Genomic DNA, 288,358 nt, shown 5'->3' with positions numbered 1-288,358 from the left:
CAGGAGGCTAGTTTATTACATTTAAACATTTCCGATTCAGACAGGCCTGTTCTTAATAATTTTACAAGAGTTGCTCAATATTGTCACATTGTTTTAGGTGGTTGTCTCGTGCCACTTGCGATAAGCTAGGTTTTTTTTTTTTTTTTTTTTTAACGGTCCGAAAACTACAGTCTGGTGATAGGGGGAATTTTGAACAGAGTGAGGAATAAAAGTCCTCATTCCAACATGAATAACTTCAGTAACAAGATCACAACACATATCTGTATCGGGAAAAAGAAGTGGTAGTTTGAATGGAAAGAAAGAGTAATACTATCTGATCCTCACTTGAGATGAAACTTCCACTAGAGATAAAAATTGGATGACATTGTGATCTGAATTAGTAAGATATACAACTACTTTACATCAGTGCTTACAGAAAATACCTCAACTTCTCTTCCACCAGGTTGACCTGGTCAGTGGAATTGTAAAAAAAGGGAGTTAAGTGGAGGTGTGGACTTTAAAGTCTTCAAGAATGGTTGTTGAAGTGCAGTTAGCCAAGCTTCAAGAATAAGAAGTGAAAGAGGTTTCCAAAACTGAGGAAGTCAGAATAATTTTTCAAAATTGGAGAAACGGCAAAGACAGCAGATGCGGGGTATATGTAATGAGGTAGTCCAATCTTAAGCCACAATAGGTCAAAAAGAAGAGAACCAAGATTTGGCATCTTCTGGCAAGGAATATCGGATCTCACAAAACCAACTATACCACCATTGTGGAGGAAAGAATAAGAAAGAGTGTGGTTTGAGATTAAGATGGTTTTTCAAACCACACTCTTTCTTATTCTTTGAAATGTGTTAGGATGTCTTAGGTGATAGCATATATTATTTAAATTGCTGTTCATAACACAAGTGTGGATGAAGTAAATGTAATGTTATGTAACGTTTTTATTTATTTATTTATTTTGAGTGTGATTTGTTTTTATTTTAACAACAGTGACACTATCCATTTCAGTTTTTATTTGCCTTGATGGTGTTAAGAGGCGACTAGAAAAAGAAAAGGGAAAACGTACTGTGGGAGAAGATAGACTCTTAGACATGTCGCTCATACAGAGAGCTACATACAGTCTTGATGACGTAACACAACCTTGACAGTGTCCACGTATATCACTTCACGGCCATCCTCCAGGCATGATCTGGCAGTATAATGTACCAGCAAGATTTTGTACTAGCTGATCAGAAAGCCACTTAATTGCATTACCATCAGGTTGGGTCCCCGTACGTTATTTGGCGGCCGCCTGCGAAACTGCTTTACTGCTGTAGCTTCGAAGATTGAGAGGTTGTTCTGGATCTCCACAGTATGTTTTGACGTGCCCTTGAAGGGTATCATTCGTATTGCATGTTAATAGCTTTGGAAGGGGGAAACAGAAACCCCATGTTTTGTGGAACAAATCCGGCAACAGCCACTTCAGGTACCCATAAGCAGGTCACGTGATGATATTTCACTAGGCGATGATGTCCATTTACCACATACGTCTTTTTGGTATTTCCTCCAACGAGGAAGATAATGTTTAACAAATGTATCACTTTTGAAATATATACAAACTATTATTAAAATAACTCCTCTTCACGCTTTAAGCCAGTGATGTTCCCTTATTTTTACGCAAGATCTTCTCTACTAAATATCCAACCACGGTTGATCGAATAATTCTTAAAATAAACACTTTTTTTCTTTTCTTTTTTTCCCCCACAGTACTGGGGCGTACTTACGAATAGACAAAGGGAAACAAGTTATTTCGTGTTCGCCTTACTGGTGTGACCAACAAGTAATTGGCACATGTGCACCTTGTCTTCTTCATCAAGTTGAAGAGTGGGAATGGATTAGGGTTACATATAAGGGTTATATGGGTGCGTGAGTTGTGAATCCATCAAGTGGAGTCGTAAATCCAAAATTATTTCTAAGAATGGATGTACTTTTAGTAATATTAGAATGATATTACTAAAAGTACATCCATCTATCTATCTAACTCACTGAGATAGAAAAATCATCCGTTTCATGTCATATGCAATGGATGGATTATGAGAAGACTTTTATATTCTAAATTCAGCTTTAGCGTTTATCGTAGAAGTTTAAATTCAGATTAAAACACATTAGAACAAAGATTAAAATTTAACTTGCCAACATTCTCAGTTCAATAGTCGCGATTTGTGAAACTGTTCTCCAATTAGGCAAGAAGAGTCCAAATTCTTTAAAAGATTCCACTTCTACATTTACCCATGGTAACTTTTCAAAGAAATTTGAACTTCATAAAAAAAAGAAAAGAGAGAAAAAAAAAAAAAAAGAAACAACTGGCTAATAGAGGTTTAGCTGTTTGATCAACTCTTGGCCTTAATTTCGAAGGTTAAGGGTTTAAATCCTCATTTCCTGCCACGAATTTTTCCGCCCTGTTGACAGTGTGCTACAAAACTATATTAGCCAATTTACAGTACAATGCCAAAACATTTACACCACAAACAAACAGACGGAAAAACAACAATTTGAAGAACCAATGCATGACCAAAACTGAGATTTAAAACTCTTGACCTTGGAGTTCACTCTCCCTCGCCGTATCCCCCCCCCCTTACGCAAGAAAACGAAGTAGACGGAAATGCAGACTACAAACGAGTCATAAAGCTGTTCGTTGTAGAATAACAAATAACCGTAACGCCACCTTGTTGAAACCTAATTCAAATTCAATACACATCTCAAGACAAAATGAATAGGTGATGGAAAGAGAACAAAGAGGCTGATTTCAGACTTAAATACATTACTGGGGTTTAAGGAAATAAATATTAACGTCTCTAATTTTCTTTGGACGGTTATTTCTATAATTGATTATTGAAATAGCTACACAGAAACAACAAAAAACCAATCTTATTAACCCTACCTGGCTCCTAGTTACTTGTGGGGCGTTTCTTCAAGAGACCTGAACCACGCATATCTAAAATAGGATGGACAATGTTGGATTTGTATTTTAGCATCTTAATTTAATTTTAAGTATTTTCCCCCCCTTCTGAACAACCGTCTCACAAGGAGCGCTAAACCTCATAAAGTTAATAAAGAGTACTATATGTACTCCCTCATAATGTAAAACAGTAATACATCTCCTAGGAGCTGCGTTTTACATTATGAGAAAATATTAAGGATAGTGATCGAAACTTGCCCCACCTTTGCTCCGAGTTGCCCTAGTGTTGTACTACCAGGTGTTGACTTACGCTTGGACTCGCCGAAAGTACTTCGGCATGAAACTCTTAGATTTCGATCTTCGAGTTTCTTATTCGGCTTTGAAATAATGAAGGATTTATTATTCTCTTAACTTAGTGCTAAATGTATTTTTAAATTGTTTCAATATACGGCTAATTTTCTGTACATTTATTATATTAAGCACAAGTATTTCGTACAATCGTAGTGAACACTGGTGCCTGTGCTGATAATAGGCTTTTAGTAGCTAATGTACTCTCTTAATAATATTTTCTCTATATATCAGTCAGCTGATTATTAAGTGATATGTTGTTTTTTATATTAATAGTTCTGCGATTTTATTAATTGTATTAATTTTGTTTCCTTTTTTTGTTTTTATTTGCAGCAAATTCACAATAATTTTTATTCCGAGTATAATATATAATGTTAGCATTAATGGCCACTAGATGGCAGTAGTTGTCTGACGTATATTTTTCCGCGGATGGCTATGAAATCATTGATATAGTCGAGCCAGCTATCAGGTTACGGCTAAGGTGGTGATTGGCTGTCATTGATCTTCAAAATGTTAGTCAGGATTAAACGATCTTAATCTACTATCTTTGGAGAATAAAAGGCATTAGAGGATTTATGTTTGTTTGTTTTTATTTATTCCAAATCTTATTATTTAATTTGGTAATATTTGGAGAGGTGTACAGACCAGTTATAAGATGACAGTTCCACTTTTAAAGAACTCACTTTCCTGAATAATGTGAATTCTTTTACAGTGTGGAACTGTGATGCCAGTGATTGCAAATGAGGCATCTGACGTGAGCGCTAGATTAAAATGGCATCGATAAAAAAAAAAAAAACTTGATTAAAAAAAAAAAAAACACTGGTTGACAAAAATTAAATTGCCAAGTTACCCATGCAGAAAAATAAGTTATGGTTCACGAAGAGATCCATAACCATATTTTTTGTAATGCAACCAAAAATTACGGCTGGCAGCTTACTGGCGACTTTCTTTCTCTATTAGAGTGTTCATAAGCGATCGTCTCATACCTACTTACACTTTCGCAGTTTGCGAATGAACTTTTAAGCTGTGAGTCTCAGCACACGTAATATGTTTATCATACCAAAGCGATGCGTTCAGTTTCCATAAACTGAAGAACAAGACGAAACCAACCTAAAAATTGCCCTGTTGGTAAGAAATACGATGCCACAGAATGCAGGAAGGAAAAAAAAAAAAAGAATTGTTTTTGATAAATTGCTTAGCAGCAGGAAAGCTTTTCTTGGGCAGAAACTAAAAAAATTCGAAATTGAAGAAACTCTGATGTGAGTAAACACAGAGCTGCTAAACATGAATGGTAAGATTTTTTGCAAGAAACTATCGGGAGGAACACTAGTATCTCCGACCTTTGCAAGCGAAGAAAACGTTTTAGTGGTATGTATCCTGTAATACCCCCCCCCTGTCCATTCGCAGACCGGTAATTCTTGTCAAATGCCAAAGTACTTCAAAGTAATCCATGGCAAGAAAACCATAACCGTATTTCAAACCATTGTAGGCAGTGAAAAAGTGCGTGACAATATCATAATCAATCGTTGTGTATCGTGTCTAGATGATGCATTGTTTAGCTACTGACATGCGTGTCATCTCGCATCGCATTTTTTTTTTATTTAACATGAATGAGACTGCTGTCGGATTACATATATATTACACCTTTACTATAATTCAGAAAATGTAATTTGAGAGTTGAAAATAAATTCTAAAATGGATATAAATATACTGTACGCCCACAGATGCGAGACCCTTCGACACTTCTGCACATGCCAGAAGAAGAAGAATCCATTCCCATATTAGAGTAATCATTGCGTTTCGTGAAATGAGTGCTTATTATTATTATACGTCGGAAAATTAGCTTTTCTTTTATGAAATTTCTATTTCTTAAAGTGGTTACTATTTTGCTTGTACAACAGTTGAAAAATTTACGTATAAAGCACGTGATTTCGCGTGTTGGTGACCAATTCTTACATCCTTTATTTCTTTCTCCCCTTCAGCATGAATTGACTGGCTTGACCCATTGCCAAACCCGGTTCTATGAACTGTGGGCGTACAGATACATAAAAAAGAAGTTAAATAGTTCATCGAAGGTTTAGTAACATAAAATGCATTATTTTATTAATATAGTTTAAATTATCACACAGTGTGGGACCTTGTTCTAGAGAGCCATCCCACATCCACTGAGCTACTCAGTGGATGTAGGATGTGGCGTTTGCACACCACTGCGCTTGACCGCAAGAAGGAAGACTTCTTGGTTTCGAGTCTAGTAGGCGACTAGAAGAAATATTTCTAAGCCTTTTTTCCAGCCGGTTCCCGAGTTAGTCGATCTCTGGCACATGCAAGCGGGTTTTTTCTCCCGGAAACTCGGGTTTTTCGTCCCGTAAACTCAAGAAAATCGACCGTAGAACCCACATTATTTCAGACATTAAATACAAGTGTTAGGGTTAGGGACCACGAGATGGCGGCACTTGTTGAACCGTCTCTCTACACTGCGTGCCGCTTAATTAGTGATAGCCTTGGGCCAGCTATCTCTGATTGGGTATCAGTGGAGATTGAACTGTCCACTCAGTCTCCAAAAGTTAGATAGGGCTAAATGGCCTCGCCTACTCCCTATATACGGGAATAAAAAGGCGTTAACTGATTTTTTTTTTTAATTTTTTTATATAAACATTTCTTATTTTGTTTTTATTTCTCAGACAGGTGAGTCGCTCGCTTGTAATCTCCCAAAAGACTAGAAAAGAATCTAGCAAAGTACATTAAATATATCTTGGTAAATCCTTATAAGAAGTTGTCATTAAACATCTTAGGAATGTCTAGTGCTTGTGTTTAACGAGCGGTTTTTTTACTTTTTGTGGGGGATGACCTAGTTTTCGAAATGTAAAGAAAAATTCTTCCATGTCCATCTTAAAACTGGCTAACTTGGTTTCACTTGTATTCCTTCCCAGGTCATTGATTGAAATCGAAAGCTATCTGTCATTATTTCGACTGCTCAGTATTAGAAAGCGGTTGCTTTAGAATACGGTAACGAGAGGAATATTCTAGTGCTTTTTAAATAGATCAAAAGATAAAAATTTCTCCCTCCGCTTCAAGGCAGATAAATATGTTTCAAGAATACTTGCAACTGAGACTCAATAGTATACTTTGGGGGGGGGGGGTCTATCTCATTAGTACTCCGAGGAATGACATCCCAAATTCCCATGATGAGTCCGACTCAGTCACGCGAAAACAATAACAACAACCACGTGGTCTGTTGTCTGTGCACGAGACTACAAACAACACAAGCGACCACATTCACGCGCCTTTGTTTACATGTAGCCTCAAAATAAAAAGAGAAGTCGTTCAACTGGATTATGTTGGGGAATTTTTGGCAGGAAGAAAGAAGTAGAATGGATCTGTGCCAAAGAATTTAAATGATCAGGGCATAATTCGATGTTACAGTAATTAACATTCCTATTCACCCATTTACAACTTTGTCTAGAGATTTACTGTTTTCTTTTTTTACTTTTTTCGAAACATTAATTACTGCTCGAACAGGTTAAAAAAAAGGATTGATTTCTCAGCTGGAGTAATGAACGTCCTCTCCACACAAAATCCTTGCCTGTTATTCAAAACTTGGCTCTAAAACAAATCTACCAAGGCACTAGCAAAGAGTTGGAATTTTGAAACCAAAATTTTATCTTCGCTCTCAAGCTATACAAACCTTTGTAACATCTGGAAAACTCAACTCTGGTTTTGAAAGTAGAAGAAACACTTAATTGATCTGTAGTATTCTACATCTCTCACGTCTGGATCGGTTAAATGGTGTTTAATAGAAATACTTATATAAAAGACATTTAACGATTGTCCACGGCATCGTTTTCACATCACTAACTACAAAACTGAGCTAGCATGATTTTCAGTTCTTGCGAGGATGATCTTGGCAAATTGCCTTTTGCAATAATAAAAACAACACTGTATACTTCTTATGACCTTTCACAAGAAAGACACCAAGAACTGACAACGGTGAATATCAAAAGGTATACTCCAGAATCAACATCCATCCTGTGTCGTCCACACACACACACACACACACACACACACACACACACACACACACACACACACACACTGCAGATCTTACTAGGATAAAGTTACAACATGCTTTAAAAAAGAGAAGATAAAAGTTGTTGTTGTTGTCTTTCCACCTACTGCATTCACTTCACCTCCCTAAAATAATGGATAAAGCCATGAATAGCTAACATCTTTACTACGTTGAAGTTAATCAATCAATCCCTAATCATCAATAGCAATAATTCCATCCATTCGTAAGACTTTCCTTGACTAAGTCGTTCATCTCAAGAAATGTGTCATAAAATATTCCGATAAATTCATGCTCGTTCGTGACAAATGTGATTTGCCTTTTTTGGGGGGTATGTCGGATGGCCAGATTTCTCTTAAGGGGTGTCATGGTGGATATCCTTTTTTCAGGAATACTGCCTAGTGAGGGAACAAGTGAAAAAAAAAAGAGTGTTTCTCGGGCACTTGGGACTCACCACTCTATTCTTTTATCTATCCAATTTCTTCTACATATCAGTTACCATCGCCCATTGATTACGAACCCTGTGCGCAGTATTGTTCAGGAGAATACATTCCTCATTCCTCATCATGTGCCCAACCAGTAAAACATTAAAAAAAAAAAAAATCTTAACCTCCTCAGCTGTTCTTATGTTTACAATACCTGGAAGTAAATTTCATTTACTTCCAGACTTTCCTGGAAGTAAATGCCATTACATTACAAACATTGCATTTGTATTGTTCTGAGCAATAAATAAATCAAAAATCTCTGTAATCTTCTGATTTAGACATTAGAATCTCTCTCTCTCTTTCTCTCGTACAGCTGCTATCTTTTTTCTGTCTTAGTATAGCGTTCGCATATTGGATTGGTGCAACAAAATCCTCCCTAAAAATCCTTGATGCTGTCGAGAGTGTGGAGAAATTCTAAGTAACATCGAGAAATAACTGATGATTTCCTTCTTTATCTTAAAGATCCATTTCATTTTCTGGCATACACACAATCTGTTTTTACTGTCTTTTTATAGGTAATTCCACGAGCGCTGGAACAGACATCTATCATTCATCCTCCATTTCTTTTATTAAGCCTAAAAATGATAGCCTTCTCATATCTCCATTCCTTTAAACATATACAATGCGAAAGGCAACGTAGTTGACACTCGTACAAACGTTCTTAATTCAGTGTTTCCCAGGGATTAATACACTTTCCAACTTTGACAAGCAAAATTTGGTGCTAATGTACCCTGCATGTAGTCAAAGGCTAGTTTGTCACAGAACATCGTACTAGACCATACTATATATACACTCTCTATTCAAAAAGAAACCGAACTTTTCGAAAATAGAAGAAACTAGTGGCGCCACCTGTATTATCTTTTTGTTGTCGAAAGCGGCAGCCTTCATTAGTGTTATGCCAACTGTTTATGACATTTGTTTCATTAGAAGCCGAGTTATAGTGTCAAGAGTGACAGTGTGTGTTGATGAACGGTCGGTCGTCTCGATATTCATGTCGTACGCGACGAATTCTCGCTATCAATCGCTTCGAAACCTCGAGATAAAACTCACCATTGACCGTTTGGCCAGGCGGAACGAATTCTTTGTGGATAATGCCCTTTGAATCGTAGAAACAAATCAGCACTGTCTTTACTTTTCACTTCTCCAAGCGACTTTTTTTCAGATGCCCCTCTTCTGGTGGTCTCCACTCAGCACTCTATTTCGGGCTCATACTCAAAACACCACGTCACCAGTAACGATCGTTTCAATGAAGTTTGAGTCCTTACGAGCGATTTTAATGAGCTCCTTGCAATGTTCAATTCGATACATTTTTTTGGTCGTCGGTCAACTTGTGGGGAACAAATCGCGAATTCAACTTACGAAGGCCCCAAACTCTCGGTCAAAATGTTGTGCACAGTTGATTTTGGAATCCTCAATTCATCTTCAATCAATCTCACGGACGATTAATATATATATATATATATATATATATATATATATATATATATATATATATATATATATATATATATATATATATATATATATATATATATATATATATATATATATATATATATATATATATTAATATATATATTAATATATATATTAATATATATATTAATATATATTAATATATATATATTAATATATATATTAATATATATATTTATATATATATCGGTAGAACAGTATATAAAAAAGGAAATTAAATGAGTTTATACCGAGAATGACAAATTTATTGTTAAGATACAACTAGTTTCATTGAAATACAACTTCTTCAGGTATCATTGGCAAAGAATAAAATAAAAAATAACAGACACATGAAAAAATACATTTACAGATCTAGTATAAAACAAGTACATTTAAAAGGAATGCGTGCTAGAGTTCCAACTGAAGTTGACTACGTGCGTGAGCTGGTATTAGTGAGCCAGTATTGGACAGTGGCAATGTGTGCATCAGAAATATTATAGCTAAGGCTGTTATTAATATGAGACGAATCAAGTGATATTTCTTTAGATTCAATTATTCTTCTTTCCAGTTCATCATAGCAAAATAGGACCAACAATTTACTGAAAACCACCTCAGAGTTAGTAAGAAACATCCGTCTTTCCCTTAGGTCGTTTCATCATCTAATTCCTAGGTTATATGGACTTCCTAAGATCCATAAATTAAACTCTCCTCTTAGACCTATCGTTGAAGGCATAAACTCCCCTACTTACAACCTCTCAAAATACCTCGCATCCTTTTTAAAAAACCTTTGTGGTACTTTCTTTTCTCATGTTAAAAATTCAGCTGATTTTGTCTCAAAAATTAAAGACATCAAACTCAACACATCAGATTTAATGGCTAGTTTCGATATTGTTTCCCTCTTCACGAATGTCCCTACTCAAGAGGTTCTATACCTTCTCCAGAGGAAACTATCCAAGAAATTTTTCTTCTTACTTTCTCACTGTGTAATCTCAGGATACTTCAAATATGATAACAAGATTTATAAACAAAACTCAGGTTTAGCTATGGGCAGCCCGCTCTCTCCTGTTCTTGCTGATATATTTCTTAAAGATTTTGAAGAAAAAGCTATTTATTCCTCACCTCTTAAACCTAAAGTTTGGTATCGTTACATTGACGATGTATTTCTCATCCGGGAACACGGTATCAACAACCTCAACCTTTTTCTGGACCACCTCAACAAGTTTCATCAGAAAATCAACTTTACTTGTGAACTAGAATCCGACGAATGTCTTCCCTTTCTGGACTTAAAACTTATGAGATGCGCTGAGAACATCAAAATCTCCATTTATAGAAAACCCACTCACACGGACAGATACCTTCATGCTTCTTCCCATCACTACCCTCCACAAAAGTTTGGTATTATTTCAACCCTAGCATATCGTGCCAGATCTTTATTAACAGATGAAGCTGAAATTGAATATGAACTCAATTTTCTTAAAAAGTCTTTCATTAACAATGGATTCACTCTTGAAATGATTAATAAATTTTTCTCTCTGCCCACCACTCAACTGCTCTTGAAGATTCTTCTCCACCAAGAGGTTTTATTTCGTTACCATACATCAGCTCTCTCTCCCCGAAACTGGCAAAAATGCTTCAGAAATTCAACATTTGAACTTGCTTCACTACGTTCCCTAAACTTCGCTCCATACTAAGCAGACCTAAAATGAAACATCTTCCTACTCAATATCCAGGAGTCTATAAAATTTTGTGTGATTGTGGCAAGCCATATTACGGCCAAACTGCTAAATCCATCCTTTTACGCCTGGAGGAACATCAAAGAGACATTTCTTACAACAGAACGAGAGCCAGCGTATTCAGCTGGCCACGTTCTCTTCTCCATCAACGCAGATGATGGCCGCCAACATGTCGTTGATTGGCAAAAAACCTCTAATATCCATGTGTGCTATGATGAACTGGAAAGAAGAATAATTGAATCTAAAGAAATATCACTTGATTCGTCTCATATTAATAACAGCCTTAGCTATAATATTTCTGAATGCGCATATTGCCACTGTCCAATACTGGCGCACTAATACCAGCTCACTCACGTAGTCAACTTCAGTTGGAACTCTAGCACGCATTCCTTTTAAATGTAATTGTTTTATACTAGATCTGTCAATGTATTTTTTCATGTGTCTGTTATTTTTTATTTTATTCTTTGCCTATGATACCTGAAGAAGTTGTATTTCAACGAAACTAGTTGTATCTTAACAATAAATTTGTCATTCTCGGTATAAAGTCATTTAATTTCCTTTTTTATATATATTTATATATATATATATATATATATATATATTTATAAACAACTGCTGGCCCCTCCAGTTGTTTTATTCAAAAAGTTCAAAAAGAACCGAACTTTTCGAAAATAGAAAAAACTGGTGGCGCCTCCTGTTGTATCTTTTTTTTTGTCAAAAGTAGCAACCTTCATTTTATATATATATATATATATATAGTTTTATAACTTGTACACGTAGGTCTCCCGCTGTCGATGGTCGCGCATTGTATTAATTTGAATGCCAATCCGAGGGCATTCCAAATGTAGCAAATACGTTTTATGCCAGAAGTTACTGTGGCGAATGTTAAAAAAAAAAAAAAAAAGGTTGGACACCACTGATCTAAACCTTATATCCATCCATGGTACAAACTGATTCATCTTTAGGTTTATAACTTGTCCTGGAGGATGCGAAACCATGCCTATTTATGAAGCGCAAAAAAATATTTTCTAAAGGATCTCTCTCTCTCTCTCTCTCTTTCTTTCTTTCACTAACTCACTTACTTGGCTTCATTGCATCTTCAGAGACTCGTGATTAAACATACAAAGATGTAATATCCTTCAAAGTTTTTAAGGGGGAAAAAAACTAAAAAACTGGTGGTGCCTCGTGCTGTATCTTTTTGTTGTGTTTTATTTTTTTTAACTAGTCTCTTATTTTTATTTCAAAAAACTTCGATGAATGTTACTGACAGCTAACGAATCTGAATACAGAAATAAACAATACAGTTTATTCAACAGATTTATTTTATCGGAATTAATCCATTGAATTAAATAAAGCCAATGAATTTATCCTTTCAAGAAATTTATTTATTCAAATAAATAAATAAATGGATTTGGAAGAGAAAAAAATAATTCATTTAAAACTATCTTTAAAATTACCAAACACGATCTCTCCTCTTGAGGCTCAATATTGCGGGGGGGGGAGAAAGAAAATAAAAACTTCATTCCTCAAACTGCGTCTTCACTCAATTCTTTAACATCGAGAACCATTTTATACTCAGTTTATTTTTAAAACAACAGTTACCAAGGTAACTTAATAACAATAACCATTAAAGTTGATTCCTCTAACTACCGTTGCAAGTTATTAAATAACGCTAACTCAGACATAACGGTATTTTCCTATATAGTTTCACTGTGCCCTGTCTGGTAGTAGTCCATAGAAGAGCACGTGAGCGGAAGTAATAGCTTGCGCAGTAGGGCCTCTCCGTGGGTTAGGTAAGTGTACTTCACACGTGGCGGTTGTGGTCGCGTTTTTTTAATGCGTACGAAATAGTACGTTGTGTCAAGTAACGGAGCTAATTTCAGTGTTTCTTGTTATTTCTGTTTCGCGTTAGCGTCCTTGGGTAGACAGTCTTCAAAAATTCGGGAGCTAATTTCATCTTTACATGTTTCTCTCATTTTTCTGGATGGATCGTCTGCTTATGTAAAATAGAAATTCATGTAGTAAAGATAAATATCTACGTTACATAAGCAGACGATGACGTCTAGAAAATGCTGTTGTAAATGAATGCTCATTGCAGCCGATTAAATATCGGAAGAAAATAAATGTAAAAACTGCTTCGGAATCAAAAAGCAAATATAATAATTTAAGTGTGTTTCGTATTAACTACAATAATTTAATCAGATTAAACAGTGAGTTTATTTTAATGACCATTTGCAATCGACTAACTTTCTTTATGTAAACATTGGGACAAAAATGGCGTCGAAATAGAGAACAAAAGTAAAAAAAATAATGATCCTCGTATATCAAACACAACTCACTTCTAATCCCGTTCATGTATTTCGCAACTTTTATTGTTATTTTATAGTAAGCAATAAAAATGATGTCACAAAACATGTATAGAAAAACAATTAACTGCAGACAGCTGCTACCGAACATTACGTCTTTAGTACACGAGGGACATAAATGCAAAGTATAAAACCGAATGACTATTCAAAAATGCATGTACTCTATTTGTTAAATGTGATTGGTCATAAGCGCCAATCAAGGCAGTACCGGATTGATGTAGTACGCGTTATTTCACATTAACTTTAATTGCCCGTCGATAATCCATGTTGCAATTCTCGACACTAATGGCGTCTGATGTCTCGTTTGGCAGACGTATTATTTACGCAACTGCGGCAAAAGACCAGAACTAATCGTTATAATGAAATGGTGCTCTCATTTTACGATTGAAAACTATTCCTATATTTAAAACCGTACTGCATTAACCTTGCATTTACAAATAATCATAGCGAGTATGAAAATTATTCCATAAAGGAATAATTGACACTCTTTGACAATTGAAATTTTAATCAGCTATGTTGACTCGAAGTAGTTCTCAAAATTAGAGGCACTTTAAAAATATATTTTTTTTTATTTTTTACTTTTATATTCTTTCGCTGTATTGTCACAGATAAGCGCAAGCCTATTCTAGAATTATTTTTTAAATAACTAAAAATCTAAAGGAAGTTTTAATCCAAATGTGTCTCTTGGCACATGTATCGACTGACCTCATTAGGAGCTCGTCTGAATGACGTCACATTGCCTTCGAACTGCGTGCATTAAAAGTTTAAATTCAAATAGTTAGACCCATTCCTTCGGAACCCTTCGCTAAATTTCGTCATCGTTCGTATCTGAAATTGTAACAGTTCGTAGCGATTGTTTCAACCCGTGCATGTTTATACGTGTTTGTGTCACAAGTGGCGACGGGTATGCAGGTTATACGCGAGTTGATTTTTTTTTTTTTTTTAACAGTTGCAGTGGCGTTGCTAGAGCTTTTGCCGCCCGGGGCGATCCTTGAGTTTTCGCCCCTCTCAATAAGGTTCAAAGTGTCGCCGGAGGCGGACCTCCTTCCCCCCCCCCCCCCCAGCTACGCTACTGAACAGTTGTATTACGCGTTATTAACAAATCTTGAAGTGCAGTCTAATAATAATAATAATTAATATCTTTGTTTTGTTTTGTTTATAAACGAAGATTGTGAGAAGATCTTAGGTAAGCAGGTAAAAGAAAATTACAAAGAATTCTTTCTCTTCATGGAAAGTAAAAGAAAGAATGACTTTGGAAGGATAACCTTAGTGGGCGCTGATGGTATCGAAGTGACTGAGTCAGATGTGATAGTAGAGTTAGCAGGGGCGGCTCGTGCATAGGCACTGGGGAACTGCAACATCCCCAATTTTTCTCGCTATATAAATATATTTATTAATTTATTTATATTTGCTTGTAATATTTAATTTTATCACCAACAATCCTATACAATTCTCTTATTTTGTATAAAACATAATAAAAACCTTCTTGTAGCACTTAGGAGGGCGAAGGACGCTAGCAGCGCTGTGTTTACCACAGTACCATATTGCTACGCGCGCAAGCATATGCACGTTATAGTGAGATGCGAGCTATTAGCGTAATGCGGCACTGTCCGTCGCGCAGTTCCACTGTTGTTTATATGCAATTTGCACCAGTAGTAGAGTGTTCATAGTGCTTATCGTGTTGACTCCGTCTCTTTAAATATTTGGACATTACAATTAAAGGATTTAATTGTACTGTCCAAAAATTGTAAATCCATTCCTTTAATTACAATTAAAGGAATGGATTTTATTTTTAAGTAATTTCGAATTATACTAAACTGTATAATTTTATCAATAATAAACAATATTGTTTCATGTTTATTTTTTTTTAAATTTTCACTATAATTTTGATATATTATCCAAACACGTATACACTGTACTTACAGTGTGTATGTATATTTCGAAAGTTGCAGCACCCCCACGATTTCAAGCCACGAGCTGCCACTGAGAGTTAGTGAGTGACCTCTTTTCAAAAGTCTATCACCTGAGTGAAGATATTTCTGTGTCTTCTGTAGCAATAACTGATATGCGAATTGAAGTTAATGAATCAGAGGTATTGGGGATATTGCAGAATTTAAATGCAAATACTGCTGTAGGTTTGGATCGGATATCAGCTCGGATATTACGAGAAGGTGCAAAGAAATTGTGAATGCTTCTTACCTGGCTATTTCACTTATGTTTGAGCTCTGGTAAGCCCTAGGGAGTGGGAGGAAGGTAAAATAGTTCCTTTGCATAAAGGACTCTAAGAGGCTGCAGTAGAAAATTACAGACCAATCACCATCTCTGGAGTGGTGGTAAAAGTATTGGAAGACTTGGTTAAAGACACAATTCAGGAATGAGTGGATAAGAATATGATACTCTATCGGGGGGGAGGGGGGACATGGTTTTGTTAAAGATCGGTCTTGCCTTAGTAATTTATTCAATTTTTATAATAGAGTGACAGCTGAGTTGGGTCCGCGCGGTTAGCCTAGTGACTTTGCGCTTCGCAACCATATGCCTGGGAAAGGAGTGTCCTAGGTTCGATTCTTGGCGAAGACGTGAGGAATTTGAGGATCGTCCTCAGGCATAGGCAAGTTAGCCGGTCTTGGGCGCGGGCAGTAAGGTATTTACCGCCAGTTTATCTGACGTTTTTCATATCCCCCAAGTAGGCAAACCGGCCCCGTGAACATACGCTTCTACAGCCAAAAATATACCCCCCCCCCCAGCGGCAGACTAGGCGACAGGTCGGTTGGGAGTGGTACTAACAAGAAGTCGCATCTAAAGTAACACGCGGACCCTGCATAGGAAGCGGGAATAACGCGTAGTGAAAGAAGTACAGCTGAGTGAGAAAAGAGGAAATGGCATAGTGATACTGCTAGATTTTGCTAAGACTTTTGACAGGATACCCCATAGAATACTGTTACGCAAATTAGAACAAATGTGGATAGATATTAAACTGGTGATGTGGATAAGAGGATGGCTCATGGACAGAAACCTAAAAGTAGTGTATGGAGGAGCAGAGTCCAGGATGAAGCAGGTGACCAGTGGTGCATCGCAATGCTCTGTGCTTGGACTATTATTGTTTAGTTTGTATATAAATGATAAGGAAATTACTTGAAGGGAGATATTCAGTTGTTTGCTGATTACGCAAAGTTGGGCAGCGCAATAATTAATCAAGCCGATGTAGAGAGCTTGTAGGATGATTTAAATAAGCTGGCAATATGGACAAAAGATAATGGATGTCAGTTCAATGTGGAAAAGTGTAAAGTTATGCATTTTTGGGATTAAAATATTACAAGCTGTGTACCACATTGAGGGAACAGTACTTGAAGAGATTGGTGAGGCTAGGGACTTGGGAGTGTTAGTGGATAGAGAATTGAAGTTCAGAGGGCATATTGCTCATAGGATTACTTGATTATTGAAGAACACACTATATTATTCCTCTTTATAAGGCTTTGATACGTCCACTCAAGTCTGGTCGCCTGAATTCCTTGGAGATGAGGAAGTGGTGGAGAGTCACCAAGTTGGTGAGTGGTTATAAGGAATGTTCCCTACATTGAAGATTGAGAGTTTGTGGATTACTGAGGTTCGGTTGATTACAGAGGTTGGCAGAGAAGAGGAGATATGATAGAAACATTCAAGTTACTAAAAGCTTTTTATAAGATTGATGCAAGGAAAATATTTCAGCAGTGTGATAGTGATGGAAGAACAAGAGGTCATCCCTGGAAATGAAGTAAGAGTGTGGTTAACAAGAGCGTGAGAACTAGATTTTTCGCTTGGAGAGTGGTGAATAAATGGAATGTGTTGTGTGACTCAGTTGTAAGTGCTTCGTCTGTAAATGAGTTCAAAATGAGGTATAATAGATATTGTGTGGATAGTTTGGGTCTCCCGCGATGAGTCTTCTAACCCCATGGAGATGATAGGAAAGAAAGTGCATAGGATGGCGGGATATTTTTATAAACTCGTCTGCGAGTTTGTAAATATTGAGGTTGTACTTTGTAGCTCTCACATCAACGCCTCCTTAATCTCATCTGTTTCACGTAAAAGGCAATCGTTACTTAGTGCACTCTGCACTAAGTAACGATTTAGGTTTGCCTTGTTTTTCAAGATGAAAAATCAAAGTTTTCTGGCTGAATATATCCTGCCACTTCCGTATGAGGCCTTTAACTCACTTTCAGTTCAGAAAGTTCTTATATTGAAAAGTTTTCTTCGCGACCTAGACGGCATTCGAATCTACTTCTTTCTAACCAATGGCCATCGCTGATATCGATCATGTCGGATCCGAAATTGGAACTTGTCTCATCAAAGCGATGCTTGACGCGCATTACTAAACTTACTCGTGAAGCTACAATTCGGTGTACACTCTTCGGATCAGAGATTGGGCGCTCTGTTGTGCGAAGTAATAGTTATCAGAAAAATTTGTTTTCGTTTTTATGCGATAGGAAAGAAAGTACATAAGAGGGTAGAATGTTTTTATAAACTCGTCCTCAGAATATAGTTTTTTTGTTTTTCCAAGAATAATGTGCAATCCAAGATGATAGGAAGCTAAAATTGCATGTCTGTGACTAAGTTGGCAAATTTGATTTAAAAAAACTGGGTTTGAATTTTTTTTTCTAGGTTTTTAGTTTTAAAAGAGTTGAGTTCAGTTGTTAGGTATCGTTTCTTCTTTTTACTGAAGATTTCTGTTTCGATATGTCAACTTTTTGAGAGAGATGAGTGATGAAGAAGTCGATATTCCTTAGGCACTTCGCAGATGGAAATTAATCCGATGTGAACTACTGACGCAATTAAGCAGAAATGAATGACTATGCATCTGCATCAAAGCATTTTCCAAGTTCGACATATCATATGCAATCGTGTATGGAGTATTATTCGAGATGAGTTGAGTAGCATCATTTTTTTTTCAACAGATAAAAAGCATTGTTTACTTTTTTTTACTATTAAATTTGTGTCGCATATAAGTGCAGGTCAGTTGTATAATGAATTTTCAATAACTAAAAAATCTAAAGGATTTTTTTTTTTTTTATATAACGACTGACCTCCGTTTCATCAGACTCGGTAAGGTTCGATGCATCTACAGTATTTTTTAAATCAATTAAGAACATTTAAAATTCTAAAAATATAAACATATTTGTGCTGTTAGAATAACAGACGGGCGGTGTAGATAACCGCCTCTGCTTCCTTGGATTGCCTACGCAAGTAGCACTGCATTTGAAACCGCCTCAATACTCATACTAAAGTTATTATTTATTTATTTATTTTGCTTTTTCGTCATCTGTTTTTCTTCCGTTTTATGGCTTTTACGATTTTTATTCATATAATTGATCTAACGACATTTTTGATTCGGACGTGGCAACAGTGCAGCATTTTACCCCCTGAAACAAGCAAAATTGTAATCAAAATAAACGAGAAAATAGAGTAATACAATATGAAAAGTATAATAGAGAAACTGACAATGCATAGTTTTGTATCTTATAGAGCTGACCTTCAATAATTATGCATAAGCCGATGCACACTTTTCTGTTTAGATCACTGATTTCAGATTTCACGTTTCTTTTCACTTATAACAGGAAAAAAAATAGATGTTTGCTAATAATTTTTTAACTAGAAGTACAAATATAAAATATAAGCAAAAAATACCTGAGACTAGTTTTTTAAAGGAACTAGTCTCAGGTATTTTTTGGAAAAAAAGTCACAGAAACCTCTATGGAAAATTTCTAATACAATTTTCAAATAACAACATTAGCGTTGTTTAATTTTAAAATTATCATTTACCAAGCAGACACAAAACAAAACATTGCGATTACAGCACTTTTAAAATCATCTCTCATCATCTCTCTCTCTCTCTCTCTCTCTCGTTCCCTTCATTTTTTTTTTTTTTTTATGGTAGCCCTAACACCATATGTGACCTTTCCTTTCACACAGCACTTCCGTGATCAGAGGGGAGAGAAAAAAAAAAAAAAAGAAAGAAAGCTGCTAACATTAGAAATACATTAGGATATGTATAGATATAAATGAAAAACGCTATGAAAAACCTTATCAATCAAAATGACAAGCATTAAGGATCACGTGTTAGATATATCCTACAAATCAAAAATAAGAAAATCTGTATTAACGCAGTTGGTGGGACTTTAATTCCTTAAGGAATCAGGCGAGTCTAATTTTGAATGCAAGTAAAATTATTATTTTTTTTTTTTTAGAAAAATCATGCAAATTCGTAATCCCTTTATAAGTTATCAGGAAGTTTTTGGCACACAGATGCATGTCAGAGTAGTAAAAATATTTGACTTGTCCATCATATATGAGCTTATTGCTGCAGTTCTCTGCCTTATTTTTAGGACTCGTAAGTTAATGCCAGTGGTGTAAGAAGTCCTCCCATATACTCAATTCATATTAAGCGAAATATTTAAGTATTTCTAGTGCCAGCGAAATACTCCGCTTCTCTGAGGTGAAGTTTACGTCTAATTTTTTTTTTTTTTTTTTTTTTTTTTTTGAGTCAGATGACACCTTCCATGTTTTGGCACATATATAACAAGTTGCTTCGACTTCAATTTTTGACATCTGATTCATTTCTCACATAATGGTGATATATAAAACCTCTAACTCCTCTTTTTTCCTAGTAGGAGCAAGCAAGGCAATTTACCCCTAACCTTTGAAGACTTTGGACAGCTACTCTACGCCCACAGAATAGCTAGCCTAAGAATATTCGTGATTTTAATTGGCTCTGGAAGAAAGTAGTATGACAGACAACTACCGCCATCTTATTCCCCATAACTCTAACAGTATATATTATTGCCTGAAATAATGCGAGTTCTGTGGTCGATTTTCTTTAGTTTACGGGGTGAAAAACTTAGTTGCCGGTGTGTGTGGGGGGGTGGAATTGGAACCACTTGCCTGTACCAGAGATCGACTAACTCGGGTCGAAGAAAGGCTTGGATAAAGTTTCTATGGTCAAAGATCTAGAATCGAACTTGAACCGAGTTCGATTTCCGAAGTCTTTCTTCAGCTAAACTAGCGCTATGATGTAAATGCTATTTCCACAGGGTTACACAGAACTCATATTGGTGATATCAGATTTTAATTCCTACAGGAACGTTTCTACATATATTTTTCTTCATTTACCCCTTTTACACCTTCATTTCACACACACACACACACACACACACACACACACACACACACACACACACACACACACACACACACACACACACACACACACACACACACACACACACGTTCGTGTATGTGTGTGTATATATATATACACACACACGCACATATCATCATATATATATATAAACAATTAAATTTATTAAATACGCAACATGTTTCATCGGAGTGGCCGATAATAAATTTAATAAATTTAATTGTTTGTTCTAATTCTCGGATCTCAGTCAGTATATATATATATATATATATAAATCAGCTAACGCCTTTTTATTCCCGTATACGGGGAGTAGGCGAGGCCATTTTAGCCCTATGTAACTTTTTGGAGACTGAGTGGGCAGTTCAATCTCCACTGGTACCAATCAGAGATAGATGGCCCAAGGCTATCACTAATTAAGCGGTACACAGTGAAGAGAGACGGCTCAAATGTGCCGCCATCTCGTGATCCCTAACCCTAACAGAATATATTTAATGTCTGAAAATATGTGGGTTCTACTGTCGATTTTCTTGAATTTACAGGACAAAACCCGAGTTTCCGGGAGGAAAAACCCGCTTGCCCGTGCCAGAGATCAACTAATTCAAAGAAGGCTTAGAAAAATTTCCTCTAGTCGCCGACTAGACTCGAAACCAAGTCTTCCTTCGTGCGGCCAAGCGCCGTGGTGTGCAAACGTCACATCCACTGAGCTACACAGGTTCTAACTACTCCATTTGCCAAGTAAGCAAACAGACAAATAAGTCAAATTTGCGCCTGCATGTATTGCAAGTCTAGGTGACCCATAAAGTAGTACAAGTCTAGGCAACTCGTGGTAAAGGTGAAATAAGCTCTGATCAATATTCTTAATATTTACCCTTAATGCAAAGCCCATCTCCTTGAGGGGATGTATAACGCTATGTATTAAAGGCAAGAGGCCACTACCCAGACCGGTTTTGACCTTTATTGAGGTCTCATTAGTGGGAGCCAGGCTTAGGAATACCAAGGTTAAGTAATACAGAGCTTATGTATTTTACCAAAACAAGTTACCATAAGGTGCTTTGACCTTATTAAATAAAAATCTCAGGACCTTATTAAATAAAAATCCTGAGATTTTTATTTAAAAAGGTCAAAGCACCTTATGGTAACTTGTTCTGGTAAAATACTTATAAGCTCTGTATTACTAAAATCTTGGTATTTCTAGCCTGGCTCCCACCAATGAGACCTCAATAAAGGTCGAAACCGGTCTGGGTAGTGGCCCCTTGCCTTTAATACATAGCGTCATACATCTCCTCAAGGAAATGGGCTTTGCATTAAGAGTAAATATTAAGAATAGTGATCAGAGCTTATTTCACCTTTACCACGAGTTGCCTAGACTTGTACTACTTTAGGTTACCTAGACTTGCAATACATGCAGGCGCAAATTTGACTTATTTGTGTGTTTGCTTAATTGGGAAATGGAGTAAAACCAGGCTTAAATAGCTTGACATCTTTAACATATATTATACCCAAGGTAAAAAAAAAAAAAAAATATATATATATATATATATGTGTGTGTGTGTGTGTGTGTGTGTGTGTGTGTGATTATTCGATAAACAGCAAAAACGTATACTGAAAAACATCAGTTCCAAGCTATGTAAATTCGGGAAACTCAGTTATACAGTATATAGAAACTGGTAAACACAGGGAGTTGACGAAAATACCATTACGTAATTTATGGACAAGCCCTAACATAAAAGCAAGGAGTTCATAGCATCATGCCCACGTCTGCAGTGGGGGCGATGTGTGGATGGCTACAGAACGACTAATATATAAACACTTCCTTTTTTGTTCAGGTTGGAGAATTAAAAAATAAATAAAAATGTGTTTTAAAGTTCTATCATTTTAACTTCTGCTTGCGAAGAATAAGCAAACCTTCACAAGCAGAATTTGTTTATGTACTCAACTCTGAAAAGACTGGTAATTGTGGCAAAAAATGCTCGTTTTATTGTCAGTGCATTGTGACAGAAAATATTATATTCTAAATATGTATTTGTAAAATAAATTATTTGATAAGAAGTCGCTTCTATCAAATTGTTCCTCTGAGCGGGCGGATGAGAGAACACCTATGAGGGGGGAGTTGCTTCGAATAAAGAATAATTAGCCTTATATCAAAGGGACCAATGGATATTTTACTCATACTGTGGAAAGAGTCTTTGTGGTCCTGTTACTTTTGTAACAATGAATTTACTCTTAAAACCCCAAATGATTGTGTTTCATACCGAATATTATGCTCTGTTATAAAGAACAAGTGAGATAGAGAAGGGCATCAGAAGGCAAGACGATAAACCAGTTATTTAGTTTTGTGTATGTGTGTGTGTGCGCGCGCGTGCGGTGGGGGGGGGGGGAATAATACTTGGCACCGCTGGGTACTGAAGAAAGGTCACATAGGATCAAATCTTCAATATAAATAAGCTCATAAATGACAGGATACTTTGCCTTCGACTTAAGGCACATCTTAGCAGCCTGTCAATTCTTATGATTCATGCATCTCGCGCAGATAGACTTTATAAAAAAAAAGTGAGGAACTATACGAAAACTTACAGGCTATTTTGGACAGCCCTCCAGGAAAAAACTTATGAAAGAAAAAAAAAAAAAGAAGGAAAAAGAGTAATGGTTATGTCGGACTGAAACTGGTTTGGTTGAGTGGAACCATCGGTGGTGATATCCTAGAATTTTTTCCCAGGCTGACAGATAAATTATCGTCAATACATAGGTCAAGCAGTACCCATGAGGTGCCTGGACTTAGACATCAAGCATCAATGGTCATCTCTCTCTCTGTATGCTACTAGAGAAAGAGTGTGATTTGTTACATTAATATAAATTAAATAAACCATAAATTAATTGGAAATTAATACAAAAGCACCGATCGCTCAGCAACTGAATATACATTAATCGCCATTTGAATTATATCTAAGTATATGGCTATGCTGTAAAAATTATGTTCTTCCTGTGTGATTGTAAATGTTATACTATATGGAAACAAACAAACAATCAACTTAATTTTGATGGAAATACGTGTAAGTAGTATTCCCATCGTTTGAGGGCAAAGTCGTCTCACAGCTCAAAGTTGAGCTGTTTGAAATTAGTGCAAACTTTAAACTACTGCTTTGTGCAGAATACAGGATATTGTGCACACCTCTAGACATTTCGATAGCCGACATTTAGTTGGTTGATGACCAAATGATAATTACAAATTCTGAAGATAACTTACAGAAAGCTATTTTAAATCTAAATGAGATAACCAAAGATTATGGTGTAAACGTGTGCTATTACTTGCTATTTATAAGCCACCGTTATTTTTATATATTCCTTTCTTATTCTCACTTACTATTGGGTATTTAGTTTATCTACTTTTTGCACTACGAGTCTTATGCCTATGGATACTAGAAAATTTATTTGATAAGACTGCGCCACCAGTATCTTTTAAATGGCATAAAACTCAGTAATACGGCCGGTTGATTTCTCTCTCTCTCTCTTTCCCTAACACAAATTCCTTCAGTAAAACTTTACACAAACAGTCGTGGTCTATTTGCACTTAACTATACGCTTTCGACTATCTTACTTGGTTTCCGCTCTTAAGCTGCATTTTTTTAAAACAGTGCATTGTAAAGCACTCTATTGACATATAATTAAAACACATTTATTTACAGTAGAAACAAAGTACATTAAATAAGCGATAGGGAGGTTACTCTCTCTCTCTCTCTCTCTCTACCTACCTACCTATCCTTATACTTTTGGTATAAAGAAATAAACTTTCCCTTTTCAATATTAAATTACTATACAAAATAATTACTCTGTTACTTCTCTGCTAAAGAAAATCAAATTGCCGAGGCTAATTTACTCATAAAGAGATTAGCTTGCTATGGCAAGTTATCTTACAATTTATATTCCAGTTAACAATAAATCAGAGGACTCACTTATAGATATTTCTTATTACTATTTCTTATCAGTCCATCTATGACATATCTCCTAGATTACAAAAAGAATGTACATAAAATGATGAACACACACTTACAGAGGCTCTTTGTCACGACACTTTCTAAAGGTCCTGCATCAAAATCTCTGTGGTTTTTCTTTCATCTTAGGTCTTATGTTTCCGTCTGGAGAGTCTTGCTTCAGGGGGCTTTTCGTCGGAATATCAACGGGTCTTGGACTGCAATCTTCCCGGTACTCAAAAGCTCAGGCAAGAAGTTTCAGCATACAGGCTTGAAGATCACTCTGCATCTTTTGGATTCGGTTGACTTCCTGTAGCACTAGGGCATCCGACTGGCACTTGGCATTGGCTGTTCTCCCAAGTTTTCCCCTGGCGTGGATTTGCCGTAAAGTCTGTTCCTCTGGGTCTGACTGCTTCTGGTTCTCCGCGGACTGCCTCTGGCTCTCTTCGGTAACAGCTCTTCGCCTCCCCTGCTTCGGTAACTGGACCTCGCCTCTGCTCTCTCGGAAACTGGATCTCGCCTCTCTTCTGTCAACAACTGGACCTCGCCTCTCCTCTCTCGGCAACTGGACCTGGACCTCTCTCTGTTCGGCTCAGTCCCCTTTTATTTTCGCTTCTCGGGACCTTGCACCATGGGTTGTAAACCCCGAAGAAATCGGCAGTTCTCCATGATCTTTTTGCTAAGGCCGACCCATTCTTTTTTTTCCTCCGTGCACTTCTCTGAAACTAGAGGATCTCTTTGATACTAACTTTGAAAGTGTTCATGCGCAGAGCTCGCAAACAACTTTTCTCACACACTTAATCGTAAACAACTTTCTTGTACTCTTATACATAGCTATTATACAAAGTTCCGATGGCAAAAGCCTTTATTTTTGACATTCTAGAATGTCAAAAACAAAAAAACTAGAAACTTTAAGTAAAACAGTAAATACAATCAATTCCAGTAGGGTTATTTACATTAATATTTAACATAAAACATATAGACAAACAAGGTTATTTTTGTAACAGTTCTCATGAGACTTGACCTCTGTAAAAATCGATGTAAAGCGCTTTGGTATTTCTAAGCTACATCGAGTTTTACAATGGTACGATAATATCAATAGAAAAATCCAAAACTATGGCCTTTAAAGGACAAGACTGAGTAAGAACTAAAATAGTAATAGATAACAAGAATTTAGAACAGGTGAATTCATTTAACTACCTAGGATATATGATCACATATGAAAATGAAAAAGATATAAACGTAAACATTGCAAAATACTTAAAATACGTACTTACAATACATTAGCCCTACCAATCTTAATATATGGAAGCGAAATCTGGACAATAAAACAAAAAGACAAACAAAGATTAATAACAGCAAAAATGAAGTTTATGAGAAAAAATGCAAGGTATATTCTATTTGATCACAAAAGAAATGAAGAAATTATGAAATAATTAAACCAGGAATCAGTAATAGAAAAAATATAAACATAAATGGATTCAAAGAATGAAAACTGAAAGATTACCAAAACAAGCCTTAAAGTACAAGCTATTAGGGATAAGAAAACCAGGACGTCCTCTTAATGACTTCTAAGGCCGAAACAGGCCACTCTAGGCCTAAATCCTTGATAGGAATGATGATGATGATAATGACATTTAGTTGGCTTTGGTGTCAGATGACGAAAGCGATCATGAAATAGGTTTAGAAAACAAAGTCGAGATGATGTAACGTGGCCGTTTCCGTTATTGTCCATATGGAGGTTTTTTTTTTTTTTTTTTTGCATGGAGGGGGGGGGTGGATTAACGTTCCCACTACTTGTTTTAATATCTGTTCTAATAAACTGAAGCGGTGAGGTTGTTTAACTTCAGTTAAGAATGAAATTTTAAGGATGTATACATCATGCGAATTATTAAATGTCAAAAATTTAGAAAAGTTATATTCTGAATAACCATTTCCTTAAATCAAACATTTTTGTTTATTTTTGTCTAATTTATTTGAAAACTTGTAGTATATTTATAACCAAATTTTGCTTTCGTAATATTATCTTCGTAATCAATGCAGATCAATATCTGCTATAATCTTCATCACATCAAATAATAATTGAAAAAAAAAACGATGAAAACGAATTCCTTGAGAGATGGCATGCAGCACAAATATTATAGCTTAACGGTCTGAAAGAAATAATAATAATAAAGATCGTAGTTTCATTCTTAGTATAGTTCCCAATAACGTTTTCAACACTGCCGGATTCTACTCATTTTTGCCATTTTTTTTTTTTTTTAATAATGTACAATTATTGTGAAAGAATCGAATGCGAATAATTTGAGCAGATTCTAAAGGTTTGAAATACAGGATCCCTTGCTTAACGCGGGATTTGATTAACGCGCCTTTAACCCTGCGGAGCTCGCAGCTGATCTGACAGATACATGCAAGGTGTTTAATATAAATATTCTTACACAATTCAGTGTATAGCTTGGCGGTCATGAGTAGCTGTGCATTCATATGTTACGAGTGATATTCCGCACTGTTTTTTGCTGTCAGTTTGGTTTAACACATGTTATGTAAAGGTTTAGGATATTTGAAGTAAATTGTATCTGAGAGATACCGCGACCTCCGATATCAGTATAGTATGCTTTAGTTGTTTTTATTCTTTGTTCAATAATTTCTAGATTGTAACTGAAAATAAATAAACCATCATGTATTTCTGAAATAGAAAGTCAAAGGCTTATTTATCATGCATGTCCTCTAGGAGATGTGCTTTACATTTATGGAAAATACAAGGAAAGTGATCTGGAGCTTCATCCACCTTTACTACGAGTCTCCCATAAGGTTGCTTATGCTTGCATCCGCCGAAACATTTAGTTTTTATATATTTGGCACGAAACTCTTGCAGTTTCTATATTTGGCTATGAAATAATGTTGGATTCAATATTTATCATACATGTCCTCTAAGAGATGTGCTTTACATTATGGAAAATACTAAGGAAAGTGATCCGGAGCTTACTCCACCTTTACTACTACGAGTCGCCCATAAGGTTGCTTATGCTTGCATCCGCCGAAGTTTTAGTTTCTATATATTCTGCACGAAACTCTTGTAGTTTCTATATTCGGCTATGAAATAATGTTGGATTCAATATCTACTTAATTTGTACCATCATGTACAGTATTATATTTGCAGAGTTTTTTCTTTATGCTTTATTGCTTGTTTGTCGAGGTCTGGAGAGTCATTTTGCTTGTTATCGCAGAATTTATGCCGATAAGAAAAAAACTAAAACTGTTCAAACGACTCTTGATAACTTCTTTTGATAAAAAAAATTGCAGTAAATAATGTAAGTACAAGTATTTATTAAACATTTTCTTTGCATTCGTTTTTTATCTTTCCTAAAAGAGTACCATATAAAACGAATTATTAATGCAGTAATCGATCATGGATGAATTGTAATTTTTACTATTGATTATTCGATTTGATTAACGCGATTTTGATATACGCGGTAACATCAAGGGATTAATTAACCGCGTTAATCGAGGGATACCTATACTCTAGTTCAATGCATTTATTGTTTATTTATTAAATGAACCATAAAATTAAAATTTCTTTTATTCTATTTACTTTCCTTGGATATTGACTAAAGTTGTGTTAATATTAAAGCACGATGAGTATATAAGTGACTACAAAGCTATCGTCTTCTTGCCCAATAGTTTTCTATCCATATTTGCTAGTCTTTCTTTCTTTTTCTCTTCACCGACACAAATGTTGATCAGGCAAATTTCATCTACTCTAAGACAGTGCATTATATCACAGCAAGTTTCATAACCAGCGCCTTGCCAAATTGGGCTTTGAAACAAGAAAATATTTTAGCATTTGGCTATACAGATTACAGCTTCAACATTACACCCTTCTTAATTGTTTAAATTTAAAGCAGTACGATCTCTCTCTCTCTCTCTCTCTCTCTCTCTCTAGTATTCTTCATACTGATCTTTTACAAAATCTTACATGTTTCATGGATGCAGTTAATGCCCGTCTCTAAGTCTTGATATGGATGCTCAGAAAAAGGATTTTCGGCCATGTTCAGGTATTTTTGTACCCAGTAGGCTTGCTTGAACTTTTTTTTTTTAAATGTATTTTGCATATGTTCTTCTTTTTTTGTATTATGATCAAAACAACTCAAGCTATGACTGGCTAGTTTTTTCTTCAGTTGAAAACCCATTTAAAGGTTCTTTGCCTGCGACGGAATTCGAATTCAGGACGTTTCCATCAAAGGACATCATTGATATCGACTTAGTTACAGAGGCTTGTCATTTTGAAGATGCAGCTGGTCTTGAAAGCGGTTTTTCCTCCTTGGAACTTGTCATCCGCAAAACAGGCAAACATGCCAGAAAGAATATAAGCAATTAACAGTATAAAACATCTCTGGCCTCATGGACTTAGTTGATTCGCCCATAATTCAAACATAACCCGCCGAGCACATATTTTTATTATTGTGCACAAGAGAATGAGATAAACAGAGGAAAGATATGTTATATACTAATATTAAACGATATGTAAAGTATTATTCTAATCAAAAGTATTCCTATAGGCATTAAGCAAATATTAACAAATATTTGTACCGAAAGATATATAAGCCAATTTCAATATAGAATTTATATTTGAAAATTTGTAAATTCAACCAGAACTTAAATAAATATTTTTTTAAAAAACTTTTAATTTTGTTTATTATTGGCGAATTGAGGGGTAAGCGTTGAGAATCTCTTGCAAAGTATTGGTCTTTTATGACCAATATATTTAACGGATCAGTATAGTTTATATATTTGCGATGGCCAATAGAAAATTTTACCAATTCTTAATTATACGTTTTAAGTAATTTTATTTTTTAATTTTTATTATTATTATTTTTACTCATGGGTGAAATTACAAAATGCCCCACCCTTCCATAGCCATAACACTCTGTCTCGTGCGGGTCATGGTCGAGAACACAGTCATGAGTTTTCCTCTAAAACTACGGGTGTGTCTTACTAGTTGACCTTAATTATCAACCTACAAAGCAGGTGAAAAACTGAAAGAATAATTTAGCCATGGGTATGTAGTCGTTTTTTTTTTGTTTTTTTTTTCTCGCTCGATATTCGTGTGGAATTACGGGAAAAACCTGACGTAAGAGGGAAACCATTTTCAAAGTCGCGTTTTGTGAACTAAAATTTGTTGCTAAGCAATGTCATTTCTATTAATAAATTTTCAGTTGTCTATTTCCTGTTGAAATATTTCAACAGGAAATAGACAATAACAACAGGAAATCCTCACAATAAACTTTTCTAGGTCGTTCATTTGAATTCTGTAGGTTTCTTAAGAAATTTTAAATATTAAACAACCATCTTTCTTTATGATAATCAGTAAAGTTCACTACATTAAAAAATAAATAAATAAAACGAAACTAAATAGTTTCTTAATTTAGTTCCTGGTAGAAAAGACATGAAATGAAAATAAAAAAAATAAAAAATAAAATAACACTATTTATTTTTAGATACAATTTTTAAAGTGCAATCACCATTTCTTGTAAATACTCCTAGAACGAGAGAAAGCAATGTCTGTTTCCAAAAATACAAGGAAATTCCCTAGCGTTTGCGAACGGCAAAATGCTGTAGTTGATGTACGGGAACACGAGAGACGCTTATGTAGTTCACTCACATGTTTCCCTAAGGCAGAGGCGGCTGTTGTCTATTAATATCATTTCCTGTAGTCCTGCATATTTTCAGCTTTAACGTCAACAAATCTCATCAACAAATTTGCGATAACTATCCCCATAAAGAACTATTTATTATACCAGCTGCTTCTGGAGGTCATCCTATAAATATCAGCGTAGGATAGGTTGGAGAAAGCGTTTGCCACCCCCCCCCCCCAAAAAAATATATATAAACTGAGACAATCATCCTGAGGAAATGGCATACGGCTAATAACATTTCATTGTCAAGTCTACAACATCAATTGATCAAATTCTAATAAACATTATTATTATTATTATTATTAGTCTTAGTAGTAGAACTGCTACTACTAGTAGTAATATGCCTGTAGTACAACTCTATTATAGTGCATCAGTTCAATGACATTGCTGTAGACTCTTCACTGCCTGTGCAGTGCGTCTTTATGAATCCCAAACACAAAAGGTTAATGAACCAGTAATTGTGGACGAGTTTGACGAATGAAATATGAGGAATTTGATTAACTTTCGGTAGTCATTCTCGAAGATAATATGAAGAAAATTTTCAAAGATTGTCAGCAGAAGAGATGAAGAAGAAGCCATTCTAAATTTGTAGTCGTTTAGGTATTTTATCGTCGTCGACTGTGTTTGAAAAGTTTTGGGAAAGAGGGAAAGTTATCACTGATTTTCAAATGAACAATCAGGGGCGGCTCATGCATGAGCACTGCGGAAACTGCAGCGCCCTCCAATTTTTTTCCATATATATAAATATATTTATTCATTTATTTATATTTGCTTGTAATATTTAATTTTATCATCAACAATCCTATACAATTCATTTATTTTGTATAAAAAATAATAAAAATCCATCTTGTAGCACTCAGGAGAGCGAAGGACGCTAGCAGCACTGTGTTTATCACAGTGTCACATTGCTACGCTCGCAAGAATATGCACGTCATAGTGAGATGCGAGCTATTAGCGTAATGCGGCACTGTCCGTCGCGCAGTTCCACTGTTGTTTATACGCAGTTTGCGCCAGTAGTAGAGTGTTCGTAGTTTTTACTCCGTCTCTTTAAATATTTGGACATTATAATTAAAGAGATAACATTTGTTATAGTTTTTATTTTAGAAAATTATTGTGGTTATGATAATGGATTTTATTTTTAAGTAATTTTGAATTATACTAATCTGTATAATTTTATCGATAATAAACAATATTTTTTCATGTTTAATTTTTTTTTTAATTTTTACCATAATTTTGATATTTTATCCAAACACGCATACATTGTTCTTACAGTGTGTATGTATATTTCCAAAGTTGCAGCATCCCCACGATTTCAAGCCACGAGCAGCCACTGTGAACAATGATAATGAAAATATCTGTAGAAAAATAACAGCACAAGTCGAACGTGCATGGAGATTTTTCGCTTGTATCAATATAATTTACACCGTATAGTTTCCATTTTAGGGTTTATAGAGAACCAATCGACAGCAAATAGGTTTGAAGCAGCAAACACAGGTTCCATACTAAGACAGTTTTTTATTTGTTTGTTTTTGTAATCCCACAACTTGTTAACATTATCAAGTCACTTTAGAAAATAGAAATATATAAGAGAGAGACTGTTCCGAATGACAGACGTAGTATAAGAATATAGTAAGTTTGGAGTTCGACTTAGAAGGAATGTTGAAGGAATAGCAATTGCATGCGTTTAGAAGATGAGTGGAGGAATAGACGATGGGAAAAAAAAAAGTACAAAAGAGAGTCAGCAAATGACTCGCTTTTGTACTGAGTAAAGTATTTTTAGGAACATCTTCAAATATGAAAAGAATATTCAATGGTTGGACTGAATGGTAATTTTTATAGACTTATTGTTCCGAGAAAGTAACACTTTGGGCAAAACAGAAGGCCTAATTTTTTTATATGCTATGGAGACGATATTGGTAATATGTTTAAGTCAAGAAAGAGAGAGAGAGAGAGAGGCTGAAGGATAACGTCTTGTTTAGAGATTTTGGCATTGTCAAAAGTAAGAGTGCGAAAAAAGAGATTTTTTTTTTTTTTTCAGAAAGAAAATTGATTGATTTTAAACAGCATTGAAATTAACAGTTGGAGATCAGAATTTAGGAATAAGAAGTTGATATTCTGAAAGTTTTGGTGATTTCAGTATAGTACTCTAAGGTTTGTCGAATGAGGAAGAGGATGCGGTGACCACTCATCAGTAAAACTGTGCATTGGATTTGCAGTGAACTGGAGAAGATCGAGAAGAAAAGATTTGTCTCCCTTCTTACGAAAGTATTAAAGAGTAATTTATTTTCAGGCTGTAGGTTAATGCCACTAAAATAGGAGAAAATAAAAAAAAAAATGCGCCATGAAACGGGTTTCAGCTAACGTGCACAAACTTTCAGAACGATCTGAGAAATGCTGTTAGAATAAGTTTTTTTTTTTATTGTAATATCCAGTTTTGACATGATTGTTCTGATATTTTGAGAGAAATATAAATGGAGAAATTCGATTTATTTGTACGTAACGATAGCAGTATATTTACGACGATATTCAATGAAGGAACTAGAGAAAAAGCAAGCCGAAAGATTGGTTTTTGCCTGGTTAATGATGCAAAGGAACCATTCTAGTGAGAAAAGGGGAAAAAAGTGGAAGTAGGATTGGGGCTAAAAATCAGTTGCAGCTTGTAGCTTTAACGAAAGACTACAAAGGCCTTATTGTCATTTGGACATGATCCAGATTTCCTGCTTTTAATCCTTTCAAAATCATTTCTGGATGTATTGATAGATGATGATTGGTTGAAAAACATGATATAACTCAGTTTTTCCTTTTGTATGGAGCTAGCACACTTCTTGAAAACCACGACTTTAAATTCTCGTCCCTTATTAAATTGAAATCCTTCCGTACCAATAAGAAATGTTTGTAATATGTTTAGTGCAAATGTTTGGATCAGACTGAAAACAATAACTTAGAAAGAAAGGCACGTAGAAGTTATCAAGATAATCCCATGTGGAATTCGTATACTTTGAGAGTGGCTTTGTGAATGTCGTTCCTGGGAGAAGAAACACTAGAATTTTAGACGAAACAGGACAAACGGCATCCGCAATATAATTAGAAGAATGAGTAGTGAGAAAGAGATCGAGATTATTTTTGGAGAGTGATTCGATTTATCTAGTATTCTCGTACGCCTGTGAATATGTCTGTCAAATCATTAATGATGGCAAATATTTCAGCATCTCCACTTGCTTGAACAAGCAGGTAGTAATGATGAGATAATGAAAAAGAAGATACATATATCTTATAAAACCTTTTTTTTTTTTTTCATTTCGCAAAGATAGCAGATATTCAGCCCTAACTTTTTTTAGGAAATTAGTTGGCAGCAGGTCTCTCCTTTTCATCCTTACCAGGGTTGAAAACATTTCAATGTCCTACTATTTCGAACTTGTATTTATTCGGATGCTGTGTGTGTGTGTGTGTGTGTGTGTGTGTGTGTGTGTGTGTGTGTGTGTGTGTGTGTGTGTGTGTGTGTGTGTGTGTGTGTGTGTGTGTGTGTGTGTGTGTGTGTGTGTGTGTGTGTGTGTGTGTGTGTGTGTGTGTGTGTGTGTGTGATGTTCTGAGTTTAAGAAATGAAAACCCAATTTGTTCAGAAATAAAAATCCAACTTGCCTTCACCAAAAATCAATCAACTTTTAAATCGACTTGAAACAAGCGTGGAAAGAGTTTGTCTAGCCTGTGAGTGAAATCGAATCTGTAATAGCCTTTCTTCTATAGACCTACGTTCGTGAGATTATTAAGGTTGTGTAGTCTCTCTCTCTCTCTCGTTTGCAATATTATAACCTGTAGCACATATAAGTAAAATAACTGTTACACATTCCGACTAAAAGCAATTTTTCTAGTCCCTTTTCAAGCCGATTCCTGGATCAGTCATTTCGAAAAGATAATGACTTTTTTTCTAGAAAACTCAAACATAGAACACACTGTTTCACATAGTAATACCAGTTTTGTATTGCACCTGAGAGATAGTAGTAGATACTTTCTCCCTATTAAGGCAATTAATGTGAAGCCAACAGCCTATATAAGTAGACTAGTGTACAAGATAACGTAAACTCTGTTTGGGAAAGAAATAAACTTAGGAAAGAAAAAAAAACAAGAATATTATTTCATATTATACGAGAATAATATTTCATATTATTATCAAGTATAATCATCTTTCGCTTCATCTTGCACTTTCATCTGTGCATACTGTCCGCGCAGTTAGCCTAGTGGCTGTGCTCTTCGCAACCATATGACTGGGTAAGGAGTGTTCCAGGTTTGATTCCCGTCAAAGACGTGAGGAATTCGAGGATTTTCATCAGCCATAGCCAAGTTAGCCGGTCTTGGGCGCGGGCAGTAGGGTTTTTTTCCGCCAGTTTATCTGGCGTTTTTCATCCCCCAAGCAGGCAAACCGGCCCCGTGAACATACACGGATCTACAACCATAAATACTTAACCCCCATGAGGGGGCTCAAGTCGCCCTAATAGGGACGGGGAGAAAAAGGGAGGAAACTCCATACGAATAAATAAATAAATAAATTTGTGCATACTGTAGATTGCACTAATGTCGATGCGAATTGCAAAGATGGAGACCAACTGCATCCAATTTTCAAATGTTATATCGAAGTACACACAACCTCCTTACTCCTTTATGATAGAAAAATATTTAGTTTTTATTTTATTGCTATTAATTAATTAATTATCATATGATGATACAGCGGCCGTGAGTTCCCTTTTACGGGAATGTACGGCACCATCTCAGTTCCCCCCCCCCCCCCCAATTTTATCCATGCTCGGGAACCGGCATAGCTAACGAATTAGACCTATGGCTGAGTCAGTATTCCTGACTGTAATCCGTGTGTGTCCACGGGCCTGTTTGCCTGCTTGCGGGATGAAAAACCCCACATAAACTGGCGGAAAAAATCCTGCAGTCCACTCCCAAGACCGGCTAACTTGGCTATGGCTGAGGAAAATCCTTAAGCTCCTCACGTCGTCGAGGGGAATCGAACCTGGGACACTCCTTCCCCAGGCATATGGTTGCGAAGCGCAAAACCACTAGGCGAATCGCGCGGACTTTATTATTATGATTGATATTAATTACAAATGTAAATAAATTATATTAATAAAATAAGAAATATTCAAATTATTTATCGGTCTTCTTCCTAACATCCCAGTTGCTCCTCTTTACTAAAATTTTCATCAGATACTATCTGATGATTACTTTGATGCAAGATTGCAGGGGATTGTGATGATATTACGATATTACTCGAATTTATAGGAAAATTTACATTCTCAACAATTCTTCTTCTTTCACTATGCCTTATCCCATGTTAAACGGGGTCGGCGCACCGATCTTTAACCTTCTTCTTCCAAGTTCTCCGGTCCAGGGCGTCCTTCAGACTCCATCCTTTCTCCCTAAGATCCTCTGTCACCTTATCCCTCCACCTGAGCTTGGGTCTGCCTCTTTTCCTCCTTCCCTCCAACTCCATATACTCCACTCGTTTACCAACACACTCCTCACCCTTCCTCTCTACATGTCCAAACCACTTCAGCCTACTTTCTTGTATCTTCTTGCCAATTGGTCCCACCTTAACCGTCCCTCTGATGTAGTCATTCCTTATCCTGTCCTTCTGTGTCACACCACTCATCCATCTCAACATCCGCATCTCCGCTATCTCCATCTTCCTCTCCTGTGCCTTGGTTATAGGCCACGTCTTCGCACCATGGAGCATCGTCAGCCTCATCACCATCTTATACAGCTTTCCTTTCCTCTTACAACTCACTCTTTTGTCGCACAGGACCCCGCTCATCTTCCTCCAATCATCCAACCGCATGTTATTCGGTGCTGTATTTCCTCATCCAAGTCACCATTCCTCTCGACAACCGACCCAAGGTACTTGAATTTCTTCCCTGAAATTAGCCTTTCACACTGGAGTCGCATGACCATATCCTCGTCACTCCCCATTGACATATATTCAGTCTTCACCCGGTTAATTTTCATGCCTCTCTCCTCCAATGTCTTTCCCCCACTCTTCCAGGGTATTTTCAAGCTTCTCTCGGGATGATTCGCATAGAACAATGTCGTCGGCAAACAGCATGCTCCATGGTGCCTCCTTCTTGACATCCTCCACTAGTACATCCATGACCAGGTCAAAGAGGTAGGAGGCTCAGAGCTGACCCTTGGTGTAGCCCTACGACAATGGGGAACCCTTCTGTCATGCCGACACTAGACCTGACCTGAGTTTCTGTTCCCTCATACATCTCCTTCACCAACCTCACGTACATCTCCGACACCCCCTTCTTCCTCATACACCTCCATACCTCCTGCCTGGCCACTCTGTCGTATGCCTTTTCCAGGTCTATAAACACCATGTACAGATCCACTTGCATCTCTCTATATTTCTCTATCAATCGCCTTAGTGCAAATATCGCATCCGTTGTCCCTCTTCCTGGTATAAATCCAACCTGCTCCTCACCAATTTTTGTTTCCTGCCGTATCCTTCCTTCAATTACTCTTTCCCATATCTTCAATGTGTGTGACAGCAGCTTGATCCCTCTATAGTTGCCACAATCTTGAACATCTCCTCTTCCTTTGTAGATTGGGACGAGAATACTTTTCCTCCATTCCTCTGGTATCTTTTCCTGATGGGCTATTTTCCTCATCATATCCACGCCCTCACTGCCCAAACTTTTCCACACTTCCCCAGGTATCTGGTCTGCCCCCCCCCGCAGCCTTTCCATTCTTCATGTTTCTTAGTACCCAATCCACTTCCTCGCTACTTATGTCTTGCACGGGTCTCTCGTTTGCCTCTCCATCCTCACACCTCTCTCTCTCTCGGATTCTCCTCATTTAGTAGTTTACGGAAATATTCTTTCCATCTTCCTCTGATTTTGTCCTCCTATTGTACATTCTCAACAATTAAAGCAACAAATGTTAGCCGAAAAGCAACTTTTAAATTGCAAGCAACCAACTTCATTTTCACTATTTCAGTAGATGATTATTTATCAGATATCACTTAATTTTAGATGGAGTAGGTGAATTTGAGGAACAACTGATCAAAAATCCGTCTCACTTTACGATTTGTAAAAGAGTCTGCAACATTTTACAGATATTCGACTTGCCAAGGAATCTGAAATGAACTGAAATTCTTACGAAGCTTAAGCAGTTTAAGAAACAGCCATATTCTAAATTCAGCTCGAATCAATCGAACAGTATAATCAGATCCTTTCAAAGGAAATGGTTCCTCTTAGCACTCACTCTTTTCTTTTCTTTTTTTTCTTTTTAATTTATTTTTTTTTTATAAGTCGAGATGTTTGAGAAATATAAGGAAAAGCTCTATTCTGGATTTTGTCGAAACCTATTGACCAACAGTGCGACTTTAAAGATATATCTGTGGAGAAAGATAAGGAAAAAAAGAAAAGAAAGAAAAATATACTAACCTGAAATTAGAGTTATAGAAGGTCGAATTTGGATCGTCATGAACGTAAAATAGTCAGTGCTCTACCGTACTTAACTTAAAAAAGTTACCATCGAGTTTACAGAAACGGAGAAAAGAATGCTTTCGGGCAGAATGTAATATGACTTCAAAATCATGAGTTCCAGTAAAATCAATCAATCAATATATTATTAATCCATCCTTGTACATAATAGACCGCCGCATGGTTAATCTCCTCTTAAACGGTTGAAGGTGCAGTGGCTTTTAATTTTAAATCCTTCTTGATAAAGGTGTCATTAAGCCATTAAGGAGAAATATATATTTTATGCGTTTCGTTTCGTTTTGTTTTTACACAATGTCCATGGACCAAATAGAGTAAGCCTAATTGATGAGAATCCTTATAATTCTACATTTTTGAAGTAGATGATGGCGAGATAGATCAAGAATAACTCGTAATATCCTTTATGCGTCTTCTTTTAGAAAACTGGAAATTGAATACTCCCATTGTTAATGAAGAATAAAGTTATCCAAAAAAGGAGATACAATAGTTATTTCCAGTTTCAAGTGTAAACACTGTCCTAAGGTGAATGCTATTAATTTTGTTGAATACTTTTAGTTCTCTCAAATAAATTGTAAGAATTTGATTCTTTCTATATAGAAAAATGTAATCCAGAAATCTTTATCACACTGAAGACTTAACGTATGGTATGGAAAAAATATACAAAATATTTCATGAAATTAGCTAATGTCGGAGCAAGAGGACTTTTTAGTGCTGTCTTTTTGGATCTTTGTTCAGTTTGACAATTGAAGAATTAGGAATTAATTATACAATAAAAACTCAATAATACCTACTATGAAATCTTGTAAAAAATCATATCCTCTCCTAGAGATATTCTGGTGAAGAATGAAACAATATCAATCAAAATTAGAATATATCCGGATCTAAGAAGTTAAGTTTCTTTAAAATCCCGGGAAATTTTGGTGTACGAAGGAGATTTACCTATAATTGCTTAGTGACATTATTAGAGATAGTTAATATAGGCTAATATTAGTCTTAATGGAACTCCTTGTCTGTGAACTTTAAGAAGGGAGACGTAAGCCATGCAGATGTTCATAGTAAAGTCTCAGTTTCTTTTTGTATTCTGCATCCACATGACTTCATCTCAGTGGTGTAGCTAGAGCTTTTGTCGCCCGGGATGGTCCCTGAGTTTGCCGCCCCTCTCAATAAACACCAAAAGTCAAAACGAAGTATAGGGAAATAAATTAATACACTATGTTTATTTTTGAAGTAAAACTTTACTTCCAACATTCTATAATGTTATTTTTTTTTTTGCTTTTCTGTTAGCAAAATCGTCGATGACATTAGCGAAGTCTATTTCATAGTAATGTAGGTAATTCTTAATTTAGAAAAACTCCTCTCACACCTAGCAACACTTACAGCAATTGTGAGGAAAATTCGCAGTAGTATTACAATATTTGGAAATGAGTTCTCGAGACTGTATTTTAGAATTAACTGCAAAAGTTCAAAAGGTTCCAAGTGCCGCCTAGGGCGAACCCCCCCTCCTCCCCTCCCTAGCTACGCCTCTGCTTCATCTATGAGTCTGGCAATCTTAAGCTGACTGTTAGATAGGATTGTCGATAAGATGTCAGATGAAATGTTCTGTTAGCAATCAAGATGAACTCCCTGTAGTATTCCTTTCCATTCAAAACTACTAAACCATCATGATTTACTACAAGTCATGAGACTATATCTACATTGATAATCTTGCTGTTAAATATTAGAGATCTTTCTACTGTGCTCATTCAAGTTATACGGAAGATGATCATGATACGATTAAAACGAATTACTTTTATTCCTAATTATGGAAATCAGCTTCTACCCTTACTTTGCACCGACAATTAGTAGCTCATGGGTAAAGAGAGTATGGTAGAGAGCTTCCACCATCTAACGTACCTAACCACAACTTGTATTACTATCTAAGATAGTAGTCCTGATATCAGAGTTTGCGGAGAGAGAAAGAAGAAACCTACTTGCCTCTGTTTAAGATGGACCGATGATGGCTTTTTTTCTGGTAGTCTTAACAGTCAGCAGAAAGATCGTCATACAATGTCGGAATATTATACAAGGCTACACATGTAACACGGAATTCTAGGAATAAAGAAAATATAATATTTTTGCAAATATAATCAGTATCTTGGGAATCATAAGGAGAATAAAATGATCACGAAGCGAGATCTTCTGTAGCTCAGTCAGTTTCAACGATGTTCTTAGATTAGAAATACCTGGGTTCGAATCTCAGCTGCTTCAAGTGCTTTTATCAGAGTTTTTCAGTTCAAAGTGAATTGACCGGTCTCACATGGTATAGCGTGGCTTTCTTTCAGGAACCTCTCGTTTTTCATCCCGAAACTAGGCAAACCGGCCAGGAGAACACAAAAATATTACACAAAAAATATATATTCAGGCATAGAACTAACTGTATTTTTCTAAATTATGGATGGATGTAACTCCCATAGTTTATACGGCTGATTTAAATTAAAAAAAGAAAAGAAGGAAATTAATTGCAATGTCACAAACGAAAGTGAAAGGAGAAACAAAAGCAAAAAGGAACTAATCAACCTGGAATTGGCTTTCTTTTGTATGGCGAATGCTGTAATTCATGGGTGATAGAAATTAAGGTTTTTTCGACTATTGGATTAGGGAAGAGGAAACATGATTGAAAAAGAGAGGTATAAAAGGACAAAGGTATAAAACAAAAAACGACAAAGGTGTGAAGTTTGGACATATTATATATTTAAAAATGGATTTGGAACATCATGGGAATAAAAGCAAAGACAATGCTTCCCACTCATAAGAGAGTGATCCCTGTTTCAACAGTTTTTATCATATTCACAACAGAAAAGGGAATACAATTCACCACAAATCTCTTTTTGCTATGTCTTGTAATGTTATTTGGCACGATTTTAACGATATTTTAAAGATTATTATGAATTTTAAGATTTATATGTTTTGAAGATTATTGGAGCATGAAGTGGTTTGAAAAGATTTCATGTTAGGATGTTTGTAAAAACATCCTATAGAACAGAGTTTATCCAGAGAACTAGAACTGGAATGTCCACCATGCTACTAATACAAAATGTATATAATAAGATAGAAGCTGTTTATGGGTAGGACATACATTAAAAAAATTCTCCTCGTCAGAAACTAGAAAAGCTCATTTTGTGAGTACTGCTGAACAGTCAATTCACGATGAAACAGCCTGATAAGGCTGTTTTAGATTTTAGTCAAATGTACATAGTTTAAATAAATATAAATAAACCCGCTAATGTCTTTTATTCCTCCAAGGGAGTAGGGGTAGGCGAGGCCATTTAATCCTAACTTTTTAAGACTAGTGGGCAGCTAGTCTTCACCCATAGTCAATCACAATATTACTGACCCAAGACTATAAGTGATTTTAATTAGTATCGGGGTAGGAGAGGTAAAACAGACAACTGCCACCATCTCTTGGTCCTTAATCTAACGCTAATTATTTAGTGCCAAAGTTCGAGTAACTCGGGAACCGGTTGAAGAAAGGCTTAGAAAAGTTCCTCTAGTTGGCGACTAGAAATGAACGAATAACGGCCCTTCTTCTGGCGATCATTCCCGACAGATCGGGCTAGATCGCCAGAAGAAAGCTCATTTTCTTCCATTTTCAAATTTTGACTGTAATGTCCCGTAATGTTCAATTTCCCTTTGTGATATGGTATGGCCAAAATAGGAAATTGAACAATGAAAGTTATTTATTTCTATGGTACAACGGATAGTTTCTGAAGGAAGAAATACAAGAAGTTGACAACGAAAAAGGCTTCGTGTAGCATAATGAAAACTATGGGATTTCTATCGATATAAGGAAGCATGTAAACCCTTAAATTTTTAATAAATGAAACAACTAAAAATATTTCACTTCACATCTTCTAAAAGTCTGTAGAACAATAGAAATTTGAATAAAACAGATTGTAAAAAAAGTACAGCAACAACAGCAATCCCTTTTATATACAGCTGTGAGTACATTAATTTTAAACTATAACATGGTTGGGAAATAAATTAAAAACCAAGCAATACTTTATATTTCCAATTCTAAATTTCGGGAATAGATAACTATCATTGTGATTGAGGACTGGGTTAGGTAAGAGAGTTTTTCTTTGGAATAAACTGTCATATTTATAAATGCTTTAGTAAATGTGTTCTAATGAATCTCGTGACTAGTGTTAATTCCACGTTGAAGAATCGAGATTTATGCGATTTAATCAAAAGAATATCACTTTGATGTTCAAAAATACTTTTTTTCAATTAATCTGCCTGTTTTACCGAAATAAGGAGTTGCGTGAAGAAACATGGAGTTTTATATACACCTAGTAAGACCAAACAAAAGAACTTGCTTTAGGGGGATATAAGGATGGATTTGAAGATCGCAATAAGCTGAAATTTCTTTTAAATGCTAGTAACACATTCAAAAGTTCCTTTTAAACAAGTAATAGGAATTTTATAACTTCATCTTATTTGATGGATGTCAAAGGAACTTGATAATGTTTTTCAGTTATTTTTGGATTAGAGCCATGTAGGAGAGCCTCTATTTCTTTTTGAAGAGTTCCTTGCAAAAGGAAATTTTATGGGCTATTGACTAGAGATTTAATTAGTCTATATTTTTGGGATGAAGTGCCTTACAACCCTGTGAGAATAGTGTTTGCTCGCATTGTTCTATGCCACCTGAAAAACCAGTACAGTATTGACTATAATATCTTCTGAGCATTTCTTTTGTTGGTCTTCAAGTTGGTACATCTTTCTCATAGCATATATAGTACTCTTTTCAGAATTAGGTTCTTAATCCAACACATTAAAAAATATATAGAAATTGTTTTTGTTCAGGACCACGAGATGGTAGAACTTTGTAAGTTCAAGCTATTAATAAATCTCTCCCTTGATTCATTAATAGCTTAGACTTATCATCAGTGAGACAGCTGCCCATCTATCTTCAAAAAGTTAGGGCTAAAACAGCTCTTTCTAATCCCTTTTTGAAATAAAAGCATCAGAGGTTATTTTCATTTTTGGGACTCGAGACCAATTTTTCCAAGTAAGGTATCATTACATAGCAATGGAAGAAAGTCCATGATAGCAGAAGGATTAAGTTTTACTTTTGATTTTAGAGGGATACTCTCTGACAATTTTTTGATAAATGAACTTAATGACTTTTGAGGGGATAGAGAAACTAGGAAAAGAATTTGAATATTTTGTAACTCAAATTGCTGGTGAAATCATTTGGTAGAATCATTCTATAATACTAAAACTTAATCTAATGAAGTTTTATTATCTAAACATATGTCAAATTTATTTAAGTGGCTAATTGCGGCATCTTTGCTGATTACCTAAGTCTTCAATCACGTAAAAGTAGATTATTTCCCGATACTAAGGTCTCGAATCCAAAACTACAGTGAGGTTGCCTTTGTTATTTCGAATGATGATTATATGTATGTGTAGCCTTGTGGAAGTGACGTTTGAATCTAGGGGGCTAGGCCACCTGATAAAAACTTTTCTCAGTTCGAATCTAGTCAACCACTTTTTGTAATCCTTTCTTCGACCGATTCCCTGGTTGGTCTATCTTGGGCATATGGTGTTTTATTTTTCCTGGAAACTCACGTTTTCCTCCAGTAAACTCTAGAAAATAGATCGTGAAATCCACATTATTTCAGCAAATAATCTGAGATGGCGGAACTTGTCTGCCTTTCTTGATCGGATGCCGGATGAAGTTCATCTTTCTACCGGCTCCTTACTCAGTACGCCCAAACAAAAATATAACAATTTAAAATATCCCGGCGTTTATCGTATTTGGTGCAACCGCATAATGCCTGAAAAATCCATCGAATTATTTCGAGAAGAACATAAAAGAGACATCACATATAACAGAGCTATAGAGCGCCCTGTCTAACCACGTCCTCAATTCTGCTGACGCTAACGACGAAAACTCTTTCACTCACCCAGTCATGTGGAACAAAACGGAAACATCTTTCGATGCTTCCGTTTTGTTCCATCTGGCGAACTGGAAAGAAAAATTGTAGGATCTAAAGAAAAAAGAAATCGTCCTCAATCCAGTTGTACATTTCAACACTAACCTCAGTTATAATTTCTCGGACTGTTATTGTGCTGCTATCCAACGTTGGTTCACGAGATCTTGAACGCGAGCACACGCCCAACAATGAAGAGCGTTTTAATGTTCAGATATTCTCTCGCAATGTTTGTTTATATTTTTCTCATGTTATGCGCTCAAAGAAGTCTTCTAAGAAGACGAAATTAGTTGTGCATTTTATTTAAAATAAAACACTGTTTCTATTTATATATATATATATAATATAAAATGATAAGCCTTTTTTTGTAACGTTTTTGTGTCACGTTTTTTGCCAAGTTATTTGAAACGTTTTGAAACTCAGGGCTACCCTGACTGTCGAGTCTTCAAAATTCGAGTCATCAGAATTCAAGGAGAACAGGCCTACCAGTCCGGAACTCGGGGGGTTGAGCGCCGCAGGCTCCGAGGGGAACCCCCTTTCGGATCTTCAAAATTCGAGTCATCAGAATTCAAAGAGAACCGGCCTACCAGTCCGGAACTCGGGGGGGGGGGAGAGTATACGCCAGGGGGGGAGGAACCTCCCCTTTCAAGTCTTCAAAATTCGAGTCATCAGAATTCAAGGAGAACCAGCCTACCAGTCCGGAACTCTGGAGGTTGGGCGCCGTATGCGCCAGGGAGGGCGGATCCCCCCCCTTTCGAGTCTTCAAAATTCGAGTCATCAGAATTCAACGAGAACTGGCCTACCAGTTTGGAACTCGGTGGGTTGGGCGCCTGGGGGTTCCTCGCCGAGGGGGAGAGGAACCCCCCTTTCCAGTCTTTAAAATTAGAGTCAGAATTCAAGGAGAACCGGCCTACCAGTCCGAAACTCGGGGGGTTTTGGCGCCGGGGGACCCCCTTTCGCGTCTTCAAAATTCGAGTCATCAGAATTCAAGGAGAACTGGCCTACCAGTCCGGAACTCGGGGGCGGAGGGAGTATACTCCAGGGGGGGTGGAGGACCCTCCCCTTTCGAGTCTTCAAAATTCGAGTCATCAGAATTCAAGGAGAACCGGCATACCAGTCCTGAACTCGGGGGGTTTGGCGCCGGGGGAGGGACCCCCTTTCGAGTCTTCAAAATTCGAGTCATCAGAATTCAAGGAGAACCGGCCTACCAGTCCGGAACTCGGGGGAGTTGGGTGTCGTAGGCGTCAGGGGGGGGATCCCCCCTAGTATATATATATATATATATTGAAAAATATATTGCAGAAATTGCAAACGTAGAAAAACTAGCCTTCATATGGCTTGAATAGATTATAAAAAAGTGTTTTATTCAGTGCCTCATAGTTGGATTTTAAAATGCATAGAACTATTCGGTATTATCGAAAACGTACAAAAATTCTTGCAAACAGTATGAAAAATCGGAAAATCATGTTGGTTCTGAATAGAAAAGAAACTTGGGAGGTAAACATAAAAAGGGATATTTTTCAAGGAGACTCATTATCTCCTTTATTGTTTATCTTGTCACTGATTCCCTTAACTAGAATTTTGAATAAAACTGCTTGTGCTTACTAAACTGCGCAAAAAGTGCAAAGATATCGCACATTTCATACATGGACGATTTGAATCTGTACGCAAAATCAGAGACTGAACTTGGATCATTGCGTAATACGGCGCATATATTCAGTCAAAAATATATATCAATGGATTTTGGCTTAGACAAATGCGCAGTTGTTGGAAAAACAAGTTTGAACACCTGAACGAAATCGAACTGCTCAATGGCTAAAAAATCAAAGCAACAAAATTTGAAGATAGCTACAAATATTTGAGAATTTTAGAAGCATCAGAAATTCTGCACAATAAGATCAAAGAAAAAACTATAGTAGAATACATAAGGCGGTTAAGAAAACTCCTTAAGTCAATGCTTAATGCTGGAAATTTGATAAAAGCAATTAACGCCTGAGCATACTGTTTTGAGATATTCAGCAGGCATTGTTGAATGGACCCAGCTAAAGTTGGAGGATTCATACCCACAAATTCGAAAATGAATGACAATGCACCATTATCTCATTACCCGCAGTGATATTGATAGGCTCTACCTATCACAAATAAAGGAGGCAGAGGATTACTACAAGCAAATCAAGTTTGCTGAAGAAGAAAAACGAATAACGGAAAATTTTCTAATTGAGGTAAGGAAAGAGGGTTCATTTAAACCCATGGAGACAAAATTGGAGTACAAGAGCAATCAAGTAAAAGTGAGAACTGAAAGATGGAAAAATAAGGCATTGTATGGAAAGTATGCCTTCACAGCATAGAGGACAACGCTGACAGCAGCTTGACCTCGCAATGGCTGAGAAATGAAGCACTAAAGAAAGAAAGAAACAGAGTCGGTAATTTTTGCAGCACAAGAACAGGCCATTTAAAACCAACATTCTTTTCTTCTTTGGTACATCAATCCGAAAATTGGTAAATATAGCAGCACATCACAACATCCTGTCTTGTGACTTCCTTTTTATCTCTTCATAACTTTTAGTGCCAGTGAGAATCATTATGTTATTTATATATGAAATTCTTGGTCTGCCTCATGGCCTCTTTCCTTCTACAGTTCCCTCCATTATTTCCATAATCAGTTCCCAATTCCTCAAATGGTGTCCAATTAGGCTTTTTCTTCTCTTATTGATGTGTTTCATGACTGCTCTTCATGAACTATATTCAGAAATTCTTCATTACTTTTATTTTCTGTCCAACTAATTTTCATCATCTTTCTCCAGCACCAAAGTTCAAATGCCTCCAACTTTTTCATGTCTTGTTTTGTTAGAGTCCAGGCCTCACAACCATATAATGCAAAGCTCCATATGTATGTTTTCACTAGACTTTTTCTGAGCTGGATGCTAAGTCCTTTACTGGTAAAAATGTTTCTTCTGTTATAGAATGCTTTTTTGTCTAGGATTATATAGGATAATAAGGATTATTCGTGCTTTAATATCTGATTGGTTTCTTCGATCTTCTGTGAAAAGACTTCCAAGATATTTAAAAGAGGATACCTGTTGGAGTAGGTTATTATTTATTTCCAGGTTTATTTTCATTGGATTTGATTTACTTGTAATTAATAATTTTGTTTTCTTATAATTAATTTTTAGGCTATACTGTGTGAAGTTTTCTTCCATCTTTGTTAGGGTGGCTTTCAGTTTGTTTTTGTTATCAGCTAAAACTGCTATATCATCCGCAAACCGCAGCCAGTTAATATCAATTCCATTTATCTTAATTCCGGTTTTTTCTATTAGTTCTTTCAGTTTATTTATTGCATCTTCAATGTAAAGATTAAACAATATGAGTGAAAGCGAGCACCCCTGTCTTACACCTCTACGTATTTTTGCTATTGCGGTTTTTGTTGTATTGCTGGCTGCTTCTATTAGGACTTCTTGATGCTTGTAAATATTAAATATGAGCCTTCTATCTCTTCAAACTACCTTTATTGTTTTTAGGAGGTGATACATTTGATTCCAGTCAATACTATCGAAGGCTTTCTCCAAGTCAAGAAAGACTATCAAATTATTTTGATTCTTCTCCAATCTTCTTTCAATAACTGTTCTTAGAGGTAGGATTGCTTCTCTTGTCCCCTGCTTTCCTGAATCCAAACTGGTCATTGCCAATATATTTTTCAATCTTCTTTGTTAGTCTTTTTTGTATAATTTTGAGTAGTATTTTCGAAGCATGTGATATTAAGCTTATTGTTCGATGATTTTCACACTTGTTTGCATTATTTACTTTAGGAATGGGTATGATAGAGCATTGTGTAAAATCTTTGGGGATGATCCCGGTTTCATAAATATCCTTTATGATCTTGAAAAAGGTATGACTTAGTTATGTTTCCTGAGTATTTTATTAATTCTGAAGGGATGTTATCAGTGCTTGGTGCCTTGTTGGCTGACAATTCATTCAGTGCCCATTCAAATTAATTTTTAATATAGTTGGATCAATTTCTTCTATATCAAGTCTTGTTTCATCTTCTATAGCCTTGGCATCTAGATCTTTTCCACTATATAGATCTTCTAAGTACTCCTTCCCTCTTTCCGAAATTTCTTCCCTATCTATAAGTATGTTCCCCTGTTTATTTTTGATAATTGTACTTCTCGTCTTGTTTTACTAGCTTATTCCATTTATAACGTTATAATCTTTATCGATTCTTCCAGTCTTTGTTAGATCTTCTATTTCTTTACATTTCTCTGTATACCATTGTTCTTTTGCTTCTTTGCACTTTCTATTTATCATATTTTTTATATGTTTATATTTGTCTTTGCTTTCTTCCTTTAGGGAGGTTTGTATTTTCTTCTTTCATCTATTAGATCTAGTATGTCCTGGGTGATCCATGGTTTTTTATTTGCTTCGTCCTTAATCCTATGCAGTTATTGGCGGCCTTGATGATTGTATCCTTCAAATGAGTCCATTTTTCCTCTATGTTTTTCTTTTCCCTCTCTCCAGTTTTAATGCTTTCATCAATTTGCTGTTTATAGTTTCTATGGTTTTCAGGTTACTTATGTTCCATTTGGGCCTTTCCCTTGGTTGTGACAACTTTTTAAATTTCAGATTACATTTCAATAAACCAAATTGTGGTCACTATCAACATCAGCTCCCGGGTAACTTTGCATGATTTTACATGATTTTTAAATCTATTTCTTGTCATAATATAATCTATTTGGTACCTTCCTATATCCCCTGGCATTTTCCAAGTATACCTTCTTCTGTTTGGTACCTCATACCAGGTATTAGTAATGATCAGATTGAATTGGTGGCAGAACTCCAAAAGTCTATCTCCTCTTTCATTTCGGCATCCAAGTCCATCCTTTCCCACCTCTCTACCATCTTTGCCTTCACCAATGACTGCATTCCAATCCCCCATGACAATAAGATTATCTTCCTTCTTGGTCAGTTTGATTAGATTCTCGATATCTACATATACTCTCTCGACTTCATCATCACTGTGGTCGATAGTAGGCTTGTATTATTATATTTGTTGGTTTTGCTTCTAGTTTTACCATTATCAATCTGCTACATTTTGCTGAGTTGATTACTCTTCTTCCACATTCCTTATTGAGAACCATCGCGACTCCATTTTTTGCTGTCTCATCACCTGAATGAATGATTCTGTAATCACCACTCCAAAAGTCTCCAGTTCCAGTCCATATTATGAAGGCAAAAATACAAAAAAAACTTAAGAAGACAGTAAATGGAGATTGTACAAAAAGAAGGAAGAAACGGTAGACCACTTTATAAGTGGGTGCAGCAAAATCGTACAAATTATGTACCGTAAAAATCACGATTATGTAGCTAATATAATTCACTGGCATTTATGTAAAAAAGCTTGGAATATAAACACCCGATATCACAGTGCTTGAAAAAAGTGAAAACAAGGATGTTCAGTTTATCGAGATATCAGTACCAGGAGATAGCTGAATTGACGAAAAAGAAACTGAAAAAATTACAAAGTATTGTGAGTTGTAAGTCGAAGTTGGACGAATAAGGCAAAAGAAAACTAAAGTTGTTCCCATAATAATAGATGCTTTAGGCGCCATACCCAAAACAGTGAGAAAATAAACAATTATAAGCACTCGAGCTAGATGGATTAAAAAACAGGCAGTTGCAAAAGGATACTTTGTAAGCACAGCATTCATATTCAGAAGGTATTTCCACAATTCATAAGCCCTTGGGAAGGGCTCGAATTTGTGGAATATAACCAGCCTTTTACTTAATTCTGAGGAAGCAAATCAAGCTTGGATAAGTATTATATATACATAAACACATAGCGATAACACCACACAACAGTACTACGGAATTCTCCGACTTCAGGCGATAATAATGAATGTATTCCTTAGTAATTCGATGGGCTTGGTACAAATTCACCTATTAAATGGTACATGAGTCATGCTGGAATTGGGTAAAAAATAATTTCATCTTTTTTGAGTCATAATGTATAGAAAATATGGTGAAAGTGAAAAATCAAAGATGAAAAACAACGACAACAACATTTTCCTTGATATAAAAATGCTAGTGTTAACTCGGTTAGAAGCATATAAACGTCAAGGATATAGGCGTGTCTTTAAATTTGGCGACGTGTACTATAAATACAATTATTTGCAAAAACGTCGGCATGTAAACCTTTGCTGAGCCATAGATTTAGTCAATTTTTGGTGTTTAGTCTTGTTTTGGTAAATGTAGCTAAACAGGAAATCCATGGGAAGCCTATGTCAAGAATACCATGAAAGGCTATTTAAAAACTAATTAAATGAAGCTAAAAAATGAATGAGCAATGATAAAGACAACATATAAACTAAAAACACAATATTCTAGATCTCCGATGTAATTACTAAGAATGATAAAATCCGCAGCAGTCCCCTGTTCTGCCCACATTAGCTTTTGTAACTATAATTTTATGATAACATAGTTAGTCTTATAAGTTGAATCTATTCTCCTGGACTATTTTATTTCTTCCGGAATGAAAAACCCTAGTTAAGGAAGAGAAATCTTGCAACCCTTCTCACGAAACTGGCAAACTCCTCTTCAATTTAAAGTGCTGATAAAGTTTTTTACATCCTACAATGGATGCAAACTCGGGTCTTTTTATTCAAATGACTCGTTGAAACCGGATGATCTACAGACGCAGTGAATTCTTTTTTAATGTTAAGAAATTTAATAGGAAATATTCGAGAACACACGGTCAGGAGTACATGTGGGAATCGGTCAACGAAACTATTTACGATTAAAATACAGTACTGTTATTGAAGAATAGAGCCTAAAAATGTTTCGTTTGACCGAAGTAAATTAATAGAAATAGGAAATATTATAAATACATTCTTATTTCATAGAATGTATAAAAACTTTGAAAGTTTCGAAAGATAGCTTATGAGAATACAACTTTCGTCAGTGGCGCACCCATGGAGGAGGGTCAAGTGGCCCAGGCTCCCCTCCAAAAGAAAAAGGAAAAAAATGCTAGAAAATTTTCCAAAAATCTTTTCCTAATTAAAATTCATTTTTTTATTTATGTTCTGTGGTGTCTTCTATTTCTATACTACTTATGAATTAGCGATCATTGCAGATGCTCAGTCATAGGTCGTATTCGATGCGTAGTGTGTATTCTCAAATTCTCAAATCGTCTACTCAACTCCCCAACCCCCAAGATTAAATCCTGAGTGCGCCACTGACTTTCGTCATCAGAGTTGCTTGGACTTGCACTACTAAAAAGACAGAAACTCTGCCTTGAGCCCTTTTATTAGTGCTTTTAGGTTTTTGAAACCACCAAAGACGAATTCAGATAGCAGAAACAATTCTATTTAATACCATTTGAACTTGAACTTGAACTTAATTGGTTGATGGACTGAGTCCTTGACTCTTTATCCCTTCATCTGGATTTTAGATTGTGGGTGATGAGATTATTGTGGGTAATTTACCCGCTCATTGTGAGCATTGAGGCTGTATCAGCTTTCTCTTGCGATGGAGGATTTCGGTTTTTTATGTTTGAAACGATCTGAGGGCTTGTAGTCCGCTGCCTGTCGAACTAACTGATTTGGGTGATTATCCGTGATTGTGAAGAATTTCTCTGCAATGCTTGTCATGTAGGTCTTAATATCTGGAAGATTGGCTTCTTGATGTAATTGGGTGTTTCTGATGAACCATGGGGCATTAAATGCCATTCTTAGGCATTTATTCTGTATTATCTGAAGTCTGTTGATGTTGCTTTTAGTCGTGTGACCCCAGGTTGGAGAGGCATAAGTTAGTTGCGGTCTGATTACCGATTTGAAAAGTAAGATTTTGTTGCTTATGCTTAGGAAGCTGTTCCTGTTCAAAAGTGGATATAGCTGTGCTATAGTCTGACTTGCCTTAGTGGTAACACTATCCATATGTGACTTGAAGTTTAGACGTCTATCAAGATGAATTCCCAGATATTTGGTAGAATTGCGCCAAGGGATGATTTTACCAAACATTTGTATGCTTGTATTCGGTTCTGCCTTACGTCTGGTGAAAAGTACTGCAGAGCTTTTGTTTGGATTAATTGCGATACGCCACTTGGTGTACCAATCCTCCAATTCATTGACTGCTCTCTGCAGCTTGATTGTGGCCAGGTGTGGACGGAGGGATCTGGCTATAATGATTGTATCGTCGGCATACAGAGCGGTGATAGCTGGAGACAGTTTGGGGAGATCTGCCATGTATATGGAGAAGAGCAGGGGAGATAGTAGAGAGCCTTGAGGTACTCCGGCCGTGATTCTCCTCTCCGTGGATCTGATACCGTTGAGTTTTATTTTAAATTTTCTGTTGTGTAGATATGATTTGATAAGTAGCACTAGTGGCAATGGAATACCAACTTCGTGTAGTTTAAAAATTAGTCCATGATGCCATACTCTATCAAATGCCTGGGTGATGTCTAGAAAAACTGCGCCAGTGTGTTGGTGCCATTCATACCCTTGGGTTATATGTTCGATAACTCTGTAAATTTGTAGCGTTGTGGAGTGATATTTCCTAAAGCCGAATTGTTCATCTTGAATTATATGGTTCATATCTGTTGCCTCTTGAAGCCGTGTGAGAATAGCACGTTCGGCTATCTTACCTATGCATGAAAGAAGGCTGATTGGTCTGTAATTTACAGGAAACTGTGTATTTTTCCCAGGTTTGGGAATTAGGAAAACGTCGGCAATTTTCCATCGTTGTGGGAAATAATTTAGCCGGAAGATGGCATTAATGATGGCTACTAGATGCATAACCCCTTTGCGAGGAAGTAACTTGAGTACCTTATTTGTTATTCCATCTGGACCTGGAGCCTTTTTGTTATTTAGTTTTCTTAAAATCTCATATACTTCTGTTGGTGATACGGATTTGTTATTGGATTGGAATGAGGCATTTTGAGTTATTTTACGCACTTGGGTGTGAATTTTACTTATGAAATTTATATCTGTATTGATATAATTGGGGCTGCATTGTTTTTCTAAACTGTCAGCAAATGCTTCAGCTTTTTCCTCGTCGTTGTAGACAACATTAGATTCACCTTGGATTGGAGGAAATGTAAAACGCTTTGAACGGAGTGATTTCATCATTTTCCATATTGATTGATCCTCTGTGTTTAATTGGAGAATTTTGTTATTCCAGAGTTGGTTACGGTGGTCCTTTAGGGCATATCGAACTTGGTTTGTTGCTCTATTGACTGCTTGTTTATCCGCTGGGTCCATTGTTCTCTGATATTGTCTTCTTAATCTGTTTTTCTCTTGGATAAGACGTTTTATATCCTGTGGAAGTTTATTTGATGGTGTACATTTGGTTATATTTGTTACCTGCGTTATAGCTGTCAGCAGTTGTTTTTCAAGAGTCTTCACTGCTTTTTCTACATCTTCAGCAGATGTTATATGCGGTATTGGACCAAGGTTTTCCTGGAAGGCTGAGGGAAGTTGTTTCCAATTTATAAATGCGGTGGTGTTTTCTGTTATATCTTGTATGGTGCCTAGTTGTAATATGATGGGGTTATGATCAGAACTTAAGTCGTTGATTGCTTGTATCTGATAGCTGTGCGCTATGTTTTTTAATATAGCTATATCTAGTACATCAGGACGACCGGTAGCTCCATAATGTGTGGGTTCAGTGGGTCCTATTACTGTTATATTTCTTGAAGTGGTGTAAGAGTTGAGTATTCTTCCATTAATATTTGAGTTTCTGCTATTCCAGACTGAGTGTTTGGCATTAAGATCTCCGGCTATCCTGTGTCAGAGTTATATTTTTGAGACGTGAACTCTCTGTAAGTGTGTAATGGTAATTGTTGAAAAAGAAAGCCTAATTTAATTTACTTCGGAAAAACGAATTCTGCTATGCTCCATTTTTTTTTTCAATAATTACATTTACTTACTGATCGAAAGGTCCCTTATGAAAAATATGACTCTCTAAAATGGGATTGCTATGCTATTAGATTGATGATTTTTGTCTTCTTAATGTTTCTGCCTGTCATTGAATAGAACCAACGGTTCGAAACAGCTGTAGGACCAGTGAAATAAATCTAAAAGCATTACTAAAAGGAAAATAAATGGACTCATGGGCAGAGCGTGTGTCTTTTAAATAGTGCAAATCCAAGGCAACTCCGACACCGAGGATTGTCTTCTCATAAGCCGCCTGGTCTAGCTTTCGAAACTTTCTAAATTTCTGTACATTCGGCTATGAAAATAGCCTTGTAATGTCTCCTATTTTTATTAATATCTATTAATATATAGAAGTGTCTTATTGATGTTGATAGCCTTATTTCAAAGAGGGCGCTTCTGTATTCATTATAATTAGTGGAAATAACATGGCCGCTGTCGTGCAAGATCATGGTAAAGGAGATGAGGAAAAGGATGTAATTTATGAAGATGGAAATGAAATTGGTGACTTCGAAGACGATGTGTCACAGAAGGATGGATCCAAGAAAAAAAAGAAAAAGAAGAAGAAGAAGAAAGGTAGTTACTTCAGCAATGTTTTTTCTATAATGTTTAATACAACATCCAGAATCGAATTTAATATTCAAATTTTCGAAAGAAAATAAAATTGTGTGATAAAAGCGGTTGTGTTGCCTTGTAATTATCTTTAAATTATCAAATTTCGGGTGCATTATATAAAACTTTCTGAGTGATTAATAACTTTTGTATTGCCGATATATAGTCTCAGTTCAAAAACACGTGCGTAGCTTTGCTCCACTCTTCGCAAAATTAGTAGTTCGATGTTCTCTGCCTTATTGGCACGTGGCCAGATATTTTTTAAGTACGAGGACTGAATATTATTATTTGGCTTTAAAAAAGGTTAATATATATTAGGGTTTAATTGCTTGTACATAAGAACAGACATAATGCCGACCAACTTATTTTAGGCATTATTGTAAGAAATAATTCTAAGCTCTAGCACACAGAATGCCGTCAGAGATGTAAAGGGCAGTTTAAGATTGTTTTTGTTTTTTTTTCCTCATCAGAAGATGAGTTAGTTTCTCATGTACAAACTTGGTAAGGTTTTTCATACTGGAAACTCGAATTTTTCGTCCCGCATAACAGACCATCCGGGGAGAACACGCAATTTCCAGACATATACACTGCACTCAGAAGTAGTCGCTTTGTCTGTAATTGCAACAGCCAACTAGTGTACACATTGGCAATAATAGAAAATTATATTGTTTCCATTTGTTAACCAGTTGCTCAGCTTTCCCTTAAAATATTTGCCATTCTTGTTTTGTGGTAAATCATGCAATTAAACTACTGCCCTCCCCACTAACTTTCATGGCTATCATGAGTTATAACAGATAAACGTGATTAGGCAACACAGGGCTACCTAGGACACTAGGCTGAAAGTATGTTGTTAGGTATCATCCGATCTTATATTTTGATCTTCTATGACACTTCTTAATGTATCGATTCAATTATATCTTTGTCTTCACCTGGGTCTCTTTCTTGTCATCCTGGCAAAAAATCTAAATGTGACTGTACCGCTTCAGATTAGTTCTGCTCACATGCTCCTTTCAAGTCCCTTCATGATATCCTCATTTTTAATATGATTTCATCTGTTCACTTCACTAATCTTTCTCAGAACCCTTATTATATCTGTGGTTTCCAGTTTTTGATCAATTGTTTTATTTCTAACCTAACTCACAAATCCATAAGTCAAAATTGGTTTGAACACTCGGTTACTTTCGTTTTTGACTAATTTCTCTTATTTCATGTAAATTTATTCAGATGGCTACCCACTATATCAGCTTTTCTAATTCTGTTGTATCTGTCCATATTTAATTTGCCATCTTCTAAATGTGCAATGTTTTATGAAAACATCAGCTACATTCTGAAATTTTCTCCATTTATGAGAAAATGTTGATGGCTTCAGTGTTTCTGGCTCTTTTTGTAGTCTTTGTCTTTTTAATGCTGATTTTCATAGCAAATTATTGCAGTTATGCAATTTAGTTATGGAATCCTGCAGGATATCATCATCATGAATTTCCTGGTATGTACCCTCAAGAGGTGTACAGGTTACTATGACAACACATATATGGTATACACAATATATGTACTGGATATATTTAACGGTGTAAACATTATTTGCATAAAGTAAAGAGCAGAGTTGAATATCATCAAGCCAAATGCTGCTACCTTCATAATGTGATCCATATAGGTAATGAATAACTTTAAAGTGCACCCTTGTCTTGCACCTGAGTTTACATCAAACCATCTTGCTCAATATACAGGAATACCTTGTATAGCGCGGTTTTGAACAATGCGGGATTTGGTCTAACGCAGTTTTTATTATTACACTAACATTGTCAACACTGACCAGCTACTCCCAGGTGCTGCAAGTGACATTCAAGAGAACCGTTTATGCAGTAGTTATTCACAGGACTGGCCTTCTCTATAAAGGGGCCCGGGTGCAAGAAACCTTTTGGGGCCCTAAAATATTTTTCAAAGATAAAAATTAAAGGATTCGAAATAAACGTATTGTAAAACTTCTTACCTGCAAATGATTTTGGCACAGGAAAACAAAAAAAAAAAACCACATTCGAAATATAATACGTTTCCGCAAATGTGTACTGACTGTGCCCACTCGATCGTGGGGCCCGGGTGAATTGCACCCCCCGAGATGGCCAGCCCTGGTTATTCGAATGGCTCTCACGTAGACACGTTCTTTTCCTGCGGCATTTTATTATTTATGTTAATATTAGTATTTAATATTTTTTTATTATTTAAGTACGAGTGAAAAGAGACAAAACAAAGAAGACACTTGGAGTAACAAAAAAACGCAAGTGGTTGACATTAGAGAAGAAACTAGAAATTATAAAATGTAACAAGAATGGCGCTTAGTTTGCTAAAATAGCACGTGAGAATTCAATAAATGAGTCATCTGTATGAAGAATTATTCAGAGCTAAGAAAATATTAAACAACATGGAATGAGCACCACTTCTTATATGTCAAAAGTGATCACGAGAAATCGATCTTCTACAATGGAAAATATGGAACGCCTTCTAATGATCTGGATTGAAGATTGTAATCAGAAAAAGATTCCTTTGAGTCAAATGATATCCAGGCAAAAGCAACAAGTCTATATGACAAAATAAAAGCAAATGAAAGCGAAACTGAAGGAGGTACAACCAGTGAAACTTTTACAAAGTCGCAGGTGGTTCTACAATTTTAAAAAGTGTATGGGACTCCATAATGTAAGAATCAAAGGTGAAAGCACAAGTGCTGACACTAAAACTGCAAAATTATTTCCCAATGAATTGATGGAGCTTATTGAGAAGGAAGGCTACACAGATGATCAAATTTTTAACGCTGATGAGACTGGCTTGTTCTGGAAAAGAATGCCATCGTGCACATTTCTAGCAAAGAAGGAAAAAAACACAAGCTGGGTATAAAGTATCAAAAGACCGATTGACACTTTTACTAGGAGGTAATGCATCAGGTGATTTAAAATTGAAGCCACCGTTAGTGTACAGAGTGGAAAACCCAGGAACTCTTAAGGGCTTTACAAAGAACAATTTACCTGTTCATTGGCATTCAAATAAAAAAGCGTGGGTGATTCGTTCAATTTTCGAAGACTGGTTTAAAACTCGTTTTTGCCCTGAAGTTAAAAGCTATTGTAAAAAGAACGATATTCCTTTCAAAATTTTGCTTTTATTAGACAATGTGCCAGGCCATCCAACTGTATTGACTGACTTTTAGATGAAAATGTCAAGATTAATTTTTTCCCTCCAAACACAACATCAGTTCTGCAGCCGATGGATCAAGGCGTTATCCCCACTTTCAAGGCATACTATTTAAGACGAACTTTTGCTCAAGCTATTAAAGCTGCAGCAGAAGAAGATTCTTGGACTTTGAGTGACTTTTGGAAGAAATTTAACATAAAAGATGCCAAGTTTAAGGGTATGAAACACTGATCGAAATCCATCAAAATCCTAGAGTTTCATGCCAAAAAAAACTATCAGCGAGCCCAAGTGTAAGTAATCACTTGGGTAGTACAACACCAGGGCAAAGGTGGAGCAAGCTCCGTCACTGTCCTTAATATTCTCTCATAATGTAAAACACAGCTCCTAGGAGATGTATTACTGTTTTACATTATGAGAAGAGGTCACTACCCAGACCGGTTTCTACCCTTTTTGAGGTCTCATCAGTGAGTAGGTAGAACCTGGAATATCAAGGTTTTAAGTGAACCGAACTTACATATACCTCTACTAACGAATTGCTAAACTGGTATACTTATATATTGTTATTACTACATAACAAGCCAAAAGGCTATTTTACCGGCGACATATGTTAAGTTTAAGGGAGATGGTAAATCCCGTATTATTCTACAGCCGGGTACAAAACTCTTTATGAAAATATTTATGAATCTTGGCAAGAGGTGACTCAAAGCAACATGAGAGCCGTATGACATAATATCTTGCCACATTGTTCAAAGGACTTTGTTGCCTTTGCAACACAGAAAGAGGAAATCTCAACAGAAATTGTGCAGATGGGCAAAGATTTTGGTTTTACAAGTTTAGATTGTAACAATGTGAACGAATGTATTGATTCTCATTCAAATGATCTGGATGATGAAACCCTTTTGGAGTTGGAACAACAACGAGCCTATGAAGCAGAAGACTCCACTGATGTCATGGTTGAAGAATTTTCCTTTGCTGACCTTTCAACTTTTGTGAGAAAAATCGACGATGCTTCCGACTTTCTCATAAATGCATACACGAATATGGAAAGAAGCATCAAAGCGAGACAAAGTCTCAATAATGCCATCAAATGATCAAATGCTACAGAGATCTAGTACTGGACTTGAAGAGAGACAAAGAAGACAAGGATGGTTCAACGAACACTAAATGGCTACTTTAGTAAAAAGAAAATTACTGTATGCTAAAATTGAAGCAATATTTGTTTTGTTTTCTACAACTTTTATATCAGTTTAAAAGGATTTTGTTTGTTACTTAATTAATAAAAATAACAATTTTTTTTTCATTTTAAAACATTTTTATTATCCTAAATTTTTGTAATAAACAAATTAAATTGAAAACCTTTATAAATAGACCTCGAACAACGTGGTTTTGCATAGCACGGACGCTTCTTGGAACCAGTTAACCATGCTATACAAGGTATTCCTGTAATGCATGATTTAACACCATATAATTATAGTGTTTTGAACAGCATTTCTCTTGATACATTGTCATATGCATTGCCTTCCTGTTCCTCCAATTTTGACTACTGGTTTACACCTCAAATATAGGCTATGTATTGCTCAATGTAATGTATGATTTAACACCATATAATTATAGTGTTTTGAACAGCATAGCATTTCTCTTGATACATTGTCATATATGCCTTTTCCAAATTACAAAACTCATCCTTGTTATAATCCCAGGTTTTTCATCTATTTATTTAATGTGAAAATCGTATCCTAACAACCTCTGTTTTGCCTGAACCAAGCTTATTCTTCTTCAGGATTCCATTTGACTATTTTTCTTAACCCCTTAAGTATGCTCCATAAATCTCACATGGAATGCTTATTAGTAAGGAAATTCCTCTATAATTCTCAGATTCAGTTTTATTTTTATTTTTTATTTTTTTTTAGATGAGAACTACAAAAGTTCAACTCCAATCATTTGAAATTTGACCCTGTGATTAGGTCATCTGAATTATTTGGTGTAGCCACTGTAAAAACTCCATACTTGAGCATTTGTGATTGGATATAATCTATTTCAACTGTCTTTCTTTCAACATTTCAATTTTTGATGTTTTTTTGTGTCTCAAATATTGATATGTATTCCTGATTGCATTCTTCTTGACTGTTTTTTTTTTTTATCATCACTTTGTATATTCATTTACAAATATTTCAGAATAATCACTACAAACATCTAAAATATCTTTATTTTTCGTGCCACCTTTATCATCTCTCATTCTTTTTACAGTACTGTCTAACAGTTAAGCTTAGGTGTTGAAAGTTATAACTTATTTTTAATGGTATTAACAACACCAACTGAACTATTTTTTAAAAAATGTTTATTAACTTGCTTATATTTTGATGAATTTCAAATTGGCATCTTCAGAGCACAACACGGTATGTATACACGACAGTGAGTAAGTGAAACAACAATTACCATTATTATTTGACACCTCCGGGGAGTCCAAAGACTCATCGAGGGAGAGTGTGGCAACAGCATCAAACGATTGGACCCCTTCCAAATACTAACCATGCTCCAACTTGCTTAACTTTTTGTGAGCCATTAGTAGCAGAGGCTCTACCAATCAACCAACGTCTGGAAAAACAAAAAAATGCATTTGCTACTATTATGATAGCAAGTCAGGACTATCAGACCATGCTTTGGACACCCCTTTGCACAGGATTAGAAGGAAGAAAATTAATATACTATTTAGTAGTTGTTGCAGATTGGAAAAATTATTTTTTGAGTCAGCCATGGCTATGAAGAATTCTCTAACCTGAACAAATATGATTGCATTAATTTACCAAAAATTTGGAAGTGTTATCTTAAGAGCGACTTCCATATAGCTGTAATACTTTTTTTTTTTTTTAGAACATTAAAAGCTGCCAAATTAAGAATTTAGATCTTTTCTGCATTAAAATGTACATTGTTTCACTTGCTCACTGTCGCGTATATGCTGTGTTGTGCTCTGAAGATGCTGATTTGGAATTCAGTGAAATATAAGTAAGTTAATAAGCATCTTTACCATTAAAATTAAGTTATGAAGTGCTGTTACCTCCATTTTAACTTTTTTCAACATTCTCTAGAATATTTTAGCACCTTCCTTATATTTTTCTGCCTTCTTACCAAAGTATTTCCATAACTTGTTTAGTTTCATTTTGTTCCATATTTTCTCAGAGAATATGCATATTTACTTTGCCAGGAACTTTTGATAAGCTTCCTTCTTTTTCATGACTTCTTTAACTTACTGGGTCCAATATTGATTTCTGAATTTTCCATCTTTGCAGACAACTTTGCACATGGTTTTGTTGTTGAATCAATCAGTATTTTTTTAAAGTTTGCTAATGAGTACAAGCTTTTATCATCAAGCTTTCAAATTTTCTCGAATAATATTGGTATATTTGATTCTACTGTTTGCCTCTGAAAACAACTCAACTTTGATTCGCTTAAAAACTCGAACACTTTTTCAACATGATATACAAAACTAAATGGTGAACACTTCCTATTTCAATTCCTTTGTACTGTTGTGTCCTGAACCAGTAAAGTATCATTATCGACAGTTACATAGTGACTTCTTGTTTCTCTCCATGTGAATTTGACCACACTTTTAAGTTGGAATGTAGTATTAGTAATGACTGATATATGCCCATATTTTCCCAAAATATTTCTGTGTGATATTCATTTCCTTTTGCTGCTAAGATCTCCAAAAACAAGGACCAACTTTTACTTTATGTTAGCTGCATTCTCTAATGACTCAAATCCCTCCACTTTTTCCTTAGTAGAATTTTCTGTAGAACCATAAGCACAAATAAGTCACATTTTCTATTTCTTCATTTGGATGTTTGCCCACACCACTGCTTAAAAGAAACAGTATTAATAGTGAATATTTAATGCTTGCCCCGTGGTCCTACTATATAGTTTGGGAGATTGCATTGCCATGCTTCTAATTTAAGTGAGTGTAGTTCTGCACGGGGGGGGGGAGATTCCTGTGGTGTTGCTATTAATACAGTTGATACATTTCCAATGCTGTAATTTTCTTGCATAAAAAGAAAGATAGAAATTTTGATGAATGACAGTTGTGATATACCTAATTCTTCTCTTATGCACCCTTGACACACTTCTGGAAGAAAGTTAAGAATGTAAGCCAGATAAGGGAGGAGAATTTAAAGTGGAATGGGAAATAAATTATTTCATTTCAGTGAGAATTACTTCAGTGATATGTTCGGTACAGAAGACTGAAAAAACAGTGATAATCCTGTTTGATATTCTTATAATGACAGCACATGGATGGGAGTGTCCGTGAATGTTGCTCACTTGTGTTTTGAATTGACTACAGAACAAACATCTGCAGTATACATATTATCAGAGTCAATAATGAGGAAGAGAGCTAGAGCATTCAGTGAGTGGTTATGTAGTAAGCACATGAACAATTTATGTAAGATCGCCAGTTATTGTGATCATTGTTTTATGTTGAAAGTGAGAAGCATATGGAATATCAGAGTCAATAATGAGGAAGAGAGCTAGAGCATTCAGTGAGTAGTTATGTAGTAAGCACATGAACAATTTATGTAAGATTGCCGGTTATTGTGATCATTGTTTTATGTTGAAAGTGAGAAGCATATGGAATATACAGTAATCGATTCTTTACTGAACCTTTCACACCTGGAGAATTTAACACAACTTATGTAAATTTGGAGTTCGGTAGTGCTCCCTGCATAATAGACTCCCTCCATGCATTAGCTGTGCTCAATACATTCAAAAGTGGTTTTAAAAGACTAAAAGTTAGAACTCATATTATGCACAAATAGCAGTCATGCTTTCTAGTTTTTTCACTGGGTAACAATGCAGTAGAATCATCAAAGTATAAGTAAGTGGAAGCATAGCCATACAAAAGTTATGACCAATAGCTTTGGCAAGAGACCAGAAAACATGGCTGTCATTTGGACATAATGCAAGTTTTCTGGTTTTAGCTCTTTCAAAATCATTTTAAAATGTATTGATAATTTGCTTGCAGCTGTTTCAGACTTTATAAACAGAAAAAGAAGATAGAGGTTTCAGCGAACACAGTTGTGATATGCTCAGTTATTTTCTTGTACAACCTTTGTACATTTCTGTGAGAGAGAGCATTACAGTCTAGATCAGTAAGGGATTGAGAATTTAAAGTGGAATGGAGAATAAATGTTTTTGTACCAGTGCAAATGTTTGGATCAGAAGTCTGAAAATGATAATCTAACCAATGAAATGAGTCATGAAAATCATGAAGATCATCCTAATCTGCATTCTTATAATGCCAGATAACATGTGTATCATATTGATGATACCGGACTGCAAGAACTTGATGAGACTATGGATTTTGAGATGATGGTGGACAGAGATTTGAAGTTCAAAGGACATATTTAAGGCCTTTAAAGGAATGCAGAGAACTGACCAGGACTTCTGACTTAATGTCCAATCTTCACTTTCTCGTGGTGCACCCTGTTAGGTATCTACCTGGATACTGAACGAATGAAGATGGGCTGGCGATTTGGGATTTAGTTGACCAAATTGTATTTTTATTGGCTTAAACCAGAATGTAAAATGATGGTACAACATGACAGAGTTTCATGCTGGCTGGAGCGTTGCCCCATTAAACAAGGCCCAATTGTTTTTGTTAGAAAACCCAGGCTAACAGCAAAAAGTCAGCTACTTGAACAAATTCTGAAATACATCCCAACTCAACATTGCCAAAATTCAAGATCCGTACTATCAACATAAGAAGCTTGAATAGCAAAGAAATGGAACTAGCAGAAGAATTGGATAAGTATCAGATCAATGTAATAGGGGTGACTGAAACAAATAAGACAAAAACTGGTGAAATTTTTCTAAGCAATAAATACAAAATGTTATATTCAGGCAATAACAATCAAGGAAAAGAAGGAGTAGCTATAGTATTCAACACTAAATACGAGGCTAATGTTCTTGAATAGCAGACAATATCAAGTAGAGTGATGTGGACAAATATCAGAATGGAGAACTGGACACTGAGGCTTATTTTGTGCCTATGATCCCACAGAAGGGTCTACTAAGGTAGAAGTTCTACTGCCCTCCGATTACTCCTTCTTAACCAGAATTCTTTTTCTGATGTACCATAACAATATACCATTAGCTGGCCTCTTAGCAACTCAGACTATGACTGGGTTTTTGCTTTTCTGTAGAGTGTGTCTCTCCCATGACTTTGGCACTATGCTGGTACAGTACTAGTTCTTGGTTTTAATCATGATTGAGACCAGATTTCCAGCTTTACACTTAGCCTGCAGAAATACCATCATCAAAAGCAATTCTGACTTTGAAATGGGCATATGCAGAAAGCCTGCATCCTAGTCAAATGGTAATAACCTTGTCCCCTGCCAAGGCTATTCGGTACAACTTGTAGCATTCCATTTCTCTCACATCCAGATACTGTAACATCACCAGAAGATAAGGCTGACGTATTGGCATTATTTTCCCCATCCTGGCATTCTTGCAAAATGACCAAGAAACAATTATCACTCCTTTAGCAAGAAGAGCTCACTGCATGCTTCCATTGGTCTGTTGTCAGAAAGACAGCAAGAGAATTCCAAATATCTTGGAGATTTAAGTCTTCTGATTCTATTGGTACCTTTTCATCTTTCGTCTTCCAGTTGTACTTACTCCAAAATGAACATTATCTTGTATCTTTACACTCGTGTGCCATTTACTCTATAGCACTGAAGCAAGGTGCTTCAGTCCATACCAAAAAAAGGTCATTGATTTTGGTGTGTTTCTAGCTTGAAGAAGTAGACCACTTTTTGCTTTTCTTATTGATGATGCCCCATCAAGATTCCAATCTATGTGTTTCATTTAGCATTGTATTGTGTGGTGTGTGTTAAAAAAAAGTTATTTTTTTTTTAACATTTTTTAACATTAAAAAAAGCCCTCTGTATATACAAACATGCCAGTCTTGCGCTATTGCAAGAACAGATCTCTGCAACGTGCATCAGCCTCGCTGCTTCCTGTGCTGGTGCCATCAGCTCATTATAGTTGTTCTCAGCAATCCTCAACCCTGAGTTTTGGTACATTTTCTTGGACATTTTAGAAGAGCATCACCCAAAATATTCTTCAAATTAAGAAATAAGCATATCAAAAAGTATAACAGTCTGTGTAATTCTAAATCCCAGCTGCAAATTGAATCTCTCCATATAGTAGCTTCAAAAAGCCCCAACGAAGATGCTGCCAGTTCCCTTAGTCTCGGCTACAATTTTGTTGTATGAATGCATCTGTAACTTAGCCCCCGAAATAACCAATAACATCAGACTTTCACCAATATTTTTTCCCATTTTTGCCTCTGAAACGTAATCTAGCTTATGGCCAACTTGTTGCTCTCAGAAAGCTACAGAAGGATAAAAGTATTATCACCAGATCAGATAAGGATAATGCTACAGTTGTCCTTAATGCTGCTGAATGCAATCATAAAATAGATATTCTCCGAGACTGCTTTACCTACGTCCCAATAGATTGTGATCCTACCAAAATGCAAGTTAAAAAATTAAAAAGTCTATGTAAAAAAAGTATGTTTCTAGCCTTCTCACAAAAAGAACTCAAACCCTTTTGGTTCTTGTTATTTGTTACAGATGCTTGTTATCTTTGACATCACCTTACTGTTTACTAATATTCCTTTGAATGACACCTTATTAAATGGTTTTCTTTCTGATGGCATTTCCATGGTCCTGAAACTCATCGCAGGAGACCCAAATCGACCATTATACACAGAAATTCTATCATACCTCTCCTTGAATCCATTCACCATCAGGGAACTCGCAATCCGTTCCACTCACCACACAAAAAATATGGTCTGCACACGCCTACTAACCACACTCTTACACAGCGTCCACAGATAGCCCCTACTTCTCTATTTCTCATATATTAAAAAATTCTGCTTGCATCAAATTTATAAAACCCCTTTAATATCTTAAAAGTTTCCATCATGCCCCCCCCCCCTTTTCTGCCTATCGACTGAACTTTGTAACCCACAAGCCTTCAACTTTTCTTCGTAGGGAGTATTCCACAGACCTGTCACCATTTTGGTCACTCTTTTATGAATCTTTTCGACCCTCCTGGTCCCCGAGAAACCCAGGTGACCAAATCCATGTGCAGTAACTGAATTATAGCCTAATAAAGAGGGATAATAATTTCCTTATTTTTACTTGTTAGTGTGTTTTTTTTACCAACTTTTGCAATATGCCCACTGAACTTAACTCTTTGTCCACCATTACCCCAAGTCCCTAGCCTCATCAATTTCCTGCAAACCAATACCATCAATGTGATACACCATATGCAACCTTTTCAACCCAAAGTGCATAACCTTACATTTTGCAACATTAAATTGACAATCATTATTCTTTGCCCACAATGCCAATTTATTTAAATCATCCTGAAGGATATCTACATCACCTTTATCAACTATTGCTCTCCCCAGCTTATGCAGAGTTTTGTATCATCAGCAAACAACTGAATATCCCCTCATAAATCTTTCCTTATATCATTGATATACAAATTAAAGAGTAGTGGCTCTACTATCAAACCCTGAGGTACTCTCTACTAGTCACCATCATTCTCCTAGACTCCATCCCACCATATAATACTCTCTGGTGTCTTGTCCATCAGCCATCCCCTTATCCATGCTACTAACCTCATATCCATTCCCATCCTCTCCAGTTTTTGAAATAGTTTTCCATGTGGTATTCTGTGGTTAGATCCTGAATGAAGGAATCTTGCAAAGAAATCATTCATTCAGAATCTAACATACTAAACTTACTAACAAAGAGAAATACCTGCGCATCAGCTGAAATCAAAAGTGAAACTTCTTCACTTTATGTATAAATTTGCAATTTTTATCTTATGTTCCATGTACTTTAATCTTTTGATCACTACTAGAATTAAATTAGAGAATGTTGTAAAGGAAGAATTTTGTTAATATTAATTTTAAGCCTCACTTAAGCTGCACAGATTAACTGTGAGTCACCAGATAGTTACTAAGTAATAATTCTTAGAAAGTATACGAGTACACGTGTCCAGCGTAATGCCAGTGGCAGTAGCTTACACGGAATGTATGTTGACATGTATTCCGTGAATCCAAGAGCATAACAGCATCGGGAAAGCAAGGGATGAACCCAATGGGTGAAAAGATATGGGTTGTGTGCAAAAGGGACTCCAAAAAAGGGGGGGGGGGCTCTAACGAAGAATATAAGGGGACGAGCGCCGTATCGGAGGTCTCTTTTGTCGTATCAAGATTAGAATAGTGAATTTATAGTAACTGAGTAACATAAGAATGTTTGTTTATATTATCTTATGAATAACATTGCAGAAAGGAAATTTTGCTTAACTTCATATCATTTGGAATCTATCCCAATTTTCAATTACTATGTTTTATGATGTTTCTTAACCTTTGATTTAATTTATAGTATGTTAATTTCTTAACTCGAGTTTTTTTATTTAGTATTGAGTCAAATTGAGCGTATGAATTTTTGTGTATTCTGTTTAGATATTCCAGTAAACATGTCATATTTACCTACACCTGAGTCATGCTTGATTATGATTCCAAACTGCCACTTATAAAAATAGAACCTATTTTGGCGGGAAGGAATTATAGATTTAGGTCACGACTGCAATAATCTGAATCTATACGGCAGTGTTAAAGTAAGATATTGTGTAAGAAAGCCTCAGAATCTAGTATTGTCTCCCTGAGCAAGGATCCTTTTCTGCTATAGGATACTAGCTGGCGCAGCAATATATAAATTTGCCAGTATCCGAAGAGGAAACAATCCTAGATATAAGTATTCATATTTATGAATTTAGGGAGACAAAACACACGTGTTGAAAATATTATTTTACTGATTAATAATAAAATAATAACTTTATTTCTTCCAAGGACCTCCTGCCACACCTAACTCACCCAGGGGTTTACAAAATAGATTGCACATTTAACATACCATGCATAGGGGAAACAGGGCGAACCATCCCAACCAGAAAGGATGAACACAAACATCACATAAAATACCTTCATTTTGGAAAAACCGGCCTTTCTGACCATGCATTCCAAACATACCACAAAATTGATTGGAAAGATACCAAGTCCCTACACTGTACCAAAACTTGGTTCGAGCGGAAATTCAAGGAAGCATGTGAAATGCTCAAACATGATCTGAATAAAAATGATGGTCTAACCATTCCAAGAATGTGGAGGACCCATCTATAATCTTGATAGCAACCACGAGGAAGGAAAGAAAAAAGGTGTAGTGTTTTTTTTTTTTCCCTGAACATTCAATAGCAACTTTTACTGTACAAATCCAAAAGATAATCGTAATATAACAATATAAACTGTATAATTCCAGAAGAATCCTAGCACGTGGACTTTAGCAGAGTTTATTGTAGTTTTTTTTTTTTTTTTTTTTTTAATCAATCGCTAGAGGGCAGGCTAAGAAAAAAGATTAGTTAACAACGTAGATGTACCTTACCTGTATAGAGTGCAACAGCATGTAGCTTGTTTCTTATACACATGTATCCTCCTGAAGATGACCTCAATACAGGGGTCGAAACATAAAGTTATTATTTTATTAATAATCAGTAAAATAATCTTTTCAACACATGTGTTTTGTGTCCCTAAATTCATAAATATGAATGCTGATCACCGTGTAACCTTAAAAGTAAGAGACTAGATATAAGTATATTAGGCCCAACATCTGAGGAAGTAAAATAGCGATAGAAAGATAGAATAGGAAGATATAAAGCAGTAAAATATAGAGAAAGCAGCGACATAACAATAGAGCAGCGGTAGAATTTTAATTGAATAAGGTTTTAAATAAGATAGGATTTAATCAAGTAACAAACTAATTAAGTATAAAATTAAGAAAAACAACTATTTAACACTGTCAAATGCCTTTGTAAAGTCGAGCAGTATCATGGTGTATCCATTACCTTTATCCAATTCTGCTGTCACTTTGTTATAAAATGTAAATAAGTTACTAAGACAGAGTCTACCCTTTACAAAGCTGTGCTGCCCACTATAGCATATTGCATCCCTATCCATCCACTGTTGTATTTTACCTTCCACCAATTTTTGGAGCCATCTTTATCTTACCCTCTTTCCACTCCCTTGGAACTCTGCCAGAGATGAGACTTAGATGGAACAACTTTGCAAGAGGAAATACCAATTCTCTTGTACATTCATGTAGTACATAGTCTGATATGCCATCTAGTCCTGCAGCTGCGTTCACATTCATATTTTTTAATATGCTGAACACTTCCTGTTCATCTACTTCAATGTTCATCTATTTAACACTGTCAAATGCCTTTGTAAAGTCGAGCAGTATCATGGTGTATCCATTACCTTTATCCAATTCTGCTGTCACTTTGTTATAAAATGTAAATAAGTTACTAAGACAGAGTCTACCCTTTACAAAGCTGTGCTGCCCACTATAGCATATTGCATCCCTATCCATCCACTGTTGTATTTTACCTTCCACCAATTTTTGGAGCCATCTTTATCTTACCCTCTTTCCACTCCCTTGGAACTCTGCCAGAGATGAGACTTAGATGGAACAACTTTGCAAGAGGAAATACCAATTCTCTTGTACATTCATGTAGTACATAGTCTGATATGCCATCTAGTCCTGCAGCTGCGTTCACATTCATATTTTTTAATATGCTGAACACTTCCTGTTCATCTACTTCAATGTTGATATGTGTCTCTAACATCAGCAACTGTCAAAATCTCCACCTGGATGATACATACACCTTTGCAAAATGATCACTCAGCAACTCAACTATTTCTTTTGACTCGGCCACCTTCCCGCCTTGAACGATGTTTAAAGTCATTCTACCATAATTGTTTTTCCTCTTATCTATTCTATTCCTTTCTGCCATACAGCTAGTGGGGATAGATATGCTACCATACTAGGGAGATGATTATGAGCAAGGTGGTTTCCTGTTGCCTTCTTGCCATATTATATCCTACGGCTGTATCCTGTGTGTTCACGGGGCCGGTTTGCCTGCTTGCGGGATGAAAACCCCGCAAGCAGGCAAATAAACTGGCAGAAAAATCCCTGCTGCCCACGCCTAAGACCGACTAACTTGACTATGGCTGAGGAAGATCCTTAAGCTCCTCATGTCATCAACAGGAATAGAGCCTAGGACACTCCTTCCCCAGGCATTTGGTTGTGAAGCACGTAGCCACTAGGCTAACCACGCGGACTTTTCCTCTTACTTACTACATAATGAAAAAACTCTTGGATTTACTTTGGCCTATTTGGCTAGTTCTCTCTCTCATAGTCTGATTTGACCTTCCTTACCATAGTCATCATCCTTCTTACTTGCTCATGAGTATGCTGATCATTATTTTCTTTATATTTTCCCCACGTTTTCTTTTTTTTTCAGCTCTTGCTTTATATCTCTACTCATCCACGTAATTCTAATTCTTAGAAAGTATACGAGTACACGTGTCCAGCGTAATGCCAGCGGCAGTAGCTTACACGGAATGATTTATACTCCTGACCTTTGGTATGCAGTCTGATACTACTACCCCTCAAGCAATCTGATCACTTGCCATGCACTACTGACATTCTTTCCTTGTAGCTTCTCAAGTCACAGCACTGTTCCAAGATGACTCCTGAGTCTCTCATGATCACCAGCCTTATGTTGAACATAAACCCCTTCTTGACCAAGAACTGAACAGAAGATTTTTCCATAACCAAGTGTGTCTACGTTGGTTATGGAAACATCTTCTGGTGCTATTATCAGATCCAACATTCAAACTCCTAGTCCCCCCCCCCCTTCTATAACATGTTGTTTCATGTAATTATCCCTTAGCAAATCTATAAATCCTACTTCCATTGTGCTATGCCTCCATTTCCTTCGTCCAATTGATGTCTCCCATAATAATTGTTTCGGCCCACACGCATGCTAATTTGACGATACATGGCATCTACATCTTCCTGTGGATCTGATCTATAGCAGCATCCAGCAATGTATTTTGTCCTATTTTGCTTCTGTTGCTTCTATCCCCCGCTAGACAGCCTCAAATGAACCATTTCTCTCAGATCTAATATCCTCTTTGACGTCTAATTTTGTTGCTTGTAATTCTGCAGTTGTCAGAATTACCTTATGGAGGATAGAATGTTCCTTCTATTCTCCCTGAAAATACAATACCCTTTACATTTCATCCCTGTAACTGTATCATTTTCAGTCAACCAGGTTTCAGTGATGCTTATAATTTTTGGCCAAGCTTACCAATGTCAAAATCTCCTCACCCTTATTCCTGATACTTCTTGTATTCTTGTACATGCATTTCTATGTCCCTTTGTACCCATAGTCACCTTTGTGTGATGTCATTACCAACTCATTTAAATTGGAGACCTGTGAAATCCCATTCAAAATTGCATAATCATTACTATACCATGCTCTATCACAGGGATATGACCAAACTCATGCATGATTTCTTCCTCACTAATATCTCTAGTTTCCCTTGTTTTGCACTACCACTTTCTCACTAAACAACACTTTCTCCAAACATCTCTAGTTTCCCTTGTTTTGCGACCACTTTCTCCAAACATATAATTCTAAAACCATTCGAATGCAGTACATCAGGCATACAAGTCCTTTTGTCCATCAAACTCACTCCATACATCAATAACCTGCACACTATTCTTCCTGCACAATCTTCTCATTGATTCATTGGTAGTCATGATCCTTCTTCTCAGTTCTGGATCTTCCCATATCTTAGATATCTTTTTCTTTGCCATCAATTCTGGATATTTTTCTTGGAAGAACAAAATTTACAGATATAGAGAACTGTTATGGGTTCCCCTCCCTCTCATCCTCACTTGCCATTTTTTACTTGGAAAATTTTGAAAAACAAGCCATAGACTTAGCCCCCTCCTCTCAAGCTTTCTATCTGGCTAAGATATGTAGAAGATGTGTTCTCTGTTTGACTTGGGGATACATTGGAAAAAATAACCAAGTCCTTAAAAAAATTACAACTTCTGAACAGCTTTTAAGTTAGCCTTATCTGTCCGACTAAAGATCAGCTCTTCCCTCTCTCAGTGCCTGAAGTATATAAAGTGTACTGTTCCCGCAAGTTGGCATACTTTGGACAGATAGGTAGATTGCCACCATCTGCATAGATGGACACAAAATAAACATCTGTAATCATGACTATGGTTAATCTGGCCTTGTGAACCAATGTTGGATACCACTCACAGGAACTTCTAAAAAAAAAAATAAATAAATAAAAACACTATGCTTCATTGCAGTAAATTTAAAAAAGAAAGACTGTTTTTGAAACCTGCTGCTGCACTCAGAAATCAACTGAATTTAAATAAATACAGATGCAAGAAACTTCCCAAAGTTTGCGAATCATTAATCCTCAGAGAACCCAACTTAATCTTTCAGGGATTACAAACGTCCGTAGAGGGCACCTCACCCAGATAGGACTTTAGGGTCAGATCCACGTGTTTCATTTAGTATTACGTTGCCTCTGTGTTTGTTACAGGTGTTAGTTTGTACTCCCTGAAGATATGTGACTGAGACAAAATATTGAAAAAATTGAAATAGTTTTTAATCCTTTTACAGTGCTGTTGTTAGCATTCTATTAAATCTCCTTGTAATCTATATTCCATAATTTGTAATATCATTTTTGTAACTTTTCTTCCTGGCCTTTTCACTGCTTCTTTATCTCCTTAGAACACAGGAGATTAGCTTTGCACACAATAGTTCAGATGTGGTTGTATCAAGGCTTTGTAAAGAGGCAAAGTGTGACTTCTTTATCCTCACATAAGGAAGTCGTTTTGTCATTGTTCATTTCATCATATTATCCTGTGAGTTGTATTTACAATTTTTGCTGTGACCTTTGAACTTCAAATTCCTATCTGCTATGGAATCTCTAGCTTCATCAGTTTCTCTGAACATAATCTCACCAATATAATATGTTGTTGGATGTCTCATCATGCCAAAGTGCATAACTTTACTGAAATGGCTGAATTGACAGCCATTATCATTGCACACATTTCCAGCCTATTCCAATCACTTACTGTATATAAGTCTCTGATTGCACTGCTTATCTTTGCATCATCAGCAAACAGTTGAACATCTCTTGTCAGGTCTGTCCTAATATCATGAAGGACTGAGCTTTGACAGCATTGAAGTCTACAAGGGTGCCCATCCTTTTCCTATTGAAATATAGTTTAGGCCATGAAAACAGAAGTAGGGAAATGGATGGTTCGAGAGCCATTTGTGGATATGCATTTTTTTTTTTTTTTTAACTGCTTTGGCACACTTTTTTGAGAGCCAATGCTTGGATGAAGCCCTTCATTCCTATGAGGATGATTTCTTTCTGAGCAGATGTTGGACCATGGGGAGGAAGTCCAGGAAGTCATCCAATTTGGCACCTTGTACTGCCAAATGCCATGAGACCGAGAACTGGTGGATGAAGGTTGTTCCATGGCAAAGGAGTCCACAGTATATTTGGAGGGGGCTGTTAGGAAGAGATCAGATGTGTTGGCAAATTGTAGAGAGTTGTCAGGTATTGTAATGGGGAGATTGACAGTCTGTATTAGGTCATTTGCTAATGGCAAATACCTTGGCATCCCTACCTGCTTGATCAGTGAAACTGGAAAAGGGAAGCCAGTTTGAGGTATGAATATTGAACTCTCCAAGAAGGACGATTTCACTGTTTTGGTATTTCACCTGTAGAAAATTGAACTTTAGAGAGAGAGAGAGAGAGAGAGAGAGAAAAGTTGATGAGGTCAGAGTTTGGAGAACAATAGAGACAGCAAATGAAAGTGGCAGGTTGGTTTGGTAGAGAAATTTTGAGCCAAAGCAGATCAGTGGGGGAGGGGGGGATTCGAGGTTTTTGCGATCTCTGACATGGAATGTCAGTTCTGATGAATGGTGCCTAAGTGTTGCCCTTGTGGCAGTAGGAACTAAATAATGTGTAATATTGGGCAATTAAGGTGGACAATGGTTGTTGATGTTGCTGGGGGGGGGGAATCTGTTAGGAATAGTAATTCTGGTTTAGATGATTGTAAGTGCTGGTGCATGTCATTTATACTGCTGTTTAGTGGATGCAGACATTTTTTGTTGTTGTTGTTGTTGGATTTTTTTTTTTTTTTAACTATTTTTAACCTTAAACTATTTTTTGTTGAAGACACTTTGTGATCTCCATTAAAGTCATATTTCTTTGGGTGTGATCCATTAAATGTGAAGAACAAGAGATAAAGAGGAAAAGGACATGCAATGCAAGGTAACACTTTTGCAACACACTGTCAAGTCTCCTTTTCATATGTGGCCTCAACATTTCCCCTCTGAAACCATTGTACTTGGTCTTCCTCAGGTAACAAACTAGTAAAGTAAGTAGTGGCAACAGGATTTGACACTAGCTGATCAGTAAGCCTCCAGATTATTTGCTAACTGGTTCAGTCTCATGCACTACTCAGCAGCTGTTTTTATTTCCATACCCCAAATGGAGGATAGATTAGAGTCCCTTACAGTGTGATAATTAGCATTAAGTAATGGGGACACAGTGTCATATAAATTTTACCATATCTATAGAATAACTATAAATCATGCATTTTTCATTCAGAAATTTATGAATATTAAATTTATTAAATCAGGACCTTTGTAATAAGTGTAGGCAAAATTCCATCATTTTATTCTTACATCCATTCTAATGCTTCCCAGTTTACAATGTTAAAATTTCATTCTCCTTATACCAAAGTTTTACTGTGCATGTGTTTTTTGTCCTCCATTATCCTTTGTTTTGTCATCCATCACCTGCCATGGAGTGATACCCAGAATACTAAAATAATTAGGTTTTTTTTTTTTTTTTTTTTTTTTTTTTTTTTTTTTTTTTAAGTAAATTAAGGATTTGTTTTCCAGACAGCTTGTGAGCATGCATCCAACATGTGTAAGACTTGCCCATCTTATCCACTTAAAGGCAAATTACACTCCTTGAATGTCTAGAAGTTTATAACTATGAAGCTGGTGGATGATAACCAGTTTCTTTCTTGACTATCATATCAAGAGCATGAATGCATATGAGTATTTTGTGTTTGCATACCAAGAATACTCTAGTGAAAGTATCTTGTTAATCATACTAGTTTTTCTTGGAAGTTTTTCCACTTGGTTATGCTATAAATTAAAGATACCAAGATATATACTTGGTTTAATCCTTGAACCAAGTATAAGCAAACAAAGTTTGTGCCTTTTATTAGTTAGTATCCCATAATGCAAAGCACATATCCTTACAGGTATGTATAATGCTATGCATTATGGGAAGGGTCACTACCCAGACTGGTTTTGACCTTTACTGAGGTTTCATCAGTGGGAGCCAGACCCAGAGATGATACTAAAGTTGGTAAGTAATGCAGAAGTCATATTTTCATATATGAGTTGCCAATACGTGTATATTTCATGCACAAACTTTGTTTGCCTACACTTGGTTAAAGAATTAAACCAGTTACATAATTTCTTGGTATCTTTAATTTATAGTACAACCAAGTGGAAAAACTTCCAACTATCTCTGATCCATAGTATTTTAATAATAAGGTGTGATGTGACACCTTTTGGCAACTCGTATATGAAAATATGACTTCTGCATTGCTTTAACCTTAGTATCACCTCTGGGTAGTGACCCTTCCCATAATGCATAGTATTATACATACCCATAAGGATATGTGCTTTGCATTATGGGATACTAAGGCAAGTGATGTGAAATCATTAGCTGCTATATACGAGTTGCCCTAGTCCTGATTATATTTCAGACGCAAACTTTGTTTGCTTACGCTTGGTTAAAGGATTAAACCAAGTATATAATTTCTTGGTATCTTTAATTTATAGTTTTTCTTGCAGTTTTCTCATTAGAATTTGAGGGAATTAAACTTATCTTCATATGCTAAAAGTAAAATAGCTTTGCACCACTGAAACCAACTATTCCAATAATCATTTCAATAGTTTTTGCCACTCCTAATAAATCATCCAATCCAGTCATCTTTATACTGCAAATTATTTAATTGTATTTGTCTCAAAGAATGTTATCCAGCCAAACTGTATTATTACATGGCACCTCAGACTCATTACTATGCTCTTACCCATAAACTCTTTTAGGTTATTAATAATCTTGACTGTTTTCATGGACCATTTCAGGAACTCAAGATGGTGATTCAGAAGTAACTCAAAATGTAGCTGATGGAAGAGAAACAGATCCTGATCACCAACCAGTAGAGAGTCATAAAGAAAACAGAAATGAAATCTGTAAGTACTTATAATGCTCAATGATATTTAAATAACTTTTTGAAGTTTCATAAATATGTCACGCTTCCGAATTAATTTATTTCACAGATTAGAAATAAATTAAAGAAAGGAAAATAAATTTCTCTGTTGACAATGTGAATGAAATAATATATGGCAAATAAATATGGTCTTGTTCATGTTGAAAAGAGTATTTTTTAAATTTTATTTTATTATTATTTTGAAGTGAGCCTGTGTAGCTCAGTGGATGTGGCGTTTGCCAACCACGGCGCTTGGCCGCACGAAGGAAGACTTGGTTTCGAGTCTAGTCGGCGACTAGAGGAAATTTTTCTAACCCTTTTTTCGACCGGTTCCCAAGTTAGTCGATCTCTGGCACAGGCAAGCAGGTTTTTCCTCCCGGAAACTAGGGTTTTTCATCCTGTAAACCCAAGAAAATCGACTGTAGAACCCACATTATTTCAGACATTAAATATATTGTGTTAGGGTTAGGGACCACGAGATGACGGCACATTTGAGCCATCTCTCTTCACTGAGTACCGCTTAATTGGTGATAGCCTTGGGCCATCTATCTCTGATTGGTACCAGAGATTGGAGATTGAACTGCCCACTCAGTCTCCAAAAGTTAGATAGGGCTAAATGGCCTCGCCTACTCCCCGTATACGGGAATAAAAAGGTGTTAGCTGATTTTTTTATTTATTTATTTTTATTTTTTTTTATTTTGAAGTTTACGTTGCTAATTTAAGTTGGATTGACAAATGAATTTTTATAACTTGTATTTTATTTAGAATCAGAACTCTTAGTATATGTATATTTCATTGGTGAATAAACCATAATATATCATCAAATATAGAGACTAGAAGGAAAGGATTGCTACAGAGAAACTGGTGTAAGTTATGCATACATAATGATTCTAACTGAATCATTGATTATGTATCATTTATTTATTTAATCAAACGGAAATACATTTTTTCATGGTACAAATTCTAGTAGGTACAAACAATTCTTTTTTCCAAAGTTTTATTGGGTTTGAAGTTCATGGCTATATTGTGAGTGGTCGGTGCATTTAGCACTTATGTAAAATTGATGATTTTCATCTGGTTTTTTTTTTGTGTTTTTTCTTTAAAAATTCTTTTATAGATACTATGGTGCTCTGTCTCACAGAGCAACATGACTGCAAAGCAGTCTAAACTAAGCGAACCATGGTGATGCTGCATTGCGTTCGTTATTTTTTAATAGTATACTACTGTGAATGTTTGTGTTTTTAATGTTTTCATAGCACGTTTTTACTTTGCAATATTAAATATAGCTGTAAGATGGTGCCAAAAACTCTCAAGAAATGAAACACTAACAAGAAAGTTTGCCCTTGAAAGAGGACATTGAAAGTGATTTAACCTCCAAAATCAGAAAGCAGATTATTATACAGACAACATGGGAATTACAGAAAGTCGAGTGGCATTTAAAAGAACACGAGAAGGATAAGAAAATTAAGCAGCAAAATGAGAAACTGCAAAACACATAATCAAGTAAGTTAGTGTATGATGAAAATCAGGTAGGTAAAGTTGCTTGTAAAAAGAAGGATAAGATTTGGTATGGTAACTCTATCATAAAACATGCCATCAATGAGTGGGTTATAACTTCAAATTTTCTCCCACATTTGAAAAGCAGAAAAGCAAAGCAAAAGAGATTGTAATTCTAATAGGTACAAACAACTTAATTAGCAATAAGTTCAGTATGAGAGTGGATATGAAAAGGTTTTTGGAAGAAGCAAGAGTGAAAAGTGAAAATCATAAATATAATGCCTGGATATGATAGAAATGAATTAAGAAGAAGGCTGTGATTGCAAACGTATGCTGTGTGGAGTGAGTTTGAGGGAAGAATGGATTTGTATAAGAGGGATGGCTTATTTTCGAATGCATTTGGTATCAGCAGTCATGAAAAATTATTAATAACAGTGTCAGGGAAACTAAATTATGATGGAAAGAATGGTGAGAACCTGTGTGTAAGAGTGACAATGTGTTCTGTGTTAATGATGGGAATGGTCATTATCCTGGAAATGATTGAGGAGAGAATGATCTTGTTTTCATCCAGTTCTGACCTATCAAGCATGTGCAAGGATGTCTACATAATTAAGATACTAGATAAGAACGGAGATTTGCAAGTTGTTCAAATGTGTCATGCAGACTGTAGAGAAGAGTATGCAAAAAAAAAGCATTCAGGTAACTTATGTTTGTATGTAACTACTAAGAGTATCAGAGACAAAGGGGTAGTTTGTTGACTTGGTCAATATATTGGAACCTCAGATTATAGACATCAGTGAGATGTGGCTATCAGAAGTAGACATATTAACTGTTACTGCATATAAAAGGCACAATATATTTAGGAAGGATAGGCAAAGCAGGATTCAAGAGGAAGGGACATATTGCTCATGATATTGGATGACTTGAATCCATTTAGCATTGAGACCTATGACTGTAATACCAGTAACTATTTTTCATGTGGCAGTGAGTTTGAAACCATCTGGTGTGAGGTGGATTCTGACAAGATCAAATGTACATGGGGGGGGGGGTGTTATTACATAACTAGTGGACCAGTTTTAAGTGATGAAGAAATGCATTACCAAATAAAGATGATTAATACTAAATGAATAATCATAATGGAGGACATTAATTAGTTATTAGAACACTGATTAGATAGCAGAAAATCTCAGAAGAATGAAGCTGAATTTATTCAGGTGTTGCAAAACAATTTTCTCAAGTAGCATGTGATAAAAGGAACTTGGGGTCAAAGAGCATTGGATCTGATTATAGTGTCAGGTGAGGGTTTCAGTTAAAGATGTAACTATTCTGCCTTCAGATGTTTAGGCATATACATTGATTCTCAGGCATCGCATTGTTTTAGGAAATTGACAACATAGAGTAGATATTAACTAAAATATTTTAATTATTGCTTCCTATATTTTGCCAAAGTTAAATTGGTACCTTCAGGGATTAATACACTGGTATTAAACATGTGCACACAAGCACACTTCAGTAACATAAATGGAATAGGAGAGATACAAGATGACCTAAAGTGTCCTATAATTACGTCACCTGTTGGCTTTGGTTGAGTGTACTTGGCTGTTGAGTTGAATGTCTGCTGATGAAGATTTCCCATATGAGAGGTAGTTTGATACAACCATATTTGTTTAGGATAGGATAGTTGGTAAGAGCTGCAGCATATTTGAGGAAAAGTCTCTGAAATTTACATTGCTTTGGTGAGTCAAGTTTTTTTCCCCAACAGATCCTGTGCCAGGTATCCAGGGTATGGTCTGCTAATCCTGAGCAGCCATAGTGGTGGAAACAGGTGTAGTCCTGGTGCACTGGTATATGGATGTTGGCTGTCCTGCCTGTTTGGCCATAGTACGAGCAGTTACAGCTGCAGAGTACCTGGTACACTCCAGGTAAATCCAATGGCTGTAGCTGGTCTTTGGGGAGAGTGGATAAGGGTTGCTTCTAGTTTTCTGTGCAATTCATAAATGGTCACTAGATTGTGCTTTTTTAAGGTCTTGGCCACCTTTTCTTAGATGCCATGAATATAAGGGATGATGATGGATTTGCTCTATTCTATATTAGGAGGGGGGGGGGATATATAGTGATAGAATTCTTTTTATCTGTTGGGAGGTATGGCCATTGACCAGCAAAGTGTTTTTCATGTGGGTAAGTTCTATGGTGAGTGCAGTGCTATCTGAGCAAATTAATTTTGCCTGGTGGACTAAGGTTTTAACAGTTCAGTATTGTTGGAAGAGGAGATGATGTGACTGTTGACGGTGTGTGTGTGTGTGTAGAGGGGGGGGGGTTCTGTAGACAGTTAAAGTCAAAGATTCATTTGGTTGTTTTGTAACCAGGGTATCTAGAATGGTCAGACTTGTTATTTTCTGTTTCTGGTATGAATTGGATCCTAGGATGTTGGCTGTTCAGATGGGATAGGAAAGTGTGTAAGGTGTCCAGGCCATGTGCAAACACGTTGTCCACATAGCATAGCCAATTAGTGGGTTTAAGGGGGGGGGGGGAGAGAATTAAGGGCATTCTTTTCAAATGTTTCCATGAAAAAGTTAGCTGGGGAGGAAAAAGAGGGGAGCCCATGTCTCTTCCCTCTGTTTGTTTGTAGAATTTGAATTTTCCTTGCCAAACAAAATAGCTCGAGTACATGGTGAACCGAAACATGGCTGAGATATTGAGAGGAAATTCTGCTTGGATAAGAGGCAGTGTCCTTAAGTGGGACATTTGTGAACAAGGAATTCACAAATGTCACTTATTGAAACTGTCTCTCATATGTTAACCCTGATGAGAAAAACATTCATCCCAATGGTTAAGTATACCCAACTAAAGCCAGTAGTAGATAGCATAATTATAGAACTTTAGGGTCATTCTGTATCTCTCCTGTTCCATTTTTGTTACTGGAATGTGCCTGGGTGCACATGTTTAATACCAGTGTATTAATCCCTGAAGATGCCAGTTTAACTTTGGCAAAATATAGGAAGTAATGCATGAATATGATGCATGTATTCTGCCTTCAGTTGATAATAGTGATCATGCAGTACTCACTTGGGAAGTGGCTAAGTTTACAAATATTCCATTCAGAAAAACTTAAATGCTGATCTCACAAAGCAGGAAATTATAATCCTGGGATCTGTGTCATGGATGGAAAGAATATCATCAGATATTCTTTCCATCCATGATATATGGGAAGCATTTAAAAAAATACTTAAATGTTGCAGTATCAGAATGTATTCCTAGAATTTGAAGATTAAATAGGATAGGTGTGAAATGGATGTGTAATCTTATTAAGCAAGAGATTTGTAAGAAAAATTCAATGTGGAAGGAGTACTAACTGCGTAAGGATGATGTCGGTTATGAAAATTATAAGGAACGGGCCAGAAAAGTCAAAACTGTGATACAGTAAGCTAAGTCTTGAGTTTGAAAAGAAACTGGTCCTCCAAGCTAAAAACAACCCAAAATAATCCTATCATCATCATGCTCTAAGTAAAAGGAACGAATATGAAAAAATAACTGCTGCGCCTGAACACCATCTACTGAATGCAGATGGTGTTCCGATGCAGAAGTGATTATTCAACTAATGGATGTCCACTTTGCTAAAAGCTATCATCCAGATGTATGCAACATTGCACTCACTGCTACGTCTTCACTGGATGAAGAAACGTATATGAGGAGGAAGAGGTACTAGAGCTGTTTTTTAAAAAAATGAGAATTTGACATCAGACTGATGGGATATCAGCACAGATACTAAAACATTCAGCTGAACTGGCTATTCCTTTGACTGGGCCATATAATTTGAGTCTCAGATCAGGAAGATTATATAGGAGTGGAAAGAATGTGTGGTTATCCCATTGCACAATTGTGGTGAAGACTGATATGTCCCAATGATGGCTTATTAGTACCTCTAGAGTTGTGCTGGTAAAGAATTTGGAAAATTGGTTTGGGCTTGCATTCAGAAATTGGTTGGCAGAGAATCTGTACTTTGCAATGAAGCATGGGTTTACTAAGGGAAGGTCATGTTTGAGCAACTTGCTCACATTCTATAATAATGTTACTGTTGAACTAGACAAGTGGAATGGATACACCATGATACTTTTGGATTTTGCTAATGCTTTTCACAGAATACAGCATGGAAGACCGTTGCATAAATTGGAGAATATGGGTTATAAAATATTTTGGATTATAAAATATTAGCATGGATAAGGGGGTGGCTGATTAACAGATATCAGAAAGTGGTATACGGAGGTGTGAGTCTGCAAGATTTAAGGTAACCTTTGGTGTACCATAAGGATCAATCCTTGGTCCACTGTTATTCAATCTGTACATTAATGACATTGGGAAGATTTTGACAGGTGACATACATCTATTTGCTGATGATGCAAAGATAGGTAGGGTAATCAGAAATGTTGCTGATATGCAGTAGTTGCATAATAATTTGAATAGGCTGGAATTGTGGGCTTGAGAAAATGAATGTCATATCGTCAGTAATTGTAAAGTCTTTGGTGTGATTAGATATCCAGTGTCATATTATATCAGTGGGATTATTGCCAGAAGAAACTGATCAGGCTATGGATCTTGGAGTGTTAGTAGATAGGAAGTTAAAGTTGAGAGGACGTGTAGCAAAGATTGCAAATACAATTCAAAAGATAATTGCAATTCTGAAACAAACTTTCACGTGTAAAGATAAGGATGTCATTTTGACTCTTTACAAGGCCTTGATAAGACCTCATTTGGACTGTTGTGTGGGTCTGGTCTCCTGGTTTCCCTTTGTAATTCTGATACAGTGGAAAGAGTGCAAAGGAGAGTTGTAAAAATGATATCAGGATTGTGGAATACTGATTATGAAGACAGATTGTAAGAATGTACACTGCAGATACTTGCAAACAGGAGAAAGAGGGGGTGATATTATTGATTCTTACAAACTTCTGAAAGGGTCATACAGGATTTCAGTTGATGGAATTTTTCATTTTATGAAAGGTGGAGAAAGGCAAGAGAGCATCCTTTGAAACTCAGAATGAATGTTTCTAAGAAAGGGGGGTGGGGTCAGGACTAGATTTTTCTCTCATAGAGTGGTGCGTGAATTGGAATGGATTGCCAATTGGATGTTGTGTGTGCAAGCAGTGTGAATGAATTCAAGAGTTTGATAGCTGGTTTGTGTAGTATGTAGCCTCCCTTGATGAGTCCCTGAATCCCTGGAGATCTTTCTTAATGATAATATAACCACATACTAGTTAGCAGAGTTATTAAGATGACTTCTGTTCTTATATTCTTATATCCTTGTATGTTCTTTCTTGTGGTTATATTTGTTGCTTTAATATCATTTTGTTCTAGGTGTTTATCAGAACTTTCCAGACCCCCCCCCCCTTGTATTTGCTGATGCTGCAAAGGTAGGTATGGTAATCAAGAATGTGACTGATATACAGTACTTTCAGAATGATTTGAATAGGCTGAAATTGGAGGCATGAGAAAATGGCTGTCAGTTCAATGTAAATAAATGGAAATTCATGCATTTTGATGTGATTAGATATCCAGTGTTGTATTATATTGGTGGGATTATGCTAGAAGAAACTGATCAGGCTAGGGATTTTGGAATTTTAGTAGATAGGGAGTTGAAGTTCAAGAGCCATATAGCAGTGACGGCAAATACAACTCAGGATAATTGGAATGCTGAAACAAACCTTGCCATGTAAAGATAAGTCATTTTGTCTCTTTATAAGGCCTTGATAAGAACCTTACATGGACTATTTCATGCAAGTGTGGTCTTCTGGTTTTCACGGTGTTCTGCTGATACAGTGGAGTGAGTTCAAAGGAGGGTTAAAAATGATATCAGGATTTTGGGATACTGATTATGAAGACAGATTGAGAATTTGTAGATGTCAGATAATAGCATACAGGAGAAAGAGGGATGGTATGATTGAGACTTACAAGCTTTTGAAAGGGTTATACAGGCTGCCAATAGATGGGATTTTTTGTTTCATAGAAGGGTGGGAAAAGGATGAGAGAGACATCCTTGGAAGCTGAGAATAAATGCCATTGAGAAGGGGTTAAGAGGTAGCTTTTTCTCTTAGAGTGATGCATGATTGGAATGGATTTTCATTGGATGTTTTGTGTGCAAGTAATGTCAATGAATTCCAGAACAGGTAAGACAGCTTTTTTGTAAGTTTGAAATGGAATAATAGCTCATAATTAAAAAGTATTTTACTTATGCACGCGTGTTATGTTTTCTTGCTAGTAATAACTATGATGACAGTGAAGTGTTTAGGAGCATCAGCAAATCTTATTTAATTTAATTTCATTAATACTGACTCCTTTATTGGACATTTCTAAATTACTCATCATATATTCCAATGTTAATGTGAAGAGTTTGGGAGAAATAATGTCTTCTTGCAAGATTTTAGTAATACAGACCTTATGAGTATTTTACCAGAACAAGTTACCATAAGGTGTTTTAACCTTATTAAATAAAAATCTCAGGAGGAGATATAAATGTAGAAAGTACTGTAGAAAGATGATCAGTTAGACATTTTATTGTATTTTCAACATAATTACCACTTGGTTTTATCCCTGACTAAGTGAATAATGCTTTTACTCTAACCAATAGGTCATTAGTTCCCACTTCAAGTTATGCAATTTTCATTTCATTAAAATGAAATTCAACTGAATGCTAGCTAAATTTCATTTTCCATTTTGAGACTTCATCTCACTTGTTGGGGAACTGAAGTGGTTTAAAAGTTCTTTGTCTGGTTGTCTGAAGCAGAATTTCCAGATTAACCCATCCAATATCACATCATTATCAGTTGTGATAATGGTGTAGATATATATATAAATAATGGGCATGCAATTATTGCTTACAGTATAACTCAGATAAACTGGCAGCATTCTACTTGAATGAATGTAATGATTCACTGAGTTAGACTGTAAGCAATAATTGCATGCCCATAGTTTTGTCTAATTGGAATCAGATAAAATAATCTAGCTCAAAATTTTTCAAGAAAATTTATTGCTAAGAGAAAACAAAAAATTTCAGTATGTGTGTGTTTTTTGTTGTCAAGTGAGCAGACTTATGTAGTTTTGGATAGGGTGGACAATATTGAAATACTTGATGACACAGAAGTATTTTATTAACTTGCAAATGAATACTAGCATTCTTATTGTGAATGTTGATATAAAACGAACTTCATTTTTGTTCAGAATGATTGCTTTCATAAAAAGTGTTATGATTATAGTCTTATACTCATTTTAAGTGGAGTTGCATACTGTAAAGAAGTCAGTTTTAATTTGATCTAAATTAAGTTTTGTTTGTTGTTTAAGTTGCTCATTGCTGTTGACTCTTAGCTATAGAAAAAAATCTGCTATAACATATTCTCGCTATAACAAACTATTGTCAAGTCCTAATCAAATCCCCCCCCCCCCCTCCATTAACTATATATAAAGTTTTTCTTGGGAGAAATCAGAAAAAATAAAAACTTTTTTACATATCATGAACATCTAAATACTTCGAATTGTTATCTGAAATCTTTTTGAAGTCTTTGCTGTCATAAAGTTTTCATCTGAGAAAAAAAAGTTTTCTTGTAAATGTAAATCATTTGATGACCAAAATATATTTTCATAGCCAGAAAATAGAACATTAGTTTTTATGCTTTAAAAAAAAAAATACAGCTGAGATGGCCTGCCACTACCTTTTTCCTGAAAAGAAGCCCTCATTTCTAATTCCATCCATGTCCAGATGAGCTTTGAGGCCCCCCTTTTTTTTTCCCCAGGGAGTGCTAAGTTAGCTATATTGAAGTGGAGATTGAAATTTTTATTTTTCTTCTTTCTTTTAGCAGACTGTTTTTATAATTTTGATTATCAGACTGATTCTTATTCTGTTAAGGTTAGATCCAGTGGTGATTATTATATTGGTTTGAAATTCGGTGAAATATAATCTAGTCAATAAGCATCCCTTTACAATTTAGTGTTTTGTTTTTGTTTTGATATTGCAATGCCATTAAAATAAGTTATGAATAATGTCCAACACCTAAGCCTGTCATCAATGTTGAATAGGCATTACGTAGATTTGAAAATATGGTGTTGATCAGGTCAGTCATTCTGTATAAATATGTGAAAGAAGGGATAACTGAAATTATTTGTCAGAAATCTTAACACATGATACTCTTCATTGTGCAAGTGGGGGTAAGGGGACTCAGCACAGTCTGCAGAAGTATTCATGGAATCTGTTGAAAGCTTTCAGAGAGGTTCAAAAAGTATTGTTACATTATTCCTGGAAACTGTTAAACATGGAATTAAAAGTAAATATGTTATGGCTTCTTTGGTATGATTTATTTAAAAGATAGAACAGTGACACAAATATAAATAAATGCCTTTTAATAAACAAACTTATATCTTAAGTGTGTTATGCGGCACTTGGTTTCAAACAGATCCTTGTGTAATTAAGAATTTGTGTGTATGATATCTACATGACATGAATGCTTTTGCTTTTCTATTTTTATAACTTTCCTTTTTTTTGAATCTTCAAATATACATGAAGTTGTGCATGAGAGCCTGTGTTCTGTATCTGGTTGAATTATTTGATCAGATGTGGAGGTTGCACTAAATATTCCACATTATTCCACACAGACAGGAAGAACTGTGGACATCCGCCTCAGTGAACACAAAAAATACATCCGGCACTTTCGCTATGGCAAGTCGGGTCTGGCAGGCCGTGCTTTGGATATCTGACACACAGGATCTATTGGAAAAAAACAAAAGTACTGCACAGAAGCTTCTACAAGTTAGAGAAGTTGTTCCTGGAATCAACAGAAGCTTTAAAACATACTCCAAACCTTAACAAGTATGACTGTATAAATCTACCAAAGATTTGGGAGACTGTCATCCTAAGACCAAATTAATATTTATTTATTTTAATTTTATTTATTTTTATTTTATTTTTTTCAAAACTTTGGACCACTCTTTTTTTTTTTTTAAACTTAGAGAGCACTGCATTAGGACTTTAGTCTTGTGTTGCACGCTGCAATTACTTATACTAGTCCCACTGTTATACCGAATTGTGGTTGTCTCACATTTATAACAAACTTTGTTTGTGTGCTGTGATGATGCTGAATATAATACCAGCAAAATATTAACTTTTAAGTTAATAAATAGTTATTATCTTATTAATCTGTGTTCGATTCAATACCATTTAAATCCATTTCAACATTCCACATTATATATTGCAACCTCTGTTGTACTGTGTAATAGAAGTTCTTGATTTTTTTTTTTTCTTTGCCTAGATACATCTCTGAATTCATAATTATCATGCTGTTATAAAAATGAAGAATAACTTTGTTCAAAGAAATTCTGTGTTATGTAAAACTAATATTGAAAAATATAAATTTCACAAAACAAAGTGAAAATGTAACGTGTGATCAAAAAGTTTCCAGACTGATAAGATGCAAGAAGTGCCATTGTTAATTTAGAGTGTGCAAATATGTCAGTCAGATGTAAATAGCTCATCCTTCTTCTTCTTCTTTGGCACTACAGTCCCATAGGCCTTGGCCTCCCATTTTTGGCCCACGTTTAATCATGTGTAATTGTCTGTGAAGTGTTGTGTTCTTAAGGCCGGTTTGCCTGCTTTGTGGGAGGGAAAACTCCAGATAAACTGGGGAGAAAAACTGCAGTCCACGCCCAAGACCGGCTAACTTGGTTATATCTGAGAAAGATCCTTAGCTCCTCATGTCAGTGACGAGAATCGAACGCAGGACACTCCTTTTCCAGGCATATGGTTGCAGGGTGCGTAACCTCTCGGCGAACCGTGCGGACAAATAGCTCATCCAGCAAGGTCATATATGCCATTGCATATTTTGTTTGATGAACAAGTCTGTTTTAAATTTTGCAAAAATTCTATTATGATCTTCAAATAGAGCTGGGAGCAGAATTCTAGACATGAATAGTTTTCGTGAATCAAAAATGAAATGGATTTTGCTGAAGATACTGACTAAAGGTTCTGTCTAGTATATGTCAGATGAAAATATATCTAACATCAAGAAACTGACTGATAAGAGGGCTCTTATCTTGCATAGCAGTTTTCATAGTTTATCCCTCTAGAATACATTCTTGGTTCATAGTTTCATCATTATGGAAAAACATGCTCTTGATTTCATTCACTATCAGTATCATTGGTAAAAACTTTTGTTCTTTTTCAGATATACTGATTCTTGGCATTTCCCTTATGCACATTCATCTTTTCTTCTCTTGGATGGATGCTCTAAATCAATGGTTTTCCAAGTTTTTAAGCTTAAGGTACCTGTTGAAATGATACTAGGCAACTCTGACTTTGCAAAACACTGTCCTAAATAATTGCTATACTTTTCAGTACTCCCTCTTTTGTATAATAATATAGATTTATCGTCAAAAGATATATTACAATAATCTATATTTAGGTGTCAGTCATTGATTTGCTGAGTATCAATCAGTTTGTTCAACAATTAATAAATATTATTTTTCATTAAATGTTTTTCATAAAAGAGGGAAAAAATTGTGTTAAAATTTAAAAATTAGTAGCACCCATTTGAAATGAGATTAGCTTCCAGTTTGCAAAACATTGCTATAAATCAGGGGTATTCAACCTGTTGATTGTGGAGCAATTTTTGGTCGATCTCTTGTGTATTCCTCTGTACTTACAAATTTAATTAAAACTGAAAACATAATATTTTATTTATCATTATTTTGTATTATTTTTAATTCGCTTTAAGTGTATTGCTATTGTTTATTTATTTTTCGTTAAAATTGTCAAATCAGTAATTTTCTTATAAGTCCTGGTAAATGAATTAATTTGGATTAATGGAAGTCAGACAGCGAGCCGAGTGAATATGATTATAAGCAAAGTGTAAAAACTCGATTGTAGCTTAAATGTTAAATATTTCAAAGCACATTACATCGATTTTTTACTTAGGTTAAGTCCCATGTGAATATAGTAAAAAAATAAACTTTGTTTGTCTCGGTATAGTTTGTATTAGATTTTTTTGTAAATAACTCTTTTGAAGCTAACTGTATATACTGCTTTAATAAGAATATGTTAGATTGTTAAAAACAAAGGCAATGTTTTTGTCGCTGAAGCTGTACATGGCAGCATTAGAAAGATTGTTATTGAAACCTGTATGTATGAGAAAGGCTTGCAGGCTCTAAGTGTAAACATCTCTGAAGTCAGTCAGAAAGAGTTCAAACAACTTTCCGATGGCCAGCAACTTACAATCAAAAGAAACCGGAGGAGAACAAAAGGTGTGCCGAACTTGAAACTTAAGATGAAAGACTCATACCGATTCTTTGGGGGTTGCCAAACTTCATGTGAGGTCTCAGAGGAGGGAGGCCTAATAAAAAGGGACTGAAGCAAGCAGAAGGGGGTCCCGGTTCCAGAATTGCTGTCAGAGAGGAGGCTGCCCGGATCCACGTTGCTTGAGAGAGGAGTTTCCCACTTCTAGAAAGGAGCTTCTCGGTTCAAGATGTTGCTAGAGACAGACTACTTCTAGGCTGCAGACAAGGTTTCAAATTGCCGAAAGGAAGAGTTTCAATTTGCCAGAGAAAAGTTTCCAGGCCAGGTTAATGTCAGACATTCACCAGTGTGTTGCGTTTTCATTACAATTTGATGAACCAAACAATTTCACTGATATTGCTCAGTTAATTGTATTTCAAGATTATTCAAGTAAAGAGGAACTTTTGAAAATTATACCATTATTGGGAAGGACTAGGGGAGAAGACATTTTTTTCGGCATTTGATGAATTTGTGAAACAACACGAACTTCCACTTTTTAAACTTGTGTCTATTACTACTGATGGTGCTCCTGCAATGATAGGTAAGAAATCAGGCTTCATTTCATTATGTAAAGACGATGACAAATATCCAGATTTTTTAATGTACCACTGTATTATTCACCAACAAGTACTGTGTAGTAAAATATTAAACACAAAAGATGTTTTGGATATTACATTTAAAATTGTAAATTCTGTTCAAGGAAAGTCCTGCAATGTCGGCTATTTAAATTACAGGCAGATGATGATAGGGAACTTCTGTTTTACAATAATGTTCACTGGCTCAGCAGAAGTCAATTTTTAGAAAGATTTCTTGTATTAATTAATGATATAAACATTTTTCTTGATGAAAAAAGATATTTATCCACAATTGAGTGATAAAAGATGGTTGTTACACTTATCATTTTTAGTAGATTTCTGTACGAAATTAAGCAATTTAAATTTAGAGTTACAAGGTAGAGATAAAAATTTAATTGACATGTTAAGTTCAATAAAAACTTTCCAACAATACTTACTTTTATTAAAGAAAAATATAACTGACCGCGAATTTAGACATCTCCCATATTTATTAAAATTTTTTGAACAAAATCAAGAAATGCTTCGCTATGATTTAAAAGAATTTATTCGTGAAATAGAATTAGTTGAGGAAGAAATAAATTCAAGATTTAAAGATTTTAATAAAACTGAAATGATTGTATCTTTTATCAATAATCCATTTTAAGAAAACAAATAAAATTAGTGGGCTGTTTGATATAAACTAAGCTGAAGTAGAACTTGAGATAATAAATATTCAGAATAGTTTACATTTAAAATCAATAAACAATGAAGTCATTTGGAAGTATGCACATGAAAAATTCCCAATATTAACTGATATTGCGCGAAAAATTCTGTTGTGTTTCGGATCGACATACTTGTCAGAATCCGCTTTTTCAAATATGACCGTCATAAAAAATCAATTAAGAAACCAAATTACAAATGATCATTTGGATGATTGTCTGCAATTGGCCACTTCTTCATATCAACTTGACTATAAAAATATTGCAAGGTCCAAACAATGCCAAATTTCACATTAATTTTTTTTTGTTTTTAAATCAACTAGCATTTCCTGTAACTTGTGAGTTTGTAATCAATCTGTTGTTTTTTCTAACTTTGGTTTTCCAAAATAGAGAAATAAATATTTTATTCCAATATATATATATATTTTTTTGTTGTATTAAAATAATTAAAAGTGATAAATAAATTTTTAAATACACAAATGAAGTTTTTTGTTGTTTATTTGTGCGTAATCAGATATCAGGTTGGGGGAACGTGATCTATATAAGAGAGTAGATCGTCGAATAACTTTTTATAGAAAAGTAGCTCACGTAGTAATAAAGGTTGAACACCACTGCTATAAATATTCTACTTCATCAGAAGAGGTCATTCTTTTAAATAGAGCAAACCATTTAAATGCAAAGTTCTGTTCAGATTCTTTTTCACATTCCTTATTTAAACATGCTTCAAGTAACATTTTTACTAAATTTGAAACAGAATTCATTTTACTTTTATATTAGCTTTATGAAGTCTACCCTATACAACTCATCAATGTAGAAATGCATGGTTAACATGTTCTTGATATCAGCGTGGAGTTTTTCTCTGAATGTTGCAACCCTTGGTCCTCCATATTTATATAAAAATGTCCAGCTGGGTGGACTGTTCTACTTCCTCCAGTGAACTGTGCACTAACACAGTCATCGGTGGCTGGCAGAATGAAGAGTGTATCTGCTCTCCAAGAACTCAAAGGCTGTGAATGTGAATACTGCCTTTGCCTGGATGTGTGAATATCTTTAGGGTAGATGATTTTTGTTTGCCAATGTGAGGTCACCATTTTGATTATTTGAGGACTGAAGTATCATGTTTAATCTCTAGAACATGGCAACAAGATTGCTTCATACTCAATTATTACTACATCACACTAATTTATTGATAGGCTTGCAATATTTCAGGGATGAAATTCACATTAAAAACATTTTGCTTTAGATTGTGATTGGATATATTAGATAGGTGATGCACCAGTTCTGATACTGAAGCTATTCACATGCAGTTAATTATAGAGAGATAAATAAAAACAAGAACAGGATCTTTTGGTGTGGGGTATGCGTTCTCACATTTAATCACATGTCCACAGAAATAGCAAATTTCCTTATCTGCTTTGACTATCTCTTACATTTAGTTTATGCTTTTAGCAGTACTACCATGATGCCATCTCTAAGCCAGTGTCTCTTTCTAATGAAATAATCAAGATCATATGATATTGTACACATTCTCCCCCCCCTCCCATGCCATTATTTCTTATAATGAAATCCAGTCTGATGAATATTTTTATTAATGGTGATCAAGACCACGACCAACTTTTTTTTTTTTTTTTTATTCTCACCTCATATCTGGGATTATTCTCATTATTAAGAAGGGGGTGTTTTATTGAAACAGTTAAACGGTATATAGATTTTCCACATATTTAATTTTGCTATATTCTAACATGTGAACTGTTTTTTTATTTAGTTGTTACTAGAATTTTCAGCATTCATTTCTGAACTTTTAACTAGACAAGAAATTGTAACATCCATTTACCTTCACTAGTATTAATAAAATTTGTATAATTTTATTTGATTAAAGCAACAAAACATGTATTTGCTAAGTGTATTACTTCTTGCCTTTATTGAGAAGTATTTGACTCATAACTTCTCTATCCAGCATGTTAATAAAACTAAGAATTGCAAAAAAAAATCTTCCCATAATAGGTATGAGTTTGTAGTTTTATAATAGAATGGCTATGTTGAATGTTACTCACCATCATATAAAATTAGTTTTGGTCTTGCTATAAGAGATGTTTGAAAAGTTCTTGCTCTAACAGAAGAAACCCAAACTTAAACTACTTTTTGGAACAATTCCATCATCATGATAATTGTGTCATCAAATAAGCTCTGGAAAAAATAAATTAAAAAAAATAATCAATTATTCCTTTTAGGTGATGATGAAAAAGGAGAAATAACTGAAACTAGCAGTAAGAAAAAAAAGAAAAGGAAAGGAAAAGGTAGTTGAATGTTTAACATTTCCTAAATGCCATTTTTATTCCAGTTTACTTTTTAAATATCAAATAATCAAATAAATGACCAGGAGCTAATTTATTATACAGTAAAACCACCCAAATCTATTTTCAAAAACTAGTACCACCAAGACTGCACTTCTAGTTACAAATTAGTTTTGGCAGAGTTTTGTTGTAATTTTTTAGCATTCTGGGACTTAAGCATATAAAGATCATACTTTTTTTATTTTATATAATGAATTTCTCACTGTCATGTATGTTCAGTATATACTACATAAGAAACAAAAAAACAGTGCATAAAACACCAAATTTTTTGCTGTTTTTATCCAAATCTTTTTGCTGTCGAATGCCAATTACTGTATAACATCAAATGCTAAGCAGTAATTAGCTATAATAACTGATTTGCTGATTGGCTTTTGAAAAACAACTAACTGCTAGGTAGTGATAGTATCAGATTAGAGTGGTTTTATTGCATTATTTTATTTATTTATTTTAATGGAGTTATGCTCAACTGATATCCTTTCTCAGCAAACTTTCAGCAGTAAGAAAAATATGATATGCCATCACAGTCTGGAAATTGCTGATTTTTAAAAATGAAATACCATAAAATTAGCAATGCTCATTATAAGAATTTTCATTGCTTATAATAATTTGAAATATTTTTGTTTATTATTTCAATAGCAGTTGATAAAAGGATTTAAGTAGTATGAGTTTGGGCCAAGGTACAGCTTGTAGGGGGATTAGAAATAGGAAGTATCATTATCTAGTTCTGAGCAAGCTAAAAATTGGTATAACAAGGAAAATATATGTAAAAAAGAATTGGAGTTTGTGAACAGCTTGGAGATGTAAAGTGCAAACAAATATTGAGAAAAAGTGAGAAGGTTTGAAAACAAGAACAAAACTTTAGAGACTAATTGACAAAAAAAAATTTGAATGAAGCATAGATGCAAAGCAAACATGTAGTGATGAGGTTGTCTGCAAAAATTAAGAACATAAGAACTCTGTAATGGACTCAGATTAAAGAAACAGTGCAAGAAAAGAAGAATTATAGAAATCCTTGACCTTCTGACTTGGAGATAGAAAAAAGTCTAAAATGTAGAAAAGGCAGCTGGAATAGATATCTTATCTGAAATACTCAAATACTGAGGTTTAAACATTTGCCAGTAGCTGTACTTCATTATTCAGAAAGCTTTGTTTACAAGATTGAATCCCAGATGATTGGGGCAGAGTTCAATGTACCTAGTTATAAAAAGTGAAATAAAACAATGGAACAATTAATGAGGAATTTTAATATTAACTGTCATAGGAAATCTGTATAAACATACATAAAAAGAGACTAATATAAATTTAAGACAAATTTGGCGAAAAACAAACTGAATTGCCCAGAAAGAGGTATTCAGGACTTTCAGAGGTATTTCATATACTTGTATTTCAGTAATACAAGTATATGAAAAATCATGGAAATATAACATGCACTTCTCTTTGTTGTATACTATGACAAGGAAATCAGAAATTGCCTGAAAACAGGTAAGCAGTGAGACTATCTTGTTTTGCTGGAAATAAGGTAAGCTTTACAGTTTAATTATTTTTTTTAAAAAAATGCTATAGCTTAGATGGAAAAAAAAAGTCAACAGAAACCATATTGTGAGGAACAAACAGCCATGGCATCTACCCAATAAAATGTAGGATCTCCTTTCGCTGTGATAACTGTAGTAATCCTATGGGGCATGCTTTCTACAAACATATGACAGATATTCCGTATGGTTGAACAGGGCTCTATGAAGGCTAGTCAAGTGTGGTGATTTCATGTTAACAGCAGCCTTATGACATGGTGCATTGTCTTGCTGAAAGAAACAATGGTCAGTTTCTTTTTTTCCACAAAGTAGGAAACAATGCTTTCTACTTTGTGGAAACACCACAAAGTAGGAAGCATTGCATTGTCCAGAATGTTCAGATACCTCTCGGAGTTCAATGTTCATGGCACCACTAACAGAGGTGCCAAACCAGGAAAGACAGGACCATACCATCACATTGCCACCTCTAAATTTCATAGTTGGGGTTATGAAATCTGGTAAGAGATGTTTGCTAGGCATCCACCGCACCTATCCATCTGCTTGGTGGAGGGTGTAGCATGATTCATTGTTCCATAACACAGCTGTCCAAGCTTCCATGCTCCTATATGCTCTTTGCACCACTGAAGATGACACTGTATGTTGGTTTGGGTAATGCAGGGCATGCATATTGCAATCCTACCATGGATACTCATGTTATGAGCCCCAATTCTGAATGTTTTTGTGCAGATCCAGTTGATACCTGGAACTTCACATTCAACATGTCGGCCAGCAAATGGTGGTTTGATATGCTATCTTCATAGCACCCAGCGGTCACGTTCAGTGAGTGTGGAGGGTCATCCTGGTCCTCTGCAAGGTAGCACTTGCAGTTGACTCCCTGAGCTTTCATCTCAGTATGGTATAACTGATTGTTGCCTGGGATAGCACAGTTTGTCAACAATTTACTGAATAGATAGACCTGCAACAAATGCATCCTCTCACAATGCCTTTTTCAATGTCTGTCATTTCCCTTCTCATGGTCATTTCACCTTTATACAGTTGCATTGACTTGGAAGCATCATATTCCTCAATTTATACTGGTTATAAACATGTGACTCATTACATGACATGATGCACCTTACCCATGGGGTGTCCGTTGACTCCTTTCCAAGCAGTGTATAATTGACAAGAAATTGTATTCTTGTTTTAGTCCTTTATCCAAGCATAAACAAACAGAAATTGTGATGTATTTTCTTTAAATCAGTTTGGAGATAAACAATGAATAAGTGGTTGGTAGGGAGCCAAGTGAATAAATTTCTAAATATCGAAACATAAGTGGATGACATAATAAAATTAGTACACAGTAATAGAATAACACTTATGTTAAGGGAAAAAAACATTTATTTGTAGAATTTTTTGGCTGTTTACTTCACAAGTCTGATAAGCATGGTTTAGCTAACCATGCTGTATCCACTAGGCATAGAATTCATTGGAACAAAACTAAAGTCCTACATGAAAGTTATTTTCTTCTTGAAGAATTATATAAAGAAAATTCTGAAGCTTGCATTCATGGCCCAGAGCTTAGCATAAATGATTGCTTTAAACTTCCCAGTTTTGGGAAGTTATCCTAAGTAACACTTCTCATTCATGTGTTTCTTAATATTGTAATTATTTAAATTTATTTGTTAGATTTTTGTGCAGTTGATAGCATATATTGTTACATGCTTGCAATTTTAAGTGTTGTCCTTATATTTATCACTTCAACTGTATTGACAATGGCTAGGAAACCTAGCTGAATGTTCTACAAATAATGTGTATGTATAATTTTATTAAGTGAATAAATTTATGTGGAATAAGAGAGAAATTAGGGAAAGCACTACTAAAGTAGCAGTATACAAGACAGTGTTGAAACCAATTTAACTTATGGTTCTGAGAGCTGTTTGAGTACCTTGGATACATTATTTAATGCAAAGAATTACTGTTCAGAAGATGTCAGAAGAAGATTAGGAATGGCTAAAACAACAGTCAGAGACTTGTCTGGAAGGATGGTTCTATCTCCACAGGAACAGAGTTGAGGATTCTGTATTCAGTTGTTTTTCCAACAGGAACTTATGGATGTGAGACTTGAAACTTAATAAGGTCTGATAGGAAAAGGATAACTGCTTTTGAGATGTGGTGTTACAGAAAGCTGTTAAGGATATCATATACTGAAAGGTGGGCAAATGGAGGGGTGCTTGAAAGGATCAGAAAAGAACTTTAAGGCTCCTTTAAGGATATTGACAGAAGAAAGTTGATATATTGGACACATTGAAAGGATGCAATCCTTTCAATGTGTAAAAAGGAAGACTTCAAAACAGTAATAGAAGGTTAAGTTCATGAAAAAAGAGAAAGGAGTAGACTCTCAATGAGATGGATGGATGGCGTGTGTCTCCAAACACACACCGTCCATTGTAATGTTTGCTAGAAGCTTCAACCCTCTGAAGATCAGTCAGTTGAAACTTCCAGAAAATATTGCAGCAGGACCATCTCATGAGGACTGATGTAGTACATCACTGAGCTATGGCTTGACTATATGGCATCTGATGTTCAATGAATAGATGATGATCTGAGAGCTGGGTTAGAAATAAAATAGTTGAACAAAGACTGGAAACCACAGATATTAGAGTTCTTAGAAGATTACAGGAGTGAGCAGATGGCATCAGTGGCAGAGTTCTATTAAAAATGGGGACTTGCCATTGTTAGCATTCAGGAATGTGTGAGCAGAGCTGATCTAGGTTTCTTATTCCATTCTGATCTTAAGTGACCAAACTGTCACTTAAACAGAATGGAATAAGAAAGGTTAGTATAATAAATTTTTCTTGCTAAGATGTCAGGAAAAGATCCAGAAGAGGACCAAGATCTTGGTGGATTGATGCAGCTATCTGACAGTGAGTGCTGAAAGACAAGTGACTAATTTTGAGGAAAATAGTAATAATGTGAACTTTCATATATTACTATCTTAATATCCTGTATACCCCCTTGAGAGTACATATCAGGAATTTGATGATGAAGATACATCATCATATTCCTGATATGTACTAATGGGGCTATGTAGTATTTTATCTAATTTGTAGGAATTGTAGCTGTTGGCTAAGAATGTGTGGTGCAGATATTTGAGTTCTGTGGACAGAGCTGTATCATTAGAACAAACAGCTCTGACTCTGTGTGTAAGTGTTTTTAAAATGCCGTACTGTTGGACTGGTTGTTTATGCAGGTATCTTCCTGCGTGTGTGTGTTGACTTTCTGTAAATGGAAAAAGATAGTGATCCATCTGAAAGGTAGGTAACTGAAGTGTCAAGGAAAGGTAAACAGTTCATTTCTACTGTGAAGTGGATTTTGAGGTGTTGGCTGTTTAGGTAGGTGATAAATGCATCCAAAGTGTCTTGTCAGTGAGGCCAAACGGAAAACACATCATCATCAACAACGTTACACAAACACACTAGGAGCTTGTATGTAATACAAGTGTTCCATGTGAAAGTTTGCTAAGGGGGGGGGTACCCACAGCAGTACCATTAACCATGCTACCAGCCAAGACGTCTATAGATGTCAAGGTTATCATGGATGCGAAGTGCATATTAAAATTGTAATACCATTGATATTACATTGAAATATGTGATGGATACGAAGCATATGAGGATACGTATTTGATCCACAATGGCTAATCTGTTTGTAGATTTTTCTTCCCCATGTAAAGTAACCTGCATACATAGCCAATTTGAATACAAAGATATCAGGTAGAAATTTAGACTTGATCAAAGCAAGAGTGTGTATAAGTGGTACATTGATAAATAAAGAGTTGACATCAAAACTAACCATTATGTCTGAATTTTTAAGGATAATGATTTTTAACTAGTGATTTGAAATGGACTGAATTGTTTGCAAAAGTTGAGGAGTTGCCAGTAAGGGGGGGGGTAACTTGGCTAACTGTTGGGCAAATTTATACTTGGGACTATCTATTTCAGGGGCCGCATGCGGCCCAAACGTGCATTTTTGGCGCCCCATAAAAGGTTGACCATACTTAGATGGCATGTAGCCCGTATGATATATTAATCAGTTTCGCAAAGAAGATGATAGCCTTATATGGAAGCACAAGCATTTTCTGCCATGAGTTTTAGAAAAAACAAATTTCTTCTCGACTGACTGATGAGTATTTGTATGCTTCGATTCGAATTTGCACCTCAGGTTATAAAGTGGATCTAGATAATTTGGCTAAGGGAAAACAATCACAAAAGTCACATTAAGCAAGGAGACGCGCACATATATGATGCATGAACTATATTACTTTGTTTTTAAGTGATAATAGTTTTTCGTTGAGTTTTATTTTCATGTTTGTTTCATATCTCATACATTAAATATTTCTGCATTTCTTAAGATTGATAAAATGAAAATTGATAACCTAAGTATTTTTTAACTCATTATTTTCTTTTAATTTAATGCTTGCAGCCAGATCCTTAAAAATAAAATTCTAATGTGGCCCGTGAGTCTGGAAAGGTTGCCTACCCCTGATCTATTCTATCAACTAGGGGTGTAGGCGATATTAGATTTGTGGATTTTTAGTAATCTATAAATACCGGATGGTTTAACAAGAACTGTTTTTTATGATTTCTTTTGGCTAGGAAGTCACTTTTTTCTGTAATTTGCAAATTTTTTTTTCTTTGAGACATAGTGTGGTCTTGATCTATAATTTGGTATGTAGAACCATCACATAGAAGATCTTGCATTTTTCTCTCTACATGTCTACCCCAACCCATGTTCATTTTTTCATATCTGAAACACCATTACAGTAAATTAATTGTGTCTTTGCATTAAAAACAGAAATTAAAAAAAAAAAAATCTCTTCCACATCCACCAATATTTGTCATAAACAACAACTTCAAGTATGTGCACCGCCACCACCTGCAGACACCCAGATCTCACCTGCTGTTTTTGACTGAACTCCAAATTATAACTACAACCACTGCAATCTACTTTAACTGTCCAAATTACTGTATATAATTCCTTCCACCACAAGGATGGTATATGTGCTTTTGTGCAGTCTAGTATTTCTTGCCTAAGGATGCCAAATCTTTAATCTCCTAGTTTTTGATGTTTGGCTCAAGATATTCTTATCCAATTATTTATCATTCCTCTGTTGTCTTTGCCACTCTCCCATCTGTTTATACTGCTCTGAAAATTACTCTGCCCTTGGTGACTTTAATCCCCACAGTTCCAACTAGCTTCTTTTCTTAGATCTACTATCTACTAGCCAAACTAGAAAAGAGCAATGTTTATTGCTTTAGGCCTTTGCTTACTGAAAAGCTGTAAGCAGTGGCCTAAATCAAATTGTTCATCTAACAACCAGAATGGCAAAATCCTTTCTATCTTCCCAACACTGGATCTTTTCTTAACTAGCATTCCTTCCAGGTATCTTGTTTAGCTCGCCTCTCTTTTTTGGTAATGCAGACCATAATTGTCATACAGATTTCATCTCTAGCGGAATACTGTTTTTTCAGCTATTTTTAACTTTGTGCCCTTTAGCATTACAACACCACCACCAAGTGAGAAGTCCTAGAGGTCTTCTACTCCTCCTTGTTGTTGTTAGACTGTATCTGCTCTCCAGTTCCAGATATTTGCTGTGATCATGTCACATAAATTTTCCATGCTGAAATAAGGAACTTCATTACCTATCCCATTCAGAATTCCAGCCAAGCCATAGTTTTCCAAGAAGTATACCAAGGCATTGCAAAATAAATATAAATAAATAAAACCAATGAAGCCAGCTTTTGTCTCAAGCAATATCTTGAGACAAAACCCAGCTTCATTTTCAGTCTACCATGATATCAAATTAAAATTGAATGTTGAAAAAGTTAAATACAGGAAACTTGGCTCTTGCACAAATGGCAGTCAACCTTTCTGCTTCTTTGCAGAGGCCTTTGTCAATCTTTCTCTTTGCTTTCCCTCCCTCTGTAATCCAGATCACACTGTTTTAACAACACCTAAAGACATTGCTTACCTCCTGGCATCATTCTTTTTTTCCAAACTCCTGCATAGCTGACCAATCAGAAAAGCAAATCATTTCTAGCTGTACTAGGGAAAAAAAAAAAAAAAAAAAGAGAGACCTTCCTCTGTCCTGCCAAAAGAGGAAAATCCTTTCCTTCATGGTTACATGGTGATCAGAATTCATCATAAAAATTATGGAAACAACTACTGTGTTGGAGTAAAACTTCAGTTTGTTATAAACCAAAGTTTTACTCTAACACGGTAGTTGTTTCCATAATTTTATGATGAAAAGAGAAGAATCGTCAACAACTTATATATGAAAAAGTTTGCTGGTCCTAATGATATCCTTCCATTTGTACTTAAGAGATGTGCCCCAGTAATACTTGTCCTTTGTTATATGTATATCCTATTATACTCAGCTGGCATCCACTTCACAGTGGAAGCAAGTCCTTATAAAACTCATTCCAAGAAAAGAAAATAAATGTTTACCATCAAGTTATTGACCTATTGCTCTCACCATATTTTCTAAAGTAACAGTCAACTTATCACCCTGAAGAACTGCCAGCTAATCAGTGACTACTAGTAGTATGGATTCTTCCATTCAAGGTCCATAGTTGATCTTGTTGCATCATTCTCCTGTGGACATGTGGTATTATACTTGACATTTCCAAGATATTTAATAGGGTCTAGCATAGAGAACTTTTCAGCAAATGGCAATCTTATGGTTTGCTTTCTGCTCTTCATAACTGGATTGCCAATTTTCTCTTGGGTTGTTTTCTGCACATGGATAGTATTCTCTCTTTCTTCTCTAATATAGGTGTTCCTTGGGACTTATTTCACCCACTCTCTTGCCTCGTATGCGTAAATTACTGCTAATGATAGCACTCTTCATTCCTCCTACTCATGTGACAAACCTTGCAGCATCAGGCATCCCAAGCTTCAGTTGTCCTAAACACTGATCTCCATACTATTCTTTCACATTGTCTAAAACACAATTTTCTTATACTTCTTTTTCCTTTACCTTTCACTCAGCTCAGCAGTCAAACACCAGATATCCCATGTTGAAATGACACTTGCCTTCAGCATTTCATCACAAAAAACTCAATCCTTTTCCTTACTTCAGACATTACTTATACCTGTCCAACAATTAACTCTGCATATTCCAGATCTGTCCAACTATTAGAACACTGCTTTCCATGGGTTGGTGTACCAGATAACTCAAAAAAAATTCTCTGCTATACAAAGAGGGCAGTTTGGCTAATTGATGATTCATCTTTGCAGTTCATGTCATTGTGTATTTAGCATGTGGGGAGGAAGCATGTTGGATGCTAGATTTGCTGAACAGCAGCCATGGGAGTATCTGTAGAAAACATGAGCAACAGCGGCCTAAACATCCATTTACAGTTAACTACTGCTATTCGTCTTTCATTCCCACAGACTAAGTGTTGAATTTTGAATGAAAATATTTTTACTAAGAAATATCTCATTCAGAATTTAACAAGAAAAAAAAAAAAACTAAAAGGGGAAATGCTTGTAAATAAGTGAAGATACCAATTTTGTTTAAAGAATTATACTAATACAAACTTTGCAATATTAATTAAAGGTGAAAGATGTCATTTATTCGTAAAACATTATAATGTAAGAAGTTTCTCTATAAGATATATGTTAGAGCATAATAACAAAGGATCAAAGTCCATTAACGACAACTTCGGATAAATTGTATAGCCGACGGCAAATTGCTTACATGTGAATGGCATGCTCACATCTTATTCTGGGAAGACGCAGCAATCGTATGGAGTATTCCAGGAAGATAGGAATGAAGTAGGAGCCGGGTGCAAAAAAAAAAAAAGAAAAGAAAGTTTTGGGTGAAGGTGGTGCTAGAGATTATTATTATTATTATTCAGGCCTCCATGGAGTCAAAAGACTCATCGTGGGAGGTCCTTCCTAAGAACATAAAATCTGTCAAGACGCATCGAGGGGAGGTCCCCCCCCCCCAAGAAACACAAAGTCTATCATACCACTCCTTAAACTCATTGACCGTTCTCGCTCTCACCACTCCATCAGGCAATGCATTCCACGGTTCAACCACCCTCCACACAAAGAAACCACTCCTTACCCTCTTGCTCACAGTTTCCTTTCGTAACTTCCAGGGATGGCCTCTTGTCATCACTCCTTCCCGCTGTTCAACCAAGCAAAAGAACTCCACAGTGTCAACCCTGTAACCACCTCTCAACAGTTTAAAAGTCTCAATCATATCACCTCTCCTTCTTCTATCCACCAAACTCTGCAGTCCACATTCCCTCGGCCGATCCTCATAACTATGCTTGTACAGTCCTGAAACCATCTTTGTCATCAGTCTCTTTGAATCCTTTCCACAGTTAATTTATCCCCTTCAAATCCTGGGGACCAAATCTGAGAACAATAGCCCAAGTGTGGTCTGATAAGAGACTTATACAACTTATACAAGATATGAGGTATAAAACAGGTTTGTTCCCCCCCCCCCCCCCTTCATGGCTTTTTAGGTTTTTTCATCTGGAGTTGATGGAGAATTTCTGGTGGAGTCGGGAAGAGTTCCAGTTCGAGATCTAGTCGATAGCGGGCAGCTATTCTCTGCTGTCGTTTCGCGATGTCGGGCGGAAGGAATAGACGAAGAGACGATAGGTACCTTTCTGAGTAAGCCTGAAGAAACTGGATGCCACATACATCCATGTGGATCGATTCAATCCATGCTGTTTCCAGTCGAGAATGCAATGAAAGGACAGAACAATGAAAGCCAAACCTAGCCCGTGAGTTAATCACCAAGGATGAGATCGAACATTCAGAGGGAAATTATAAAGTAAGGATAGACGGAATAAGTTACAGGAATGTGGTAATGTAAAACCCTGTATAATTCCTTTGTTAAGAAAGAACGGAATAATGTGTTATGGAAGAAACGAGATGTTAGGTTATATAACTCTAAATTTGTAGGAAGGACTATAGTGAGATTTTAGATACCAGTGTTTAGAATCCAATGGCTGTTTCCTCAGTATTTGTGTGAATGAGTAGTAGTTAATTTACTATAAGTAATGATCTATAGAATTATCGATGTGAATGTTTTAAGAATATGTGTAAGATAGTAAAGATATTTAAAGGATGCTAGCTAGAATTTTGTGTAGTGAAATGAGCCTATTCTTAAATGTGATATGTGAATTACAGTTGTTATGTCTAATCTTATAACTTGGGATAACTCTATTCCTATTGAGTGTTTTTTATTGTAAAATGTGTAATCTTTGGAATCTAATAAATGTATCTTGAATATCTTAACCTGTTGTGTGCTTTGATTTGAATCCAACGCACCGCTTGCTAATATTTGAATCTGAGCGGGAGAGAAATATATGACAGAGACCACGACTGCAATCTAAAGTGTTTTAAGAGAGAGAGATAAAATTTGATATGAGGAATAATTAATAGATTGATTTACTTAGTATGTTTTCTGAGGGTTACTTCTTGGTTGGAAGGAATTTCTAAACTAGGGATCTGGCTGGCACAGCTTGATCAAATAAATATTGACAGGACCTGAATAGGAAGTAACTCCAGACCATTATTGCTGAGGATCGGACTCTGTTCAGAGGTCAATCCTTTGTCAATTCATTTTAATATACGTAATCATTCTAAGAATCGGCCAAATTGTGTGGATAGATTTATCTGTGAATAAGATACCAGATATAAGAAGGAGAACACAATATAAATAATAAATTAAATAAATGTCAACACATAATAATGGCACAGCCGATAAAAATATATATAACATAAGCCTCTAACTCTTTGAACAGAACACCAATAGATTCCTTCCTCCTCTACAGCCCCTTGATGATATCATCAAGGGGCTGTAGGTTCTGCAACTTCTTGGTGCAGGAGTCATATAATATTATCATCACTGATATCCTGATATGTACCCTTGTGGGGTGTTTGGGCTACTATGGTTAAATTTCCATTAAGACACCACGCAGTTAAATTTACATTAAGTTCCCCAAATTAGTCTCTCAGCACTCTAATATTGTTGTCTAACATTTTGTTCATCTAAGATATTTCTGACTGAATCAATCCACCTAAAAGCTGGTCTTGCTGTGGGTTTTTTTTTTGTGCCATCTTTACATGAAATGCTATTTCGCTAACCTTTCTTCTCCCATTCCGTTTAAGTGACCATGTAAAATATTGTTATGTTAATTATTTAAATTTTTTGATTAAACTTTTGTCATCATCATGATCAAATTGCTGCCATGTACCCTCAAGGGTGTACAGGATATGATAGTACTACATGAAAAATTTACCATTACTAACTTCCTATCTACAATTTTCCTCCAAATCAGTCTGTTACTTGTTCAAGACTCCAACATTACCAGATCTTATATTTCTATCGTCTAAGGCACTTTGTACCGTATCAATCCACCTATATCTTGGTCTTCCTCCGGGTCGTTTTCCTGCCAAATTGGCAGAGAACAAGTTGGCAGGAAAACATTGTTTTGCTAATCTTTCCTTGCCCATTCTGTTTAAGTGACCATACCACCTGAGATTAGCTCTGCTAACGCATTCCTGGATGCTGACAATGTCAAGTTCTTTCTTAATATTCTAGTTTTTAATATGATATTGCCATTGATACCATCTGTTCACACCACCTATAATCTTTCTCAGGACTCTCATATCTGCGGTCTCTAGTCTTTGGTCAAGTGTTTTACTTCCGACCCAGCTCTCAGATCCATAAGTTAAAACTGGTTTGAACACTGTCTTGTATACGGCTAATTTAGTGTTCCGACGAATTTCTCTCTTATTCCATATGAATTTATTCAATTGACTTCCCACCATACCAGCTTTGTTGATTCTGTTGCCTATTTCCATATTTAATTTACCATGTTCACTAAAAATCTTGCCTAAGTAGCCGAAATGTTTTGCTTGTTCCACACGTTCTCCATTCACAACACAGTTGACATTTTCAATGATTCTGCCTATTTTCATTGTCTTTGTCTTTTTACTGCTGACCTTCATACTGTATCTGTTACAACAGTTATTCAATTTAGTCAGAGAATCTTGCAGACTTGCAGCGGATTTATTTGGAAGTATAACATCATCTGCATAAAGCAAAGAACTGATATTAACGTCTCCAAGTTTGATATCATGTTTAATACCACTTTCCTTCATAATGTGATCCATTTAGATAATGAATAACAGAGGGGATAATGTGCATCCTTGTCTCACACCAAATTTAACATTAAACCATCTTCCTGTACTTCCTTCAATGGTAACTGCTGATTTACAACTTAAATAAAGACTGAGTATTGCTTGATATAATGCCCCATTGACACCATATGATTGTAGCATATTGAATAGCTTCTCTCTTGGCACCTTGTCATATGCCTTTTCCAGATTGACAAAACTTAAATACAGTTCTTTGTTATATTCCCATGATTTCTCCGCTATTTGTCGTAAAGTGAAGATCTGATCCTGACAGCCTCTATTTGGCCTGAATTCTAGCTTGTTCTTCACCCAGCTTTTCTTCCACAATTCTTCTCAACCGTTTCTCAAGTATACTTGCATAGATCTTGCCAGGAACATTCAATGGGGATATACCTCTGTAATTCTCACATTCAGTTTTATTTCCCTTTTTATATATAGGTACTATGAGAGCTCTACTCCAATCATTGGGAATTCGTCCCTCTGTCCAGGCATTCTGAACTATGCAGTGCAGCCACTGTAAGACTTTTATACCATCATACTTCAGCATTTCTGGTCGAATATCATCTACGCCTGCTGCCTTTCCACATTTCAAGCCTCTGATGGCTTTTTCTACTTCAAGTATGGATATGTATTCCTGACTACATGTCTGGTCAGTGTTTTTTATCACTGTGCTGTCATCACTGCTTGTTTCATTTAGCAAATTTTCAAAGTAATTACTCCATACTTCAAGGATATCTTTTTCTCCCGTTTTCATGCCACCTTTATCATCTCTAACTCCTTTCCTCCATTCCTAAGCTGCTTCAACAACCTCCAGAATATTTTCCCACCTTCTTGATATTTATTTTCTATGTTCTTGCCAAAGTCCTCCCATGACTTTTGTTTAGCTAGTTTTACCCACTGTTTAGCTTTCTTACATTTGTCTCTGTATTCCATACGAGCACAAGCCGACTTATTTGCCAGGAACTTTTGATATGCTTTTTTCTTTTCCTTCACTGCCTACTTCCTGTGTCCACCATGGAGTTCTAATTTTTCTATCCTTACAGACAACTTCACCACATTCTTCTCTAGCTGAATCAATCAGGGTTTTCTTCAAGGCTTGCCACTGAATCTCCAAGGTTTGGTTCCTGTTCTCAAACTCTTCATTTTTCCTTCAATAATCTTTGTGTATTTTAGTCTACAGTTCACATCTGAGAGCTGCTCAACTTTTATTTGCTTTAAAACTTTCTTACATGTCATTCTTTTCAATATGAAATTCAATTTTATCCTGCTCAAGACTAAATAGTGATCACTTCCAATTTCAAATCCTCTGTACACTCTGGTGTCCTGCACCAGGGAGAAAACATCACTATCAACAATAACATAGTCAATGAGACGTTTCTTATTCCTTGCCTCTCTCCATGTGAATTTGTGCACATTTTTATGTTGGAACATGGTAATAACCAGTCCATGTCCTGAGCAGAAATCCAACAGGTATTTGCCATTATTATTAGCTTTGCTCTTTTCTCCAAATTTTCCCAAAACATTTTTGTATGTCTGACAATCACTTCCTACTCTGCTATTTAGATCCCCAAGAAGGACCAACTTTTCCATTGTGTCAGTAGCTTCCTCTAGAGTCTAAAAAAATGTCTCCACTTCTACCTTAGTAGAACTTTCTGTGGGACCATAGGCACAAATAAGTCTCATTGTCCAGTTCCCCATTCTGATATTTGCCCCAATCACTCTACTTGACACTGCCTGCCATTCAAGAAGATGAGCCTCGTATTTTGTGTTGAATACTATGGCTACTCCTTCTTTTCCTTGATTGTCATTGCCTGAATATAACATTTTGTATTTATTGCTTAGAAAGATCCCACCAGTTTTTGTCTTTTTTGTTTCAGTCACCCCTATTATGTCGATCTGGTACTTATCTAATTCCTCAGCTAGCTCCATTTCTTTGCCATTCAGGCTTCTTATGTTGATTGAACCGATCTTGAACTTTGGTGATGTTGAGTTGGGGTGTGTTTTCAGATTTGTTCTAGTAGCTGACTTTTTGCTGTTTGCTCTGGTTCCCTAGCGAAAAGAATGGTTACAGGCAAATTCATCGAAAAAGCAATTCGCCGAACGACAATTTAACGAATGGCAATTCATCGAATGACCAATTCATTGAATGACAATTCGTCGAAAATGCAATTCATCGAAAATTTTTCGCTGAATTCTTTCATAATTCATCGAAAAGTCATTTTTCTTGCAAAGTATTGTTTAAAAATCTTCAGTAACAATGCGGAACGTTACTCATGATACAGACAACATATTTAAGTGGTCATTGAAACGTAATAATTATTTTCTTATATTTTAGAGCATTTAATGTAAGTGTACATCCTGCTTCATTGTACAGTTAGCGATTTATCTGTAGAGAAGACAGAAGTACCACATGCACTTATCTCCCGAATAACCTCGAAAACATGTAATTGCATTTAATAAGGGGAGGAATAGGCTAAGAAATTTGTTCTACCAAATTTTGTCACAATAAGTCTAGTCGATTGAGATTAAAAATTTCATCCAGCCAGAGCGAAATTGCTAATATCATTTAGGAACTTCTTTACGGAAATGTCATGATACAAGTGATCCATTACGAACTAAAACTGAACCGTGCATTCAGCTTCTTGTTCTGAAAACTTCTGTGAATTCTGCTAAGTCTGCGAGTTATTGTATACATAATTTCGACACTATTCTTTGTAGCCCCGAATATAGATGAACTGAAAACTGGCAGGGTTCGACATTTTTTTGTAAAAGTTTCAAATACGGAATCCAAATAAAATTTTTTCATTAATAAATGTAATAAATAAATAAATTTACTGAACGTAAGTTAGTAGGCCTAATACTGAGATGACTAGGCTTTTCCTCCTGGAAATAGGCAAATCGGACAAGAAAAACAATAAGAATCGATATTGTTCTGTAATTATTCCTTAGTAAAGCAGCATTGCTATACCAACAATCATTATATTGAGGAGGACGAGGGAAAATACAACTACTACTACTAATAATAATAAATTGATTCTTTGATGTAAATATTTTTCACAATATAATAATAAAATATACAGCAATTCAGAGTAAAAATATTGGAAAACTTGAAAAAAATTCATTCCTGAAGATTTTGAAATCATGTTTCACTTATTTACTCCTGTTTCTGTTATTCCTCAATGACAGGAGTGACACATGCACTTATCTCCCGAATAACCTCGAAAGCAAGTAATTGCAGTTAATATGGGGAGGAATAGGCTAAGAATACTGAGGAGTATGTGTGGGTATATTTCTGGGTTTTGAGGAGATGATCGGTGCAGTTTGTTAAAAAAAAATAAATAAAAGGTTAAAATATTCTCTAGGTAAGGAAAATAATAAAATAAGGAATGATGAATAAAGAGTCTTAAAAAACAAACCTGTAAACCTTTTAGAAGCATACTCATCTGGTGTTATATTTAGACTACCAGTGGTTGGAAGTCTTATTCGACTTTTGAAGGATGCCAGTGGTCGGCAGATCACAGTTAGAAAACACAGTGCTAAAGGAAATTGGAATTGGGTTGAGTTGTTTTGAATTAAGGAAGAAGCAACTGGCCTTAAATCCCTGCGTGTTTTTCCAATTCGGTTCGCTTGTTTTTCGGCAAGAAAAAAAACCAAGTTTCAGAGTGGAAAACCTTCCATCCTCGTATGAGACAGGCCAACTCACCTTCAGGTTAAACGCCCTGATAAAGGCGCTTGACATCCTTGATAAACGTAGGATGCCGAAGTCCTTTTCAGCAGTTTCATTAAATGAGCTGTAGAATTTTTCTCTTCTCGATTTCTGCAGTTTTGTAGAAAATAAGTTTAGGGTGGAGGACTTTTTTTTATACATTCACACCAAGTTTTTTTGTAGTCTTCCATTTTCCAGAGATGTTTCTTAAAGTTGATTTTTCTGTTTTGGAATTTCCGAGTTGGTTTGAAAATATGGCTCAACAATGCGATCACGCATGATCGCATTGTTGAGCCATTTTTTCCATGAGGAGACGATTACGAGAGTGGCATACCTAAATATGCTAGAAAAATTTGTGTTTCCCCAGATTGAGAATGTGTAGGGCCTCATTTTCCAACATCATGGAACAACTCTACATTATGGCGACTGTGCGTACCCCACTGCTTGTGGCCACTACGCAGTCCCGATTTGATTCCGATGGATTTCTTCTTTTGCGTATATTTATATTTGTGTATAAATAATTAAGTAAAAGAGTTTAAAGTTTTTTTTAAGGGGAAGGGGCCGAAAAATATGCTACTGCACGTGGTGACAAAATTTCTAGGGGCGGCCCTGGGGCCAGTCCTGGTGAATATGTGTTTGAGATAGATATTTAAATCCCAAGTCGTATATTGTCTGTTTGATTTCATAAGCAGGTGCATTGTCCTGCAAAAGCAACACGCCTCTGCTTAGTTTCTCGAACTGATTTTCCTTCGGTACCTCCTTCAATTCCTTCAGAGCTGCTGTAACAGTTTCACCTTTCTTGAGGTAGGGTGAGGATTACACCACCCATATCCTAAAAGACAATGGCAAGAACTTTCCCTGCTAACTGTTTGGTTCGAAACTTCTTTGGCCACGGAGAACCTTTATGTCTCCACTCCATTGACTGTTGTTTGTTCTCCGGGTCATAGTGACGAAGCCATGTTTCATCAACGGTTAGAATATGAGCTAAAAAATTTCACGAGTATGAAATCCCTTTATGAAATGTTCTTTTAACATCTCAACTGTACCCGCCAGTGGATATCATTCACTGCAACCAGTATGCCCTGCCAAAAAAAATCGCTTTCTGAACGAAGTAGGATAAATAGTAGTTATAAATAGTAGGATAAGAAAAAGATATATACCTCTCAAAATAATCCAAAACAAACCAAAAAAAAAAATTGCACACACATCTTCGTCCCTACATGCCTTATAATTAATTTTTCGGTGAACTGTATTTTCGATGAATTGTTATTTTTCGATCAGTTGCGTTTCGATGAATTGTTTATTCGGTGAATTGCTTTTTCGATGAATTGTTGTTCGGTGAATTGCCTTTGATGAATTGTCTTTCGGTAAACTGTTTTTCGATGAACTCTCCGGATACCGAAAAGAATGGGGGCCTTGTTTAACTGGCGACGCCCCAGCAGGCATGAAATTTTGTCATGTTGTACCATCATTTTGTATTTTGGTTTAACCAATAGGTTAAACCAAAATTGCCAGCCCATCCTCGTTTGTTCAGTATCAGGTAGATACCCAACAGGGTGCATAACGAGAAGGTGAGGATTGGACATTAGAAGCCCTGGTCGGGTTCTCCGCATTCCTTTAAAGGCTATGTGGAGTTCTCCTCTCAGTTATACAGCTTTGACCCTTAAGCACCCCTTGGCTTTTGTCTTAACTTTTAATTTTACTTTATTCTGCTTCACTTAGTTAGGGCTAGAAACTTCTTTAACACAAACTTCTCAAGGTTAGGCTTATGGTTGCTTGACCTGTACTTCACAATGTTAATCTCACTGTGACTAACTTCTGTCCCCCTACTTTCTCTGCGGTTAGTTAGACCTCGTGTAGCAAGCACATCTAATGTAAGCAGTCCCTAAACACTGACGCAATATCAATTAAGAAATTTATATTTTATTATCGACTCCACCACCTAATTGACTATTGCTTGAAAGTTAGGGTGAGAAGAAAACAGAAATAAATCAATATGTTTACATAATTTCCTTATATGCAGTTGTAGTTAGTCATTCTTATTATGCCTGCAGATTCGCTAATTTTTTTGAGATAGTGCATTGGCTAAGGAATAAAACCAGTTAATAACAAAACGAAACATTTGTTTTCTATCTAGTGGAATAGTTATAGAGCACATAATAATTACTGAAAGATTAATTCACTCAAAAGTTTTTAACACACAAAAAAATGCTATTTTAGCAACAGAACGTACTGTGCATTTGCTACCAGAAAACTTATTATATATTAACATAAAGATGTCTCTTGTGACACAACTATGCACATATACGCTTACAAGCTAACATAATCCTTCCTATCATATAAGCTTACAAGTAAACATTATTCTTCCTATAAGGATTGTAACAAAAATTTTCTTCCAGCCACATACAATACTTATTTAGCACTGTTTCCGACGTTATCACATACACTCATAAACTAAGCATACTTAACAACACATAATCTTCCCTCAACTTATAACCAAGTTACTGCCTGTTTACAAATAATATCTCGCAATCACATATGTTCCAAGGTACACTCTCTTAACACAATAAAATAGTTGCTTACTTGCTAACTATCACTAGTGGAAGGTTCAATTTACACACAGTAAACTACGTCGAGACTGGATTGTCTTCCGCCTGGTCAGTCTTCGAGCTGCTTGGACTGCTCTGGCTGTTTCCCATAAAGTTTTCCTCCATCGAACTAGCTAGGGTTCTGCCATAGCTACCTGGAGCCTAGAGAGAGAGAGGGGGGGCTGGTGGCTGAAAAACCATCCTCCTGGACGAATGGAAGGAGCCCCAAGGAAGTCGAAGGTAAAAAGCTTTAAAAAAATTAAAAAAAAAAAAAAAAAAAAGCACTGCATTCCCTTTTAGGCAGATTTTCAGCCCTTTGTTCTTAATTATGAACTTGCCAGCAGCAAAAATGACACCGTTGCTGCTAACTACTTTAACTACACTGCCATAGCTACAGGATTCATAACTTAAAAATTGTTTTGAACACTTGTCTTGTATACTGTAGCTTGATGTGGTTAGGTTAATTTATTTCTTATTCCATATAAATTTATTCAATTTGCTCCTCACTGTACCAGCTTTGCTTATTCTGTTGTTTATTTCCAAATTTAATTTGCCATCTTTGCTAAAAAGTGTGCCTAAGAGCTGAAATATTTTACTTGTTGTGTCTATGTTCATAGTTTTTGTCTTTTTGTTGCTTATTTTCATGCCAAATTTGTTACAGCTGTAATTCAATTTAGTTAGAGAATCCTGTATCTTGCACTGAATGTGTTTAGGAGTACATCATCATATGCGTAAAGCAAATAGGAGTTTGACATCTCCTATTCTAATATCAGGTTTGAGCTATTGTCTTTCATAATGCTCATTAATAAATTAAGTAAATAAATGAAATGCATTAAAATAACTGATACAGTGCAAGTAGATGTGGACTTGTGTTTATGCCTGACACTACACCAGGGTAAACTGGATTTGATTAGAAGTCCTAGTTAGGGTTAAATATAATTAAAATAAGCTAAGAATTGCTCAAAATCATGCGATCACCATAAGTCAGATGTCAGTTAAACACAATTAAAAAGCATGTGCACATACAATGTAATGTCATACTTATTTTTTAAAGCTGTGATTCTTAAAACAAGGGGAGGTTCTATACTAAATTTAATATAGAACTTGTTATAAGTTAATGCATTGTTAATCTTTCATTTCCCTTCTTATACTTTGGTGGGTAACTTTGGTGAGTTGTGTAATTTTATCTAAACAGTGAACTGGTAATTCTGAATTAAGCAGTTGGCTTCTTCTTATTGTAAGTTAAAACACCCAAGAGTTAAATTGCTTCCTCTATTTTATAGCCATATTCCAAAACTCTTGCATATATTACCTGCTGTAATTGGTAAATGCTAGAAGCGTCTGTCACCTTTAAAAAAAAAAAAATGCTTGATAAGTTATATTGCTTAGTTTCTAGTTTTAATATTTAACACTTATCATTATCATCATGCGTATCAAGGATTTAGGCCTAACATGGCCTGTTCTGGCCTTAGAAGTCATCGTTTAAGAGGTCATCCTGGTTTTCTTTTTCCTAATAGCTTATCATAACTTAGCTATAAGGTCATAGTTGTCTCTCTCAGAATGACAACATCCATTCACTTGTGAATGGAGGTTACATTCATTTGTAAATCTGTTCATCAATACATCTATTAAATGTTGCTGTTTGTGAGGTAGAGTAGGTTCAGAAATGAATGTTTTGCATTTTTGCTGTCTGCAGTAGTGATTTTAAAATAGCATAGTTCTATGGCATTTAAGTTGGGACTTTTCTTTGTTTCATTGTACCATTTTTTATATTGTATCTTATTAGTTTCACCTTCTTTATTTGGATTCTGCCATCAATGCAAATAGTGTATAAAATTTGAAAGAAGGAAGGGAGAGAGAGTGATGTGATAATTGCAACAAAATGTAGAATTTTCTGCTCTATATTTACACTGGGTGTGATGTTAAGTGAATTCATTTGCCTAGAGTGAAATCACCATGGACAATTATTGGACGTCTGATGTGGCTTGAAAAAAAAATTCCTCTTTAGTAAGAAGACAGATTATCTAATCCTAAACCACCTATTATACCAATGCAAGTGTGTCTACACCCTTTCATGGGTGGGATTTACTTTTAAAATAAAACTTTTTTTTTTTTTAACAGCATACAGATATATGTTTTCATGATAATAGCAAATTCAGCTTTTAGTAGCAATGTATGGTACTATTCTTGGATGTTCTTCATTTGAGTTCGATTTATGCCACTAATATTCTTTTGAATTTGGGAGAGGGGGTAGGAATGCCAAGGATTAGCTTTCAAAAATAAACATAAGTTATATGGGTAAAAATGATAGGATTTACACACAAAAGTCAATTTCCGGATAATTAGAGTAGAGCTCTCATATTAGCCATCTATAAAAAAGAGAAATGGAACACAAAGTAGAGAAACTCCTCTATATTTTTCATTCTCTGAAAATTAGAAATACAGAGGAGTCTCTTTCTTTTTCTCTCTCTCTCTCTCTGCTTGGTGTTCCAAGTAAGGTTTATTGCAGTCATACTTAAGCCTTAAAAAATAATGGAAGAGAAATTTATAAAACAAACTGCAAGCCATATAAGGATTGTCAGGATCAGATTTTTACTTTAAGTTGAGAAATCACAGAAATATAACATGGATCTGTATTTAAGTTTTGTAGATATGGTAAAGGTTTGTGATAAGAGAAAAGTTGTTCAAAATGCTGCAGTTATGTGGCAAAATGGGATGTTATTCAGAATTGATTCGAAGTTGGTACAGGAAGATGGTTTGATGTGAAATCAGATATAAAACGAGTATACACAGTCACTGTTATTGTAATATTATGAAGGAAAGTTGTTAAAATTGGAGATGTTAAATTGAGTCCTTTACTTTACGTAGACGTTATACTCTTAAATAAATCTGGTATTAGGCTGCAGGATTCCCACACAGAAGGCTATGTTTTGCATGTGTTGCACATCTGGAGGTAACTCACTTGACTTTGTAACATATCCCTTCTGCTTCGGGCAGGTGGGCACATTGTTTCATGTTTGGCAATATACCGGGTGATTATAAAATAACGTCGAGTGTTCAGAGCCCTCTAGCGAGTAATGTATTCGACGAAACACACCAACATTCGGTAGATGTACACAGTGGAACATGGGGATTTGATTTAAAGAAAAAAAAATAGTACCAAAAGTCGCCAACAGGGGAAATTTTTGCGCTGCCAATTTAATTTTAGTAGGTGTGACTAATTAATGTCTAAATGGCAAATGAGAGACAGCACACATCAATTTCATGACGATTATTGTTAATTACAAATGAGGTTCAATGTGACCACCATTCTGATGTTCCAGGAACTGCATACATTGCACGACATTTTCCACAGTGGCTCGCAACATATCGAAATTGATTTGTCTCATGTGTAACGTTATTCGATCTTTCAAAGTTGGAATATCGGGTACATGTTCTTGATACACAATGCTTTTAAGAAATCCCCACAGCCAAAAGTCACAAGGATTGAGATCAGGCGATCTCGGTGGCCATGGCATGGGAAATGCACGACTAATGATTCTTCTGTCAGAGAAATGTTGTCTCAAAACACACTGTACCTGAAGTCTGATGTGGGGTGGTGCACCATCCTGCATGAAGATGGTCGAATCGAGACATGCCCTTTGCTGCAATTGTGGAACCACAAAGTTCTGTAGCATATTGGCATACCTGTTAGCATTGACGGAACAGGTCACTGGTCCATTTTGGCGATTTTCCTCTTAAAAGTAAGGACCGATGATAAAAGATGCTGTAAATCTGCACCACACTGTGACTTTGGGCGAGTGGATAGGCATCTGCAGACACACGTGCGGATTAGTTGCAGCCCAAATGCGACAGTTGCGTGTGTTAATATCACCGTTCAAATAAAAGTGCACTTCGTCACTCCATAAAATCTGCCACGACCATGCATCATCCACTTCCATGCACACTAAAAATCTCAAAGATAAGTCGATTCATGTGGTCGCATCACCAGGGTGCAATTCTTGAACATGAGTGATTTTATAGGGGCAAAACCTCAACATCTGATGTAGGATTTTCCACCCCATTGTGTATGGAATATCTGTTTGCCGGGATATTGCTCATGCACTGCTGGTACTCTGCACGTTCATCATCTCCTGTTCCACAATAGCAGTTGCAACTTTGTTCAACTTGTTGGTAATTGATTGGTTTGTGTCCCCTGCCTACCTGCGCTGCTAGAGTTTCAGTGCTTTCAAATCGCTGAATCAGTTTTCGTAAGTTTGTTACACTAATTGGTCCTTTTCGTAAATTTTTCATACGCCAAAAATCACGAAGACAAGCACTGGCATTATTGTTCCGCTGATAATAGAGTTTGACTAACAAAGCACGCTCACGTAAGATAAGAGGCATCGAAAAGCAGTTCGTCTACGAATGATAAGAAATCTCGCAGGCTTTCCTTTTATTGCATGATCGTTCACAAGAAACGCGATAATGCAAATTAATGCATTTTACTAGGTAAACAGTGCCAAAATTTCTCCTGTTGGCGACTTTTGGTACTATTTTTTTTTTCGTTAAATCGAATCCGCATGTTCCACTGTGTACGTCTACCGAATATTGGCGTGTTTCGTCCAATACATTACTCACTAGAGGGCTCTGAACACTTGACGTTATTTTATAATCACCCAGTACATAACGTGCCAGTTATGTTTTTTCAGTAGAATTTTCATGTAATACTTAATATTTATGAACTGTCTTTGTGGCACACCTACACTTTTTAGAAATACAAACAGTCATATAATTTCTCTTAGTTATCGGTGAATTATATGAACAACCAGAAATCAGTCTTTTTCTTTCTAATATAACTTTGATTCTCTCTATAAAGCACATATATCAATTCATCACTTGCCCAACAGATGTCAAGCAGGAAGTACAAGATGATTTGTTGCCTCACGTACTTGGTGAGTATAGGATAACACAATTTCTGCCATGCCCAGCATGAACATGCCAACTAGATTGAATAGCTGAAGTAAAAAAAAAAAAAGCATGAAAATCAGCAGTTAAAAAGAAAGACTATGAAAATAACCTGTGTTTCAGCTATTTAGGAACAATTTTTTAGTGAAGATGGCAATTCAAATATGCAAATTGCAATAGAATAAGCAGAGTTATTCTGTTAGAGTGGGGAATCAACTGAATAAATTTATTAATTCAGTTCACACCCCACATATATATTAATCAGAATACTAAACTAGCTGTATACAACAGTGTTCAACCCAATTTTGACTTCTGGATCTGAGAGCTATGTTAAAAATATGATATTTGATTAGAGATTGGAAACCACAGTTATGATACTTCTGTTAGTGAAGTGAACAGATGACATCAATGGCATATTTTTATTAAAAATAAAAATCGCTGGCTTTATCAATTTCCTGCAGTACATTTCTCTCAATGTAGTATGGGGGGGGGGGGTCCTCGAGTTACGTCGGAGGTCCATTCCTACGGACCGACGTAAGGCTATTTTCGATGCAAGTCGGAATTACCATAGCCTAAGTTACTTACCTAATGTAAAACACCCTAAAGTCATACGTATATATCAAGAAACAGAACTAGGCCATAAAGAAATGAAAGGGAGAACATAATTACTGTATAATACAGAAAAATGACAAAAATTAAACTGTAATAAAAAAACAAACATAAAAATGAGAACAATCCCCAAAATGACAAATGAAACTGTACATTCTGTAAAGGTGGTTAAAAAAAAAAAAATGAAAACAATTCTTTACATTTTATTCTGTGGTTGGCTTGCACACTGGAAGGGGCAAGGAGGGAAAGACTGACTTAATGGGAGGAGGAGGCAGGAGAGTCAGGACAGGCTGCAGAAGGTGCAGGTGCAATTGAAGAAGATAGAAAGGCTGGAAGAGGTACCTCAACTGAAGAGACAGTTGAGGTACCAGCACCTGCTGCAGGCCTTTCTACCTTCGTGAAAAAAATGTTCCAGGCTAGTCTGGAATGATACCATCCTCTTCTCCTCGTATATCTCCCTATAACACTGCAGGCAATCCATAACCCCCTTGGAAGACCTTTGTGTACCTAGCAGTGTTGGGATCCTCAGCCTCAAACTTGGCTAGACCATCCTCAATGAGGGCAAAACAAGGATTAGCTTTCAAAACCTTCTGCCAAGCCCTTGGTGGTGAATCTTCTGGGTTCAGGGGTTGGAACTGTTTCTTCCTCCTCAATTAGCTGCTTCTCTAACTGAATGAGGTCTTCTTCTTCTTTTTCGTAATCACAGTCGATTTCATGGGCGCCAATCCTTTCACGTGTTCAAGGATGCGAACTTTATCCTTGATAATAGTCCCGACTGTGGTACGACTTAAGTTCAACGCACAGCCAATGTTCGTTGGTGTTTCTCCCTTTTAATAATGTCTAATTTCACTTCTAATGTAATGGCTTTCCTTTTCTTCGACACACTGCCATCGGAAGAGTCTGCCCTTACGTTTGGGAGCCATATTGAAGGGTAAAAAGTCGCAAAAGTGAGATAGCGGATGTAAACAAAGCACGCGGTACCCAAAGAGTGTATGCTGGGACCCAAGCGATGCACCTCTCCCAAACAAACGCAGCGTAATGGCATATTCTTCTGCTGTGCTTGCAAACAAGTTCGCATGTGGTGTTTGAATTTTACGTCACACTGCTTCAAGTCGAAATTTATTTTTAAAATTATTTATGGGATTACCGCCATAAAGTTGAAACGACGCATGTCGAGGACCCCCCACCCCCTGTATATAACTTGTAATCTTTTTTTTCCTAAAATGCATAAATGTACACTTTTCCACATTAAATTGATATCCATTGTTTCACATTGATTAATATTATTTATATTACCCTACCTAACTTTGTATCATCGGCAAACAACTGAATATTTCCTTTCAGATTATTTCCTGTATCATTTACATACAAATTAAATGGCAGTGGTCCAAGCACAGAGCCTTGCAGCATACCAGTCACTGCTTTCTCTCTGGTTCTTCTCCTGATATACTACTGCTGGTGTCTCTCCATCAGCCACGTTATTTCCTTATCTCCCTATTCATATCCATCCCCCATAAGTTTCAGTTTGCGTAACAGAGTCCCATGTGATATCCTGTCAGATGCCTTTCCAAAATCCAGTGGTATCATTGTGTAGCCATTCCCTTTATCCAGCTCAGCTGTCACCCTATTATAAAAAGTTTGTTCATGACTAGCCCTTCACAAAGCCATGTTCTCCTTCATAGAGTATCATATTCTTATTCACCCATTCCTGAATTCTTTTTTTGATAAACTTGTTTGGTACTTTCCATCACTCTGAGATACCAATTGGTCTGTAATTTTCTATCACAGACTTAGATCCTCTTTTATACAAAGGAATTATTTTATCCTTCTTTCACTTCCTTTGGACTTTGACAGAGCTGAGGCTTAAATTAAACAGCCTAGTTAAAGGCATCACCAGTTCCTTTGCACATTCTTGTAAAATGAGAGTGGATATCTCATCTAATCCCACAGGCTGTGTTCTCATTGTAATTCTGCAATATCCTAAGTACCTCCAATTCATCAACCCTCTGCTCTCACATCAGTCCATGTCTCCTCTGCCACAGCATTATCCTCACTTCGATGATATACCCTTGCAAAGTGTCGTTCAGTTGCTTAGCTGTTTCATCTGCCTGTCACCTCTCTACCATCAGCATTCATTGAAGTTATTCTTCCATAGTCATTTTTCCTCCTACTTGCCACATAATGAAAGAACTCTAGGATTTCCTTTGGTCTGCTCAGCTCATTTCTTCTCATAATCTGACTTTACCTTCCTTACCATGCTAGTTACCTTTCTTTCTTGACCATTGTACTATTCATGAATTTGCTGCTCATTGCTTAACAATGCTACTCATCCATCTAACTCCTACTTTTGACCTTCAGACCTTGGGTACATAGCCTGATGCTTCTTCTTCTGGATACCCTTTGAAATTCATGAGAGCTAGTTAATTATGAATTGAGAAGAGTGCTGTAAAAATAACCTTTTAAACCAAGGGATGACTTCCCAAAATTTTGATAAATAGAAAATCATTTACATAAAAAATTAGGACAGTGTCATTTGGCTTCATTGCTTTTCTTGAGAGACTGTTCTCATCTGACTTTTAGGGAGGAAAGGATGTGTCTAACAGATGCGATGTGTTTAAGAAACATTCATTTCGAAACATACTTGCAATGTCTTTTGAAAGCTACAATGCTTTCTTAAGTCTTGTTTGTTGAGCAATGCAATTGTTAACCCAGGATTTTTTTGAAAGGACACCAAATTCTACATGTAAACTAGTAAAAATTCAAATGTCTGTTCAAGGAAAGTGGAATCATACTAAACTGCCTCTCCTAATATGAATTTCACTGCTTGCCTCTATACATCAAAACCTTAGGAAATCATTCTTTTAGGCATTATTTTTTTTGAAAGCAATCCCTTTCACAATTTACTACCAGTTCTTATGAACACTATTAGTAATACATCAATTAGGATCCATTGGTGACTTTAACCAATAATTGTGATTTGTTTTTATTCTGTGTACTCTGAATGTAACTTTTTATGTTCATCTCAGTGACATATTTGGAAATTAAATACAAAGTAAACAACTAAACTAATTTCTTTCAAATAATTATTATTATTTTTAAATTTCAAATGGTTCTTAAGTGAGAATCTGAATTTTATTAAATAGATGCATTTATTAAGAATTTTTCTTAATCTGATTAGAAGATCTTTCTGATGTGTGTTATTAATTTACATGGTGAAAAATTACTAATATTTATCTACTAATCATGAATTTTATCTTGTAATCTTTGATTAACAGTCAGATAATTCTCCACCCATTTTTCATTTTCTGTTTTATTATGGCTACTAAGATTGCATTGTATGATATAAGCATGTGAAAATACATGTGAGCAAAATTATTGCTTACATAACTAAAAATGCATAGTTTAAAAAAGAAAATTAGCTATTAAGTTGTGCTGTATCTTACTTATTCAATCTTTAATTGATCATTTTATCAGTCTGTGTATGTTCTACTGCATATGATCATTAGTTGGCATTAATGAATATCTAGAAAATATTTGTGCTGAAAATCTTGAGAATAAATAAATAAAAAATCATTGGACTTGTTTCTTAGTAAATTCTTATTTGTTGTGACACCCACACAAATAATAATGGGAACACAAATTGAGAAACCAGACCTAGTCACAGACTGGGTACATGTTTTTTTGAAAATTCTCTAGCTTATCAAGAGACTCATCTTATTCCTTTATTTTTTCCCTTTTAATTTTCCTTTTTTTTTTTTTTTATTTCTGTAAAGACATTTCCTTGTTTTGTATCTTAATGAGCAAAGAAACTTACTCTTTCAAGATCTCTGTTTCACACAGGATGAACTACTACTTTGTGTAGTTTCAGAATTCATTATGTATGATATTTATGGTAGCTAGCATCTGTAGTGAAAACCTTATAGAAAAATGTTTTGAATCTTTGAATTGATAATCAAAAATGCATGGAGCAAACATATTTTTCAAGAAGCAGTTTGTTTGCTATATAATTGAAATAAGTTTGGTTTTTAAAAGAAACTTTTTTTTTACATTTTAAATTTGGATTTAATTTTAAAGTTAGATTACATTTTATATAATCTTGAATATGTCTGTGTTGATTGGTACTTTTTTATATATGTAGGAGGTGGGCCTAAGCAGCAAACTAATCCTCCATCAATTCCTATTGCCGATTTATTTCCTGATGGCAATTTTCCTGTTGGACAAGAAACAGATTATCCTACCCTTCAAGATGGGTAAGAGAAATATGCCATTATCACCCAGTTGTGGAAAGATCAGTCAGATGTTATTCAAAATATATTATCTGCATTGATATATTGAGATCATGATTTAAATTTTATAAATTCTTGTTTTGTTTTCATTCAGTAACTGTATCGTTGTGTTTATTGGTGACTTCATTGATACTTTGACTGACTATTAGTAGTCCATAAGACCAGATAATGGTATTCTTGCTATTTATATATTTGCTTGATATTAATTTTCTCTGTAGCTTTACACTAGTCAGGGGATATGTAGAATGCAGGATTGTCTTCATGTTACTTTAGACAACACTTTGTGTTGTCTTTGCTGCTTGTGCTCTTGCGCTTTCATTCAAAAGAGGTTGTGAATCTGTAGTACATTAGTACTGTAAGTAGGCCAAGGGTTAGATAGATCAGAAACTGTTCTATGGGCCATAAGGCAAGCTGAAATATTTTCGAGTTCAAGCTTGTGTATTTTACTGCTGTCATTTAAATTTTTTCTGAAGCACTAAAAACGTTACTACTGGATTTTTTTAAATTGCTTAGTGGTGGTGGTGGGATTACATATTCTAGTGCAATTCTTCCATCTTTAGATGATTACAAATAATAATAATGAATAAATAAATACCAAAAAGTAATCAAAATGCAAAACTTCATAGCAAGAGGCTAGTGAGCTTAAAATGAAACCTTAAATTAGCTGATATAAAACTCCCTAACTCACTTCACAGCTTGTTCTTTGGTGGAGGAGGTAGGGGGAATAGTTGGCTACAGTGCCCTCCCCCAAAAAAATGAAAGAAAGAAGAAAGAGAAAATTGCATTGATGCTCTCAATAGCATAATTGAGAAATATGGTAAACAAGAATGCTTGAGTGATTCTATGTGAATTGGCATTAAAGGCTGTAAACCTATAGTGTATTAATATTAGTGTTTTGTTAGATAATTGAGAACCCTAGAGACCAAATATGAAAATTTTATAAGCCACTTCAGAGCTTTAGTGATGTTTTTCTTCCATCATTTCTGTTCTAAAGATCCCATTCTAACAAGTTGCAAAATATCAGTGGCATTAAATGATTTTTTGATAGCTGATCTTAACCACTTTTAAAACTTATAATTCAAGGATGGGCAGATAAATACATTAGTATCATAAGTAGGATTATCATTAATAGAAATAAGAAAAAAAAATGGAATATGACTTCTCTTCTGTTACCTCGTTATATCTTGTTGAAAAAAAACTTGAAAACATTGAATGCCGTACAGGTTAGAAAAAATTAAAACATGATTTACAGTTTCTTTTGTGTTATCTGCCTTTTAGAAAAATATTCTGAAATATTTAGGAAAAAAAACAGCTTTGAAAATTTCGTTCCTATACCTTTGAGTTCTGAAGTGGAACATTTAACTTATATACTGTGTGTTTCTTCTTTCTAATTAAAAACATGCATCAAATGACTGTTAGGATTTAAGGACCAGTTACAGCTTTAAAAAATTTCGGCAGCATACAGATTTTTGAGTTATAGTTTGTAGCAGTAGCTTTTAGGTAACTGAATTATGGATTTGGGGGGGGGGGAATTGCTGCTAAGTCATATAATTCAGAAATCTACAAAACTGAAGTTTTGTGAAACTTAATTATGCTTACTGTTTAAATTAAGTGTTTTTATTGCATCTAATTACTGAGGGCTCTTTTTAACTTGAAGTGTACTTTGGGAATCATTAGATGCTATTTTTGCATGAATATGCATTTCAGCTATATTGACAGTATCAGTTGATTAATTTCTGATGACAAGTATTCAGAGCTAAACAGGTCTTTCTGATGCTCTCTCTCTCTCATACACACTCACTCACTTAGTATGTTACTTGATATCTTTACTTGCCGTGTTCCATGTTACTGTGCTAAGCATCAGTTGTTGAAGATAGCAGAGTTTTTAACAATCCCCTCCTAAAAGTGGTTCATTTTTTAAGTAATGAAAATAAAGATGCTATTAGAGGTTCTCTAATAACTTCACATCTTTAAAAAAAAAAAAAAAAAAGTTCTGTGTTTAAATAGTAGCATGAAACACCTCGAAAGAAGCAATACTGTAATGTCGTAAAACTTAGGTTTGGGAAATAACTGTTGTGTTGGCAAAAGTGAAAACAAGTTAATATGCTGCTTTTCTTTTAATTTCAAATGTCGTTAAAGTTCTTTGAAAAACGTTGATAGTGTTAAAATGTCTTTCTGATTTATCTCATTTTGGGTCTCTAGCATTTATGTTAGAAATGGATGACATGTACTTATCTATATTATCATATTCCCTGTGGATAGCACTTTCTTGTTTGAGGCCACTTTCACTCCCACCATATTAACATTGTTTCTTCTATATTTCCAGATTTAATTTTGCCATCTTCACTAAAAATTATATCTAAATAGCTGAGGTATTTCACTAGATCTATAGGTACTTCATTATGAATACAGTTGATGTTTTTCATTTTACTCCCTCGTTTCATGTCTTTTATTACTGATTTTTTTACCCAACTTGTTCTTTCTGGTTGAAAGACTTATACGTTGGCTATTCATATTTATTATTTTTTAGGAAATAACATATGCTAAATATGAATTATAATAACTTTAATTAATACTTATAGTACATTGCCATCATCAAGAATTACAAGACAATGATATGTGCATGCAGGCATTAACACTGAGTAAATAAGGCTGAAGACAGGCAACCCAGGTTGGGCCTAGAGTCCTAAATGGCACTCCCTAGTGGGCTAAATCAGGTGGTCTTGGCTGTTGGGCTGAAGATCTGAGGATGAGGGACAGTTTCATGGCACTGCATACTTCCGATACTATAGTCAGAACGTGAAATTTCAGATTATTGTAGTAGAGCTCTCATAATATCCATCAATAAAAAGAGATTTAAAACAGTCAGAAATATAGGGGAATTTCTCTACTGAGCACTTGGATAAGAAAAATTGTGGAAAGAGAACAATAGTTCATTCAAACCACATAGAGGTTGACAGTATCAGATTTTCACTCTGATACAAAAAGGTAAAAAAATCATGAGAATATAACACCACCGCTATCAATTTCCTGCATTTAAGTGGGGTTCAAACTACTATGACAGCACTACTCTTCGATAAACAATTTTCTTCTAAATTAGTCTATTACTTGTCCAATATTGTCGTATTTAACATTTCATTCTTCTAAGACAGTGCCTCCCAAATTTATGGATGTCATTTTTCTAAAGCCCCCTTTAGAAAAATTAAAACATTTCACGGCACCTCCATCAAAAAAAAATTGTAATACAGACATATATTATTATAATATTTATTGTATTTGTATTCAGTACAATTTATATTCAAGATTTTTTGTGTTTCTTATCAATACCTTTGAAATGAAACTTATATGAATAAGCATATATTTACTAATATTCATTAATCGCCGAAATACGCAGGAAGCAAAATTTGTTAACCAACATCAATGCGTGATTTTTGTCCATTAAAATATAAAAAAGAACAAAAAATAAATAATAAAAATTAAATATGTTTCTTTTAAGATTAAAAAAATCTAGTTAGTCTTAAAACATTTAAAATTTGTTTTCATTATTTCACCCCCCCCTCAACAAAACTTACGGCCCCCAAGGGGGCCGTGGCCCACAGTTTGGGAAGTACTGTTCTAAGACACTCCTGACTGAATCAATCCACCTAGATCATGGTCTTCGTCTGGATCCTCTTTCCAACCATCTTGTATCAAACAACTGTTTTGCTAACCTTTCCTCTCTCATTCTGTTCAAGTAGCCATTTGACCTTAGATGAGCTCTGCTCACATTCTTAAAAGCTAACAGTGTTAAGTTCCTTTCTAATACCTTCATTTTTAATATGTTTCTGCCATCTGTTCATTCTCCTAATTTTTCTGAGAACCCTCAGATCTGTGGTCTCTGGTCTTTGATCAAGTGCTTTATTTCTAACCCAACTCTCAGATCAGTAACATAAAACTGGTTTCGAAACACCATCTTATTCCATATAAATTTATTCAACTTGCTCCCCACCATACCAGCTTTGCTGGTGTCTATTTCTAAATTAATTTGCCATCACTAAAAACTGTGCCTAAATAGCTTTAATATTTTACTAGTTCTATGGATTTTCCATTGAAAATGTTTCTGCTAGTTTTCATAGTTTTAGTCTTTTTATTACTGATTTTCATGCCAAATTTGTTATAGCTTTATGCACATAAGTTAGAGAGCCCTAGAGACTTGCACTGGATGTATTTAGGAGTACAGTATCATCTGCAGAAAACAAAGAGCTCTGATTCTAATATTAGGCTTACTACCACTTTTTTATATATATATATATATATATATATATATATATAATACAATCCACATAGATGAAATAACAGTGGAAATAAATAAATAATCCTTGAGATTTTACATCAAACCATCTGGTATTTCTTTCAATTCAACTGCTGACATACAACTTAATAGAGTACTTATTGCTCTGTATAACGTTCCATTTATCCCATACAATTGTATTGTTTTGAAAAGCTTTTCTTTGGGCACCTTGTCAGATGCTTTTTTTCAGATCTATAAAACTTACAAAAAATACAAAACTTACAAAAAAATACAGATTTTGTTCCCATGATTTCTGAACTATTTGCCGTAAAATCTGATCTTGAGAACCTCTATTTGGCTGAACCCAGCTTGTTTGCAAATCAGGCTTATTCTTCAAAAATTGTAGAAATTTCTCTTCTACAATTTTTACCATTCTCTTTTCAAGAATGCTTGCATCAGTCTTACCTGGAAGTAAAGAATTGGTAGAGAATTTACTCTGTAATACTCACATTCAGCTTTATTCCTTTTTTTTTTTTTTTTTAAATAGATGGGCACTATAAGAGCTACTCCATCTGGAATTCAACCTTCTCACCAGGCCTCTCTGAATTATGCAGTGTTGCCACTGCAAAACTTTTATCCCTCCATATTTGAACATTTCTGAACATTACTCCAGCTACCTTTCCACATTTTAAGTTTTTGATGCCTTTTTCTACTGTGGTTCTGTCACTGCTTGTTTCATTTAAGTTTTTCAAAGTAATTACTCCATACATCTAGGATATTCTTTTCGTTTAAGTTTTTCAAAGTAATTACTCCATACATCTAGGATATTCTTTTCTTCAGTTTCATGTCACCTTTATCATCTTTGATCCCTTTTACAGTACTCTTTTTTCCATTTCTAAGCTTTTTGAATAGCCTCCAGAACATTATGCTGTCTACCTTGATATTTATCCTCAGTATTCTTACTAAATAATATAGAAGATATATATAATCTTTCCATAACTTTTAACTACTTTTACAAATAGTTTAGCTCTCTTACATTTTTCTCTGTATTATTTTACAGCATCTGCCAACTTATTTGTTAGGAACTTTCAGTAAGTTTTCTTCTTTTCCAGGACTGGTTCTTTAACATCCGGTATCCACCATGGTATTCTCATTTTTTGATCCTTGCAGACAACTTTACAACATACGTTCCTAGCTGAATCAATCAGTGTTTGGTTCTTGTTTTGAAACTCTCCTTTTTCCTATAATAATGCTTGTATACTTGAGTCCACAGTTTATCTGTAAAAGCTGCTTAACTTTAATTCTTTTTAAAACTTTCTTACATATTAAGTGGACATAATGACCATTTAAGGGAGAATACTGAGGTATGACAATGATGAATTAAGATGGAGAGTCAGAATCATGAATGGTATGCTAGCGGAGATGTGTGTGAGGAGAAGGGTGTACAGTTTGTGGATGTATGGATGTGTTCGAAGGAAGAATGAAATTATACAAGCGTGATGGGTTGCATTTGAATGGCTTTGGAGTGAGTGTACTGGAGAAAGTGTTGCTAGGTGGAAGTGCAGTGTGATGCAAGTGAGAGATCAGAAGTGAGATGAAGTGAAAGATCAGAAGAGTGGTATTGAAGAGACAGAAGTGCTTGACAGTGGAAACAGTCATAGTGTGAGAGACGAAAAGAGAACAGGAATGCAAAGGAACAGGGAAACGAGGGGAGGGTCCTTGTGGGCAGCAAGAGTGGATGTTGAAAGTAGCAGTGAATGTGTGTATGGAGATGGAGTATATTGCAATGTGGGTGGGGAAGTTGAGACTGAGCAGATATATGTGATAAGAGGTGATAAAGGTGATTGGGCAAGGTCAGGTGTGGTGGGAACTCACAACCAACAAGTGGCTTGGATATGACTGGTTGTTTACAAATGCCAGAAGTGTCAGAAATAAGGGAGATGAAATTGTTTTACTGATTGAGTTTATTTGCCCCAAAATCATTGGATAGTGAAACATGGTTGAATGAAGATTATATCCTAATGGGAATAGAAATGGAAGGATATAGTATTTTTTGCAAGGATAGAAAAGAAGTGAGGGGAGTGCTGCTGATAATAGCATGGGAATTATGTCCACATAAGGTAGACATGAAATAGAGAAATAGTGGCAATGGTTATGAGATGAGGCAGGGTGGTGTAAAGTGGAGGTTGACAGGAAGACATATTTGGTTGGATGTTGCTATAGGCCAGGGAATGTGGTGATTAAAAAATGTATAAACAACTTGGATCAGTGAACAAACAAAGGAGAATTATTATGGGCAATTTTAATTATGACAGTATAGATTGGAATGAAGAGATAACATTTGGGAATAAGGAAAATGAATTTCTCGAGTGATAACTATCTCATGCAGCATGTAGAGGAGGGCATGCAAGGATCGAGAGTTTTTCGATATGATAATTTCATCAGAGAATGGGTGGGGTTTTGCTTTCCTCTAGTTGGTGAGAGTGATCATGAAGTGATCGCTTGTGTTGTGGCTGACCACATGCAGACTTCTGTGGGGAAAGGATATATGTACAAATACAAGGCTGGTGATTATGACAAGCTTAAGAGACAGCTTGGAGCTATAGCATGGAATGAGGAGTTGAGCAGTAAGGAAATGAATGCTACTTGGGAATTGACAAAGAAATGCCTAACATCATCAATGTGTGAATGTATTCCAAAGCCCAAAATGCAGAATAAGGTAGGTGTAAAATGGATGAATGAGGCTTAAGCATGAAATCTGGAAGAAAGCACTTTGGAGGCAGCACAAGATGAATAATGGTAATAATCAGTTACATGAAGAGTATAAAGAATCAGTGAGGAAAGTGACTTAATTAGTAAGAAAAATAAAAGTACAGCATGAGCAGGAATTGGCAAATCAGATGAATAAACACCCAAGAGAGGTTTTTCAGATATGTGTCAAGTAGAAGAAAGAATGATTATGTTAATGGATGAAAATGATAGAATGGTAACTTTCTGCAGAAGACATTATTGTGGTATTGAGTGATCAATTTATAAGGGCATTTCATCCTGATCATCGTGGAATCAAGAGGAACTTCAGTGTAGAAGACAATAGAGGATGGCTTAATTGTGAATGAGCAGGAAGTATTTGAGGAAATAAATAACCTTCATGTCAATAAGGCAATAAGATTTGATGACATATCACCACATGTTTTAAGGGAATCTACCAGGGAATTGACAGTATTGGGATACCTGTTTAATAAGAGTCTTACAACAGCACAGGTTCCAAGGGAATGGAAAGAAAGTAAAATTGTTCCACTGCAAAAAGGTGGTGGTAAGTTGTGGCTGCATTAGGCCAATCTGTATATCTGGAGTTGTGGTGAAGGTACTAGAGAGATTGGTGAAAAGTAGGATTCAGAAATGGGTCGATAACAGCAGTATTCTTTGTGGTTGTTAGGCATTGGTTTGTTAAAGGGAGACCATGTTTTACTAACTTATATATTATAACAAGGTGACAAATACCCTGGGCAGGGGAGATGCATATACAGTGGTGTACTTAGATTTTACAAAAGCTTTTGATAGACTGCCACACAGCAAGCTGGTAAATAAATGTAAAAAGATGGGATTGGATAACAGACGTCTGTGTTAGATCATCAGTGACTGGCTGTCAGATAGGTATCAAAAAGTTGTATATGGGATGCAGTATCCCAAAAGAGGAAGATCACTAGTGGTGTACTGCAGGGGTCAGTTTTGGGATCATTCTTGTTTAATTTGTATATTAATGATATTGTGATGGGTTTAACTAGTGGTATGCGGCTGTTTGCAGATGATGCAAAATTGAGGAGAGCAATGCAGAATCAAACAGATGTTATGGCCTTACAGGAGGACTTGAGACATATAAGCTAGTTAGGGGTTATCAGGTTGACACACAAAAGATTTTTCATAGAATGGAAGAGGGAGGAGTAGAACAAGGGAACATCACTGGAAATTGTATAGGGAGAACGTGAGCAGAGGAGTGGGGAGCAGGTTCTTTGCATGGAGAGTGGTCAGTGAGTGGAATCCATTACCTGAATGTGTGTGTGTGTGTTGTGAATGTAGACTCATTCAATCACTTTAAGCATGGTTGGATAGCATTGTGTGCAATAGTGTGTACCTTCCACGATGAGTCTTTGACTCCATGGAGGTCAGATGTTAATAATAATATTGTCCTTTTCCATGTAGCATTCATTTTTATACTTAAAACTAGAAGATTGCTTCCAATTTTAAATCTTGTATACATACAGTCTTGTATCCTGAACCAGCATGAAATTATCATCATCCATAATGACAGTCAATGAGGCTTTCTTATTTCTTTTATCTTACTTCTTATTATACGTGTGAACTTGTGGATCTCTCTCTGTTGGAACATAGTGGTACTAATGACTAGTCCATGTCCTGAGCAGAAGTCCAGCAGATACTTAACATCGTTATTAGCCTTGTCCTTTTCTCCAAATTTTCTCAAAATGTACACCTGGTAGGATTTATTTTCTACTTTGCTGTTTAGATCTCCAACAACGGCTACTTTTTCAATTTACTTTGTCAGCTGCTTGCTCTAATGTCGTCAAAAATTCCTCCACTTGTTCTTTAGGAGAACCTTCTGTGATGTCATAAGCACAAATAAGTTTTTTATTATTATTACGTAACACCTTCCAAGGACTCATCGAGGGAGGGCACCTACTTTACAATTCTGTCTCCACACTTAATCCACCAACTACAATGAACCACGACTACCATCATCTACACTAACGGCATCTACTGCTCATCATCACCACTATTATTTTCACAGACAAGCATCCATGTCCATGCCTGGATTTGAACCCGCAGCCTTTTGGCTGAAGAGCGGATACGCTGACCACTCAGCCAACCAGATCAGCCACTTTCTCTATTTTACATAACTGTACTTGAAACTGCCTTTGAGTCAAGAAGTTTATCTTCATCTTTGGTGCTGAATGCTATTGCTACTCTTTCCTTTCCTTGATTGTTATTGCCTGAGTATAAAATCCTATACTTAATCACTTTTTATCTTCTTTGCCTCACTAATACCAATTATATCCACGTAGTACTTTTCCAGTTCTGCAAGTTCAATCTCCTTTCCATTAATATTATCGATAGTTCCTATATTCAGCTCTTTTGATATTGGGTTTGTTGTTCCTCTGGATGTTGAGTTGGAGTTTGTTCCAGGAGGACTTTTCACAGTTAGCCCTTTTTCTCTGACAAAAACAGTGAGGGCTTTGTTTAATCAGGTGATGTCTCAGCTTGCATGAATCTCATCATGTTGTACCATCATATGTATTGTGGTTTAAGCCAGTAGAAAGTACAATATGGTCAACTTAGTTTCAAATTGCCAACCTCATTCGTTCAGTACCCAACAGATACCTGCAAATGGGCTGCACCATGGATTAGACATTTGGTCAGAAGCCCAATCTCTGCATTCTTTAAAGGTGATGTGGAGGTCTCCTCCCAATTATTTGGCATTGACCCTGAAGTGCCACTAGGAATATAACAAAGATTTCTATTTAAGTTTTGTACATCTAGAAAAGGTATGTGATAAAAGTATTGAAATCACTACAATTATATGGTTGGATTTATATAAAATAATATAGTCTGTATTTGAGTTGCAAGTCAGGTAATTAGAATTGAAAGAAAGACAAAGGTGCATATTATATCTACTGTTATTCACCAATATGAATCATATTATGAAGGAAAGTAGCATAAAACTTGATATGAAAACTGGAGATGTTAATATCAGATATTTATGCATATGATGTTATACTCCTAAATAAATCAAGTATAAGCGTACAAGCTTTCTTATCTAAATTGAATAATATCTGTAACAAATTTGCCATGAAAATCAGCAATTAGAAGACTATGAAAACAGGCAGGAAATTGAAACCATCAGCTCCATTCTAAATTGAAAGGCTATAGAACAAGTAAAACATTTTGACTGTTTAGGCACAATTTTTAATGAAGATGGTAAATTAAACATGGAAATAGACAACAGAATAGTTGTTGGAAGTTTTTCCACTTGGTTTAATCCTTTATCCAAGTGTAAGCAAACAAAGTTTGCACCTGAGGTAGTTTCAGAATTAGGACAACTTGTATATAGATGCTGATGACTTGACTTCACTTGCCTTAGTATCCCATAATGCAAAGCACATATCTTTGTTTGCTTACACTTGGATAAAGGATTAAACCAAGTATATAATTTCTTGGTATCTTTAATTTATAGACAACAGAATAAGAAAGGTTGGTATGGTGTGATGCCAAATAAATTTATATGGAATAAGAGAAATTTGTCAAAGTATTAAACTAACTGACAGAAGTGTTTCAACCAATTTTAACTTATGGATGAGAGCTGGGTTAGAGGTAAAACAGTTGATCAAAGACAAGAAACCTGAGATATGAGAATTTGGGGAAAATTTACAGCAGTAAGGGTGAGGATTAGAGACAGAAACAATAAGCAAAATCATATCAAAAATAAATATATTAGAAAGGGGCATGACACTCTTTTTGCATTTGGTAATATGTGAGCAGGGCTAATCTTAGGTAGTATGATCAGTTACATAAGTAGAATGGCAGGAAAAAGATCCAGAGACAAGATTGGCACAGTCCGAAGTGCCTTAGAAGACCAAAATATAACATCATTCAATATTGGAGTCTTGAAAGAAACTAATTTGGAGGGAAACTGTCAATAGGAAGTTAAAAATAATGTTAACTTTTTGTGTAATGCTATCACAGTATCATGTAAATCCCTTGAGGGATAGATATCAGGAATTTGATAATAAGGGTGCATGCTATATCTAATGTCATTCATTGTTTATATAGATCATATTAAATTGCAGTAAACTTGATATGAAAAGTGGAACTATAGAGCTGAGGTTTTTATTTTACATAGATAATGATATACTCTTAAACAAATCTGAAACAAGTGTTTGGTAACTATTTTTCATGAATTAACAATGTTTGCTAAATATCAATTATAATAACTTTAATTAATACTTCATATATTTTGCCAACGTTACATTGCTGTCATCATGGATTACAAGGCAATATTTGTGTGCATGCACTAACACTGGGCAAATGAGGCTGATGGAAGGCAACCAAAGTCAGGCCTAGAGTCCTAAATAGTGCTCCCAGTGGGCAAAATTGACTAAGAAAGTGTTGAGAATGTGGTCAAGTTCAGTAGTTAGGGCACTGCTATCGTAACTGATTTTGCCCTGGTATATTGTAAACTTGTATACCTTCTCTGTATTTCAGCATTTCTGTTCTTTTTTTTTTTTATTTTAGCATTTGTCTGTTTCTGTTAGCATTTCTGTTTGTATCATCTACTACATCCAGCTGCCTTTGCACATTTTTTGCATTTTTGATGGCTTTTTCCATCTTGATTTTGTACCACTGTTTTTTGTCACTGCTTGTTTAATTTAACAGTTTTTCACCATGCTTTAAACATTAAAGACTTGTCTTCAGTTTTCATGTCACCATTATCATATCTCATTTCTTTTACAGTATTTTTCTCCTTTCTAAACTCTTTTAACGGCCTCCAAAACATTTTGCCATTATCTCCATCCTTCTCCTGAATTTTGTTTAGATACTTTAAAAAAATGCTTGGCTTTTTTATATTCTTCTCTATATTCTCTCAGAGTACATGCTGACATAGTTGCTAGGAACTTTTGATGTTCTTTTTACTTTTTTTTTTTTTCTTCACTGCTTCCTGAATCCACCATGAGTTTTTTGATTTTCTATCCATGCAGACTTCACCACATACCTTTGGCTGAATCAGTCACTGTTTTCTTCAGCATCTGCCACTGATTCTACAAGGTTTTCAGGTGCTTTCATCTTTTCTTATTTGTATATTTGAGTTTACCATCACCTGTGAAATCTGCTCCACTTTGATTCTTTTTAAAGCTGTCTTACATAATTGTCTTTTCAATAGCATATTCATTTTTATTCTGCACAAACTAAATGATGATCACTTCCTATTTCAAATCCCCTGTACTTTCATATCCTAAACCAGCAGGAAGATATCATTATCAACAATGACATAAACAGTGATACTTTTCTTTTGTCTTTCCTTCATGTGAATTTGTGCACATCTTTATATTGGGACACAGTGTTAGATGCCCATTTCATGTCCTGAACAGAAATCCATCATGTGCTTAGCATTATTATTAGTTTTTATCTTTTCTAAAAAAGTTTCCAAAACATTTCAATATGTCTAGTATTCTAGATATATAGAAATGTTATTCGGTTTACCATCATCAAATTCATTGTACCTTTCATCATTGAATTCCATATGTCCCTGTGCGCTCAGAGGTGTACAGGGATATTATGATGATACTACATGAGAATGTTACATCATCACCAATTTCCTGTCAACAATTTTCTTTCTAATCTGTTATCTGTCAAGACCTTGGTAGTATCAGATATTTTATTTCTGTCTTCTAAGATACTTATTACTATGTTGATCCACCTAGATCTTGGTGTCTCCCTCTGGATCTTTTCCCGACAAAAAGTTTGTTTTCCCAACTCCTCTACCATTTTGTTTAAGTGACCACACTACCTAAAATTAGCTGTGCTAACACATTCCTGAATGTTAATGTCATCATCAGTTTCCTGATAATGTACCCTGTGTAAGGAGGTAAGGAGTGTTTAGGCTACTATTACAGCATTACATAATCAAGGTTTAAATTATTGATAGTCTAGAATAACAGCTGTAATAAATTTGGCACAAAAATCAGCAATAAAAAGACCAAAACTATGAAAATAGGCAGAAGCATAGAAAACTTCAGCTCTATTCTAGATAGCGCTGAAAATATTTCATCTATTTAGGCATAGTTTTTAATGAAGATGGCAAGTTAAATCTGAAAATAAATAACAGAATAAGCAGTTTTAAGTTATGGACTTCAGAGTTGTGTTAGAAATAAAATACTTGATCAAAGATTAGAGACCACAGATATAGAGTTCTTAGAAAAATTAGGGGCCTAAACAGATGGCATCAATGGCAGAATCATATTAAAAATTAAGACACTGGGAAGGAACTTGACATTTTGCATTCAAGAACATGAGAGCAGGGCTAAATCCAAGGTGGTATGGTCACTTAAACAAAATAGGAGAAGAAGGTTAGCAAAACAGGTGTTTGATGCCAAACTGGCAAAAAGGAAAAAGACTGAGAGGAAGACCAAGGTGTAAGTGGATTCATTCAGTCAGAAGTGCCTTAGAAGAACAAAACTTCAGATACAACAGTATTGGAGGGCTGACAAGCAATAGTCTATTACTTGTCTTTGTATACTGCTGGTTTGGTGCTTTGCCTAATTTCTCTCTTATTCCATATAAATTTATTCAACTGGCTTCCTACCACACGAGCTCGACTTATTCTGTTATTTATTTCCAGATTTTCCTTGTCATCTTCACTAAAAACTATGCCTAAATAGATGAAATATTTTTAGCTCCATTCAGGATGCAGCTGAAGTTTTCTGTGCTTCTGCCTATTTTGATAGTTTTGGTTTTTGTATTTCTGATTTTCATGCCAAATTTGTTATAGCTGTTATTCAGTTTAGTTAAAGAATACTAAAGACTTGCAGCAGATATGTTTAGGAGTACAACATCATCTGCATAAAGCAAAGAGCTAAGTTTGATATCTGCAATTCTAATATCAAGTTTATCCACTTTCATTCATAATGTGCATCCTTGTCTTACATCTGACCATCTTCCTGTATTCCCTTCAATTCTAACTGTTGACTTACAACTTAAATATAGACTATGTATTGCCCTGTATAACATTCCATTTATCCAATATAACTGTAGTATTTTAAAATTTTTTCCCTGGGGTACCTTGTCATATGCCTTTTCCAGATCTACAAAACTCTAAGTACAGATCCTTATCATATTCTCATGATTTCTGAACTGTTTATCCTAAAGTGAAAATCTGATCTGGACAACCTCTATTTGACCTGAATATCCAGCTCTCCCAGTTTCTCAGCCTCTTTTCAAGTATGATTGCATAAATCTTCCCTAGAACACTTAGTAAAAGAAAGTTCTCTGTAATTCTCACATTCAACTTTATTCCCTATAATATAGATGGGAACTATAATAGTTCTAGTCATCTGGAATTCAACCTTCTGACCAGGCTCTTGAATTATGCAATGTATCCATTGCAAAACTTTTATACTTCCAAGTTTGAGCAATTCTTGTTGAATATCATCTACTTCAGCTGCCTTTTCACATTTCAAGTTTTTGTCAGCATTTTCTATCAAGTATTGATTATGTACTCCCGTGTACACTTCTCATTGAAATTTTTTATAATGGTTCTGCCAGCACTTGTTTTATTTAACAGTAATTATTCCAGACATCTAGGATATTCTTATCTTCAGTTTTCATGTCACCTTTATCATCTTTAATTCCTTTTGCAGTACTCTTTCCTCCATTTCTAAACTTCTTCAAGTCTCCAAAATATTTTTCTACCTTCCTGATAATTATCTTCTATATTCTTACCAAAGTCTTTCCATGACTTTTGTTTAGCTACTTTCACACATAGCTCTCCTACACATCTGCCAATTATTTGCTAGGTTTTATTAGCTTTTGGCATGCTTTCTTCTTTTCCAGGAGCTTTTTAGCTTCTTGTGTGTCCACCATGGTGTTCTTATTTTTCTATCCTTGCAGACTATTTCACCACATGCCTTACTAGCTGAATCGATGTTTTCTTCAGAGTTTGCCACCGAGACTCTAAGGTTTAGTTCTTGTTTTTGAACTATTTCATTCTTTCTTCAATAATGTTTGTATAGTTGATTCTTCAGTTTACCTATAAAAGCTACTCAACTTTAATTATTTGTGAAACTTTTTATCACAAATACAGTGGTTCCTCGTAGTTCGAACGTTCCAGAATTCAAACGCTTGAGAACGCAAGAAATTTGAATTTGCAATTCGAACTATAGTCCAAGAACTCAGAGTCATATAGCATTAGACAGTTTTGACATGCCATTGGACATGCTTTTCCCCCACTAATTTCCCTCCCTCACTTGCCTGTGCAGTGAGTGTCTGTCTCAGTCTGCTGTGCGTTATCCCTTACTTTACACAGCCTAGTCATTGCATGATACGTTTGTTTAGAGAATTTTTAACTGTTTTTGGCATCTATTTTATTTCCCATGTCATTGAAGAATGTAGAAAGAACAAAACCTAAAAGAAAAGTTGTAGTATCGACAATTGAGATGAAAAAAGAAATTATCATGAAACATGAAAGCGGTACACGTTTGATGGATCTGGCGATGATGTTTAAAATGTCAAAGTCAACGATAAGTAGCATTCTTAAGAATAAGAAGGCAATAAAAGCAGAAAATGGGGCTAAAAGTGTGACAACATTGACCTCCAGGAGATCACATGTTATTGAAGAGATGGAAAAACTCCTTTTAGTGTGGATAATCGAGAAGCGATTATATGGCAACATTATTACTGAGAGAATTATTTGTGAGAAAGCCAAACATCTGCATAGTGAACTTAAGAAACACACACACCTGAGACCAGTACTGAAAATGGGGAGTTTAAAGGAAGTAGAGACTGGTTTGATAAATTCAAAAAACGAACTGGGATCCATAGTATATATATCCAATGTAGAAGCAGACAAATTTGTAAAAAACCTTTAAGGAGTATATGGATAGTGAGGGATTTGTATCTCAACAGGTTTTTAATTGCGATGAAACAGGTTTTTTTTTGGAAAAAAAATGCCCAAAAGGACCTATATCACAAAAGAAGAAAAGACGGCACTGGGATATAAGCCTATGAAAGATAGAATTACTTTGCTGCTTTGTGGTAATGCTAGTGGAGACTGTAAGATAAAGCCTTTGCTCTTTTTTATATGTGTATATATATCTCTAAAACATTGAAAAAACATCTAGAAGCACTCGAGTTAGGATTAAAAACTGGGCAGCTGCAAAAGGCCACTTTGTTCAGCACAGCTTTCATTTTCAGAAAGTATTTCCACAACTCATAGGCCCTTGGGTAGGGCCCGAATTAGTGGAATATAACCAGCCTTTTCTTAAGACTGAGGAAGCAAATCAAGCTTTGATGAATATTATATATATATATATAACGAAACCTGTGGTGAATTCATCACTAAAAAATACATGTAATAACTGCAGTGATGACTATTTAATTCGTAAATATTTCGACATCATCAGTACAGTAGTTCAAACAATACCAGGAATAACATACAGTTAGGGCACATGATTACAATGGAATCTCAATATGCGTGCAGTAACGTTATAGAAGTAAATTAAATATAACTGGGGGGGGAATATATATATATATATATATATATATATATATATATAAAGATTATTTTACACAATTTTGTATGACAATTTCCCATACTTTGGGAATAGTAAGAACATTGTTTTGGTTTAAATTTGGTCTGTGTAGTAGGGCTTCAGCACTTTCTTTATATAAACGTTCATATTTATATAAAGATCTGTGTAAAAGTTTTGACCTCTCCCAATGAATCGTATGATTTGGATTTTCAATTCCGTGTTGGGAGAGACCAGATTTCTGCGGTTTGAAAAGATGAATGTGGTCTTGATGTTCCGAGATGCGTTTCTGAACAGACCTACCTGTCTGACCAAAGTAAGATAATTTGCAAGAGCATGGGATCTCATAAACGCCAGGTAACATCAGAGATGAGAGTTTGTCCTTAGGTGAAGGTAACAAGTTATAGATTTGGTTGATAGGTTTGTAAGGTGGTAAAATTGTATTTCTTCATAATTTTTGAAAGATGTTCGGAGATGCCTTTGACGTAAGGTATGGGAATCCTATGGACTTCTTCTTGTCTGGGTTGATGTGTGGGAAGGTGACTGATGATTTTTTGAGTTGTTTTAACATTATATCCATTTAGTATAGCTGTATTTTTGATTATTTCTAGTTCTTGGTTTAGAGAATCTTTAGAGGAGCAGAATTTGTGTGCTATGCAAACTAGGGATTTAATGATGCCAAATTTCTGAGATGGATGATGAGCGTAGGAATTGTGAATGCAGCGACCTGAAAATGTAGACTTGTGATGGAACCGTCTTCTTTTCTTTCAATGTGTAAATCCAGAAAGAGGAGATACCCTGTGGAGATTCTTTTTCTAATGTAAAGTTGATGCGAGGGTGAAGAAGGTTTATTTTATCTAGAAATAGTTGTAATTCATGTTCAGGATGATCCCAGCCTGCAAATACGTCATCGACATATCGTAACCAAATTTTTGGTTTGGGTTCAAAAGTGAATATTTTTTCTTCAAGGTGATCTAGAAACAGGTTTGCTAAGTTTGGTGATAAAGGAGATCCCATTGCTGTTCCTTCTTCTTGTTTGTAAGTTTGACCTTTCCAGGTGAAGTAACTGGATGTAATAACAAATTTGAATAATTCAACTATATCAGAAGAAAATTTTGAGTTGACAATTCTACTGTTTCTTTGTGGGAAATGTTATTTATTTATATTTATGTTTATTTATTTTTTCAGTTATATTTAATTTCCTTCTATAACGCATTACTGCACGCATATTGAGATTCCATTGTAATCATGTGCCCTAACTATATGTTATTCCTAGTATTGTTTGAAGTACTATACTGATGATGTCCCAAGATACTTGGGATGAAATATCTACGGATTAAATAGTCATTACTGTGGTTATTACGTGTGTTTTTTAGTAAAGCCTTTGCTCGTTTACCATTCTGAAAATCCACGCTTTTTAAAAAGAAAAATGTCATGAAGAGCAAATTCGGTGTTATGTGGAGGGAGAACACAAAAGCGTGAGTTACCAGAGAGTTTTTCACTGAGTGGATTTACTACTCAGTGAAATTTATCACTTCTCTGCAGAAAAAAGAGAACGTAAATCAGCATTCTCAACTCCAGCTAAGAAGCAGAAAGAAGACGCTTAACAACGGGAGCATTATTTTTGTCTTTGTGATTTTTATATTAAAAAATATTCTTCGCTGTTTATTTTTTATGTTGTAATAATTAAAATTAATAAAATAAATGTGATTATTTTGTTTAATTTTTTCTAAGTTATTAACATTAAAAAACTAAAATAGGTAAAATAAAAAAAAGATTATTGAAATTTTTTGGATATGGGAACGGATTATTTCGCTTTACATTATTTGTTATGTAAAATCTTGATTCGGACTTCGAACGATTCATAGTTTGAACGGGTTTCTGGAATGAATTACATGAATTACGAACTATGAGGCACCACTGTAATTAAATTTATGAAAAATTAAATTAGATTTAATACCAAAGTGGTATTAAATCTAATATCATCATCATCAAATTCCTGACATGTACCCTCAAGGAGTGTACAGGATATGATAGTGCTACATGAAAAATTTACATCATTACTAACTTCCTATCTACAATTTTCCTCCAGATCAATCTGTTACTTGTCGAGACTCCAACATTACCAGATCTTATATTTCTATCGTCTAAGGCTTTGTACTGTATAAATCCACCTATATCTTGGTCTTCCTCTGGGTTGTTTTCATGCCAACCTGGCAGAGAACACTTGTTTTGCTAATCTTTCTTTGCCTATTCTGTTTATGTGACCATACCATCTGAGATTAGCTCTGCTAATGCATTCCTGGATGCCAACAATGTCAAGTTCTATCCTAATATTCTTGTTTTTAATATGATATTGCCATTGATGCCATCTGTTCACCCCTATAATCTTTCTCAGGACTCTCATATCTGCGGTCTCTAGTCTTTGGTCAAGTGTTTTACTTCCGACCCAGCTCTCAGATCCATAACTTAAAACTGATTTGAACACTGTCTTGTATACAGCTAATTTAGTGTTCTGACGAATTTCTCTCTTATTCCATATAAATTTATTCACTTGACTTCCTACCATACCAGCTTTTTTGATTCTGTTGTCTATTTCCATATTTAATTTACCATCTTAACTAAAAATCGTGGCTAAGTAGCCGAAATGTTTTGCTTCTTCCAAAGGTTCTCCATTTACAATGCAGTTGATATTTTCAATGTTTCTGCCTATTTTTATTTTCTTTGTCTTTTTAATGCTGAAGTTCATACCATATCTATTACAACAGTTATTCAATTTAGTCAAGAAATCTTGCAGACTTGTAGCGGATTTATTTAGAAGTATAACATCATCCACATAAAACAAAGAGCTGGCATTAACATCTCCGATTTCAATATGAGGTTTAATATCACTTTCCTTCATAATGTGATCCATATAGATAATGAATAACAGAGAGGATAATGTACATCCTTATCTCACACCAGATTTAACATTAAACATCTTCCTATACTTCCTTCAATTCTAACTGCTGATTTACAACTCAAATAAAGACTAAGTATTGCTTGATATAATGCCCCATTGACACCATATAACAGTAGTGTTTTGAATAGCTTCTCTCTTGGCACCATGTCATATGCCTTTTCCAGAACAACAAAACTTAAATACAGATCTTTGTTATATTCCCATGCTTTCTCAACTATTTGTTGTAAAATGAAGATCTGATCCTGACAGCCTCTATTTGGTCTGAATCCAGCTTGTTCTTCACCAAGCTTTTCTTCCACAATTTTTCTGAACTGTTTCTCAAGTATACTGGCATAAATCTTGTCCGGAACACTCAGTAGGGAAATACCTCTGTAATTCTCACATTCAGTTTTATTTCCCTTTTTATATATGGGTACTATGAGAGCTCTACTCCAATCATCAGGAATTCGTTCCTCTGTCCATGCCTTCTGAACTATGTAGTACAGCCTTTGTAAGACTTTTATACCACCATACTTCAGCACTTCTGGTCGAATATCATCTACTCCTGCTCCCTTTCCCCATTTCAAGCCTTTGATGGCTTTTTCTACTTTAAGTATGGATATGTATTCCTAACTGTATGCCTATTGAGTGTTTTTTACCACTATGCTATCACTGCTTGTTTCGTTTAGCAATTTTTCGAAGTAATTACTCCATACTTCACGGATATCTTTGTCTCCCATTTTCATGTCACCTTTATCATCTCTAACTCCTTTTACAGCACTCTTTCCTCCATTTCTGATCTTCTTCAACAACCTCCAGAATATCTTACCACCTTCTTGATATTTATTTTCTATGTTCTTGCCAAAGTCCTCCCATAACTTTTGTTTAGCTAGTTTTACAGTGTTTAGCTTTCTTACATTTGTCTCTATATTCTCTAAGAGCACAAGCTTACTTATTTGTCAGCCTGTGCTCTTAAAGAATATAGAGAAAACCCTGAAACAATCAGCATTTTCTTCAAGGCTTGCCACTGAATCTCCAAGGTTTGGTTCCTGTTCTCAAACTCTTTCATTTTTTCTTCAATAATCTTTTTGTATTTTAGTCTACAGTTCACATCTGAGAGCTTCTCAACTTTTATTCGCTTTAAAACTTTCTTACATGTTATTCTTTTCAATATGAAATTCAATTTTATCCTGCTCAAGACTAAATAGTGGTCACTTCCTTCAAATCCTCTGTACACTCTGGTGTCCTGCACCAGGGAGAAAACATCACTATCAACAATAACATAGTCAATGAAACTTTTCTTATTCCTTGCCTGTTCTCTCCATGTGAATTTGTGCACATTTTTATGTTGGAACATGGTGTTAGTAATAACCAGTCCATGTCCTGAGCAGAAATCCAACAGATATTTGCCATTATTATTAGCTTTGCTCTTTTCTCCAAATTTTCCCAAAATATTTTTGTATGTCTCACAATCATTTCCTACTCTGCTATTTAGATCTCCAATAAGGACCAACTTTTCCTTTTTCATTGTGTCAGTAGCTTTCTCTAAAGCGTCAAAAAATTCCTCCACTTCTACCTTAGTAGAACCTTCTGTGGGATCATAGGCACAAATAAGTCTCATTGTCCAGTTCCCCATTCTGATATTTGCCCCAATCACTCTACTTGACACTGCCTGCTATTCAAGAAGATGAGCCTTCTTTATGAATACTATGGCTACCCCTTCTTTTCCTTGATTGTCATTGACTGAATATAACATTTTGTATTTATTGCTCAGAAAGATCTCACCAGTTTTTGTCTTTTTAGTTTCAGTCACCCCTATTATATCGATCTGTTACTTATCCAATTCCTCAGCCAGTGCCATTTCTTTGCCCTTCAGGCTTCTTATGTTGATAGAACCGATCTCGAACTCTGGTGACGTTGAGTTGAGGTGTGTTTTCAGATTTGTTCCAGTAGCTGAGTTTTCGCTGTTCACTCTGGTTCCTTTGTGAAAACAACGGGGGCCTTTTTTAACCGGGCGACTCTCCAGCAGACATGAAATTTTGTCATGTTGTACCATCATTTTGTATTTTGGTTTAACTAATAGGTTAAACCAAAATTGCCAGTCGGCTAAATCCCAAATTGCCAGCCCATCCTTGTTTGTTCAGTATCCAGGTAGATACCCAACAGGATGCACAACGCGAAGGTGAGGATTGGATGTTAGGTCAGAAGCCCTGGTCAGTTCTCTGCATTCTTTTAAAGGCTATGTGGAGGTCTCCTCTCAGTTATACAGCTTTGACCTTTAAGCACCCCTAATATCAATATTGGTGATGTTAATCTTAGCTCTTTACTTTATGCAGGTGATGTTATACTTCTGAATAAATCCAGTACCAGTCTGCATTATTATCTGACTAAAGTGAATAACTGTTGTAATACATTTTGTATGAAAATCACCAATGAAAATAGGCAGAAACATTGAGAACATCAAATGTATCTTGAATGGTGACTCTGTAGAACAAGTAAAACATTTCAGCTATTTAGTTACGGTATTAGTTAAGATGGTAAATTAAATATGGAAATAGACAACAGAATTAGTAAAGCTTGTATATGGTAGGAAGTCAGCTGAATAAATTTATATAGAATAAGAAAGAAATCAGTCAAAGCACTAAATTTTCTAGGCTGCTTAAGGATTGATGCACCAAAGAAAAAGAAGAGTCAAAACTGTATAACTGAGAGGAGACCTCCACATAGCCTTTAAAGGAATGCGGAGAATCGACCAGTGCTTCTGACCTAATGTCCAATTCTCACCTTCTCGTGGTGCACCCTGTTGGGTATCTATCTGAATACTGAACGAATGAGGATGGGCTGGCAATTTGGGATTTAGCAGAACAAATTGTATTCTTATTGGCTTAAAGCAATATAGAAAATGATGGCACGGCATGACAAAATTTCATCACGGCTGGGGCATCGCCCGTTTAAACAAGGCTCCCGTTGTTTTTGCCAGGGAACCAGGGCAAACAGCAAAAAGTCAGTTACTGGAACAGATCTGAAAACACACCCCAACTCAACATCACCAGAGTTCAAGAACGGTTCTATCAACATAAGAAGCCTGAATGGCAAAGAAATGGAGCTAGCTGAGGAATTGGATAAGTACCAGATCGATATAATAGGGGTGACTGAAACTAAAAAGACAAAAACTGGTGAGATCTTTCTGAGCAATAAATACAAAATGTTATATTCAGGCAGTGACAATCAAGGAAAAGAAGGAGTAGCCATAGTATTCAACACAAAATACGAGGCTCATCTTCTTGAATGGCAGTCAGTCTCAAGTAGAGTGATGTGGGCAAATATCTGAATGGGGAACTGGACAATGAGACTTATTTGTGCCCATGGTCCCACAGAAGGTTCTACTAAGGTAGAAGTGGAGAAATTTTTTGATGCTTTAGAAAAAGCAACTGACACAATGAAAAAAGAAAAGTTGGTCCTTGTTGGGGATCTAAATAGCAGAGTAGGAAGTGATTGTCAGACATACAGAAATATTTTGGGAAAATTTGGAGAAAAGAGCAAAGCTTATAATAATGGCAAATACCTGTTGGATTTCTGCTCAGGATATGGACTGGTTATTACCATGTTCCAACATAAAAATGTGCACAAATTCACATGTAGAGAAGAGGCAAGGAATAAGAAAAGTCTCATTGACTATGTTATTGTTGATAGTGATGTTTTCTCCCTGGTGCAGGACACCAGAGTGTACAGAGGATTTGAAATTGATAGCAATCACTATTTAGTCTTGAGCAGGATAAAATTGAATTTCATATTGAAAAGAATAACATGTAAGAAAGTTTTAAAGCGAATAAAAGTTGAGCAGCTCTCAGATGTGAACTGTAGACTAAAATACACAAAGATTATTGAAGAAAAAATGAAAGAGTTTGAGAACAGGAACCAAACTTTGGAGATTCAGTGGCAAGCTTTGAATAAAACCCTGATTGATTCAGCCAGAGAGGCATGTAGTGAGGTTGTCTGCAAGGAGAAAAAAATCAGAACTCCATGGTGGACACAGGAAGTTAAAGAGGCAGTGAAGGAAAAGAAGAAAGCTTATCAAAAGTTCCTGGTAAGTAAGTCAGCTTTTGCTCTTAGAGAATATTGCCTGCCATTCAAGAAGGACCTCTTATTTCGTGTTGAATACTATAGCTTTTAATTCTTTTCCCTGATCATTATTGCCTGAATATAACATCCTGTATTTATTGCATAGAAAGACCTGTTTTTCTTGTCTTTGTTTCCGTAACACCTATCATATTGATCTAGCACTTATTAATTCTGCTAGTTCCATTTCATTTTTACTGATGCCTCTTATGTTGGTGGTGCCAATCTCGAACCCTGCTGAAGTTGAGTTGACATTTGTTCTGGAATTTGTTTAATAATTGACTTTTTTGATATTTGCCCTTATTCCTTTGCAACAACAACTGAAGCCATGTTTAACTGGGTGATTCCCCATCCAGCATGAAATTTTGTCATGTATCACCATTTTGTATTTTGGTTTAAACCAATAAGAATACAATTTGGTCAGTTAAATCCCAAATTGCCAGCTCATCCTTGCTCGTTCACTATCCAGAGAAATAGCTACACCATGAGAAGGTTAGAATTGGACGTTAGGTCAGAAGCCCTGATCAGTTTTCTGCATTCCTTAAACTATAGGTTCTCCTTTCAGTTATCCAGCTTTAACTCTTAAACACCTCAAAATACAGTTCAGTACATAAAATACGATTTAATTGGCTAAATCTGAAATTGCCAGCTCATTTTTATTTGTTCAGCACTCAGATGGATACCTTCTAATGGGGGATACACCATGAGAAGGAGAGGATTGGAAGTTAAGTCAGAAGCCTAAATGGCTGTTTGCATTCCTTAAAAGGATGCATGGAGGTCCCTTTTCTCAGTGTCTGTGCTTTCACATCGAACCATCTTCCAGTACCTTCTTCAGTTCTAACAGATAACTTGCATCTTAAATATAGACTATGTATTATTCTGTATAATGTCCCATTTACTCCACATAATTGTAGAGTTTTTAACACCTTTTCTCCTCACACTGTCTAACATGCCTTTTGCATATCTACAAACCCTAAATAAAAATTCTTGTCATATTTCCATGAGTATTCAACTATTTATCTTAAATAAAAATGTGATCCTTCCTGACAATAAAAATTCCATATGAGACCGGTTAATGGTTAGTCGAAAGAGACCAGATAAAGGTTCCTCACATCTCAGATGGGAATCGAGTCCAGGTCTTTCTGACCTCCGTAGCTCAGTCAGTGTAGACTGAGCTATGGAGGCTTCGAGAATCATTATACATCTAGTTAGTTCCTAGTTAGTTCATCTGAATATTCCTTTAGCATACTTCCTGATTTCTTATCCACATTAAGCAACAGCTGTTGAACCTACTTCTCGTTCATCTGGATCTCTTCGTCCAGTGTAGTGGTAGTAGTAATAGTAGTAGTAGTGCTGTGTGCGATGTTACACACCGGGTTGATAGATCTTAGCAAAGCGAGCACTCATGATTTGAGTAGTCACATCTGCTTCCGACGCAAGGGTACCATCTGCATCACAGTAAAGGTACTCTTCCACATTCTTTCCTTTACTTGCAGCATAATGATAAAATTCTTTTGGGTGTCCTATAGCCTGCACAGCCAATTTCTTTTCATATTCTGATTTAAATTTCCTAACAATACTCATAACTTATCTAGACTACGCTTTATGTATTTCATAACTCCTCTCATCTTTATTCCCACAATATTACTTCCACGTCTTTTTTTTTTTTTCTTGTGGATTGCTTGTCTAATAAGGTTATATATCTCTCACTCCCATCCTCTTTGTTCTACATCATTTGAGCTTATTTTTAAAGCTTCCTATGCACTCCTGATATCCTTACCATTCACTTACTGGTACCATGGACCAAGCATAGTATTCCATAGTATTCACCTGAGTTTGTCAGGAGAACACATATTATGTTATTAGCTTTGTTCTTTCCTCTAAAATTTCTCCAAACATTCCTTTATGTTTGATATTCATTGCCTACTCTGCTATTTTATTATTGTTACATGATACCTCCAGAGAGTCCAAAGACTCATTGAGGGAAGACTCCTACTCTACAACTTCTCTGTCTGCACTCTCAATCCACCAACTATACAACCAACTGCAACTACACCAACGACATCTACCACTCATCACCACCACCACTAGTATTTCTACAGACAATCACAAACATCAATGCCCATGGTGGGATTTGAACCTGCACCCTTTTGGCTGGAGAGTGGATATGCTAACCAGTCTGGCTTTCTCTTTTCTCTTCATCAATTACCTGTCTAATGATTTGAAGAATATCTCTTTGAGACCATAGCTACAGACAAGTCATATTATCCAATTTCCCCGTTTTAATATTTGCCCACATTCCTCACTGTTGCTCAAAGAGAAAATCTTGCATATGTTATTTTGTACTATCTTGAATGTTTGATATCTTTGAAAGTTTATTTTTCGCTTGGTCAGACTATAATAAATTTAGTTTAATCCTTTATCCAAGTGTGTGCAAACAAAGTTTGCTCCTGAAAGTATCTTCAGGACTGGGGTAAAGTGGTACTGGGCGACTCCTTGCAAAGGTGGAGCAAGCTACCAACACTCCTATCTCAGTATCTCCCATAATGCAAAACACATCTCCTTGCGGATATGTATTAATGCATAACATTATACATATCCGCAAGGAGATGTGTTTTGCATTATGTATATTAATGCATAACATTATACATATCCGCAAGGAGATGTGTTTTGCATTATGGGAGATACTGAGGCAGGAGTGTTGGTAGCTTGCTCCACCTTTGCAAGGAGTCGCCTGGTGTTGTACCACTTTACTCCAGTCCTGAAGATACTTTCAGGCACAAACTTTGTTTGCACACACTTGGATAAAGGTTTAAACTAAATTTATTATAGTCTGACCAAGTGAAAAATAAACTTTCAACATCTTTCTCTAAATCCAGAGTAATTTAATAAAAAGGTGGCACACCGTTTGGCAGCTCCTATAGGAGGAGATGACCTTGCTAATGCTTCTGCCTTGGTATCTCCACTCGGGCCTGGCTCCCACCGAAGAGTCCTCAATAAAGGTCGAAACTAGTCTGGGTAGTGGCCCTTCCCTTAATGCATAACATTATACATATCCACAAGGAGATGTGTTTTGCATTATGGGAGATACTGAGATAGGAGTGTTGGTAGCTTGCTCCACCTTTGCAAGGAGTTGCCCGGTGTTGTACCACTTTACCCCAGTTCTGAAGATACTTTCAGGTGCAAACTTTGTTTGCACACACTTGGATAAAGGACTAAACTAAATTTATTATAGTTTGGTAATAACACCAATTATATTGACATTATACTGTTCTGATGTTGATAGTGCCTATCCTCAATTCTGCTGAGGGTCAGTTTCTGATTTCATCTACAGGACCCTTGGTAGGATCCTGTAGCTGAAATTTTATAATTTGCTGTGGTTCCTGGATGATAATAATCAGGAGCTTCTTTCACCTGGCATTTCCCCAACTGGTATACCTGACAATGTTATATATTATCATATTTGTCTGTAGTTTAAACTTATAGAATACATTTTGTTCAGTATAATGGCAGATACTTAATAAACAGACTCATCATGAAAAGGTGATTTGACATTAGGTCAGAATCCCTGGTCATTTCTCTGCAGTTTTGTTATAGCTATCTAGCAAAGCTAGATAGCCATGAGGTCTCCTCATGGCTATCTAGCTTTGGCTCTTAGATGATCCCACTCCATTTAGAGCCCAGTATTGATGAATTAGCTGAGTTACATGAAGTGTGGAGATCTCATTAAATTTCCTTTTGAAATGAATAAAAGTATTTTAGAAAAGGAAATTCTTTACAATTTGTTTTGTTTAATATTTTCAGTTTTTTGTAATTTTTATGTCTGTATGAATATTTCTTCTTCATTCCACCTGTCCTTTAGGTCAGGTAGCCTGATTAGGGATCACAGCAAACTAATGCAGCCAGCATGCCACTCCTGTGTTGCATTCTGTAGGGGCAAGTATTTATACCTGTAAATCTGCATGTTCACTGGGCTAATGTACCTGTTTTGAGGAATGAAAAATCTGAATTTCCAGCCGAAACAAACCCTCCAATACTATTTATAATTGAGCAACCTAATAAAGGTTCTTCACATCATAATGGGATTTCAACCTGGACCTTTCCAACCAAAGAGCTTGTTTATGCCAAGTGAGCTATAGAGGCTCAATTCAGGAAATCAATATTTTAAATAAATATAATTTATAAAAATGTTTTCAAAATTATTTTAAAAAATATTTTCATTATAAATATTTTTGTATTATGAATATTTTGTATTTTCTTTATAAATCCATTCATCCATCCATCTTCAAGGCCCACCTTTCCTAATTGGGTTGTGGGGGCAGCAGCTGCAAGAGAGACTTCCAATGATCATGATCCTCCGTCATCAAGCTCAGGTGTTCTGGTGGGACTCCGAGAGACGTGTCCACCCAACGTTTAGGATATAGTCTAGACAACGAGTCCTTGGCCTTCCCCCAGCAGGCCCTCTTGGCAAAGAGGGCCTGCTGGGGAAGCCTTTCTTGTGGCATTCTGACCAGCTGCCCATACCATCATTACTGTGATCTCTCAACACGGAGAAGCAGCAGTTGAGTATTGAGGATTTCCTGAATTGCAGAGCTTCTGACCCTATGAAGTCTTGTCAGCCCCCCCCCCCCCCCTACCCGAAGTAACATTTCAGCCGCTTGGATTTTTGTCTGCATTCTTTCGGTCATGACCATAGGTGAGGATAGGCACATAGACTGTATTGAAAATCGAAGACAGCCTTGGCTTAACTCCTGCTTCAAAACTACTGAACAGCCAAGCTCCTGCAATATTGTGTTTGCTGATCCAATTCGAGTATCTAGCTGTACATCCCACTTTCCATCATGTTGGAGGCTTAATGGATTTTTTACAACACTCAAAAAGAATTAAAATAGAATTTAATACTTCCTATATTTCGTCCTAGTCACTAGGACATCTACGGGGATTACAAAAACAATTAATGTAACATATACACAAATAACAAACAATACTAAGCCCAACCACTTGGGTGACACTAAAGTCCTATCTAGGTAGAGCACCCTCTAAGGGCAGTAGTAGGTGGCCTGGAATGTAAGGTGGGAACTCTGGTGATGAGTGTTTCCCAAATCTTCGGAAGCTTAATGCAACCGTATTTATTGAGATTTGGTTGGTTTTTGAGTGCTGCTGCTGCTTCTAAGAAAAGTCTCTTTTTCTTGAATTTGCTGTGGTGGAGCATGGTGGTTTTCTTCCATGATACCCTGTGGGTGGTGTCCAAAACATGGTCAGCCAAGCCTGAATGGCCATAGTTGTGTTTGAAGATGTAAGGCTTGTGTTCCTCTAGACAGATGGATGCTGATCTGCCTGTCTGTCCAAAGTACGCCAGCTTACAGGAACAGGGTACTTTGTAAACTCCATGTGGGGGGGGGGGGGGGTGGGGGGGGGGGGGGGTGGGGGGGGGGGGGGGTGGGGGGGGGGGGGGGTGGGGGGGGGGGGGGGTGGGGGGGGGGGGGGGTGGGGGGGGGGGGGGGTGGGGGGGGGGGGGGGTGGGGGGGGGGGGGGGTGGGGGGGGGGGGGGGTGGGGGGGGGGGGGGGTGGGGGGGGGGGGGGGTGGGGGGGGGGGGGGGTGGGGGGGGGGGGGGGTGGGGGGGGGGGGGGGTGGGGGGGGGGGGGGGTGGGGGGGGGGGGGGGTGGGGGGGGGGGGGGGTGGGGGGGGGGGGGGGTGGGGGGGGGGGGGGGTGGGGGGGGGGGGGGGTGGGGGGGGGGGGGGGTGGGGGGGGGGGGGGGTGGGGGGGGGGGGGGGTGGGGGGGGGGGGGGGTGGGGGGGGGGGGGGGTGGGGGGGGGGGGGGGTGGGGGGGGGGGGGGGTGGGGGGGGGGGGGGGTGGGGGGGGGGGGGGGTGGGGGGGGGGGGGGGTGAATGCAAAATGAAAGATTTTAGCAAACTGAAGGAATACCATGATCTGGATAGGCTGATAAAGTTAGTTCATTAGAAGATGAAAGTAAGAGTTAACCATATTGAAAATTGGATTACACTAATTTAGAAGAAAATTGTTGGGAGATACTGAGCACTAATATTGTGACAAGAATATTAGTGTATCTTAGGTATACCTCTTAAGGGCACACCAGGAAATGATTTAATGTATGTTAGAAAATAAATATTTTGACATTATTTTAATTAATTTGGCATTCCAACTTTTAAAAAGTATAGAAACCTGTAGGACAAATAATACTGTTGGATAGGCCAAAGGATAATTTTGAATTTCTTTTCTGAAAACTAAATTTTTTTTATTCCACTTCAGTGAGCATAGTGGTAATGGTACACTATGTAATGAAATTCGCTGCTCTGTTTATTACAGTCATAATGAACTGCCTTTTCAGTTTATTATTATTAAATGCATTGTTTATTACTTTTCATCAGTTTATATTAGTTATTTTTTAAAAATTATAGTCGTACAGCAAAAGACAGATTCACCAATGAAGAAAAAAAAACAATTGAACAGATGCAACAAGATATCTATAAAGATATTAGGCATGCTGCTGAAGCCCACAGACAGGTAAATCATTGAATTTATTTTATATATATATATATATATATATATTCCACACACAAGAGGTTGCAAAATCTATAGCAAATCAGTCATGTGTTGGCAATAGATCATTACAAGGTATTTAATTAACTGTATTGCATTTAGTACATTGGTTGCTGGTGACATTGAAATTACTTAATTTTAGTTTTGGTTTCATGCTGCATTATATATTTTCTGTAAGCATTACTCCAATGAACTAGTTACTACCATCCCCCTCACTTTGCTCTAATCTTGTATTAACATGAGCAGCTACTGATCAATGCTGATATACATTTCAGCTCTAAACTTATAGAACCAGCTCCTCCTCCTCCTCCTTCATTTCTTTGGAACAGTCTTTCCCCATACTGTTTTGTCCAAATGATTACAACTCTCAGGTTCTTCAAGAAACACATCCACAAATTCCTTTTCTTCTTCTTTCTAATCACTTGTCCCCATGCTCCACAGTAATGTCATAGGTCTAGGATTTCTTGTGTGTGTGTGTGTGTGTGTGTGTGTGTGTGTGTGTGGGCTGATAAAAAAAAAAACAACTAATAAACCAAAGGCAAATGTGTCCTGACTTAAAACATTTTCTTTAAAGAAACTAAAAAAGGACTTTTTGAAGTAAAGAGAATGTGTAAATATATAATTGTTGTTCATATTTTTAAGAGTATCATAAGACTAATGTACAAAGGTGAAAACATATTATAAACAGCAGCTGGACACTATGCAGATGAATTTCTTGAATGTGCTGCTAGTCCTGATTTGTGTTTCCTTTCATTCTCTGTGTCCTTGATGCCTTCAGATTAGCATACTTCTACCACCTGCTTGACTGTCCTGTAGTGTAAAATTTATCTTGTAAAATACTAGGTTTTTTTGAGAGAGATGGAATGTTTTGGAGGTTTCTGGAGATTAGAGATCTTGTTGAAGGGATAAAGGAAACCTTTATGATGTGTTGAAATAGCATACTTGATATTTTATCTGTGACTGACTGAATATGCAGGGAGAATCACTGTCCCTCGGAAGTCTTGTTTTTCATGTGATTGTCTTGGAGGTTTACGTAGAATTTTGTTGACTAATGTTCTGTTGTGTGCATTCTTTGGTAGGAGAGTGCTGAGGTAGTCAAACTATTTGGTTTCTTTTATCTATATTAGGAGATCTGTAAGGAAATGAACACATTGAATAAATAATGCCTATTTTTTGTGCAGAGTGGTGATGGGATATGGCATGCAAATGTTGTCCAGTATTTTGTTTGCTTCCTATTCACTAAAATGATAAAGACATGTTTACCTGCAACGCAGTTCAACAGTGAATTTAATCTGAAGGTGAAGATTATTAAGTACATAAGAAATTCTTTTAATTAGGTAATAGAGCCAGGCCAAATGATGAATATGCCATTGATATATCTGAGTCAAACTTAAGGTCATTTTCCCTGGTTGAATGCCTTTCATGTGAAACCACTCCATGAACAGATTTATTCTTCTTAGAATTTGAAGAAAGTGATTATTATTGCAATGTTTGAAGAGATCTACAGTATACAGTGGAAATGGGTCTTGTAGTAGTTGTAAAGTTTCTGTTCTTTGTATGTTGGTGAAATGATTAACAATATTAATGCTCACATGCAGATCAGTAAGTTCTATTGTGATGAAGTTGGAGAATACATTGTATCGACAATGGGCCTCAGTGGCAGGTCATGCTGGTGTACTTTTGGGGTCCATAAATTCTTGCTATTGGGGGGGGGGGATCTTGACATAGAACATTTTTTGGTGTCTTCAGACAAGTTCAACATGTTTTTTTTATCAAATGATTGATCTCATTATGGAAATGACCTGTTGGATCATGATCCATTTTTATATAGATGTATGTATTATTATTATTATTACCACGGGCTACTCCAGGAGTCCTTAGACTCATCGAGGGAGGCCCTAAACATCATGTTCACACAGCTGTTCAACATTCTCACAGTATCTATCATACCTTGCCTTGAACTCACTCACTGTCATAGCACCCACAACAGACTCTGGCAGCTTATTCCACTCGTTTACTACTCTAAAAGTAAAGAACCCAGCTCTAACACCCCTGCTAACCATGCTCTTGCCCAACTTCCATGGGTGTCCCCTAGTTCTCCCACCACCAGTCCTGATCTCAAAAATATCATCTGAATTAATCCTATAGAATCCTTTTAGCAATTTGAATGTCTCAATCATATCTCCCCTTTTTCGCCTATCAACTAGTTTCTGCAACCCACAAATCTTCAACCTGTTCTCATATGGTGCATTCCATAGACCTGCTATCATCTTAGTCACTCGCCTCTGGATCCTCTCAACCTCCTCCCCATCAAGAAGGAACCGAGGTGACCAAATCTGGGCACAGTAGTCGAGATGAGGTCTTATCAGGGCTCGGTACAGAGGTACAATAACTTGCTTATCTCTGCTCGTCAAGGTATTTTTCAACAACCAAGTGAGTTGATGAGCTGATTTAGCTACTTTCGCAATGTGCCCCCTAAACTTCATCTCCCTATCCACCAACACTCCCAAGTCCCTGGCCTCATCAATCTCTTGGAGTACAGTTCCACCAATGTGGTATACTGCTGCTAATCTTTTCACTCCGAAATGCATAACCTTACATTTTGTCACATTAAATTGACATCCATTCTCCTTAGTCCAGAACTCCAATCTATCTAAGTCATCTTGCAAGACTTTGACATCTTCTGCATTCACTATCGCCCTACCCAACTTTGCATCATCAGCGAACAAATGAACTGTCCCACTTAGACCATTCCCTATATCGTTAATGAACAGATTAAACAGCAGTGGTCCAAGAACAGAACCCTGTGGCACACCACTAGTCACAGGCCGTTTTTTGGACTCTACTCCTGAATAAACTACTCTTTGATATCTCTCCATCAACCACCCAGCTATCCATCTCACCAACCCTATATAAATTCCCATATGTTGTAGTTTACGGATTAGAATTCCATGTGGTATCCTGTCAAACGCCTTTGCCAGGTCCAGCAGTATCACTGTCAACCCATTTCCCTTATCCAGTTCAGCCGTCACCTTGTTATAAAACTTGAGCAAGTTACTGAGGCATGATCTACCCTTCACAAAGCCATGCTGTCCTCTGTACAGTATCTCATTTTCATCAATCCATTCCTGTATTTTTCCCTTGACTACTTTCTCCAAGACCTTGACAATGACTCCTGATATGCTGATCGGTCGGTAATTTGCAACCATAGTCTTGGATCCTCCTTTATGCAGTGGAACTATTTTCCCCTCTTTCCACGCCTTCGGGACTAAGCCAGACCTGAGACTCAGATTAAACAACATGGTCAAGGGCACTGATAATTCATTAGCCGCTTCATGCAAGACCTGTGCCGGTATACCATCCAATCCCACAGATGTATTCACATTAAGGTTCTGTAATAGACTATTCACCTCCACTTCATTCATCACAATTCCCATATAAACTAATGGTTCCTTCATTTTTTCAACGTCACCACCTGGATGATATACTTTTGCAAAGTGCGCGCTCAGTAACTCCACTATATCGACTGGTTCAGTGAACTCTTTACCATCGTCATTCCTTAAAATCATTTTGCCATGTACAGTTTTTTTCTTGCTTGCAGCATATTGAAAGAACTGTTTGGGATTCTCTTTTGCTTGCATAGCTAGTTTCCTTTCATAATCGGCTTTTGCTGTTTTTACCACACTCGTTACCCTCCTAGCCTGTACTTTATACCATTTGTGTGCCTGCAGGTCACCCCTTTCTTTAAATTCCCTCCATAGTTGTTTCTTTTTTTGCAGCTCAAGCTTAATGGTGTTATTCATCCATTTAACCCCTCCTTGTTTCACTATTCGGACCTTAGGTATACAATCAGCCATAACCTCCTGTAAATGCTCTTTGATCACTTCCCATGCTCTATCGACGTCCAGCCCTTGCAGTTGTACATGCCATGGCACTGATCCAAGCAATCTCCTAAGCTTGTCATACTTGCCAGCACGGTAATTCCACATATACCCTGTCTTAATCACAAATTTCACACCCTTAGCCACCTCCCAGGTCAAGACCTTATGATCACTCTCACCAATAGGTGGCAACATGGTCATATTCATTACAGTCAAATTCTCAGATACTATTACCAGGTCAAGCACTCTCACACCCCTAGTATTTTCAATTACATGCTGTTTCAGATAGTTATCCCTTAATAATTGAATAAAATCCATTTCCTTCCTCACATGTGTCCTCTCCTCCTTCCACTCAATGTTACCATAGTTGAAATCCCCCATAATAATTACCCTCCTTCCACTCATTTCATCAATTTGTTTATGCATACCATCTCCACCATCTATTCCATCACCTGGTCTATAGCAGCACCCAACTGTATATTTTATTCTGCCAGTATCAATCTCACACCAAATAGCCTCAAATGAGCTCCTTTCACTATCCTGCAATACTTCAATTCTCCTTGGCTGCAGTTCATCAGCTATCATCAATAACACCCCTCCCCCAATTTTATTCTCTCTGTCCCTCCTAAACATACTATAACCTACACATTCTATCCCACTAACTATATCATCTTCCGTCAGCCATGTTTCACTAATGCCAATAACCTGTGGCCAGGAAGAGCCAATCAAGGCCAAAAATTCTTCCTTCTTGTTCCTAATACTCCTGGCATTAGTATACATGAATTGCAGTGTTCCCTTTGTCCGACCCTTATCTTGATGCGTTATTCTAAATATCCCATTCCCATTTTTTTCCTTATTGCTGGCTCAGGTACATTATATACATTTTTACACTCAACTGTCTCACTGATGTCTGGATATCCACTTCCCCCCCTCCTTGGTAGTTCTAGTTTCCCTGGTTCTGCACATCCATTTTCACTTCATTCAGCAACACTTTTTCCAGTCTCCGCACACCAAGTCCATTCAAATGCAGTCCATCCATCTTGTATAAGTCCTTTCGCCCATCAAACTCATTCCACACGTCCACAAATTCCACACCACACCGTCCGCATTACCTGTGCATAATATCATTTGCGATTATGGCCCTCCTTCTAAACTCCTCTCTGTCATACCGCGGTAACAGACTCACCATTCTAACTCTGTCACTCTTTTCTTTCGCTACCTTTAACAATACTTTCAAGTCCTCTCTCATAAAAAATTTATCACCTTTCAATTCATTCGTACCAGCCACAATTGTTATTTCTTTCACCCTCTGTTTTTGCACTCTAATGCTCTCACTTACATCCTTAAATTTCGCACCCGGCAAGTACGATTTAGTTACACTCCCATCTATTACTCCTCTTAATAACGAGTCACCATACAATACTCTCTCCTTCATTTCGGAAACTCGCCCACGCTGTTTATTTCCGTTAGCCGAATCACTCTGGAAAGAGTTTTGCAGGTGCTCTAATTGCCGCTGCGCATCTTGTATCACTGCGCGCAGCCTAGCGATCTCACTTCCTACAAATAATTCCTCATTTTTTTTATCATTCAAACCATTTTCTCTTTCTGTATAATTGCTCTCACTCTTTCTTAGATCACCGCTCACATTGCCATCTTGTACACCGCAATTCCCTATCGAGCCACTATTTTCACTCGCATTCTGGCTTTCTTCAACCATAACTGTCTCACAACCTGACACATACTTCGACTCCTCACTTTGCATACACTTTCTACACATTCTCCCACCACTATCACTTTCAACCATATTACATATTATTCCACTGAATAATATGTATTATTCAGTGGAGATTGCATTTTCTATTGGAATTCATCAAAACTGTTCTGTTGACCTTGTCAGCTTTCAGTACTGTGAAGCTTTTATCCTGTTTAATATTTTTTTAGAGCTAGTCAGCCCTTTTTTTTAATGTTATTACTAGATGGTTTTGCTTTCAAAAGTACTGAGGCTGTTTGGATGCAAAGAAAATATGCAACATTTGTTTGATATTAACTAGGTCTACCTACTCACTGATGAGACCTCAATAAGGGTTGAAACCGGTCTGGGTAGTGACCTTCTCTCATAATGTAGAACAGTAATACAGCTCCTAGGAGCTAAGTTCGCATTATGGGTAAATATCAAGAATAGTGATCAGAGCTTGCTCCACCTTAGACATGAGTTGCCTCAGCTTGCACTACCTTAAGGGTCAGTTGCTGCAGTATCCAGGTATTTGCTTACGCTTGGAATCGCCGAACTTTATATAGTTTCTACTATATTCGGCATGAAACTCTTTGAGTTTCTCATTCGGCTAAGAAATGATATGGGATGTAATATTCCTAAACTTAAACAAGTCATATGTTGCCGAATTGAAGCCTTTGGCTCTTCATATATATCTAATAATTTGTTGCATATTTTATATGCAATGAATATCTGTATTCCTACTCAGTCATATTGCAAATTTGAACATTGTGAAAGGATATTGAGTTTATAATCAGACAATCTACATGGGCACTTGTCAATGACTATTTGATTATGGGGTAATGTCATAGAGACTTTCCCAATGATTAGGTTTCATGGTTTTTGTTTTTTTTTATTCATTCTTTCTTTGCTGACTATTATGTACTCCAAATTTTCATAAGTCAGTCTATCTAAAAATTGCATTATGCTTTCTTCAAATTCCAAGAAGAATATTTTGAAAAAAGGAAGGAAGGATTAACAATTGCCTCTTTCCTTTCTCCTTTGTCAGCAAATCTGTTCATGGAGTGGTTTGGTTCAGATGTGTCAACATCATATTCATCATTTGGACCAGCTCTATTACCCAGTTAGAAGTATGTCTCATGTACCTTAATAATCTTTGCCCTCTGATTAAATTTACTGTTGAATTGCAGGTAAACAGGTCTTACCATATACACTTGTAGAAGTATCCCAGCAAAAACACTCAATTTCTTGGTGTATAGGATCAAATTTTCACTTTAAGGCAAATACAGGCATACTTTGGTCATATGACAGGTTAGGTTCCAGACCACCGTCATATAGCAAATCGCTGCCTTTTTTTATTTTTACTTGTATATGTATGTAATTGGTTTAATAATATTTTTAAGCAGTCATATATGTGTATAAATGATTTAAATAAAACAGTTATTTATGTCAGATAGACAAAAATTTTTGAATAATTTTTTCAAACAAAACAGTTCTTGAATAGTTTGGCTTAAGAGGAATGCCAACCAGTTTAGTCATCAAATTACACCATTAACAGTTTTTCCATTTTGGCAATAAAATTGTTTATGTTTACAGATAACTGTAGTATTGAGTAGTGCAGCACTTTTCACTTCACAAGAACTTCAACTTTGTTTTTAACAACTATAACAATAGTAGTGTGAGGTACATTTATCCTGCGACCTCTCTCAGTGTTTGATATACCATTTTTTTTTTCCTTCCATTATTAACAAAGATAAAATAATAATTTTAAACAGTTTATAATTCACAGTGAAATACCAAAACATAGAGTTACAGTGAGAAACAATGTGATAAACAAACTGAATCCATGAAAACTGTACAGTACATAGATTGTGAGGCAGGGTATTACTGTACTGGAGAATTCATGGGAATATAACAAGGATCTGTATTTAAGTTTTGTAGATTTGGAAAAGGCATATGACAAGGTGCCAAGAGAAAAGCTGTTCAAACTACTACAGTTATATGGTATAAATGGGATGTTATATAGAGCAATATATAGTCTATATTTGAGTTGTAAGTTAGCAGTTAAAATTTAAGAAGGTATAGGAAGATGGTTCGATGTTAAATCAGGTATGAGACATGGATGCATATTATCTCTGTTGTTATTTCATCATTGTGTATGGATCATATGAAAGAAAGCGGCATTAAACCTAATATCAAAATTGGAGATGTTAACATTAGCTCTTTGTTTATGCAGATGATGTTATACTGGTACATAAATCTAGTACATGTCTGCAGGATTCCCTGACCAAATTGAATAATTGCTATAATAAATTTGGTGTGAAAATCAGCAATAAAAAAGACGTTGATAAGTGCAGAAACATCAATTGCATCCTGAATAGATCATCTATAGAACAAGTAAACATTTTGGTGACACAATCTTTAGCAAAGATGGCAAATTAAATATGGAAATAGACAACACGATTAACAAAATTGTTATGGTAGGAAGTCAACTAAATAAATTCATATGAAATAAGAAAGCAGTTAGTCAAAACACTAAATTAGCTTTATACAAGATGGTGTTTTAACTTCCAGATCTGAGAGCTGGGTTAGAAATAAAACACTTGATCAAAAACTGGAGAACACTGATATGAGAGTTTTTAGAAAGATTAGGGGAGTGAACAAATGGTTTCAATGCAGTGTCATACTAAAAACGAGGATATTGAGAAAGAACATGACATTATTAGCATTCGGGAATGTGTTAATAGCGTTAATCTCAGGTGATATGATCACTTAAGCAAATTGGGAGAGGAAAGGTTAGCAAATTAGGTTTTCTCTACCAGAATGGTGTAAAAAGATTCAGAGGGAGATCAAAATCTGGGTGGATTGATAACAGTAAGAGATGCCTTAGAAGACTGAAATATACGATCTGATAATACTGGAATCTTTACCAATAACAGATTAATTTGGAGGAAAATTGTCAATAGGAAGTTAGTAATGGTGTAATGTTTCCACATAATACTATCATAATATACTGTACACCTCCTGAAGGTATTCATTAATTTGATGATGAAATGCACTGATTTAGACAAAAATGGGACCATAATATTTTCTGTTTTAAATTCCACATAATACTATCATAATATACTGTACACCTTGTCTAAATTGTTGATAAACTGCCCAATCCAAATGAGGTTTGTCTTCATTGGATACATTTAAACTATTAGAGAGAGTTAGTAAACGATTGTAGAAATCAGCAACACTTTCTTTGTCCTTCTGTGTAATCCTCTGCAGCTTCCATAAATTTGGTCCAACACTCCTCCGTTTACAAAATTGAGATAGTAAGGCTTCTTTAAATTTCTTGTACTCAAATGTTTCTCTAAGAATAGGTAGATGAGAAAAAATATGTTTTAGCTTTACCAATTAGCTTGTTTCTAAGTAATACCAACAACTGAAAGTCTGTCCAACCTGCTGTTTCTCTGAGTTTCTCAATATAAGTAAAAAAGGATAACACATCATCAGAGTCTTCTCCTGAAAATTGGGGAACTACCTGTTGGGGATTCACACTTCTAAAAAATTCACTGTCTTCCATCTCTGAATTTGAAGTAACAGCCATTGTGATAAATGGAGTATTAATTCAAATAATATAATCTTTTAATTTCAAAAAAAAAACTTTATCTTTGCCTGATTTCTGATTACAACCAGTTCATTGTGATCTATTCAATTTACTTTCTAAATTTTCAGGGAGCAATTCCACAATTATTATTACCAAGTTAAATTAAATCTGTTAATTTACAGCTGTTAAATTACTTTCGATCAATTAAATCACATCCTGTCGGCTGCGCCATTTGTCGTGACGTTGTTTTCTTCATGTTGTGTTCGAATCCGCCATCTTGTTACAAGTCACTTTCATAAATTAAAACACAATTAATTGTAAATTGATCACTCATCCAAGGGTAGAGAAATTTCTATTATACTGCGCCACTCTATCCTTAGATAAGTCTATATGAAATAGTAGGATCAATTTAAAGTTAGTTAGCAGTCTTTTCATTCATTCAGGCCGAAGTATTTATTTTCTTTCTGGGATTCCCGCTAGATTCGAATTTTTGTGAACGGTGCAGTAAAAAGAAATTCAGGCAAATACAATAGTTAGATTAACAAATGAAGCATTTAATATAGGTCATATAACACATACATAAATATTACTTCTAATTTTTATAGCAGAAACAAGTCAAACATTAGGTCAAGTTAATCACATTAACACAATCTCCTAAGTCTTCACATGCACTTTCTCAGCTTCTGGGTTACAAAGTGTCTACACTTAAGTAAATAAACAGAACATCCAATCTAGTCAGTTTTCACACAATTCTCAGTCATGCTATAAGTTCAAAATATCACAGGCACAAATAGCTGAAAATATTTTTCAAACAATTCTTATCTCCAACTCTCATTCACGAAGAGTTTGCACAGTTAAAGCAGCGTTAAGCATAGCGTAATTAACACAATTCTTCAAGCATTGAAATAATACGCTATGATAAACCTTACCGGAAATAGTTCCTAGTACATCATTTATGTTGTGAGCAAACTTTTGGAATTTATTTATCTTACAAAAAAAAAAAATCAACAAGACTTATCCACAGTTATACTTAAAGCACTATCAAACGCACTTCAGAATTCTAGACTTCAATTACTGGGTACTTCAACTATCGTCATTACCACTCATAAATTAATTAAAACGCTGTGAGGTTCCTTTTAGGGCAAATCGGAAATAAGCCACAATTCTAGAATAGCCGGGTTCATTCAGAATTCTTCCTTAAACGTCCAGCCCTTTATTTTATCCGATTGTAGCATTAATTTCCTTTCTATTATTACTGCTGATTACACTTTCAGCTAATTATAAAGTTCGTTTCGTCCTTGCTCACTTATAAAAATTATCCACTTAACTCCTACCCTTAAGAACCTTTTATTTACTTCTACTTCTCTAGTTTATCTCCTTGCTACCTTTTACTTCCAAAATTCCGTTCCGACTCCCTTACTTCGTATACATTTTCTTCTCTATCTTTAGTCCACGCTCCCTTCCACTCGCGCTCGTTTATTTCACGCGTCTCTATTACAACTGATAAACGTAAACATTCTCGCGAATGTTACATTAGGCTATACATCTACATTGAGTTATTACATAATGTTAAGCTTTATACACAAAACAGGAATAATTAGAATATTTGCTTTTCAATAAATGCGTAGTTAAATTACAAATATAAGTTCTTACAATATTGACATAACAATAAATAAAATAGCTTAATATTTAATACAGAATCTTATTATCATTAACACATTCCTTTGAATAAATAATTAAATATTTGATATAATTAAGGCAGTTATATGATATCAATAATAATTTATGTTATTTACATTAAATAATATTTACAAATTTAGCTCTTCTGACAGAAAATCATGTTGGATTCTGAAGCAAATAATAATTACTCTAATCTCTACATAATCAGAATCCAACAGCAGCATCAGTCCCAACCACCTACTTTCTGCTGTTGAACCTACTGTGCAGAGGATACAGTTTGTGGCATGCCAGGAAGGCCAGTACATTGAACAGTACAGCCCATGAATGCATAATAGAAGTGAATAAAAATGTGTTTTTTATGCTTGTCACTTTTCTCCTCCTTACACGCACAGAAAAATTACTACATTCACGTTCGGTATATCATATAGTGAACCTGGTGGTGGTGTTTTTTTTTCCCCCTCAGATATTGCTTCTGCATGACACAAGTATTCTTCCAAAGTTTCATAGTATTTGGATCACCGGGTGGTGCTCCACAAGGCCTTCAACAGGTATACTTTAATTTTGATTATCCTAATATATTGTTTTCCAACTTTAATTTAATAATGTTACGGTTTTATATATATATATATTGATATAGAAGAATATACTTTAATAAATAAATTGGTATTAATAAACAGAAAATTTTTGTAACCTGAAAAATCGATCCCCTCTGTCATTTTTAGACACGCCAGTACATAAAAGAATTTATCAAGCCTGGTATGACAATGATTGAAATATGGTAAGTTAATTATACAGCAACTTATTTGTTTTTGCATTGCATTGATTTTTGTCATTTCAACATATTGACATCAAGAAAGTAAAGAATACTATCTTAACCAAGTTACATACATTATTTTCAACATTTTTTGGTGATGCACACTTTAATTTCTAATTTTGCTTATCTTGAATCAGGTGTTGTCTGTCCTTTCCTACAGTATTGAATGATGTTCCTTGTGATCATGTTCAGTATCAGACTTTCAGAACATTAAACACTGAGTGCAGAATGTTCCAAACAAAAGTGTTTTCTTAACTGTTTACTTTTAATATTATATTAAATATTTTCAGGTGGTGCTTAAGGGTCAAAGCTGTATAACTGAGAGGAGACCTCCACATAGTCTTTAAAGGAATACAGAAAACTGACCAGCGCTTCTGACCTAATGTCCAATCCTCACCTTCTCGTGGTGCACCCTGTTGGGTATCTATCTGGATACTGAACGAATGAGGATGGGCTGCCGATTTGGGATTTAGCCGACTGGCAATTTTGGTTTAACCTATTGGTTAAACCAAAATACAAAATGATGGTACAACTGACAAAATTTCATGTCTGCTGGGGCGTCATCCGGTTAAAAAATGCCCCCGTTGTTTTCACAAGGGAACCAGAGTGAACAGCGAAAACTCAGCTACTGGAACAAATCTGAAAACATACCTCAACTCAACATCACTAGAGTTAAAGATCGGTACTATCAGCATAAGAAGCCTGAATGGCAAAGAAATGGAGCTAGCTGAGGAATTATATAAGTACCAGATAGACATAATAGGGGTGACTGAAACAAAAAAGACAAAAAAAATGATGCGATCTTTCTGAGCAATAAATACAAAATTTCATATATTCAGTCAATGACAATCAAGGAAAAGAAGGAGTAGCCATAGTATTCAACACAAAATACGAGGCTCATCTTCTTGAATGGCAGGCAGTGTCAAGTAGAGTGACGTGGGCAAATATCAGAATGGGGAACTGACAATGAGACTTATTTGTACCTATGGTCCCACAGAAGGTTCTACTAAGGTAGAAGTGGAGGAATTTTTTAGGCTCTAGAGAAAGCCACTGACACAATGGAAAAGTTGGTCCTTGTTGGGGATCTAAATAGCAGAGTAGGAAGTGATTGCCAGACATACAAAAATGTTTTGGGAAAATTTGGAGAAAAGAGCAAAGATAATAATAATGGCAAATACCTGTTCGATTTCTGCTCAGGACATGGACTGGTTATTACTAACACCATGTTCAAACATAAAAATGTGCACAAATTCACATGGAGAGAAGAGGCAAGGAATAAGAAAAGTCTCATTGACTATGTTATTGTTGATAGTGATGTTTTCTCCCTGGTGCAGGACACCAGAGTGTACAGAGGATTTGAAATTGGAAGTGATCACTATTTAGTCTTGAGCAGGATAAAATTGAATCTCATATTGAAAAGAATAATGTGTAAGAAAGTTTTAAAGCGAATAAAAGCTGAGCAGCTCTCAGATGTGAACTGTAGACTAAAATACACAAAGATTATTGAAGGAAAAATGAAAGAGTTTGAGAACAGGAACCAAACCTGGAGATTCAGTGGCAAGCCTTGAAGAAAACCCTGATTGATTCAGCTAGAGAGGCATGTGGTGAAGTTGTCTGCAAGGATAGAAAAATTAGACCTCCATGGTGGACACAGGAAGTTAAAGAGGCAGTGAAGGAAAAGAAGAAAGCATATCAAAAGTTCCTGGCAAATAAGTCAGCTTATGCTCTTAGAGAATACAGAGACAAATGTAAGAAAGCTAAACACCGTGTAAAACTCGCTAAACAAAAGTCATGGGAGGACTTTGGCAAGAACATGGAAAATAAATATCAAGAAGGTGGCAAAATATTCTGGAGGTTGTTGAAGAAGCTTAGGAATGGAGGAAAGGAGTTAGAGATGATAAAGGTGTCATGAAAACGGGAGAAAAAGATATCCTTGAAGTATGGAGTAATTACTTCGAAAATTTGCTAAATGAAACAAGCAGTGATGACAGCACAGTGATAAAAAAAACACTGACCAGGCATGCAGTCAGGAATCCATATCCATACTTGAAGTACAGAAAGCCATCAGAGGCTTGAAATGTGGAAAGGCAGCAGGAGTAGATGATATTCGACCAGAAATGCTGAAGTATGATGGCATAAAAGTCTTACATGGCTGCACTGCATAGTTCAGAATGCCTGGACAGAGGGACGAATTCCCAATGATTGGAGTGGAGCTCTCATAGTACCTATTTTTAAAAAGGGAAATAAAACTGAATGTGAGAATTACATGGGTATATCCCTACTGAGTGTTCCTGGTAAGATATATGCAAGTATACTTGAGAAACGGTTGGGAAGAATTGTGGAAGAAAAGCTTGATGAAGAACAAGTTAGATTCGGGTCAAATAGAGGCTCAGATCTTCACTTTACGACAAATAGTCGAGAAATCATGGGAATATAACAAAGATCTGTATTTAAGTTTTGTCGATTTGGAAAAGGCATATGACAAGGTGCCAAGAGAGAAGCTATTCAATACGCTACAGTTATATGGTGTCAATGGAGCATTATATCAAGCAATACTTAGTCTTTATTTCAGTTGTAAGTCAGCAGTTAGAATTGAAGGACATACAGGAAGATGGTTTAATGTTAAATCTGGCGTGAGATAAGGATGTACATTATCCCCTCTGTTATTCATTATCTATATGGATCACATTATGAAGGAAAGTAGTATTAAACATGATATCAAAATTGGAGATGTTAATGTCAGCTCTTTGCTTTATGTGGACTATGTTATACTTCTTAATAAATCCGCTACAAGTCTGCAAGATTCTCTGACTAAATTGAATAACTGTTGTAATAGATATGGTATGAAGGTCAGCAATAAAAAGACAAAGACAATGAAAATAGGCAGAATCATTGAAAATGTCAACTGTGTTGTGAATGGAGAACCTGTGGAACAAGTAAAACATTTCAGCTACTTATGCACAATTTTTAGTGAAGATGGTAAATTAAATTTGGAAATGGACAACAGAATCAACAAAGCTGGTATGGTGGGAAGTCAATTGAATAAATTCATATGGAATAAGAGAGAAATTCGTCGGAACACTAAATTAGCCGTATACAAGACAGTGTTCAAACCAGTTTTAACTTATGGATCTGAGAGCTGGGTCGGAAGTAAAACACTTGACCAAAGACTAGAGACCGCAGATATGAGAGTCCTGAGAAAGATTATAGGGGTGAACAGATGGCATCAATGGCAATATCATATTAAAAACAAGAATATTAGGATAGAACTTGACATTGTCGGCATCCAGGAGTGCATTAGCAGACCTAATCTCAGGTGGTATCTTAAACAGAATGGGCGAAGAAAGATTAGCGAAACAAGTGTTCTCTGCCAGGTTGGCATGAAAACGACCCAGAGGAAGACCAAGATATAGGTGGATTTATACAGTACAAAGCCTTAGACGATAGAAATATAAGATCTGGTAATGTTGGAGTCTTGACAAATAATAGACTGATATAGAGGAAAATTGTAGATAGGAAGTTAGTAATGATGTAAATTTTTCATGTAGTACTATCATATCTTGTACACCCCTTGATGGTACATGTCAGGAATTTGATGATGATGATGATTATTTTCAGTTGATGGCAGTCAATGATTACACTTTTACAACAATTGTTCTATTACTTGTGACAATGAAAATCATTGTTGGCAGTGATATCATTGTCCACAATTATATTATATATGTTTTCTGATTTTTCAATGTAAGAAATATTTGGTGCATAGTATGAGTCTTTTTACTAAAGCCAACTTTACAAATTGACGTTTCTTCCTTAAAATCTAGTTTTCAAGAATGAAAATAATTTATGCTTTCTGAACATCACCTTCTAAGTTCAGAAGGTGATAGCATGATAATACAAGTGAGAATACAAATGAAGTTGATAATACAATAGTCTTTAGATTTAAGTGACATGTAAACCTGAACAATATTCAGATGATTAGAGAGGTTGCAATTACATGTACTCTGATCATATTTAACCAGATAATTAACAGTTGCTAATCATGGTTCTATTTTTTACCCATCTCCCATGGCATATTAGGCTCAGTGACCTGTCATGGCCAAGTAACTTAGCTTTTAGAAACCTGATTACTTACTTAAAGTTTTTTAAACTGCAACCATAAAACAAATGGTGTACTCAATTCATTAAGAGAAAGTCATAATCCTTTGGGTAGACATCAAATTAATTGTATTAATAATATCTTATTTCTTTTCCCCTTTCCTGGAGAAAAGAAATAAGAGGTTAACTAAATGAAATAGTCTAAAGAAAATTCTGTGCTATCGACTTCTTTCCTGTGATTATGCATTACAACAGTTCCATTATAAATTAATTCAGCATTCAAAATGAATTGGTAGCCTCTTATTTTAATCTTCCTGGTGACAAGTTTTATTGCTGCATTGAAGTTATGGTTTACATGTTAATATTTATGTATATTTTTCTGATCTTATAGTCTCTCTTTTTAGATCATATGTTAAATTCCTCTAATTTCATTTCTAAAAATTGGGAATTTAAAACTTCCACTGAAACCTAGTTAATTTCAGTGTTCCTTCTCTTAGTACCAACATATCTCTGGTAGACACTAGAATTTTTATCTCATGACATTCCTATATACATATTAATGTTTTCAAATTTGCCATACAAAACATATAGCTCAGTTGGTAATAATTTTTGTTTGTTGAAAATCTGAGTTTGAATCTCATCTAAGATGTGTACAATTTTTATAAGAGCTTTTCATGTTTAGGTGGTAGAATTTTTTTTTTTTAACCTGTGAGACAGATATCAGCCAGGGAATATGTAATACATGCAGACATAGAAAGCTATGCAGACAGGATTAATTGTCCTATTGTAGCCTTAATTAGGTTTCTATAAAGCCCAAGTTTCTTGAGTGTGACTGACCATTGAGCATAATACCTAAAGGTAAGGTGAGATATATAAACAATTAGAAATAACTGCCAATAACTAAGTAAAAACACATTTCTTTTGGTTGTAGTTCATCGTGTTTGATTAGGAAGAGATAAAAAGGAAGTGGAGCATGCAGTGAGAGGTGACAGACTTGCAAACATACTACTTCTCTGTGTAGGTAGTATGTTTGCAAGTCTGTCACCTCTCACTGTATGCTCCACTTCCTTTTTATCTCTTCCTAATCAAACACGATGAACTACAACCGAAAGAAATGTGTTTTCTTTTGGTTGTGAAATCAAACACTCCTGAATATATAACCCTTTCTCACAAAAGTCCTGATATAGTTTGCCACCACCCAAGTGATAACCTCATGGTCAGTTTCACCAACTGGTGGAAGATGTGACACTTCAATTTACGACAATAACTTTTGATTAGATATCAAACCCAAGACACTCAATCCAACTCAAGAAATTCATTCTCTTTGGTTCCTGATGCACTCTCTTCATTCTGGTCTGTATTATCATAATTGAAATCGCCCATAATGATCACAATTTTCTTATTAGCCAGACCAATTTGTCTAAGCATTTCCTTCTCACTGCCTTCCACATTACCAAGTCTATAGCAACACCCCTACTAAACATTTCATCCTGTTCACCTCTATTTCACACCATACTGCTTCAAAACCACTGTCATTGTTTGCTCCTTGCTCCTTGTCACTCTAGATGGGCACAATTCCTCTGTCATCATCAATAACACTCCTCCAACCTTTTGCTTTGTCTGTCTTCATGAAAGGCTACATGTCCTCTCCATCTCTATTTCTGTCAGAATGTTATCCTTGTTGTGTCACTTATATGAATAATTTTGGTGTGAATGAACACTACAATTTCATTACCCTTGTTTTGAATACTTCTAGCATTTGTAAACATACATACTAGCTCATTTCTGTCTCTATAATAAGTCCCACTAACCCCACTTTTCAGATATGACTCATTTACATCTCCTCTCATCCATTCCTCTCTATCTTTGCTGATATTACACCCCTCCCACAGACCTAAATGTCACCCCCACACATCCTTGACTATTTTAATCCTTTCTTGCTTGTTATTCTTCTGTTGTCTTTTCATTTTACTTATTGTATATTATCTTAGATTTCCATTTGCCCTTAAAGGTAACTGCTTTCCATAGTCTGATTTGGACTTCCTTGCCATGGCTGCCACTCTCCTAACCTGCTTTTTTATGCAGCTCTTGCTTTAATCTTATTCATCCATTTATCTCTCATATGATTTATTTCCCTGACTCGTGAGTCAGTTAGTTAAAGCTGCCTTTAGATATTATTATGTGACACCTCCAGGGAGTTCAAAGACTCATTGAGGGAGAGTGTGCCAACAGCATCGAACGATTATACCTCCCAACTACTAACTGCGCTCAAACTTACTTAACTTTTTGCTTGAGCCATTAGTAGCAGAGGCTCTACCAATCGACCAACCTTTTGCTGGCTTTGACTACTTTCCATGTGCTGGTGATTCCTTTGACCATGCAATTTTTCTTTCAAGTTATTTCTTTTAGCTGTTTTCTCAGTCTTTCATAATCAACCTGCCTTACGACTCCGTGCACAGCTTTTTTATTCAAAGCTATCACACAATTTGCCACCTCCCCAAGTTAAAATTGCTTGATGATCACTCTCCATTTGAAGAGACAAAACAGTTAATTCGATTTATATACAGATTCTCAATACTATTACTAGATTCAGCATTCTTACTCCATAACTCCCTTCCCTCATGTGCTACTTAGGTTATTTATCCCTCAGTAACTATAAATCCTCTTTCCCTCATCTGGCATGCTTTCTCCTCCCTCTACCCTGTACCTCATAGTTGAGATCACCCCCATAATGATAGTCGTCTTGTATCCATATGATTTGTTCTCTCTATGCAGCAGTCCCTACCTCACACCAAACAAGATCAAATTCATTGCTGTATTACTCATATAACTGTTTTAATTATTCTTCAGTCATTAGCAACCCCCCCCCACACACACACACCTTTTCTACATCTTTCGTGAATATGTTGTATTTGTCACATTTACTTTCTATAAAATTATAGCCATGTCTTGTTAATGCCAATTTTTGCAAAGACACTGAAATATAAATTCCATCCTGAATGGATAATCTATAGAACCAGTAAAACGTTTCAGTTCCCTAGGCACAATTTTTAGTGAAGATGACAAATTAAATATAGAAATAGACAAAAAGATTAGCAAAGCTGGTATGGTAGGAAGTAACCCGAATAAATTTATATGGAATAAGAGAGAAATTAGTCAAAGCACATAAAACTGTATACAAGATGGTGTTTGAACCAATTTTAACTTATGGATCTCGGAGTTGGGTTAGAAATAAAACATTTGACCAAAGACTGGAAACCACAGACATGAAAGTTCTGAGAAAGATTAGGGGCATGAACAGATGGCATCAATGACAATATCATATTAAAAACAAGGAAATTAGGAAAGAACTTGACATTGTTAGCATTCAGGACTGTGTTAGCAGAACTAATCTGAAGTGATATGATCACTTAAGCAGAATGGAAGAGGAAAGGTTAGCAAAATAGGTTTTCTTTGTTAGGAATTTGATAATAATGAACAATTCATTGTCTTTATTCTCTTCCTGATGTATCTCGTCCATTATTGAACTTGTATGATAACTAATTCAAGGAGCTCTTAAAACCTGACTAATTCAGATCTGAGTTGATTCATCCACCAAATTCCTTATCCCACTGCCACAGACATTGCTTTTCTTATCTGGCAAAACTAGTCATTTTTTTAATAATCATTTTTAGTCTTTCAAACTGTAATACATGTTAAAAAAAACTAATGGCATACATTTTCAGTGAGGAACTAGAAAAAGTAGCACGGACACTAATTGGTGAAAATGGACTCCAAGCTGGATTAGCATTTCCAACTGGTTGCTCCCTTAATAACTGTGCAGCTCATTATACCCCAAATGCTGGAGATCCAATGACTTTGCAGGTGGATGATGTATGTAAAATTGATTTTGGAACTCATATTAATGGTAAGTTTTTATTTTTTAATTTTGTTTTTTGCTATTTGTAAATTATTTGTATACTATACAAAACCTTACATAGGCTTATATAAGGAAAATGTTCACCATACAGATAGATTTATTTTAGTTGAAAGGAGAGAGTAAATTCATTAAAAATGTCAAAATGTGTGTGTGTGTATATATATATATATATAAACTTACCATAACATTTTTTTTATCAAACTGGGACATTTTGGGGAGTTTGCTCAAAACAGAAAGTAACGCCTTCTACGCTAAGTACTTATGATTCAAAATGCTAAATAACGGAGTGGTTAACAAAAAACAACATTTCGTAGTAATAATTTTTAATTACTCTTAACTGAACATAACTTATTAAAACGTTATTAATATTTATCACTAGCGTGAACTTTGTTTAAAAATTCTTTATTTTTAATCGTGTTGAAAAATTCACTACAATTTAGTTCACTATTAAGTTTGCATCACAATACAGCTTTTACTGTTGATTCAGCCATTCTACCTCTTTCTTCAGACCATATGTTATTCATTATTGAGAATATCCTTTCAACAGGTGAAGATGTGCCTGGCAGGCTGAAAATGTATTCTATAATTTGGACAAGATTGGGCAATGAAATGTTCTTTTCTTTGAAATGACTGAATAGTTGTATCCATTTTTCTTTGCAACTTGTATTTTTCAAAATGTCATAGTTTGTCGACCAAAAAGCTTCTGCAATCACCATTTCATCAAACAGTTCATCTGTTTATTGCATTATTTGCAAGAGTTTCATTAATTTTTTCACCTAAAGCTTCAATTTCTGACCAAGTTAATTCATTGTTGTTTATCCAAGTAAAAGATTCTGCTCCACCAAAACTGTTTTCCCAAAGCTCAATGTAAGAAAGACATCAGTCATAAAATTTTGTAAACTCTTGTAGTATTGTATTAATACTTCCATTATTTTCCAGTATTCTAAAAAGCTTTTTTTGCTTCTTGAGGTATAAATTTATTATCACGCCTTTCCTCAAGATGTGTTTTTAATTTTCTAAGTTCAATGACAATATCTGTTGCACTCACTTTTGTACTTTCCATAATCAAGATAGATTTGTTAAACAATTTGAGTTGCCCATGCACAAACCACAAATACATTTCACCACAATCATTATCAAAGAACTGTTTTATCATCACCGGACAGTGTTCTTGTGAAATAAAATATGATTTCAGTCCCTCATAGATTTCAAGTATTCTGTCAATAGCTGGAAGTAGCAAAAGAAAACGGGTGTTGCCATGTTGAAGAACCTTTTTATACTCTACATCTACAAATTCATAGAACGCTTTTAGTTGAGTGACTTGAACCGTATAAATGTGGAAATATTTAAAAATTTTGACTACTAAAGCTTCTATTTCAATAGGTAGAACATCAACTGCAGTTTGAAGACAGTTGTGAATGATGTGAGCACCGCAACCAATGCCCACAATGTTTCTTCCTAGTTCCTTCTTCAATCGACTGTAAATATTGTTTTCTCCTTTCCGTTTTACACCCCTAAAGTTGGTATCTCTTATCAGTTATCTCCACAAAATCCAATAATTTTTTTTGTTATATTATGAGTTTCATAACTGACATTAAATGGTTTGTCAGTATTTCTGCAGTTTCACCAGGAACTGATTGAAAGTCTAAAAGTTTAACTTTTACTCCACAATCTGGTGCAAAATACTGCACAACACATGGCACGGTTTTAATTTCTTTCCTTTTGGAAGACTCGATTGATATCGTCACAAAATCTGTTTTGTTTAAATCTTCACAAAGTTGCTGAAACAACAGTGGCTCAATCACATTAACAATGACAGCATCACATTTTGTTCTACCCAGTCTAAACTTTGTTTCAAAAAGCTTTGATATCAATTTAGATGAACAATTGGAAGACTTAAAGCTGAGATTGTGAATAGCAACATGAAATACAAAAGTTGCTTCTTTAGTAGCTATTAAAAATTCTTTGTCACTTGGATCGGCACCTGTAAAATATGACAGTATCTTTGAGGAAGTTCCTGCCGCTGCTAGACTAGCCTTATGTTTTGCACATGTCAAGTGATTTTTTTATGTCCGAACGCCCACCATGAGCCACAGAAAATTCTGAAGAGCACTGTTCACATTTCACTTAGTCAATATGACCACAAACTTTTTTTCAAAAACAGATAATCCTTTTTTAATTCATCTGTAATTAAAAAAGGATTACCTTTTCTTTTTGGCATTTTGGGGTTAAATTAATTTAATGAAGTAAAAAAAATCACAAACACGCTGACAAGAAACACCGACTCGCAATCTAAACTCAACTAATAATAAATTTAGTTTAATTCTTTATCCAAGTGTGAGCAAACAGAGTTTGCGTCTGAAAGTATCTTCAGGACTGGGGTAAGGTAGTACAACACCGGGAACTCATTGCAAAGGTGGAGCAAGCTAACATCACTCCTATCCCAGTATCTCCCATAATGCAAAACACATCTCCTTGTGGATATGTATAATGTTATGCATTAAGGGGAGGACCACTACCCAGACTAGTTTCGACCCCCAGTGGGAGCCAGACCCAGACATGGAGATACCAGGCAGAAGCAATAGTAAGGTCATCTCTATCTATAGGAGTTGCCAAAAGGTGTGCCACCTTTTTTATTCAATTACTCTGGATTTAGAGAACGATGTTGAAAGTTTATTTTTCACTTGGTTAGACTAATAAATTTAGTTTAATCCTTTATCCAAGTGTGAGCAAACAGAGTTTGCGCCTGAAAGTATCTTCAGGACTGGGGTAAGGCGGTACAACACTAGCAACTCGTTGCAAAGGTGGAGCAAGCTAACATCACTCCTATCACTCAACTAAGATTGCGCATGCTCAACAGTGACTTGTGACACAGTGTACAGGCCAGAGTCAAAGTGGGGTATTCGTGTTGCCTAATCACCATTTTCCAAGGCTGCACTTTTTGAACTGCGTGTATATTCTGCACTTGTAAATTTTTACCAAATAACTGGGACAAAATGACAAACTGGCCAGGACCATTAAACTGGGACGTATGGTAAGCCTACACACACACACACACACACACACACACACACACACACTCACACACAGGTAATCCTTGTATAACGCAGTTCTTATACAACTCAGTCTACAAATTATAGTAACCCTTGTTGAACGCAGTACTTATACAACGCGGTTTCGATATAAGGCAGTCTACAAACTGTAGTAACCCTTTATCTTTTCATATATTTTTCAACGCGAATTAAAAATCAAATTTTATCTTCGTTAAATTTGCTTCTGCCTGTATCGCGCATGTAATTATAAATAGCAAATTTATATTAGGGGAAATACCTTTTAGCATGCATGTACGTCAACTGTTTACCGTGTAAAGTATTTATTGTTAAAATTTTCTTTGTTTTCTGCCAGGAAAGCGCATTAAAAATTATGAGTGTGTTAATCTCAAGCTGAGCACTTTATTTTTTGGTGAGTTACATACAATATGTAATGCTTTCTTTATGTAAAAAAAAAATATTTTTATGGTAATGGCCATTTAGAACACTTTTGCGATATGGTTGAAAACGAAATTAGTGAATTAATTGATGGAAAAATAGATTTAAATGAGGAGGAGCTGGTACAATTAATAGATGACGTCGAACCAAATAGCGGGGAAAGTTCTGTCGAAGATTCTGATTGTGATGAATCCGTTAAAGAATTCAGTTTAAAGAAATTAGCAGTAGGATTGGACTTGGCAAGAAAGTTATTTTATGGATAATCATCTCCCAATGGAGCACTCCAGAAAATTCACGAGACAATTGGATATTTGTTTAGCTCCGTATTATGAACTTGATAAAAAAAAAATTGCAGCATAGTGGTAAGCAAGATCTTATTACTGACTTCTTCATAACTAAACCAACCAAAGTATGCAATGAGAATTATACAAATGATGTCCAAGAGTTTTCAAGTGATGACGACGTCCGGCCACTCGTAAATAAAGAACATCTACGAAATGTCAGTTTTGAAGAGAGTGATGAATGACGATAAAAATATACACTTTATTTTATTTTGCCTAAACATTTATGTATTATGTGCAATGAAGTTTATGTACAATTTATAATTTTTTATAATTTTATACTATGTATTTGTTTCCTTAACTTACATGAATTACCTGAATTAAATAAAAATCTTTTTTGTTGGATATGTCATTGTTTATATAATCTTTAAAAAAACGATTTCAGAACCTAACCCTACTGTTTCTATGTGACCTGAGTCTCGCATAACGCAGCATTTTTGTGGAACCTAACATCCGCGTTATATGAGGGTTACCTGTGTGTGTGTGTGTGTGTGTGTGTGTGTTTTCAACAAAACTTACTCAAATGTATTTAGGATATTTTGCAAAATTTTAAATTTATTTAGAAGAAAAAATAAACTGAAAGTGTTTAAAATTAAACTGTTGAGTTTCTGTAGCTAGAAAATTTAATAGAAAAAAAAATGATGTGAATCTCACCCATAAAAGGTTTCAAACTTATAGTGCATTAGTACAGTGGGTGGGCTAAAGTTAGATATAGGAACTACTCTAGTACAGAACATTTTGAAGACACTGTTTGCTGGAAACCTGATATAAGAGTGCTGAAATTCGTCTGCAGCTGAATGACATTCACAAACATATATGCCTACAGTGCAATTCAAACTAATAGCCCTGTTGGTTGTCGAGTAGAAGCTTCATCCACCTTACTAACCAGATATGATGAGGTGGAATTAAGAAGCTGAGAATATCAGAAAACACTGATGCATGAACTCTTGGCAGTTGTAAGTACATATTAAACTTATTGTTTATTTAACATATTAGTTCAGTTCCTTGACGGTTTCCACACACACACACACACACACAGTTGAGTTAAAAATGGAGAATAAGATTACTGCTGGTTGCATCATTCAACGGTTTTAACCTACTTCATAAAAAAGAGTCACATTAAAAATAATGCCTTGTATTGTAATCAGGCATCGGCAACTTCATTCTATACGAGGGCCAATATATGATGAGTGGTAGTGTCACGGGCCGCACACTTTTAAACAGAACTTGAATAAAAATAAACTGCATTTTTTTCAAGGCAATAGTTACATGTATTGAATTACTATATTTGCTAAATCATTTTACTACTGGAAGAACAATATGAAATACTTGATTGATTTAAATATAAGTTGTTAAATTAAATTTAATTACATATTCCTGGTTTTTTTACATGTATCACAACTTAATGAGAACACTGTTGGCATTCATGTGCGGCAACAAGTTCTTCAAAGTTGATTTTCAACGATGATGACGATATTCATAACTGGTGCCAACTAACAACTAACTGATAACCTGAAGGTGGTCATCAGTTAGTTGGCTTCTTTGTGACGATTTAACTGCCCTCATAGTTGAGAAAGTGCATTCACATATGTATGTACTTCTAAACATTGATGCAATTCACAAGCTGAAATCACTCGATGCAGGATGTTTTTCCCCTTGGTACCAGTTTCCAAAAGTCAATGCCTATCTCCACCCTTGACTGGAAAAAGGGGTCACTTTGAAGGTTACACAACTCCAATTTAATTATTTATTGTTAAATAATGTCCGTTGTGGCCGCATGTCACTGAAGTTAGAAAATCGCTTACTGAATTGTGTCCCTGTAACTTCACGTTGAGTTCATTCATGTGGCATGTGATGCCTGTTAGAAAGGCGAGTACGCTGAAGATCACATAGTTTTATGATTAGTTCTTTGTTCTCGTGTTCCTCTAAAAACTGTTTTATTTCCTTTCTCAAAGCAAAAAACCGTTTCAAACAATTCCCTCTGCTTAGCCAAAGTATTTCTGTGTACAACACTAAATCGTAATATTCTGCCTCCATTTCTGTTAGAAAAGAAAGAAACTTGTGGTGTGTCAAGGCCTAATTTCCGCCCTTAATTAGATTCACACACTTCATTACAGTTTTCATAACATCCTCTATCTCCATTTTACCACACAGAGCCTCCTGATGTATAATGCAGTGCAATATACAGGGCAATTGATTCCAGCCTTCCTTAGTAAGCCAACTAAGCTTGTTTGAGTACCACGCATTGATTTGGCGCCATCATAGTTTTATGATTAGTTCTTTATTTGTTCTCGTGTTCCTCTAAAAATGTTTTATTTCCTTTCTCAAAGCAAAAAACTGTTTCAAACAATCCCCTCTGCTTAGCCAAAGTATTTCTGTGTACAACACTAAATCGTAATATTCTGCCTCCATTTCTGTTAGAAAAGAAAGAAACTTGTGGTGTGTCAAGGCCTGACTTCCGCCCTTAATTAGATTCACACACTTCATTACAGTTTTCATAACATCCTCTATCTCCATTTTACCACACAGAGCCTCCTGATGTATAATGCAGTGCAATACAAGGCAATTGATTCCAGCCTTCCTTAGTAAGCCAACTAAGCTTCTTTGAGCACCACGCATTGATTTGGCATTGATCTGTCACAATAGCTTGAGATCGTTGATGTCACCAGTACCATTTACAACCTTCATAACTGCATCATAAATGTCTTGACCTTTGGCTGTGTTATGCAATGACTGTAATGCTAGTAGCTCTTCATTAATAACAAAGTCTTTGGAAACAGTTCGAATGAAAATTAGATGTTGAGCTGTATCTGTTATGTCAGTTTATTCATCCAGAGCCAATGAGAAGTAACTGAATCTGTAATAACACTTTTTAATTTATTTAATATGTGAAAACCTATTTCCTCTACTCTTTTTGTTACAGTTTGTTTTGATAGTGGGGCGCTTTCAAATTACTCACTGGCAATTTTATCTTCCCCAAATGCACGTGCCATTTTCACAGAACAGTGTTTTACAAATTCACCATCAAATAATGATTTTTTTTTTTGCTTTTGCTATCTTTGCGCTTACAAAGTGGCAAGAGTGAGCTTTTTTTGTATTGATGTTGGTTTAGTAAAAATAGATTTCTGAACACTAACCTTTCTCTTCAAATTACATACAATTTTAGCACATACTTGCGTATTCATGGTATTTAGCAGCATCATCATCATCATCATCAAATTCCTGCCATGTACCCTCAAGGGGTGTACAGGATATGACAGTACTACATGAAAAAATTACATCATTACTAACTTCCTATCTACAATTTTCCTCCAAATCAGTCTGTTACTTGTCAAGACTCCAACATTATCAGATCTTATATTTCTATCGTCTAAGGCACTTTGTACCGTATCAATCCACCTATATCTTGGTCTTCCTCTGGGTCGTTTTCCTGCCAACCTGGCAGAGAACACTTGTTTTGCTAATCTTTCCTCTCCCATTCTATTTAAGTGACCATACCATCTGAGATTAGCTCTGCTAACGCATTCCTGGATGCTGACAATGTCAAGTTCTTTCCTAATATCCTCATTTTTAATATGATATTGCCATTGATGCCATCTGTTCATGCCTCTAATCTTTCTCAGGACTCTCATATCTGCGGTCTCTAGTCTTTGGTCAAGTGTTTTACTTCTGACCCAGCTCTCAGATCCATAAGTTAAAATTGGTTTGAACACAGTCTTGTATACAGCTAATTTAGTGTTCCAACTAATTTCTTTCTTATTCCATATGAATTTATTCAATTGACTTCCCACGATACCAGCTTTGCTGATTCTGTTGTCTATTTCTATATTTAGTTTACCATATTCAGTAAAAATTGTGCCTAAGTAGCTGAAATGTTTTACTTGTTCCACAGGTTCTCCATTCACAACACAGTTGACATTTTCAATGATTCTGCCTATTTTCATTGTCTTTGTCTTTTTATTGCTGACCTTCATACCATATCTATTACAACAGCTATTCAATTTAGTCAGAGAATCTTGCAGACTTGTAGCGGATTTATTTAGAAGTATAACATCATCCGCATAAAGCAAAGAGCTGACATTAACATCTCCAATTTTGATATCATGTTTAATACCACTTTCCTTCATAATGTGATCCATATAGATAATGAATAACAGAGGGGATAATGTACATCCTTGTCTCACACCAGATTTAACATTAAACCATCTTCCTGTACTTCCTTCAATTCTAACTGCTGACTCACAACTCAAATAAAGACTAAGTATTGCTTGATATAATGCCCCATTGACACCATATAACTGCAGCGTATTGAATAGCTTCTCTCTTGGCACCTTGTCATATGCCTTTTCCAAATCGACAAAACTTAAATACAGATCTTTGTTATATTCCCATGCTTTCTCGACTATTTGTCGTAAAGTGAAGATCTGATCCTGACAGCCTCTATTTGGCCTGAATCCAGCTTGTTCTTCACCAAGCTTTTCTTCCACAATTCTTCTCAACCGTTTCTCAAGTATACTTGCATAGATCTTGCCAGGAACACTCAGTAGGGAAATATCTCTGTAATTCTCATATTCAGTTTTATTTCCCTTTTTATATATGGGTACTATGAGAGCTCTACTCCAATCATCGGGAATTCGTCCCTCTGTCCAGGCTTTCTGAACTATGCAGTGCAGCCACTGTAAGACTCTTATACCACCATACTTCAGCATTTCTGATCGAATATCATCTACTCCTGCTGCCTTTCCACATTTCAAGCCTTTGATGGCTTTTTCTACTTCAAGTATGGATATGTATTCCTGACTGCATGCCTGGTCAGTGTTTTTTATCACTGTGCTGTCATCACTGCTTGTTTCATTTAGCAGTTTTTTCAAAGTAATTACTCCATACTTCAAGGATATCTTTTTCTCCTGTTTTCATTTCACCTTTATCATCTCTAATTCCTTTTACAGCACTCTTTCCTCCATTCCTAAGCTTCTTCAACAACCTCCAGAATATTTTGCCACCTTCTTGATATTTATTTTCTATATTCTTGCCAAAGTCCTCCCATGACTTTTGTTTAGCTAGTTTTACACACTGTTTAGCTTTCTTACATTTGTCTCTGTATTCTGTAAGAGTAAAAGCTGACTTATTTGCCAGGAACTTTTGATATGCTTTCTTCTTTTCCTTCACTGCCTCTTTAACTTCCTGTGTCCACCAGGGAGTTCTGATTTTTTTATCTTTGCACACAACCTCACCACATGCCTCTCTGGCAGAATCAATCAATGTTTCCTTCAGAGTTTGCCACTGAATCTCCAAGGTTTGATTCCTGTTCTCAAACTCTTTCATTTTCTTTTCAATAATCTTTCTGTATTTTAGACTACAGTTCACATCTGAGAGCTGCTCAACTTTTATTCGCTTTAAAACTTTCTTACATGTCATTCTTTTCAATATGAAATTCAATTTTATCCTGCTCAAGACTAAATAGTGATCACTTCCAATTTCAAATCCTCTGTACACTCTGGTGTCCTGCACCAGGGAGAAAACATCACTATCAACAATAACATAGTCAATGAGACTTTTCTTATTCCTAGCCTCTTCTCTCCATGTGAATTTGTGCACATTTTTATGTTGGAACATGGTGTTAGTAATAACCAGTCCATGTCCTGAGCAGAAATCCAACAGATATTTGCCATTATTATTAGATATTTGCTCTTTTCTCCAAATTTTCCCAAAATATTTTTGTATGTCTCACAATCATTTCCTACTCTACTATTTAGATCCCCAACAAGGACCAACTTTTCATTTTTCATTGTGTCAGTTGCTTTTTCTAAAGCCTCAAAAAATTCCTCCGCTTCTACCTTAGTAGAACCTTCTGTGGGACCATAGGCACAAATAAGTCTCATTGTCCAGTTCCCCATTCTCATATTTGCCCACATTACTCTACTTGAGACTGACTGCCATTCAAGAAGATTAGCCTCGTATTTTGTGTTGAATACTATGGCTACTCCTTCTTTTCCTTGATTGTTATTGCCTGAATATAACATTTTGTATTTATTGCTCAGAAAGATCTCACCAGTTTTGGTCTTTTTTGTTTCAGTCACCCCTATTATGTCGATCTGGTACTTATCTAATTCCTCAGCTAGCTCCATTTCTTTGCCATTCAGGCTTCTTACGTTGATAGTACCGATCTTTAACTCTGGTGATGTTGAGTTGGGGTTTGTTTTCAGATTTGTTCCAGTAGCTGACTTTTCGCTGTTCGCCCTGGTTCCCTGGCGAAAACAACGGGGGCCTTGTTTAACCGGGCGACGCCCCAGCCGGCATGAAATTTTGTCATGTTGTACCATCATTTTTTATTTTGGTTTAACCAATAAGAATACAATTTGGTCGGCTAAATCCCAAATTGACAGCCCATCCTCGTTCGTTCAGTATCAAAGTAGATACCCAACAGGGTGCACCACGAGAAGGTGAGGATTGGACATTAGGTCAGAAGCCCTGGTCGGTTCTCCGCATTCCTTTAAAGGCTATGTGGAGGTCTCCTCTCAGTTATACAGCTTTGACCCTTAAGCACCCCATTTAGCAGCATGATGCTGTATATAGTGGCATTTTAGGTTATATTCCTTGTGCACAGACAATACTTGCAAACACACAAGGCACTGTGGTGTGTTGTCGTTATTGTTTATAAACAGAAATTCTTTTCCCCATTTCTCCTGAAATGACCTGTTTTCTTCGTAGATATTACATTTCTTACTCATAGTACACAAAGGCTGAAGTAACTGACCAGGGGGAGATTGCAAACTGCAACAATAACACTGTTAACTGTGAAACCGAGTCTCTGAAACTGATCACTGTAACCAGAGCAGAGCAGAGCATGTGACTTTCAATGATGCGTTACTCTGGAGCGCATAGAAATCTACCACTACTACAAACTCTCACAGAGAAGCAGTAGATTTTATAAATTGAGTAATCTTTTTAAAGCAGTTTTGATTCCGTGTTGAGAATATAAATTGTTTCTGTCATCAGAAATAATGAATATAACTAGTATATCAATCAGAAAATCTGCGGTTGAAATTAATAGCTAAATTGATAATACATATAATTTAATATAGTTTTTATCCTGCCGCAGGCCGCACAAAATTACGTTACGGGGCTGCATGCGGCCTGCTGTTGGCCACCTATGGTATACATTGATGTGCAAACTCTTGACAGTTATGAGTACATATTTAACTCACTGTTTATTTAACATGTCAGTTAAATAAATGGTGGTTTCTAACCACATTTGTGTTAGTTAAAATGGAGAATAGGATTGTAAAATAGGAAAAAGAATGTAAAATACCAGTCATTATTTCAGATTGCATCATTCAGCTGATTTCAACCAGTTATTGCTCAATTGTTTTAACCACTTCATCTAAATAAAAAAAAAAAAAGCATGTTAAGCCTGAGGAAGCAGAAGAATTTAGAAGTGGCTACTTTGGCGATATGTGAGTAGCTGCAATATATATTCATGTTATTTTTTTAGTTGTTGAGAATGCCAACTTCCCTCAAGCAAAATACCATAACAGCAGCAACATTAATGACATTACTAATTATTAAATGTTAGTAAAGTGCATTTCTAAGTTGCAGCCAACCTTCTACTTTGGTAAATGGCTCACTTTACTTCCTTTGGTATACATTGATGTGTATACCAAAGACAGATTACTTAAGTATGTATAGTGTGGTACCTAACATAGTTGATGTTTAAAGATATCATTGTCCAGATACTTTGAGATATTGGTTGTATAACTTTCGTCCTCATCTTTATGCCACTGTTAAGGATTAAGCTGAGATATATTGAGGATGGTAAAATAATATTTATTAATCTCCTGTAAGTTAACTGCCATGATCAAATTAGAAGCATGTGTGTATAAGTTCTTATGAGACTCTTGACATGAAAGTGACAAGATTTCAGTGGGCTGGGCAAGGAGGATCTACTTAGGTTTTAACACTTTTTTTATATTATTATAGACTAGCAAAAAAAAAAAGTTCATTATCATAAATAAATTGACTAAACTGACAGCTGTGCACTAATAAGGCTTGCACTGTTTTTGAGATATGGTAATCTTTTTTTGATGTAGGCACATACTCTTTATCACAAGAAGAGTATGTCAGAGTACTTTCTGTGTGTGCGTGTGCACTAACATGACCTTGTATGGGATGCGCTGTTATATGGTGCTATCATATCAGTAGTTGTATATGGAATCTCGGAATTCCCTAAGAGGTCGTTCCAGCTAACACAATGCCTCTCATGCTGTCCATAAAGTTATTCACTGGCAACTAATATAACATCTTGCCTTGGGGACTTCTTTTGATGGGGGAACTTGTTGAAAGTTTATATCTAGTAAATATTCCACATGTAAACTATTTGAACACTTACAAGTAAGTTAACAGTAACAGCAATACAGAATATTTGAAATAGACTAACATCATGTACATGCAACATTATACAAGCACACGATTTACATTCTATAATGATGTAATGTGTAGTGTCTGGGAACTGCATATACCAGATATTTGATGAAAGATGTCCAAACCTGATGTACTATCAGACTTTCTATTTACATGGATTAAGGTAGAAAACTCCCAACAGGAATGCAGTCAGGAATACATATCCATATTTGAAGTAGAAAAAGTCATGAAAAACCTGAAATGTGGAAAGGCAGCTGGAATAGATGAAATAGAGCCATGAATACTCAAATATGGAAGTATAAAAGATTTACAGTTCTGCATTGCATAATTCAGAAGCCTGGTCAGAGAATCGAACTGAAGAGGATTCAAGCGAAGCTCTCATAGTACCCATCTATAAAAACAGAAATAAAACTTTATGTAAGAATTATTATTATGTGACACCTCTAGGGAGTCCAAAGACTCATTGAGGGAGGGCACCTACTCTACAACTCTGTATCCAGCACTCACTCCACCAACTATGATGAGCCGCAACTATACCAACGCCATCTACCACCTGCCACCACCATTAGTATTTTCACTGCCAATCAGAAACATTCTTGCCCCATGGCCAGAGTTGAGCCTGCAGCCTTTTGGCTGGAAAGTGGATATGCTAACCACTCTGCCAACCAGGCCAGAATTACCGACATATTTCCCTACCTTAGTGTTTCTGGTAAGATTTATGCAAGAGGGGGTGATATGATAGAGGTATATAAACTTTTAAATGGGTTTTATATGATATCGTCCTTACATGTCAAGGTTCGCTTTAACATAGCAATTATCCTCTGAGTTGTATTTACAACTCTTGCTATGTGAACTTTGAACTTTAAATTCTTATACATCATTACACCAAGATCCCTTGCCTCTTCAGTTTCTTGTAGCATAACCCCGCTACGAGAAACTGAAGCGAGGTTATGCTACAAGAAACTGAAGAGGCAAGGGATCTTGTAGCATAACCCCGCTAATATAATATGCTGCTGGAACTCTAATCACGCCAAAGTGCATAACTTTACATTTAATAACATTAAACCGATAGCCATTTCATTTGCCCAGATTTCAGTCCATTCAAATCATTTTGTAATTGCTGAATATCAGTAGCATCCCTGATTGCCCTGCCTATCTTTGCATCATCAGCAAATAATTGCAAATCTGATGATAGATGCCGCTTGATGTCATTAATGTATTAATTGAACAATAATGGCCCAAGAACTGAACCCTGAGGTAGACCACCGGTTACCTTAAATCTGCCAGATTTAAGGTAACCGGTGGTCTACGCACCAACTGTATACCACTTTTTGATATATGTCTGTCAGCTATCCCCTGATCCAAGTCAATAGATTATATTCCAATCCCATATTCTCCAATTTACGCAACATCCTATCGTGTAGTAACCTATCAAATGCATTAAAAAAATCCAACATTATCATAGGGTATCCATTCCCTTTATCCAACTCGGCCATAACATTGTTATAGAATATGAGCAAATTGCTAAAACATGACCTTCCTTCAGTAAACTGTTGTGTCCCCCTTTTACCTTCCTATAATTGTTAATTACTCTTACAAGTTTATTTTTTATCTTGTTTGTAACAAATTTCTTATTATACGTGATATCACCCAAATACAAGGTATTCCAGCTCTTGCTTCCCTTAGTGTCCTAAAACATTTATATTTTATAGCTGCGCCATTTAGGACATTTAGTTTATGAAAGAAAATCAAAACGTGAAGCAAATTCTTAAATATGTTTAGGTGTGAAACAATTATGCAGTCGTGACCTTGAACTCACAACTTAATCCCTCCTGCGCAGCAAGATTTGTGCGTTATTACAGGCGATGCATTGAATGGCAATTTCAGACAACTGAGTTTTCAATGAGCAAAAGTTTATTAGCACAATACAGTACACTAGAATTGTTAAAACTTAATTCACTACTATCATCATCATCATCAAATTCCTGCCATGTACCCTCAAGGGGTGTACAGGATATGACAGTACTACATGAAAAAATTACATCATTACTAACTTCCTATCTACAATTTTCCTCCAAATCAGTCTGTTACTTGTCAAGACTCCAACATTATTAGATCTTATATTTCTATCGTCTAAGGCACTTTATACCGTATCAATCCACCTATATCTTGGTCTTCCTCTGGGTCGTTTTCCTGCCAACCTGGCAGAGAACACTTGTTTTGCTAATATTTCCTCTCCCATTCTATTTAAGTGACCATACCACCTGAGATTAGCTCTGCTGACGCATTCCTGGATGCTGACAATGTCAAGTTATTTCCTAATATCCTCATTTTTAATATGATATTGCCATTGATGCCATCTGTTCACACCTCTAATCTTTCTCAGGACTTTCATATCTGCGGTCTCTAGTCTTTGGTCAAGTGTTTTACTTCCGACCCAGCTCTCAGATCCATAAGTTAAAACTGGTTTGAACACTGTCTTGTATACAGCTAATTTAGTGTTCCGACTAATTTCTCTCTTATTCCATATGAATTTATTCAATTGACTTCCCACCATACCAGATTTGCTGATTCTGTTGTCTATTTCTATATTTAATTTACCATCTTCAGTAAAAATCGTGCCTAAGTAGCTGAAATGTTTTACTAGTTCCACAGGTTCTCCATTCACAACACGGTTGACATTTTCAATGATTCTACCTTTTTTCATTGTCTTTGTCTTTTTATTGTTGACCTTCATACCATATCTATTACAACAGCTATTCAATTTAGTTAGAGAATCTTGCAGACGTGTAGCGGATTTATTTAGAAGTATAACATCATCTGCATATACATCTCTAATTTTGATATCAGGCTTAATACCACTTTCTTTCATAATGTGATCCATATAGATAATGAATAACAGAGGGGATAATGTACATCCTTGTCTCACACCAGATTTAACATTAAACCATCTTCCTGTACTTCCTTCAGTTCTAACTGCTGACTTACAACTCAAATAAAGACTAAGTATTGCTTGATATAATGCCCCATTGACACCATATAACTTCAGCGTATTGAATAGCTCCTCTCTTGGCCCCCTGTCATATGCCTTTTCCAAATCGACAAAACTGAAATACAGATCTTTGTTATATTCCCATGCTTTCTCGACTATTTGTCGTACAGTGAAGATCTGATCCTGACAGCCTCTATTTGGTCTGAATCTAGCTTGTTCTTCACCAAGCTTTTCTTCCACAATTCTTCTCAACCGTTTCTCAAGTATACTTGCATAGATCTTGCCAGGAACACTCAGTAGGGAAATACCTCTGTAATTCTCACATTCAGTTTTATTTCCCTTTTTATATATGGGTACTATGAGAGCTCTACTCCAATCATCAGGAATTCGTCCCTCTGTCCAGGCTTTCTGAACTATGCAGTGTAGCCACTGTAAGACTTTTATACCACCATTCTTCAGCATTTCTGGTCGAATATCATCTACTCCTGCTGCCTTACCACATTTCAAGCCTTCAATGGCTTTTTCTACTTCAAGTATGGATATGTATTCCTGACTGCATGTCTGGTCAGTGTTCTTCACTGTGCTGTCATCACTGCTTGTTTCATTTAGCAGTTTTTCAAAGTAATTACTCCATACTTCAAGGATATCTTTTTCTCCTGTTTTCATGTCACTTTTATCATCTCTAACTCCTTTTACAGCACTCTTTCCTCCATTTAAGCTTCTTCAACAACCTCCAGAATATTTTGCCACCTTCTTGAAATTTATTTTCTATATTCTTGCCAAAGTCCTCCCATGACTTTTGTTTATCTAGTTTTACACACTGTTTAGCTTTCTTACATTTGTCTCTGTATTCTGTAAGAGTAAAAGATGACTTATTTGCCAGGAACTTTTGATATGCTTTCTTCTTTTCCTTCACTGCCTCTTTAACTTCCTGTGTCCAACAGGGAGTTTTGATTTTTTTATCCTTGCAGACAACCTCACCACATGCCTCTCTGGCAGAATCAATCAATGTTTTCTTCAGAGTTTGCCACTGAATCTCCAAGGTTTGATTCCTGTTCTCAAACTCTTTCATTTTCTTTTCAATAATCTTTCTGTATTTTAGACTACAGTTCACATCTGAGAGCTGCTCAACTTTTATTCGCTTTAAAACTTTCTTACATGTCATTCTTTTCAATATGAAATTCAATTTTATTCTGCTCAAGACTAAATAGTGATCACTTCCAATTTCAAATCCTCTGTACACTCTGGTGTCTTGCACCAGGGAGAAAACATCACTATCAACAATAACATAGTCAATGAGACTTTTCTTATTCCTAGCCTCTTCTCTCCATGTGAATTTGTGCACATTTTTATGTTGGAACATGGTGTTAGTAATAACCAGTCCATGTCCTGAGCAGAAATCCAACAGGTATTTGCCATTATTATTAGCTTTGCTCTTTTCTCTAAATTTTCCCAAAATATTTTTGTATGTCTCACAATCATTTCCTACGCTACTGTTTAGATATCCAACAAGGACCAACTTTTCCTTTTTCATTGTGTCAGCAGCTTTCTCTAAAGCGTCAAAAAATTCCTCCACTTCTACCTTAGTGGAACCTTCTGTGGGATCATAGGCACAAATAAGTCTCATTGTCCAGTTCCCCATTCTCATATTTGCCCACATTACTCTACTTGAGACTGACTGTCATTCAAGAAGATTAGCCTCGCATTTTGTGTTGAATACTATGGCTACTCCTTCTTTTCCTTGATTGTCATTGCCTGAATATAACATTTTGTATTTATTGCTCAGAAAGATCTCACCAGTTTTGGTCTTTTTTGTTTCAGTCACCCGTATTATGTCGATCTGGTACTTATCTAATTCCTCAGCTAGCTCCATTTCTGTGCCATTCAGGCTTCTTACGTTGATAGTACCGATCTTTAACTCTGGTGATGTTGAGTTGGGGTTTGTTTTCAGATTTGTTCCAGTAGCTGACTTTTCGCTGTTCGACCTGGTTCCCTGGCAAAAACAACCGGGGCCTTGTTTAACCAGGCGACGCTCCACTCGGCATGAAATTTTGTCATGTTGTACCATCATTTTTTATTTTGGTTTAACCAATAAGAATACGATTTGGTTGGCTAAATCCCAAATTGCCAGCCCATCCTCGTTCGTTCAGTATCAAAGTAGATACCCAACAGGGTGCACCATGAGAAGATGAGGATTGGACATTAGGTCAGAAGCCCTGGTCGGTTCTCCGCATTCCTTTAAAGTCTATGTGGAGGTCTCCTCTCAGTTATACAGCTTTGACCCTTAAGCACCCCTAATTCAATACTAAGCTGAAACAATCCAAAGCAATACTAGCAAAACACAAATGATAGGTTATAAAATTCTATGTGGGAAGGGATTATGCCGGCACAAAAGACTCCACACGTATGATAAAAGGATATCCTCGCAAATGTTAACATTTGACTAAAACTTATCATTTGTCTGAGCACAATATTATGATACAATACCTTAATTAAACACAATTAGTTTACACTCAGTAACTCAGAAGAGTAATATGGGTTAAACAGTCCTATCACTACAATAGTAACCACATTGAATTCTTCAAACAGCTCTCAGACAAAATATAGATGATATGCATAAGTTTCTAGACACACAATTATTTTTCTGTTAACACTGACAAGCTTATTCTCTTTCTATTCTTAAATGCACTCAAGTCTTTCAATTGATCGGTAACTGAACTACAATCACAGCTACTTTAAGATTTGAAATAGTATAAGATTTTATGATACCATTTGATAAGGATCTTCTATGCTAGTCTCTGCTCTTACTCATCTGTAATCTGTAGTGGACCATATCTAAAATTTTCGGATCAAGGTGGGACTTCACGATTTTCGGCACATCAAGCTTCTTTCAAGGAAAACACAATGGATCTGCGATTCTGTAGTCGTGAGATTCACGATGTGGGAACCTACTTCTCCACAGATTTTTCCCGTTTTTTCACGAACATGGTTGATATAACATGCAGTAGTTACCTTCTTCTCAGCTGTACAGCGTCACTCCTTTCTATAATAGGGAATTGAGACCAAAATCCTGCTTACTTTGTTCCTTGTCATGGCGGAAGGAGAGAGCTCCTCACTGTCACTCAGGAAAACCACATAAGCCAACCCATACGAAGACTGGAGAACCAAGAGAGAGAGAGAGAGCCTGGTGGTGGTGGGGAGGGGGAGGTTTCCTAACCCTTTTATACCATGACCCTACCGGCACCTTCTGCAATTAATCCCCCCCATGTCTGGATACGCTTTCTGTGACCAGTTAGGGTGGCGTTTTTCTGCCGAAATTCCCGTCACTGACTTGTGGCGATGTCCAAAATCAGGAACGTTGACCTTGGACCTTACCTTGTTTCTTGCTAACCCTATGAGTCACATTTATTAAACTTTATCAGCTTACCAAAATTTTCTAAGAATTGACATAAACTTATAATCTTTTTTTCAATTGTTTAACAACGAGCCTTTACATGCAAAAATTCGTATGACCAATATTCTATAATTTAATTATCTTATTTTCAACATATTACAACAAATTTTCTTATGTGAGTTAACAAATATTCTCAGTTGTACTTCACACTTAGATGCAAGTATATTCCCCTTTTATTTTTGAAAGGATCCTACTTGTTAAATTGTGATCAAAATAAATTCCTTTTAGGAACTTTATTAATCACAAACTTTAACAAAACCCATGCTGTTCCTTGCCGAGTATAGAATGCTTATCTACCCATTTCTGTATACGAGTTCTTACCAACTTTTCTAAAATCTTCACTACCACACTAGAGATACTAATAGGTCGGTAGTTAGACACATCAGTTTTTGCCCACCTTTGTGCAATGGAACTATCATACATTCCTTCCATTCCTGTGGTATCATTCCTGAGCTGAGACTCAAGTTATACAAATGTGTGAAAGGCCTAGCCAATTCAGCTGGACATTCCTTTAGCAAACAGGTTGATATTCCATCTGTCCCTATTGACAAATTCTTATCCAGGTTATGCAAGAGTTCTTCAACCTCATTTTCATGTACTACCTCTAACTCTTCATTCAGCATACCAGTTGCACTCTGCACCATGCTGCATACACCTGATATATCTTAGCAAAGTAAGCACTCATTAACTGAACAATCGCCTCAGTTTCCGACACTCATGTACCATCTGCATTCAATGAAGTTATTCTTCCACATGCATTCTTTCTTTTGCTTACGGCATAATGATGGCCAATTTCTCTTCATACTCCGTTTTAGCTTTTTTCACAATACTCGTTACTTTTCTGGCCTGAGCTTTATATATTTCATAACTCCTCTCAATTTTATTCTCACGATATTCTTTCCACATCATCTTCTTCTTTTGGATCTGTTACTTAATAAGGCTGCACATCCATTTCACTCCCAACCTATTTATTTTTCGAACGCTAGGGATACATTGAGATACCGTCTCATTTAAGCACTTTTTCAAAAGATTCCATGCTTTGCTGACATTTTTTCCATTCAGTAACTGATACCATATGACCAAAGATAGTATTCTTCTAAGTTGATCATAATTTCCAACTTTTGTAGTTCAGCATGCAGTCTGTTTTAATCCAAACTTCAATACAAATAGATACTACTTGTATTGAGTCACCAATTGGTGGTAAAACAGCCATATTCTTGACAGATCCCTTCTGATGCTATGAGCAATCCAACACTCTTTGATCTCGAGTTCCTTCTTTCACATGCTGCTTGAGAAAGTTGTCTCGCAACAATTCAATAAATTCCTGTTCTTTCTTATCATGAGATTACTCTTCAACATCAATGTTTAGAAAATTAAAGTCACCCATAATGATCATTAGCTTGGTACTTGTACTTCTGAAGAAATCCAGTGCAAGTCTGCAAGATTCAATGACTAAATTGAATAACTGTTGTAATAAATTTGGTATGAAAATCAGCAATAAAAAGAAGATAGACAATGAAAATAGGTAGAAACATTGAAAATATCAACTGTATCTTGAATGATGAACTTTTAGAACAAACTAAATTATGGTCACAATATTTAGCGAAGCTTGTAAATTAAATATGGAAATATACATCAGAATTAGTAAAGCTGGTATATTGTAGGAAGTCAGCTGAATAAATTTATATGGAATAAGAAAGAAATTAGCTGTATAAAAAACAGTACAGGTAGTTCTCATGTTAGGAATTTTTTGGATCGGAATTTTTATTTTAAATTGTGCACGGCGAAGACGATTAGGGACGTGTACAGAATTACACACATGAATGACGTGATGATCAGTTAGAACGAGCCTTGGCAACACGAGCGTGTTATTCGTAATTTTCTTTTTAACTGTAACTCTTTCACTTTTCCAGCAATGTCAAAAAGAAGCAACATTGTAAAACCAGAAAATGAGCAAAAGAAACAATGAAAAAGCAATTACGTTAGAGAAAAAATAGAAATTATTGTGACGTTTAACGCACCTTATCTCAAAGAGACTTTTGAAATGTTATTAGAAGCAACTGATAAAGATGGAAACTTTTCTATCGGAGTATCGGAAGAGATTCAACATTTTAGACGCAATTCAGGTAACTCAGAGTGCCTGGCATAAACTTTGTCATCAGTTTAATAATGATTTTGAAGGCTTTGAAGACCCAACAAAGAACGTGAAATCTGAAACTCAAGCGATCTCAGCAGTTGCAAATCTGAAGTTTCAGAAGGTGATGTTCCTCTAATTCAAGGAGATCATTGGATTCAAATGATCTCCTTGAATTAGAGGACCAAGAAAGAAAGGAATCAAAAAAAGACAAAGAAGATAATGAAATGAAGCTCCAACTCGGTTTTTCACTTTAAAATGTCTAGAAAAAAAAGCATTTAAACTTCCCGAAAAAAGCTAAAGCAATCTTTGAATCACGAGAGTCTAATGTGGAGAACCGACCAGGGCTTCTGACCTAATGTCCAATCCTCACCTTCTCATGGTGCACTCTGTTGGGTATCTACCTGGATACTGAACAAACGAGGATGGGCTGCCGATTTGGGATTTAGCCGACCAAATTGTATTCTTATTGGTTAAACTAAAATACAAAATGATGGTACAACATGACAAAATTTCATGCCGGCTGGGGCGTCACCCGGTTAAACAAGGCCCCTGTTGTTTTCACCAGGGCGAACAGCAAAAAGTCAGTTACTGGAACAAATCTGAAAACACACCCCAACTCAACATCACCAGAGTTCAAGAGTGGTTCTATCAACATCTGGTCTTCTGGTTCCCATCTGTTATACGGCCGCGGGAGGGTAGCTATATGCTACCATTCTAGGGAGAGATGATTATGAGCAAGGTGGTTTCCCGTTGCCTTCCTTGCCATAAGTATTTATGACTGTAACCTGTGGGGTTCACGGGGCCAGTTTGCCTGCTTGCGGAATGAAAAACCCCAGATAAACTGGCGGAAAAAACCCTGCTGCCCACGCCCAAGACGGGTTGGCTATGGCTGAGGAAGATCCTTAAGCTCCTCACGTCATAGACGGGAATCGAACCTAGGACACTCCTTCCCCAGGCATATGGTTGCGAAGCGCAAAGCCACTAGGCTAACCGCGCGGACTCTATCAACATAAGAAGCCTGAATGGCAAAGAAATGGAGCTAGCTGAGGAATTGGATAAGTACCAGCTCGATACAATAGGTGTGACTGAAACAAAAAAGACAAACTGGTGAGATCTTTCTGAGCAATAAATACAAAATGTTATATTCAGGCAATGACAATCAACGAAAAGAAGGAGTAGCCATGGTATTCAACACAAAATACGAGGCTCATCTTCTTGAATAGCAGGCAGTCTCAAGTAGAGTGATTGGGGCAAATATCAGAATGGGGAACTGGACAATGAGACTTATTTGTGCCTATGGTCCCACAGAAAGTTCTACTAAGGTAGAAGTGGAGACATTTTTTTAGACTCTAGAGGAAGATACTGACACAATGGAAAAGTTGGTCCTTCTTGGGGATCTAAATAGCAGAGTAGGAAGTGATTGTCAGACATACAAAAATGTTTTGGGAAAATTTGGAGAAAAGAGCAAAGCTAATAATAATGGCAAATACCTGTTGGATTTCTGCTCAGGACATGGACTGGTTATTACCATGTTCCAACATAAAAATGTGCACAAATTCACATGGAGAGAAGAGGCAAGGAATAAGAAACGTCTCATTGACTATGTTATTGTTGATAGTGATGTTTTCTCCCTGGTGCAGGACACCAGAGTATACAGAGGATTTGAAATTGGAAGTGATCACTATTTAGTCTTGAGCAGGATAAAATTGAATCTCATATTGAAAAGAATAACGTGTAAGAAAGTTTTAAAGCGAATAAAAGTTGAGCAGCTCTCAAATGTGAACTGTCGACTAACATACACAAAGACTATTGAAGAAAAAATGAAAGAGTTTGAGAACAGAAACCAAACCTTGGAGATTCAGTGGCAAGCCTTGAAGAAAACCCTGATTGATTCAGCTAGAGAGGCATGTGGTGAAGTTGTCTGCAAGGATAGAAAAATTACAACTCCATGGTGGACACAGGAAGTTAAAGAGACAGTGAAGGAAAAGAAGAAAGCATATCAAAAGTTCCTAGCAAATAAAGCAGCTTGTGCTCTTACAGAATACAGAAACAAATGTAAGAAAGCTAAACAACATGTAAAACTTGCTAAACAAAAGTCATGGGAGGACTTTGGCAAAAACATAGAAAATAAATATCAAGTAGGTGGCAAAATATTCTGGAGGTTGTTGAAGAAGCTTAGAAATGGAGGAAAGTGTGCTGTAAAAGGAGTTAGAGATGATAAAGGTGACATGAAAACGGGAGAAAAAGATATCCTTGGGGTATGGAGTAATTATTTTGAATAACCGCTAAATGAAACAAGCAGTGATTACAGCACAGTGGTAAAAAAACTGACCAGACATGCAGTCAGGAATACATATCCATACTTGAAGTAGAAAAAGCTATCAAAGACTTGAAATGTGGAAAGGCAGCAGGAGTAAATGATATTCGACCAGAAATGCTGAAGTATGGCGGTATAAAAGTCTTACAGTGGCTGCATTGCATAGTTCAGAAAGCCTGGATAGAGGGGACGAATTCCCGATGATTGGAGTAGAGCTCTAATAGTGCCCATATATAAAAAGGGAAATAAAACTGAATGTGAAAATTACAGAGGTATTTCCCTACTGAGTGTTCCTGGCAAGATCTATGCAAGTATACTTGAGAAACGGTTGAGAAGAATTGTGGAAGAAAAGCTTGGTGAAGAACAAGCTGGATTCAGGCCAAATAGAGGCTGTCAGGATCAGATCTTCACTTTACGACAAATAGTCGAAAAGGCATGGGAATATAACAAAGATCTGTATTTAAGTTTTGTCGATTTGGAAAAGGCATATGACAAGGTGCCAAGAGAGAAGCTATTCAATACGCTGCAGTTATATGGTGTCAATGGGGCATTATATCAAGCAATACTTAGTCTTTATCTGAGTTGTAAGTCAGCAGTTAGAATTGAAGGAAGTACAGGAAGATGTTTTAAAGTTAAATCTGGTGTGAGACAAGGATGTACATTATCTCCTCTGTTATTCATTATCTATATGGATCATATTATGAAGGAAAGTGGTATTAAACCTGTTATCAAAATTGGATATGTTAATGTCAGCTCTTTGCTTTATGCGGATGATGTGGAAAGGCTAAATTATTCAATTTAGTCAAGATTCCTTGACTAAATTGAATAATTGTTGTAATAGATATGGTATGAGAGTCAGCATTAAAAAGACAAAGACAATGAAAATAGGTAGAATTGTTGAACATGTCAACTGTGTTGTGAATGGTGAACCTGTGGAACAAGTAAAACATTTCAGCTACATAGGCACGATTTTTATTGAAGATGGTAAATTAGATATGGAAATAGACAGCAGGATCAAAAAAGCTGGTATGGTATGGTAGGAAGTCAACTGAATAAATCACATGGAATTAGAGAGAAATTCGTCAAAACATTAATTAGCTGTATACAAGACAGTTTTGAAGCCAGTTTTAATTTATGATCTGAGAGCGGTGTCAGAAGTAAAACACTTGACCAAAGACTAGAGACCAGAGATATGAGAGTCCTGAGAAAGATTAGGGGTGTGAACAGATGGCATCAATGGCAGTATCATATTAAAAACGAGGATATTAGGAAAGAACTTGACATTGTCGGCATCCAGGAGTGCATTAGCAGACCTAATCTAAGTTGGTATCTTAAACAGAATGGGCGAGGAATTATTAGCAAAACAAGTGTTCTCTGCCAGGTTGGCAGGAAAACAACCCAGAGGAAGACCAAGATATAGATGGATTGATACGGTACAGTGTGCCTTAGACGACAGAAACATAAGATCTAATAATGATAATATTGGAGTCTTGACAAGTAATAGACTGATTTGGAGGAAAATTGTAGATAGGAAGTTAGTAATGATGTAACTTTTTCATGTAGTACTATCACATCTTGTACACCCCTTGAGGGTACATGTCAGGAATTTGATGATGATGATGAGTCAGACTTCGAATGATTTAGTAAATTTAAGTTAAGGGGATAAAAATCCCTTATTGTTCAGCCAGTAAACGAAACTACGATCTGTAACGTTTCATGCCGACGAACTGTCAGCAACGCTTGGATACGCTGACAGTTCGTCGGCATGAAACGTTACAGATCGTAGTTTTCGATCTTAGTTTCGTTTACTGGCTGAAAAACAATAAGGGATTTTTATCCCCTTAACTTATATCAACCTCGCCAGGAAAAAAATAGCCGTTTTTGGCTTTTCATCTTAGTTATACTATGTTATAATATAATATAGTGACACACCTTTCGCGCAATCGTTTAGCAAAAGGTGTAAGTTTTCTTCACTTTATCTTTGATATTCTAGGTCTAGCTACTCACTGATGAGACCTCAAAAAAAGGTTGAAACCTGTCTGGGTAGTGACCTCTCCTCATAATGTAAAACAGTACCACATCTCTTAAGAGCTGTGTGTTTTACATTATGAGAAAATATCAAGAACAGTGAGGGAGCTTGCTCCACCTTTGCAACGAGTTGCCGTGGTGTGGCACTACCAAGTGGTCACTTACGCTTGGATACGCTGACAGTTCGTCGGCATGAAACATTACAGATCGTAGTTTTCGATCTTAGTTTCGTTTACTGGCTGAAAAACAATAAGGGATTTTTATCCCCTTAACTTATATCAACCTCGCCAGGAAAAAAATAGCCGTTTGGCTTTTCATCGATTTAGTAAATTTTTCCGGGAAATGAATAATGCTTCTACTTTCTGTTGAACTATTTTAAACAAAAAAAAGAAGTGAAAGTCAACAAAGTAGATGCTCGAGGCCTTCTTTGAAAAAAAAAATGGACCGAAGATTCCTAGTATATCTCATACTACCTCGACTGCTGCCTATTCACTCAGTGATGTAGAAATGAGCTAATTTTTTTCAAAGAATCTTTTTTAATTAAACATTTTTCTTATGTATTTTTTAAATATGTAAATCTTTGGCCAGTAAAGTCTTTTCTTATTATTTAATATTAATTTTATATTTTATATATTCCTTCTTGCGAACATAACTCTTGCTTTTAGCATTATTTCTAAGACAAATAATTTCCCACTTTACGAATTCCTGATTTACGATCAGTCTCCAGTAACCAATTAAGTCGTAAAGGCAGGAACTACCTGTATTCAAACAAATTTTAAGTTGCTGTTCTGAGAGCTGTGTTTGAAAAAAAACACTTGATCAAAGACTAGATACCTCTGACGTGAGAGTTCTGAGAAAGATTACGGGGAAGTGAACAGATGGCATCAATGGCAGTATCGCATCAAAAAATGAGGATATTAGGAAAGAACTTGTCACTGTTAGCCAGAAACATTCGTAGAGCTAATCTCGGTGGTTTTTGATGTGATACTGCCATTGATGCCATCTGAACAGAATGGGAGAGGAAAGATTAGCAAAACAATTGTTGTTTGCCAGGTTGATGGGAACAAGATTCAGAGGAAGACAAGATGTAGATGGATTTGTGCATTAAAACACAGAAATAGAAGATCTGATAATATTGGAGTCTTGACAGATAACAGATTAATTTGGAGAAAAATTATTGATTGCAAATTAGTAAGGTTATATCTTTTTCATGTAGTACTAACATACTTCTAAATTTTTCGGAAATTACAACGTAAACTAAATTATTAATTATAAAAACTTTAATAACTACCTGTATTTTGGCAATGCTGCATTGTCATCTTCAGGAATCACAAAACAGTGATATGTGCATGCAGGCACTCACACTAGGGAAAGCTGAAGAAAGGCAACTGAAGGCAGTCCTAGAATCCTAAAAGGTGCCCCCCCAGTGGGCTAAATTGGGTTGTCTTGGCTGTTGTGCAGATGATCTTAGAATGTATGTTTCCCAATTTTGGGGCAGTTTTATGCCCAAATTTGTTGAGGTTTGGGAAGTTTTTTTTTCAGAGCTAAGGCTGATTCAAGAAATAATCTTTCGTACTGGTAAAAGTATGAAGAAACTATTAGTCTCTTCTACTTCTGTTTATCCTGCAGCAGAGAAATTAGTCCGTATCCTATTCCTAAGAATGATGACAAATCTTAGCCTTCAAAATACTGCCTTATTTCTCTCACTTTAGGTTTTTATCAGGTAAGAGTGAAATCCATTAATATTCAACTGATTAAAATAATCATCATCATCAAATTCCGGACATTTACCCTCAAGGGATGTACAGGATATGATAGTACTACATGAAAAATTTAAATCATTATTAACTTCCTATCTACGATTTTCCTCCAAATCAATCTATTACCTTGACAGGTAATAGATTGATTTACCATATCAATCCACCTATATCTTGGTCTTCCTCTGGGTCTTTTTCTTGCCAACTTGGCAGAGAACACTTGTTTTGCTTATCTTTCCTCTCCCATCTGTTTAAGTGACCATACTACCTGAGATTAGCTCTGCTAACACATTCCATGCTAACAATGTCAAGTTCTTTCCTAATATTCTCATTATTAATATGGTATTGCCATCAATGCCATCTGTTCACACCCCTAATCTTTCTCAGGACTCTCATATATCTCTGGTCTCTAGTCTTTGGTCAAGTGTTTTACTTCTAACCCAGCTCTCAGATCATAAATTAAAACTGGCTTCAAAACTGTCTTGTATACAGCTAATTAATGTTTTGACGAATTTCTCTCTTATTCCATGTGATTTATTCAGTTGACTTCCTACCATACCAGCTTTTTTGATCCTGTTGTCTATTTCCATATTTAATTTACCATCTTCACAAAAAATCGTTTCTAAGTAGCTGAAATGTTTTACTTGTTCTATAGGTTCTCCATTCACAATGTATTGATATTTTCAATGCTTATGCCTATTTTTGTTGTCTTTGTCTTGTTATTGCTAACCTTCATGCCATATCTATTATAACCGTTATTCAATTTAGTCAAGGAATCTTGCAGACTTGTAGCAGATTTATTTAGAAGTATAACATCATCTGCATAAAGCAAAGAGCTGATATTAACATCTCCAATTTTGATATCAGATTTAATACCAGGCAGAGAAGTATACAGGAAGATGGTTTAATGTTAAATCTGGTGTCAAACAAGAATGTACATTATCCCCTCTGTTATTCATTATCTATATGGATCACATTATGAAGGAAAGTGATCCATATAGATAATGAATAACAGAGAGAATAATGTACATCCTTGTTTGACACCAGGTTTAACATTAAACCATCTTCCTGTACTTCCTCCAATTCTAACTGCTGACGGCATCATCAAATTCCTGCCATGTACCTTCAAGGGGTGTACAGGATATGATAGTACTACATGAAAAATTTACATCATTACTAACTTCCTATCTACAATTTTCCTCCAGATCAATCTGTTACTTGTCGAGCCCCCAATATTATCAGACTCCTATTTTCATTGTCATTGTCTTTTTATTGCTGACCTTCATACCATATCTATTACAACAGTTATTCAATTTAGTCAAGGAATCTTGCAGATTCGTAGCGGATTTATTGATAAATATAACATCGTCCGCATAAAGCAAAGAGCTGGCATTAACATCTCGAATTTTGATATTATGTTTAATACCACTTTCCTTCATAATGTGATCCATATAGATAATGAATAACAGAGGAGATAATGTACATCCTTGTCTCACACCAGATTTAACTTTAAACCATCTTCCTGTACTTCCTTCAATTCTAACTGCTGACTTACAACTCCAATAAAGACTAAGTATTGCTTGATGTAATGCCCCATTGACTCCATATAACTGTAGCGTATTGAATAGCTTCTCTGTTGGCACCTTGTCATATGCCTTTTCCAAATCGACAAAACTCAAAAGAGATCTTTGTTATATTCCCATGATTTCTCGACTATTTGTCGTAAAGTGAAGATCTGGTCCTGACAGCCTCTATTTGGCCTTTTTGTTCTTCATCAAGCTTTTCTTCTACAATTCTTCTCAACCATTTCTCAAGTATACTTGCATATATCTTTTACAGGAATACTCAGAAGGGAAATACCTCTGTAATTCTCACATTCAGTTTTATTTCCCTTTTCATATATGGGTACTATTAGAGCTCTACTCCAATCATCAGGAATTTGTTCCTCTGTCCAGGCATTCTGAACTATGCAGTGAAGCCACTGCAAAACTTTTATACCACCATACTTCAGCATTTCTGGTTGAATAATATTTTGCCACCTTCTTGATATTTATTTTCTATGTTGCTTGATATAATGCCCCACTGACACCATATAACTGTAGCGTTTGAATAGCTTCTCTCTTGGCACCTTATCATATGCTTTTTCCAGATCCACAAAACTTAAATACAAATCTTTGTTATATTCTCATGATTTCTCAACTATTTGTTGTAAATGAAAATCTGATCCTGCCAGCCTCTATTTGGCCTGAATCCAGCTTGTTCTTCACCAAGCTTCTCTTCCACAATCCTTCCAAGTATACTGGCATAAATCTTACCAGGAACACTCAGTAGAGAAATACCTCTGTAATTCTCGCATTCAGTTTTATTTCCCTTTTTATATATAGGTACTATGAGAGCTCTACTCCAATCATCTGGAATTCATCTCTCTGTCCAGCCCTTCTGAACTATGCAGTCTAGCTGCAACTGCAAAACTTTTATACCTCCATACTTTGGCATTTCTGGTCGAATATTATATACTCCAGCTGCCTTTCCACATTTCAGACTTATAATGGCTTTTTTTATTTCAAGTATGGATATTCATTCCTGATTGCATGCCTGGTCAGTGTTTTTTATCACTGTGCTGTCATCACTGGTAGTGTCATTGTAGTTATTGGTGGCCTTGATGATTGTATCCTTCAAATGGGTCCATTTTTCCTCTATGTTTTTCTTTTCCCTCTCTCCAGTTTTAATGCTTTCATCAGTTTGCTGTTTATAGTTTCTGTGGTTTACAGGGTACTTATGCTCCATTTGGGCCTTTTCCTTGGATGTGACAACTTTTTAAATTTCAAATTACATTTCAATGAAACCAAATTGTGGTCACTATCAATATCAGCTCCCGGGTAACTTTTGCATGATTTTACATGATTTTTAAATCTATTTCTTGTCATAATATAATCTATTTGGTACCTTCCTATATCCCCTGGCATTTTCCAAGTATACCTTCTTTTTGGTACCTCATACCAGGTATTAATGATGATCAGATTGAATTGGTGGCAGAACTCCAAAAGTCTATCTCCTCTTTCATTTCGGCATCCAAGTCCATCCTTTCCCACCTCTCTACCATCTTTGCCTTCACCAATGACTGCATTCCAATCCCCCATGACAATAAGATTATCTTCCTTCTTGGTCAGTTTGATTAGATTCTCAATATCTACATATATTCTCTCGACTTCATCATCACTGTGGTCGCTAGTAGGCATGTAAGCTTGTATTATAATATTTGTTGGTTTTGCTTCTAGTTTTACCATTATCAATCTGCCACTACATTTTACTGAGTTGATTACTCTTCTTCCCCATTCCTTATTGAGAACCATCGCAACTCCATTTTTTGCTGTCTCATCACCTGATTAAATGATTCTGTAATCACCACTCCAAAAGTCTCCAGTTCCAGTTCATCTCATTTCACTAATTCCCAATATGGCTATTTTTAATCTATCCATTTCGCTCTTGAAATTTTCCAATTTGTAGGAGGGTTCTCAAATTCCACATCCCAATGAATGTACAGGATTTCGCTGGTTTACGACCTGGGAAGCCTTGCTTCTTCCCCTGCAGTGCACAAGTATTGAGCCATTGTGCGCTTTTACTGTCTTTTAGAATGTCCATCCATACTGTTATCTTTCTAGGGAAAAATAGAACAAGGTGGTATCCCCTTGCCTTCCTTGTCCAGCAATAGCCTTCTAGAGAGGCTCAGTGTGCTAGCCGTTTCTCATTCCTCATGATTATCTGCCTACCACAGTATCCTTTACACCATTGTTACTTATGGTGATCTTCTGCTGATCAGGATGGAATTTGTTGCTGCCCCAACTTCCAGCGGGCTGTAACTTATTTAATGGCGGTTGCATGTCGCATCCACATCAGTAGAAATGTGTGGCTTTTTATTGAGATAACCATGCCACTGTCTATCTAACCACTTCCTGTTGGTAGATGCTGTCCCATTGTCCACGACTGCTTATTCATAGGTTTTCCTGTTTATTCGCAGCTAACCTCTGTATCCAGAGGCCATTCCCCTATCTGCAACCCAGGGACGTGCTTGGTAGCATGGGACCCATGCCCCATTGACCCTTAAGCACCCCCCAAAAAAAATCGTTATGGATTTTACTATTTTTGATTAACAGGAGTTCTTTTTTTTTTTTTTACTTATACCTACCTTTGAAAAGATGAATGGAAAATTTGAGAAAATTAAGTAGTTGCTCTTAATATCTGTAAAACATTTGGGTTTGACACAGATATTTTAAGTAATTCTCATGTTATGCTGTATGTTCTTTCACCTATTCTCCTCCTCCTGTATAAATCATCTTTCCCCATTACAAATCTAGTCCACAAAGTTGTTGTCGATGATGTATGTTTTTTAGTTCTTGTCAATACATATTTTACTACATAAACAAACTTGCAGAATATCTCTTGATATACACATCGCAAGATTTTTATGCACGTGTCAATTTTTTTTTAAAAAATTGATTCCATACAAGTCACATACTGCTCCAACAACTAAATGCTGTTTTCCCCCTCGATGATGTTGCTCTAGAACAAGCGTGTCAAACTCAAAGGCTAACTCAGGCCAATTAAACGAAATTTAAGTTTATGTGGGCCACAAAAAACAAAAACTTCAATTTTCATAAAAACGCAGGTTTATTTTGAAAAGTACAGTATAAAAAAAGAACAAGAACAACGATAAAATTAATGTTTTCTCCCTGACGCTTGGCATCTCTTCTCTGCTACTATCTTTCCTACTTTGGGGGAAATCTTGTTCGCAGTGATTACTTTCAAAACTGATCCAAGGCGAATGTCAGTAATTCTGGATCTGACGGGAGACTTATTTCCCTTCATAATTGTCAATAACTGCTCACACCAATAAGTACTTCCAAACATGGATATAATTTTATATGCGAATTTTCGAATATTTTTAAACCTGGCAGGTAAATATTTGTAAAATCCAGGCACGTCAACTTCACTGAATTTTGTCTTCAAATCTGAATCGCACTGGATCTCAATTACCTCCATTTGCATTTGATTAGGTACTGATTCAATATTTATTGAAGAAAACAAAGAAAACTTGTCTTCCAAAAATTTTAAATCTGCAAACCTTGTTTCAAATTCAGTTCTAAGACTTACAATTTTTTCTGCGTATTTTTGATACTATGCAGTTTCACTTAAACTTGATTTGTTCATATTGCATGTTGGAAAGTGCGTTAAATCTTCATTTTTCAACTGCTTTTCCCAAAGAACTAGTTTACATTTGAATGCCTTAACTTGGTCACACATGTTCGTAATGATCTGATCTTTTCCTTGCAGTTTTAAATTTAAATCATATAAATGTTTTGTTATATCAACCATGAAGGATAAATCTTGCAACCACACTGTGTCAAAAAACAGGCTTGTGTCTTGATTTTTAGTCAGTGTTATTAAGCACTGACCTATTTCTTCTTTCAAGTCCCAGAATTGTTTAAGAATCTTGGAGCAGGATAGCCAACGTACCTCGGTCTAGTAGAACAAACCGGAATATTCGCTGTCTTAATTCACTTAAGAAAGCAAGAACTGTTCACTGATTTAAGCCTCGAGATTTTATGAAATTAATGATTTTTTTGATAGATGTCAACACATTTTCCATGTTTATTACTTTTGCACATAATATTTCTTGATGTATAATGCAATGCATATGATGAATCTTGGATTTGTCATAAATTTCACATTGTATTTTTTTTGCAGTAATGCCACAAAACCGTTGTTTTTTCCAGTCATAGAAGGAACGCCATCTGTAGCTACAGAAGTTAATTTTGACAGAGGTAGATTGTATTTTTGCAGAAGTTCAAAAGCACAATTAAATATATCTTGTCCTATATTAGCGTTATGCATTGGTACTAGTTCCAATAATTCCTCAAAAATGTTGAAATCTGTGTCGCAAGTACGAAGAAACACAGCTAATTGAGCTATGTCCCCAGTGTCTGTACTCTCATCAACAGGCAATGGAAAAAGCTTCGAAACTAGATGATTTTGCTTTGATCTGAACACTTAAATTGTCAGTCAAATCAGTAATTCTTTCCGAACTGTATTTTGAGACAAAGAGATTGTTTGAAAAGCCTTCATATTTTCAGGACAAATAATTTCTGCAGCTTTAATTAGACATTCCTTAATGAAATCACCTTCAGTAAAAGGTTTCTAGTGTTTAGCTATCAACTCCGACAAGACGTAGCTTGCATGCACCGCCGCTTCACTTTCTGGTGATACTATAGTAAACATGAATTGTTGTTTTTTCTGTCCCGACTTGAGCTCTTTCAACTTTTCTTGTCTCGTTAATCCCTCGTAATTATCATATTTTGATTTATGTTGTTCATAGTGACGATTAATGTTGTATAACTTTGGTACACTGATAACATTATTACATATTAAGCAGATTATTTTATTTTTTACTTCACAGCAAAAATACTCCAATTCCCATTTTTCTTGGAAATTTCGATGTTCGTCAGCAATTTTTCGTTTATTACTATCACTTGGTTTCGATAGAGACATGCTGAATATTTTAATAAAAACTGATATTTTTTCTTGAACATCAACTGACCAGACACTAAATAACTGCACAAATTAATAAGCATAACGCATAACGTAAATGAACTTATTTTTCTTGTTCACCGAAAGCGAAATATTTCCTGTTACGCACACCAAACAAGTCAGTTCAAACAAGACTGACGACTAGACGTGTGCATGGTACTGGCATGTGATAGTGGGTATATAATCGGCTGGTAGAAATAGTGGGGGAAATGGTTCGCCTGCGTGTAAAGGAAATGCATGCAACACGGCTATATGTAGTAATCACTTTCATTGGCAAATGTTTAGCTGGGCCGCAAAAATATTCGTCACGGGCCGCGAGTTTGACATCCATGCTCTAGAAGCTCTAAAATTTCTTGACACTGTTCTACAGAGCAATTTGGTGGATCAGAAATCCATCTTTGATTTATCCTACTCTTTGCACAAATTCACTTGACATCACACATTTTCTGCAGGTATTTCCAATATTGTAGTTTATCATAAAAGATATCTGTCATTCTCCCAGTTCCCTCTAAATCTCTTAAGATCTGCTCAGGAGTTAGTCACTACTTGTTCACAGGTTAAATAAAAATAATTCATAGAAAACATTTCCCCTACTGTTGTTCTTTAGTACAAACCTCCCTTATGTTTTTTCTAGGAAATACAATCCACTGTTCTTCAAATCCACTTCTGATGGATTTCATTTCAATCTTCATCTTTCCACCCATCTGTAATATGAGGTTTTCTTTGACCATTATATATATATATATATTAAGATTTTTATAATTGATATAATTTATCCTATTTTAATTTTTAAGTTTGATATTAATAAAATTATTATTAATAATTTTATTATTATATAAAATTGATATTAAGTGTTTTAATATCAATTAAACTATATTTTTGTGCATTAGTAAAAATATTTCATTTAGTATAACTGGCTCTTCAATAAACTGAATTTTCTCTTTAGGGCGCATCATTGATTGTGCCTTTACGTTAACTTTTAATTCAAAGTATGACCGGCTCTTAGAAGCAGTTAGAGAAGCAACAAATACAGGAATTAAGGTAACTACAAAAATTTGATATTATAATTTGCCTTTCATTTTATGCATGTTTAAAATACACTCGGGTCTCTTTATATGTGGTTTTGAAGTTATGCTATGTATATTTCATGCAAATTCAGGGTTTTCCCATTGTATGTAATGAATAGTGTGTTGCAGCACATCCTGGTGTAACATGAGTAACGTGTAAGCAGTGAGTGTCTGTGAAGTTTAATTTTGTATGTGAATAAGTGTTTGTCTTTTCATTATTGTAAGTCTAAATTTTGCTAATTTTTATTTTAAAGATTTAAAATCTTTAAAATAAAAGATAAAATAAATTTAAATTTTTCCCAATGGAGAAAAAACAGCACCAAAGAAAAGCAGTTTCTTTAGAAATGAAAATTGCAATTTTAGATTGCTTAGCGAAAAGAGAGGGATCTACGACGATTGGTAAACATTTTAATTTAGGCGAATCTACTATAAGAGCAATTAAAAAGAATGAAGTCGCAATAAGAAAATCGGTCCTTTCTGGCACAAAATTAAGTGCTAAATTATCATTGTACTCAAGAGATGCTTTGTTAGAAAAAACGGAACGAGTGCTTGTAATTTGGATTGAAGAATTAACTCAAAGAAGAATTCCTATAAGTGGTTATTTAATTAAACAAAAAGCTCTTCGGTTTTATGAACAAATGAAGCAATTGGAGCCATCTGCTTCTGCTTCCCAGGCTGATAAAGAATTTTCAGCTAGCAAAGGATGGCTAACCGGGTTTTAGAAAGGAATGCACTTCATAACATGAAGATTATTATTATTGTTTTTGTTGTTCCGGGCAACTCCAAGGAGTCGACAGACTCATCGAGGGAGGCCCTAACATCATGTCAAGAACAACTATTCAACATTCACACAGTATCTATCATACCTTGCCTTGAACTCATTCACGGTCGTAGCACCCACAACAGACTCTGGAAGCTTATTCCACTCATTCACTACTCTCCAAGTAAAAAACCTAGCTCTAACACCCTTGTCAACCACGCTCTTGCCCAGCTTCCATGCATGGCCCCTAGTCCTCCCACCACCAATCATATTTTCAAAAATATCTTCTGGATCAATCTTATAGAAACCCTTTAGTAATTTGAATGTCTCAATCATATCACCCCTCCTTCGCCTATCGACCAATTTCTGCAACCCACAAATCTTCACCCTATTCTCATAAGGTTCATTCCACACACCTGCTATCATCTTGGTCACTCGTCTCTGGATCCTCTCCACTTCCTCCCCATCACAAAGAAACCCTGGTGCCCATAACTGGGCACAGTAGTCCAGATTGGGTCTTATCAAGGCTCGATACAGAGGAACAACAACTTGTTTGTCTCTGCATGTTAAAATGTTTTTCAGAAGCCAAGTGATTTGGTGAACTGTTTTAGTCACTTTTGCAATGTGCCCCCTAAACTTCAATTCCCTATTCACCAACACTCCCAAATCCTTGGCCTCATCAATCTCCTGGAGTACGGTTCCACCAATGCGATATATGACTGCTATTCTTTTCACCCCAAAGTGCATAACCTTACACTTTGGCACATTAAATTGACATCCATTTATCCTAGCCCAGTCCTCCAAACTATCCAAATCATCCTGTAAAATTTTGACATCCTGTGCACTCATAATTGCTCTACCCAACTTTGCATCATCAGCAAACAAGTGAACACTTCCTCTCAAATCCTTTCCTACATCATTGATGAACAAATTGAAAAGCAGTGGTCCAAGAACAGAACCTTGTGCCACTCCACTAGTCACAAGCCGTCTTTTAGACTCCACTCCTGAATAACACTCTCTGGTATCTCTCCTTCAACCACCCTTCTATCCATCTCACCAACCCTATATCTATCCCCATCTACTCCAGTTTACTGATTAGGGTTCTATGTGGTATCCTATCAAAAGCCTTGGCAAGGTCCAGTAGTATTACTGTAAACCCATTACCCCTATCCAGTTCAGCCGTCACTGTGTTATAAAACGTGAGCAAGTTACTGAGGCATGATCTACCCTTCACAAAACCATATTGTCCCTCATACAATATCCCATTTTCATCTATCCAATCCTGTATTCTTTTCTTGACTAATTTCTCTAAGACCTTGACAATGATTCCTGATATGCTAATCGGTCGGTAATTTAGAACAGCAGTCTTGGAACCACCTTTATGCAGTGGAACTATTTTCCCCCTCTTTCCACCCCCTCGGGACTAACCCAGACCCGAGACTCAAATTAAACAAAATGGTCAAGGGTATTGACAATTCTTTAGCTGCTTCTCGTACAACACGAGCTGGTATACCATCCAATCCCACAGATGTATTGACATTGAGGTTATGCAATAGACTACTCACCTCCACTTCATTCACCACAATTCCCATATAATCTACTGGTACATTCGTTTCTGCAATGTCACCCTGGATGATATATTCTTGCAAAGTGCTCACTCAGTAACTCAACTATATCAACTGATTCAGTTACCTCCCTACCATCGGCATTCTTTAAAATCATTCTGCCATGTACATTTTTCCTTTTACTTGCTAAATACCTAAAAAACTGTTTAGGATTCTCTTTAGCCTGCATGGCCAATGTTCTTTCGTAATCCTTTTTTGATTTTCTTACCACACTCGTTACCCTTCTGGCCTGCGCTTTATACTGTTCATGTGCCTGCTGGTCACCTTTCTCCTTAAATTCCCTCTATAGTTGTTTCTTTTTTTGTAGCTCAAGCTTAATGGTGTTATTCATCCATTTAACCCCTAGTTGATTTATTATTCGGACTCTAGGTATACAGTCAGCCATTGCTTCATGCAAACACTTCTTAACTACTTCCCATGCACTATCGACTTCTAGTCCTTGCAGTCGTACATTGCCATGGCACTGAACCAATCAAACTCCTAAGCTTGTCATACTTTCCAGCCCGATAATTCCACATGTACCCTGTCTTAATTGAAAATTCTACACCTTTAGCCACCTTCCAAGTCAAGACCCTATGATCACTCTCACCGATTGGTGGCAATGTGGTCATATTTGTTACAGCCAAATCCTCAGATGTAATTACTAGGTCAAGCACTCTCTGACCCCTAGTATTTTCCATTACATGCTGTTGCAGATAGTTAACCCTTAATAGCCGCATAAAATCCAATTCCTTCCTCCCGTGTGTCCTCTCCTCACTCCAATCAATGCGACCATAGTTGAAATCTCCCATAATAATCACCCTCCTTCCACTCATTTCTTCTATTTGCTTGTGCATACTGTCACCACCATCTTTTCCATCATCTGGTCTATAGCAGCACCCAATTGTATATTTAGTTCTGCTGGCCACAATCTCACACCATATGGCCTCAAATGTGCTCTTTTCTCTATCCTGCAATTCAACTTCTATTCACCTTGGCTGCATCTCATCAGCTATCATCAACAATACTCCCCCCCCCCCCCATTTTATTCTCCCTGTCATTCCTGATCACACTATACCCATCACATTCAATCCCACTAGCTATATCATCTACAGTCAGCCATTTCTTCCACTCATTTCTTCTATTTGCTTGTGCATACTGTCACCACCATCGTTTCCATCACCTGGTCTATAGCAGCACCCAATTGTATATTTAGTTCTGCTAGCCACAATCTCACACCATATGGCCTCAAATGTGCTCTTTTCTCTATCCTGCAATTCAACTTCTATTCACCTTGGCTGCAGCTCATCAGCTATCATCAACAATACTCCTCCCCCCCATTTTATTCTCCCTGTCATTCCTGAACACACTATACCAATCACATTCAATCCCACTAGCTATATCATCTACAGTCAGCCATATTTCACTAATACCAATAACCTGTGGTCTGGAAGTGCCAACCATGACCAAAAACTCTTCCTTCTTGTTCCTAATACTCCTAGCATTAGTGTACATGAATTTAAGACCCCCATTAGCCCCAACCCTACCTTGATGCCTTATATTAACTATCCCACTCTGATTTGTTGTCCTTATTTGCTCAGGCATATTATATTCATTCTTACATTCAACTGGCTCCCTAAGGACTGTATATCTACTCTCCCCCCCTTAATAAATCTAGTTTCCCTGAATTTGCACATCCACCACATTCAGCAACACTTTCTCAAGGCTTCTTACACCATAACCATTCAGATGCAAGCCATCCATCTTATATAGATCCTTTCGCCCATTGAACTCACTCCACACTTCCACAAATTCCACACCACTCGTCATACATAACCCACGCACAAAGTCATTCGCAATTATGGCCCTCCTTTTAAACATTTCACTGTTTTACCATGGCAAAAGACTAATCATTCTAACACTCTCACTCTTTTCTTTTGCTACCTCAGACAATTCATTCAGGTCTTCTATCATTTCCATTTTGTCTCCTTTCAAATCATTCGTACCTGCCACAACAGTCATTTCTTTCACCCTTTCCTTTTGCTCTCTAATAGATTCAGTTACATCCTTTATGGTCGCACCAGGTTGGTACAATTTTGTCAAATCCTCTACTATCACACCTCGTACTAACGAGTCTCCATACTCTATCCTTCATTTTGTTCATGTTCACACTCATACATCTATTTTTCCTGTCATACTTTTTATTATTGGCTGGTTCATTCAGTCGACTTTTGCTCATACGCTCTAGCTGCTGTTTTGCCCTTTGTATCGCACCATTCAACAATGCGATCTCACTCATTGCGTCTATCTCATCTTTTTTATTCTCAGTAAAACCATTAATACTATCATTCACACTCTCACAATTCTCTGGTACAACCTCGCCATTTCTTGTCATATCCCTATTTTCTTCATTCTGAAGTTTGACAAAAATATCACACTCACGATCCGAAATACTCTTCAATTTCTCATTCTCTCTACATTTTCTACACACATTCACTCCTTTATTATCATCTAACCACACTCCGACCGCACTCCGCAAAGCGTACATTTCGCAGCTAGTACACTGAATCATCTCTTTTATACTACCGTTCTTTGATAAAGATGGCGAACCATCATTTTCCTTCGTATTGGAGCCATACTTACTTGCAACGTATTTTATAAAATTATAAATTATAACACACCAAAAACACACAAAAAGATGCACTAAGAGACGCAAGGCAAACAAAACTACGCAATATTAAATAAATTTATCAACAATAACTGAAAATAATACTTATCTTATCCAGAGCTTTCACAAACACTGCACAGTACGAATCCCTCTAGCAGTGACAGCCCCAATAAAATATGTTATAAAGACACACAAAATACTCTAAAAACACGAAAATCATTCTAATATACTATAAAACCAATTTTCTAAGGGAAAACACACACAAAAAACACCAAAAATCACCAATTTTACATGAGCGTTAAATTATAGGTGAGGTTGCAGCAGCAGATGAAGAATCAGCCAAACTTTTTCAAGAGAAGTTAGCCAAAATGATTGAAAATGGTGAATATTGTCCTGATCAAGTGTTTAACACTGATTAAACAGGATTGTTTTGGAAGAAAATGCCTAGTCAAAGTTACATCGCAAAATCTGAGAAAAAAGCAATTGGGTTTAAAGCAAGCAAAGATCGAGTAACTTTGTTACTTTGTAGCAGTGCATCAGGGGATCAAATGTTGAGACCACTACTAGTAAATCGATCTCTAAGACCACGTGCTCTAAAAGGCAAAGATCTAAAACAGCTGCCGGTACATTCGATGGCTAATACAAAGACCTGGTTAACAACTGTTGTATTTACTGAATGGTTCAATAATTGCTTTGTACCAGAAGTGGTAACATATATGAAGCAAAAAAGCTCTCGATTTAAAGTTTTATTAATTGTTGATAGGGAATTGAGTCATTCACATTTAAAACATCCAAAATGTGCAGGTAGTGTTTTTTTTCCACTCAATACAACAAGCATTATTCAGCCACTAGATCAAGGCATAAATGCTACTTTCAAAAAATATTACATTAAGTACACGTTTCAATTTATATTTGATAAACTTGAAAATGAATCATTGACAGTAGCTGACGTTTGGAAAAAATTTTCTATTTTGGACTGTTTAAATCATTTCATCAGCTATCACTGAAATAAGACCACAAACTTTAAATGCCTGCTGGAAAGCAGCTTGGCCTAGATGTGTTGCAAACAGTGCAACCATTCAAACATCTACATTATCAGCTGAAATCATTACTTTGGCACATGAAATTGGTGGAGAAGGTTTTGATACATTTAGCCAGAATGATGTAGACGAATTGCTTGTGGATAATGCCTTAAGTGACAATGATATTATTGGATATCGATTAACTTTAGATATCGTTGAAGATCCAGAAAACGATAGTGAAGCAGAAGAAAAACCTGATCCCCTCACTGCAAATATAATTTGAGAAGGTCTTGAACTGTGCGATAAATTGGAAAATCATTTTCTTGTTAATGACAGTAATTCTGAACGAGGCTTTAAATCCCAACGTGAGCTGAAGAACTGTATGTTTGGATATTGCAAGCTGTATAAAAAATGAGTAAAATCATCGTCGCAAAGTTTAATCACAGATTACATTGCATTGTCAGAATAAAAGAAATCAGCACAGAATGAGTGTGAAGCTAATTCTGAAGAACCATTGCCTTTACCATACAGATCTGATGTGCTGACTATCTCTTCTGGATGAAAGTGATTTCGTACCAGTTCGCAAATGTTGCCGAATATTTTGTAATAGCGACGATAATTCTGATGAAAAAATGTAAAAAAAATTGTTACTTTTCAATAAAATTAAATTAATAAAGCTTTAAAACAAACTTAGGCATTCTTATTTTCCTGAATTTTTATAAACTTTTTAATGCAATTTTAGGTTTATTTTAATTTATTGCTTTGGCTTTATGTGGTTTTAGAAAATGATGGAATGAATCCCTAATTTTTCAACGTAAGTTAGGTCTTTTTTATGTGATTTTCTTATGTGCAGTTTTCTGTGGAATGTATCTACCACATGAAAAGAGACCTGACTGTATTTATCTTTGAAAATTAAATCCATTTAATTAGAAGCTCAAGGATTAATGTAAATGATCAACTTTGGACTAAATTAATGTGAATTATATGAATGCTAAAGGGACTGTTTATGTTAATCCCATCCCAAAAAAACATTAATGACACTACTGACTAAACATGGAACTTTTTCAGGCCTCTGATAGGCAAGAGAGTGGTCTATTACTGGGCGACGAAATTATTTCACCACATTGAAATAGTATTCAAGGTGAAAAAATGGGATGGGAGTTTTTTTTCTTGAATAATATTTCTGTATTTGAGTCTTCAGTTCACCTCTGAAAGATGCTCAACTTTGATCCTTTTTAAAATTTTCTTATATACACTTTTCAGTATAATATGTAATTTTATCCTGCTCAGAATTAACCCAATGATAGTTATCACTTCCTCTTGAATCCTTTGTATGCTGAACCAACATGAAGACAAACTAAGGCATGAAGATTCAGCCAGATAAGTATGTGATGAGGTGGTCTTTAAGGATAGAAAAATCATAACACCATGCTATTCAGGAAGACAGAAAGAGGCTATCAAGGAAAAGAAAGCTTATTAAAAGTTCCTAGCAAATAAGTTGGCAGATATTGTAAAATAATGCAGAGAAAAATGTAAGAGAGCTAAACATATTTGTAAAAGTTGTGGAAAGATTATATCTATTTTTTATATTCTTTGGTAAGAATATAGAGGATAAATATCAAAGTGGGTGTTCTGGAGGCTATTCAGAAAGCTTGGAAATGGAGGAAAGAGTACTTTAAAAGGAATCAAAGATGATGAAGGTGACATGAAACTGAAGAAAATAATATCCCAGACGTATGGAGTAATTACTTTGAAAAACTTAAACGAAACAAGCAATGACAGAATCATACAAGAAAATTTTCAAGAGGAATGCAGAGAGGAGTATATATCTATACTTGAGGTAGAAAAAGCCATCAAAAACTTGAAATATCGAAAGGCAGCTGGAGTAGATGGTATTCAATCAGAAATGCTTAAGTATGGAGGTATAAATGTTTTGCAGTGGCTACACTGCATAATTCAGAGAGGCTCATCAGAAGGTCGAATTCCCAATGATTGCAGAAGAACTCTCATAGTATCTATAAAAAAGGAAATAAAGCCGAATGTTAGAATTATAGAGGAATTTCTCTACTAAGTGTTCTAGGTAAGATTTATGCAAGCATATTTGAAAAGAGGTTGAGAAAGATTGTGGAAGAGAAACTTGGAGAACAGCAAGCTGGGTTCAGGCCAAATAGAAGTTGTCAAGATCAGATTTTCACTTTAAGACAAATAGTTGAGCAATTGTGGGAATCTGGCAAGGATCTGCACTTAAGTTTGTAGATCTGGAAAAGGCATCCGACAAGATGTCCAGAGAAAAGCATTTCAAAACACTATGATTATATGGAGTGAATAGATCACATCATGAAAGAAAGTGGCATCAAGACATATATTAGAATTGGAGATATCAAACGTAGCTCTTTGCTTTATGCAGATAATGATGTTCTCCTAAACATTCTAGTGGAAGTCTCCAGGATTCACTAACTAAATTGAATAACAGCTAATAAATTTGGCTTGAAAATCAGCAATAAAAAGACCAAAACTATGATAAAAGGCAGGAATGTAGAAAACTTCAGCAGCATTCTGAATGGAGATCCTATAGAACAAGTGAAATATTTCAGCTATTTAGGGCATATCTTTTACTGAAGATAACAGGTTAAAATTTGGAAATTTTTGGAAATATCAACAGAATAAGCAATGCTGGTATGGTAGGTAGCCAGCCAAAACACCAAACTAGCAATATACAAAATAGTGTTTAAACCAGTTTTAAGTTATGGATCTGACAGTTGGGTTAGAAATAAAGTACTTGATCAAGGACTAGAGACCACAGGTATGAGGATTCTGAGAAAAATTAGAGGAGTGAACTGATGGCATCAATGGTAAAATCATATTAAAAATGAAGGTATTAGAAAGGAACTTGACATTATTAGCATTGAAGAATGCACCAGCAGAGTTAATCTAATGTGGTATGGCCATTTAAATAGAATAGGTAAACAATGGTTAGCAAAACTTGGGTTTGATACCAAGATTGCAGAAAGAGACCCAGAGGAAGACCAAGGTCTAGGTGGATTGATTCAATCAGAAGTGTGCCTTAGAAGCACGAAATGTTAGACGTCAATATTGGAGTGCTCACAAGTAATAGATTGATTTGGAGGAAAATTGTTGATAGGAGATTAATAATAATGTAAACTTAATCATGTAGTGCTCTTATAGTAACCTGAATATCCCTTGGAGGTACATATCAGGAAATTCATCATCATCATCATGCATATCAAAAATAGGATTTAGGCCTAGTGTGGCCTGTTCTGGCCTTAGAAGTCATTGTTTAAGAGGGTGTCCTGGTTTTCTTTTTTTCTAATGGCTTGTACTTAAGGCTTGTTTTGGTAACCTTTCTATTGTCATTCTTTGAATGTGTTCCATCCATTTATGTTTATATTTTTTAATTTTTTCTATTACTGGTTCTTGGTTTAATTCTTTCATAATTTCTTCGTTTCTTTTGTGATCAAATAGAGTATACTTTGCAGTTTTTCTGTTTAAACTTCATTTCTGCTGTTGTTAATCTTTGTTTGTCCTTTTGTTTTATTGTCCAGATTTCGCTTCCATACATTAAGACTGGTAGGGCTAATGTATTGTATACTTTTAGCCTGGTTTGGTTTAAATATAGAGTTAATTACACCTGTTATTTTTAAATATTTTGCAATTTTTACGTTTATATCTTTTTCATTTTCATATGTGATCATACATCCTGGGTAGTTAAATGAACTTGTCCTTTAAAGGCCATAGTTTTTGATTTTTCTGTTGATATTATCATACCATAATCTTTGGCTATCTCATTTAGATCTAAAATAGCATTCTGTAATTATCTTCAGAATTTGTAATTATTATTTGGTCATTGGCAAAAAGGAGAGTGTTTAAGTTCACAGTAGAAGAAAGTTTAATACCTTCATGGAAATTTTTATTCCATTTTATTATTATTTCATTTAAATTAAAAATAAAAAATTAAATTAAAAATAAAATTAAATTAAAAAAATAATTAAATAAAAATAAAAATAAAATTAAAAAGAGTTGCTGAGAGTGGACATCCCTATCGGACCCCTTGGTTTATCTCTCTAGTATATGATAGCGCGTGATTTAATCTTATTTGTATTTGATTATTTTCATATATACTTATGATAGCTTTTAGGATATTATTTGGTATTTGTCTGTTAATATGTTAAATAAAATGCTTCTTTTAACTTTGTCAAATGCTTTTTCAAAGTCAATAAATGCAGTATGTGTTTCTAAATTGTATTATCTTCTTTTCTCTATTATTAATTTTAGGCAAAAGGCCTGGTCTATACATGGTCGTCCTTTTCTAAATCCATTCTGTACTTCTAACATGAAGTTTTAAGAGTATTTCATTAGTTTGCTATTTAAAATTCTGCTATATATTTTGTAACAGGAATTTAGTATGCTTATACCTCTATAGTTTTTAGGGTCATCTCTAGTACCTTTTTTTTTTTAAAGATAGGAATCACATTTGCTTTTTTCCATTCCTTATACTGGAGATCTCTAGAAATTTATTTTTTTATTAAAGACTGCACCACTAGGTCTCCATGTGGCACAAGAAAATATCAATACTTCCAGTAAAGGCCCTCCTCAATAATTATCTATAGTTGTGGCTAATTAAACTCCCCGCTCACAGGATCGCATTTTTTTGGGAATGGTGCATTGCGTAAAATATCAGGCAGCACTCTTTGTTAATAAAACAAGCATGTTTATTTATGCTAAAACAATCATACAAATTATGCACTAATGAAATGCTATTTTTTTACTCCTCTCTAAGGAGTCAAGGTGTTTAACTTTAGAGTCTCCTCTAAAGTTAAACACCTTAGAGGAGACTTTCTTTGGGACATTTTCTTAAACATGCAACGAAATTCACATATTACAAATAATTAAGCAATTTAATTAGAAAACTATTAGCCCATTTACAATTTAGGAATTATCATGCCTTGATTAACTATAACCATAATTTCGAGATTTCACTTAATATATATTTCTCCTTATGCAAGCTATTTCTCATAACACTATACATAGTAATTCTATAATCTTTTCAGTCCTTTACAATAGACAAAATTACTTTGAAACCAACTTCTCTTCATTCAACTTATTTTTAATCTACTGTATATAGTAATTCTATAATTTTATCAGTCCTAAAACAGTCTTTTACAATAGACAAGATTTACTTTGAAAAGAACTTCTCTTTATGCAAACTAATTTTCATTCATACTATATATAGTAATTCTATAAACTATCAGTCCTTCACAACATAAGAAAATTTACAATGAAAATAAACTCACATGACTCCATCAGTATAATGCACTTGGTCGTACTTCCTTTACAGATTTTCTTGATTCCTCTCTATGTCAGGTCTCAGGCTGTCACTTTAGAGGTTTCATTGATACCGTATTCTCCTCTGGAATGGCTCATGGGGGCTGTAGCACGTTTCGCCGTTATAGATGCTCGGACGTAAGATCTGACGATCAAGGCTTGGTCATCCTGGTGCTGGGCCACTATTCCCTCTGAAAGTTTTCGCCTCCGGTTCTTCCTCCACGACTTCATCTGGATTTGACGTAGTCCATGGATCAACTCCCTCCTCTTTTTCTCCTGGCGTCAACTCTGTTGATGGTCGATAACTTTTCTATGAGCCTTATATTTGGTTTTTCGCGGTACCCTGGGTAAAGGTTTGGGACCCCCCCAAACATTACCACGGAAATTTTCGACGAAGGTCTGAGACCTCCGTATTTTCACGCGCAGACCTCTAGCTCTTCCTGAAGTGCATGGTTAATCCTTTTAACAGCATAGTGGAACTGGTACTGATTTATACTGCCCTCTTTTACTATTGACCTTGAAGGCGGTATCGGATTGGCTTTGGATGCAATAGGTTTCCTCTATACTAAATACTAACATCAAATACATTTCCAAATTCTAAAGTATTGCCCTTGAACTTCTATTTTAAGATATCTTCTTATATAATGTTACAAATTTACCTTTGTGACTTTTTGGATCTGACCCCTGTAAAAGTCAATGCAATAAAAATTGGGAAAACTTATGCTGCATTGAATTTTACAGCCTTATAGGAAAGATTAAAGTGAGTGGATCTTCCTCAAAGTAGAAGAGGATAGATCCAGCTAGGGGTCCATGGAAGTGCCACTTCCCTTACAATCAAGATGATCGCCCTGTTAGTCCACGAGTCCTTACTCAGTATATTCGAACCACCACACACACACACACACACACACACACACATGGTGGGCTCCCCTATCTGCCACTCAGGGGATGCACTCTCTACGGGTTACAGGGTCCCCCGAGATATATCAGAGATATCAATGATTATTATTGCATTGGATTTATTTGAGTATGTCTGCATAAAAAAAAAAAAAAAAAAAAAAAAAAAATTAAAAAAAAGCTGATATTTAACATTTCCAATTTTGATATCAAGTTTAGTGATATTTCTTTTCTTCATAATGTGATCCATATAGATAACTAAGAATGGAGATATTTGTGCATACTTCTCTTATATCAAACTGTCCTCCTGTACACACTTCAGTTCTATCTGTTGATTTATAACCTAAATATAGCTTGTATTGTAATGTCCCATTTCGATCACATTTTCTCTGGTATCTTGTAATGCCATGTAAATCCTTGATATTCTACAACAGGTTCTCAACTGCTTGCCTTAAAGCAAAAATCTGTTGTTGACAACTTCTACTTGGGCATGAATCCAGGTTGTTCTTTCCCAACTTTCTTTCCACTGTTATTCACATTCAGTTTGATTTCCCTTTTATTAGATAGGTACTATCTAATAAAAGATGGGTACTTTTATTAGATAGGTAAGGTTGAATTCCAAATGAATTCAACCTTAGCAAGCTTTCTAATTACACAAGTGCAGCCGCTCTACATGTTTTATACTTCCATATTTCAGCATTTCTGGTTGAATATTACTGCTTCAGATGCCATTTCAGATTTCTGATCTGAAATAGCATCATTTTCTTTCTGAGATTGATTTCTACTCCTGTTTGCACTCCATTAATATTTCTTACTATTGGCCTGTCATTGGTTGGGTTTCATTTGTCTTTCAGAGTAATTAATCATAACATTTCAAAATGTTTTTGTTCAGTTTTTATGTTACACTTTATTTCTCATTCCTTTTACAGTACTTTCATTTCTAAGCTTTTTCAATCACCTTCAGAACATTTTTCCACCTTCCTGATATTTATTTTTCTATTATTATTATTATTAAGAGAGACCTCCAGGGAATCAGGGACTCCTCATTGAGGGGAGGCCACATATTACACTCACCAGCTATCCTACTTATTCTTGAATTCATTCACACTGCTTGCACCACAACATCCAATGGCAATTCATTCCAATCATGCACCACCCTATGAGAGAAAAATCTAGCCCTCATCCCCTTCTTATTGGCATTCATTCTCAGCTTCCAGGGAATGCCCTCTTTTCCTTTCCCACCCTTCCATGAATTGAAAAATTCCATCAATTGAAATCCTGTATGACCCTTTCAAAAGTTTGTAAGGCTCAATAATATCACCCTTCTTTCTCCTGTTTGCTAGTGTCTGCAGTTTACAAATTCGGCATGTCTTCATAATCAGTATTCCACAATCCTGATATCATTTTTAGACCTCTTCTTTGCACTCTCTCCACTGTATCAGAATCACAGCAGAAACCAGGTGACCAGACCTGCGCACAATAGTCTAAGAGGTCTTATCAATGCCTTGTAAAAAATTACATCCTTATCTTTACATGTGAACATTCATTTCAGCATTACAAATATCTTTTGAGTTGTATTTGCAATCTCGCTACACGGCCCAACTTCCTATTTTCTAACACTCTAAGATCCCTAGCTGCATCAGTTTCTTCAAGCATAATCCCACCAATATAATACAACATGAAATCTAATCATGCCGAAGCAAATGACATTGCATTTACTGGCATTGAACTGAATATCCATTTTCCCATGTCCACAATTCCAGCCTATTCAAATCATTCTGCAAGTACTGCAAATCAGCAAATAGCTGTATATGACTTGTTAAAGCCCTCCTAATATCGTTAATGTATAGATTGAATAACAGCGGACCAAGCATTGACCCTTGTGGTACACCCCTGGTTTATTTTATTTATTTATTTTTTTTTTTTAAATCTTTGTGCTGGTTATGGGCAGTACTATCCTTACATCACGTCCAGACTTGATATAGGCCTAAGCCTTTACAAGTGTTTTACCCTATGCCTGTTCTAGTTATCATTGTCATTCTCTGGTGGCCATGCCATCAGTGTGCCCTGTAGGGCCCTCAAGGAAAGAACTTTTATATCTTTCTGTGTAAGCCCAAGCTGTTTTAAGTCCTTATAACTATCTGCACTCCATATGCCATGTAAAGAGATGGTGGCGCTGGTAAACCTCGGAGTTGCCCCATGCTCCTCCCATATCTTACTAACTAGATCTTGGTTTTTTTATTAATAATTTATTATTATGGCTATAGGCTAATGGGCGCCCTGTTCCCACCACCTGGGCATCAACTACCCAAACGTCACCATTTCTTTTAATCACTAAGTCTGGCTTATGCAAACCCGCAGAGGTCCTATAGTGTGGTTCCACTGCAGTCTCCCAACCTTTGTTCTTAAAACGGTTGTTCAGAATAGAGACCACAGCATCATGCCTCCTCACGCAGACCCCATGGGTGCAGAAGCAACACTGGGTTATATGAGATAATGTCTCACTATAGTGGCAGCCAGCCCTACAGTTGGAGTCGTCACTACCCCTTCGATCTGTGTGGGCTCGAGTAGGCAGGGCATTGATCCTCATCCTGATAAAGCCAATATACTCGAACCAAGGGAGGAGTCTGGTGCCATCCCTTACCCAATCATGTTGATGGGGGGTGCACCAGATATGACTCTTTTAAAGGTGCACCATCTACAGAACAGTGTAACAGAGATTCCCATCTCTTGTGTTTTGCGGGTGCTGACTTGATTAAAGTACCTTGATAATGGGACCAGCCTTTAGCCCACCTAAAGTCTTCTTGTATTAATTGGCTGTAGAAAGCCTCTCTGAAGATAGTTCTAACTGCACAATTCTTGACAGCCGCAAGCATGGGATCAGCCATCTAAGTGATGGAATCCCAAGCCCACCATTCTTCACCCTCGCATGGAAATATGCAGTAGGAGCCATGATCTTGCAAACTCACATCCCCCATATACCACTTTTTGATATCTTTCAGTCAGCCATCCTCTTATCCACACTAATATTCTATAATCCAAATGCATATTCTCCAATTTATGCAACAGTCTACCATGCTCTATTTTGTCAAAAAGCCTTAGCAAAATCCAAAAGTATTGTTGTGTATCATTCCCCTTGTCTAGTTCAATGGTAACATCGTTATAGAATGTGATTGAGTTGCTAAAACATGACCTTCCCTTAGTAAACCCATGTTTATTGCAAAGTCAAATTCACTGTCAACCCATTTCTGGATGTGAGCCCTAACCCATTTTTCCGAAAGCTTCACCACTCCTGAGATACTAATTGGTCGATAGTTGGGTGCATTGGTCTCTGCACCACCCTTGTGCAATGGATTTATCATACATTCTTTTCATTCCTGCATAATCTTCCCTGCTCTCGAGACTCATATCAATCTTCTTACCAGTCTTCCCATGCTTTTTGTTAAGCTACTTTTATACAATTCTTTGCTTTCTTATATTTTTTTCCTGTATTCTCTGAGAGCTCAGGCTGATTTTTTTCAGGATTTTGATATGCTTTCTTCTTTTCCTTGACTGCCTCTTTAACTTCCTGGCTCCAACATGGAGTTCTTATCTTTCTATCCTGAACAACTTCACTATATGACTGGCTGAATCATTTGGTGTTTGTTAGGTTTTGCTACAGGGTCTACAGTTTTCGAATGCTTTCTTTTTTTCTTAAAATAATGTTTGTACATTTGAAAGTTCAAAATCCACTTTATTGATTCATTTTGAACTTTCTATATCAGGTTTTCTTTTCAGTATGAAATTAATTTTTATCATTCTCAAAACTAAATGATCACTTCCTATTTCATATCTCCTATACTCTTGTGTCCTGAACCAACGCCAAACATATTGCTATTAACAATAAGATAATCAGTGAGATCACTCCCTGATTTCTCATCTTCTCTCTCTCTCTCTCTGTATAACTTTATGCAGATCTTTGTGTTGGAACATGATATTAAAATTGCTAGTCCTGATCCTGCTTGTTCCTTTTCAAGTATGCTTGCATAAATTTCACCCAGGACACTTCGTTGGGCAATTCCTTTATAATTCTCACATTCAGTTTTATTACTCATTTTAATGCATGGGCACTGAAAGCTCTATTTCAATCATTTCAAGGAGTTAAGAGGCATAATTCAGATTTTCTGAATTATGCCTCTTAACTCCTGTGAAACTTTTTTTTACCACCACATTTCAGGCTTTGGTAACTTTTTGCACTGAAGTTTGTTAATATGTAATATCAACTGCATTTCTCTTGACTAATTTCTGCCACTGCTTGTCTCATGTAAGTTTTTTTAAAAGTAATTACTCTATACATCGACAACATCTTTATCCTCTGCCTTTTTTTTTATGTGGCCTTCTTTAACTCTTGATTCTGTTTACTGTATCCTCCATTTTAAGTATTTTTTTCAATAGCCTCTAGATTACATTGTGCTGCCTTTGTAATATTTATTGTCTATATTCTTTCATTTTGTTTGGCCACTTTTATCAATGATTTAGCTCTTCTATGTTTATCTCCATGCGGTTAGCTGAGTGGCTATGTACTTCTTAACCATGTGCTTGGGAAAGGAGTGTCCTGGGTTCGATTCCCTTTGCTAACATGAGGAGCTTGGGATCTTTCTCAGACATAGCCAAGTTAGCTTGTCTTGGTCGTGGACTGCAGAGTTTTTCATCCCCCAAGCAGGCAAGCTGGCCTTGAGAACTCAACGCTTCTACAGACATAGGATACACCAGAAGGCATAGGACTTTATCCTTGTGTATGGTTGCAGTTAAATGAATAGAAAAACACTCAAACACTGCAAGGTAAAAGAGGGGGAAAGGAAGAAGAATTTTTTTCTTTCCTTGCCAATAATGTTACCATAGGCCATCCTTGCTGGCTTTTTTCGTTGATTCTCTGTGGTTAGTTATTTTAACTCTCTCACTTTTTTCTATGTGTGAAGTTGGAATATAGTAAACATTATTTCAAGTTTCCTGCATGAAAGTTTTTTTTGTATTTCTACCTCTCTGCAGAAGTAATGTACTGTATGATGAATAATCTGTTGTGGGTGTGATTATAAAAAAAAAAAAGTTTTAAAAAAAACTTGTATTATGGATCAGTCTGAAAATATCACTATGAATAATTATATAACTAACAGCTTTATATCTTCTGTGTACTTTCCTTGTGAATTTATGTATATTTGCTTTTGTTAGAATATGGAGTGAATGGTGAGTGATGACCTAGTTTATCTCCTGAGCAGAAATCCAACAGGGTATTTAAAAATTTTGTAACACGCATATTATCTCAAGACCATAATTGTAGTGGTTCATTTGGCATAAAAATACAAATAATAATAGGTAAAAAGGAAAATTAATTTTTAACTAGTTTTTATATATAACAAGTGCCAAAATTTAGCTTATTCCTCTTGTAAATGGATATTTTTAAATTCTTAAGACCAGAGATACCCCGATTTCAGTTAATCTAAATTTTTTTTTAGGAATCTGGTATTGATGTTCGACTTTGTGACATAGGAGAAGCTATTCAAGAAGTTATGGAATCATATGAAGTTGAACTGGATGGCAAAACATACCAAGGTATGTTTATTCACTTTTCATTATAATAGGTAGAAAATTTAGGACATATCCTAAATTTTCTTCATCAGTTTGATGTGACTCTCTTATTACTGAAGCTCAATAAATTGAAACTTCAAAATGAAGTTTGTTTTTTGATAATGACCTGATAAAACATGTGATTGAGTTTCATATTGGTAAATATCACTTTTTCTTCAGCAAAATCACACTATAACCAAAATATTACATTGATGTTTCAGACTGGTAAGTATAACTATGCAGATATTCACAAATGGTCTAAGTTTACTCTCATATAGAGCAAAAAATGTCGTTCTTACTATAATATCATTGTTATGTAGCAAACCTAATTAACAATATATATATTACATGTAGTCCTCACAAAGCACAAAATTGAAAGATTGCAGAAATGTCAAGAGATCAGCATAGTTGAGAAGAGAAAAAAGTGAGAAGTCCAAGGTATAAGAAACGAGATCATATGAATAAACAAGAAAAAGAGGTTAAGGAGAAGATATTTTACTGTGATTCTATGATAAGAAGAATACAAGCATGACAATCTTGTTCTCCTGGTGTAAAAATTAATAATATTAATGATGCTATCAGGATGCAAAAAAAAGGTAAGATAAAGTTAAAAGAATTGATCATTTTAGCTAGTACTAATGACTTGAGATGTGAGAAGTATTGTATGAGGGAGAATGTGAAGGAATTCTTGGAACAAGTGAAAAAGAAGAGCAAAAGAGTGAATACTATGTCTTCATGTTATGATAGAGGAGGAGAACAATGATAGCAGATGGTGTAGAAGAAATGATGTAGGGTTTGTGGAACTATGGTCTGAATTTGATGGAAGGAAGGATTTGTATAATGCTGATGGACTGCACTTAAATGGATTCTGAGTTAGGTGTCTAGAGAGGTTGTAGAAATGTCAAAGGCAGGAGGAACTAAAGCAATTAAGGTGAATGCAGGTGTGTTGTGTGTGTGTGTGTGTGTGTGTGTGTGTGTGTGTGTGTGTGTGTGTGTGTGTGTGTACAGGTTCCCATGAGTCAAATGAGTGCAAGAATGACTAAAAGTCAGGAAAACTAAAACAATTAGGGTGGATTCGGTCTCTCAAATAGTAACATTGAAGGGAGTAGTCAATTCAGTGTGTAAAAGTGATTGGGATCCTGAGTACGTGCTACTTTCTATATACTAATACTAGAGATGTCAGAAATAAGAGTTTGGGGCATTTCTTATTGCGACCTCACCCAAAGTTATAGGCATTAGTGAGACCTGGCTAACAGCAGATGATGTAGTTCAGTAGTAGTAACAGCAGTAGATGATGCAGGAATAGAATGTGAAGCGTTTCATATTTTTAGGGAGAATAGAGATGATTGTGTGGGGATGCTGCTGATAACAGGTGAATTGCAGCCAAAAAAAAAGAGTAGGAGACAGGACAGATGGACAGCAGGTCTTTTGAAGTAGTGTGGTGTGGGATTGAATCCAAAATATAATTGGTTAGTGCTATAGGCCAGTGTGCTCCAGGGATAATGTAGAAGAGATGCCCAGCAAATTAGTACAATGAGTGCAGATCAAGTAATTATTATGATGGTGTCAGCTATGGAGACACTTGGAAGGATGAAAGATCACATGGCAAGAAATTGAATTTATATACTTAACGGTGGGATATTGCAAAATGTGGAAAGTTAAGAATGGATATATGTAGAACTACATGACAAGCTTAGAAGACACTGCCATGTGCTAGTGCTACTGCAACTACATAAGAATCTGCAAGTGGGAGGATGTTAGCAGTGCATGGGGGGGTGCAAAAATGCAGAGTATATATAAGGGGAAAGGTGACCAGCAAGTTCACAAACAGTACAATGGTCAGGCAAGAAAAGTGATCATTACAATCATGAAGGCAGAATCAGATTATGAGAAAAAATTGGCCAAGCAGACCAAAGGAAACTCAGAGCTCTTTGTTATGTAGGAGGAATGACCGCAGAAGGATAACTTTAATAAGTTCTGGTGTTAGTTTATAGAAGCAAACAAAATTGTGCAGTGAATGCACTGAATGACCACTTTATGTAAGGCTATATCATTCAAGTTAGGATATTGCTATGACATATGTGATAGGGATTGATGTCAGAATTGGAGAGAGCATTATGGCTGTGGGTTGTGTCAGTTCTGGCTAGGCCCAAGGGAGTGAAAAGAGGGCAGATTAATTATTTTTTAGGAAGTTGTAAGATTGGAGCAAATTATAGGTTAATCACTATGTTAGGAGTGGTGGTAAAAGTGCTGGAAAATTGGCCAAAGAGAAAATTCAGGAATGAGTAGATAATGTGGTATTCTGTAAGAGACCACATGATGATATCTGCACTACTAAGATGTATTTAAATGAAACAACAAAGAAAAGAACAGAAATAACCAAGGAATAGTATCCTTTAACATGAATTTAAACAAACTCCTTTTCTGTAATAACTAGCTAGTGATTGCAAATTCTAAGATAAAATTCTGAATGTAAAGAAAATAACTGAAGAATTACATATAACACTCTGAACAGAAAAATTCAGAGTGTTATATGTAGAACAGTTACTTGTAAAGTCACGGTCTATTAGAAGTAAAATAATAAATATTGGACAAGCTCTTGTTATTCTGTTGTTATAACAAACATTATACAAGAATGTGACTTACAAAATCTACCTTTTGATAATTATCTATAATAATTTCTTTAGGTGTTTGGAGGCAATAAATTTATTTCCTACTAAACTGTGTTTAGATCTCCAAGAGGATACAGGTTTCCCTGTTTTCTGTCTGTCAGTTGCTTTTTCTGAAAGCATTTCTTCTTTTTTACTCCCACCTTCATTTGGAGCAGAAATCTTATTTGAAATTCAAATAAGACACATGTGACAAATTACAACATGAGAATTTGCAAATCACTATGCTGTCCCTAACCAAGAAATGTATCTTCGTATTTCTTGTTAATTACTATACTAATTCTTTCCCCTTCTGATTGTTGTTGTCTGATTATATTATTTTCTACTTATTACTTTATAGGATCTCATTTGTTGTGGTATTTTTTTGTCTCAATACATCCATATGACACTTCTACAATTTCTCAGATAGCTTCATCTCTTTTGTTAGTGCTTTAGTTTTGCTATAAGAAGGCATGGAGAAAATACCTCTGTGTAGCTTCTTTGCTATGTAGAAGTCTCTAATTAATTGCCTTCAATCATTAAGCTCTGTTGCAAACTGTTAGACTTCATTCAGTCACTTACTTGATTTCTGTTTTCTATTTTATTGATATTATGTTTTTTGTATTTTTATTTATTTTTTATATAGTCCAGAAAACCTGCTCTGGAGACAAAACATTGAAACTTTTCAAGCCCCTTCAATCTTCCAATAAGCAGGGAGGTGGTCTCCCACCCAAATTCATCTCCCATATAAAGACAATCGCAAACATCTGTTGGATCCTACTTCTTCTCAATCTATACCTTGGATCCGACATGATTACTAATATGATGTTCTTAACTAATTAATAAGTTGTAAGTTGATTTCTAACTCAAATATAGAGAAAATTTATATTTAAAGACTGCGCCACTCTATATCTGAATTAGTTCAAAAATTGAAGATAAACCAACTCTTAACTACCCTTCCCTTATATGATGTTATTATATATACTGGCCGAGTATATTTAACTTACTTAATTTACCCACTTTGGTTTGAATATTTTATAAATGGTGCAGTAAAAGAGATTCAGGCAAAACACAACATCTGATTAACAAAAACAAACATTTAATTTTAAAATCACAAATTTTACACTTAAGTTTAAATCAGTAAGATATCACAAACATTTTAGCTTCTCTGATAAGTACAATCATACAAACTCAGACAATGGTAAATCTGTTATCTCTAGTACAGTCTTCTTGCAGTTCCTTAAGTTCCAAATACAATAAAAATTGCAGTAACACACCTCTTCACAAACAAACACTTTTAATTCTACACTTCAACTAATTCTCACCAATAGTTACTGTTAATATAAGGAAATTCTAGGATGAAACTCACACACTTCTCTGTATAGAAATATTAATGGTTGGAATAATCTTACGGATAATCTTTTTTCTTCATCTACTTATACGTAAACACTTTTTATAACTGTAAACACTTTAAACAGTATACGGCACTCATTAAATAAATCTTCTAAGCAGTAACTGAATTAATCGTCGGTCACTATACACATAAACAAACGTTCTTGCATGAAATACTACTGATCACTTATGAATTAAGGCAATACACAATAATTCCTTAACTTGAGGTTTTATATGCACAGCTGTTTGTTCTTCCTGCATTCATTTAATTCTTTAGGCAATATATTTCTAATCACAGCTAACGGTAAACTTCAACTTTACAGCCTCTACTATTCGCTAATAACTGTGCTTTGCTTCAAGGTTCTGTATGTCCTTGAAAGGTCGGCCCTGAAATTTAATCTCAACTCAAATATCGCTAGTCTATTTAGTAGTCACTCAGCTGTCTTCCGTAGCTATAATTGTTATTCTACAATTTATTAGCTGCTTGAGTGACTTGCCGACTCGCTATTATCGCACTGTGATTCCCGAATGCCCCGATTCCAACCTAATGCCAATCCTCTCCTTTCTCTCTCTCTTAATAATAATAATTTCCAGTGTTCTTCCTTTTTTATATCCATTCTTCCCACCTAAATTATTCTCGTGATTTGTTTCTAAAACTCTTTTCAATAAACCTTCTCCTCACGTGGTGTTCCAAACTCATGCTCGCTTGCTTACTTAAATCTCCATGACAACAAAACAATAAAATTGAGCTATTGCATAACGTTAAACTTCTACAAGTAGGAATAAATAGAAAATATTTACATTTCAATTAATGTGCAGTTAATATTGAATACAAATTCTTATAACATTATCGTAGCAATAAATAAAATAGCTTAATAATATTTAATACAGTCTTTTCATTATTAATACATATATCTTTGATTAATTAATTAAATTGTAAAATAAGTTGTTTACATTAAATAATATTTACAAGTCTAGCCTTTGTGATGGAAGATCATGTTGGATTCTGAACCAAGTAATAATTACTCTAATCTCTACATAATCAGAATCCAACGCATCGGTGCCCACCGTAGGATTCGAACCCACAGGCTATTGTTTGGAGAGTACTCAGCCAACAATGCTGGTGGACTGCAGATTTCTATTAAAAAATTAACAAATTTAATTCCTTTTTACAGGTAAACATATACACTGCTTGGAAAGAAGTCAACAGACACTATAGTGTGAGGAACAAATAGCCATGGTGGCCACCTTAACATATAGGACCTCATTTTGCTCATATTCAGTTGACTCCTTGCGCTTCCATCTCAGTATGGTATTGCTGGCTGTTGCGCTGGGATGGTCCAATTGTTCAGCAATTTGCTGAGCAGATAGACCTGCAACATGGCATCCTATCACAATGCCTCTTTCAATGTCCATCATGCAGCCATTTCATCCTGACACAGTTACACTGACTTCCTCCAATTTATACAGGCTACAAACATGTGATTCCTTACACGGCATGATGCACCGTGCATATGGGTGTCTGTTGACTTCCTTCCAAGCAGTGTAAGTGAGATTACATAGTTCACTGCCAAAATCAGTTATATGCACTGAATTGAATAATTGAATTTTTGTTAATTTAAATCAACAATAATTTGCTGCTTGAAAGATTAGTTGAATTAAATCTTTCTTTCTTTCTTTTTTTTTTTTTTCCAGTGAAGTCTATTCGAAATCTTAATGGCCATTTAATAGGACAGTATCGCATCCATGCTGGTAAAACTGTTCCAATAGTAAAAGGTGGAGAGGCCACTAAAATGGAGGCAAGAATTTAAAAATATTATTTTATTTACTTTTTTTATCAAAAAAATTAAATTTTATCACAAATTCCTGATATGTACTCTTAGTGAGGTATAATAACACTCTCCACTCATCCTACTCATATGAAAAACCCTGCAGTTCTCAAAACATCTCAAGCTTCAAGATTATCTATAAGTCCCTAAACACTAATCCACATCATCTTTCACTAGGGTGACAACAGTTCACCTTCAGTGATTCCAAAACATACAAAACACACAGTTTTGTATGTTTTCTAATGAGAAAGAACTTAGTTTGTCTCCACTTACCTTTGATAATGCTTTATTTAACAACCAAGACCAGATCTTGATAAAGATTTCTTCTTGGACCGACTCTTACTCCTAGCTATTCCTAGCATTGCCTTTAAAGCCACTTCAAAAACCTGGCATCCTTTTTCACTCCAGACATTATGTTTGCTCTGTTTGCTTATGCTGTACAAATCTCAAATCTACCAAACCTTGGAATACTGCTCTCACATTTGAAGTGATGCACGTAAGACCTCTCTAAAAGTTTAGAATGCTGTTCAGGAGAGAACAGTTTGGTTGATTGATGATTTCCCCTCTCGCACTCTTCAGCCACTGTTTCATAAACATTTAGTTTCTATATTGTATCTTCTAAAGATATTTCCATTAGTGTTCTTCAGCAGAACTCTCATCCATTATGACCTTACATTTCTGCTAAACCTACAGGAACTCAAGCAACCACTGCCCAACAACTTTTTAGAAATGAATGTCTGGTCCACCAAACCTGCTACTCCCAGCTGTGTTTTATTCTATCTACCTCAGTTCTATGGAATAGCTTTCCCCATGTAGTATTCCTTAAGGACTAAAACTCCATCACTTTAAGTAGAATATAAACAGATTACTTTACACTTGACCCCAGTCCATGGATAGCATTTATTAGCTTATAAGCCCATGCAGTCTCTAGTGTGGGTAAGAGTAATATTAAAAAGAGAGAGGAGAAGATAGTCCAACATGATGAGTTTGCATTATCACTAAATTCCTTTTGACAGTTTTTCTCCATTAATCTGTTATCTGTCAAGTCTCCAAAATTATATCTTATATTTTTATAAAATATACAGTTGGGTGCTGCTATAGACCAGGTGATGGAATAGATGGTGGAGATAGTATGCATAAACAAATTGATGAAATGAGTGGAATGAGGGTACTTATTATGGAGGATTTCAACTATGTTAACATTGATTGGAAGCAGGAGAGGACACATGTGAGGAAGGAAATGGATTTTATTCAATTATTAAGGGATAACTATCTGAGACAGCATGTAATTGAAAATACTGGGGGTGTGATAGTGCTTGACCTGGTAATAGCATCTCAGAATTTGACTGTAATGAATATGACCATATTGCCACCTATTGGTGAGAGTGATCATAAGGTTTTTTCACATTTCACACCTTTAGCCACCTGGGAGGTGGCTAAAGGTGTGGAATTTTCGATTAAGACAGGGTATATGTGGAATTACCGTGCTGGCAAGTATGACAAGCTTAGGAGATTGCTTGGATCAGTGCCATGGCATGTACGACTGCAAGGGCTGGACGTCGATAGAGCATGGAAAGTGGTCAAGGAGCATTTACAGGAGGTTATAGGGTCCGAATAATAAAGCAAGTAGGGGTTAAATGGATGAATAACACCATTAAGCTTGAGCTGCAAAAAAAGAAACAACTGTGGAGGGAATTTAAAGAAAGGGGTGACCTGCAGGCACACGAACGGTATAAAGTGCAGGCCAGAAGGGTAACGAGTGTGGTAAAAAAAGCAAAAGCGGATTAGGAAAGGAAACTAGCTATGCAAGCTAAAGAGAATCCCAAACAGTTCTTTCAATATGCTGCAAGCAAGAAAAAAAACTGTACACGTCAAAATGATTTTAAGGAATGACAATGGTAAGAAGGTCACTGAATCAGTCGATATAGTGGAGTTACTGAGCGAGCACTTTGCAAAAGTATATCATCCAGGTGGTGACATTAAAAAAATGAAGGAACCATTAGTTTATATTGGAACAGTGATGAATGAAGTGGAGGTGAATAGTCAATTACAGAACCTTAATGTGAATACATCTGTGGAATTGGATGGTACGCCGGCACGGGTCTTGCGTGAAGCGGCTAAGGAATTATCAGTGCCCTTGACCGTGCTGTTTAATCTGAGTCTCGGGTCTGATTTAGTCCTGAATAGTTTCACTGCATAAAGGAGGATCCAAGACTACTGTTGCAAATTACCGATCGATCAGCATATTAGGAGTCGTTATCATGGTCTTGGAGAAAGTAGTCAAGGGAAAAATACAGGAATGGATTGATGAAAAGGAGATACTGTATAGGGGACAGCATGGCTTTGTGAAGAGTAGATCATGCCTCAGTAACTTGCTCAAGTTTTATAACAAGGTGACGACTGAACTGGATAAGGGTAATGGGTTTACAGTGATACTGCTGGACCTGGCAAAGGCGTTTGACAGGATACCACATGGAATTCTAATCCGTAAACTACAACATATGGGAATGGATATAGGGTTGGTGAGATGGATAGGTGGGTGGTTGATGGAGAGATATCAAAGAGTAGTTTATTCAGGAGTAGAGTCCAAAAGACGGCCTGTGACTAGTGGTGTGCTGCAGGGTTCTATTCATTAACGATATAGGGAAGGATCTAAGAGGAACAGTTCATTTGTTCGCTGATGATGCAAAGTTGGGTAGGGCGATAGTGAATGCAGAAGATGTCAAAATCTCGCAGGATGACTTGGATAGATTGGAGTTCTGGGCTAAGGAGAATGGATGTCAATTTAATGTGACAAAATGTAAGGTTATGCATTTTGGGGTGAAAAGATTAGCAGCAGTATACCACATTGGTGGAACTACTCCAGGAGATTGATGAGGCCAGGGACTTTGGAGTGTTGGTGGATAGGGAGATGAAGTTTAGCAGACACATTGCAAAAGTAGCTAAATCAGCTCATCAGCTCATTTGGTTGTTGAAAAATACCTTGACGAGCAGAGACAAGCAAGTTATTGTACCTCTGTACCGAGCCTTGATAAGACCTCATCTCGACTACTGTGCCCAGATTTGGTCACCTCGGTTCCTTCTTGATGGGGAGGAGGTGGAGAGGTCCAGAGGCAAGTGACTAAGATGATAGCTGGTCTATGGAATGAACCATATGAGAACAGGTTGAAGATTTGTGGGTTACAGAAACTAGTTGATAGGCGGAAAAGGGGAGATATGATTGAGACATTCAAATTGCTAAAGGGTTTCTATAGGATTAATTCAGAGGATATTTTTGAGATCAGGATTGGTGGTGGGAGAACTAGGGGACACCTATGGAAGCTGGACAAGAGTGTGGTTAGCAGGGGGTGTTAGAGCTGGGTTCTTTACTTTTAGAGTGGTAAATGAGTGGAATTAGCTGCCAGAGTCTGTTGTGGGTGCTATGACGGTGAGCGAGTTCAAGGCAAGGTATGATAGATACTGTGAGAATATCATATAGTTGTGTGGACATGATGTTTTGGGCCTGCCTTGATGAGTCTAAGGACTCCTTGGAGTCACCCGAAATAATAATAATAATATTTCTGTTTTGTAGGGCATCATTGACTGCACTATCAGTCTACCCAGATCTTGGTCTTCCTATAGACATATGCTGACTTGCTAAGAATTTTCAATACGCATTCTTTTCCAGGACTGACTTTTTAGCTTCTCGGTGGAGTTCTGTTTTTTTTTTTTTTTTTTTATTCTTTCAAACAACTTCCTCCCTTGCTGGAATTGTTCTCTCCAATCTGCCCTGAGTCATTTTTTCTTGAATAATCTTTGTAAGTCTACAGTTCACCTCTGGAAGCTTTACTAAATGAGGGATGAAATTTAATTTCAGTATGAAATTAATTTTTATCATGTCAAAATTAAATGGTGATCACTTCCTATTTCAAATTCCTTGTATATTCTTGTGCCCTAAACCAGCGATTTTCAACCGGTGTGCTGCGAGATTTATGAAAACAAATTAATTGAAAGAAATGATGTAATTTGCACATTTATTTATTAGTGTCTGGTCTTCCATCTTCTTGTGTATGAAAATCAATCAAAATTATGCCTATTTTTTGCCAGATCATCAAAAAAATTAAAAGAATATATTTTTAATGTGCCGTAGAATTTTAATAATTAGTCTAGGTGTGCCGTGTTATGAAAAAGGTTGACAATCACTGCCCTAAACCAATGTAAAGGTAGCATTATCAGTAGTAAGTTATTATTGTCAAAAGACTTACTTCTTGTGTTTTCTCTTCATATGAATTTGTGCACATTTTTATACTTGAACGTGATATTAGTAATGATCAGTCTATGGGCTGAATAAAAATCCAGCAGATACCAAATTTTCCCAAAACATTTCTATATATTTGACACTCATTTTTTACTGAGCTGTTTAGATCTCCAACAAGGACCAACTTTTGCTTTATCAGTTGCCTTCTCTTAATGATTTGAAAAATTTCTCCATTTTTACCTTAGCAAACCCTTCTGTGGGCCCTTAGACACAAGTAAGTCTAAATTATCCAATTTTGCACTTTAATGTTTGGCAACATCATTCTGTTTTATATTTCCTGCCATTTGGGAATATTATCTTTTGGAATACTATAGTTACCGTATTTTCCGGTGTATAAGATGCACTTTTTTACCTTAAAAATTCATCTTAAAACTGGGGGTGCGTCTTATATAATGAAGGTCAAGATTGTTTCCTCTTTTCAAAGTCATATGCACTCCCTTTTATGTTCCAAGATCTTTGTAGGCGGTTAATGGTGCAATCAAATTGATGCGTGACCTTCACGTGACTTGTAGTGTGTCATTCGCCAAGAATGGGGAGTCCCTATTCAAGTTTCATAATATCTTATCCGAGTAATCAGTTACCAATGTTTATCAGTATTGAGTTGACGTGTTGAGATATTTTGTGTTAGGTTTTAGGTTTTTTCCAGAAAATTGTATTAAATTTCTTGGGTGCGTCTTGTACACCGGAAAATACGGTATTTCTTCCTTTCCCTGATTATTATTATTATGTGAATATAGCATCTTATATTTGTTAATTAGAAGAATCCCACCTGCTTTTTCTTTGTTTCAGTAACTGCTACCATGTCAACTTGGTATTTTTGATTTGCAGGAAAGGAAGTGGACAGAGGACAGCATCATATTAAAAATGAGAATATTAGGAAAGAATATGACATTGTTAGAACTAATCTCAGGTGATATAGTCACTTAAACAGATTAGGAGAGGATAGGGTAGCAAAACAAGTTTTCTTTTCTAGGATGGTATGGGAAAGACCAAGATCTAAATGACTGATACAGGAAGAAGTAAGAAGAAATGTTGGAGTCTTGACCGATAACAGATTAATTTGGAGGAAATTTGTTGATAGGAAGTTAGTAATGATATAACTTTTTCACGTAGTATACTGTTATAATAATATCCTGTATGTCCTGGTGGGTACATGTTAGCAATTTGATGATGATGGTATTACCATTAAAGTTAACCAGGTCATTTCTTCCATTAAAGTATAGTCTGCACATCATTGATACCAACTGAGCTACACAGGTTCCTAGTTTATCAGAGAAGAAGAAGAAAATTTTACGTACCATATTGGTGGAATTATTGTGCAGAAATGGTTTAGCTTCACAGTCATTTCTTACTATAAAAAAGTCACAGGGACTGTAGGAATAATTTGTTCTGGTGAATAGTTGCTGGCGTCAGTTGTAGTAGATAGTCAAAGATAAAGAACATGCTATTTTTCAGTGGTTATAGATTTAAAAACAGTGGTTCAGGCAGATATTTTAAAGGTGTTTGTTTTTACAGAACCAGGTTTAACATCAGTTGTATAGAATTATGAGGGTAGTGTATTATGTCTGAATATGGTGTATGCTCTTCTGAGTGGCCTGCCTGTTATATGAGATGAAAATTCTGATACGTTTGTAATGAGACCAGCTAACTCACCATCAGATGAAAATGTGTGTAAAGGTACTTTGTGTCCTAGATGGAATTTGAACTCAGGATTTTCGCACCAAAGGACCCCAATTGATATCAATGGTGTTTATCTTCTCTTCTGGTAAACTGGAAATTCTATAAAGGAGCAGAAAAACTTTAACATACTATCTTGGTGAAATTGTTATGCAGAACTTCTTTCACATTATCGTTGCCTTTCACTATTAGCAAACTTGTTCTAATGAATAATTTTTGTAGTTAGTCACTTGTAGTAGATAGTGTACGATAAAAAAAACACATACTATCAAGCTTAGTAAGTAGCAGAAAGTCATTTCTCTCTGTTATTTCTCATAAACAAATAAGTTTGAGAATGACCAAGTGCAGAATCTAGTCTCTCAAGCAAAAATATTGAATAGGGTAGTCAATTCAGGAAGTAAAGGTGGTTGTGGGCCTACAAGGAAGCTGTAGTTTCTAGATACTACTGCCAGAAGTATCAGGGACAAGAGGGGTGAGTTTTTGGCATTGGTTAGTGCAACCTTGCCAAATGTTATAAACATTAGAGACTTGGTTAACAGCAGATGATGTAGTTACATGGATAGAATGTGATGGATTTAATGTTTTCAGGGAGGATAGAGTGGACAAGATAGAAGGTGGGGTACTGCTGATGATAGCAGATGAATTACAGCCAACAAGAACTTCACCTGCAGGTGGCAGTTCTTTTGAGTCAATCTAGTGCTAGCTTAAGGCCAATAGGACAGAATGTGAAATTGGGTTGCTGCCATTGGCCAGGGTAATGTGGACGACATGCATCAGCAGATTAGTACAATGAGTGCAAGTCGAGTAATTATTATGGGGGAACTTCAACTTCGGAGACATAGATGGAAGGAGGAAAGATCACATGGCAGGAAAAGGAAATGGAATTTATACACTTACTGAGATATGACTCAGGTCTTTGGAGATAGCAGAATATGTGAAAATCCCAGTTAAGAAAGGGGGGGGGGGTATGTAGAACTATAAGACATGTGATTATGATACACTTAGGAGGTACCATGCCATAAAGATCTGCAAAGGAAAGATGTTAACAGTGCATTCTGGAGAAAGCAGTATCACACTGTATACCCAAGATTAGGAGGATAAATTGGGTAGGAGTTAGATGGATGAGTATTATCAATAAGCATGAGCTGCACACAAAGAAAATGCTGTGGAGTGTATATAAGAAGAAAGGCAACCAGCATGCTCATGCTGAAGAGATGAAAGGAAATCCCAAAGAGTTTTTTGATTATGTGGCAAGTAGGAGAATGAATGACTATTGAAGGATAACTTTAATGAATGCAGATGGTAAGAAGTAACAGAGACAGACAAAATTGTTGAGCTATGAGTGATCATTTTGCAAGTGTATATCATCCATGTGAAGATATTATGACAGGATAGCGACTGATGTCAGAACAGCAGTTGAAGAATTGAAGGTACTTATAATAGAGTGACAACTGAGTTAGATAAAAGATAAAAGGAATGGGTACACAATGATACTGCTGAATTTTGCAAAGGCATTTGACAGGATACCTTTGCACATGGAAGTCTGTTATGCAAACTGCAACAAAAAGCAGAATCCAGGAGAAAGCATGTACCTAGAGGTGTGCTGCAGGGATCTGTTGCTTTGTCTACTGCTTTTTAATTTGCACATAAATGATCAATCGGTTTTCCTGATATGTACCTCCAAGGAGTGTTACTATTGACAGCACTACATGATTAAGTTTACATTATTATTAATCTCCTATCAACAGTTTTCCTCCAAATCAATCTATTACTGGTGAGCACTCCAGTACTGTCATATCTAACATTTCATTCTTCTAAGGCACTTAGAAGAATGAAATGCCTTCTAAGTGCCTTAGAAGAATGAAATGTTAGATATGACCTGTTTTGCTAATAATGTCAAGTTCCTTTCTAATATCTTCATTTCTAATATGATTATGCCATTGGTTCATCCCCTAATTTTTTTCAGAACCCTCTTATCTCTGATCACCAGTCTTTGATCGAGTGCTTTATTTCTAACCCAACTGTCAGATCCATAACTTAAAAGTGGTTTAAGCACCGTCTTGTATACTGCTAGTTTGGTGTTGTGGCTAATTTTTCTCTTATTCCATATTTATTTATTCAGCTGGCTACCCACTACCAGCTTTGCTTATTCTGTTGTCTATTTCCAGATTTAACTTGCCATCTTTACTAAAAACTGTGCCTAAATAGTTAAAATATTTTATTTGTTCTATAGGATTTCTATTCAGAATGCAGCTGAAGTTTTCTATGTTCCTGCTTATTTTCATAGTTTTGGTCTTTTTATTACTGATTTTCATATCAAATTTGTTACAGCTATTATTCAGTTTAGTTTAGTTAGTGAATCCTCGAGACTTGCACTAATAGTATTTAGGAGTAAAAGAACTGAGTTTAATATGCCACTTTCTTTCATAATGTGATCCATATAGATAATGAATAAGAGTTGAGGTGCATCCTTGTCTTCCCTGATTTTACATGAAACCATCTTCCTGTGTTTCCTTCAGTTCCAACTGCTGACTGACAAATATAGACTATGTATTGCTCTGTATAATGTTCCATTTACCCCATTGTGGTGTTTTGCATTTTCTCTCTGGCCACCCTGCCATATCCCTTTTCCAGATCTACAAAACTTAAGTACAGATCCTTGTTCATATTCCCACTATTTCTCAACTATTTGTCTTAAAGTGAAAATCTGATCTTAACAACCTCTATTTGGTCTGAACCCAGCCTGTTCTTCTCCAAGTTTCTCTTCCACAATCTTTCTCAACCTCTTTTCAAGTATGATTGCATAAATCTTACCTGGAACACTTAGTAGAGAAATTCCTATGTAATTCTCACATTCAGTTTTATTCCCTTTTTTATAGATTAGTACTATGAGAGCTCTACTCAATCATTGGGAATTTGACCTTCTGATGAGACTCTGAATTATGCAGCATAGCCACTCCAAAACATTTATACCTCCAATGAGATATTCTACTCCAAATGCAGCTGGAGTAGAATATCATCTACTCTAGCTGCATTTCCACAGTTCATGTTTTTGACAGCTTTTTCTACCTATTGATACATACTCCTCTCTGCATTCCTCTGGAAAATTTTCTAGTATGGTTCTCACTACTTGGTTCATCTAACGGTCTTTCCAAGTAATTACTCCAGACATCTAGAATTTTCTTATCTTCAGTTTTCATGTCACCTTTATCATCTTTGATTCCTTACTCTTTCCTCCATTTCCAAGCTTCTTCAATAGCCTCCAGAAAATTTTGACACCTTACTGATATTTATTTTCTATGTTCTTACCAAAGTCTTGACTTCTGTTTAGCTACTTTGGAGAAATTTGGAGAAATGGGCAAAACTAATAATAATAGTAAGTATTTACTGGACTTCTGTTCAGGAAACGGACTAATCATTACTAACACAATGTTTCAACATAAAGATGTGCAAAATTCACATGGAGAGAAGACAAAAGAAATAAAAGAAAAGCCATTGATTACATCATTGTTGATAGTGATATCTTCATGCTTGTTTAGCTCTCTTACATTTTTCTGTGTATTCTTTTAAGGCATCTGCCAGCTTATTTGCTAGGAACTTTTGGTATTCTTTCTTCCAGGACAACTTCTTGTGTCCAACACGGGTGTTCTTATTTTTCTATCATTGCAGACAACTTCGCCACATACCTCCCTAACTGAATCAATCAGTGTGTTCTTCAGAGTTTACCACTGAGACTCCAAGGTTTATTCTCATTTTTTCCTTCAATAATGTTTCTATAGTCAAGTCTATAATTTACTTGTAAAAGCCAACACCAAACATGAACAACATGCTCAACTTTAATTCTTTTTAAAACTTTCTTACATATTGTTCTTTTCAAAGTGACATCTGCTTGTATCCTGCTTAGTACTAAATAATAGTTACTTCCAATTTCAAATTCTCTGCACTCTTGTATCCTGAACAAGCATGAAGATATCACTATCAACAATGATGTAATCAATGGCTTTTCTTTTATTTCTTTTGTCTTTTCTCCATGTGAATTTTGCACATCTTTATGTTGAAACATTGTGTTAGTAATGATTAATCCGTTTCCTGAACAGAAGTCCAGTAAATACTTACTATTATTATTAGTTTTGCCCATTTCTCCAAATTTTTCCAAAATGTTCCTTTATGCCTGGTGTGATTCATTTCCTACTCTGCTGTTCAGATCTCCAACCAGGACCACTTTTTCCATTTTCTTTATGTCAGCTGCCTGTTCTAATCACTCAAAAAAATTCCTCCACTTCTTCTTTGGAAGAACCTTCTATGGGACCATAGGTACAAATAAGTTTTCTTGTCCTTGTTCCCATTTTGAACTTTGTCCACATAACTCTACTTGAAACTGCCTTCTAATCAAGTTTATCTTCATGTTTGGTGTTGAATGCTATCGCTACTCCTTCCTTTCCTTGATCATTATTGCCTGAAAATATTATCCTATACTTATTATTTGATAAGATAGCACCTCTTTTTATCTTCTTTGTCTCATTAATGCCAATTATGTCCCGTGGTACTTTTCCAATACTTCTGCAAGTTTGATTTCCTTTCCATTAATACTCTAGATATTGATGGTTATTTTCACTTCTGATGTTGGGTTTTTCCCTTCTTCTTGATGTTGAGTTGGAGCTTGTTCCAGTAGCTAGTATTTCACTGTTCACACTGGTTCCCTGACAAAAATAGCTGGTGACCTTATTTAACCGGGCACCGTCCCAGCCGGTGGTGCACGGTCTCATCATGTTGTATCATCATATGTATTTGTGGTTTAAGCCAATAGAAAGTACGTCAGCTAAGTCCCAACTTGCCAGCCAATCCTCATTTGTTCAGTATCCAGTAGATACCTACTAACAGGGCACACCACATGAAAGTGAAGATTGGACATTAAGTCAGAAGCCCTAGTCAATTCTCCACATTCCTGAAAGGCGATGTGGAGGTCTCCTCCCAGTTATTTGACTTTGACCCTTAAGCAACTCTGTACGTAAATGATATAGGAAATAATTTGAAGGGAGATATTCAGTTGTTTGCTGATAATGCAAAGTAGGGTAGAGCAATAGTTAATCAAGGTGATGATGTAGAGAGCTTGCAGGATAATTTAAATAGGCTGATAGTATGGACAAAACATAACTGATGTCAGTTGAATGTGGAAAAGTCATAAAATTATGTATTTTAGTCAGGGCCGTGTCGTGGGTAGGAGGCGCCCTTGTGCAAAACTTTTTTCAGCGCCTCCATAAAATAAGTTTCCGTGAAAAATTTTTGCAAAAAATTTTACTTTGTTAAAAATACAAAACAGTTTATACGCATATATAAAAATAAATTTTATTTAACAGTAGTAGAACATTGTAATCACTGAAATTCATTAATAAGGAATTTTTAATAATAAAAATTTTCAAAAATGTTTATTCCTTAATATATAAATATAACAGAATATATATAAACAAAAATTACATTTATTTTAATATAAAAAGAAATATTACATTACAAAGATAATTTGGAGATGTGCTTTTAACTATATAAAAATTAGTATAAATGTAGATTTATACTAATTGTTTAAAAGCAAGACATATTTATCCATCTTGCTTTTGCCACCACAAAATTTTTAATAATATCTTTAATGTCTAATGAATCCATAATATTATTTTCAATTGATTTAATTGAGAAATCCTTTAGATGCTCTCCAGACATTGTTGACCGCAAATAATTTTTTATTAGTTTCAGTTTTGAAAAACTTCTTTCCCCTGATGCTATGGAATATTGGTAATGTTAAATAAATACGCATCACAGTCGCAGTATTCGGAAACGTGTCGGTTAATTTATTTTTGTATATATAATTTAAAACATCCTGAGGAGCCGACTCTTTTTTTAATAAAACATTTCAAAGTTTTTAATTCCTCAAATAAAGTCATACCATCAATATCGCGATGGAATCTTGATTGTCTCTCAGTTTTAAGTGCAAATCTTTACAATGTTTCATTAAATCTTCATCGCTCCAGTCTTTTAATTTGCTAATGTCTCTTATAACTTTAAAGTCCTCGTTATGTTGTTTTAAGAGTATGAATCTTTCTGTGACTGAAGTTATTGTTGTGTCTAAAATCACGAAGAAAAAATTTATTTTAAAATTTTGTTTAGGATCATGCGTTGTCTCATCTGATGCTTTGTAACCAAACATTTTTGCTTTTGTTCTTTTGCGAATGTCTGGAAAAATAGGATCAATATTAAGATCATTTCCTACTTCTTTTGCAGTTCTAATAATATTTTGAAAATATTGGTCTGTTCGGCGAGTATTTAATTCTTTTATAACATAATCAAGATTTTCTGTAATTTTTCCTATATCAAATGTCGGATTCTGCACTATTTTGTTTGCAACATTTACGAGACTTAAAATTTTGTACCAAACATGAACACAGCAAATAAATTTAAACGAATAAATCTTTGAAATTAAGTTGTCTGCCTGAACTCTAGAATCGATGTCTTTAGTTTCATCTTCCATAATATCAAAAAGAGCCTGGTAAATTTCCTTGATACTTCCTACTTCTTTTGCAGTTCTAATAATATTTTGAAAATATTGGTCTGTTCGGCGAGTATTTAATTCTTTTATAACATAATCAAGATTTTCTGTAATTTTTCCTATATCAAATGTCGGATTCTGCACTATTTTGTTTGCAACATTTACGAGACTTAAAATTTTGTAACCTTAAGTCTCCTTATATGTAACCTTATTTTTAAGTGGCTTTATTGCTTCTACTCTACTTTCCCACCTAGTAGCAGAAAGTGGTTTCAAATTTAAAACTCGAATATGTTTTTTTAATATAGCCCAACGCTTCACAGATATTCAAAAATAATTATATAATTCCTGTGTTACCCCAAAATAATTTACAGTTTCACAAGATACCTTAGCTGCATCATTAACTACTAAATTTAATGAATGAGCAGCACACAGAAAAAAAAAAGCCCTTGAATTTATTTCAAGTGTTTTTTTCCTGTAGTCCATTATGTTTGCCTCGCATATTTGAACCGTTATCATATGTTTGGCTGCATAAATCCGAAATGCTAATATTCAATAATTTTAAATAATTTTTTATAAATTGAAATAGTCCTTGCCTAGTGGTATCTTCTACAGATTGAAAACCCAAAAAATGTTCATGAATTTCTCTATATTTGTATCTTTATTTTGATTAACAAATCTAATAACAATAGATAATTGTTCTGTGTGGCCTATATCTGGAGTAGTGTCAAGAATTAATGAATAATATTTCGCCTCTTTAACCATTTCTAAAAATTTTTGTTTTATAGCTTCAGAAATTATACGGATGATTTCATTTTGTATTTTATCACCTAAATAATGAGCAATGTTCCTCCTTTGTGATGTTTGGATGCGATGCAAGTGTTCTGCCATTATCGAATCAAATTTAGCGACAGTTTCTATTAACTTGAAAAAATTGCAGTTATCATTTTCAAAAAGTTTTTGTGAAGAACCTCTAAAAGCTATACGCTTTCTTGATAAATATTGCTTTATTAAATCACTTAAGGAATTGAACAACGTAGATACCAATATAAAATTTAAATTACACTTTAATAAATATTTCTGATATTTCGGCAATGTCACGTTGCCATCTTCAGAAGGAACTTACAAAAAAAGGCACGTGCACATAGGCACTACAACACAATAACTGAGAATGAAGGGATGAAGCTATTGTTCTCCTAAAAGTCCTGATGGTGCCCTCTAGCAGGCTAAGTAGCTGTTCTTGGCCGTTGAGCTGAAGGTCTGCTGATGTAAGCTTCCCAAATTTGGGGCATTCGCTTACAACCAAATTTGGTTGTAAGCGACTGCCCCAAAGTTGTTGAGGTTTGGAGAGTTTCTTAGGGCTGAGGCTGATTCTATAAATAGTCTTTCGAATTTGTATTTGCTACGGTGTATTACTGTATCTTTCTTCCACCGTATTCTGTGACGTGTATCCAGAGCATGGTCTGCAAGACCAGAATGGCTGTACTTGTGAAAACGGATGTAGTCCTTGTGTTCAGAAATTCTGATATTCGCTGTCCTGCCTGTTTGGCCAAAGTAAGACAGTTTACAGCTGCAAGGGACCTGGTATATACCAGGTAGGTCTAGGGGAAGTGGTTGATCTTTAGTGGAGCGGATAAGGGATGCCAATTTTCTGTAAGGCATGTAACAGGAGGTCAGGTCATGTTTTTTTAAGATTTTGGTAATTTTTTCTGAGGTGCCTCAGATGTAGCGAATGGTGATGGATTTAGAGTAATCCTTGTTTTTTTTGGGGGGGGGGCTGTGGTTTGTAGGTTTTAATATTTGAGGGGGGGTGAAAGTGTTGAGGATGTGATTTACTTCAGTGTTTAGGGCCATGTCGTTAGAACAGTTTAGTTTAGCCCTGTTGTATAGTGTTTTCACCACTTCATATTGTTGTGAGGGGGGATTGTTGGTGAATGTATCTGCCTGTATGGGTGGGTTTTCTATAAACTGAGAAAACCAAGGTTCCATCAGGCTGGCAGGTGACTAGTGTGTCTAGGAAAGGGAGGCTGTTGTTTTCCTCTTTTTCCAGGGTGAACTTGATTCTGGGATGTTGGTTGTTTAAGTGTGTTAAGAAGGAGAGGAGTGTTTCAGAGCCATGTGGCCAAATAGTGAACACATCATCAACATAGCGAAGCCATATGGTTGGTTTTTGTGGGGCAGAGGCTAAGGCTTTTTCTTCAAAGGTCTCCATAAAGAAATTGGCCAAGGGTGGGGAGAGTAGTGAACCCATGGCTGTCCCCTCTATTTGTTTGTAGAATTTTCCCTGCCTAACGAAATAGCCTGAGTTCATTGTGAACTGAAATAGGGTTGAGATATCGGGAGAAAATTTAGCTTGGATTAGCTCTTAAGTTTCCTTGAGTGGGACATTGGTGAATAAGGAGGAGACGTCAAAGCTGACCATTATGTCAGTATGTTGGAGTGTAACATTTTCTATGCTGGGTTTGAAGTGGGCTGAGTTTTTTATGTGTGATGGTGTGTTGCCAGTATAGTGTGTGAGCTCTTTGGCCAAATGTTTAGCTAATTTGTATGTGGGGAAATAAATGCCATCCACTATGGGACGTAATGGCACATTTTCTTTATGTATTTTTGGGAATCCGTAAATATGGGGGGAGGGGGGTATCGAGTTAAACGGCTTTAATCTGTTGGTAACTTCTACAGGTCAAGAAGTGACTTTCTTAAGGAGCCTGTGAAGTTTTCTAATTTGTGAGTTGGTGGTATTGTATTCGATAGGGAGGTAAGTAGCCCGATCTAATAGAAGAGCATTAAGCTTACCTGTGTAGTCGTTTTGGTTAAGGGTTAAGTACTACAGTTGCATTTCCCTTATCCGCTTTAGTGATAACTAATTCTTTATTATTCCTCATTTCTTGCAGAGCTTTATATTCCTTGTTGGATATGTTGGTTTTGGGTGGTCTTGCTTTGGAGAGGACACAAGCTGCATCCAGTCTTACACTGTTGGCTATTTGATGTGGAAGGTGGCGGATTCCACGCTGGATCTTGATCATAATATCATCACTAGGTATTTTTCTGGGAGCAATGGCGAAGTTGTGGCCACGTGAAAGCACGTTGAGTGCTTCAGGCTTCAGGGTGACTGAAGAAAGGTTGATTACGGTGTTGGTAAGAAGTTTTGGATTGATGGTAGAGTTCTTTTTTTTTTTTAATTTTTCGAATTTTTTCATCTGTCGGCTTCGTATTTTTTTCAAATTCTTTGTCTGCAGCGGTACACAAGACGTCATGTAAAATTGACCCAAGCTCGTGATTTAAAGTGCACGAAAGCTTTTCTTCGAAGGCATGAATAGCTTCGTTAATGTCAGCTAAGAGAAACAGCATGGCGGTGATTTGTTCGCAAAGCAACGCATAGCTGGCGCGGGCGGTTATATATACGGAGAGCTTTTTGTGAAACAAAATGGTGCTTGAATTTTACACAGGTGTTACAGGCCATACAGAAAATTGGCATCCCTTATCCACTCCACTAAAGACCAGCCACTTCCCCTAGACCTACCTGGTGTATACCAGGTCCCTTGCAGCTGTAAACTGTCTTGGCCAAACAGGCAGGACAGCGAATATCAGAATTTCTGAACACAAGGACTACATCCGTTTTCACAAGTACAGCCATTCTAGTCTTGCAGACCATGCTCTGGGTACATGCCACAGAATACCGTGGAAGAAAGCTATAGTAATACACTGTAGTAAATACAAATTCGAAAGACTATTTATGGAATCAGCCTCAGCCCTAAGAAACCCTCCAAACCTCAACAAATTTGGTTGTACGACTGCCCCAAATTTGGGAGGCTTACATCAGCAGACCTTAAGCCCAACAGCCAAGAACACCTACTTATCCAGGTAGAGGGCACCATCAGGACTTTTAGGAGAACAATAGCTTCATCTCTTCATTCTCAGTTACTGTGTTGTAGTGCCTTTTTTTGTAAGTTCCTTTTGAAGATGGCAATGTGACGTTGCCGAAATATCGGAAATATTTATTAAAGTGTAATTTAATTTATATTGGTATCTATGTTGTTCAATTCCTTAAGTGATTTAATAATGCATAACCAACGTATAAGCCTGTCTACGAGAAGTGATAAATATTGTATTATGTAGATTAACTGTTCTATAACAGATTGCCAATATTTTTTCTCAGTTTTGTATAATCTTTGTTGTGTGCAATCAATAATGCATTTCTTAATCAACGACATTTTAAGTTCGCTGTATTTTGAACAGTTTTTAATGTGCGTGGAACTTGTCTCGTGTATTTTTTGTATAATATATGACTCAAATGTTGCCAATCGTTACAACCGTATTCGTTAGTAAGTTGGGAATTTTGACTCTCAAAGATTTTGCAGTAATAACAGAAAACCGAATTTCGCGATTCTGAATAAACTAAATAACTTCGTAAAAGTTTTTCTCCATTTGCTAAAGTTCGATAATAGTATGAATCTGAAAACTTGCGGCCAGATTCATCTTTGGGAAATGCTTTATTAACTACTTGACGCAGGCAGTGCTCAACTAAATAATCTCTAACTGTGGTAGTTATGTGATTTGGCCAAGTTCCTGGATCATTAACATTAAAATTTAAAGTAAATGAAGTTTTGTGTTTCGCTGAATCAGAATCCAATATTTCTTCTGCTGCAACTTTTGTAGACAGTCCAGTCAGGCCAGTTTCATTTTTGCATGTAACATTTGTTTCTTCATAGTTATCTTGTGTTAAGGGTTTTTTTTTTTCCTCTTTTTCTGTAGCAGAGCTACATGGAATACTTGATTCATCAAAACTTTCTGTTATTCATTTTTTATGTGGTCCCAAAGTTAAAATTTTATTCAGCGATCCAGCCAATTTATGTTCCAGTTATACTCGTTGCAATTGTCTTTTCCTGTTTTGTGCACCAGATAACTTCTTTGGCTTTTTTTCCGACATCTAGGGGTTAATTGACACACTTGGTTAGACTTTAAAATAAGAAGAGCATTAAAAGTTGTCCACCAAAATAAATAATAATTTCTGAAATTTTCCCTTAAACTTATTTTTTAACCCCTCAACCGACTTATTTTTAAGGTGAATGGCCCAAGACTATTTTTTTTTTATTACAGAATTTGATTTTTCAGATATTTTGAATAATAAATATGCTTACATTTTTTGTATTTTTTGAAAATTAACTTGTAGAGATATTAGCCACCGATTGATTTCTCAGTGATATTTTATTTAATATTTTTTACATTCTGGTAATTGTTTAATAATTAATAAATTTCTAGAATATTAAACTTATTTATTAAAGAAATTAGTAAAAGGACCCCAATGTCTTCCAACAAGAACAAATATATAAATAAATCTCTTATTGAAAATTATTTATTTTCTAGACATCTACCCAACATAAAATAAAAATCTTTTGTTTTCAAAATAAGATAATTAACTAAAATGAAACAATTTAACTGATTTTCAAACTTAGCAAAAATATAATAGATGTACTTACTTTACATGAATAATAATCCAAATTCACAAAAAATTTACTAAACAACAATAAATGTATTTTATAAAACAAAAGGCAACTGCACAGTAACACTGTTACTGTAACACACAAAATGAAATGATGCAAAAATACACCAAAAAAGTAGCAAGAAAGGGCCAATTGCAGTATGTGTAAACAAAGATCATCTAAAGAGTTTTATGGCTCATAAATATTTATTAATTTAATTAGAGTTGCTTCAACCTGACGCGCTGATAGTCTATCTTGCATATATACAGGATTTTAAGTTATGGTCCCTCAGCTAATTAATATGTTTATAATTTATAAACTATTATCTTTAAAATTTTATTTGTCTTTCAAAAATCCAAAAATAAGTACACAATTAAAATCAAAGTCAAATTGTCCAAAGTCATTTAAACACAGAATACACAATACACTCAATATGTTTCACATTCAAAATTGAAATGATCCTGAAAAAAAATGTAATAGACGCTATAGACGCTATTTCGTCTATCCAAATTCGAAGCGGAATTTAAGAAAACGAACATCGTAATATACACCTATGTTTCAGACTAAATATTTTTGGATAGATCAGTGTTTCTGAAACTTCAGATATCCGTGTACCCCTTCTTTAATTTTCATTATTACCAAGTATCTTTTCAAAATACCCTTATCAAAATAATAATAATAAATAAAAATATTTCGTTGCAAATATCTATTTTATTTGAATTTAGATGTACATTTAAACAAAAAAAATATGATTTATTTTTAATAGAACAAAATTTATAAAGATACTATACATTTTTACTTAATATAAATAATTTATCATCATTGAGAGGAGTGAAATTGTTTACTTCTATATCTGCTATATTGCTCTCTTTTGTGCGTTTTATAAATCCAGTCATTAACCAGTGATCCATACTTAACAATTTGAAAGCTAAAAAAAAGCACTGTATTTACTAGACTATAACTTACACTTTTTTTCCAAAATTAAAGCTAAAAAATCGTGCTGCGAGATATATGTGGGGATTTTCGGAAACTAAAGTTTTCAGAAGAAAAAAAAACTGAAAACGGGTATGACTTACCAAGAGGCTTCTATTCTCCATCACTTCTTCTGTCCTCAAGAGCAGTTTCCTTGTGTGCAATCAAAGTTATCTACCCAAATAGAGTCGTCTTCTTTCCCATTATGTCAAGCAAAAATTATCAGTATTTAAGACTGAGATGCGTAATGAAACAATCCTTGACAAATTACTAATGAGAAATGAAAGATGTGCATGATTGTAGGCCAGTATAATAGAGAAAAAGCAACTATTAAGAAGTGCATATGATTGGTGCAGTATTAACAAAAGATCGCACGACCCAAACAAAACAAGCTGACAATTGAATTGAAATGCTAATTCTCTTAAACCAATTTCCATAATATCTGAAATGCATTCACTATATATGTCTTAGTTTTAATACGTTCATGATGGGGTAGTGTCAAGCAAAACCAAATCTTCCCTCCAACAGAACTGCTATATACACTAGGTACAAATAGCAGTTCTGTTGGAGGGAAGATTTGATTCATTAGTAATCAAATAGAAAATCCAGTAATCAAACTGTGGTTTGAAAGAAGAAAAAAAAAAGTTTTATTCCGCATTATTATTTTTATTTAATAATTATTATTTTAACCATTATTATTTATTTTATTATTATTACAGTACAGTTTTTCTTTTCATACTGTCGATTGTACGGTTACACTGTAGGCCTATTTTGATTTATTGTGTGTTTGCATTTGCTTTTTTATACTGTACAGTAGGTACTATATTGTCAGCATGAATCATGCTGTCGAGAGTCATGGATAAAACTGTGGCCTTCTAGAATTTACCAAGATAACTACAGTGATACACAAAAAGCCGAAATTAAAAACATGCATAATTTGGTTAAAAATATAAATCCAAATGTTGAAATTTCACAAACAGGTAGAACTGAAAGTGAATTCAAAATCAAATCAGATGCTAAAATTATAAATATGACACTACAGAATGAATCAGAAGACAATGATGACAATAAAAAACTTGAAGGGAAAAAAAAAAGTAAAACATGGAGAGGCAGTTGACAGTTTTAATGTGTGTATAGAATGTGCTAAGCTGAATGATACGCCATTCCACAAAATTGTATTGCTAATGCAGCTCCGAGGAGAAGCATTCGAAAAAATTTTAGCTTCCAAGAAGCAAAAGAAAACCAGTGACTTTTTTTACAAAGAAATCAAAAACTTTCTATTTGGTGTTTTTTTTTTTTTTTTTTTTTTTTTTTTTTTTTTTTTTTTTTTTTGTGTGTGTGTGTTGTGTACAAGAAAGTTATATTTTGTATGCAAATTAAGTTATGTACTGAACTATGCAATTTTATTAAATCAGAATCCTCAACAATACAGGTACACACAAACTAAATTTTTTCTAAAATAAACTTGTATACTGTATTATTTTTTTTTTAATTTTTATATTACAGTACAGTAGCATTTTTTCAATCTAGTTTTCAAGTTACTCTCATTTATTTACAGAATTAAATTGATGTACCATTTAGAATCTGATTATTTTTGTCTTAAACGCTAGTTATTGTTGTCTCTTGGGAGAAAATTCGCTAATCCGAACGATCATGGTTTTTATTAGTTCGGATTAGCGAGAAACCACTGTATTTGCATTTTAAAAAAGTATAAAAATAAATCAGTTCAAATTTAAATAAAAAAATTAATAACTAAGTTTTTTTTTCTGGCTCTGGTTTTAGCAAATACAGGGTGTTCGGGATAAATTTGACAGTTTCGTAAGGAAAAAGAAAATCTTCTTTGTATCTATTAAATTTAATGAATTGACAAAAAAACATTACAGGCAGAGTTAATTACAATACTATCAACAAGATTTACTCAAAATAACCACCATTAGCATCGATCACAGCTTCAATTCTGCTTCGGAACCTCGAACAAGCTGATGCTACAGTCTCCCTGGGAAGGGCCGCAAAAACTGTTTTAATTTTATCCATTAACTGGGCTTTTGTATTACTGGAAGTGCGATTGGTGTCCTTTTCAACTGCGCCCCATACAAAATAATCCATGGGGTTAAGGTCTGGGGAGTTTGGAGGCCAAACATTTGGACTGGTGAAGTCGTAGAAATTTTCAGACAACCATTTTTGACTTTTCCCAGAGGTGTGGCAAGGGGCCGAATCCTGCTGCCATACATACGGCCTACCATTGGCTACCCTTGTTATCCAGGGCTTGACTACAGTTAGCAACTCCACGAACAAAGCCCGAATTCCAATGCCAGGGTTCTTCAATACCTGTTCCTGCAGATTTGCGAGGAATTCTGCTGTACGAACGCAATCAGATCGTCTGCTAGGGATCTTTCTTCTTGCTACATCCTCGTAGTCACCATTGCAAGTCTCTAGTTCATGCCTGATTGTTTTTACTGTATTCAGGGAGCATTGGGCAGCAGTCGTAATATCCTTATTTTGATGGCGGGCACGAATCATCATGATACAAGTTATTCTCTTCCATGATTCAGGTGGGTTCCAGCTATCCATCCTTTCTGACATCTTGTATATGAATGAAGAAGGGTCCAAACTTTTAAATGAAGAGAAGTGTGTGTTAATACATGTAACTTACGGAAAAATATAATTAATTATAAATATGTCAAATTTATCCCGAACACCCTGTATATCCATAATGTCATCATAATTAATCGAGTCCATTACATCTGATTCAATGCACTTGTTTCATTTTGGTACAAGTTGCTTCTTAAATAATTTTTTATTCATTTTAACACTGAAAACAAGCGTTCAGCACTTGCATTTGAAATAGGCATCGTCAGAAATATTTTTAAAATGTTTCTGAACACTTTTGGAAAACTAGACTTTAATCCATCGTATATAAATTTTTACATATTTTTAATTGAAGAATTTTCTTCCTTTATCATTATTAAAAATTGCTTAACTTCTTCAGTAAATTTTTCTGGATCAATATCAGTCCCATAAGTTTGTAAAATTTTATTAATATTAGTCTTGTACTTGTCTTGATCTATATTTTTCTTCAAATATATGTCAAACATATCTAATATATCGAACTAGCTTTTTGTTTATTCATTAATTTCCAAAATTAGCTTATTGCAAATGACATTAAAAGTGTTCACAGCAAAATTTTCTTTCCCATGTAATATAATCTCATTGTTAGATTGTGAAACTCCGTCACTCATTTTTTTTCGTTTTTTAACTCTTTCCTTTTCATTTTTAAATTTTGTCTCATCTGTTAATAAATTCGCTTCTTCGTTTACAGCAGCAAAACTATTTCTTATATCTAAAATAAAACCAACTAAAGACTGTAACAAATTATTAGCTAAAAATAAATTCATGTTGGGAGATCTTGTAGAGATTTACTAGTAGCATGTATTCGTTGTAAAATTTTGTCCTACACAACTGTTAAAATTGCTGTTTCTGGTTTGTTAAAATGTTCAGCCGATGATGAGCTCTCTAATTTAGAAATAGGTTTTTCATGAGAAGAAATGGATAGTTCAAGTAATGTGTCTTTAATTTGTTTATATCCATGTTTCAAAGCCAATATAGCGTCTGCTCTTGCAGACCGCCTCGTTTCACTTAGTGTTTTAACTGTTAAAGATTTTTTTTTTCTAAATGTTTAAGGGGTAAACCCCATTACCGTGTTCAAGATGAAAAGTAATTATATACATTTTGAATAAAACAAAACTAAGTTTTTTCAGTCTAGCTTGTAAACCTGTATAGATACAATTCATATTGGCAACATTATCATAGCTTTGCCCTCTGCACATTTTTATATCCAAAGATAATTCTTCTAATTTTTTTAACACTACCTCTTCTAAATATAAGGAATTATGTTGTGTAATACTGATGAACCCGATAAATGTTTCTCTGATTTCAGAATTTTCAGCAACATACCCAAATATCATAGCTAATTGGTCATTATGGGCAATGACTCACGTTGAATCAAGTATTATTGCAAAATACGCAGCTTCCTTAATTTCTGCTCTTAATATTTCTCTTGTTTCTTTAGCTATTAACACTATGAATTCATCACAAGTGTGGTAAGAAAGATAATTTGATCTGCCAGAACCATAGATGGAGTACATTTTCATGTGATGTTTTAAAAAATCATCAATATATATATATATATAGGATTAATTCATTTCCAACTATTGTATAATTATTAAGATTTATTAAACTCCAGCTTTGATTTTTTTTAAGTTGCAGTAATAAGCATAATAATTCCAGCTTTAGTTAAAACATATAAAGGCAATAAATAGTAACGATAACTTGCTATGCTCGCTAACATCCACTTTTTTACTCGACATTTTACCCTAAAATAACTAGAATCTTGATGCACAAAAAATGAAACGAAAAATCAATTTAATTTATAATTAATAATAAACTTGAAAATCAAATGCTCTGTTTATGTGATATAGAAACTGCTCTTACCCAACTAATTAATACAAATAGCAGCAGCACGCAGAAAAAACCTCTGTTGTCTTAGGAACGTGTTTCAAAATGATCGCAAGTTCAATACTCAGCGATCTGTTCTTTCCTAACAGGATTCTGGGAAATCACGGTGAAATATTCTTAACGTTATGGATTAAACTGACCATATAATTAATCTCTGGATTCACTCAGTGGTTTTGGTCAACATTTACTAAGAGAAAATTTCCAGTGAAGGAGATTGGAATTTAGTAATATTGATAAGAACGATAATCTAAAAGCGAAAACCATCTGTGACAAAATGAAACTAGTTTATTTAAGTAAAAACACAAAAATACAACCAGTTTATTAAGTATATCTGTATAGAGTTCATAATTAAAAGGACTCTAATAATAATAATAATAAATTTCTACAGATGTGTCTCATCTTGTTTTGGTATTATCAAGTTATTCTGAAGCATTATGAATTTTGCTATTTTATTATTATGCCACTAATATTTCTTCAAATGCAGCACTTTTTACAACATAACTGGCTATGTTGAATATATCTGTTTGCAAATATAGTCAAAAATCCCTTTGATCTAATAAAAAGGTAGAATGCTGATGAAACTTCATCAGCATTCCATCTGTTAAAATGCAATTACCCCCCCCCCCCGGACGTTAACAGATTATTGTCTTTATGTGCACTGTATTACTTGGAATTTCCTTTACTGTTCTATGATATTTGACCCTTTTTTTGCTGCAGAATTTATTTATTGTCTCTCTTCCCAAAATAAAAACAAATTTCACATGTGCGAAAATAATCAAAATGTTTGTTTGCATTGTCTCTCTTCCCAAAATAAAAACAAATTTCACATGTGCAAAAATAATCAAAATGTTTGTTTGCATTGGAAATATTATATCAAATATTTATATTTTTTAAATAACATTTATTGAAATAAATATGACATTTTGCTGCAAAATAAGATTACGTGGGTCGCACTTTTCAATTTTAGAAACTCTGGGTTTCCGATTGTGAGTCTTTTTAATATCAAAAATTTATATCCAATGGTATTTTATCAGAGACTCTTCGCCTTTGTCTTTTGCTTAAAACTGCAACAGATTTTTTTTTTTTTTTAAGGATCTGCATTACTATAATATCCAATGTAACCACTGTAGATATGCTGAAAATATAATATGAAGGATATCTTATGCGAAATAATTCAAAATTTATGCATTTTGAAGATTTTCTACTTCGTCTACCTCCCTTTTCCTCTCCTGGAACTCAATTACATAATTACACAACTACTTTAAATTTCTACTGGTTTGAAAGCTTTCAGACAGTGTATTCAAAATCTGTTACTTCAGTTTATCGTTTTGACAAAAAAAATAAAATAAAGCAATGATATTGTTGTGCCGTCAAAGTTTCTAATTCTGTACTATTTCTTTGCAATCTGAAATCAGTTGTTCAGCAGTCTGCTGAAATTTCAGTAATGTTATTTTTGTTATTTATTTATTTTTTGTTTTAATTCTAAATATTACTACGTCTTCGAAATACTCCATAATAATCCTCTTAGCTGGAGGAAAAGCTAAACTTAGATTACTCTCACAGCTATCGAGAAAGACAAGAGAGAAAGTTTTCCCAGAAATCACACCAAATTGCCTAGCTGTAGTGCAGAATACATCAACAATGTCTTGTTTTGTTTTCCATTGTTGATTACAGACATCCTAATACAGAAATACTGACATATCTTTTACAGCTTATACAACAGTTATACCAAAATTATTTCATACAATTATCTTGGGGAAAAAAATTGAATTATTTGAGAGAAAAGGTGCATATGTATTACATAATCATTTATGTTTTTTTTTTAGGGGGAGAGAGGGTTATAGACCTATTCCTTTCTGCTCGAGTAACAGTCGATAAGCTAAAGAAAATTATTGAGAAAGTGAGAAACGAACACGTCCAGTAGATGCACTAAAAAGTCCCTAACAATAGCCGAATACACACATAGAAATTTATTTGATTTTATTATTATATTTTTCACCTTTCGGATTGCTTTACAGATGTTCAAAACATTTTATTCTGATGCTTTTAGGATTAAACTGTTGTTTTTTAAACATTAATTTCCCCAATATTACATAATTTAATGATTTATATTATCAGGAATAATATAAATGAAAAAATATACAAAATTTGCTAATTTATAATAATCACAATTTAATTTCGGTATCGGAATATTAAAAGTTCTCTGGTACAATTACTTTGGAAAAATAACGAATTCATACAAAAAGAAAGTGCACATATGTTATCTAGCAGAATTTGTATGTGTGTGTGGTGATAATTTTGGGAGGGGAGAGTTAGCCATTAAAGGTAAATTAATTCTGTTATGAAAATTTTGGAAATAAAATTTCATTTTGATGCATGCACCTACACGTTTCGAAAGATGAACTGCAGCAAAAATATCGCTACTTCAAAACTGCCACATAATATCGAAATTAGCCGAAAATATGTACATAACAGTTGACTTCATAACTGCCATTTATTTTGATTTATAGTGAGTGATTAGTGGGAAACCAAGAAGGTTGAAATGCAAAAACCTACAGATTACGTTATAAAAATTATGCATTACATGATATGATTCAAGATTTACATATGGTTCTATAAAGCAAAATTTAAAAGTGCAAACCTTTGCGCAATCTGTGAACTAACCTTCGAACTAAGATTATGAATAAAAAAGAACACTCAATTTGGAACAGATGGAGGCTGTATTCATTTTTAGATTCGGACTTTCATGAATTTATAAAATAATTGTTTGAAAAAATAATTATCTTCAATCAAGTTCTGGGAGAATTTTAAAATGTATTGGCGATTAAAATAATTAGCAAAAAAATTGATAGTGGCATTGATCTTCCAAAGTAATACAATACGAAGTGAACAAAGTATGAAAGGATTTCTTATTTTGGGCTGGCATTAAAAACTATAATTATACGATAAAAACAAACAGCAAAAAATTAAATAACTTATAGGTATTTAGTCTGATATAACTTAGATTCCGGTTACCGAGCAAACAGCAAGCAATTGCATTTCTTGCTGTAGGCAACTGAACGTAGCTACTACGTATGCCAGGTAATCTAGTTAAGTGTTCTTTTCAGCGTGAAGGTTTATTGCTCCTTCTAATGGACATGACAATCAAACTGCACTTATCCATGTTCTTTCAACAGGCGGACAGAATATTATCCAGATTTGTGGACATGTATATACGTCCAGCAAAGAAATGGTACGTTTACATACATGAATTTTATGGAATACAGGAGTTCCTGTTAGTTTTATATTCTGAGGAAGGAACAATGTATTTCAAATGGAAGCAGGAGGCCTCACAAATTTTTCAGCGGCCTCTAGTTTTTATATCATGAATTTAATATTTAAACATAAGTATTTTATTTTGCAACTATAACTACGCTGTTTTTTTTATTGTTCTTTGTGAGGAGTAAGGTTTTAAAATGTGGCCCCCATAGAGAGTGATGCCCCCCAGCTTGTGCCTAATGGTAAATGCGGCCCTGACTATTTGTTGAGAAATATATTACAGTCTGCAAATGTCCGTGAACCTTATCCAGTGACATGATAAAACTAATTGGTTTTCGTGTTTCTGCAGTATAATGGCTGTTGGGGGATGGCATATTGTTTACTGCAGGGAGCGAGTTATCACTCAAATGTGAAATTTGGGGCGATAGAGACTCGCAATTTGAGTAGGAAAATTCATGCATAATATAATTTAATATATATATATATACAGGGTGTTCGGGATAAATTTGACATATTTATAATTAATTATATTTTTCCGTAAGTTACATGTATTAACACACACTTCTCTTCATTTAAAAGTTTGGACCCTTCTTCATTCATATACAAGATGTCAGAAAGGATGGATAGCTGGAACCCACCTGAATCATGGAAGAGAATAACTTGTATCATGATGATTCGTGCCCGCCATCAAAATAAGGATATTACGACTGCTGCCCAATGCTCCCTGAATACAGTAAAAACAATCAGGCATGAACTAGAGACTTGCAATGGTGACTACGAGGATGTAGCAAGAAGAAAGATCCCTAGCAGACGATCTGATTGCGTTCGTACAGCAGAATTCCTCGCAAATCTGCAGGAACAGGTGTTGAAGAACCCTGGCATTGGAATTCGGGCTTTGTTCGTGGAGTTGCTAACTGTAGTCAAGCCCTGGATAACAAGGGTAGCCAATGGTAGGCCGTATGTATGGCAGCAGGATTCGGCCCCTTGCCACACCTCTGGGAAAAGTCAAAAATGGTTGTCTGAAAATTTCTACGACTTCACCAGTCCAAATGTTTGGCCTCCAAACTCCCCAGACCTTAACCCCATGGATTATTTTGTATGGGGCGCAGTTGAAAAGGACACCAATCGCACTTCCAGTAATACAAAAGCCCAGTTAATGGATAAAATTAAAACAGTTTTTGCGGCCCTTCCCAGGGAGACTGTAGCATCAGCTTGTTCGAGGTTCCGAAGCAGAATTGAAGCTGTGATCGATGCTAATGGTGGTTATTTTGAGTAAATCTTGTTGATAGTATTGTAATTAACTCTGCCTGTAATGTTTTTTTGTCAATTCATTAAATTTAATAGATACAAAGAAGATTTTCTTTTTCCTTACGAAACTGTCAAATTTATCCCGAACACCCTGTATATAGACTATAAATGTTTATGAAATTCACATCGTACAATACTTTATGGGTTGTTTCCTTAAGTATCTAATAAGTGGGTTCTGAAATGTTTAGTTTTAGTATGTATGACTATAATTTTTTTATTAATAAAATATAATAAGCACATATTGCACCGTCAATGGGAAATGGCGCCTTTTTTATTTGGTAAACTAAACGCTGTATTTTTGTAAAATATCTTGTTGCCATAATACGGCTGAACGAACGTGCACCCTTATTAAGCAGCGCCATGAGGCAGGCTGCCTCTATGCTACATCCTGTCGACGGTACTGGGCAAAGCACAGTGTAAGAATGAATTCATGATCTGTCTTAAACTAACAATTTCCACTAAAAATATAATAAACAATCGAGAATATTTATAAAATTTTCGCTGAATCGATGCTTACTCTGTGAAATAAAATCTGTGGTAATATTGATAACGTTTCACTTCAAACGATATAAATCTAGAATAAGAAAATTTATATATATATATATTTTTATTATTTCCCGTGGTGAAATGGCACCCCTATCTTCAAGCGCCCTTGTGCGGCACACAGCTGCACGGCTCGCCCCTGATTTTAGTATATGTATCACATTGAAAGAACTGTACTCCAGGAAATTGATGAAGTCAGAGATTTGGGGGTAGTAGATAGAGAGCTGAAGTTTAGAGGGCATATTGCTAAAGAAGCCAGGGTAGTTCACAAGATTACGTGGTTATTGAAGAACACACTGACATGCAAAGATAAGGGAGTGATCATTCCTCTTGATAAAGCCTTGATACAACCACATCTGGATTACTGTGCTGAAGTCTGGTTTCTTTGGGATCAGGAAGTTGTGGAGAGGATCCTGAGGTGAATGGTCTGTGGAATACTTCCTGTGAGAATAGATTGTGGGTTCGTGGATTGCAAAAGTTGGTCGATAGGCAAAATAAAAAAGGGGGGGATATGATAGATACATTTAAGTTACTTAGACTTTTATAGAATTGATGCAGAGGAAATGTTTCATTACTTTACTGAAGGGAGAAGAACAAGAGGTCATTCCTGGAAGTTTGGTGAGAGTGGTTAGCAGGAGCATAAGAACTAGATTTTTTGCTTGGAGAGTGGTGAATGAATAGTGTGGGTTGCCTGAGTCAGTTGTGAGTGTGCTTTGTCTGTTAATGGTATCAAGGAGAGCTACAATAGATATTGTGTTGATAGTTTGGTTCTCCCATGATGAGTCTTAGGACTCCATGGAATAATAATTTGAATAAAGCATAAGACAGACCATAAGGTGTAAGCTTAGTATGGACATCATTCTACCATACATTTCACAACTGTTGCTAGTTTCAGTACTTCTACCCAGCAAGCAAAAGTACCATCACACTTTCTGTGTGCCTATGTGTGTTAATTAATTTGTGTAATGAGTCGGTTTTAATTTAGTGGGAAATGCTAAGGATTGTTTCTAATCCCTATATCACTAAATTTTTCATTGCAAATCAGTCAACACATGGTAATTATTACAAACACAGAATGAAACATTACATGTGATATGTTAATGCCACTCTGACCAGCCATCAAAACATATCAAGAAATATGCTGACATTTTAAGGGTATAACCATATACATTAAAATGATTTCTAAAAAAAATTTTTTTTTCATGTTTTAACTTCAGATTGAATATATATTTTTCCAGGAAGGTGAATTTTATGCCATCGAAACTTTTGGGAGTACTGGTAAAGGGTATGTACATGATGATATGGATGTTTCACATTATATGAAAAACTATGATGCTGGACATATACCACTTAGGTAAGTATTAATAGTTGTTATTTAGGATAACATATTTATGTTCAAAATGCTCACATAAATATATTTTTTCGGTTTTTATGGAAATTAAGACGGTTTCTGAGAAGAAAAACCCTTTAAAATGTTCCTTATGTCCTAGATGGAATTATGTAGTCTTTTCAGTGTAGTCTCATTGGTACCGATTAAGCCAGTTATTAGATAAGTTAATTATTTGGAATTCTGCTTATAATAATGAAATGACAATCGGCCAGCTGATTGAGCCTGCAGAAACATCATTAAAAATAATAATCCTTTGTATATAATAGTTGAAGTTTTTAAATCTGTATACTAGAGGAAATAAATAAAGAAATTATTGCAGACTGCATTCATGAAAAAGTCATTGCATGGTTGCTTTCAGTGTAGCAACTCATCCTAGAGCAGTTTTGGGCATGTATATTGTGAACATACTTCTATTTTGCCATTAAAATGGTCCAAATAAAATGCAAATTTAATAATGATCTTTAGTGTCACATATCATTAAATTTCATGAAGGAGTAACCATCCAGAGTTACTGCCACTTTTTATGGACTAACTCTGGATGGTTACAATCCTACCCACTATAAGATTATCATTCATCAACAAGGTCAACAGCACATCTAACTTTGTTACACATTCATTCCTTAAAAACACTGATGTTATGTCATCCACAGCTGTCTTAATCAATCTGTTAAGACTCCAACATTATCAGATATTATATTTATTTCTTCTAAGTCACTTTTTACTGTATCAATCCACCTATATTTTTGTCTTCCTGTGGGTCTTTTTCCTGCCAATCTGGCAGAGAAAATTTGTGTTGCTAATCTTTCTCCTCCCATTCTGTTTAAGTGACCATACCACCTGAGATTAGCTCTGTTAACACTTTCCTGATGCTGACAGTGATGTTGTTCTAGACATTTTGTTTTGTCTACTCTTTGCCATTACAAATGGTCTAATTGAAACCCAAGTTCACTCAATAAATTTGAATACAACCTGAATTTTATATAATTTTCACATCTTTTTCTTTCCTTTGTGTTCCTGCATATAATCCAGCTCCAGTAAAACTGGGATTGCTTGACAAATTTTTGCAACGAATCACAAATATCAAGCCAAAATATTGGAATAACATGTATAGAAGGATAAAACTAATCTACTAAGTAGTATCCTGATTATTTCATATTAGGTCTTTTTCTTTGTTGATATTTTTAATATCAAAATCTCATGATACAAAATAATCTTTTTTTAGATTAATTTCCTAAGGTTTGGTCACACTTTTATTTGTTAATCGATTTTTTTGATGTTCTTTATGTCAGTATATATGTGCTGATATTTTGCTAAATGCAGAACTTGGGTCACTGTTAAAATCCTGCAACAACAGCAAAACCTTTTAATGCAAAAGTTAATTATAATTCTTTATATAAAACTGCAACAGAATTATGACAACTTACCCTTGTATTTGCATGCATTCGTGTTTTTTATCCTATACACAAGGCTTTGAGGACCCCTATAAACACATCAGTGCCATGTGTTGGGTATAGGATCGAGAAAGAAAGTTTGACATTTTTCTTGAAGAGTTGTAGGTTGTAGTTGTTTGGGAATACATTATGAGGAAATCTATTCCCAAGTACAGAGGAATATGGAATAAAAGAGGAAGAGGAGAAACAGGTTTATCATGTTTAGCGGTGTACGGATGTTAGGGAAAGGGATGTTGAGAACTGCTGCTCTTGTTTTAAAAGGCTTCCAACAGGAAGAGGAGGAATGATGGATGCATTCAGTGGACTATGGGAAGTACCTAGAACAGACAGTGCTGAAACATAGTGTCTGTGAGAAAGAGAGGTTGAAGCGAATCTGTAAGGAAGGGATCATTGCTGAGCTAATTTCTCTGGACAGCGTTGAGAATTTTAGGGGAGTATTAGATGCATACAGTATTCTAAGAGTGGGCAGATTTGGGATTTGTATAGAGTTTAGTAGCTATGCAGGTGAGTTTAAGGCATTATTGAAGATGATTTTGAAGCATAGAATATATGGGCACTACATGGTTTATTTTATCATCAAAACAAGTAGAAAGGCTTATGCGTTTGCAGTACATGACAGTTTATTTAACAGTATTAATTCACAACACAATATAAGAAAATAATTATTTATTTCACTTATTTGCTAATATTTTTCTGGTATTATATCCAGCATCTTCAGAGCACAAACAGTTTGTCACAGTACACAAAACCGCAGTTTAAAGAGCTAGTTTAAAAAAATTGTAACGGACAATGCTAGAATCTCAAGTCCTGATCGGCACCATCTATTGTTAGATAAAGAGAGAGAGAAAAACGTATTAATTTTATCTTGAAATGACTGTCTCCCAGATTTTTGGTAAATTGATATAGTCATACTTGTTGGAGTTTGGAGAATGTTTTGAAGCTGCTGCTGATTCAGTCTCTCTCTCTCTCTCTCTCTCTGACTTATAATGACTTCTGTGTAGCACTTTTGTTTTCTTCCATTCGATACTGTGTGAAGGGATATCCAAGGCATGGTCTGCTAGACCCAACTTGCCATAACGATAGTGCCAGATGTATTCTTTATGTTCTCTGTCAACAGTTCTTCCATAGTAAGCCAGGTCACAAGTACAGAGCACTTCATATACTCCTGGATGTGATAAAAAACAGTTTGTCCTTAGGTAAATGAATGAAAGTTGCCAATTTTACATATGGTTTAAATGTGGTGCAGAGCAGATATTTATTAAGCACTCTAGATATCTTTTTGTATGTGTTCTGAATGTATGGGATGATAACAGTTTTTGCTGTAATCTTGTGTATTAAGTAATGGAGGAGATTTCCAAGGAGTATTTAGTATTTTTTCTATTTTGGGGAGATTATGACTATTGTCTAAAAAAGCATACTGAATTCACTCACTTGCATACTTGCATCCGCTTCCAATAGTATTTGGGAGCAAACACTATTGAAAGCAATGGTCAGACCATGCAAAGGAAGAGGAAAAATTCCAGAGATCATCCTGCTTAATACTTTTGTAGTGTCAAAGGTCACAGAGCTGAGAGTAGTTAGAGAAAGGGCATTCTGTAAGAAAGGACACTTGTACATGATTGTGATCTGCACTACCAAGTGTAGAGGTGACCTCTTTTTTTGGAAGAAGAACTGGTTAAAAGGAGATCGAGAGTATTTGGTATAGTGATGAGGCTTATCAGGAATTTAGGTAGGCAGATGCATGATTTATGTCATGTCATTGGTTTTAGCAAAGACTTCTGCATTTCATCCAGCTTGGTTGCTGTTGTGGAAAAGGGAAGTCAGATGGAGTTAAAGTCATTTAGGAAGATGACCTCACTATTTGGACTCCAGATGGTTAAGCTACATGGGACAAGATCAGAGTTTGGAGCGCAGTAAATGCAGCACATGAATGTCACTAAATGAGGCAAAGAAACCTTGAACCAAAGGAGTTCAAATGCAGATTCTAAATTAGCCATTCTTTGGCAAGTAATGTCAGATCTCACAAAGATGCAGGTGTCATCCTTGTGGCAAAAAGAATCATGAGTGTTTATTTGGATATTGAAGGTGGATAATAATGGTTTTAGCTGCAGTTTGGGTTTCCTCTCAAGTAGGCAGTCTGGTGTGGATGAGGAATGTCATCTTGGTGTTTATGCAACAGATATTAGTAAAGTGGATATGAAAGTGAGGATTTTGTGTAGCTATTTTGACATGATTGTTTATGTTGTGATTGGTTTTTGAAAGAGACTTGGTTTAATTACAATCTCACTGTCAATGTTTATACAAGGTGTGACAATTTAATTCCCAGAATGCATCTGTAAAAACATACGTTTGGAATTGTACATTAGTGGCTACTGTCGCCTTCGAAGTAGTCCCCTTGTGCATTTATACACTGGTTTAGACTGTGTTACTATTTTGGAAACAGGCCTGCTACTCTTTTTCCAGAATACTCTTGAGTTCCTTTATCACATTATGTTGGATATCAGCGATGTTAGAAAATCTTCGTTCCTTTTAGTGCAGTCTTTAAATTTTGGAAACAGCCACTTTGCTGTCGAAGAAAACCATATTTTGCTTTATATGGTTTTGATCCAAATTTTTTCTAGTGAACTCATTTCAGTCATTCCTAATACAGGATATGAAGACATAAATGTATATCTGGAAGTAGCAGTAGATAAATTTTCTATGATTCAGGTTAATAGCAGAGATAAGCAAATTGAGTTCACAAAAAACAGACATTACATTAATTGTTTCAGAAATTCAAGTCATTTGCACCAGGAGATTTAGTATTGTTGAATGGCAAATGTAATATAAAAAAGGGTTTAAAAATTAAAAATTGTTGTAAATTTTAGGATTCAAGATATAAGAAAGTCTAATAGGATTGTAAACACACACCCTGACTGGTTAAAAAGGTATTTTTTATGAAATAGAAATTTAATTATGTTAGGAGAGAATGTGAATAAGATATTGAAAGATGAAGGTTTTCTTGATACTAATTATGAACCATGGTCAGATAGTATGAAAGAAAATAGTTTTAAAGTTTAAAACCTCATAATTCAAATACACAGCAAAGGAGGGAATTAAGAAATTCTGGTAAAACAAAATATAATCATACAAGAAATTCCACAAACCATCAGAGTGATTAATCATAAAGAATCTAATATGGATGAAATAGTGTTACAGTATCAAAGGTTATTTAACTTACAATTAAATAAACCACAGGAAAGTGAAAATACCACCTCAAATTTAGTTAGAGAAGATATAGCATCTCAGTCTTTAGAATTTGATTCTGTAAATTTAGAACAGATTCGATTCCCGCTGCTGGCATGGTTGTTTGTGATTGTTTGGGAAAATTCTAGTGGTGGTGGGTGGTAGATGGTGTAGATGTTGATGGTAGTATGTTGTCTTTTCATTATCATAAATCTAAATTTTGATAATTTTTATTTTAAAGATTTAATTTGGCCCAATGGAGAAAGAAAAGCAATTTCTTTGGAAATGAAAACTGCAATTTTAGATCGCTTAGCAAAAGGAGAGTGATCTATGGTGATTGGTAAACATTTTAATTTAGGCGAATCTACTATAAGAGCAATTAAAAAGAATGAAGTCGCAATAAGAAAATCTGTTATTTCTGGTGCAAAACTAAGTGCCAAACTATCATCGTATTCAAGAGATGCTTTATTAGAAAAAACGGAATGAGTGCTTGTAATTTGGATTGAAGAATTAACTCAAAGGAGAATTCCTATAAGTGGTTATTTAATTAAACAAAAAGTTCTTCGGTTTTATGAACAGATGAAACAATTGGAGCCATCTGCTTCTGCTTCCCAGGCTGATAAAGAATTTTCGGCTAGCAAAGGATGGCTAACCAGGTTTTTAAAAAGGAATGCACTTCATAAAGTGAAGATTACAGGCAAGGTTGTAGCAGCAGATGAAGAAGCAGCCAAAAATATTCAAGAGAAGTTAGCCAAAATTATTGAAGATGGTGGATATTGTCCCGATCAAGTGTTTTAACGCTGACGAAACAGGATTGTTTTGGAAGAAATTGTCTAGTCGAACTTACATTGCAAAGTCTGAGGAAAAAGCAAACAAAGATCGAATAACGTTGTCACTTTGTAGCAATGCATCAGGGATCTGTTGAAAACCCTCTGAGACCACATGCTCTAAAGGCAAAGATCTAAAACAGCTGCGGTATATTGGATGGCTAATACAAAGGCCTTGGTAACAACTGTTGTATTTACTGAATGGTTCAATAATTGCTTTGTACCAGAAGTGGTAAATATATGAAGCAAAAAAGCTCTCGATTTAAAGTTTTATTAATTGTTGATAGTGAATTGAGTCATTCACATTTAAAACATCCAAAATGTGCAGGTAGTGTTTTTTTTCCACTCAATACAACAAGCATTATTCAGCCACTAGATCAAGGCATAAATGCTACTTTCAAAAAATATTATGTTTAGCACACTTTTCAATTTATATTGGATAAACTAGAAAATGAATCATTAATAGTAACTGACATTTGGAAAAAATTTCTATTTTGAACTGTTTAAATCATGTTGCATCTGCTATCGCTGAAATAAGACCACAAACTTTTAAATGCCTGCTGGAAAGCAGCTTGGCCTGGATGTGTTACAAACAGTGCAACCATTCAAACATCTACATTATCAGGTGAAATCATTACTTTGGAATATGAGATTGGTGGAGAAGGTTTTGATACATTTAGCCAGAATGATGTGGACGAATTGCTTGTGGATAATGCCTTAAGTGATGATGATATTATTGGATATCGTCAAAGATCCAGAAAAGCTTAAGAAAAAACCTGTCCCCCCTCACTGTAAATATAATTTGAGAAGGTCTTGAACTGTGCAGTAAATTGGAAAATCATTTTCTTGTTCATGACAAATTCTGAACGAGCCTTTTAAATTTCAACGTGAGCTGAAGAACTGTATGTCTGGATATCGCGAGCTGTATAAAAAATTAGTGAAATCATCATCACAGAGTTTAATCACTGATTACATTGTCAGAAGAAAAAAATCAACACAGAATGAGGGTGAAGCTAATTCTGTTTGTGAAGAACCATTGCCTTTACTCTTCTGGTGATGAAAGTGATTTTGGCACCAGTTCGCAAATATTGCCAGATATTGTCTAATAGCAATGATAATTCTGATGAAAAAAATGTAAAAAAAAAAATTGTTACTTTTCAATAAAATTAAATGAATAAAGCTTTAAAACAAACTTATGGATTCTTATTTTCCTGAATTTTTATAAACTTTTTTATGTGATTTTAGGTTTATTTTAATTCATTGCTTCGGTTTTATGAGGTTTTAGAAAATTATGGAACGTATCCCTAATTTTTCAACGTAAGTTAGGTCTTTTTTGTGCGATTTTTTATATGCAGTTTTCTGTGGAACATATCTACCACATAAAAAGAGACCCACCTGTATATGAAATTAGGAAAGAATGTACATTCCCAATTGTCTCTGGAATCAAATGATTCTGAAACTACTTCTCATTCAGAAATTGTAAATAGTGAATCACATAATGATCAACAAGAAAATTATTATTATTTTAGATCTAGACATAAACATCAAAAGAATTGTGTTTTGTTTGGATATAAAATAAATATTTTAGGAATTTTTTTCTAAAAAAATTTTGAGAGAAAGATGAAACTGATGTAAAAATAGTCATTATTTTAAATTATGAATCTTTTTGTTTTTAAGCATTAGTATTTTATTAGTTTTGGTTTTGTAACCACATATATTCAATCCTTCTGATGTGCCCAATAAGAAATTGATATTTATGTTAAAATAAAATGTAAAGTATGTGAGATTGATGTACTTACCAGATATCTGATAGTTGTAATAATTTCAATTTTATTGCAATTCACAGTTGCTAAGTGTACAGTATCTGTTGTTCAACGTAAGGACATTCTCCTTTCGCTAATGATGATAATGTGTCTTGCTTGACGCTTAGTCAAACAGTCACATGTGCTCACTGAGGAGGTTAATGGGTGATTGACAACTTACAAGCAGAGTGTTCACTACTCAGGTAACAAAAAAATAAAAATAAGAAATGGAAGTTTGAGAATGCAGAACAGAAAATTTTGTTTTTAGGAAGTTTTTGAAAACTTGACAGTCAGAATAAATTAATATAGGATTCCAAAGGGGAATCTTAGGTAAATCCTTTAAATGAAAAAATTGAGACTGTCATCAAGTGAATAATAAATAAAGGAGATACTAAATAGACATTCTATTTCAACATGCGAAGAAAACAAGTGACAGAATTGGCGAAATCTGAGACTGTAAAATAGCTTTAATTGAAGAGGCACTATTTTGATGTGGTATTTATAAAGTAGTAAAAGAAACTGTTTTCCTGGTAAAGAATTTATAATCTGTGCTTCTTGTAATAAAATTGCCTGGGGTAAGAATATTTATACTTCAGTGAAAAAGCGAGGATGAATGGAAAAATATACATTAAATAAGCAAACACTGCTAGTCCTATGGAAATTAAGAGTTTTATATTTTGAGAAGAGGCCTGATAAAGAACTGACTCTAATAAACATTTGTTGTTTGTAGAAATTTGTGAAAAACAATGTTCTGTCTAGACATTCTGAAGTAAGTATTTCAGATAGACAGGTAGATCAACTACCATCTGTTTAGATGAACATAAATCTTACATCTGCAATCCAGACTATGGTCAATCTGGTCTTGCAGACCATGTATTGGATACCACTCACAGGATCTTCTGGAAGAAAACCACCATTCTCCATCATGGTAAATTTAAAAAAGAAAGACTGTTTTTGGAATCTGCAGCAGCACTCAGAAATCAACCTAATTTAAACAAATACTGAGGCATAAAACTTCCAAAAATTTGGGAAACAGTAATCATCAGAGGTTCTAGGCCACCTACAAATGCCAATAGAGGCACACTACCTAGATAGGACTTTAGTCACCCACGTGTTTTATTGAGTATTGTGTTATCTTTGTGTGTAGATTACAAGTATTATTTATACTCCCTGAAGATCTCTCAGTGACTGAGACAAAATATTGGAAGTGCTAAAATTAGTTTTTATTCCTTTCTTAATGCTCTTAATACTCCATTAAACCTCCAACATAATATCTAGATATGTGATTGTATTATTTTATTTTTCCTCTCTAGTACTTTTGTTTTGGTGAATGTTTTTTTTTTTTTTTAATAGAGTTATTGAGCATTAAAAATACAGGAGGTAGATTTAACTCATCACTGATATAATGCATGATGGTTATAACAAGGAAATTTTGTTGGTCCCTATGGTGCTTGTTCAACTGTGTTTCTATTCTTATCTTTCTTTCTCGCTTATAACTGCCAACACATGGCCCATCTCTCAGTGATATTGGTTCACACATTTACACTTTTAGTAATTTAAATATAGCAGCCAAATAGGAGATTATCTTTAATTACTGATTTTTAATATATTCTGAAATAAGCACATGCTTCCCCCCCCCCTTCCTATTTGCAATTTTGGTTTCAAATGAAAGACTTCATCGATATTCATCCCATCATGTGAGGAGTACTCGAAGTAAGAGAGCTGAGCTTGTTGCATTAATTGAGTCAGTATTCCCAAAGATGATGATTGGTATAAGAAACTTGGGTGTCTGAGGATGATGTGATATCAGGAATAGAAATGGAAGGATATACAATTATCCAGAAGGATAGGAAAGTGACAAGAGGAGAAGGAGTGCTGCTAATGATATGCAGTGGAATTATTTCCATAAAGTGTGGAAATTGATAGTGCATGCACAGATTATGAATCTGTGTGGTGTGAAGTTGAAATTAACAGGCTAGTATATCAGGTACGATCAGAGTACGAAAATTTCACAATCAGAGAATACTGATTGTGAAATTTTTAAGAAAATTGGATGAGCATGTAAAAAGAAGGTGATCTTTTGGAAGACTAATTACAGGAATATAGAATGAAAGGAGAGGAGATAGTACATGAAAACCTCACTTTACGTGAATTCAATATGTGCAATAATCAATTAGTGCAATTGAGTGAAATGATACTATTTCCTGCTTTAAGCGAGTGATTAATCAGGTAACAAATTTTTTACATTATGTGAATTTTTATTGCTTTCATTGGTTTTAATAACCCAGCTGATAACATTATTGAAGAAATCAGCACAATTGGAAAAGAACACTTGGATTTAATAAACTCGATAATGAAGATGTGAGAAACTTGCTTGATTCCCCATTCAGAACAATTAAGTGAGAATGATCTCCTTCAACTAGAAGAACAGCATGCATATGAAGAAGAAGAACATAAGGAGTGCAAACAAACAGAGTTATGACTAAGAAACTAACTGAAAAGAACTTGAGCTAGTTTTCAATCACATTGAGCATGCCAAGGAAATTTTGTTGGATGCTGATTCTGATATGGAACGAAGCTTTGAAGTCCACCGAAATCTTGACAAAGTGATCACCAGCTATCGCAAATTGCATAACAAGATGAAAAAGTCAAGCACTATTCAAACATCTTTACTTACTTTTTTTTTGTAAAAAAAATTAAATAAAAATATAAGCAATCGATTTTTATTAACTTTGATGATTTTATCTAATGTAGCTTATAATTTTTTTTTTTAGGATGAATTATAATTATTCCTATTGTTTATTATATTCACTTAACACGATTTCGCTTAGTGCACATTAATTGATGGATTAATTAATCACGTTAAGCAAGGTTTTCCTGTATATGAGAACAAGAAGAGTGGGTTTATTGCATTTTTGAGGGATAAATATCTTAAGCAGCATTCAACTGAAGCAACTAGAGGCTTTAGTGTTTTGGATTTGGTAATAACTTTACAAGATGTAGTTGTTAATGAGGAATTGACACTGCTGCCAGTTGGTGAGAGTGATCATGAGGCATCTGTTTGGAAAGTGATGAAACAAGAAAAGGTTACTACCAAAAAAAAGGGGGGGGGGTATATGTGAGAATTATAAGGTTGGGTGATTATGGGAAGCTCTGTATCAACTAGCATCAATACATTGGGTAGACGAGCTGTGCAGAAAAGATGTTGACATTGCATGGAATTTCATAAGGCACTATCTGACATAAGCAATGTATAACTGCAAACAAAGGGTTAAGGAGTAAACAGATGAATAAATAGTGAAATCAAGCTAGTTGTGTTGGAACAGAAAATGCTATGGAGGAAGCACAAGACAGTTGGTGGCGATCGTATTCGTGAAGGGTATAAAGTGCAGGCTAGGAAGGTGATGAGCATGGTAAAGGAAAAAAAAGGTATAGCATGAGAGGAGATTTGGTGGTCAAGCCAAGGTTAATTCAGGAGAATTATTCTGTTTTTTTTACAAGCAAGAGTAAGAATAATTTTGGTAGATTGACACTGGTGGATTGGAAAGATCCAAAGATGAGTGGCTAAGTTAATATCAGGTCTCTGGTAGCAGCTGTGGAGAGTTTGAAGAAATGTGGATTGCAGAATTTGGTGAATAGGAAGAGGTGATATGATAGAAACATTTAAGTTATTGAGGGGATTTTATCAGATTAATGCAGAGGCGATTATCTTATCTTTTGAGCCCTCCTAAAATGAGGGATTACGTATGTATTTTATGACTACATTTATACACAGTAAATCTGTGTGTGTGTGTGTGTGTGTTCATGGGGCCAGTTTGCCTTTTCTGAAGGACAAAAAACAGCTTTCGGATGAAAAACCTCTGTATGAGACCTGTTAGCTGACGTTTAGTTGAAAGAAACCAGATAAAGGTTCCTCACATCATAAACAGGAATCAAACCCAAGTCTTTCTGAACAAAGGGCTTTGTCTATAAAAACAGTAGAAGGCAAGAACCAGAGGCCATCCCTGAAAGTTATGTAGATTATGGTGAAGAGGGGTGTGAGGAGTAGTTTTTTTACATTGAGAACTGCCAATGAATGGAACACATTACTGGAATATGTTGTCAGTTGAAAGAATCTCCATGGAAGGTGTAATAATAATATATAGGTTATGTCCACCTATATGCAAATAGGAAGACTGGGAAAACATATCATGGTCAAGGACAATTCAAGAAGTTTCATCCCAGGTTATAAATCTGAAAACCTTATTTTTCATATTAAGGTGGTTTCCAGATTTATAACCCACAGTACTAATATACAGTAGTAACAAAAACCTTTTTGTTATTCTGATTCACATTTTAAAAAAAATAAAAACTTTTTATAATCCCACCCACTATACATTAGTACTGTAGATGGGTGCAAAGTTGAGAAGAAAAAAAATTTCTTAACATTATTTGGAAGACCTGCATATTTTAGATGTTACTAGCCATTGTGTTATTAAACATTTTAGTGTAAACTGGTGGAGTGGGGAGAGGATTATAAATACTAAATGTGCAGCTGATCATGGAAATGTGATTAATGTTTTTAGGGTGAAAAAAGAAGACGGTGTTCAGTGCTTAGATGGATTTGTGTAGACTAAACAGTTATTTGGAGGTAAAATTGAAGAGACAGTGTTTATGCCATGAAATACTGGGGAATTATAATAGGAAACCTTGTCTTGTCTATTAACTTTGGATATTATCAAAAGTAAGTCTGAGAGAAAAGGGTTACTTTTTTTTTGTGAAAAATAAGTGTGTGTGTGGGGGGGGGAGTATTGCTTCTAATGCACATTCCTCAACCTGAGGAATGTGCATTAGAGTGAGGCCTCTTGGAGGTCCATTATATGTTCTGATTTATTGCTAAATATCTATCTTGTGTCTCAGTCTGGTTTGTTTGTTTGCTGCAGGATAAAAAGCCTATGTTACTTAGAGAAACCCCACCACCACTAGCATATAAGACTGACAAAACTACCTTCAGTTGGGGGGGGGGTCTTAATTTAAGAGGAATATTCCTCTCATCAGCGACTAGAATCAAATCTAGACCTTTCTTTTGCAATGAAATGACATGTGGTGTCGTTCTTCCAACTATGTTGCAGGCTTGCATCTATGATAATATTTCTATTATATTTCTGTATAATAGAAATATTATCATATTTCTATTATCATATGATAATATGATAATAGAAAAAATATTTCTGATTGCAGAATCCTTATTTTTCCTATTTTTTTTGTTTTCCTGGGAAAGAAAGCATTGTCTGATTCTGCTTTACTTGAATTGATGTAATTTTTCATAGCACAGTGGCATCCCTTTGTCATTGTGTCTATTCCATAACAGAGGTGTAAGATATAATGTGAATGAACTAGTTTTGTAGGATTCCTATTTCTGTGTAGTAATCATGTTGAGATTTTTTCAAAGAAATATTTGTAGTAGACACATCCACATTAATCCATATTCTTTGTTTCTGTTAATGTTCCAAATACATAATGGCAATAGTATATATTATAATACTTTCACATGGGTGAAACACAAGAAAAAGCTTGAACCTTTTGTGTAGCAGTTTTGGTTAAAAGTTAGTGAGAGAGAGGAAACTTAATGGACATGTAATTTGAACCATTACAGTGTTTAATCTGTGGAAAATACTGATACAGAAAGGTGGAAGAAATAAATTAGCAGAAAGAAAAGCCAGTTCAGCAAGTGCATAGTTAGACTATATATGTATGACGACAATGAAATTCATTTAATAGCAAGATTACAGATGCTGGGACAATTGAATAATGCCCTTGAAAGCACACAGTAGAAATCGATTGGCTCTCCAATAGGAGTATGGTATGAATTGGTAAACAAGTGAGCATTAACTTAATGAATTATCCTCTGAGTGAAGTTATGTTTACTAACTTAATTGGATTAGTCTACTTACGTTAGTAAGCATAATTCTGTTATTTAATGGGCACATCTTTACAAATTCGGTATTTCATGTAGTCTTGTTAATCCTAGCCATTATTGTTTAACCATAATAAAAACAATAAATATCAAAAGTTGGTCAATTTAGATCAGAACTACTTATTAATTCCTTGCTTTGGGACAAGTGTCATCTTCATCAAATTATGATATAGATTTTTTTGTCTTTCTCCAACTGCTTATATATTTATTAAATTAATTTTTATATGTATTTTACAGGTTAGGTCGCTCTAAGCAACTGTTGAATGTAATCAACCAAAATTTTGGTACTCTAGCGTTTTGTAGGCGTTGGTTGGACAGATTAGGACAGACAAAATATCTCATGGCTCTAAAAGACCTTTGTGACAAAAACATTGTTGATCCTTATCCTCCACTTAGTGACATCAAGGGTTGCTATACTGCACAGTTTGAGCATACGATTCTGTTGCGCCCCACATGTAAAGAAGTAATTAGTAGAGGAGAAGATTACTAATATATTTGACTTCTACCCTCAGATTTTTCTTTTATTCCTCAACATCTTTATTTTTTCAGTTCTTTAATGAATTGTCTAATTTACATTTTGCTATGTGCTGAAGATTTGGCTAAAAATTTCTTGTATTAATATACATGATAGCTTATATTACTGAAAATTATTTTAAGAAGACTGTTTTTCAAGAAAGTGATTTGAATAATTTAAATCAAGACACAAATTTAATTTGAAAGTCAGCTATAGCAAAGTTACACTGTAATTACTTGTGGAAAATTTTTGAAATCTGTTAAATCATACAGTTATATTTGATAAATAATTATTAGGAAAAAAGTAATTCAGGAAAGAGAAAGTAATTATTCTAAGAAATTACTCTCATTTTCTCAACCACTAATTGATTTTTAATTGTGATAAAGTGAGTGTGAATTTACTTATAAAATATATTTATGAGAAAGTGATGATCAAGTATTGAACTATAATCATTTATATCATCATCTGTTACAAGCTGTGAAATTATTATTAATTCCAGAGATGCATGGAAATAGGCTTGCTTAATTTAATGGCTAATAAGAACCCATTTTATCAAGTCAAAATCATTCTTAACATTACCTTATTTCCCCCCACCTCCCCAATCTTTGATATCTGTGCAGTACACTTGCTTCTTTCTAATATGACATCTGCAGATTCTGAATGCCATCATGTATTATAATATAATATCAAGATGAAGGTGTGTAAAGATATTTGGCTCCAACTTAAACCATAAAAAAAAAAAAAAAAAAATTAGTTTTATATCAGATGTCTTACTTAAGAATGCAAAAGCATTCACTTGTTTGATTTTGTACTTGTGCATAAAAAGAGAAGTGAAAAAACAGTTTAATATTTTATTGAAGAACTATACACTTGATAGTTCAGAATGTATTAATAATTAAATAAAATTATGAATTGTTTGTTGCCTTTTGTTCACAAATGTGACTCGTGTACTCATAGCATTTCATTTTTTTTTTTTAATTATTAGGATAAATAATTTTTATAACATTCCTTCAGTTTAATATTTAAGATTTCTGAGTTTTTCATTAGTTTATTCTAAATTGACAAGCAGTCATCATGTACACTAATTTCATATTAGCATTAATCATAAAATTTGAGAACTTTAAGATATTTTCATATGAGAAATCAGTACAAATTTTCTGCAACATTGTGATTGTTATGGCAAATCTAATCTAAAAATGTTCCTTGAAAACACTATATAAATTTGATAAATTAAGTTTTTTTTTTTTTTTTTTTGTGCGTGTGCACGCACACTAAGTATATATAGAATACAGTCAATTATTGACTGTATTCTGTATGCTTGGTGAAAACCCATAGTCAGTACTGTGGGTTTTCACCAAGTAGCATTGTTATAATAATTTAGTTCATGTTTATTATAAGGGAGAGTTGACTGTATTTGTGCAATTCATATTTTAAATGTACCTAACCATTATTAAATAAAATATAAATATACTGCTCAAAACAATTAGGGGATATTTTGGTCTTCTTATAAATTAAAGTTATAAAAATAATTTACAGATTTAACACATTTATTTTAAAATATTCTTAATATACAACAGTGTAGAACACGCAACTGCATACAAAATCATGTTAAGACTTGTCAAAACATGTCTTAGCCGTATTAACATGTGGGGGGGGTTATAAAAGCGTGGCTTGTTGTGCTTACTTCCACAGTGCATAATTATCACTTCAATTGTAAACTTGTGTCACCTACCACCCACTATTTTGTTAAAAATGGCAGAGCAACACGATATCCCGGAATCCATGGCTTGGAGAGCCATTGGTCAATTAGAAGCTGGACAAAGACAGCAAGTTGTCGCACAAAGCGTAATTTTACGATTTTGGAATCGCTTTCTAGAGATGTGAAATGTTTGAAATCATCTTTGCATTCCACTTAACAAATCACAAAAGAGCCCGAAGAATTTGGGCACAGGAGCACTGCAATTGGACAAATGAGGATTGGTCTAATGTACTTTTTAGTAACAAGTCCAGGCTCAGTCTGCAACCAGATAACCAATGTATCTTGATGTGGCGTGAAAGTAGAACAAGAAATAATCCACAGTTTGTTTGTGAAAGACCCCAACATCAAGGTGGGAGTTTTATGGTATGAGCTGGAATAAGTATAGATGGCCATACTGATCTCTGTTTTATCAGAAATGGTTCCTTAATGCCCAAAAGTATCACAATGAGATTTTGGAACCTATAGTTCGTCCATATGCTGTTGCAATTATGGATGACAATGCTCATCCACACCGTGCAAATTTGGTACAAGAGTGGTTTGAGGAAGAAGGTATTGAACGAATGGACTGGCCTGTCTCTGTTCACTGGATTGTAATCCAATTGAACATGTCTGGGATGCTTTAGGTAGGTGCGTTTCTGCTCCACTGGTGCCACCACGATTGCTTCAAGAGCTTGAAATTACTCTCACAGAAGAGTGGGGAAATATCCTACAAGAATTGTTTGATCATCTTATCCACTCTATGCAATCAAGATGTACTGCTGTTAATGGAGACTATATGCCTATTAAAAATTAACGAAGCGTTTTTGACTATTCTTGTTAAAATTATTTTACACTAAAATGCATAATTTGTTAACTTTGTGATGATAAATATCGATTATTTAAACAATATCTCATCAATTACACTCTATCCATAAGTAAGAAATATTTATTCATGTATAAAGTACCCAATAGTTATAATTATTTACAGAAATTTATAATTATCCAACAGAAACTAAAATATCCTCTAAATGTTTTGAGCAGTGTAGTAAGATGCATTCTGAACAAAGCTTCAAGACAGATGCTTAATATGCTGGTCATATTAGTCACGAAGAATGCAGAATAACACTATTTTTATCGAAACCGTTTATTGAGAACTTCCTAAACCATATTAAGAGTTGATTATTTATAAATTTCTTGTTGTGCAGTATTCTTGAGAATCCTTGATAATGAAAATTATGTCGTCTTGATTTATGCTGTCCATAGTGATGGCAGGATCCTAGGTGTTGATGACAGCTATGTGTAAGTCCAGACCTTCATAGTTCACTTAGGTGGAAGCATAAATAAGTGGATTGTTTTCTACTAGGATGAATTGAAACTTTTTGAAGGTTAGACAATGGACATAGTTATTTTTAGATATTATAACATCCAAGATACAGCTATACCCACTGTTTGACTGCACAAGTATTCTTCATGAGGCCATGTCATGTGAGGTTTGGTTACAATCCATCCTTCAAGTGGAGTCTTTCAAAATGACAGTGCAACCATCTCTCCTCCTTTATGGTAATCAAATAAGTGTAGTTGGTATAATTTCAGTCTCAGCTCAGGCAAGTTCCACAGGAATGGAAAGAATGTCACTGCAGTTTATATTCCATAATCCAGTTTCATAAGGGTGGTGCAACGATTTCTGTATTCAGTATTTCCAGAGTGATTGTGATGATTTTAAAGAATTAGGACTTGTGTACAAAAATTGGTTAACAAACAGGCTATACTTTACAAAGAACAGCATAGGGTTTACTAAAGAGAGGTAATGTCTGAGCCATTTGCTCACATTTTATAATCATGCTACAGTTGAGTTAGGCTATTGGGTAAACTGGAGCATATGTGATTGGAATAATATAAACTATTGACTTGGATAAGTGAGTGGCTGATGGCTGAGGGAGACAGATATCAGAAAGTGGAGGGGGGGGTCGAATCTGCTGCCAGATTTCAGGTGATCAGTGATATACCCTAGGGATTAGTCCTTGGACCACTGTTGTTCAGTCTCTAAATTAATGATTATTGAGAAGGACCTGATAGGAGATGTTCAACTGTTTGCTAATGTTACAAAGATGGACAGGGCAATCAGAGATGCTACTGATATACAATACTTGCAGGATTATTTGAATGGAAGTGTGGGCAAATAAGTATAAAGTTATGTATACCTTGGCATGATGAGATATCCAACTGCACATTATATTGGTGGGATTATGCTTGGAGAAATTGGAGTTGTGGTGAATAGGAATTTGAAAATGAAAGTCACATAGCAAAAATGATACGTATAGCTCAGAGGATAAGTGCAATGCTGAAACAAACATTGACTTGTAAAGATAAAGTCATTTGATATAATCATACTACTACTGTGCACAGATGTAGTCTCCTGGGTTCCAAGGGGGTAAAAAAGCTGTGGAAAGGCTGTAAAAGAGTTATAAAGATGATATCAGGATTGTGGAACGTAAACTATGGGGACAGATAGAGAATATATGGACTACAGACACTGGTAGATACGAGAAAGAAGGATATGACAGAGGTCTTAACATTTCTGAAGGGGGAGGGGGCATAGAATGACAGTTATCAGAATTCTGGATGGAGAGAAGACAAGGCAGCATTCATGGAAGTTAAATTTGTGTGTGTGGTTAAGAAAAGGTTGAACTAAATTTTTCTCTTACAGATCAGTGAGTGGAACCATTGAAATGGTGAGTGCATCTAGTGTGAATGAGTTTAAGAGAAAGTATGGCAATTGGTGTGGGTGATATATGGCTCCCTATGATTTCTTGACTTCATTGAGGTCTCTGATGATGATAATAATGCAGCATACTTTGAGATGAGCTGGAACACAGATAATGATGATATTTTGTTTGCTTGTTTATACAATGACTAGAGAAGTGCTTAAATCTATTCTTTCATAAGAAGTGAAAATTAATACCGAATAATTGTTTTTGTGAGACCAACAGAATTTATTTTCTATTGAAATTAAGCATCTCAGGTTAGATTGGATCTCATTCCAGAAGCAATAATGCAGTCACAAGAGGTTTCTACAGTTCTGTATGTTTGGCTCACTTTTATTGCATTTTCAGCTATTGAAGAGTTGGATTTTTTTTTTTTTTTTCCCTCCATAACATTATGCATTAATAGTATTCAGTCTTGCCTAGAAAAAAAGATCACACTTCAGTTCTTCTCTGGGGTTGGTAGGGAGACTTCAGGTAGTTCTTTTTCACGCTGGTCTTGAAGAACAAAACAGTCAAATTGGCCAGTGAACACATTTAACAGATGAGAGAGAATATGAGCACAAGAATGGCCAGCTTAACCTTTACAGATCAGGTTTAATATCACTTCTAAGTGATGAAAAGTTAATTAATATGAACTCCTCATCACATAGATGTGGTATTACTGACTTTCGTACGGTAACTACAAACTTTTATTTAGTAAAAGGTTTCTTTGAACTTGCAGGGTTTGCAGGGTTATATCATTGGTTGAAAGTTTCTAGCATCACTCTCAAGCTACCATAAGCCAGATATCAACTTGCCACTACTGCCAAAATGTTCTTAGCATTTTCTCTTCAAAAATATGTAATTTCAATTATTTTTTTTTCACTTTGTCATTGTAGCTACAAATTTCTTTGTAAAGGAACAAGAATTGTTCGAAGAATCATAGTTGGCATATAGATAAATACTTTTTTATGTAGAAGCCATCTATGAGATATCGCATATCTCACCTTTTGAAGAAAAATTAGTTTACACTTAACCTTAAAAAAAAAATAATAATAAATAATAAAAAAAAAATGTGATCTGTAACTGCCTGTTTGAGCTTAGTACATCTTGGTGTTGCTGCCTTTGATGCTTGATGCTCCTTTGCCATCAAGTCTAGAAACTACAAACTGTTATTATAAACATGAAGGCACAAAAACTGTTAGTACGTGTTGCAATTTTTGTATTTACAAATCTGTTGTGTTACTGCTCTTTTATTCACTTGTAAAAAAAAAAGTATTTAGTTCGATTTCACTATAATTACTTTGTACATCAGTATTCCCATTTTTCCATTTGAAAAGCATGCATTGGCTACAGATTATCTTGCAGTCCACAGTAATATTTAGTACAAATATGATAAGATCAAAAACTATGGCCTTTAACCACGCTACCGGCCAAGACGTCTATAGACGTTCACGTTATCATGGATGCGAAGTGCTTATTAAAATTATAATACCATTGTTACAACAATGAAATATATGATGGATACGAAGCGTATGCAGATGCGTATTTGATCCATAACGGCCGGTAAGGTGGTTAAAGGACAAGATCCAGCAAGAACTAAAATAGTATTAGATAACAAGATCTTAGAACAGGTGAATTCATTTAACTACCTAGGATGTATGATCACTTATGAAAATGAAAAAGATATAAACATAAAAATTGCAAAATATTTAAAAATAACAGGAGTAATTAACTCTATATTTAAACCAAACCTAGTTCAAAAACAAACCAGGCTAAAAGTATACAATGCATTAGCCCTACCGGTCTTAATGTATGGAAGCGAAATCTTGACAATAAAACAAAGATTAACAACAGCAGAAATGAAGTCTATGAGAAAAACTGCAAAGTATACCCTATTTGATCACAAAAGAAACGAAGATATTATGAAAAAATTAAACCAAGAACCAGTAATTGAAAAAATGAAAAAATATAAACATAGATGGATGGAACACGTTCAAAGAATGAAAACGGAAAGATTACCAAAACAAGCCTTAAAGTACAAGCCATTAGGAAAAAGAAAACCAGGACGCCCTCTTAAACGATGACTTCTAAGGCCGGAACAGGCCTAATGTAGACTGCCAACTATGAGTTATCTTGAACACTGGTGTCAAAAAGCTGAGAACTAACTATATTTTTACCTGTATATGAAACATTTTTCATGACTAAAGTCAAATATGGGTACAAATTTATTGCTAGCATACAAATTAAATTGCAATACATTTTGGCAAAAGTTACAAATTTCCTATGGACATAATTAAGGAATTCGTGTACACTGCTTACAGAAAACTATGTAGAGAGACATTTCAGTATGGAATATGTCCACCCTGAATTGTGATGCAACTCTCAGAATATCATACCATGCTTAGCACCAAGTGATTCAGGAGTTTGAGGCAAACTGGCCCACTCCTCCTTCAGAGCAGGGATGAGGCTTTGTTTTCTGGAGGAGAATTTCAAGCAGCAATGTGATTCAATTAACATCCTCTGTCTCTAGAAGTACCTCCACTGCTTATATGCTTATATACAATGTGGTGTGGCTCTGTCATCCATAAAAATGAATTCTTTGCCTACGGCATCATGGAACAATTGAACATGAACTTCATTGCACTATCGTTCACCAATCATGGTCCATTTTTCCAGCACTTGTAGCTTGGTTTGTCCATTAAGCATAATAACTCACCGCAACATGACTCAGCAATTCTCGATCACAACAGCAGAATTCTTCTGCTATGATCCTGCCTTTCTTCAAACTTTCCAATAATTCTTCCTTGTTCGAAATCATCTAGATGATGTCTTTGAGATATTACAAGAAATCCAAGTTTGCAACTTTATTCCTTCATGAAAAGAGCTTCCTTTAAACACAATTTGCTTAGTGCAGCCTTTTGCCTTTTATCCTATTCAGTGCTACTATGTGATGCCTTTGCACATAATTCGAAAATTTGAATGTGTACTTTTTGCTGAAAATCATCAGTTATAAAAATTGTAACAAGCTGATTCATCTGAATTTGCAGTTGTAATCCTCAGAAATAGTGAAATAGAAATAGAAAAAAATAATTTTCTAAAAATATAATCTCTTTAATATTGAAATGGAGAACTGGACAGTGAGGCTTATTTGTGCTTATGGTCCCACAGAAGGAGAAGGGGATGAATTTTTCAAGGTAATGTGTGCAAACTTACGTGGAGAAAGGAATAAGAAAAGTCTCATTGACTGTTATTGTTAACAGTGATGTTTTCCCACTGGTTCAGGACACGAGTATATACCAGATTTGAAATAGGAAGGGATCTCCATTTAGTGCTGAGTAAAATAAAATTCATATTGAAAAGAAGGGTGTTTAAGAAAGTCTTGAAATGAATCAAAGTTTAACAGCTATCAGATGTGAACTATAGACTTAAATACACAAACATCATTCAAGAAAAACTGCAAGAGTTTAGGAACAAGAACTAAACCTTGGAGATACAGTAGCAAACTCTAAAGAAAACTTTGATTCAGTCAGACAGGTATGGTTGTGAGGTAATCTGCAATGATAGAAAAATCAACTCCATGGTGGACTCAGAAAGTTAAAAGGCAGTGAAGGAAAAGGAGTTAGCATATCAAAAGCTCCTGGCTAGTAAGTCAGCTTGTGCCCATAGGGAATACGGGAAAAAAATGTAAGAAAGCAAAAGCAAAGCATTGTGTAAAATTAACTAAACAAAAGTCATGGGAAAACTGGTAAGACATTCTGGAGACTATTGAAAAAAAGCTCAGAAATGGAGGAAAGAGTATGATAAATGGGACATGAAAACTGAATATAAAAATATTCTTGATATATATATATATGGATTACTTACTTTGTAAGATTGCTAAATAAAACAAGCAGTGACAGCATGTGTGGTGGTAGAAACCACTCAACAGGAATGCCATCTTAAATATATTTCTGTACTTTGAAGTAGAAAAGCTATCACAAACCTGAAATGTGGAAAGGTAGATGGAGTATATGATATTGATATGGAGGTATAATAACTTTACAGCTGCTACACTGGATAATTCAAGAAGGCCTGGTCAGAAGGTCGAATTATAGATGATTGGAGTAGTGTGCTCATGTTACATATCTGTAAAAAAGGGAATAAAACAATGTCAGAATTACAAATTTCTCTACTGAGTTGAGTATTCCTGGTAAGATTTATGCAAGTATTCTTGAGAAAAGAAATAGCTAATAAAAATTGTGGAGGAGAACAAGCTGGGTTCAGACCAAACAGAGGTCATGGTGTGAATGAAACATTATATCAAGCAATACTTAGTCTTTATTTTAGTTGTAAATCAGCAATTAGAATTGCAGGAGGTACAGGAAGATGGTTTGATGTTAAGTCAGGTGTGTGACAAGGATGTACGTTATCGCCACTGTTATTCATTATATATATGGATTGCATTATGAAGGAAAGCAGTATTAAACCTGATATCAAAATTGGAGATATTAATCTCAGCTCTTTACTTTATGCAGATAAATAATGTTATACTTTTAAATAAATTCAGGACAAGCGTGCAGGATTCCCTGATCAAATTGAATAACTGAACGAGTAAAACATTTCAGCTATTTAGGCACACTTTTTAGTGAAGATGGCAAATTAAATTTGGAAATAAACAACAGAATTGGCAAAGCTGGTATGGTAGGAAGTCAACTGAATAAATTTATATGGAATAGGAGAGATATTAGTCAAAACACTAACCTAAGCTGTATACAAGAAGTGTAAAAACCCATTTTAACTTATGGATCTGAGACCTGGGTTAGAAATAAAGCTCTTGATCAAAGACTGGAGATGACAGATATGAGAGTCCTGAAAAAGATTAGGGGACTGAACAGTTGGTATCAATGGCAGCATCATGTTTAAAACGAGGATATTAGGAAAGAACTTGCCATTGTTAGCAGTCTCAGGTGGTATGGCCACTTAAACGGAATGGGAGAGAAAAGATTAGCTAAACAAGTGTTCTTTGCCAGGATGACCAAGTTGTAGGTAGATAAGTAAAAACTGCCTTAGAAGACAGAAATATAAGATCTGATAATTGTGGATGGCAAATAACAGGCTAATCTGGAGGAAAATTGTTGATAGGAAGTTAGTAATCAGTGTAACTTTTCATGTAGTAATATCTTAAGATCCATGAGGGTATATGTCAGGAATTTGATGGTGAATCTCTTTAAGAGAACACAGATGGAGCTACTAAACACTTTATGGAACTTTCTGTTGACTAGCTGAGATATTATAACATTTTAAAAAAGTTAGATGGGGAGTCTTGGATGAGTATGTTTTTTGTATGTAGAGTTTTACATAATTTGTGGAGGAGTGCTGGTGATAGATATAAATACATGAAGATTTGAGGGTTTCTAAAAAACAACTTAAAATTTCTGAGAGCAATTTTTAAAAACTGCAAACGTGCTCTCTTAAAAATGGAAGAGGCTGTTAGCAACTTAAAGATTTCTCTCACTTCTAAAACTATATGACAATATGTTTCAAAGTGAGAAAACTTTTATTTCCCAGAAGGGGGAAGAGCTTTTGCCTTCCTGATTATCTCGAACCTATTTGAATTTCTATAAACAGTATAGACAATTCCACTTAACACAATTTATGGTTAACTTTCTAACAGAGAGATCAGGAAAGCGGAAACACTTTTTTTTGTGAAATTTAAGGTTCTGTCAAGTTTAGTTTCTGCATTGGAAACTTATCAGTGTTCTTTTAATATGTTGAAAGCATTTTTTTTTAACACTTGCTATAAAGAAATAAAAATTATTCATTATTTAATGCTCAGAATGTTAAATCAAAATGCAGCTTAAGCCATTTAGCTATCAAATATATCATTTTTTGATGTTGTATCCTCAAGAATCTGATAAGATACCAAGTCATACACAAATGAGTTATACTGTATTGTTATTATTAAATCGGATATTTAACAAAATATATTTACGTGTCTTCAGCATAATTTCCATTCTGTCTTACTGCTGTTCAGTGTTTGGGTAAATCTTGTGTTCATCTCAGCAAACCTTTTTGTTAATAAATGCTGGTCTTTTGTTGGCTGATGTGGGATACTTGGCAGCAAACCTTTTTGCTTCATATGCAAGTACACATTCTGTACTGATCTACCAGGATGTTGACAATAACTAGTGATCCATCATCTATAACCCTCTGCTTCCTGGATTATCTTTAATGCTTATCCAACAGAGAACAAATTCTTTCTGTGATGCTGTGCTGCAATCCACTGCATTATTGTCACAGAGTTTAGTAAAGCATGCTAGTCATTGCATGATATCTGACCTGAGTTAAATTCTTCCTCCATTTAGAAATCTTGGACAAAACAAGCATGTAATGTTTTTACTCAGTCTAGATTGCAACTGATGCAATTTCCATGATGCTTGTAGAGCATCCAGAACTTTTTAAATGTTTATGTTGGTGTGGTGGCACTTATAACAGAGCATAGGACGCTGCATTTGAGTGGTTGTGAGGATGTTCTGGGTTGTGACCTATGGAAAAAACGAGCATCTCTTTGTGTTATCCTCCAGTTTTGGACTCTGGTAGTCTGTAACAACTGTGAATAGTCTTGGAGTCTACATGGAATGATGCAGCTATATTTTTTGAGTTATAAGGACTGCTGCAGATCAATCAGTTTCAGTGATGCACTCTGGGTTCAAATCCCATTCAGGACATAAGGATTCTAAAGGCTGAGACAGTCAGTCTCATACAGAAAAGGAACATGCTTCCCTTCTCTTCCAAGAAACACATTTTTCATCCTGCAAAACTGACAAATTGGCCAGATATAATGGGTTTCTGAAATGTAAGGTAACACATTTTTTTCTTAATAATGGCAAAAGGGAACAAGATAAAATACAGTGAACAGATTAGACCAGTTAATAATGTTCAAAAAGATTACCATTACAGCAGAGTGTGGTATTACTCTGCTAATTCCAGTCGCAATATGGTGACTACCATTAGAGTGTGGTCCAAAACAGATATCTGTGAAGTTATTCATTCTTTGCAAGCAAAAGGTTATGTCAAAGAAGCAAATGTGGTTTTGGTGCAATGAATTTAAAGTGGTCTATAGTGACATTGAAGATCAACAACAGTTGGGCAGGTAGGTCTTCGTTCAGCAAGACAGAAGACGACATTTTGTGCAATAAGAGCATCATTCTTGAAGAGACCAGCAAGTGAAATTGCACAAGTGGTGAACTTGAGTAAGTCCAATGTTTGCAAAATTGTTCATGATGTCCTTGGCTTTTGAAAGGTGTGATCCTGTTGGGTGCCCCAACAATTGTCAGATGAGCACAAGCCAACATACATGGGGATGTGTCTGGAGAATCTGTTGCAACATAGTGACAAAGGCAAGGATTTTCTCGGAAAGCAAACAAGACTCCGTGACCTGGAAACATCCACAATTTCCTCTGTGCAAAAAGTTCAAAACTGTTCCCACTGTCCGAAAAGCCCAGTATTCTGTAATCACCAAGGCATGTGAGTGTTCCTCCCTTCGGCAAGAAAGGAGGAACAATCAATGCAGAGTTTTACTCTGCAATGTTGGACAAACTGAAAGCCAACATTCTATGCAAATGACCAGGACTCATGACAAACAGTGTGATTTTGCTGCATGCAATGCTACTCCACATGCTGCATACAGCACTCATGAGTGGTTGCGCTGTAATCATTGTAAACTGTCACATTGCTGGGTGTGGGCATGTACTTCTTCAGTACTGCTGGTATTGATAAACTGGTCTATTGTTGGGAAATGTACATCAATAAATTTGGAGACTCTGTGGAGAAGCAGTGTATGTTCACTTATTTCTTAGTGTATAATTTTCCTTTTCAACTTCCTGTTATTAAACATCCTCAAGAAAAGAAATGTGCTACCTTACTTTTCAGAAACTCTGTTTAAATATACACTTTGACAAAAATAGTAGACTGAGTTAACCTCTCTTTCATGACATTAAATTAGTTTGTGAAGCTAAGTTGTCCCCTTAATATGACATATCATTGAGCTTATTCACAGTACGGGAAAGATGAGACTTACATATATTTAGGGATTAAAGCTAGAATGATTCCTAAACTAATACTGAACACAAGCAAGTATCTGGCTGGGTGTAATATCAAGAAAGGTTTCCAGCTGTTTTCATCAGAGAAGATTGTAGAAAGTTAGATACCAGAACAATCTTCACAAAACTAAAAGTAGCTATGAAGTATTGGTGGGAAAAGAGGAAACCAGCAGGAACTACAGAAAGAATGCAATGTTGTTATAATTCATGTTATGGAAATAAAGAAGACTAATAGTCTAGATGAATCTTCTGAATGATACAAGGCTATCTAATTATGGTGTAAGGGAAGGGAGGATAAGTTATATTTAATGTATGAAAAACTTCTGGAATATGAGGCAGTTTCAGTAGGAATAATACAAACAAATTTGAACACTGGATAATGCAACTTTATTTTCACTTATGGTTTGACTGAAGCGGGTAGGTAATAAAGAGATAGAAGAATTTGTTAAGCCAGTATACTATTATCATTTTAAATAATTATTGTCTTGGAGAAAATAGTCAAGAGAAAAATACAGGATTGGATAAATTAAAATGGGGGATAGCATGGTTTTGTGAACGGTAGATCATGCCTCAGTAACTTGCTCACGTTTTATAACACAGTGACGACTGAACTAGATAAGGGTAATGGGTTTACAGTGATTCTACTGGACCTTGCTAAAGCCTTTGACAGGATACCACATGGAATTCTAATTAGTAAACTGCAGCATATGGGGATGGATAGGAGGGTGGTTGATGGAGAGATATCAGAGAGTGGTTTATTCAGGAGTAGAGTCCAAAAGACTGCCTGTGACTAGTGGCGTGCCGCAGGTTTCTGTTCTTGGACCACTATTTGTTCATTAACGATATAGGAAAGGATCTGAGAGGAAGTGTTCACTTGTTTGTTGATGATGCAAAGTTGGGTAGAGCAATAGTGAGTGCACAGGATGTCAAAATTTTGCAAGATGATTTGGATAGTTTGAATGACTGGGCTAAGGAAAATGGATGTCGATTTAATGTGGCAAAGTGTAAGGTTATGGGGTGAAAAGATTAGCAGCAGTATATCACATTGATGGAACCGTACTCGAGGAGATTGATGAGGCCAGGGATTTGGGAGTGTTGGTGGGTAGGGAGTTGAAGTTTAGGGGGCACATCGCAAAAGTGGCTAAATCAGCTCATCAAATCACTTGGTTGCTGAAAAATACTTTAACAAGCAGAGACAAACAGGTTATTGTTCCTCTGTATCGAGCCTTGATAAGACCCCAACTAGACTACTGTGCCCAGATATTGGCACCAGGGTTTCTTCTTGATGGGGAGGGGGGGTGGAGAGGATCCAGAGACGAGTGACCAACATGATAGCAGGTCTATGGAATGAACCTTATGAGAACAGGTTGCAGAAATTGGTTGATAGGCGGAAAACGGGTGATATGATTGAGACATTCAAATTACTGAAGGGTTTCTACAAGATTAATTCAGAAGATATTTTTGAGAATAGGACTAGTGGTGGGAGGACTAGGGGCCATACATGGAAGCTGGGAAAGAGTGTGGTTGGCAGAGCTAGGTTTTTTACTTGGAGAGTGGTGAATTGAGTGGAATAAGCTGCCAGAGTGTTGTCGGTGCCATGCCTGTGAATGAGTTCAAGGCGAGGTATGATAGATACTGTGTGAATGTCGAATAGTTGTTCTTGACATGATGTTAGGGCCTCCCTCAATGAGTCTGTCGACTCCTTGGAGTTGCCTGTAATAATAATAATTATGCCAAAGAAAAAATGGCCAGATTTAAAACGAAAATTAAGGTATCTTAAATTTAGTAGAGATTCTAATATACTAAATTTCATTTTAGGAATTAGGAAGATATCCTTAGTATCTTCATGTTTAATACAATTCTGCCACTGGTGCCATCTGCTTGCTCACTTAAAAGCGGGCGTACCAGCCTCGAAGATGATCCACATGAATGACGTCTAAAAAGTGTAATAACAGAAATCAGTGAATGATATGGTATTGGATGATCGCCGAGTCAAAGTGCGTGAAACTGCTGAGACTACAGGCATTTCAAAAGAACGTAGGATATATTCCGCGTGAAGAATTGCAAATGAAAAAATTTGCACAAGGTGGGTGCTCTCGCACCCACCTTGCACTCGCATGAAAATCTCTGAACAGGCTTGGAGCATTTTAATAAGAATAAAACTGAATTTGTGCATTGATTTATTACTATGGGTGCGACCTGGATTCACTGTTACACACCAGAATCAAAACAGTGGACAGAAGCCGGTTGTTCAACACCAAAGAAGACAAAGTCAGTTTCATCAGCAAGAAAGATCATGGCATCGGTGTTTTGGGATGCTAAAAGCACTTTGTTTATTAATTATCTTGAAAATGGTAAAACAATAACTGGGGAATATTATTCCGATCTTTTAACCAGACTAGGTGAAAAAATTTCTGAGAAAAGACCTGGTTTGCAGAAGAAAAAAAAAAATCTTTCATCAGGACAATGCACCTGCCCACAAAAGTGTTTTGGCAATGGGAAAATTAAGGGTCTGCACTATGAATTGTTGGAACATCCACCCTATTCCCCAGATTTGGCTCCCTCTGACTTCTACAGGGATGAGATAATGGTGCTGGAGGCATCGCTGGAATGAAAGGGAGATTATGTTGAAAAATAAAAATAATTTTGAAATTATAAATTTGTTTTTTTAATCATTAGGCCAAGAACTTTTCAGACCACCCTTGTGTGTATATATATATATATATATATATGGTCTTCGGTCTTTGATTAAACTTTGTT

The 288,358-nt window shown here is 35.5% G+C and overlaps 1 protein-coding gene across 1 annotated transcript; it reads left to right on the top strand.

Moving 5' to 3' along the window:
* Window positions 1-54,027: 54,027 nt before the first annotated feature.
* und (methionyl aminopeptidase und) lies at window positions 54,028-273,969 on the top strand. The gene is made up of 12 exons (XM_090415735.1): window positions 54,028-54,175; window positions 75,584-75,691; window positions 92,015-92,080; window positions 120,860-120,971; window positions 151,074-151,179; window positions 162,826-162,881; window positions 170,738-170,919; window positions 205,398-205,492; window positions 223,305-223,401; window positions 229,152-229,255; window positions 259,106-259,221; window positions 272,756-273,969. The coding sequence occupies exons 1-12, from the start codon at window positions 54,028-54,030 to the stop codon at window positions 273,006-273,008; spliced, it is 1,443 nt and encodes a 480-aa protein (XP_090271861.1). The 3' UTR covers window positions 273,009-273,969.
* Window positions 273,970-288,358: the final 14,389 nt, after the last annotated feature.

The sequence above is a fragment of the Typopeltis vanoorti genome, chromosome 3, assembly GCF_054136105.1.
Source record: "Typopeltis vanoorti isolate ZY-2024b chromosome 3, IOZ_Tvanoo_1.0, whole genome shotgun sequence".
Classification (NCBI taxonomy): Eukaryota; Metazoa; Arthropoda; class Arachnida; order Uropygi; family Thelyphonidae; genus Typopeltis; species Typopeltis vanoorti.
The sequence above is the reverse complement of the archived record's forward strand: the minus strand, read 5'-3'. Positions and strand labels throughout refer to the sequence as shown.

Coding starts and splice junctions, on each gene's coding strand:
- und (XM_090415735.1), top strand. CDS start 54,028: ATGGCCGCTGTCGTGCAAGATCATGGTAAAGGAGATGAGGAAAAGGAT. Junction 151,180..162,825: donor CTGCTGAAGCCCACAGACAG/GTAAATCATTGA, acceptor TGTCATTTTTAG/ACACGCCAGTACATAAAAGA. Junction 170,920..205,397: donor TTTTGGAACTCATATTAATG/GTAAGTTTTTAT, acceptor TTTTCTCTTTAG/GGCGCATCATTGATTGTGCC.